Here is a 279,884-nt window from a genome sequence, read left to right on the forward strand (position 1 = left end):
TAGTGACTGGTGCTTGCCCTCCTCCCTCGCCTTGTCAAGCCCGACTCGGCCCCCCAGTCACCACTGCCATTTTCACAACTAGTAAGACCTCATTCAGAACACTGCGCTAACACTACGTGTCCAAAAAAGACATGGCAGCGCTAGAAACAGTCCAGAGAAGAGCAACCAGAAACATTCCCAGATATAAAGGATTGTCCTGCAGTGATAGGCTAAAAGAATGGAATCTTTTCATCTTAAACAACAAAGACTCCCGACTCCACAGAGGACCTGATTCACATATTCAAACTCGTCAAAAGAAATTAAAAATATGAATTCAGTGGACGTCTTCAGTATTAACAGTGAAAAGGCCAACCAGGGGACTTGAGTGGCAGGGAAGGGAAAGTGACTTGGAACACCGAGAACAGCCGGTACACAAAGGGTTGTGGGAATAAGGAACAAGCTGCGTGCCCATGCTGTCAAATCTGACACCCTGGCTGGATGAGCTCTTACGATCTTATGTCAACACACCTGCTATTGTAAAACTGGTAAACAAGCAGATGCCACAGACAAGCCTTTCCACCTCAAAGCAATTCCTGCTGCTGTGCGCAGTAACTAAAATTAATCATCTGCCCACGTTTTTTCCTCTTCGGAAGGCACTGTCTCTCTGCATGTTTAATCTTTTTTCCCCCTGCTTGCATCACACCCATCTCAAAAAAACAAAGCTCTTTTATTTAGGGCAGGCTGACGTGACCTGTTGTTGTACCTTCGCCCCAGGAACCCGCTGTGCAGGAAGAACCTGAAAGTCTGTCAAACAAAATTACTTTTAGCCCAATTATGGAATCTGTCATTTCCTGACAGACACCATCTGAGTAGAAAAAAAAAAGTTCCATTTTACGTGCTTTTTCAATTTGGCTTTTTTTTAACATTTGATGCTTTTATTATTTAAAGAAAAAAACAACCCACACCACATTCAATCTTTATATGACTCAATTCTTTCTTGTTGACTTCCTGACATTTTTAAACAACCTGTAAGTTGTGAGCCCAGTGCTCTCAATTTCAAGAGGTCGGCTTGCGCCTGTTCTCCAGGCCAAACCTGCCTGCTGAGGTCACTCAGTCCTGCTGGAGACACACAGCTGAGACCATCATGTGGTTCAAGCGCCCAGAGTGGGCTTTTTTTTTTAAATCAGCAGGAGACCTGGAATGTTAGACATGCCCCTTGTGCGGATACACTCTCTGGAGGAACACAGCCCCTAGGAAGGACACAACCCCTGGCTCCCACTCCCCCACTGCGCAGATGGGAGAAGAACACCAGTGCAGTAGGCTTGCAAGCTAAAAAAAATTTCAAACATGTCAGAATTTGAACAGGGATAAAAGAAGCACCACTCCATCACTTAAGGAGGCGAAATGTGATGCATAATGGCTTCATTTTAAAAACCTTCTTAAGAAAGAAGTTTAAAACCAGGCACCACTCCCATTAGCTGCATTCCATGAAAGCGTGTCTTATTAACAATGCCATATATACTGTATATATATTATACCACTATTGAAACGGCCACAGGAACGAGTAATGAATTGAAACACGGGTGAGGGGGGGTGGGCACTGCACCTCCCAGTCTCACAAGGGCAGAGACTGATGATCCATCAGGTCATTAAGAGCTGCACTGCAGTCAACCAACATCCCAGCCACACAACCCGTGCAAAGCAGTACAAACATTCCTAACATAAGAAATGGAAGATGGCATGCCGGCACCGTTAACTTTGCACTTTTATTTTCTGCTGCCCCAAGCCACACTGGATGTGATCGAGATGTTTTGCAGACAACCTGCTTGGAAAAGAGTGACGCATTCATCATAGGGAGAGAAAGGTCTAGGGGCAGACAACAAAATACTATTGCCAAAGTATGACGTATGCTTTATTTGAATGTAGCCAGCGTGACACCTTCATCGAGGTTACATTGTAAATTTAACCGTATCATAGTATTTCATGACGCCAGCAGATGCAGGACTGCTCATAACACTTGTCAAGAGTACATAGCTTAGGGGTTAGGTTATAAAAACATTATACTTGTTCTCTGTTTTTAAAAAAATGGCCATAAAGGGCAATTACTGCATCTTTTTTAACCTCTAAGAAAGTATTATGAAGCCAGTGTGCTGGCTACGTAAAGATATAATTGAAATAAAAAAATTAACCAAACATTTCACAGAGAGAAAAAAGGAGACAAATTGTGGAGGCCAGCACTGGAACCTCAGCTGTGGTAAGCACTACTGTAAGGAGTCTTCTCACTGTCGTGACCCTGCTTATCATGCAGCAGAGCAGCTACATCATTCATTGCTTGTTATTATTCCCACTGCACAGCGGTTTGTGGTCCATTTCAGGCTTTACCAGCTGTAAGCACCTGCAGGAACTGTCTACATTAAAGGGCTGAGCTAAGATGTTTCAGTAGATTTTTTAATTAACTTTCAAATCGCTGTTTTTCTTGCCCTCCCAGCCTGAAATTGCCCAATGTCAATCAGCTCGGCAGGAAGGAGGAAAGCACATGTCCAGCACTGCTCTGGGCTGTGAGCTCTGCGGAGACAAGTGAGCACAGGACCCAGGGGTCACTGTGTGTCCTGTAAAACCCCAGCAGCTGAGGGTCACCTGCACTGTTCCTTAGGGGAATATCAGGGCAGGGACTCACGCTGACATCACATCAGAGCTCAAACAGATCTCCAGATGAGTGCCTTTTATGGCTTGAGCCACTCTGAAGCTCCTTACCGAACAGGAATTATTTTATCTTTGAATGTCTGCCTAGGAACTTTCACTCAAAACACAGCAGCAGCAGCAGCAGCAGCCACCTCCAGCTTGTGAAACCTGTGATGGCCCAAACAGCAGCGCAGCAGACTGATCCTGAGTCCGCTCCACTGCAGAGCGGAGCGCGGTCACTGGGTCTGCCGCCCCCCGGGGCGAAGCACTCCGAGGGCGGGCGGCCGGTTGGTGAAGGGGTGCCACTGGCCCTGGATGCTGGGGCTGTCGGTGTGGATGGGCTTGCGGATTCGGATGACCTCCAGTCCGGACTGCCCGGCCAGCTTGGTGATCAGCTGGGCGATCTCCTGAGACGTCTTGCTGGCGATTTGCTCCTCCTTCACCGCACCGTTCACTGCGACAGAACAGCGCAGTGATCAGAACCAGAACCAGAACCAGCCCACGATGGACCTCACTACACATTTAACATATAACACATACATGTGCTTATGGTTTATGGTGCTAAATGAACAGATCAATTAAACTTGAGACTTGCATAATAAACTTCTCTTTTAGGTAACATAATCATTTGATCTATGAAATTAAACTATTTTTTTTAAAAGGGGTGTCTTCAAGGTGACCAACATCTCAAAGGTCTTAAAAATAAAATCAGAATACAGCAACAGTTCTAGAGAGCAGTAAAACACCCGATGGATACAATGTACTTTACAATTATTATTATTTGAATTATTTTAATAATTTACATAATAAATTATGATGCATGAATGAGTTCACTGACCATGTGGTAAACTGTGGGTATTGAGTGTAGATCCACTATGCAATTAAAGTTGGAATATCAACAAAAATAACAAAACAAAATTATAATTCCAGGAAATTTCCAAAGCTTCTAACATTTTCAAGAAGTCAACATAATGATGTAATGCTGCTCCCACAAAGCACTAGCGCCCTGGATTCGATTATTGCCTTATGTGCCTGTCTGTGTGGAGCTTGCATGTTCCTTCTACATTCAGATGGAAGCTATGGGAAAGATAGACTCTTCTTCATGAGAGGTTAGAGACACATGCCACTGAGGGGAGCTGGCCTGCCTGGCCTGGAAGTGCCGCAGCGTCTTCTGCTGTTGGATCCTCCTGCAGCTCCGCTAACTTAATTGGCTTAATGATTTGATTAATGGGGCCAAATTGAAGGCCTTTCTTCTGAAGCCTCAAAACGTTCAGCAGCAGGGTTTCCAAGCCCCAAGTCTTCCGGTTTGCATTCCAGCTGAGCTTTTAATTACAAAGGCTTAATGAACACTTATCTGAACTATTTTCTTAATAAGATCTCTTTTAGCTGTATTCTGCAATCTGTTTTAGGCTTCACAGGCACCCTGCTGTACGTGTTACATTGCCAAGATGTCTAGCAAATCAGATCTGTGTGGAGTCTGCACCAGAGCTGTGAAACTGTAAAACAGTTGTCAACTATAGCAATAAATCAATTACTGAAGAGAAAGTTAATTCTTCCTACACTTCCTACAATTTTAGCTTCATTTGGAATGAATCAAAGTGCTGATCCAATTTCTGAAGTAACACACAGAGGTCAAAGTCCAGCAGGAACCCAGAAACAGCTGTGGGCTATTGAAGAGCCCAGGTAAAGTATTGGGGCTGTGATTGATGAGCAGCGGGAGGTTCATTCTTTGCACTTAGCCATTTAAGAGCATTTGATTTTGCATAGACCTTGTACCTAGTGCAGGGCTCCCCTCATTTAGGGGCACTGTTTTGAGGACCAGACTTCAGACTAAGTTCGCCAAAGTGATTAAGTGCTGAGCTGCAACACAAACGAGAGAAACACAGACATTCTCGTAAACTGGGACACAACCAGAGACACACCTGAAGAAATCTGAAGCAACTCAGATCAGCACACTACTTGATCAGTTTCATGGGGGGGCAGAGAGGGACAGCCCCCCCCTTACTTGTTGGGAAGGGATTCTTACAATAAGAGAGCTAGCGACAACCCCATCAACCATCTGTCTAGACATACAGCCTCAGGGGCTCCTCAAGGAGGTTTGAAAAAAAATACAGCACTTCTAAAATGCAGCAATTGTGTAAGTCCTGGTTTATGGGACAGTGTATCCAAGTTAAAGGCTACACACACTCCAGACTTGAAATTGAAATCTAATGGAATATCCTACAAAAAAAGAAAAAGTCCACCTTGAATATTATAATCCCTGGACAAATGGAGTCCAGTGTCACACAGCTGCACATTTCAAAAGCAAAGAAAACAGAGAAATGACACTGTGGGGTTGAGTGGCCTGTGTGATGTGCACCACCTAGTGGATCAAAAGTGACTTGCGCTCCTCATGGCTAAAAACTGATTTCTGTTGGAGCTTTAGGAATAGTGAAACAGGACGGGGCAGTTCGATCAGGTGACAGAGGCAGGCAGGAAAGGTGTAATCACACAACTGATGATGCCTGCAGACCCGACGGTGTGCAGTTCCAGCTCACTCTTCAGATTATTCCTGTCATGAAGTTTAAGCGGGCAGCCTCGTGGTGCAGTGTTGAGCATTGCTTATCAATCCTAGGGTAAGACTTTGGGTGCCGCTTGCGAGTTCATATGTTCTCCCTGTTCTTTTCCTCTGGGTGCTCCGGCTTCCTCCCACAGGAGGAAAAACTGGCCCTGGTATGAGTGTGTCTGTGTGCCCTGTGATGAACTGGTGTCCCATCCAGGGTGTATCGTGCCTTGCGCCAGCAGCTACTCTGAACTGGATAAAGGGGTTAGAAGATGAATGGATGGATCCACCCAACAGCAGTATCTGCTCTCGGGAGGTTTAGTTGGATAATTGCCCCCACATCGGCAGAACAGTATAGATAATAATGCTGTTTGAACTCATCAGCATTATTCAATATCAGCTTATTGAATACACACCAGGGTGACCAACATGCCTATTGAGTAAATTGACCATTTGTTTTTTGGTCTGTCATAAAATTATGTTTGTAAATAACTGGAAATAGATAATAAGAGGTTAATGATTGGTTATCAATAATTTTTACAAAATTCTAAAATTTCCTAGGCCTGATTTAGAGATGAGACAACTAATGGCTGTAAGAACTCAGTTTAAAATGTCTGAGGGCTTGTATGTATTTTTATTTTAATTTCTACAAGCAGTGGGATGTCTCAGAGGCCCTGGCGGTTCGACAAGCTAAATTCTTTTACTTAAAGCTGACAGCTTAGGGCTTATCCAAGGGCTGTTGTGATTCTTACTCTAAATCTCCTCATTTGTACATGCTTGAAAACAATATTGCTAAAACATCCCAGCAACTTCAGCTGGCGGGATGAGAGACATGCTGCTCCGTTTTATTAAAAGCAGATAATACCAATTCATTAAAATTCCTTAAACTTCTTTTACATAAAACCTTAAGAGGGTAACTCTCTTTTCAGGCCATTTCTAACACAAGCTTCAGATGATCCTCCCTAATTATCCTGACTAATTATAGTCGTCTGGTACTTGACAGGGATCTCAAGAAAGGATGAATTATTTGGTGTCAAACTGAGTAGTTTCAGTTATAATCTGAGAGCATGTGAAAAATTTAATGGGCTTTTAAACAATGTCAGAAGGTTTCAACATATTTAAATTAAATTTAGCTATGAAGACTGTGAAGAAAAAGGACTTTTAAGATTACAAAAATGTAAAGCACTTCCTAAATCTACTCCTCCTTCAGCTTCTCTCTTCTCTCCTCTCTCCCTGTTCTGTGGGGCAGTGGTGCTGTTGTGTGTTACCCAGGTGGTGCTACACTTCAGTCCTGGATATAACGGGTTGCCTCCTGTATGTAAACCAAACCTATTGGACCCTCAAGGATGAAATGTTCTACATAAATGCAGGGAGTTATTATTGCTCATTATTAAGATGAATACTGCCAAACTAACAATAGGAACAAAAATAAGTGTCATGAGAGAGGGTAACACTGAAAAAGCTACAAAGTTTTCTGGCATTATGTCCACTTAATCAAACACTTAAATACAATTACTTTAGTCTCATTAGTTTTCACATTAAACAAGTAATAGGTTTGCTGAAAAGAGAAGAAAGAAAACTCAACGTTTTGTTTCGGAGCCTTCTTCAGGTGTGAAAAAGACAGGGCAGTAAGCAAAGGTAATGTAGAGGGAGAACAAAAGCTGGGAGAGAGGAGGAGCGAGGTGCAGCAACAGAGGACAGAAAGAGAGGCCAATCAGGAAGTGTGAAGTCAGGATAGGTGAAGAGAGGTGTGAAATGGGAAAGGCATGATGACCTAAGAAATAAGAACATAAAAAAAGTAACATGTGAGAGCCCATCTGGACTGCTTTGGTAATTAGTAGTGAATTGATCCCAGGATCCCCAAATCCCAGCCTGGTTCTGCACAAACACTTACAAAGGAAAACACTCTGCCAGAGCAGAGGCAACAATCAGTGTCAGACTGGTGGTGACTCTCTGTAGTAAAAGTACTCAGAATCTAGTTGATACTCATAAATCAGCAAACCCAGACATAATTAATGGTATTTCAGGCTTATCACATGTCCTTACTGAGGGTGACGTACAAGAACTCAAATTAAACATCGGTGTAAATTTAAAACGATGCTTAGTCTATTTGGGCTTTAAGAGTGCAATCTGACAATGCCTTGCCTCATACCTATCTTTCCGTAAGCTGCTGTAACTGTTTATAGTTCTGAGCCAGGCACTCCTTCAAAGCCAGTGCGCATGTCTAGACAATTTCACACGGACACTCACGGTATTCCGCTACGAGTTTGGGAACTGTGCGGCTCTGAGGAGACACGTAGACCACGATGCCCGGATTCTGTCTGGCGAAGTCCACGACACCCTCTTCGATATACTCTCTGAGGAAAAACAAACACGGGTCTCTCATCAATGGCAGCTCAGGATGCGCACACCCCCTTCCAACCATGACTGATCCCCCCCTGCAGTCATCCGAGTCTTTCAAAGGAAAATGCAGGAAAAGGTGATGTTCTGAAGCCGCCGATGTGCAGCTTTTTAATTAGCTTCAATTACCCATGGCAGACAATAAAACACGTACAACGTTCTTGAACTAGCCAAGGCACTTCTTTTAAATACAACAGAACATTTAAAACGAATTAAATTAGATACAATGGAGAGAGGGGTTCTGTTGTTTTACATATATCAACAGGAGAGATGCAAAGAAACTTCTGTGTTAATAATTAATAATAATAATAATTGCTTACACTTGTATAGTGCTTTTCTGGAAACTTCACTCAAAGCACTTTACAGGTAATGGGGATCCCCTCCACCACCACTAATGTGCAGCATCCACCTGGATGATGCGACGGCAGCCATAGTGCACAAGTACACTCACCACACATCAGGTATCAGTGAGGAGGAGATCAGAGTAATGAAGCCAATTCATAGATGGGGATTATTAGGAGGCCATGATTGGTAAGGGCCAATGGGAAATTTGGCCAGGACGCCAGGGTTACACCCCTACTCTTTTCCAGAAACGCCCTGGGATTTTTAATGACCACAGAGAGTCAGGACCTCGGTTTTACGTCTCATCCGAAGGACGGCGCCTGTTTACAAGTAGTGTTCCCCTCACTATACTGGGGCATTAGGGACCCACATGTATCGCAGGGTGAGCGCCCCCTGCTGGCCCCACTAACACCTCTTCCAGCAGCAACCTTTTTCCCAGGAGGTCTCACATACACTGTCCAGGGTCACACTTGCTTAGCTTCAGTGGGTTGCCAGTTGTGAGTTGCAGAGTGATATGGCTGCTGGCAAGACATCATAAAACCCTACGGCCACTAACTTGTTTTGTGCCATACTATTTTAAATAGTATTTAAACGAAAGAATGCACACGCCTACTGCACAGCAGTTATGAAATCTTTCCCGATATCACCCACGCTGGAATGAAAATTATTTATGTGCATTTTACAGAAGAAATAAACCGCTGCTAGGATGTGTCCTTTAGATTCGTATCCGAACAGACCAACAGTTTTGTTGTGCGCCAGGGCCGTTAATCCCAGGTCCGGCGGGACAGGCAGAAAACAGATCAGGGACACGAATGGGAACGGTCCGAAGGCAGCTGTGCTGATCAGCCTTGACCGGTGGGTGCTCAGATTGGGAAAGTCTGTAACTGCGGTAACCTCACCTGGCCCCCAGCGAGCTCTGCCCGACCTTGGAGAAGACGAGAGACAGGCGCTTTAGCTGACACACGTAGCGCCCCACGCCGTTCTGCAGCACGCTCTTGAGAAAACGACTTGGAGTCCCTCTCGAAGTCATTGTCGAAAAAATAAAGACTCCTTGGCGACTATTTGAGTGGCATCAAGTTTACGTTTGTGATCACAGCGAAAATAACCAGCAACACACCGACCCCAGTTACATGTGTACAAGTAAGTACGTCACGTATTCATTCCGGACAACTGCATCGACTACCTGACTCTTAAGGGTAGTTTAGTTTGTTCACTGTTAGATTAAAGTTAGGATATTTATTTTTGTCAAACTTAAAAAATAATGCAAATATGTATACAGAAATATTGTGTTTACTGATTGATTAATTGGCTTCGTGTCTCCCGACAATAATAAAAAACCCGAATATTTGAGCGTTGTTGCACCCGGAGATGTTTTGGAGCACACCGGCGTGGTGCAGCAGCCGCGCGTCTTTCTGTCTTGCAGAGGGAACAGGATCAGGTGAGTTATTGTATTTTTAAACGGGTTTTTGATAAGTTGAGGGTTTTATTTTAAGGAAAGAAAGGGAAACTCTTACTGTATGGATCTGTTTTGATCATGAGTTGCTAGATACCTTTACATTGGTTGCTGTTTAATATATGCAGTGAAGAACAGAGAAGGCACGACCTTCGATTAATACACCTGTGCTTGTAAAGTGTATAATTTAATGATATAGCGATTTGATAGATAATATTTAGTTTTAGTAATTTTTACTATTAATATCAGAGATACAGTTTCCTCTGTCCTGCCTGTCTCTCTGGAACAGTGGAGTTGTCCACTCTGTGTGCAGGACGATGTCTTTTGAGTAATAATCCCGTTACCTTTTACTTGAGAACGGTTACTAGAGAAGCCCAGTTGTTATATCAGAGGTGCAGTAAGACGTTACCGTGAGGCTGGAGGTCTGCCTTTGTCGACTGCTTCTTAAAAAACGTAGTCGCTGACATTTTAATTTCGCGGCAGACAAAATAGAGGTTAAGAACATTCCCAAGCTCTCGTCCAGAATAAGTGAAATTCTACTACAGAGTTCCTTTGTCAGTGGTTGTCCTGCAGAAGTTTTTAAGAGATGAAAATAATATATATATATTCAGTAATATTTTGATATTGGACTTTTATTTCACTTTTATTATACCTTCTAGGCAACAGATACACTCGATTACAAAGTGTAATGATTGCTGTATCACGTGCGTCACGGACAGTGACCCCAATATACACATTCAAAACAAAGAAGGGTCTCCAGTAAACCAAAACAAATGTTCCAAAAGAGAAAAGAAAGGGTACCACTGTCATGAATAAGAGCAGTCTGGTTTCCTAGGATGCCTCCAACCACACTGAAGAAAGAAATTAATCTCTGCTTAGTGTCTTGATTGCCAATAGCTGTCTCTCCAGACCAAAAAGTCCCAAACAGTGTCGGGATATGCTCCCCGTACCCTGTCTCTCTGCAGCAAATCATCCAGGACAAGGGGAGAAAGACAATCCTGTGCTGCTTTCTGCTGCTGCTACTACTGTGGTGTAAATAAGTGGTGTCTGGGCAAAACAGTGAGACCTTCAATGTGTGTTGATTGCCAGCTGTCCTGCTGTGTGCACCAGGAAGATTAGAAGACATTGAGTAAAAGGTGGGCTCTGACATAAAAAGAAAAAAATCCAATCCCGACAGAAACACTGGCCATTAAGTCAATATGGCCCCCAAATTCTGTTGCCCTGCCTTCCTCACACAGTCAGGTGGCTTACTGTTGGCAGTGAGGACTTGGCACTGGACATTATATAATGGTGCACCCCCTGCACATGAAAGCTCGACTTAGCGGAGGCGTCTCTTAGTTCTCCTCTCTCCCTGTCAATATCATACATATTTCAGCAAAGATTACAAAGAGAGTGAATTTTTTTAGCAAAAGGGGGTTTGTGTGTTAATTATTTATTTCTTCTTACAATTTCAGATTTCACAATGCCTGTTCGCTGATAGCTGGACCTGATGCTGAGGTCCGGTCTGTTCATGAAGAGGGCCTACTCTGTCCTCCGGGTGGCAGTCTTCCGTCACAGGACACTGAGGCACTATTCAGCCCCCTTCCTGAGCCTCGCAGGCCCCCGGCCCCCCTCCCTGCTGCAGGCACAGCCCCGCACCCCTGGGCTGCTCCTTAGCTGCAGGACCTTTAAAAAAGTCCTCAAGACCCCCAGAGACCTACCAGCCTCTCCAGTGAGTGTGACGGACATCAAGCAGTACCTGCGCTCCAAGAACATCCCTTTCCACGATGGCTACAGCTGTCTGCACGCCCGCAGCCTTTTCCGGGAGCCAGAAGGGGGCGCCGAAGGGCCGGAGAGGGACAGCTTCTCCATGTTCATCGACAAAACCACTGGGCAGTTCCTGTGCAAGGAGACACAGGTGGAGGGCAGCTGGGAGGACCTGCAGGACTGCGTGGAGGTGTTGCAGAAGGAGTGCTGCTCCTCTCTGACCCCAGAGGTGTTGCTGGGATACCGAGAGAACGAAGAGGAGCAGGGGGAGCGAGAGGCAGACCACCGGGAGGTACTGAGGATCTGGGCCAGCTCAGTGCCACTTTCCGAACTTCCTGACGAAGAAGCCCAGCTGGTCAGGGCGATGTTCGGCATGGGCAAGATCTCGAATGCCACCCTGAAGAAATTTGGGGTCAGGTTCTTCAAGCCAACTAAGGGCCTGGTCTTCCCCTGGTTCAGTGCGTGGGACTCCAGCCTGAGGGGGCTCAAGCTGCTGTCCGCCCAGCGTGGGGGCAACGACAAGGTCGTCTACTCCGAAGTCACTTTCCCGCGGCCTGGCGCGTACCGCAACCTGTTTGGGCTCCACCTGGTTGGCCGCAAGGATGCGGAGGTGGTGCTGACCAGCCAGGAGGTCGACACGCTGGCCGTCACTCAGGCAACGGGGCTGCCCAGCGTGGCCTTGCCGCGGGGCACGAGCTGCCTACCTCCCGCCCTCCTGCCCTACCTGGAGCAGTTCAAGAAGGTGTTCCTCTGGCTGGGAGGCGACATGCGCTCCTGGGAGGCTTCCAAAATCTTCTCCCGCAAGCTGGGCCTGAAACGCTGCTCCCTGGTACGGCCAGGAGAGGCCCAGCCCTGCCCCAGCGAGGCCCTGGCCCAGGGCAAGAACCTCGCCCGCATCCTGAAGGCTGCCATCCCGGCCGCCCACAAGTCCATCGTCTCCTTCCGGCAGCTCCGGGAGGACGTCTACGGGGAGCTGGCCAACAAGGACCAGGTGGCCGGGGTGAAATGGACCCGCTTCCCCGAGCTCAACAAGATCCTGAAGGGCCACCGCAAGGGCGAGCTGTCCGTCTTCACCGGTGAGCGCTGCCGGCTCGGGCCCAGGCCTGGGGCGCTGGCGGTGTCGTCAAGAGTGACGCCTAGAGCTGGCTGCAGGGTGTAGCAGCCCACCGAAATATCCCGCGAGGAGCTGCAAGCGCTTCTTTACAAAAAAACGAAGAATCCGTTCAGAACGTTGTTCTTTTCAGGTTTCAGGAGAAGTTATACTTTATTTTTGAGTGCTTACAGTTCCGTAAAAAAGTATTCACCCCCTTTAAAAATCTTCTGAATTTTTGTGTAGTTTCGCTGCTAAATGTTAACAGAGCTTCTTATGGGACCTAGTGATATATAAAGGAAGTCTGAGTGAATTAATAACACCAACGTTTGGTGCTTGTTTCAGTTATTACATTAACAAAGTCATCTATGGAATTGGAGATATTCACAGGTACTTTTTTTGAGCAAAGCTTGTAAGGCTGAAATAACCAACTGTGCAACCAGAGCCTTGTCTTAACAGTGCTCACATTAAAATGTGGTGATTTAAATAACATTGGGTTGACGATCTGATGAAGCTGTATAGTGTTTGTACTCTCTCTAGTGTAAAACTTCTGAAAGGGCCTGGAAAAGGTTTCGGAAAGCTGGCGAACTGCGAGAGCTGTGCATGGCATGGTCAGGCGGGCCAGAGTCTGCTGATTTCTGGGGTTCACAGTGCTCCTCTCTCTCTCTCCTCTGCCCCTCCCAGGCCCGACCGGCAGCGGGAAGACCACCTTCATCAGCGAGTGCGCCCTGGACCTGTGCATGCAAGGTGTGAACACGCTGTGGGGCAGCTTCGAGATCAACAACGTGCGGCTGGCCAAGATCATGCTGACCCAGTTCTCCATGCAGAGGCTGGAGGACAGCCTGGAGCAGTACGACTCCTGGGCTGACAAGTTCGAGGACCTGCCTCTCTACTTCATGACTTTCCACGGGCAGCAGAGCATCAAGTAACGTATCAGACCCAGAGAGTTACAGCTCACAGCTTCCTGTGTCGCTGCAGGGGCCTGCTTCTGCAGTTTGTGGCCACAGATCTGTTTCTTAATTAAGCCCTCGTTGAACTGGTGATCTCTACAGACATTCCATCCATCCATACATCTTGTTTTCTAATCACCTCATCCAATTCAGGGTCTCAGGGGAGCCGAAGTCCTATCCCAGCAAGCAACAGGCAGAAGGCAGGACACACCCTGGACGGGACGCCAGTCCATGACAGGGCACAAACAGATAAAAACATGCACAGTTTTCCCACAAGCCATTTAACCTACCAGCATTTGTTTGGACTGTGGAAGGAAACTGGAGCACCCGGAGGAAAACGGGCCATGTTGTCAACGTCAGTTTCACGTCTTATAAGAAGTGGCTGGATGAGATTCTTGGCTTGATGCGCTGGATGTGACTCCTCTCATGCGCAAGCTTTCTTACGTTGTTGTGCTGACCACACACTTTGTCTCCCAGGACCGTGCTGGACACCATGCACCATGCAGTGTACCTGTATGACATCAGCCACGTGGTCATCGATAACCTGCAGTTCATGATGGGCCAGGAGTCTCTCTCTGTCGACAAGTAAGCCTCGCTGCCTTTTTCGGTTTAAAAAAAAAAAAGACTTGATTTTTATCTAAAAGTTGTCTCTCCAGTTCTGCCAGTATTGCTCTGAGAGTGAGCCGGGATCCGATAGGTAGCACCCATTCGTAAGAGGGAACTTGGCAAAAATCAGTAGGCATGGTTTTTCATCTTAATTGTAAAATTCCATTTTGAAAGAAGTTAATTGTTTTTTTTTTCATTTGGAAGAAAGTGAGACTGCAGCTCGGCCTTTGTTTTAATGCCGTTCATGGTATAATCACGACTCTTTCTCTCCAGGTTTGCGCTACAGGACCACATTATTGGTGCCTTCAGGAAGTTCGCCACCCAAAACAGCTGTCACGTGACCCTCATCATCCATCCCCGCAAAGAGGAGGATGACAAGGAGCTGCAGACGGCCTCCATCTTCGGCACGGCCAAGGTGAGCCACAGCACGGAGCCCGCTCCTGGTCCACTTCTTGATGAGTGCTTTAGGGACCACAAGGGTTTTTTCCCTGGATGTCCTCGATATGCCACTCGATCCCTGACCACGTTCCTGGTGACTGTTCCACTCATCTGGATTTAGATGGCATTGGGGTTCTCTCAGCTTTGGGTCAAGTTCTCAATTCTCTGGTGTGTCCTGAACTCTCTGGCAGTGTATGTTGCTAGTTGCTTCTGTTAACTGTACACATGGAGTACAGCTACCTGGCTGCCTTCGGTGCTGTGTGCTGAGGCCTCACTGTAGGTTGTCTCAGTTTGCCTGGTGCAGTTATGGTTAGTGGCTCTTCCACTAACCTTGTTTTCCATTCTGTTTGCAAGTTGTGTGTTCCCGATCATTGCTTCAGATTTCAGGTTTGTATCATACAATGTACAGGGCCGAGTAAATTTGATATGCAGTACCATTTGAAAGTACACAGACCACAGTTAACTGCAGTTTTCACATTTAGTTGCTTTGAAACTTTCAGTCACGACACGTTGAAGTCACAATTATTTGTTAAATACACACCCTTCTCCCCACATTCACAGCAAAAAGAAAGAAATAATAAGCAATTATGACTTTTCCATTTTTCATTCATAAGTATTAAAACCTTTTGTGATGGCAAAGCTAAATTTGAGCCAAGTTTGAGCTATACAATAAGTCTGTATGCGCATTAATGGAGGTTGGCATGGTTATAGAGAAAGGTGTGTTTATACGGAAAAGTCCTTCAGTCGGGCAGTGAATTTCAAGCAAAGATTCAAACATGGAAATCAGGATGCTTTCAAAACAACTCGGGGATAAAGTTGCGAGTGGCACATTTCAGGATCAGAGTATGAGCCACTGTTTCAACCAACTTTGCACCCTGGCCTGCTATAATTTTCTTCTCTTTGCACATTTTTTTCCACTTTTCGTGGAAATCGCTAATGGACACAGTTGTTCCATCCATTTTCTAACCTCTTTATCCAATGCAGGAGGGACTGGAGTCTGTCCCGACAAGCCGTGGGTGCAAGGCAGGGTACACCCTGGACGGAACGCCAGTCCATCGCAGGGCAGACAGACACAGACATGCACACGCACACACTCACAGCAGGACCATTTTCCATAAAGCCAGTTTACCTTCCTGCATATCTTTGGACTGTGGGAGGAAACCATAGCCATTTATCTATATATCCTAACATTTTGTTTGACCTTCCTGCCATTCTTAATCAAGTAGTTCAAGTAGGTAGCTGCGTCAGCAGAAACGTTGTGTTTCTTTTCTTTTCAGCATGGAATAAACCTTCACTTGTTCCTCGGCATTCTTAATCAAGAATTATTGGTCCACATCAGCACCTCGGCCTCTGTGTGAGGACACGAGGTGTTCAGCCCCCGGGGCTGGAGGTGAGCAGCAGTGGCCACTCTGACGCTGTGGTTGTGCTCTCGGCAGGCCAGCCAGGAGGCGGACAACGTGCTGATCCTGCAAGAGAAGAAGCTGGTGTCCAGCCCGGGCCGGCGGTCCCTGCAGGTGGCCAAGAACCGCTTCGACGGCGACGTGGGCATCTTCCCGCTGGAGTTCGACAAGGTCTCCCTCACCTTCTCCTCCCCGAAGAGCAAAGCCCGGCTGCGCAAGGTCAAGAGCAACAAGACCGACGAGCCCGAGGCGCGGGAGAAGGGGCCAGCGAAGTCCACGGGCCCAGGCGGGGCCGGGAATAAGAAGCAATAATGAGGCTGAGGAATTCACACCCCGCCTGCCGATGGCCAACACCAAGGCCACTGTGACTGCTGTGTTCTGAGCTTCAGCTCAGTATCATTTTAATTACATTAATTAGGAACTTCATAGTAATTACCAGTCTTTATTGAAATGGAGGCTAACGAGTCAAAGAGGTCAAAACAGAAGACCCATTTTTTTACCTTTGTGGTAACAGTATTTTGGGAAGATCTTTGTGTTTTAATTGATAACTCTTAAAACCGATTCTGAACTTTTTCTTGTCTGTATGCTAGATGTGCAGAAATTACTTTAAAGCAGGGGTGCCCAACCTTTTTTCGTGGTTGATCTACTTTTTTTGCCAGTCCAGCGCACTCTACCAGTGTGAATTGGAAGCTCTGATATAGGGAAATCAGACTGTGGACACATCAGTACAGTAGTGATACCCATCACTAAAATGACAGCAAATAAAAGCAAGTGACTCATGCTAGAGGTGAACAAGTCATGTTCCCCATTTTAGAAAAAAGAATATCCTACCTTAATGTGAGCATTGGCACTGAGAAGCTTACTTGAGAACACATTTTTTTTAATGGGTTGACATTGCTGATTATGTCGATGACATTTTTATTTGGTCCCTGCAGCTCCACATTCAGCTCATTGAGCAGTTCGGTCAGGTTTGTGAGGAATGCTAAATCCAGAAGCCACTGGTCATCCTCGAATTGGGCATATTCCCCATGTTCAGATGACTGGTGTCCTGTCCAGGGAGCAGTCCGGCCTTGTGTCCGGTGAGGGCCTAGCGTCTTGTCTGGGGTGTGGTCCGGCCTCATGTCTGGCGATGGAGTGGCGTCCTTTTGGGGGCATGGTCTAGCCTGACTGGCGTCCTGTCTGGGGCGTGGTCCAACCTTGTGTCCAGCGTCCCCTCCGGGGCGCGGTCCGGCCTTGTGCTTTCTCATAATGAATCAATAGATGGAACTCTTTGAGCCCCAGCAAAATCAGTGATACTGTTGCCACATCCATCCATTTACTAACCACTTCACTCAATTCAGGGTCGCAGGTGAGCCAGAGCCTATCCTGGCAAGCAGTGTGTGCAAGGCAGGATACACCCTGGAAGGGACGCCAGTTCATACACGGACACGTACAGACAGACAGTTTTCCCAGAAGCCATTGAATCTAGCAGTAGGTCCTTGGACTGTGGGAGGAAACTGGAGCACCTGGGAGAAACCCGCACAAATGTAAGGAGAACATCCAAACTCCAGTGATGTTTAAATTATAAGAGCTTTGTTGTGGTAGATTTCTGTTTTTCTAACTAAAATAAACGTCCAAAAAGAGCAGATTTGATAATGTGATGACCTACAATACCTGTTGTATCTTTATAAAATATGTACTACTGACATAACTGTGAAAAGAAAAGTGTGTGATTTTTATCTACTTTTGTAAATTTTTGGAGAATGTTTCTAATAAATAATAATAATTTTTTGTATTTCTGTTTTATCACGGTTCTCCACAAGGGGGCAGAGCCAGCACAGTGTTGGCAGGGTGAGACGTCAGCCGGGCTTTCTGAAGGATATCCCCAGGCAGCTCAGATCATGTGAACACAGGAAATGCCTGGGATGAGGCCGGTGGCCTTCTGACACTGCACGCAGAGAGAGGAAGTTGGGAGGAAAACGTCTTTAAATATGGCTTCACAAGAGGGAGCCTCTTCAGCCAGTGCAAAGCCATGCAGTGCTGCAGGTGAAGTTAGATCTGTGTTTGGCAGCTTGCTGGAGCAGATTTATCAGTATTAAAGCAATGTATAATCCTCTGTCTGCTGTGCATTATGAAGATCCACAGCGTCCATGACCTGCCAAAATGCAGCTTATTCCTCCGATGGTGAGGATGGAGAATTGGGAAAGGAGTCTGCACTAGAATCAGTGGGAAAAAAAACAGTACAGTGACCCTGGGTAGCCTCGACCGACACATGCTCTGACTGTCTGACTACTGTATGTAATGCATACATGATCTTTCACACACAAAGAGTAAAAAGGTGTGTCTGGAAGAGGCCTGTCAGAAGACTGGCCAGTGTCAGGTGCTTTCTTAAGCACAGGTCATTCACAGCGTTTCACTCTAGTTATCGTCCGTTGTATCTGATTTACCAATAACGTAGCAGGAAATTTCCCCAGTGTCTTAAAATACCAAAATGCATTGATTCCACAGCCTGGATGAGAAGTTTATAATCTCTATCACAAATGTTTGATTGGTAGACTATGCTCAGCCAACAGCAGACTGTGGTGGGGCCATACAGTGTGCAGGCTTCTCATATCCTTATCACTCCCAGGTGAGGGCTGGTCACAGGTCTCCGAACCACAGCTGTGACTTTTCAGTAGTAAAGAGAGTGTAAATGTCATTGCCAGAACATTTTACATTTCGCATGTTATATACTGTAGAAGGGTATAACAAAACTTGAGATTAGACTGGATGAGAGTGAAATGCAATGTACATAGTGTTTTCATGAAGAAGGAGACACATTTTTCTTAAGCATTCTGGATTTGGGAAAGTAATTTGGAGAATGAAAGAGGACGCTTTTAGCTTGGATTGGTTTCTATATTGAATGCACAGTTAATGCAATGTGTTATTGTTGTCCTGTCCTTTCTGGCTAGCACGCTAGAGTGTGGGGAAGGTACTGTAGAGTAGCTGCTGTCCTAGTTAACTGGAGCTGAGGATGACAGCCGCAGATAGGCCAGCCATGGGTTCAACCACTGGGATTGTAGCCTCTAAGTTGCTACAGTATACTTGTATAGTGCTTCTAGGAGCTAGGTCACAGGGTTATCTATTCATGCAACAGATGCAACAGTTTCCTTAAAGGTTTATTTGTAAACAATGTGAACACCAGAGGTGGTACAGAGACCTCTCTTTATGAAAATGAGAGACTATGAATGAGGCACAACACCAAGCACAAAATGGAGCTAACACAAACTCCGCAGTAACTGATAGTTTAGTGTGGTGCTTCATTCACCACCGGATGCCAACAGACATTCACAAGGTTCATATTTTTCCATGGATGTATAATTTTCCAAAGGGAAATAAATATCTGGGTATAAGGATTAAGTCAGCCTTTCATTATGGAAAAATAGAAGATTCGTCCACGCCACTGTCCGTCCGCTTTCCCTCCTCGTCTCTCATGAAGAAAGGTCAAACTTCCTTGATCAATTTGTAAAACATTTTCACAAAGAAAACACAAAAACAAGAAGAACGCAACATTGCCCCCACTCCCTGCACTCTCTTCACACATCCCTTTCAGTGGGATTCCCCTCCAGTTTTTTAGATAAAGGCCCCTAAAATCCAGTCAGCTAAAATGAGCCCCCACTGGCACCATGGATCCCAGCAGTCTGGCACTCCAGGTCCGTATTAACAGGACAGGAACTGGATGTAATGGCTCTTTTCCAGAATTGGGTCACTTCCTAATCAGCTCAACTCACCAGTACAAGCTTTTCTCCAGCACAAGAGAGATGATAACACTGTGTGCAAGGCCCAAGTTGTGCGCTGCCAGGCTGTCTGCATCCTTGTGAGACCCAGTGTGCCAACACCCGAGCTTTGGCAGCAAGCAGAGAATGGGTGCTGCTCTGGCTGATACCACCAGGGACACCCAGCAAGAGGCAGGGACAAACTGAGAAAGCCCTGGCCGAATATAACCATGCCAAACCCCATTGGCTCCTGGCTAGTGACACGTGGCAGTGTTACATTTCAGTGATATTCAAATTTCAGATCTTACTGCATAACCACAACCAGCCACTACTGACGCCAGCATGGAGGTTTGAGAAACTCACTGGAGTTTTTGTGGTCACACTGCAAAGGTTGAAATGTGACTATCCAGGAAACATCAATGAAATAAAGGTTCGGCTATATGGGCAATCCAGATGTCAACAAAGAGTGGCTGGAATTTGAACATGAGATTGTTTTGCACCGTATTTCCAGTATCCTTTGCAAGAAGGGGAAGTGATTTGCTTTTTTGCCTGAGAATTCCTCTGTCTTGTCTCGGGTTTGTGCTAATGCACAGATCAGTGTTTCAGAATCGTAGTGCAGTTTAATAAGACATCAGTAGTGGGATATGATGGTGAATAACACATGGAAGGATAGCCCAGCACGGGACATACTTGCAAACTTATTGTAAGGACAATCAGTTGCAAGCAAGGCAGAGGTCAGTGCAAATTACAGCTCACTCCTGGATTTCCCCTGCGGTATGGAATTATGTTATTACCTTGTTTTGAGCTTTTCCAACTGGCTTCTGTCAGACAGGGGCAATCAGTGCAGGCAGAGAGCCCGGAAAGGACTATACCCAGATGGAAAAACCACCAAGGAAGCAAAGCTTTTCCTTGTTATTCCAGTTAACTGCCATTGTTGACCTAGTTAGGAATTACTTTTTCGACCTTTCTACGAGATCATATAAATTATTAAGTGGTACAAATGACAGCTCCTCTTTAGGTTTTCTACTCAGTACTACTCTTTTGGAACTGTTCCTTATGCCAGAGAAGTTTGTACTTTCTTCTTATGAAATGACGCATTAGACAGTTCTTAAGGATTAGGCTATCCAATCCGTCTACTGAGGCTGTGCAGGGGGGCATAAATAAGCAAATGAGAGACTGAAAATAATCAGTGTACATTCTGCAGTGGGTTATTATAAAAATCAGCATTATCTGTAGGTAAGCTGATTTTTCCCTGTAAAAGAGGACAGCAGATGTTGTCTGCTCCTTCAGGGGTAGATTGTTAATGTCTCAGAGGAGACACAAATAGAGGGTATCTAACAATAATGTAAAGTCGAATTGATTACTGCCGTGTTAGGGAATGGTATAATCACTGTTTTGATATTCCATCCCTGGCCAAACAGGGTCTGCCTGTGGAAAACTAGAATGGGAAAGTGGTTAAGAACCAGACCAGGGAGGGAAGGTTAGAAACACCAGGGTTGGTCCATCCTTAGCTGATTAACTACTTTCCCATATAATTCCAGAAAATAATGGATACAGGTATATGTAAGTGAAGAACATATGAGTGTTTTGTGGAACATTGTGTCACAGTTCTGAAGGATTTATATAGATGCAAATGTATCTGGAGAAGACCAATTCAGATTGTCAGTAGGTATCAGTAGAATTGCTAATATTTTAGTATTTTTCTTTTGTTAAATTGTGATTGTCAGTAGTTTTGTGCTCAGTGTAGCACTATGATGCCACTGCTTGTGGAAGGCTGTATTGTAAGACTCACACGGCCTTCCGGGTGAGGGCCGATACTGGTGCCGCCCCACTCCTTAGTGTCATTGCTGCTCTCCCGAGTGGGACTTCTACAGTCATGGGTATACCAGGCTTTAACTTCACAGGGCGAAATTCTGCCAGGCAGGATATCCAATCTTCTGGTGCAGCAGAGTTCACAATTGTCCAAGGAGTGGCACTGCATCTGCTCTGCAGATAACTGGTTTATTGGGGATATTAACAGGTGTTAAAATTAATGAGCGCAAAGGTATTTATTCTGTCCACATGGGAGTAACATCTGATCTTCTATTAATACAAGTCAACATGCTATCCTGTGTAACTTTGATCACCCACTGATTGACTTATCCAAGATGCTAAGTGTAACTTGATTGACCTGCCCATCAGATGGGTCTGGGGGTTTGCTGAATAGTGCAGGTGCTTCACTTCAGGTGGACTGGGAATTGTACCTTCTGTCTTAAGGCTGATTGTACCAGCTGGTTACTTAAAAAACATCTCATGACATGAACCACTTAGAGGAGGTGTCAACCTCGTTACAAGCCAAATGGGTGAGGCCTGTGTGAATGTAAGTGTGTCTGGAGCAGGGCCTCTTGCTGACTGATAGACTGGGTCTCATGCCTGCAATGTGACAGGACTCTGAGAAAGAAGTAAGTGGGCCTGCCTGTTCACACATTGCTGGATTCCGCTGAGCTTGCCTTTTGAAATAAAATCCACATTTCATTCCCGGTGTTATTATTTCAAGCACAAAGATGTGTCTTATTTTCATAATGAAAAGCAGACGTTTGGGAGCAGTGTCAGAGAGTTGGCCAGCCCTGGTCCTGACGGTATGAGTGTTCTCACAGTAAGGAACTACAAAGGCTGCCTGATTGACTGTCTTTTTAGAGCAGTCTTAGAGTTATGCAGGTCTGTAAATAATACACTTTATTGTGCTGTAGATGTAGGAATTGTATCCTGCATTATTTTTTTAAGTACAATCACCTAGCCCACAGGTGACAAACACTACCACAATCCAGCAGGATTAATAGATGACTCATTTTTAACCTGTAGAACCATTTTGTTTTGACCACATAAGCAGGTCCTTTGTTAAATAAAGTAGCTATATTGAACTATAGCTGTATTCCAGTATGGAATGCAATTCCTAGCACTACAGTATGTAGCATTCAAAGATCATACTGTACTTAACTGCTCTCGACTTAGTGGAATCCAATCATTTACTAAATTGATAAAACTCACTTGGGTTCCAAGTCTTTAAAAAACAATGATTTAAGACTGACCGATGAGACCAACTGGACTATACAGTAGCTACCCCTGACCTAGCCTTTGATATCAGCAGGTCAGGATCACAATGTCTTAATCTGAAGGCTGCAGTGCTTTCAGATTAAATTGGGACATGTAACTGTGGCAGAAGGGTATGCTGGGAAAACACATATTGTGAAGCATTGTATTTGTGATATAGATAGAGACCCTTAATTTTGTTTTCCTAACATAAGAAGAAATGTTACAAATGAAAAATCTAGCATTTTTGGTTGCTAGTGATTAATGGTAAACAGATTTCATCCAGTCTGAAGGAATACATCAAGGATCATCAAAAGCATGGCTGAGTAGCTTGTTCCACACTGCCACAACCACTTGTGTAAAGACGTACCTCCTGTTCTGAATTTTATATGCACTTCCTTGTAGTTTTTCATGTGTCCTCTGGACTGTGTTTCACTGGTAATTGATTCTGTGTTTGAACAGTCCATCAGACTGAATTTTACTTTCTGTTTATAACTGTAGCTAAAGATATTTTGTCAGCATAGCTGCTTGCTGACTTCAGCCTTCATGAGCCAGATTATCATGATAGGCATGTGTTCAGTACTGCCTGCTGCTGACTCCTGCATCTCTTATCAGTATTTACCTGGAACGGTTTGCAAATTTTACAGCAGGTAAGCTACAAAAATCAAATGGGTCAGAATGAGACTTCAAGTGTTCAGGTGGCATTTTCTTCCTGTAAGGTCTGCTGCCAGGTTTCCCTCAGCCCATCCCGAATACAAGTGTCACTCCCTGTGAACAGGCTCAAGGCAAGAAAACAGTGACACTTTAAGAGCTATCTCTCGCCTCCAGGTGGCTTTAATGTGAAAAGCTGTGGTCAATGTGTGGGCTGGTTGCAGTCTCTGCACCTGGATCTATCCCTCGATGCTGATGTCACCTGACAGGGAGTCCCTGGTTTCTATTGGGAGTCAAAAGAGCCCTGAATGGGAATCCCAACCCCAAGTCAGCGGCATTGAGGGTATTGAACGTCACCACCTGAGCCATTGTAGCTGCGATTGGTGCCACAGCATCTGATCCACACTCCACCCATGCCTTGGTGCTCCACGTGTGCTCAGAGTGAGTGCCTTTACCAGCTGTGGTACTTGTAACCCTGACAGACCCAGAAAATCTACAAGCGTTTGATGAGCTAAGGACCAAATCCCGTCTGGCTTTTGAAAGTTCTCTGAGGACTTTCTAACAAAACAATATCAGCTTCCTTTAATTAATTTGGGCATTTGAAGTCACAGACAAAGCAGAAACCAGAAAAACATATCAAAGGTTCCCTATTTTGGACCTGTAGCCCCAATTTCTGTTCCAGCCTGGCTCCCAGTTACGCAATTGAACCCTTAATTGATTTGATGATAGGATTAACTATAACTGTGCGACTGTCTTCAGCTCTTAAACATGTTGCCTTTTAAAAATTAAGGCTTCAGTTAGGTAATGAAGCTCAGCTGGAATGAAAACGACTATGTCTGCAGTCCTCCAGGAGCAGGATTGGGAACCTCCTGTTTTAGATCAATGTGCAAATGTATTTAAATGACAAAATTCACAAGATCAGGCTCTATATCAAGATGAAATTTTCCCCTGCTGTATCATACAAGGCGCAGGATGGTGGTGCAGTAGTTATCATTGCTGCCTCACAGCACTGGGGTTCCAGGTTCAAATCCAGACCCGGGGTGCTACTGTATCTGTGTGGAGTTTTGTATGTTCTCCCCGTGTTCGTGTGGATTTCCTCTAGCTACTCTGGTTTCCTCCCACAGTCCAGAGAACATACTAGTAGGGTAACTGGCTTCTGAGAAAACTGGCCCTCGTGGGAGTGGGTGCCCTGCAGTGAACTGGCCTCCCGTCCAGAGTGTACCCTCCCTTGTGATCATTGCATACAGGGATAAAGTCTGGCTCCCCCACAACCCTGAAGCAGTTAGAAATGGATAGATGTATTACACAAATATAGGTCCTTCATTCTGTAAGAAAACGTATCAAAATCCTCGAATTATTCTGAAATACAAGTGTTAGTGCCCTCAGAGCACACAGAGGTCAACTCTGGGGCTCTGACATTAGTAGAAGCAGGGCTTGTCATTTTCATCCCTTACCATTTAGATGGGCAAAAAATAAACTGGCCTTTCTTGTTAATTGTTAATTACCAAATGCATCTTAGTGCTCTATAATGTGCAATTAGTTCCCCACCTGCTGAAATCTAAGGCTGCTGGTTTAATACATCCTGAATGTTGCTTAATATTAAATCTATCCAGAAAATATGAGCATTCCCCTTAATATTCTTCTGATGTCTATAAAGTCAATGTGTTTTAGCAAGACTCCCAAGATACATTTCTCTCCAGGGGCAGAATCAGTTGAAACAGAAACATTTGTCTAAAGGTATAGGTAACAGTTTGTGGGTTTCTAGAAATTTAAGTTAACATTCAGGTAATTATATGGACAAATTAAAATCTGCTTTCTTACACATTAGAAGTTCTGCAAACATTCTTCTCCATGTCAAAAATGAACATTAGTTAAAAAATACTGTTGTTTTCAATAAAAGAATGTAGAGACCATGGAACGGCAATCTTCCTTAATCTAATTACATTTTCTGAACTTTTATTTGGTGAAATGTCTCCTTCAAGCACACTTAGAGAAACCTTTAGACAGTCCACTTCCTCTGACCTCAGTATGTAAAAAGCATAATACATTTTGTTATTTTAGTAAAATTATTTTCTTAATCTTGTCATTAGTAAAAATGTTAATCGATTAATTTAAAGGGGAACCACAGTTGTATTTTTGTATTTCAGTGTTAGAATCGGCATTGAGGAGTGGATTTCAAACCACAATATAAGTAAAATGTTCACAGGAAAGTATAAAACCTCCAATTTACATCACAAAATAGACTGAATTTCCAGGTATGAGCAGCGCCATATTGTCTTTATTGTCTGTGACTCAGAAAAAGACAACAGAACTTCCGGTGAGGAGTTTCCATTGTGAAGATACAGTATCTCTTTTAATCCAATAGAAATACTGCTCTCGACTTCGAGACTGGTTTGGCAACAAATACAACTTGTTAACTCTCCATGCAGATCACAATGGAATATTTCTGTGGTGAAATGTCTGCTGCACAACCTGTACTAATTCGCTTGTACATCACATTACATTAGTCATTACAGTGACTAGTGAACAGGAAGGGCCGCTTCACTTTGCAATTCGTGTGGCGAGACCAGCAGTTCGTGACGTCATGGCGGCCATACTGTTCTTTCACAAAGTTCATAATTTTGTTCTTAATTCAATATTTGTAAAATTTTGCAATACCATCTATTAATTTATTTTGGGTGGGGGGGCAGACCTTAAGTGTGTTGCATACAGTGTGTGTTGCACCAAAAGGAGAAGGAAGCAAGAAGGCGACCGTCGGTAAGCCCATGGACACTAAACAGTTTTTGGAAACATCTGTTGGATGTTGGAAAAGATTGGTTTTTAGATGCTGTTGTTTAGATGTGTAGATGTTTTGTTTTGCTGTTGGGTTTGTGTTTTCTCTCTCAGTGAATTTAACAACAAAACACTACTTTTTACCCAACAGTTGTGTTTTGTCTGGTTGAGCAAGACTATCCCAGAAACACATCCTGTTTCGGCACTCCACTCCAAGGTCTGCGGGGTATAACGATGACACATCTTTTCATTGGCAAAATGCAGAGACCTGCCGAAAAGAATGCCGTGGCTACAGAGTAACCTGTTTGGTACCAAAGCCCTAACACAAAAGAGCATACACGAGCAATCACATGTGGCAGATCAGACTTGTTCCCCTTGTAGGCCCTCATGCAGATGCTTATGCTGGAGGTCAGTCCACAGGCAAGGAATTATGGGAGAATCTGACAAGTTCCTTGCATCTGGTGGAGTGGTGGCTCTGTGGCTAAGAATCTGCACCTGTGGCTGGAAGGTTGCTGGTTCAAATCCTGCAGCCAGCAGAGGAATCCTACTCTGTTGACCCCAACTGCTCCAGAGGTGCTGTACAATGGCAGACCCTGTGCTCTGCCCCCCAAGCTTCTCTCTCCCTATCTGTGTGTCTCATGGAGAGCAAGCTGGGGTATGTGAAAAAATAATTCCTAATGCATGAAATTGTAAAGGGTTAATAAAGTGATGTTATTATTACATCTAAAGGTATATATTAACCCTAGTGTCATATTAAAACATGAAATATGGGGTTAAAGATGATCTACATTGCACAAACCCTAATTTACATTTATAAATACAGCTGTTTTTTTTCTGAAAGAAGATAAATATTGACAGAAGCCCCACCTCCACCCAGCAACTTTAAAACACCCTTTTAGGAACTCTGGGGCTCTTATGTTGAAAACACAGTGCTGTGGTTTCACTCAGACAGAGGAGATACATTGTTTCTGAACTGAGTTTTAATTTAGGATTAAACCAATTCAGGGACCTGAATCACCCCTGGCTGTTAAATTACTATTTTATACAGAAAGAGTTTGAAGTTTGAGTATTAAGAGTTTGAAGAGTTTTTCTCTTTTCTAGGCCTTCAAATATAATAAAGAGACTTGGATAAAGCTGAAAGGTTTGTATGAAATGGCCACAGTTTCAGATCCACAGTCTCACAAAAGCGAGAGGCACAGAGAGGGAGTGAATTATCCCCCATGAAACTGGCAGCCCGCTCAGCAGTGAGGGGTGGGGAGTGGAAACACAGGACCTGGCCTTCCCTTCACACAGCTGGGCCAGTGCAGGCCTCTGTGTTGGGGAGCCAGCAAGCAAGTGTCGAGTGAGTCTGGGATAGTTCTAGAAAATTCCCACCAGGGCAAATGAGCAGTAGGGATGGCAGTAGTTCTTCAGTGTCTTTTTTGTGTGACATCCATTGTGTTTCCCACTGTAGAATATGTGGTGGAGGGGTTGGAGGACAAAGTCTGACCTCGCAAGTGTAGAGACAATTTCATAAATCAAGTCCTTCTATGCTCTTAAATTACTGATGAAATGAGCTTAAATACTCATGGGCATTTCCTCTAAGATGCAAACGAGTATACTCTTCCTAATATCCTAATTCAAATGACTAAACTCATCTTCACACCAGGCCTTATAAGGCTCAACATAACTTAACGTCCTGCTTTGGCTGATTAAAGTGAGACTCTAATCCCTTCTAGTCAATAAGGGAAGAGGGTTACAGTGTCAGGATGACTGTGGTTGATGACTGATTTCCCTGGAGACTAAAGAATGATTGAGTATCAGACAGAGACTGGGGTGTGGTAGCCTCTGACGATGAACAGAGGTATGTTCTAACATCCTGTGCCTGAAAACAGACCCCTTGTATCTTGGCTACAGTGCTTCTCTTAAGTCCAGAGTCTGCCTGGTTTAGAACAATAACTGGACTGATCTAAAGACAACTTGAAAAACTAGTGGATCTTGATTCCACTGAAGTAAGCAGTTTCTCTTTAATAAGGAAGCAGTGAATTTTACCTACCAATGAAGCTGAACACAGTGCAAAACTGAAATACATTTCAAGCAGGATATCAAAGCTGGTTAGTACGATGCTGAAATGCATTTCCTGCAGTAATTTAATGAGGAATTGACTGAAAATCTCTTTCAATATTTCTGACATAGTAATCATAAATGAAATGCTTTTTAGAGGAATTTGTTTGACTTTTGCTGATATTTTGGGTGACTATTTCAACCAGTTCAATGTAAGCAAAGAGTTATAAAAGTACCTGAGATGGATTAGGGTTAGAAAAACTGAAAGCTATCGAGGATAGGTTGCTTTTCTCATGGCTTAAATACAATAGTGTGCTAAAGTATATCTTAACATTTTGGGAATGTTGAGTTTGGTTAAGGGAAACTCTCATTGTACATATTTCCCCAACTGACCACTGATTCAAAATTTGCAGGTCAGAGGAAAAGACCAATAATTCTACATTCCCATTCAAAATGCAGGTATATCATTCATTATCCTACACTTAAGGGTAAGTATGAGCCCAATCCTAGCTTTCAATTCAGGCGTTTAAAGGTTCAATTCAGTTTCATGAAGTAATTTCATAAGGAACTGATTGAAAGCCTCTTTAAACGCATATTTTGTACATAGAAATAATATATGAAATGAGGAATTTGTTTGACTTTTGCTGATATTTTGGGTAACTATTTCAACTAGTATTTATAAGTGCAGCATCTAAGGTTAGAAAGGTGCCTGGTTAAGGTTAGAAAAAGTGTAAAGCTTTGAGTTTAATCTGGGATATGATTGTGTTCCTAATGGTTTAAATAATGGCTTGAATAGCGTGATAAAGGTTTTAAGTATATCTTAGCTTTTTTGTATTGGTACTGGAATGTTGGATTTGGTTAAGGGAAATCCTTATTTTACATATTTCCCCAAGTGATCACTGTTTCAAAATTTGAAGGTACTGTAGGAGGAAATAACCTACAAATCTATACTCCCATTAAAAATGCAGGTATATCGTTATCTGTAGCCCACGCTTTAGGGTAAGTGTTACCCTACCCCATCTTCAGTTTTAACCTGCCATGCAAATTCAATTTAATACTGATATGCATTTCACACGGGAATGTGTTGAGGAATTAATTTAGAATCTGATTCAATGTATGATTTGTACGTAATAATCATATATGTAATGCTTGTTCGAAGTTTTTGTTTGACATTTGCTGACATTTTGGATGACTGTTTCAGCCAGTGTTAAGTGAGCACTGAATCTAGCGTTAGAAAAGTGCTTGGTTGGTGTTGGTGTTGAATTGCTGTTATCTCTGCAAGGACTGTTTTTTTTTAAACCTGGACTAATTCGATTTCATATATTTGGAGCTCATTCCTTTCATGTTAGTTTTGTAATTGTAATTCCCAGGGATGACCTTGTAAAGGGTTTTTAATATTCGAAATAATCCCGCTCCTGCTGCAGCCTGGGCAGGTGTCCAGTCCCATCCTGCCGTGAGTGGGTTGGGGTGAAGTGGGGTGAGGCTGCTGTTAATTTGAGCCAAAGAGACAAGATGCACTCTGCTAGACAGCAGCAAGCCGTCGCCTCAAATCCTTCGCTCACTTCTCGGACTGCGCCATTGCCCGCAGGCTCGCACTGTCTGGTGTCCTGTCAGGATCAGGGATTGTGCTCTGTCTGTCTCTCCGGTTTGAAAGAGTTTGATCCTTCAGACAGCCCACCACGTCTAAAGTGCTCAAGACCGTCCCAGAACAATTCCGCCCTTGTAGCACAGACTTCAGCCTCTGGGCAGGCATCGGAGTCAGGCCCTGCACAAGGCCAGGCTCCTATGACAGTGCTTTAGTTGCAAATGCTCCCTTTGATGAAGGGGTTGTGTTGACACCTTTGCTCTAATGTCAATGACTGAGGTCCTCTCTGCTAGGCCAAAATGGTGATATGAACAAAAATGAAAAACACTGTTGCAGTTAACAGTTAAAAGTGGTGACTAACTGTGTAAAACACATTGAGTTAAATCCCCCCTTAGTTTTCTCTTCAAGTGCTCCTTGAGTTTAATTAGTGTTGACAAAGCAGGTTCATTCCCTTCACCACAGTGAAGGAAATTAGACATGCATACTGTAGGCGTTATACAGGTATTTGGTATTGGTTATTTGGTTCAGTGGTTAATAACGTATCTATCTAATTGTCAAGGAGTTTTATGCCTCCAGCCTTGGGTCTTTTCTCTGATGTACAGTAGTGTTCCAGTGGGCTAAGTGGTGTCAAAGGAGGTCAGACTAACTCCTCGTTGTGCTCAGAGCTCGTTAGGCTGATGAGTGCATGTGAGTGGGATGTGCAGGGATTTGCAAGCCCTTCCTTCGGCCAGATGCTGGTGTCAGCTGTCTGTCTGCCGAGTGTCCTCAGATGCTCTGCCAGTGGCAGCATGGCATGGAAGTGACTGGCATGCCCCGTGCTGATCATCCCCTCCCTACAGCCTCGTGAGCTGGAATCTTGCACTCTCTCTAATTATTCCATGATCCGGCTGCAGATGAGCATCACCTGCTACCTGGTGCTTTAGAATTTGGTGGTGGAGGAACATGGGACCTGGTCTGCAAAGATACGGAATGTGTCTAAGTTCTGCAAGATTTCTGGTCTTCGTCCACAGTGGCTGTGCTCTTCTAATCAATTCACAGCTGTTTTAGAACATGGAAAACTTGCATCACTACCAGCTAATAGCAGAGCACTAGTATCACTAGTCCACTAGTATCAAAGAAAAATCATAAAGCATAAAGTGTGTAATAATAACATGTGTCAGAGAATTGATAGATGAGCTCAACTAGATGGGATGAATGACATTCTTTTATTTTTAATATTTTTATTTTTCCTATTATATAGGAGTGTGAATTTTCTTGCACCTTTGCAAACCGCCGAGAAGAAGCAGGATAGTGGCAGTACGGGGCGTGATCATGGACGGGGCGTGATCACAGCAACCCAGACCTGTTGACAGGACGCATTGCAAAGCACAGGTCTCCCAGGTGTAAGGATCGGCGATGAGAAATAGCCAATACTACCGAGCAGGTGTTGCATTTACCATCTTGGCTACTGCGTCCAATTAATTTTAACGCTATTAACCCCCCATCCAAAACAACATTGCAAACATTTCAATTCTATTTCAGTTTCTTTGTCCTTTTTATAACCCAATATTGCTTTTATAAAAGCTTCTGTTCTGGGGAATAATATGGATTAATCCAAGGACACGAGTAGTGCTTTCTGGATCATGCCCACGCTGAGTTCAAACTCAGGCAGTGCAGGCCAGAGTCATTTGTGGCACCACTGGTATCTTTCACAAAAGTAGAAAGGTTATCCCCGAGGCAGAGACACAACAGCACATATACTGTACCTTTAAAAGGGGGTAATTAGACATGAAGGAAATGAGGAAAGTGAGGTGTAAGCAAAGATATCCAGCATGTTTTAGGAGCAAGAGTGGGGTTAGCAATAAAAGAATTAATTGACTTGGTTTCCTGTCTTTAAATTCTGATTCGGTATTTTCTCTGGAGATATTCTCTAAAAAAGCAGCCATGAGTATTGCAGCAGCGCAGTGTGACCACACAGAGTGACTGACTTGACATATGGTGAACAGTGCAGAGCAGCAGCAGTTTGAACTTTGGCCATTTCCCACTTTGTCCTCTTTCATTCCCAGACCTCAGCCTTGTTCTTCACTCAACCAGTGTGTGCACGGCTTTATTGCAGTCCATAGCTACTGTACATCTCTCCAGCCTTCTGAATGTCTTTGTAAATTCATCCGTAATGAAATGCATCTCTGCCAGCTGGTTGCGATTTTTATTTTAACACCTGAGTGAGTCCACTGAGAAGAGGCAGGACAGCGCTGTGAAATACTTGTGTGAGTCACCAGTGGCACTGAAAAAGCACAGACATCTTCACAAACTGCAGCTGTCAGAGGCCTGTCCGCCTCTTCAATTCTTACTCTTTCTTCACACTGCGTTTTTCTGAAACACTGGATCGAAATGAGCTACGTCTTGTTTAAAACAATGAGCTATGCATACAGTATGTACACCCATCATATATGCTATAGATTTGAATGTCACAAGACATCTCATATAGTGATGTGATTGGATGAAGAGATAATTATGATTCATGCCCATAATCTGTTGCGTCTGCCACATTCATTCTGTGCATTCTGAGATATAAAAATGTATATTATATTAAAGTTGGATCAAAGCTCTTGATGCAAGAGTTTTAATAAATAAGGTAGAAACAACACATTCTATAAGCCATTTATTTATATGTAGCTACATTTATAACTAATAATGAGGTCATGACACACATCACTTCTTAGCAGAGTCCAAACCTGCCAAAGCACAGTGCCACTGTGACACTGATAAATCTAAACCGTGGCAGCACAAATTTGTGTCACCCCCCCCCAGAGCAAAGTCCCTACTGCCTGTTGCATCTGGTTGTCAGTGTCAAATTGCCTGCTGGTCAGGTGCTTCTTTAAGAAACCAGATCATTTCTTTTAGAATATACTTTGGCTATGACAGCCACTTGTGATTTTGTGACAACAGTCTCATATTCTCATTGTATTTGTGGCTGCAAGAATGTGCTATGGTTTGACCTTCATGCTTGAGGTATTTCAGTTGTCAGTCCATCCTTCTGTCCATTTTCTAACTGCAGAGTCGCCGGGAAGCTGGGGAGCTGGAGACTGTCTCGGCAAGCATAGGACACAAGGCAGGATACACCCTGGGCCAGACACCAGTCCATCACAGGGCACAAACACACGCACATGCGCCAGGGCCAATTTCTCTAGAAGCCAAATAACCTACCAGTATGTTTGTGGTAAGAAAGTAGAGGAGGAAACCCATGTGAACTTGGGGAGAACATATAAACTCCACGCAGATAGCACCCCAGGAACTGAACCCAGGACCTCAGCAATACTAACTACTGCACACCCTGCCACCCTTGTTTCAGCTCTTTCTTTCCTAATTTCCAGTTGAATAAACTGTCTCCGGGGAAGCACATTTGTACTGTTTTCCAGAGTAAAAGCGTTTAAGCTTTAATCTGGTTCCTTCTCTTCGGTTTTAGGTCTCTGTCAGTTTTATACTGTCTCCCTCCCCAGAACTGCGATCTGCTGAGTCTCTTGAGGTCTGAGCCCATGGTGGTTCTTGGGCTTCCTGCTCGTCTGTCTGCCACCTCGCTGGGGATGGACCCGGCCTGTGTGAGTAGGTCGAAGGGCCACTTCCACTGTGATCTTGAGTTAATTGACCATGGCTCTTTCAAGTGGACAGAGTGGACACTGCACTCGTGTGTAACTGTGAAAGGTGTGTGATTAGACACACTGACCTGGGGGGCTTGCATATGGAATATGCTGTTTTTATTCTGATTATTGTAAAGGATCATAATCAAATACAGAGAAACTGAGGACAGCACTGACGGCTCTTCTTCATGGTGGTTCCTGCTTTGCTAATATCTCTGTGGCCCTCAACAGCTAATTGGCCTTTTCAATGTCTCCAACCTGTTATAAATAAGGAGACCGTTACCTGCTCAGACTGCTAAGATATATGGGCAGTGCGGTGGCTTTGTGGCCAAGGATCTGTGCCTGTGGCTGGAAGGTTGCCGGTTTGCATCCCACGGCCAGCAGAGAAATCCTACTTCGTTGGGCCCCTGAGCAAGGCCCTTAACCCCAACTGGTCCAGGGGCGCCGTATAAATGGCTGACCCTGTGCTCTGACCCCAAGCTTCTCTCTCCCTGTCTGTGTGTCTGTGTCTCATGGAGAGCAAGCTGGGGTATGTGAAAAAGACAAAATTCCTAATTCAAGAAATTGTATATGGCCAATAAAATGCTTTTAGATCTAGAGATTAAAATGAAGAATATGGATTGTTTTTCTCTCCTCCAGCCTCTCCTGCTTTCTGAGCAGTGCCATTTTACATTTTACCTCACAGACAGACACGTATTGAAACAAGATTCATTGGCACTGAGGTCATATACACGTGTGATAAAACACCTGGCCTACAGTGGAGCAGGGACAAGAACATTGCCTTGTGTGTCAGCCAGGCCTGGCAGCAGAGGCTCAAGCAGAAGGCTGCTATTCCTACTTCAAGCCAAGGAAGTACTGTAGTACTGTATGATTGTACAATAGACTGCTGTTTCACAAGTGGTCACTTTATACTACTATAAAAACACAGGCTGTAGGAGTACTCATTCAGGTTTCTGCCTTTCATAGTGTAGCGAGTTTGCCCGGCTCTGTGGCCAAAGAGCACCTGGCTGGTGTACGCGGCGAGGGGCAGGACGGGAGTAGTAGTGGTCAGGGCGGGGACTAGGAAAGTCTGACCCACTGCGAAACGGGCATACAGTCTGGTGAGATCGCCCGGATTCGTGTAAATAGTTCCCTGGTTTTGCACTCCTGTTATACTTGTATCCAATTGACACCCTATCATTGTGTAGCTACCCGAATAGACCCCAGTGTGTTGCTCTCTCTCTTTTCTCTGGCGCTCGCTCTCTCTGGTGCGCATGGGAGTGCTGGCTGGCTGGCTGGTTGTGCTGAAATAAATAAAGCGCTGTTTTTCACTCCACTGGGTCACTGTGTCCGTCCTTGCCGAACCCGAATTCACATACTCTTATCAATAGTTGAAGACAAAAATATTTGTGTAGTTTAAGAATTGAGAAAAAAAGAATTCAGATTGATGTGTCCATGCAAACTCCACACAGTCAGATTCGTACCCAGGCCCTGGCTTCTATGGAACCGCCAAATTCAGCCTTATAATCAAAGTAGCGATTACAAAAGAAAATTTCCTTTACCAAATTCAAACTAATCTCAACAAATGCGTTCAGGGACTTCACACCTCCAAATTCACATTTGCATGAATCTCGTTCTTTGCCGATTGCTAACAACTACAGCAGCGTAACTGAAAACCATCTCTTGATGATTATTGCATAACGTCTTGCCAAATACTAAAACAATGAAGTGGCAATTAGTGATTTAAGATCGCAACAGAAATGGTTAAAACTAAGGTGGGCAGGAACAATCTCGAAATCTGGTTTTCCCCATGGAATCGTTTGTGTTGTTAATTGCTCCAGATGTCTGTATAGTCGGAGAAGAAAGGCGTTTAGCAGGTCTCATGGGATCAGATCTTCTCTCTTATTGCTTGTTTTCACTGTGCTTGAAACAGATCTTACAAAGCATGAATGATTCAACAAAAGCTTGCGTGGTTCATTTTTGGTAGGTGAATTGTGCATCCCTGCCGCTGGTGAATAATCTGGAGTGAGTAGCATTTGAGGGAGATGAAGGTCCAGGGTTCCACGGCTGGATTACCTTGACCTCTGGGTTCTCCACCTTGTGATGTGAAATAATGTGGCTCCATGCTTCGGTGAAGCTGCCATCTGCTCCAATCTTGAACGACAAAAGCACACTGCCTGCCGCAGTGCTCTTCCTGATTGCAGCAGCCCTTCTCATAACGGTTCTAAAAAACGCTTTCCGCTTGGCTAGTCTAAGTAATTCTCTCCTTTCACACACAAAAGACACTGGAATTGCGATCTGGTAATAGAAGAGATCAGTACTGCACCCTCACACAGGCACTGCTCGTGTATGACCACACAGATGCATGCAGCTGTTCGGGCAAGTCTGACTCGGGACATATGTGCCTTAAACGCATTCATTATGACTGTGATGCCATGCATACCCTTGGGAAAACAACATGATTTCTGTCTTCTCCCTTACTTGGCATTCTGAAAGGCTGTTATCCCTTTGATTGCTGAAATAAGCCTTGAAGTTCTTCTGATTAATTTGTACTCTTAAATAAAAACCCTTTGTGGTGTTTTCTACAGAGATTAAAATATAGCTAATTTGACTGTCATGTGGTACAACCCCAAATCATTGCATCATTATTTTTTTTTAATTGTGCTTATCCATAAATGCACACTTGCTCTGTCCAGCTCTGCTCTTGGCCTGAGCCCCCAGTCTAAACATATACCCTAAAACTAACCGAAACTTCAGCTCGAACCTTATCCCACTGCAGCCCTAAATCTTCCCCAGACTGAGCTTCAGCCCTGCACCTGGTGGTTCATAAGTGCCCCTGTCCAAAATTTTGATTCACTGCAGAAACAGAAACTGTAGAGCACGTCTGCACACAGAGATTACATTCAAATGACCATTTGCTAACTGCAGGTTAACTATCTGATGCCCACTGCCACTCATCCATGTGGAGGCAGCATTGTTTATTCTTAGTGACACTCCCTTTGGCTCATTGAACCAGCTCCTGTGGTTTCCTGCTTACAAAGGTTCACTGGTTCACCTTAAACTCTTCACAGTGCTCTGCAATTCTTTGCACGGAGACAAACAGAGATCTGAGAGCATCAGGTTTAACCTGCATTATGGTACAGCATTTTTATGTGTATATTGGGTCATCTTTCAATTAAAAGGTAAGCACAATCTATCTTTTCAGGCGGAGCACATAAAGTAGAACCAGCTAGCATGAGTGGAGGAAGACTGACAACAGAGGCACGTCTTTACACAAAGAATAGTGGGAGTTTGGAACAAGTGCCCCATGCTTTTGAAACTGATAATGTGGGATAGTTTAAGAGATAGGATGGTGGAATTATTGCCTCACCTAGGCCATAGCAACCAAAATAAACCTAAAAGATAGGCCTTCTAAATTTCTTCCCATAAACTGAAAGAAGGGAATCTATTTACAACGGCTCAAACGCTTGCTGATTTTGGGGGCATGCCCGCTTGCGTCTTTTCCAGACTTGATTACTTTTTGGTAGTGGTTGCTGCTGTTCTTAAAGCACAGGCTCGCTGTGGATTTCAGAACAAAATTCACAATACTGCTTCTCGCTTTTTAAGGCTTGCATGGCTTGGTTACTGACAACATCTTTGAACTGTTATCTCTTTTTACACACCAGGTGCATAACCCCAGTCCTGAAGGACCAGAATCCAGCAAGTTTTCTAGGTCTCTTTATCTCATCAACAGCTGCAGATCTTTGAAAGGTAAATGATGTCTGTGTGAGCTGATGATTAGCTCAATCAGCTCATTGAGATCAGAGAAGGGACTGAAAACCCACAGACACTGCAGCCCTGCAGGACTGGAGCTGGGCTGTACTGTTATACACACCGGTTACGTTCTTTGGACTATGACCTCTTGGGTTGTGAGGGCCTGTACCAGTGCTCTGTAAGTAGAAGTGTTTGTATTATTGCTGCCAGTCTGCTCTTTTTAACATGACTGGGTTCTATAGGTGTGCAGGCTCAGGAAGCAAGTTTGTGATCTGCACCAGGGACATCCTGGTCTGGTCCTGGGGGGCCAACGTATTTGCAGGTCTTGATTCACGTTCAGCTCTAAAAGAGCAAAATCAGCTTATTACTGTTACAGGTTATAACGAGACCTAAAAAAGCCTGCAGACACACCAGTCCCCCAGGAACAACCCTTAGGGGTCACCCCTGCTTCACATACTGCATGCAGCGTTCTTACAAAACATTTCATTTCACATGTTGCTTCATTCCATCCATCTATCCCTTTTCTAACTGCTTCTTCCAAACCTGGGGCGAGGGGGTGCCTGGGCCTATCCCAGCAAGCAACGGGCACAAACCAGGGTACACCCTGGATGGGATGCCAGTCCACTGCAGGGCAGTTACTTCATTTCTTCTGGTTTTATTAGTAATAACAATAATGAAATATAACTGCTTACATTTATATACTGCTTTTCATTCCAAAGAATTTCAAAGCACTTCACATACTATTATTGACATGCAGCATCCACTAGGGAGGGTATTAAGATCTGAATTGCTAAATCTATGGACACCCTGTACTGTATGTGAGGAAGAATGCAGAAGTTCTGAATATCATAGTATGGACATCCACAAAAAAAGTATAGTTATCCAGTTTTCCTAAACCTCTTCCCTATGCATAGTATAAACAACAGCATCTGCATGGGAGTCGCCCCCAGGCTTTGTATGATGTGCAAAACCTAGGCTCCCTAATGCTGTTGTGCTTGTGTCTGCTCCATTTTGTGCTTGGTGTTGTGTTTCACATGTTACCACTGTGTCAAGATATCTTGCATTATATTTCTAATTATAATTCTGTATGTAAAGTTTCAGAAATCATTCAGTGTAACTATGGTTCTTCCTCTCCTACAGAATTTCTTGTATCACCCTGCCCACACCTGTCAGCTGTATCCAGTATACAGCCGGGTACACTGCTCTGAACAAGGAACAGGAAATTCATAACAACAATTTACAGAAGACAGAACTACTGTACAGCACCATCCCAGAACACAGTCCCAAGTTACCTTGCCCGTCAATTCATAATCCTTAAGTTTATTAAGTCATCACGTGCCTAATTATGATGTGTTTACTTAATTAATTCAGAAAGATTTTCGATGGAAACATTCTTGTATGAGATTAGAGTGCATTTGACTGTTACAAAAGGTTGCCTTTTTAATTTTCCAGCATTTATCAAAAACAGCATGAGAAAATATAACAGTTATATACAAATATATTAAATATAACAGTTAGTAACAAAAGGGGTTTTGTAGCTTCAGTATTACTGGGCCCAATATACTTAACGAGTTTGTTAATGTTGTTCCTCTTCAGTTTGGTCAGTACCCGTGTGTTAAAAGGAGGCTGCTGCATTTCTTTGGGTTGTAAGTCTCTGACGTTTAGACTAATATAACCTGAGCTGAGAGTCCAGGGTTTGACCACACATGATACCCCAAAATAAATTAAAAATAACAGCACAACATACTGTAGGAATATTTGTTAGGGTTTCCAGTAGGGATGAACTGCTATTGAAAGGTCTTATGTTTTACAGAACGTGAGGTGGGCTCAGTGTGTTTAACTGTATTGTTTGGTGGAGATGAAGGCACACTGCACTCTCAGAGTCAAGGAAAACATGACATCACTGCATGCTGTCTTACAAAATATCTTGCAGCTGAGTGTGAAAATGCACACTCGCACCAGACATGATTAGGGGGCAGAAGACCCTCAGCAGCCACCCAGTGGAGAGATTTAGGGATTAAGATTAGAGTACGGTGTATTCTAATTACGTGGCTGTGTTTTTTTTTTCTTGTAGGAGTGAAGGGAAACAAGAGGCCTGCGTCTTGTTGAAAAGCCTGCTTGCTAGAGTGGTGTGTTGCCTCAGCTGTATCCTGCTGGGAGGCTGTCATGTCTAATCTCATCCCATGCCCGGTGAGGCCTGCTGGCCGTCTGTGTGCTCGCGCGATGCTCTTCTCTCCCCCAGCAGGGAGCCCAGCTCCTGGGGCAAGAGGGGGAGTCTCTGGACACAAACATGGTTGAGATCATGAAGGTAAATAAATACGCAGTCCTACACTGGAGAGGAAAATACCGTTGTATAGCGCTTTTCATCCTAAATAATTTCAAAACACTTCAGATACTTCATTATTGACTTTTCTGGGGGAGAAAGGTCTCTTCGAAGCATCAAGGTCCTGGTGTTGCTTTAACATCTTGTTCCTAATTAAACTTACATTAGGTGTCCAAGTCTGTAAAATCTGTCTGTAGTTTGTGAATTGTCACAGTTTCAGGTGCAGTTTTAAATGGTTTGAAAACATGCAAGAGAGTCAGTCTCAAGAGCTAAAATCCAAGTGTCTCTATTTACTAGGCTAGATGACTTATGGTTTTAATGTTAGTTCTGCTTTGTCCTGGGACAGATCTATTAGTATTATGATTCATTCAGGGAGGTAGAATATGAAATCAGACAAGGAAATGGAAGATAAAGGCACTGATGCTGTTGTCTAGGTGAATAATGGTAACACTTTTAACTATGATATGAAAAAAGTAGTGCATTTCAAGAGGTTTAAACTTCTCATCACCCCCAAATTGTAACTAATTAAGGACAGAAACATGGAGGACGGGTTATTCGTTTGGCTGCTTGACAACTAATCAATCCCAGAATCTCAGTTACAGTAGGTCTTTCGTGAGGGGATCTGTGATGGTTATCTTTAGTGATGTTGTAGATAGCCACTTTCTCTGCAATCAAAAAGAGATCTCCTGTTCATTCAGCTTTACTCCACCTGCTCCTGATATTGTTGATCCAGATTTTATCCTTTGTCAATATCCTTGATGGTTCTGAGTGCTCAAAACTAATCCCCTCGCAGTCTCTTCCTCGCCAGGCTACAGAGATTCATTTCCTTTCACCTGTGTATGAAATTCCTTTCAAAGCTGGAATTCACTGTTCTTTTAGCTTTTTCCAGGACAACAATATCCTCTTCGAAAAAAAGACTATTCATTAGACTCTGTGTTCCTAATATTATAGCCTGTAACTGGGTTTGGCCATTCCATATTTCACATTTACACATTGGTAAAAAGAATTACATTTCCGTTATGTAGGTCTTCAGACCACATAAATACTGGTGCCTTCTTAATCTTAAGGATGTTGTTTCAGGCAATGTACTGTATGCCAATAAAGGAAAGGGCATACACTGGGCATGGCACTGGGACATGGGTTTGATTCTCCTCTGGGATGTCTTTCCGTGTGGAGTTTGCATGTTTTCTCAAGGTGCTCCTCTACTCACCCTGAGACACCATGGCAGGTTGACTGGCAGCACATCCTCATTAACCTGTCCTGTCAGGAATAGCTCTGCTTATCACTTATCTCTTAGATAAGATGGTCAGATGAAAATGGTGGAGTAGATAAACTTCTGGAACTCAAAAGTGGTCTGCAGCTGCCATGTCCAAAGCAGTGAAGTCACCTTAGTGACCGGACACTTTGAAATGGACTCTGACGTGTCCGGTCACTAAGGGCTCAGGTGACTTCACTGCTTCGGACATGCTTTGATACATGGCAGCTGCAACTGCCTGACTCTGAAGTATAAACTAAACACAATTAAGCAATTCGGTTAATCTGCCGTGAAGATTAAATGAATCTTCTGTAGTGAAGATTTCTTTTCATTGATTTCTCTGTGAGAACCACTGAATGATCACTATCACTCAGGTCTGGGAATGAATCTGTGCATATACAGGGGTCCCCGTCACAAGTCGCCCTGATATCTTCGTCGAGATATTGGGGAAGTAACGTAAAATTCCTTGGTTTGGCTCCTTGATGTAACAAAATTCCCGCTCTTGAGTACGTCGTTTTACACTTAATAACTTTTGTCTAGTCATCAGTATTATTAAGTGTAAGTCAAAAGCATTTATAAAGTACTTGTAAGTAGCAGGTGGTGAAAGTTAACAACAACGACTTTTATGAGATGTTATCTTTACATCTGTTCCAGTCATAGTGCAGGTGATTATTCAGTATTGAGCACAAGAAGCAGCACGGTAAGGTCACCAGGCACAACTCGCCCGCATTCCAAGGTAAGATCATACTGTATAGATGGGTGTTGATTTTGTTTTTTCAAAGTCTTTTGTAAATTTCAAATGTATAAAATTATGTTACTGTATGTTAAAAATTATGCATAAGCAAGATAACAGTAAAGTGATAGGTGAACGTAAAATGGTTTAAATGTTAACTGTATATGTTCAGTTATGTACTGTATTTGGGTGACTGCAGGTGACTCGCCTGAGTCCCGGTCCCTTACAGTCCCTAATCCCCAAATACACATTGTTCTTATGAGGAACATGGCTGTTCTAATGGTGTTGTTTAAATATAGTGCACACAACTCTAACGTCTGACAAACTCTACGTAACAAAACTCAAGGAAAGTCCTGGGAACAGTAAACTCTTCGCACAGCAAACAAGTTCATTGGATAACACGATTAAAGTGAATAGGTTATTTAGCGGATATCAATACTAATACCTTAGTAATAGTATCACCTTACCTTAGTATCACGGTAATTGCTGATCTGTATCTAATTCGCAGCTCATTAATGGTGTGATGCCGGTGAGTGCCAGAATTAGGGTGAAACAGGGAATATACTGGGCTGCCCCAAACCCACCATGTGCTCAGAGGCCTGTTCAGCAACAAGGCTGGGCAGCTTGTTCCATACTTCTACAACCCTTTGTGTAAAGAGAAGCCATTGTTCTCTGTTTTAAATGTACTTCCATTTCATTTTTACTTGTACCCTCTGATTTGCATTCTGAAGGAGTAAGCTGGGTTGACTTTGTCAGTGTCTTTGAGGATTTTGTATATAGTGTACTTGGATCAAATATGAACATAGTCTAAACTAAAGGTTCAGCATTAAAAAGGTTAAGATTTTTAGTCCTAGAGTATAGGAATTTCTTTTCAGAATGCCCATCATTCATTTGCCTCCCCAAATTCAACCCAATCATCATTCTTGAAGCAGAATGTATGTTTTTTAAGGGCTGGTGTACAAACCTGCAGGTATCAGTGCCTCAAAAAGCATTTCTGTACTGACACTCAAAATACCGACCCTATAAAGAACAAATGAGCTTCCTAATTAGCCAGACAATGAAAGTGGAAATAGACCCACTTTCTTCAGATTGTGAGGAAAATTAATTGCTCCCTGAGTGTTCAGAACATTGATTTTTGGATTAAGACACTGCAAACTTAATTCATGTTGTGTTAATTTTGTTATAGTAAGTAGAGATGGTCCATTAAGAAATGTGTATAATCGTAGGAAAAGATTTGATTTCAGGGGCTGTGTGTTACTGTTAAATGTAATGCAAGGTGATAATCCATCCTGCCATTTTCTAACCGATTTTTCCAAAACAGGGTCATGGGGGAGCTGGAGCCTATCCCAGCAAGCAATGGGCACAAGGTGGGATACACCCTGTACGGAACGCCAGTCCATCACAGAGCACACACAGACACAAACATGCAACAATCAGGGCCAATTTTCCCAGAAGCCACAAGCTGATACGGGTAACAATAATTCCTTATATATAAATAGGACTTTATATTATAACTGTTTAATTAATTATATTTTAGTTATAGCTGCTTAATTATTAACTATATCATCCCTCACTGCAGTGCAGCCCCATCTGGGTAACACACAGCAGCCATTCTGCACCAACAGTCCCACTGCACAGCAGAGCCGCACAGGAGAGGACTGCGAAACTGCTTCACCAGATGATTTAAATTTAGAGAAGGCAGATTGTACAGCCTAGGGTGGAATGTATTTAGGATACCAGGGTTAACTTCTACACTTTCAAAAATTACAATGAGACGAAGTATCAGAACCTTGCTTTGGGGCCTCATCTGAAGAACAACACTTCCTACTGCACAATGTACCCTGTCACTATACCAGGGTTAGACATTCTGGTCCAGATGCAGTGCTGCTACCTACTGACCTACCAGGGGAAGGGGAATTAAGTGTTATATCAAATTGGCATGATTCTGAATTCATGTTTATTTGCGGTACCATTCAGTCTCTGTAGGTAATGACAACTCATTTATTAGTTCCTACTAATTGCAGGGATAACAGTTTAGGTTTACATTTGCGGTTCTGTTTTAATGGTTAGGCTGAATGATGTGTGAAACTATTTCTTGAAAAAAAAATGTTTTTCCCTCAGGTGGACCTTAACTATAATGAAATATGTACAGTATTGCTACATTTTGGATTCCCCACTTTCTTTGTGACCTCACTTGTAAACTTTAGTACCACTCAGTGGATAACTGGCCCCAAAAGTTCCTAAGTAAATTAACTCCATAAAACAAAAGTAAACATTGTGGTAACACTCTAGATTAGTGGATAACTGAATAAAAAGTGTGTGCCCTGTGATGGACTGGCTTGTGTCCTACGCTTCTAGGATCAGCTCATGACAGCAGCCCTTACCAGGAATAAGCTGCATGCTGAGAGTGGATGGGTGAATGGATCTAAAGACAATAGTGGTTCACAGTTTATCACACCCAATGGCTTTAAAAAAAGATGCACTTTCAAAATCCTGCTCTCAAGAAATAATGAGAAATCCCGCTCATCGGTTGCACATCCAAGCAAAACAATTCCTTCATGAAGATAATTTATAATGTCGCAGCTCCCGATTCGGAAACCGTTCATTTAAAATTAAATGCAAAATTAAAACCACTAGATGCCTTTGGCAGCGATCCAGCCGTGCATATGCACCGTCGCCTAAGCTGAACGGACAGCTGAGGGCCGCTGTTTGTAACCACATGAATGCAGCTGAAAGTGCATACACACAGGCTTGCAGCAGGCGAGACCGCGTGGGCAGAGACCCTGCAGAAAAAAAACAACACAACTCAGTCCTACTGCCAGAATTCAGACTTCGGATGAGAAAGACACCCAAGAGCAGCCCCTAAGCCAGAGGTTCCCAGGCCTCAAACTCCAGGCTCCTGGAGTGCACCAGAGTCCTTAATGAGGTATTCACTGTGTGTGTGTAATGAGATGTTTTAAATAATTCTCAGGTACTTAAATGTTTCATGCCTTGGACTGGATTAAATAATAGATTCAGAGAACCCACCCACCAATCCCACATTAAAAGTTAAAACATTGAAGGCAGCCTTTTGTGTAAAATAATTAATTGAATTGTTTGCTCAGCAAGACATACAGTACCTACCCAGGGCAGAATGTGTCTTCCTTCTTTCCGTAGTGAACGTAGCCGTTATCCGGGGTGTGTTTAGTGACGGGGGGGGGGGGGGATTGACGTTTTGATTGGATGGAAGTGACTGAAGAGCGGCAGCTTTGAGTAGAAGACAAAAGTAACTTGTTAGTTCAACTGCAGATTCAGCTCAGTCAAGAGCTCTGTTTGAACGGCAACTGGCCATGTGTGGAGCCTGGAACTGTGGAGTTCCATTTTTAGAAAAATCTTTTCTTTAAAACGGTGACCAAAATTGGACAAAATATTCTGCATGAGGCCTTATAAGTGGGTTGTAGAATTGTATCATAATATCCCTTGAATTAAATTGTGTGCTTTTAACTATTTTAACATGCTGTTTGTCTGAGAGGTGTCAACATAAATAATTCAGTCCTTGTCATAAGGAAAAGGTTCGTGCCTGGGATATAGCTGACTGGGACTGGAACACCACTGCTGGTATGATGGGCTCAGTTCTGCAAGGGGAGGGTGTCCAGGCCTGATCCTGGAGGCCAATATCGATTGATTGAGCTCACTGGGCTCATTAAGAGCTGAGTTGGAATGAAAGGCTGCACATAAGCCCTCCAGGTGTGGGACTGCTCACCCCTGCAACAATAGGGTGTCTTCAGCCTGCTGTGCAATAGTGACCCCTGGAGCCTCGTGGAGAGACGCATCCCTCTTTTCTTTGACAGGAACTTTTCCGTAACAGAGTGCGCTGGTCATCTCCACAATCTGTGTGCTGGAGGAACGCAGATGTGGTCCATATCTCTCCTGTGCTGGTACAGCCATAGAAGTCACCAGGACTGTAAAACTTGTGATTTTTTTATTGTTTGTGTGTAAAATGTTAAAATAATTTATGTTGATTCCAAAATTAAGAAAGAAAAACTCCTGGGGACCCAAAACCAGGCTCTCAAAGGAACAGCACGGGGTGAGAATTATAGTTATTACCTCTGGCTGTGCAGCCTAGGCTTTACAGCTCTGGTGTGAATTGTGCACAGCGGCTCATATGCAAATTCCATTTTCCAACTGTGTGTTATTAATATTAGCAATAATAAAATCACACTTGAAAAACAAGCTCTCAAATGAAGCGTGAAAATTGCTCTAAAGGGGGCAATGTTTCAGGACGTGAAATGTATGACATTCAGAATGAGGGTCATGGAGAGTTCAGCTGCGAAGGGGTTTAAGATTTAGACTGGTGTGGAGCTCAACACACTCAGCTGCTTCATAGGTGGTGTTAAAGGAGACATTACACCTGTGTTACTTTTTGAAACTGAAGTGTGGTTTTACAGTAACACAGAAAGTTGCGTGCTTTGTCTTAGCTTCTGACGAGGCTTGTTTGTCATTTCTAAGTTTTTCCCAAACTGTTAAGACCACCAAAAGCGTTATCTACACATAACAGCAATCTGAAAATAAACAGCCTCTACATGAAGCCAGTTTTTTGTTTCAACAACTGGTCTCACAGTGCTGAATGAGGCGGAACGCAGTGTGTGGTTTGTGTGAAATCTGGGACAAGCGTTCTCACGAACATTCTGCAGAGGGAAATGTGTTTGTTCTAGAAAAGCTATCTGGAGTCATGTGACATTCCAAACCCTGTACCTCTCGGTCACTCCAAAAAATCAAGTTTGTTATTCTTATTTAATTGCCAAGCACCCATCTCCATTTTCCATCCTGAAGATATCACACAATAATGGACGTTTAAATAAAATCAGCCTGCCCTTCTGTTTATAGCAATGCTGATATTGCTGAATAATGGCCGAGACACCTATTCCCATCGGGAGTTTAACGATCGAAGGCTGGCACGATCTTCCTTATGCAGATCTTCTTCTTGTACATGAAGCTTCTAAAATTCTCTATAATGGATTTTAGACTCTCCAATTATTTTTGTTTTATGAGATTTAATTGCATTAAATTACCTAGACGTGCCAGGAGACGGTTAATGACCAATCAGTCAGGATCTTAGTTTAATCTCTTCCAGAACACAGCATTCTCTTCATCACAGTGCTCATGGTCATCTTACATTGCTTTGCATACCCTGGTCCAGAAGGCATAGCACCACCTACTGGTCCACTTACACAGCTTATTATGGCAACTTAGTGCACCTGACTTTCCCAGCACTAACCAGGCGCAGCCTTTCTGAACTTCTGACATCTGGTGCAATCAGTATAGACCAAAGGTGGCCAACTTTGGCACCTGGCTTCCAAGTCATTCCAGGACTTTGAAGCCTTCAATACATCAAGTACTGAAAATGATTCTCAATTGCTTAATGACCCAGGTGCCGCCAATCACTTTGAAAATAATAATAATAATAATAATAATAATAATAATAATTGCTTACACTTATATAGCACTTTTCTGGACACTCCACTCAAAGTGCTTTACAGGTAATGGGGACTCCCCTCCACCACCACCAATGTGCAGCATCCACCTGGATGATGCGACGGCAGCCATAGTGCGCCACGACGCTCACCACACATCAGCTATTAGTGGGGAGAAGGGCAGAGTAATGAAGCCAATTCAGAGACGGGGATTATTAGGAGGCCATGATTGGTAAGGGCCAATGGGAAATTTGGCCAGGACACCGGGGTTACACCCCTACTCTTTTCAAGAAACGCCCTGGGATTTTTTTTAATGACCACAGAGAGTCAGGACCTTGGTTTTACATCTCATCTGAAGGACGGCGCCTGTTTAAAATGATGGAATAGCTGGAGCACAGACCTACAGTGGCATGCAATCCAGATGCCAAGGTTGATTACCGCTGGCACTGATGCCGCTGTCAGCCTGCTTTATCTGCCTAATCAAGGGCGACAACCCCTGCACCCGCATGGGGCAAATAAGCAGAGACGGGCTCCTTCACCCAGCCCTTTGTGCTCTGCCACTTGGGGAATTCTGCCCACAGCTGGGTAGTAACATGACCCGGCTTCGAACCCAGAGAGTCTGGGTGGTTGAAAATGTTATAGTTGAATGACAATAAAAACGTGCCGAGGTGCCAAGACTCCCTGCTGCTGTCAATGTAGACTCACAACATCAGAAACCCTCAGGCCGGCGAAATAGGCTCTCTGTCAATATCATTTGTTCGTCTCAGGGGTGTGAGAGAGCTGCCCTTCACTTTCCCTTGCAGACCAATCCCCAGGTCTCAGTCCTACCAAGAACTGACAGCTCAAGCGGTTCAAAGCTCACCACCGCCCAAATCCAGGGGGATTCTGCTGGAAGACGTTAAAGGGATTGGGCTGCAAATATTTACAAAATAAAGTAATGTAATGTGGTTCAAGTATGGAAATGCATGATACATCCTGTTCAAACCGTCCTTCATATTTTCTGATACTAAACAGGAGCTGCAAATTCCATTAGAAATTCTTTAGAACCTGTAATAGATTGAAAGGTCACCTACTGTACAGTCTGAATAATGAATAACCTGGTAGTTACCAATCCTATTAAAGATTAATCATGATTAGTAACAAAACACTTATCTTTATGTGCAAATGTGTTAGTGATTGACAATCGAGTGTTAATGTCTTGTTTGTTACGTGTTTATAAGGTGTCATTTACAAGCCACAAAGCCACAGTGTAAGTAAAAATGTTATGTAGCAGGGCTCCTAATGTTTTTGGCTGGTGAGTATAACAGTTCAAACACTGTGATATTACCACTATGATGTTGTTTTACAGATCATCAGGAGCGCAACTTGTTTTCATGAACAGATATATGACAGTTTGGAGTAAAATGACTTTATTAGCGTCGGCACAGAGGTGTGGTGGTTAGGACTGCTATTCCAACTTTGATTCTTGTTGAGGTACCTTCTATGTGGAGTCTGCATGCTGTCAACATGAGGTTTCTGTGAGTACTTTGGTGAGTTAGCTAGGTTAATGGGTATCTCTAAATTCAGGTGTATCCTTTCTGATTGACACCTACAGTTAATAATGCAATGTCCTGTTGTATTGATTATTGATTAATTTTATTGATTGTTTCTTTATTTCTTCTTGTGCTTTGTTTTCTGAGCCACAATAGTGTGAGCTTCTTGGCCACGTCATTACTATAAAAGAGTACTTATTCTAAATTATCTGGATAAAGATAATGTTTAATACCACTATTACTAATAGTTTTCCTGTAATGCTTTAATATACTATAAAAAACAAAAGAACATTTATTGAACCGCAATCTTACCATAAAATACTGGATACCAAAACTTAGTGTTTCCCGATTCTTATTTTAAATAAAATAGCTTTCTCAAAGAGAAACTCGATTTTAGGATAACTGGGATAAGCCGTTTATTATCTACAAAACGTTACTCGTGGGAACAGACCATTCTTAAATGCTTGGTTTATATGCTTTTTTGTGTGTAATTACCCGGAATCGACAGTATGAGCTCGAGTGGTAAGAAAACGGCTAATTTAAGCATTTCAGCGAAGAATGGGATGAGACTGAAAATACTTTTCTCAAAGTAAACGTGACCTCTCGGGTTTTGTGAATGAAGTACAGATCAATGCGCACAAAGGCAGGTACTGTATGAATCTGAATGTACTAAGATGAACAGGATGTTCAATGCGAGCATTATTTTGTAGTGGGAACAATTTACAGTGCAACAGCTGGCTTCTTCGGGACGCTGAGGTCGGCTGTCCGCACCCCCCTGCGGCCCCCCTCCCCCTGCCCGAGCCCCGGTGTGAGGGAGAGCAGGCCGGCTGTCTCTCCAGCCAGCGGCGGTGCGCAGACCGGTGGGGGCTGGGTCCTGCCGGGAGAGGAGCGAAGGCGCTCGTGTTTGCCCGTCAGCTCCACAGGGAAGTGCAGGGCGATGGGAAGTCTGGTGCTGTGAGAGTCTTCGCTCGGACCGCCGCGAGGCTGTTCTGAAACTTGGTGGCAGACCCACAAATTCCGTCACAAGAAAACTCAACACCGCGGATTTCGCATGCCTGGGAACTGAACTCTTCCTCTCTCTCTACGCTCTTTGCAAAAGTACGGTCTTGGATCTTCGGATGAAGACTTGCGTGTACTAGTTGGTAAGTTTACGGAACCAGTTTGCTTGTTGTTATTTATTTTGCTGTAGCTAAATCATTTGATTACAGCTCGGGATTGCCGGTGTACCATACCTGCACTGTTGTCAGGTCTACTTGAAAGCAAAAACTTCGAACTAAACGCCGTTTATCATCACGTTTACTTAAAAGCACCACGCTACACAATAACGCATAAGTATATATAGAAACTCTTCAGCGATTTTGCGATTTGCTGTAGTGTTGTTTTCTGAGCAGTGAAAGCACGAACAAAACAACCGGTTTTAGTTTTACAACATCGTGTGAGACTCCAGGCTTCGCAACAGATCGGAACAGCACCGACGATTGCAATTGCATGTATTGAAATGTGTTGTAAGGCTCTTACAAAGGGGCAGATTAAAAATATTGTTGAGGACCTCTCCACACTTTGAAGTGCGTAATTATGTGCTGTCGAGTTCTCGCATCGGGATGGAAGGAGCCCTTTGATGGTGCGATCAATATCGCAGTACGATGTCTTTATCTTGGGGTTTCGGTGCCGCGGTCTGGCTCGGCCGGTATTTTAAAATCAGAATGAAGATAGAGGAGGTGTTTTTGATCAGAGCGAAGCGGGTCGAGTCGCGAGTCGACACCGGCAGAGCGCCGGAGTCAGCGGGGAGCCGGCTGGTCACTGTGCGGCAGAGCGGCGCTCTCTGTGGGTGTCACGGTGCGCGTTTAACATCCCCCAGTAATATTTCACTGCGCCCCCTCCCTCTGCGACTGAGCTTGTAACGATCGGGAGTAGGAGAAGGAATGTACAATTATAATTTCACACTTGGGATTACTCCCCTAGATGCATTTAGTAGAGGCTTGAGTAATAGAAAGTTAGGGACTAAAACTAACGTGTTGTATGCAGCTTGCCTATTTCATTGTATTCCTAATATTGTAAAGACAAAACTACAGCTTACCCTGCACATTCATTATGACTGTTCCATTAAAACCCGAGATAACGTTAAGTGTAAGGGTTGCGGTTTTGCGTTTTGAGATCAAGCGCAGTTTAAAATCCGCCCTGTGGTTTCTTCTGCAGTGCCGCCAAATGGCGGTAGAGGGCGATGTCCTGGATCTGTGAGGGGCAGTGGGAATGATTTGTGCCTACTCCGCGTCGTGCAGAAAATCCCTCTGACCTTCAGCCCGGGTGGTACTGTCTTCACTCATTCTACTGAACAGTTAGGAAATCCACACTGGAAGTCATACAGAGCCTCAGCATATTTAAATAAATATCCCCGAACTCGAGCTGTTTTTTTTGTCCTACATATTTCTGCACCTACGGTACATCTGCTCCAGCTTTGCGCTCGAGCGTCTGTGTCAGGCCTTATTAAGAACAATGCTTGCTAACAGTGTGGTACTTTTCAAGCTGTTAATATGCAGGGTTGTTGACTCTATAACAATGTGGAACAGAATGTTATGACAATGACTTTGAGGTACAAACCTTTAGGCACATTAAGGACAGGTTACTAAAATACAAGAAAGAAGACTTTGCTACATTCCACCATCCTTGACTCTGTGACCTCACATGCAGAAGGGTTCAAGGAACTCAGTCTCTTTAGTTTTGATTATTATAGTTGTGGACAGAACCGATCCAGATGACTTCTTCAAGCTAAACAGTGATCCAAATGTAGAAGGCCCTTGTTCTAAACACACAGTCTGCCGGACAGAACAAGCTGTCTGCTTTGTTGTTCAAGTTGACCACTGGCAGCCTTCAGGCAGTTGCTGGACGATGAGCTACAGCGCTAAAGAAGCGCACTGGGGTGCCCGTGTGTAGCCCTTATGCTGGCTTTGTAAATGGCCTGGCTGCTACTCTGTGCCGAGTGTGTGAAACAGTGGCCTGACAGCAGGAGCCCTTGAGCTGCTGGGACGCCTTCAGCCCTGAGACTCCTGGGAGGGCTCTTCACCTCCAGTGCTGAACAGAGCGAACCCTGTGATCACGGACTGGCCGAGGCGTCACTTGGAAAAGCAAAATGTAGGTGTTGTTCGGTGCCTATCGGACAAGGACACAAGAAGCCGGTATCATATTTTATTTATAGCCTTTTTTTGCAATAGATTAATGAGGCAGTGTAAAGTATTGCCTTAAAGGGGAATGCTCTGTGGTACCAGTGCCCTTGACGGCAGCCAGCTCTTCCCACCTGACTGATTCCACCTGTCAGCTCAGGTTTATCTCTGGCCCACTTAGCATTTAGAGAGGCTGGCCTTTATAAAAACCTGAATCTTCGGTCTCCCTACCACAAGCCTCTTATCAGTGGGTCTCAGATGCTGGTTTCATTTAGGGCTGAGCAAAGGGCTGTTATCCTGCAGCTGTGCTACAAAGACAGAGAATAAGTATTCTGTTTCATCTCCTACCTGATCCTGCGTGGCACCAAAGGGTATTGTGTCAGGTTGGACAGTGAAATACAAGTTGTTAAAGAACAGTGGAATTCTTGAACATTGCAGGAAATCCTTGGAAAATTATGGCTTAATTCCAAGACCTGGAAACCTCAAGAGGAAGGGTGGAATGGAGGAACAAATAAGTTTTGGGTGACAATGTGTTAACAGAATCATGGAGTTGTGGTGCTGTCTGTTGAAAGAGAAGTATATTGTTATGATTTATTGAACTGATGACTTTAGGAAGGCGTGATCTACCATCTGCATTATAAAGGCCAGCAGTTTAGGTGCTGTGGACTTGTGCAGAACTGACATCCCACAGGCACAGTATAGTGTGCACAGTGACAGAGGAGCAGCGCCGCAGCAGAACAGGGCAGCAGGTCAGAGTGCGCGGGGAAGCGGGTGATTGCAGGGTGAGCAGAGAGGAGTTCTGAGGGATGTTATTAGAGAACTGCTGTGTGGCACAGCGGACGTGGCAGTGGAAGGCTGCGGGTTCTAATCCCAGGCGGGCTGCTGCTGTGTCCTTGAGCAAAGCGCTTCACTCACATTTCCCCCAGCACTGGTTGTAAATTGTTAACTAAAGGATTAGCATTGGAGACCATTCCTGACATTTCAAGTCAACTCCTTCCAGCACCAAGGACACTGGGGAAGATAAGGAGCAGAGGTTACAATGCAGAGTCTTGTATCTGTTGATTTAAATTTCACATTAGTCAAGGGTCATTGTACAGTAGCAGGACCATTTGGCCAAGAATCTGTAAAACAATGTCCAGATAAACAGATAATGGGTAGGCTTAGGAGCTGTGGGCTGTGCCCTGATCGGTGCCATGTTAGCCCAGTGGCTTGAGGAGGGAAACCAGGCAGTAAGGGCAGTGTGTTAATCATCTGGGCTGATGACCAGGCTGTACGGTGATGGTGAAACGGCTACCAAGGATGTCCTGGAGAAATAGTGGGCAGTTTCATCGGATGGGGAGTTGAAAACCTAAAAAGGGAGGCTCTTGAAATATTTTTTATGCGTGCTTATCCATCTACTGCTTTATCCAGTTCAGGGTTGCGGGGGAGCTGGAGCCTATCCCGGCAGGCAGCGAGCGCAAGGCAGGACAGTCCATCCCTGGACGGGACGCTGGTCCATCACAGGGCACCTTCTCTCCTTGCAAATCTTCTTTCTGCGCCTGACGGCATTGCTCTTCTGCCGATGTACATCTAGCGGATATGACGTGCATGTCTGTCTTAATAGACGCCCCTCCTCTCCCCCTCTCCAGCCTCGCTCTGCCAGCCTGCGCCCCTCCCTCTGTGGTCAATTACGGACCCCCCTCCTCCCCCACGCTGTCTTGGCAGGGACCAGCCTGTCTGAACTGCTGGCTCACCCAGTTGTTTTGATACATTTCCATTCCTGCCAAAAGGAACTCTCCCATCTCCTCTCTGCTGCGCTGGTGAGAAAATGAAGAAATGAAGTGAAGTCCGAAATGTTGTGCAGCTGTCCCAGAGCAGGCCAGACATCAGGAGCTGCGGTTTATAATAATGTGCCCTGTATAAACAGCCAACGGTTCTTTGAATCTGAAAACCTGGACTGTGGTTTTTTTTCCACCAGGGGTTTGGTTTTGGTGGTGTAACTTCATCTTAAGCCTTCTTCTGTCATATTTCAGTGCTGTGATGTGTTTGGAAAAGTGGTGAGTCTCCTTTCTGTCTTGAAGTAGACTTGATTTGTACGGTAAGTGAAGATTTGGCCCATCCAGTCTCTTCTGTAGTGTGTAGTTAATTGATCCCTGGAACTCATTCAGCTGTTCTTTGAAAGAAGCCAGGGTATCGGCTTCAACAACATGGCAGGAAAGCTTGTTCTACTCTCCCACAACCTGATACCCAGAAGAATAACGGATTATTTTTTCTGCAGCTGTTTGCCAGTTTGAAGATGGGGCTGGTGGTGTAGATTATTTCTCATTGGCTGTCCTGTAGCGCAGAGACTTGTAATCCACTGAACAAGGATGTAAAAAAAATAGTGTCACAGTGTCATTTGGGAATAGAGGGCAGACCTTTTTCTAAGGTCTAGGCCAATCGTTGTTTGAGACATGGTATATGGCTACGCTCTGTGGGCTGTTCCCCTAATATGAAAAGGAACATAATTATCCTGAAGGATAAATATTATGAGCGGCACGTTGGCGCAGTGGTTAGCATTGCTGCACAGCACTGGGGCTACCCGTGTTTGTGGTGGTTCTTCCAGGTGCACCTGTCCAAATACCTACTGGTAGCTTAACTGGGTTCTGGGAGAACTGGTGCTGGTGTGAGTGTGTGTGCCTGTTTGTGTCAGTCTGCGATGGACTGGTGTCTGTCCAGGGTGCATCCTGCCTTGTGCCTGTTGGTTGCTGGGATAGGATAAATGGATGAAGCAGTCAGAAAATGGATGGATGGACCAATTATTATACTTGATAAGTTTGAGAGACTGGTAATGGACGATTTTGTTATCGGCGACCCTCTACTACTGAATCCATCCATTCTAAAGTAAATTCCACACCTTTCCATGTACTCTTTCTCACTTTGCAATGCTGTGCTTGAGAGACCCTCTCTTCCTTGGGGACGCCAGGTAGGGCTGGGCGATATATTGAAAACTTATCGATACTGATGCTAAGAATCTCTTACCGACCTCATTTTGCTTATGTTGGTATGTTCAGTAAAAGCTTTCCCCAGTGTGTGTGCTTTCATGAGCGGTCCCCTTAAAAACTACAACACCCAGTCGTCAGGTGCTTGTGCCTCGTCCAAACATTCGTTCTTCATTCAAAACACAAAGAAGCGTGAGGCATGAGGCAACACGAGCGCTTATGCTGAACCCCAGTCAGGCAGGGATGACTCAAGTACAAATGAAGACGAGATTGTATCTAAAAAAGATGCACTGTCGATCGTTTGGTCATATTTTGACTTCAGCAAACAGGATACTGAACAAAGAGAAGTCAGATGTAAACTCTGTCGGAAAACCGTTTCTGCGCTCAAAACATTACACGAGCAACTTGTTTCATCACTTGAAACACAGCCGTGTCGGGAAATACGAAGAGTGCACGGCCAAAAAAAAATAGAGACTGACAAGCGCACTCATGGCCGAAGTGATTCCCCCAAACAGCTGTCTCTAACACAAGCATTTACTAATGCCACTCAATATGCAAAACATTCATGCAGATGGAACGAGATAAGTAACGCCATTACATACTACATGGCGAAGGACATGGTTCCCATAGCTCACCATAGACTCGTTCAAACCCTTGACAAGAGATACGTCGTGGCCTCGAGAAAATATTTTTCTTAAATTGCGGTGCCTGACATTTACAAAGCTTTAATAGTTTCGCATATTTAAAACATGATCTTTCAGGATATCGTGTAATCATATCATTTCAAGGGTTTCACAAAAATTATCGTTTAATTGATCATTATCGAGGTAAATGTGTGAAATTATCGTGATATTGATTTGAGGTCACATTGCCCAGCCCTAACGCAAGGGCTGAGTGTTACAGCGCTGTAGCTATGGGGGGTATTCATTTGTGACTGGCGTTACCTTCTCCACAGCTCAGAGCAGAGAAGTGGCTGTAGGATTAGTTCTAGGGCTTGCTCTCTTGTATGGAAATAAAAGGTGTACATCTGTACAGGTGGTTTGTTTAAAGGAGTGAGGGAGGGGATTACTGGCAGAAAACACATTATGCCAAACTGAATGTAGAAGCCTGTATTAAAAAGGCTCTTTCCACTAGAGAGTTGTTTTCTGGCTGCAGTGCAGTTCTCCAAGAGCGCGTGAGCCGTGCCTGCTCTCTCAACTCAGACGTGCCCGGCAGGAACAGGGTGACACAATTCCGTCTCGCAAGACCTTCTGACGAAGGAGCCCAGCTGGCGGGAGAATCGTGTGGAAGTGGGGCAGTCATGCGGGCGGGAATCGAGCGTCCGAGAAGGGCTGGGGCATCTTGCAGCACCACTGCCCTTGAGGTGGGAGGGCTAGGCCAGAGCCTGGTTTTCGGCAGTAGGTTTCTAGTGGGTCTGCAATGTTTCATGAAACAGAGTGGTGTGCCATTGGTACCATCTACTTTATTTGGATGCAATTGAATGCTTTTCAGTTTTGATTCAGCTTTAATTGGATGTACAGTATTTATTGAATGGGTTTCACAACTGTTTTTTTTTATTTTGTAGAAATGTGACCTGAAAAATGTGGATTGTGAAAGTTTTATCCTGAATTGGAAGAAGCGGTTCGAAAATGTGTAGATATTTTTGGACAGAACCTTTTATTCTTCCACTTTTTTCAAACCTCACCTGTCCGCCCGTCCTAATCTATCCTAATACGCTCAGGACGGGTGCTCTGTGTGTTTCTTACTGTTTAAAGTAAGAGATCATTTGGTATCAATTCACTGGCATGATTTGTTCTTTTCCTGTAAGAAAAACCAACGTTAGTCTGGACCGTTGATAACAATGATCTGGGTATATTTTCATTACTCATTAGTTCTACCAAACGCTTTCATATTTCTGTCTGCTTGGGCTGAACAGTTTGACGAGGAGTGTTATTTTCTTGTGGCTGGAAGCTTTGCCAAGCGTCGGAGTGACAGATCTGCTCTTCTGTGTGAACAGCGGGTGTGATCTTTGATTAGCTGATCAGTACTTAATGCCTGGTTGAACACGTGCAGGATGGAAGCCACTGGGACTTCTTGTCTTGCCCCTTTCCCTGTATGTTTGCCCCTCTGGATTCCTCTGTGGATTTGGGATGGGATGAGGAGATTAACCCTAATGTTACTGCAGGTAAATCGTTGCTCCCTGCAGTCTGCTGATGTGTTTTTGTGTTCCTTCCTCAATTCTAGATTAATGTGATGGATTACATCACATCACAGTATATTTCTGCAGATTGATGGATCCAGTTCATACGCTTCTTTCCACTTTTAAAGGTGGTTACATATTCATCCATTGAACAAAGGAGCAGGAAGCTGTTGTTTTGGTGGCTTGTCGCTGTCTTAACCTGCTGTATGCGGTCCTGTACATATAGAGACCACAGTTCTGTGGTGAAGTAGAAAACAAAGAATAATTAAGAAGTTGTGTATCTGAAATAATAAATGAACACCAAGTTCACTTTGCACAATTAAGGGGCTAATTAGAATCAAGTGGTTAAATAATTGGCTAGTAAGTAAACAAGGATGAAGTTTGGGGAAAAAATAAGAGTTCCTGCTCCTCAGTCTGGAGAGGATTATTAAACATTTTCTAATCATTTGAAGCTCCATCCATCCACTCTTGGACAGACAGTCTGCATATTGAAAATATGAAACAGACCACGGTGACGTTACTCTGCCAAGATCTGCCCAAGAGCAACCAGGAAATCAAAGAGAACCCCAGGGGAAGATATAAGGATTTGCAGGTCTCTCCCACTACAGCTTATGTCAGTGTTCATACCTCAACGACCCAAGAATAATGGTCGACTAATGAGTAAGGCAAGAGGACTTCACAGGAGTAACTGTGTGGAGCCACACAGACCAGCATGTCTTTCCAGAGGAGGAATGGTAAATATCACCATTCATTTGGCTTGCATGCCTTTATTCAAAGCAATAGAACTGGTTTTCGGGTTCAGTATTTTAGCACTCATGGTATAGATGCAGTATCAGCACTAAGAAAGACTAAAGGTCAAAGGTCAAGAAGGGTCTTTGACCCTTCTTGCCTGTTTGGTTGTTAGTAGCCAATTCATCCTAGGATCTCGTCCAGCTGTTTCTCGAAAGGTAGCATTCTGCATCAGGCCCTGTGTGGTGCACAAGCCCAGGAGATCAGATGGTGCAGTGTTTGTGCCTGCTCCGTTTTGTGCCCGATGGTGTAGTGTAGTCTCTGTGCTTTGTCTGCTTAGTTGAACACTGTGAGATTCCCAGAGGAAACCTACTGCGGCTGTCCTCTCAGGGTGCCCACCACCCTCTTGTGCTCCCACGTCTTCCTCTCGCCCTTCATTGGCAAGCGTTCGAGTAGCATTTACTTTCCGGAGTGAAGAAATGTCAGCTGGGTGGTTAAATCTATCAATAATCTTTATGTTTTCCTGAGCAGAGTGCAAAATGAGTGTTACAAAGCCCAGGCGGTCAGTAAATTTACAAAAAACTGTACAGGGATAATACTGTGTATTTTGCTTGCTTTACAGTAGTTTCCCAAAGTCTACATCATTATTTTGCTGTGATTTCCTACTCCTCCTCTTTTTCTGTGTTCTTTCTAGAGAAGGCCAAGGGACTTTCCATCATGCCATCATGGAGGGGCTCAGCTTAAAAGGTCACTGCCGTTGACGGAGGTTTAGTAGAGGGATGTTGTTGTCTTTGCGGGAGTCCGGGTGAACGTTTCTCTTTACCTGCTCCCACATGTTAAGAGACTGGCCAGGTTGCAGTCTCAAATGTCCTGTTCTGGCAGCGCCTAGATACCCATCATTCTCTCCTCTGGACCGTGGGTGTTCAGCTTTTCATTCCAGCTGGTTTGTTCATTAACATAAGCGACACCTACTTATCAAACTATTTTTTTCGAGGCTAAAATTAGCTCATAAACCCGAGAAGATTTAGAACTCGCTTTGCCGCAGTATAATTTGTTTCAGACTTGCCTCGTTCAGGTGATTGGATGATGTCATCAGACAGTCACGTCTCCAGAATGTTCTAGGAGTGTCACGAAACTCACTTGTTAGCTGTTTACACAGAAGTGAGGCAGCAGGCTGAGGACCCGCTGAACAGAGTACAGTTCGCTATCTCACTGGGCAGCCACACTAATGTAGCAGTGCGGCTCTATAAACCACAGGCCGAGCACTGCACCAGGCTGGAAGTGTCTGACCCAGGTGTGTAGAATCATGTAAGGGGATCGGTTTTCTAACGCTGAGCACCACTGCTTTATCACACTGTAATTCCTGTGCGAAGAACTGCAGTCTGGGTCTGACCCAGCTTCCTCTCCAGGTGCCATTGCTGGGAGCTGCCCAGATGTCCAGCTGACAGAGTGCCGTGTTCCTCCTGACCAGTAAACTCATTCGGTTCCATTTTGCTTTTTCACCCAGAATGCATGGCTGCACAAACCTCCCTACCCTACAGTTTAGCAAGGAAGACATTTACATTTGCACCATGCTGGAATGTGGGTGGGACCTAGCAAATCACGGCTCAGGCCAGAGACAAGGCCTTCGGTATCTGACGGGTTGGGGGGGGAGCGGGGGCTGTTGGCAGAGTGTCTCTGATTTCTGGACATGCTGCCAGGTTGGGCAGGGTGTTCAACTCCTGAGTTTACTGCAAAATCAGGCTGCCTTTGCTGAGTCATTACAGGTTTGACCAGCCGGAGGCTCCTGGGTGTAAGTCAGAACCAGGCACTGGAAGATCTAGCCTTGCCTGCTTGTTTTGCGGATTATTCCAATCGTTATATGATATGATTAACATTGCAATCCATACCCATCTTGCTCATGCAGACTTGTTGATGTCAGGCCCTTCTTCTCCAGGGGGCCCGTGGCATGGCAAGTGTTTAGCCCAGTCCAGCCGCAAGGACAGAAGGAGAGCTGCGAACAAGTCTCTTCAGCAAACCTAGCTCATTTTGTGACTAGTAGCTGATCAACCTGAGGATCTCGCCTCAGCCTGCCCTATCTTGAAAAAAGCCAAGGCCTCAACTTCACGAACATGGCCGGGCAGCACGTTCCACACTCCCGCAGCACTTTGTGTAAAGACGTTCTCTGTTTTCAGTGCGGTTTCCTAGAATTTCCACTTATGTCCTCTGGTTTGTCTTTCACTGTTGACTCAGAAGAATTTCACTGCATGGCTTTTTCAGTAGCTTTAGAGTTTGACTCCTTCGGGTCTCCCCTTAGTCTTCTCTGTTCAGGACACCTCCCCCCCCTCCCCCGCGTGTCTGGCGTGTTCCCTTTTTAGTTTCTTTAGCCGTGCGGTAGCATCACGAGCTCTTGTTTTTTTGGTCCTGTTATTCTGAGCACACAGGTCTTGTGCTGATTTTCAAACCTGAACTGGATCAAAGTGCTGTGCAATGGCCGAGATGGGTTTGGGGGGGTGGATCTCTGAGAAATGTGCAGGGATCTCTGACAATCTGCTTTTGTACGAAGCATCCTGGAGGCAGACAGAAGGTCAGTGTGGGATTAAGAATCTGGTGGAAGGAGGCTACTGAAGTTAGCCTGGCAGGCAGAGGAAGTAGGAGGAGTGGGAACTGAAGGAGAGTACATGCTCAAGATATATATTTGTTTTTTCTCATTTCTAAGAGACTGTGTGCTTAAAGCTCTAGCAATTTTCTGTACAGATTTTCTTTTGATTCTGTGGGTTGAATTGCTGACAGTTTCATCGTCCTTTGTGACTGTTTTTTTTTCATTTCACCCTTTGAAGCTGTAATTAGCATCATCAAGCCTTCTGTTTCTTAATAAAGCCACGGAACGTGGATGGAATCGAAATACTAAACTGTCCAATTGTTTTCTCTTCGGTGGCAGATGTACAGTATCTCCTGCACTCTCCTTCTCTCGACATGCAGTGTTAATGTCAGGTCCTGCACCTTAAATCCAGCTCAGAATTCTGTGGATGAAGAAGCAGTTTGAAATGCTAGCATGACTGCAGAGCAGTGATTCTCTTTAATCTGTGCATTACCTAGTGTGTATCACTCACTGCAGTGGTGGGAAGAGAAACAATTTTGCTGTTTTTAATGGGTTCATCTTCAGTTGTAAGATGAGAGCCATTGCAGAGTGGCAGATTACATGAAATCAATCCTAAAGTGGAGGGGGTCTGTTCATGACATGCTTGTCCTTTTGGTATTAAAATGTTCAGTCTTGATATAAGATAATGGGTTTACGGCACAACACCCAGCACAAATCCAAGGTCAGACAAACACAGCAGCGTCTGAAAAGCTGAACCTGATGTTTTCGGCATGGGGGGTGCTCAATTTAAAAAGGTAGATCCATTTAATGACACGAGAACCGTGTTGTGTCTCCTTACCAGTAACTCATCAGGTTTTGGTCTTCGAAATGTGTGAATGTCTTGAAATTAGTCTGCATTATTCTCAGCTGTAGGAGCAGCGGTAGTTCTACTCATGTTGCGAATGAGAGAAAAAGCGCTGTGGCTTTCTGGACAGAGCCAGCTTCCCTGGCAGTGTGCTCCTGAGCTGTTCCGTGGATGTGGAGACAGGGTGACTGGAGTGGGGTCTGCTGATAGCTTCTGGAGCTCAGAGAAGCAGGCCTGGAGACTCCTGCGCCAGGATGTCCGCTCACCCTCACGAGTCCTGCTCTCATGGGGAAGTTCCTCTGGATCGGTTTCGTCTGGGAGAGGTGCAGCTGTTAACCTCTGACCCCAAGACATTGGGACGCAGTCACAGATGGCTGTATTAAAATGGGGCGTCCTCCCTTTACCTGTTCCTGGGAACCTGGCTGTTGAGTCTGGCCTGCGCTTGAGCTGTGGATGAAAACCCCTCCGATCACAGGGGTGGTGAGGACTGTGTGGCAGATGGGGGCCGATGTCTTCACTGCTGTCCCCTGGGCAGAGCAGGCTGCTGCCAGAATGAGGTCAGCTGGAAACTGGATATTAGAGCAAAGAATCCATGGCATTTTGAAAATCTTAGATGTTATGGAAGGTCCTTGCTTTATATAAACTGGCACATCCTGCAGTAATCAGGCTCTCTGGCTAACGTGTTTCCCATCCTTTCATGGCAACAAAGCCGGTCCATTGATTATGGAAAAGCCACCTATTGTTGGCAGCTGGGGTTGTGGCAGCCTGGAACCAATTTGGAAGCACAGGGTTTAAGGCAGGAATGGGACACCAGACCATCGCGGAGTCCACACACACACACACACACACACACAGGGTTTTTGAAAAAGTGGGAGCAAACCACAACAGAAACCTGTAAATATCGGAAGAACATGCAAACTCCACACAGAAGGTTCACCCAGGCCCAAAATATATCCCAGGACCCAGGAGCTGTGAAACTGTAGCCCTGTTGCTGTGCCACCACAGGAGGAGGATGTTTAACTGGTACAGCTTAATAATACAAGATATCTTTTCAGTCAGTGTGATGGTCCAAAAGGTTACAAACATATGCGTGGCTTTCCTCTCATTCTCATGTACTGGTTGCTCCAGAGGCTCAAGTCAAGCCTGTGTTTAGAGGAATGTGCTCTTGCGCTGCTGCTCTGCTGCTCCTCGCGTGTTTTGTTGGCCGAGTAGCAGAAGGATGCTTCTGAACTTGCACATTCTGTAATCCTTAGCCACAGCCGAAATCTGACGTAGTCCTCAATGCAAACTGTGGCCCTAGGATTGTGGGTAAATCGATGCAACAACAGCGGCGATGCAGTGAGGGGTTGTGCTGTCGCCACCAAAGGCCAAAGCTTGAGGGCTTTATAGCAGCTGCTTTTTACAGTCGGACGGTCAAACCTTCAGACTTAATCTTGAGGATCAAATCCAGCCATTTCTTTAAAGTTGACCTCATCCCTCCTGTTTATTGTTCGCAAAACTGAATATGCTCCCTCATGGTATTGAAACCTCCCGGTTTGTGTGGCTGTGTGTTCTGGGGGCAGTGGATGCTCCTGTGGAAGAGGCTGGGAATCACAGCTGTTTGTACGAGGGGATCGGGGAGTGGAAGCCCAGGGGGCTCCAGCCTCCAGACTGTGGCCAAAGCATCTTGCTGTAGTGTCCAAGGGATTTCCTGCTGGGAATTTGACTTTAGAGAGAGAAGGGTCTCCTGGACCCCAGGGCCTGACCGGTGGACGTGCCTGATGCTAACTGAGCCAGGGCTGCTGCAGGGATAGCTGCTGGCGACAGGACTGCCCTGGGTGATGTTACCCCTAGTCTGCCTCCTCCCTTGTGGACTCCCCTGAAGGACTTGATACGGTAACGACTTGTGACAGTTTTCAAGGCTCGTAACGCTCTGGCTCTGTCATTCATCTTTGAATTCCTCCATGTTTCCATGCCTCCAGTCAGTTCAGGCTGGTACTCTGCTTACTGAATCACAGACTTTTGGTGACTGTGCCTTTTCTGTCAGTGTTCCGGTGCTTCGTCAGCACTGGGACAGTACAGTACACCTTTCTCTGACCCTGCAAGAGACAATATCTTTAACTTTCTTCAAATACAAACCTAAAACTTACCTTTTCACCAAGGTCTATGTCTGATTGCCTACAGTATAGCTGTAAAAACCTGTATGCTCTTGTTTTTTTCCCTTCATTTACTTTTTATTGTACTTTTTCTTCATTCCCGATGTACAGCGTTCTTGGGTTTTTGAAGAGCGCTTTATAAATAAAAGTTATGATATTGATATGATATTGAATTGACTGGCCTCAGTTGCCAGTTTGCCAACGGACTTGTTACATTGCCTTGTAGTGTGAACTTGTCCCGTCATCGATCCCACCAGTCACTGGGTAGGTCAAAGTTGTGTTGATGTAACAGGAATGCTTTATCTTATTTCAATCTCACCTCTTTCTATGCAAACTTACGCTCTAAGTAGGGTGAAATATCCTGCTTGGAGCTGGTGTGTGCAGACGAGCCTGCAGCTGACAAAGACCTGAAATGGCCCGTACTCCCTGCACTCCAGCCTGGCTCCTGCGTAAAGAAATCTGGGCCATTGCCAGCCTGCTCTTTCCAGGTCGAGTGCGACGCACAGCTACGCTGATTTCTCTCTGCTGCCACTGTCCCATCTGCAATTTATTCCGAAGGAAGCAGGACAGCATCAGGGATATAAATATCCTTGAAATATTGCTTCAAGACTGCCTCCTGCCCCTCAGGCTCTATGCTGCTGTCTTGGGGACGTCAGGCATTCTGGTACAGTTCTGTGAAGCACAGAGCAGCATCTGGACCCTTCCACTGTTTCCAAAACCTGTCTCAGTGGTGTGTATCTCAGCACTTGTGTCTAACCCTGCAGGTTACCTGAACCATTATACCAGTATACCAGTATACCAGGAGTGCCTGTGTAGTAGAATACCAGATGTACTAGATTTACCAGGTGTACCAGTGTACCAGTATACCAAGAATGCCCGTGTACTAGTATACCAGATGTACCAGATTTACCAGGTATACCAGGTCAGGTGTACCAGTGTACCACTATTCTAGGAGTGCCTGTGTACTTGTGTACAGGTGTACCAGTATATCAGGAGTGCCTGTGTACCAGTATACCAGGTGTACCACTATACCAGATTTACCAGGTGTACCAGATTTACCAGTGTCCCAGGCATACCAGTGTATCTGTATACCTGGTGTACCACTATACCAGATTTACCAGTGTACTAGTATACCAGTTGTACCAGATTTGCCAGTGTACCAGGTGTCCCTGTATGCCATTTACCATGTTTACCAGGCATACAGTACCAGTGTATCAGGCGTACCAGATGCTGCTGTTTATTTGTGATCATTTTTTGTGCCTGCTGTGTTTTCACATATTAGGTTAGTACTGTTCATTTCTGAAATCACAGGGCAATTGCAGAGCAGTGATTTTTTATTAGGGAACATAATTCCTGAGGAGGAATTTCTGCTGCAATGGATCAGAACAATATTCCAATCCGCTCTTTTTCATGGAATCAAGCGCAGCTGTCCGGAGGGCTTGCTGTTTGGGAGAACTGCACAGAGCTGCAGCCAGGCCCGGCTCCCGCTGTTTGGAAAGCTCAGCCCCCTCTCTTCCCTCTGGAGCACGCATGCACCCACCGCCCTGCTCCAGCAGAAGGGCTTCAGCGATCCAAAAGAATTCACGTGCTGTTCCAGATCGCGTGCTTGTAAGATTGAAGATATTTGACCGTAATTGCTGGCAGATGTGTTATTTTTCACAGTGTGCTCATAAGGTGCAGGCCCTTCTAAATATTCGTAAAGGTCCCCGGCAGAAATGGAGAAACTGCAAGCTTTTCCATCCCAGAACGGTTTTGCTTTCCGATGTGTTTTGAGATGGTGTAGGCCCCCGATGTTTTAGAGGCTGCCAAGGAAATCATCCGAACTCAGCAGAAAGCGGTTTCCTTCACTGCTGTCTTAGCCGTGCTCTGTTCAAAGGGCTCTTTGTAAACTCCCTGTGGGAGGGCTTCAGTTACTCTTAGATTTGCGTACTTCTCTCGACCCTGTCCTTGCTTCAACCACCACATCAGAGCCCTGCCGTGTTAAGATGAGAGGAGTCAGTGGTGTGAATGTTAATCCCTTTGCCTGACCTTCTGCACTTGGCATTGCATGATATAGAGGAAGCAGTGGCAGTTTTAAATAAATGGAAGGACATGAGCCCTGATAGAGCACAAAGAGCCAGGGCTCCAGAACTGTGAAATTGTCTAGTTTTCTCCTGCAATTCAAGCACCTGGGTCCTGCTGTTTGTCCTCTCTGGGATATGTTGCTGTTGGGCTGCCCTCACTAAGCAAGGCTGGGCCTGATCCACTGGAATAGGAGACTTCCAGGGAAAAGTGATTTGCTGCTATAAGTGTTGTTGGTGGGCCACTAGGTGGCGCTCTTCTTTCTGGATGTGAAGCTGTATGGTGACCGCCGACTCTGTGCTGTAGGAGGTGCCGTCCTCTGGGTGACGCATTAAACTGAGGTCCTGATAACTCCCTTACTCTTGTGAAACATACGGAATCTTGACCAGGTTAACCTCTGCCTTCTGGCTGAGGCTGGTGCAGTGTGAACTAGCTTACTTCAGTCAGTGAAGTCGTTTCTTTCTTCCCCACCTGATCTACTATACAGAGGGGCTGGAAGCATGTCACCCAGGTAGGAACTGTGTTCACTGCTGCATGATATGGGTCTCCTTGAATGAGTAAAGCATTTGGTATCCTTTGGAATGAATAACTGTATAATTATTAATACTGTATATATTCCAGTGTTGAATAGCTCCTATGTAAAGGTGCTGTTTGTAGAGATGAGTATTGATAGTACAGACTGTAAAGCTTTCAGAACAAGCAGGGCAGAAGTCCTGATCACACCAAGGTGTGCGGTGCTCTTATGAGCTGTGTTTTTGTTTGGGTGTTGGCGATACAGAAACTGAAACTTCTGGCCTGTTCTGTAGTTATAGCTAAATGACCCCAGGATCTCTCCCAGCTGTTTCTTGAAGGAAGTAAGCCAAGGCTTCAACTTTAACAGCATGGCTGGGCAGCTTGCTCCAGACTCCCACAACCCTTTGTATAAAGAAGTGCCGCCAGTCTCAGTGTTTAATACTCTTCCACATACAGTAGGTTCTACTTGTGCCCTCTGATTTGTGTTTGACTGCTCATTCTGGGTTGACTTTGTCAGTGCCTAAATGTCTAAAATGGTTCAGTTCCTTCAGGCTGTCAGTGTACTGCAGGTACCACTTGTTCGGCATTCTTAGACAGTCTGGGGTGTCACGCCTTTTACTTAACCGTAAGGAAAAAGATCTTTCTTTATGAAGCTAGACTTCATGGTTTGTTAGAAGTGCAGAAATTTGCTTCACGGCGCACTCATCTTCATCTTTCAAGCTTTACTGTTTTGTTTAATCTAACATGAGTCACAGCTCAGGCCGGGGCGCGTGGAACGTATCCTCTGTTTTTCGTGTAGTGACTTTTAAAGCGCCGTCTGGTTGGAGTTTCCATGTTCAAGTTCAAGTTCACGTTTATTTGTCAAGTATACAGTGGAACGAAATATCGTTCCTCCTCATCCACGGTGCAAATACAGGCAGGACAGACTGGACACTGACATAGACATTGTAGACAGGATACACATAGTACAAAGTGCAGATCGAGCAAATTACAAGGCAAATACATAATACAATGTACACGACAGACTGGGGGGATTTAAACCCTCTTTCTGGAATTGGAGTGGGTACAGATAGATTCCAGGGTGTTGAGGAGCCTGACAGCCTGTGGGAAGAAGCTGTGACAGAGTCTGGTGGAGCCAGCCCGTACACTGCGATATCTTTTCCCAGATGGTAGGAGGGCAAAGAGTTTATGGGAGGGGTCATCTACTACACTAGACCCCCCTGTGAAAGCAGTGTTTGTGATAGGTGACAGAAATGGAAGGGAGGGAAGCTCAAATGATCTTTTCAGCTGTTTCCACAATTCGTTGCAGGGTCTTGCAGTCTGAAGCGTTGCAATTCCCAAACCAAACAGTGATCCAGCTGGTCAAGGTGCTCTCAGTGGTGCTTCTGTAGAAAGTAGTAAGAATGGGCGGGGGAAGGTTTGCCCTCCTCAGTCGCCACAGGAAATAGAGACGCTGCTGCACTTTCTTGGCTAGGGAGGTGGTACTGAGGGACCAAGTGAGGTCGTCTGTAATGTGTACACCACAGGGGAGCCATTGATGTGCAGTGGGGAGTGATCAGCGTGGGCCATCCTAGAGTCAATGATTATCTCTTTTGTTTTGTTCGCCCTGTGTTGGCCAGGTGCTCTGGTTTCTGGATGGGTGATGGGACTGGCATCCTTCCCAGAGTGTCCTGCCTTGCACCCTGTGCTTCTGGGATAGACCCCAGGTCTGGCTTGATAGGAAGACTCTGGTGTATAGTTGGGCTGAAGGGTTTAAATGGTCATCTTATGGTGATCGTTGGAAGGAGTAGGAATACGGTTTTAATCTCCATCAAAACATTGGGGATTCTTCATGGAATCCCAGTGCACAGCTTTTGGGCCGTGTTGTTTGCCCAGTAGGAAGTAGTGTCTGCTGTAAGATAGCAGTGAGCTGGTGGCGCGGAGGAGCCGAGCATGACTCCAGATGGGGGCTGCATTCTGTAGCCACTCCCAGAAGCGAAGGGCTTTGGGAACCTCTGGGTTGAACAGCAAGCTCTTATTTACTTTCTTCTCCAATGTCAACATTGTTATTATTTCATCTAACACCCAAGCCTATTGTGAGCAAACAGAGCTGAACACAGTGCAGTCGTTGTTTTTATTCCGTCTCTGTTTGTATTGCTAATAAAACAGTTTCAAAACTTGAAGGTCTAGTCTAACCTATATATTTTTACAAACAACACTGTGAATTGGGCAAAATGACCTTTTCAAGTGTTTTCTGTGCTTCTTCCTTATTCACTGACACATTTAATCTGTGGAACAAGTGCAGATGACCAGACGCACTCAGTTTTGCTAACATTTCTCCAGCTCCAGGAGACTGTGTTAAATTCAGGGATTCTGCTGTCTGTCTGGGTGAAGTTTGCAGGTTCCCTAGGTGTTCTTCTGAGTTTTCAACAAGGTGCCACCAAAGTCATGCTTATTGACTAATAGGAAACAGTCCCTTCCTCTGTGGCTCAACCTGATGCTCAATTCACTCAGTACCCTCACCAGGATTCATTTCTCCCAAATCCTCAATATCAGTCAATTTTATTTTATTTTCTGGTCCAGTCTTCAGTCCTGTGCCTTAGGCACAGCATTTGAGGTTGATAACTATTCATGCCCTTTCAAGATTTTGGTAAATAAGAACAAATCAAGTTTAAGCACACTTTTTTAGCAGGAATTCCTGGTATTTAACAACCTGCAGAAGGGTCTTGTACAAAGTCTATTCTTACTTAAATGACTACTCATGTAGACTTCCTCCGCGTTAGGTGGCAAGCTTGACTATCCTTGTAAATAAGAGTCTCAGGCAGCAGGTTGACGCAGTGGTTAGCATTGCTGCCTCGTAGCACTGGGGCCCTGAGTACAGTATATTAATTCTGGGTCTGAGGTGCTGTCTGTGTGGAGTTTGTATGTTCTGCTAGTGATCTTGTGGGTTTCTTCCCATTGTCCAAAGACACACTGGTAGGTTAACTAGCTTCTGGGAAAATTGGCCCTGGTGTGAGTACGTGCATGTTAGTGTTCTTGTGTGCCCCGTGACTGGTGTCCCGTCTAGGGTGTACCCTGCCTGTGCCCATTACTTGCTGGGATAGGCTCCTGCTCCCCCATTCCCCTGTATTGGATAAAGGGGTTAGGAAATGGATGGGTAAAAGAATCTCCATCTCCAAAACTGAGGATCAAGCCTTCCAGGGGGCTTTGGGAAGGTACAGCAAGGGGTCACTGCGATGGCAGTGTGTGCAGACTCAGAGAGAGAGAGCTGCACGCCTCCTGACCATAGTCACCCCTTCCTTACTGAATAAGTGACGCATCCTGAAGCCACAAGATAGCCACCCTCTCAGGCAAACCCAGTCCAACCAGTCCGTCTAGATGCCAACACTGTGTACCATACCGCAAGTGTTAGGTCACAACTGCTTCCTCCTTCACAGAGAAGCCTTGTGCCTGAGAGCAATCCATAGGCGAGGGTTATTTTCAAGCAGGGATTTCAAGCTAATAATCGCCATTCACTTTTGACTAGAAAATGACTTTCTCCCAGACTGCTGCAAGACGGTCTTCGTTGCTTTCTGGCTCCAGGAACAAATATTTGCTCCCCTTTCCATAATTGCATTCTGCTTCCCACTCATTCCTTCCTCCAAAGTGTGGTGTGTTTTTGTATACTTATCTCTTTCTAGATCTGCACTGCGAGGAAGGCATTTGACACACAAGAAAAAAAGCTAGCTTTGGTTGATGGTGGAGTAACGACTCTCTTGTCCCTGTGCGTCAGGCAGCTGACGAGAGGCTCTGGGCCTGAGCTGAAGGAGGCCCACTCTGGCAGCTCTCCCAGGGCTCCATCCATGAAGTTTTGCTCTCCTTTGCCCACGTCACCCCATCATGGACACGCCCAGTAACACTGTGACCTACTTTGCGGTGACCCATTTGGACTGGATGCTGGCACGGCTCGTGATCAGTGGGGCACAGTAGTGCTCCAACAGAGCGCCCAGCCTGAGTTTACAGTCTCCTGTGGCTGAGCACTCTCAGGGCTGCACAGCACTGCCCATGACATGTCCTTTACAGTGTGGCCACATAACGATCATATTAAAACGTCCTCGCATTTCTACAGCTCCTTTCAGCCCAACGTATGCCAGTGCAGCAGATCAGGCAGAGACACGAGACAACGCTTCATCTATTGAATTAAGGGAGAAGTTTAGGGAGGACAGATTGTACAAACCCAAAGTGGAACGATGTCATGGGATGTCTCATTACCGCGCAGTCAGGACTTCGATTTAACACTCATCCCTGATCAACAGAGGCATTAGTTTGGAAAGTATGATTGACGGGGAAGAGTGACTCCTACTGGTCCAGCAAACACTCCTGGCAGCAGCAAGTTTCCTACCAAAGCACCAGGGTCAGCTTGCTGAACTGCTGAGATCTGGTGAGGTCAGGCTGCGAAGTGGTAATGCTGTAATCTGAAATAAAGACTCCCCTAGTGCTGTGAACTCTGAATGACCCTGACCTCCAGCCCAGTTGTGATCTAGTGTGAACTCCTAGTTCAGCTGTGATGTCTTTTTATTTTTAGCAGTATTAATCAACAGTAGGTGCAGGCAGCTGTCCTGATAGGATGCATCTCTCTGTCCTGATGATACACTGCAGTGCTAAGAGGGGATTAGCCCCCATTATGTAACCAGAGGGATCCCCCCCACTGAGAATGCAGGATTAAGGATTTTCGAATTGTTTTTGGGATCCCTGTGTTTTTGGGATATGGACACTGCCCACCCAAGGGCCATACAGCTCAGAGCGGAGACAGAGAAATTTATAGATCTGCCTGCTGTTGGGCTCATTCACTTGGGCCAGCGCAGACCTGCATCACTGTGAATCTGCTCTTCACATCATCACTGATACAGATGCATTGATTTATCTTTCTCTAGTCTATATCGGTATATAGCCACAGCGTGTTTAATAATTAAAAATAGCCTAGTGCACGGCAGCACCCTGCTCTACTAAATTGAAACGAGCACCTTCAAACATATCTTCACCCTCAGTATGAAAATCTTGCAGGAGCATTTGTGTCAGGGCCTTTGTTTTGGCATTCTCTGTTTTGTGCTTAGATTTGTACAGCATCTGTATTTCAGGGTTGCTCGTTTTAATTTGGCGGTGCTCTGTATATTTAAATATTCATGCTAACAAATGAAATCTGGGTGAAACTGAAATGTCTTTTTCTGTGCTGTTGAATAATGAATAAATGGGTGCCCACTCTTTCTAGAATTGTCAGTCTTTCCCCAGAATGCCCGCGTGTGCCCACGTGTGCCGGTGTGTGCTGCGTGTGCCCACGTGTACCGGTGTGTGCCCATGTGTGCACACGTTGTGCCTGTCGTGCTCGCAGCTTGACTGCTCCTTTGCTGTCCTGGTCTGTGAGCTGAAGACTGGAGATGAAAAAGACTGAAGGGCTTGATGTTTTAAAAGCACAGCAGGAGCAAATTTAAAAGAATGAATAAAATTCAATAGCGCACTTAAAAAAAAGGCTTTTTCCTGGCAAGGCTGTTCGGCAGCGCAGCAGAAATTTAATTCAATATCGAACTGAGGACTTCTCTCAAAAAGAGTGAACGCCGTAATACTGAGGAGAAATCAATTTCCCTCGGCCTCCACATTTTTATAAAGTCACTTCAGGCCACTGCTTCACCGTTAACCACCATGGAAGTAATGAACCTTCAGTTTAGTTAAAATCTGTGTAGAAGATAATGTCATTTCTGTTATAGTTTCAGAACTGGCTGGGCTGTTGGGCTGACCAGTTCTGATCTAATGAGTTATACATTATCAGCTGGGTTCCAAACTGTACCTAAAATGGTCATAAATGTACTAAATAATGTTTGACGACTGTGACTAGACTGTCACTGCAGATACCTACAACACAGTAATCGTAATGTGCCCAATGACTAAAGGTCCAGGGCAGCTAGCAGAATTCCACAGTACCCCCATGTAAACAGGACAGATCTCTCTCATAACCATGAACTGAGCTTTTCATTAAAGCAACCTGATTTGGCAGGTGACTCAGCAGTCTCATTAAGCCTCCCGAGAAAGCCTAGGCATGGATAATGGAAGATCCCTATTAGTTCATTCTTGGGATATGTTTTAGACATCACAGAAATCTTTAGTACTGTTAAAGACTGCTGCATATTGATAGTGATTTTTTTTCTCCACTCTAATTCTATACTATAATTCAGAGGTTTAGTTTAATCAACATTGCTGAGTGATGGGAATTACCAGCCCACAAAGAGAAGCTAATTCAGTGGTTAGTCATACTGCATAAACACATTGCGAACCCTTTGTGGCTCACACATCACAGCAGTACACATGTGTTTGTGCCACAGTGCACTCGCATACACCATTGTTGAACACTCACAGCACTGCTGCCCACTCGCACTCACACACTCACAGCACTGCTGAACACTCGCACTCACATCACTGCTGCACACTCACACTCACACACTCACTGACACCACTGCTGAACACTTGCACTCACACACTGACACCACTGCTGCACTCTCGCACTCACACACTCACTGACACCACTGCTGCACCTTCGCACTCACACCACTGCTGCCCACTCGCACTCACACCACTGCTGCCCACTCGCACTCTAACGCTCATAGCACTGCTGCCCACTCACACTCACACACTCACTGACACCACTGCTGCACACACTCACTGACACCATTACTGCACACTCGCACTCACACACTCACTGACACCATTACTGCACACTCACACTCACACTTACTGACACCACTGCTGCCCACTCGCACTCACACGTTCACTGACACCACTGCTGCCCACTTGCACTCACACGCTCACTGACACCACTGCTACCCACTCGCACTCACACCACTGCTGCCCACTCGCACTCACACGCTCACTTACACCACTGCTGCCCAATCGCATTCACACCACTGCTGCACGCTCGCACTCACAAGCTTACTGACACCACTGCTGTCCACTTGCACTCACACCACTGCTGCCCCCTCACACTCACACCACTGCTGCCCACTCGCACTCACACGCTCACAGTACTGCTGCCCACTCACACACTCACAGCACTGCTGCACTCTCGCGCTCACACACTCACTGACACCATTGCTGCACACTCGCACTCACACCACTGCTGGACTCTCGCACTCACACACTCACTGACTCCACTGCTGCCCACTCGCACTCATACCACTGCTGCACAGTCACACACTCACTGACACCATTACTGCACACTCGCACTCACACACTCACTGACACCACTGCTGCCCACTCGCACTCACACCACTGCTGCCCACTCGCACTCACAAGCTTACTGACACCACTGCTGACCACTCGCACTGACACACTCACGGCACTGCTGCACTCTCGCACTCACACACTCACTGACTCCACTGCTGCCCACTCGCACTCATACCACTGCTGCACACTCACACTCACACACTCACTGACACCACTGCTGCACACACTCACTGACACCATTACTGCACACTCACACTCACACACTCACTGACACCACTGCTGCTCACTCGCACTCACACCACTGCTGTCTACTCGCACTCACACGTTCACTGAGACCACTGCTGCCCACATGACTCACACGCTCACTGACACCACTGCTGTCCACTCGCACTCACACCACTGCTGCCCACTCGCACTCTAACGCTCATAGCACTGCTGCCCACTCGCACTCACACGTTCACTGACACCACTGCTGCCTTCTCGCACTCACACCACTGCTGCCCACTCGCACTCACGCTCACTGAGACCACTGCTGCCCACTCGCACTCACACCACTGCTGCCCACTCGCACTCACACGTTCGCTGAGACCACTGCTGCCCACTCGCACTCTCATGCTTATAGCACTGCTGCCCACTCACACTCACGCGCTCACTGACACCACTGCTGCCCACTCGCACTCACACGCTCACTGACACCACTGCTGCCCACTCACACTCACAAGCTTACTGACACCACTGCTGCCCACTCGCACTCACATACTCACTGACACCACTGCTGTCCAATGGCACTCACACCACTGCTGCACACTCGCAGTCACACCACTACTGCCCACTTGCACTTGCATGCTCAGTCACACCACTGCTGCACAGTAGCATACATGCACTCGCATACACCGGTGCTGCAGACTCTCACACACCAGTTCTATGAACTCACGTGCACATTCACACTAGTCCTGCAGACTCTTCACACTCTCCCATACACCAGTGCTGCATTGTTGCAACTTTTGTTTTGCTCTACTTGTGTAGCTCTCCCTTTGCCTGTTTTTTTCCTGTCATTTTAGTGAAGAATATGAAGTAAAAGTTGACATGAGGCAGAAGTAGACCCAGGGCAAATTTAGATTTTAAAGAGGCCATTTGGTTTACAGTGCAAGGAAAGTGACAATACTAGCTTTGCAAGAACATTTTCTCAGATGTAGAGATTTGGAGATCCGCACACACATTCATGTACAAACACACACACTACTGCACACTTACACATTGGAAGTGGTCCTGTTTTTGGACATCCACCTCACTATATTCCTCTTATTAGTCATAAGAGACAATCATTTAACTTGACAAACTACAGAGCCAAGGGAATGAACTACACATCCACTGTAGCTGCACACACTCAATCAATGTGATGTAGCATGAGTAATAGTGATAATAGTGATCCAGGTATTCAGAATTCTTCTTTAGAATCAGCAGTGAAACAGAGTACATTTAAAACTGTGAACAGCAGGCACCTCTTTACACATTGGGCTGTGGGAGCATGGAGCCAGCCATGGTTTTGAAGCTCCAAGTTTCCTTCAAGAAAGGTCGGGATAAAATCCTCACAGCAATTAGCACCTAAATATCACATAGCCTACACTGGATGAAGGGCCACCTCTTGTTTGTAACTCTACTTATGGTTTTTAATAATAATCATAATAATCCTTGTTTACATTTGTATAGCACTTTCATACCAAAAGCTCCAATGCAGTTTCTGTGGGTGCTATGAGACACATAACAGCCTTTCTGTACCAGCAGATCAGGGGGAGGAGTGAGACTTTACTTCACCAGCTGAATTAGGGGGAAAATATGGGGGGGTCAGACTTTTAAAGCCCCGGGTGGAATCTAACCAGGACACTGGGGTTAACAGCCTATAAACAACTCAGTGGGATGTTCAATGACCAAGTAGGCAGGGCCTCAGATTAATGTCTTATCTAAAGGATGGTAGTACTTCACTGAACAAGTCACCAAACTGGTGCATTGGTTTTGAAATCCTGGTCAAGAAGGAATAGCATTACATTAAAAAACACATACAGCAGCACTCTGGTTTTCCTTCGAGGACTCCCATCCCAGAACTGACCTTGCCGAGCTCCTGAGATTGGTAGTGAGGTGTTTGTCAAACCTCATTGCCATGTTTTCAGTGTTGGGTGCCTTTATGGGAGTATTTTCTCAAAATTAAGTCCTGACCACACACCAGTATCATTTGCTATTGCAACAGTAAAGACTCCCCTCCCGGGAGGGACAGGAAGCACGTTCAGGCCTACGCCTCTTGATCCCATAGGCACAGGAGAATGTTGTTACCTCAGTGAGCTGGAAGAGATGGGAGGATGGGAGTCTGTCTCCTGAGCGCTGAGGCGGCAGCGGGAGACTCTGGAATGGTGCTGGGAGAAACTGGTATATCCACAATTCTGACTTCTCACAATGACGAAGCCGCTGACTGGCTGATCTGCAACGCATAGTCACTGTGAAAGTGTGAGGAGTGGCCGGGGCTGGTCAGTACTGTCCTCGGAGAGGGAGAGGGCTCTCTGGCAGGGGGCACGCAGTGTATGGAGGCAGTCGCACTGCGGTTACAGAACCAGACTCTCACTGAATGCAGCTGACACTGACGACACTTCGACCGCACGCTTTCTGCTTTGTGCCGTGCACTCACGAGAGAAATACGGCGCTTTGCGGAGTCTGCAGATGCTCTGTTCTGTTGTTCAGTTGTTTTTCGGAACTGCATTGCACAACGGGTCTCTGGCCTAGTTTTTCCCCCGTGGGCTTTTGCACAAGGACACAGTCAAAGCCAAGGCTGATGCCACTGCAAAACGGAAGCAAGGGAAGCAGAAAGGAGGCTGAATGACTCTTCTCCTCTGAGAGAGGATGAGTGCAAGGCACACATTTCCACATCGCCGGGGGTGTCGGTGTCGCAGATACATCAGGACATCCTCTTAACTTCACAATGGCAGCGTAGTTTATCCTCTGGCTCTTGCTTATCCGCTGGCAATCCTGACCAGCACATTGCCCGTATGTACAGGGTGATGCCCACATCCAAAAGAGAATATCAGGCAGCAGTTTGTTTGGGATTCGCAAACTCCTTTGTCCAATATAACTAGAACTATTGTGGGAGATCGCACTATTGTCATTAGTGTGCAAATCACCTTCTTGTTACGTTTAAGGTCATTACTTATCAAGACTAATTATTTATACGCATGGCAACCTGTTAACTATTATGGATTAATCATAACTGTAACTGATTAACCAGAATAACTAGATTACTAGAACAAATGGTTAAATCCCATAGTTCAATACTGAAAACACACAGAACTCAGTAGGGTAAGCCTTAGCTGAGGGTCAGGCAGGTTGAGGGTCATTTTTGTGCTTTTAAAAAGATAACTTTGAATTTTGTGACTGATAAGATGAGACCAAATCTTGTCATTTGTTGGAAAAATTAAATTTTAAACGCACCTCAGAGGTGCCTCAACAGCTGTTTTCCTGCTGTTGGGGAGCTTACAGTGTGAAGGTGATTGGACTGGTTACTCTAAGGCCAGGGTGCAGGCCAGACCCTAGCTCCCCGTTGCAGTGACAGTATGTCAGACACTGGAGAGGCAGCCCAGCCTGTTGCTGACCACTGCGGTGTGGACTCTGTAGGCCAGCAGCCTTCCTGAAGTAGCACACTCTGTTTCTTACTTTTCCAATGTTCCTCCTGCGATGTAACGAGACAGCCGTTGTCTGTGCCTGCAGCAGGGCTGGGAGGGTGGATCAGGAGCCTGTGCAGAGGCAGGTGGCGTGACAGATGTCAGTGGGGTGGGGGCACAGACAGAGCCAGGTGGGTAACGTTCCAGAGGTCTCCCGCAGAAAGTGTCGCTCTTGCAGGTTGAGGGTCGTTTTGACTATAACCCGAGCCCCAGCATTTGTTTGCCTGAAGATAAACCTGGCAGTCCTTCACATGGGCCGTTGGCAGGATGTGTGGCCATTGGTGCCCATTTCCTGTGATTACCATTTGTTCCATACAGGTGCCCTCTAATGGAGGTTCCTGAGATCACATTAGGGGTTAGGGGCAGACTGCTAAAAACCTAACCAAATGCTAACCAAACCTTTACCAAATTGAATAATTATCCTAATAAAAATGTTACCTTTATAGCTAACATAAAGCATAGTTATAGTTATAGTAAGCATAAAATGTTAACATTAATGTTTATTCATAACAAATAAAGAAATACTACAGTAAATTCAGTTCAGTTGTGTTACTCCACGACGCAAAACGTCGCAAAATGAAATCCCATGAAAGCCAACGTGAGTTTCGCATTATACAGACATCTTTCCCCTACTTACCAATCGCGTGTGAGCCAATTCGCGTTTTGAAACTCACGTAAAAGCAGAGATCACTGTATTAGACTTATTCAGCAGGTACTTTCTCCATCATGGCAAACACTTGGAGTGTTGCCCTTGACTTTGACATGAAGTTCTTGTCTGCCAGCCATGTGGCTTCATCATTTTAACAAATGTCAGCTGCCTTCACAGCAGTGTTTCCAACTTCTAGCCGGATCTTGTTAGATCTCGGAAGTTCAGCAAGGTTTGGCCTGGTCAGTCCTCGGCTGAGAGACCACTAAGAAAAACCTAGTTGCAGCTGTAAGTGTTGTTTATTGGTGGACCAGTAGGGGGCGCACTTCTCTGGACCAGAATTGCCAGACCAATGCCCCAGTCTTGTCGAGGACACTGCTATAGCCCCGAGGTGCTGTCTTTGGGGTTGTCAGTCTGAACTCCAGAATTCAGCTGGTAAAGCAGGCTCCCACTCCCCAGTCTCTCTCCCCCTGGTTTGCTGTGCAGTGTGGCTGCTGTGTGTCACCCAGGTGAGGCTGCGTGTCTCTGGGAGATGGAGTGGGGCCACTCCTGTGTGTGTAAGCGCTTTGGGACACTTACTGCATGAGTGAAAGTGTTTTATGAATGCAATTCAGTACTAGCCCTGTAGAATAATATGATGGGCTCTGAAGGTATTATACTGGAGCCTAATTGTTCACATCCTTTGGCTAGTGCCAGCAGAATAATGAACCTGTAAGACTGTGGATTAGAAAGGAAGAGCTTGCTACATGAGGTGCTGTGTCCTTTCCAGTATGTTTGGAGCAACGGCATGGCTGACACTACAGTCTGCTTTTAAAAAAAAATAGTCTTTCTTTTGATTTTTATCTCTAAAGCAGGTGGCGACAGTAAACAGCAGACGTCTGGTCTAAAGTTTGTTTCATACCCTTTCACACTTGTCTGCTCCACTCAGGTGCTTACAACCTGAATTTTCATTGACTTTTCAATTTTTCAGTCATTTGAATTTTCAATGATTTTTTCCCCCTTGATTCACATAACATACACCACAACTTGAAAGAGCAAAAGCATTTTTATTGTGAAATGACGATTTAGGAGAAATTAAAAATGGAAATATCTTGAAGTATTCACCCCCACCCCCCGTGTCCAAACTTTATTAAAGCAGCATAGCTGTGAATCGTATTGGGTATGTCTGTATCAGCCTCGCACATCTGGATTGGGGATTTTTCACCCGTTATTCCTGAAAGATTTGTTCTAGCTCTGTCAGGTTGGATGGGAGTCGTCGGAGAACTGCAATTTTCAGGTTCTTTTTGCAGATTTGCAATGTGAGTCATGCCTGGGCTTTGACTGGGCCCCTCAGGAAACCTTCACCTTCTTGTTCTGAAGCCGCTCCAGTGTTGCTGGAATGAGAGATCGTTGTGTGCTGTTTGCTTGGGGTCGTTGTCCAGTTGGAACTGAAGCAGGTTCTCCTCAAGGGTTTTCTTGTATTTGGCTCCATTCATTGTTCCCTCTGTCCTGACAAGTGCCCCAGTCTCTACACTGCATAGCATCCCCATAAGATGATGCTGCCACCTCCATGCTTCATGGTGATGAGCTTCGCTCAGTTTCTGCCATGCGTAGCACTTTGCATTCAGGTCAAAGAGTTCACAGTTTTTTTAACTCTTTGGATTTCTGTTAGGGTGGTCACTGGATTCTGGGTCACTTTTCTGATCAAAGTTCTTCTTACCTGGTTGTTCGATTTGGGAGGCTGGCTTGCTGTAGGAAGAGTCTGGAGGGTTGTATATTTTTCCCTTTTCCTTATGCTGCACCTACTGTAACTAGGCTCCTGGGAAATGCCAACATCCTAGACCCCTCCTCCTATCTGTGCCTCTTCACAGCTGTATCACGGAGTTGTACAGACAGCTCCTTTGTCTGCATGGTGGAGTTACTGCTCCGACATGCACTGTCAGCTGCAGGACCTCTTACTGCCTTTCCTCTGAAGTCAGTTCAACAGGTGGACTCCATTACAGTCTTAGAGTGATCTCACAGGGAAATCTGATGCACCTGGCCTCGATTTGTGTCATAGCAAAGGTCAGGAGATGAAAAAGTGTTTTCTTTTAAATGACACGTGAAACATTTCAAGGAACTTTCCATCCACTTTGACATTAGTTACATCAGTAACAAAAAATCCCATATAAACGTGTTTCAGTTTGGGTTTGAGCTACTGTACATAACTTTTTAAGAAATCCAAGGGAGTGCTTTCTGAAGGCACTGTAACCCTTGAATAAAGGCTCCATATGCCACAAGTTACAACCTAAATCTATTGAATGTAGTTCCTGGCTAGCCCATCCATATTGTGGGAGTATTCAGAGCTAACAACTGGCCATCGTTGCCCTGTGTGTAGCCTTGAATTCATGGCTGTATTCACTGCAGTCTCCCTCAGAGCTGGGAAGATGTTCCTTTTGACATTCAAGGTGCAGTTCTGGCTAGGTGGCATTACCTGCCAGGGAATGGGTTCTTTCTATGGGGACTGGTTGCAATGCAGTATGGACTGACCAAACAGATAGCAGAATGAAAGTCTCATCACCCCACCTGAAGGTTGTGCATCCCAGCCTGCTGAGCGATGGAATCAGTGCATCTTTTGCTTTGAGAAGAGAGGTGGGGTATCGCCCTGAATTTGTGAATTTAACTTTTTTATGATGATTTACAAGTTCATTTTTTCACTTTCTGTTTGTTAAAGCACAGACTTGCCCTCAGACTGCTTGCCCCCTGGTGGAGCTGGCATCAATCGCTTGTTGAATCTGAGTCATGCAGTACTGAGTGAGGATTGATTAAAACATAATCCGGTTCAGAATGACCTAATCCTGCATGAGCTGTCTGTTCCGACATTCAAAAAGTTGTCGGATGCACAAGTTGCAGTAAGACTGGCATCACCTCATGAAAATAGCTGTCTTTAGTCTTCCTGTGTTCAAATAATGAACTGCTCACAAGGTGGAAATTGCAGCCACTGTACTTCCATGTGCTGTATGTGCATTAATGTCAGTCTTCTGCTTCAGAGTCTGCCTTAAACCCTGCATTATTCTTTATGCTGCAAGTCAGTGTACCGCGCCACAAATTCTCAGACTGGACTGGAGCTGTTTTCTGAGCTCAAAACTTGGTGTGCTGAGAAATCCTCTGTGAATACATTTCTAATACAGAAGCCACAAATCATGTTTCTAATGCATGTCTGCTCACACAATGAAGTCACACAAAAAGAGGACAGAGTGGCAGATCATGGGAGCAAAGTCCATCTTAAATTGTTTACAAAATCCAACAGGGTGTGAGCAATGGCTCTGAGTCCCAACCTGTCTGATCCTGACAGTTACGCATATGACACATGACACACACGTGAATCTGTCACATATGACAGAATAGCTGTGAGTATTCTCTTCCTCTCTGTGTCTACATGTGCAAGTAACGTGCCTGTTTCTACAAAAATATCTACCTATTATAAACAGTCACAAACATACAGTATCTCCATCTCCAACAGTTAGCCATTAATTGATTGTCTGGTAATATAGTGTTCAGTTTAGCTATACAAATGAGATCATGATACTCCATTTTTTATGTTTATTAAGGATGCATTCATGCCTGTAAGTGGTCATTAATACTTCTAGTGCATTAACCATCTTAACATACAAAGGGAGGGACTAGGGATTTTGGCAACTCCATAGCTGTCAGCGGAAAGAATTGGTTTTGTCATTTATTTTAACTTCTTCTATGTGCTGTAAAATGCTTTGGAGGAAATTGCAAGTAATGATTATTCCAAAATAAAACATAGGAGCATCAAAGACAGAAGCTTCTAAATCTTAGACTAAATAAATCAGTGCGGAAACATTTCCCATTGTAAGTGTCCTGCTGGCGCCCGGCGTTTCTGACGTCACGTCTGTCTTTTTTGGGGCTAATCCTCCTGATAACTGGCAGTGGCAATTATGCGGATTAATGTGATCAATACCAGAGTGAAGGGGCCGTGACCGTGATGAGTTAGAGCTCTTAACAAAGATGATCTCCTGTTTATAATCCCCAGCACGGCGGCACCAACAAGTGTAATCCAAAGGAGTGCAGATTACTGTGGGTATAAACTCAGAGGCTCTCAGGCACTCTGGACCTGGCAGGGGAGCCCCAGAACCACTTTTGCAGATCCAAAGGCTGCACAATGGAAAGAAATAAAAGCATTAACTTGTGCATTCCTTTTTCTGGGCATATGTGTATATCTTGTGCCACTGTGAGTTTATTCAAAAATGTGAAAAATAACTAAAACATGGCTACTTTGGTGTTTAGAGATGTATCCTCACTTCTGATCTGCGTGATCAGCTGTGCTCACTCTCTGAGGCCAGCTCACTGGGGTAGCACAGGGTCATCTACCGGTGTGCTGCCTGCAGAGAATCACTTGATTGCAGCTCTTGAAACAATGTCTGTATTACTCATAAGACAGTACAGGGGGAGTGCTCTCTCAACTTAATCCTTCAAGGAATAGGTTGTGCTTAACCCAAACAAAGCCAGGGCTTAGGCAACCTGGGTGAGGAGACAGGTTTGTCTCTGATAGTTTCGAGCCAGAAAAAGCCCTTGTCAGCACATTCAGAAGTCCAGTGAGGAGGTAGTGTCAGCCCAGCTGACGGGGTGCTACAGTATTTCTAAGATAGAATGAGTTTGTTCAGTACTAACCCAAACAAGAAACAATACTGTCTGCGACCGACATGAAACAGATCTAGGATAAAATGAGTCAGACCCAGGCGCTGTGCTGTTTTGAAGTGGATAGTCATCTCTGTCCTTCAGACTTCAGAAGGAGCTCAGAGAAGTGTGGTGAAGGTTCAAGAGTCTTGAAGTTTATTCCAAGTTTCCTGCAGGATCTGCTCTTGTTTGGAGTCTGCTGTCTACTGTACATGCAGCAGGAGGGCCGAGCGGCTACCATCAGCTTTGATCTGTGTGCTGTTTTTCAGGCTTCTCGGGGGTTTTAAATAAATGGCAGTGTTTATGCAGCGCACGCGTTCCCAGTGGGGGCCTTCTTTTGTGTTCCCAGCGGCAGGTGACACCAGCGGGGGAGACTAGACTGTCGTAACTCTTCTCCCAGGCTTGACCACGGCCTTCTTTTTCTGAACTTTGAGTCACCCCTCGTCAGCTTGGCTCGTCTCCCCGTGTGGTGACTGCTTGGCCAGAGCGCAATGATTTAGAAATGCTGGAGGCAGCGAAAGGCAGACTCTCCAGGTGTGAAAGTGTGCAGTGTTTGTTCTCCCTGCAGCTGGAGAAACAATTGAGTGAGGCCATGAGGAAATGGCCTCCCGGCTCCTGTCGTGTGAGCTGTAGGCTTTGAGTTTAACATGGGTTTTCATGCTAAGAGGTAGTTAAATATATGATACTCAAGTAGTGGTTCTGATAAAATAGCTTAAATTTGATCCGCTCTGAGTTGCAAGGCATTTGATCATTTAACAAGGGTAATACAATTTTAACATTCAAACCTTAGTGAATGGACAATACTGGGCACCTAAGGCACCAGATGAACAGCTTTACTTTTTAGGTTGGACAGTTTTCACATTGGTCCTATATTAGGAGCAGTGGTAAATTACTGCTGTGCATTACTGTTCATCACCAAGCCTTCCTTTAATAAAACACTCAGTCTCCTGCTCTGGCACATGACCACCCTCAGTGACATCATCAGGGTTAACCAGACTGGTTAGAATTCAACAATGGCTTCTTTCTCCACTTCCCAGTCCTGAGTGCTGTTTATTTCTTGGTTTCAAGCACTAGTGTATGAAACCATATATGAGTTACTGCAGTAAATACTGTATGTGAGTTATTGCAGTCATTGTGTCTTGTAAAATAAGGGATTTATTAGCGCTTTCATGGAATAAAATCATGGAAAGGAGGGTTTGAAACCGATGTTTTTCATCTTGGCATCTTGGAAGTAATGTAAAGTGTATCTGGATGAGAACTGCATGGTGGCACATTTGCCATCCTCGTTGAAGCATACCCTGTTGTGTGCCTCACTCTGTATTTCCTCCTTTCCTGAAGCTCATGCACAGTTTCGTGAAGCAGTCCTCCACCATTTTAAAGTGAGCTGGCAGAGACATCAGTATATACCACATCACACAGCAGTATCTGGTAACTTGGCCTGTGTGTGAGCAGGGCCTGATGCAGATGCTCATGCTGCAGGTTGACGTTTATTGCCCAGATGCACAAGTGTCTTGATGCTGGGGCACTCGAATTTCAAGGGCAGTAGTGTCCCGCTTACTCCTCCGATTGTGACTTTGAGATAAAACTGTTGTGAAAAGAATAGATTCCCCTCAACAGTGGAACACAAACTGAGAGACACAAATGGAACGTGCATTGAAAACTGAGAACAGAAGACACTTCTTCACCCAAAGGCTGAGGGGAGTCGGGAACAAGCTTCCCAGCCATGTTGTTGAAGACGAAACCCTGTCAACAGTTTGATGAGATCCGAGAATCATTTAACTACATCTAACCACACGGCCTATATGGACCAGTTGGCCTCCTCTCTTTTGTGACTGTTCTTATGAAAATAAGTGGAAGCTGATTTCAAACTGTGAACAGTTTTGTGGGAATACCCTACCTTCTTTAGACGATTTAGGATTTGTTCAATTTATAAATCATTCAGCATTCAGTGCCGGACTCAAAACATTGGTGCACATCACCAGTAATGTCCACTGATGTTTTCCATTTCACCAGACTTCAGTGTGCAGTCCAGTAGGCCCAGTGATTAAAACAGGCCCTCGTTGTCATTCAGACTCCAGACCCTGTTGTATTGATGCTGCGAGGGGCTGATTCAGATGGCTGTTTGATTTGCTGTCCTTTTGCCTTATGGTTGAAGGCTCAGGGTTAAGTCTCAGAACTCGTAGGAATCCTGTAAGATCTTGCAGTGTCTGCACAAGTGGAAAACTGGCGGCCTGAGTTGTGATCACTGCTGAGGTGGGAAATGTCCGTCTCCTTCTCTCCATAAAACACTGACACACCATATGGTGCACAGCTGGCTATCTCTCAGCACTAGTCCCTGGTTTCCTGTCGAGCTGAAGAAGCTACAGTCATGTCTCTGTCGCAGAGCCTGAGAGCCGCGCAGTGGTGCTGTGGGAAAGGGTACGGACAGGGGTGGGGATCATGCCAGACATCATGCGTTCAAAAATTGTAATGAATGATGTAATCTATTCCCTTCAGCCAACCAGCTCCCTTTTCCGATACAGCCTCTACGGGATTAGATCATTGCAAAATGAGTAGAATTGTTCCTTCAGCTAATGGATGCTTCCTAGATTAAATTTAGAATTAGAAAGCACTTTGCAATGAGCATTTCCAAGCAAGGCCTTCCCAAACAAAAATACCATAAACTAGAAAGCTATGAGAACTGAGTTTTCATAATAAGGAATTATAGTGAACTAAAGGAGAAGCCAAAGAGAAATGAACAGCTGGAAAGCTGAGAGAGTGGGTTGCAGAATCTCTCGGCTCAGGATGACTAAAGTAACTGAAGGGTGAGAGAGAGAAAAGGGCTTGAGTGCTGCAGAGAAAAATCGGCTCTGGCAGTGCAGGAGATGATCCCACCAGGGAGTGGGCAACTGGGAAGTTGAGAGTAACTTGATGCTAGCTCTCCACTGCAGCTTCCCACATGCAGAGCCCAGAAAAACAGGACTCAAAGGAGTCTTTTGGTTCATCTAGCTCATTTTTGCACCCAGGATCTCATCCAGCTGTTTCTTCAAAGAAGCCAGGGTATGGGCTTCAGCGACATGGCTGGGTACCTTGTTCCATCCTCCCACAACCCTTTGGGTAAAGAAGTGCCTCCTTGTTCTCGGTTGTAATGCACTTCCACATAGTGCGAAGAAATGTGGTTGTGTTAAAACCTTAAGATTATTTTGGAGTCAACAGTATTTTAAGCTTCTGTGCACTGGCAGAGCATGGCCAGTGCTGTGCCCATCCTTGCCAACACGCATGGCTGAGGAGAGGCTCATGGGAGCCCAAGCCCTTTTTAATGCTTGTGCGGGTCTGCATCAGAGGGGGATAAATGGGTGAGGGTGACCTACTTTGTACGGGAATATGAAACCATACAAGCCTGGACGCAATTAAGGTCCGAGAATACATATACTGTAACAGTCGAGAGATTTTTTTTTTAACTTTCGTTTTGTTCTTGACGCCATGCATAATGAGTTTAGACAGAGAAGAAAGAGGTCAGTCCACTTTGGTTACAGCTGACGCCTCTGTTCAGAGTTGGGGGTGGGTGGGTGGGAATTGTGTCTAAACAGATGATATATGTTCCCTCCCTTGATATTCCAGGGACCTGGGAATCTCCAGTCTGGGATTGTAGAATCTGTTTTCCCTAAAGCCCCCCTTAATTCCCTGGAGAGGCAGTTCCTCTCTCCTCCCCCTGATCTGCTGTGCGGTGGGGCTGCTGTGCTCCACTAGGTGGGGCTGTACAGCAGGAAAGTTCTCATCCGCACAAATGGCGTTGTGCTTTAAAAGCCAAGTGTTCACCCAAAGTATTCATGATTTAAAACAAAGAAGATACAGCAACACCAGACTGACAGCCCACAGAACAGTGTCTGCTTGGACAAAAGGGGAGGCTGTGAGAAAAATAGGATTGGCCTTGAGCTCAAACGAGTGTGTGGCATCACTTGTGGAGAAAAGAACCCTTCTTAAAACTGTTCAGAGAAGATACATTGACAGTGCTCAGAGATGCACTAAAGGCCTAGCCAAAGAGAAGTGTTTAAAATTCTGGGTAGTAAATTGTTAGCTGCAAGATTACTGTTTTCCTTGTGTTTGGATTAGGCTTTAGACAATGTGTTTGTTTGTCCAGAAGGTGGCAGTGCTGTGCATCTCATCCTCCTCATATCTAACCTTCCCTCAAACATGTCTTTTGCTGAAGACAGTTCTGATCAATTTAAATAAAGATATGAAGGGTCTCTCCTGGATACTACCCAGCTGTTTGGTCTTGAATGGCTTGTCTCTGTCCAGGGAAATGTAAGGTAGATGACGATGGCTGAAAGGTTTATGCCCTGAGAGAAGAGCCCCAGTGTGTGTCTGGGGCTGTTTCTGTTGTTGCTGTGCAGCCTTTAAGCACAATGCCTTAATCACCGAGAGCTCTGCTTTAAACAAGAGGAGCAGGGCACACAAGCTGCTCTCCCTCAATCTGAATGCTTGGCTCATTTTGACTGAGCCATTGAATGACTAAATCAATTACATTGTAATTAAAATAATTTTATTTTAATAGATACAATGACCAGACTTTCTTTATAGAGATCTTTCACTAAAAGAGAGAATATATCAAATACGTGAGACAACATGAAGCACAAAATTGAGCAGGCACAAACACAGGAATATCTTATAGGCTGAGCTAGGGCAATAGTCTCTTGTGGGCGCGCTTGTTAACAGATGTTTGCTCTGTTTTCACAGCTCAGCAGAGGAGCCCAGGTGTGGCAGTGTGGACATTGGGCCGCCATGTTTCCCAGCCCGCCCTGTGTATCCAGGGCCAGTAGAGGATAAAATCTCATTAGCAATTCAAAGTAAGTTGATCTCTTTCTTAAAAACGTTTTTATGTAAAAATTGAATCCCCGGTCATTCTTTTAATGAACTACACACTCAAGGTAGAATCGGCAGTGATTTTGAGACGTGGCTGTCTGGCAGTGACTCCTGTCCCCTGAGTGAGTGTGTTTATTGGGAAGGTTGCCGCTGGAAGAGGTGTTAGTGGGGCCAGCAGGGGGCGCTCACTCTGCGGTCTGTGTGGGTCCTAATGCCGCAGTATAGTGACGGGGACACTATACTGTAAAAAGCTGCCGTCCTTCGGATGAGATGTAAAACTGAGGTCCTGACTCTCTGTGGTTATTAAAAATCCCAGGATGTTTCTCGAAAAGAGTAGGGATGTCAATCCAGCGTCCTGGCCAAATTTCCCATTGGCCCTTACCAGTCATGGCCTCCTAATAATCCCCATCTATGATGTGGCTTCATCCATCCAGAGTTCCATCCATCCATTTTCTAACAGCTTCTTCCACTTCAGTATAGTGGGGGTCCTTCACAGGGAGGACAGACACAAACACACACTCACACTATATTTTCCTATAAACCATTTAACCTACCAGTATGCTTATGGACTGTGGGAGGAAACCCACACAATCACAGAGAAAATTTACAAACTCCACACAGACAGATCCCCAGGTCCAGTATTGATCCCAAGGCTGGGAGGCAGTCTGTACCCTTTTCCTAGTTTGGGTGGCCATATCTTCACCCCCTGCTAGTAGAACCAAGCACCAAAAATATTGCAGAAAATCCAAGCCATCCATACAAACTCCACACAGATGGAGCCCCAGGTCCAGAATTGATCCCAAGGCTGTGAGGCAGCAGTCCTAACCACTGTGGTACCTTGCTGCGTACAATCGAGTTTTCAATTATAAGTGGAAATGGTTTTCGTTTTCACTTGTTGTAATGAGGCAGACTCTATGTACAGTCCATTTTCATTACATCCCTGCATCATGCTGTGTGACATAACATAACATAGCAAGCACAAAAGAGAGCACAAGCATCACATCTGATGTCTGTAGAGGAGGAAGTACTATAGGGAACTGGGATGAATACCGCTGTTGCAAAAACTCTTATTGAAATCTGGTTTTGTTTTAGGAAAGAATGTGCATGAGCTGATGCATCCTGTTTTTCTGCGTATGCATTAAAAATGTAGCTGAAAAGCGTGTTCATTACCAAAGATCGTTCTCTGAAAACGGTTCTGGTAATTATGCCTGTTTTCTTTCTGAACATATGTCCAGCATCCAGCGCTTTAATATTTATCTCACCAGTTATTTTTAGCGGGTTTGGATTTCGGGGTGTCCTGATTTCACTCCCCCAAGCCCGTGAGCGCGGATGTCCAGTGGAGAGGAGATGGACGTTGATGAATGGGCTGGATTTTGTAGGTCACTGCTTTGAAATGGCCGTCCGTGGAAAAGCCTGACTGGCACTTTGAAGTGGGTCCCCTCACTCCGGCCAGGCCTGTGATGGATGACAATTACAGTGCTGGTAGCACTGGGCCCATGGTCTGTATAGCTGGGGTTAGTGGGCAGTGGCCACAGTGCCAAAGGTCAGGGCAGCTTGACCGGCCCCCGCTACTGCCAGGAGGGGGGACGGTGATATGTGGTGCAGGCGGCTTTCAGAGCAGGGTTACTGGGGGCTCCACCATCACAATAGAGCCCCCGGGTTGGTTAGGGGGAGACTTGAACAGCTCAGCGAGGCTACATTTTTGATGCTCGGATTGACTGTGGGGGAGATGAAATACGTTGGCAGAGGAAGGATGATGGGGGAACAAAAGACGGGAAGAGACCTAGCATCCCATCCCTCCAAAAAAGATCTGCGCTGCTGTGGGAGTATGAACAGCAAAGCGCGTGCAAAGGTACCAACGAGAGGAGGCAGTTTGGGCCCATTGTCCTAGTTTGGGTGGCTATGCTTTAGCCCAGCTCGGTTCATCTTGCAAACAGAAATAAAAATGCCTTGGGCCTAGTAATTCTTATTGTGTTGCGCAGTAGAAATGGCATGCTGCAGAAAGCCCTAATTCTGATTCAGACAGCCGTCCTGTGTTGCTGGATCGAGGCTTGGACAGTTCCAGTGACTTCATGGCTCTGGCACACCAGATCACTGCTCTTGTGTTTGTGCTAAACTCCTTAATTGCAGTACAGTTAACCCCCAAACAGCTGGGGAGGTTGATCAAGAATCTCATGCAGCCTTTTCGTGAAGGCCTCTTCGACAGCACGGGTAAGAGTCTTGTTCCACCAACCCATGACTCTTTGCGTTTAGAAGTGCTTCCTGTTTTCTATCCTAAACGCACTTCATCATTTGTATGAATGTTCTCAAATCCTCCAGAAAAGAGCTGCTGTCTCTCGCTGCGCAGGTCAGTCGCATGTGGGTGTGGGCTGTATCAGTACTTGTATTTGGTGGTGTCCCCTCTGTCGCGGGCATGATCAGGTTTAATTCAGTCTACGTTGCTGTGCTTTATCCCCAGGTTGAGGTGTGGTACTTGAAACCAATCTCACTGTGGCTCTAATGACATTCTTCTGTGAGTCTGACACATTGCAATAAGTCAAACGCTGTGGTCTAGCCTCGATTTCCAGGCTGAAATTTCCAAGATGGATTAGGATCCTTTAGCATACAGATGTTGCACGTCTTTGCTGTGATTTCTTGGTTCTGGGATGAGAACTTTTAAACTCCTCTTCACGTTGAGCTGGTGGTACGCTGGGTAAGAATGGCATGACCAGGCTGTTGACACACCCAGCTCTTGAGAAGTGCAGCAGAGCCGTGCTGGAAATGAAATAAAGTTGAAATAAATAATGAAATAAAGTTCGCGGACTGACGCAAGCCGGTCCTATGAACACGGGGACATTTAGGTTGCGGTCACCAAGTTAACAACAAGCGTTTTTTCCCGATTTGCCCACGCCTCAGTTCGCTTCCTGAAGGAACCCTTTTTATTGTGCTGACTACAAGCCGTCTTTATCGCTCAATAATTCTCTTCTGGAACCCCTAAAAGAAACCTTTTTATTGAAAAATCTGACCTGTGCAGCACACTCGCTGTTACTGCCGACACCCTTACAACTGGTAGCTGGAAATCCAAGGCCTCTCGTTGTGTAGAAGGGTTTTTTCTCATCGTTTCTTAGCAGGACTTTCCTAGCTCTCAGGATACACCAGATCCTGTCCTCTCATTTTACAGAGCGCTTTCATCTGCGGAGGTCCGTGGCGCTGGTGGGTGGGGGCGCGTGTACAGAGTGCCTCTGCTGGCCCAGTCAAAAGCTCTTTATTTTGTGGGTCTTTGGCTGGAGTCTCTGGGATGGATGTGGTCTTGTATTAGATCTTTTCTGGTTGGGGAAGAGGGGAGGAAGGAAGCTTAAAATAACAGGAATACAGGACAGCACAGCGTTGGGGTCGCTCTGCCAAATAACACGTCAGAAACAAAAGCGTCCCCGGTCACCAGCGTGCTAAGAGTCACTAGAGAGTGAATTAGCCCTCCTGGCAAGGCAAACAGCCCTGTCGCCCAGCCTGCTCCTGCCCTCCCCTGCCTTTGTGGCGAGATTTATGATGGAGCAGTTGCATCTCTGCGCGGGTGTGCTTCTCTTTTATAGGCGTCTTGTGTTACATCCTCCTCTCTGTTGTGATTAAGGTGAGGTGTGAATGAGCAGGCTGGGCCCCTCCAGGCTGACCTTCACCAGCCCGACTCAGCCCCCCCCCCCCCCCACATTTTAATGTGTGCGTGGACTCATTAAAGAAAGAGCCTTAATGGAAACCCAAAGTCCTGAAAATTAGACAAGAGGGGCTTATTTAAAAGAACAGCTGAGTCCAGGATTCCCCAATGCCGATGAACAGCTGGCCCACTACCACCAGGGGGCCAGTGAAACTGTGACCCCTGGGTGCCTGCAGGCTAGTGGTGATGTCAGCCAGGGACTAGCTGCTCTGACCAATCAGTACTGTAGCTCCTGTAGGTTGCCACGGAGCTTGTAACATATCTGAAGATGATTGGCTGCACAAATGGGCCGGTCACAGTGGGCCGGTCACTGTGAGCCAGCAAGGTGTTGGCACAACTGGCGATTCCAGAGTGGCTGGGTACATTAGATATGGAGGGTAAGTTCGAAACACAGAAGGCTTTTGTGATTCGAGATGGGCGCTCTTTTCTCTATATCACTCCCACCACTTCATTCACATGTTGCCCCGCTCGGGTTTTGATGTGATCGCTTGCAGGCCGAGAACCACACAGCTTCGGAGAATTTGACGCAACCTGGTCAAGGGCGGTGACATCAGTTCTATAACCGTTTCAGTACCACTGAGGCCTGTCACATTGCGGGTTCCACCTTCAGCAGATTGTGTCTGTGTCCGTGCTGCACGGCACCCCTGACAAATTAAAATGAGCAGTCAGTCTCGGTGAAGGAATGGTAGACATGATACAACATAGTTTCAGTGCACACAGGGCCTGAGAAAGGTGCTCTTACAGGGGCTAATGATTGTACCACTGAAGCAGAAATACTGAGAAAAAGTACAGCAGCTGCCTTACTTTGGGTGTGTTTATTTTAATGTAGAAGAGCTCTATACAGATTTTATCATCTTGTTCTTTTCAGTCTGGAAGCCTGTTGAATGTGAGCTGATGGTATAATTTGCTGAAGTATCTTTTAATAGATTTCTGAATCATTACATATTCCAGCTCCAATTACAGTATATACCCTAACTATTAAAGCAAATGCTTCAGATAGACAAAAATGAATTAAAATCTTAAAAAACTTATTTAAAAATGCACTGGTGTGTAATGTCATAGTATTGCTAGTGCTGTGATCGGTTGCTCTAATGAAACCGCAGGTGGTTGTGAAATTCGAAGCTCTCTGTGTTGTGATCGCAGTACAGAGGGGGAGAATTAGAGGAGACTCGGCCGAAATAGGAGTGTGTTCGGATTTTCTCGCCCTCTTACTGTGGGGGTCAGTGCCAGAGGCTGAGTAGAGCCTGTCTGAGCACGTGCTGCGCCTCTGTATGGGGTTTTGTTGTCTGATACTTTGTCTACTGGTGAATACTTTGCAACAGGCTCTGAAGTCTGAAGGCTCTGGAGTATGAAGACATGGAATCGATTTCAGAGCCTCGTGAGCGGTGCTGGTTTGGTTTCAGTGTACTGGTTGTTGTTTTCCTGAGCGGACGCTAAGTGTCCGACTCAGATCCCCCAGCAGAAAGAGAGGTGGGGCAAGGGAGAAGAAGAGGAGGTATAGACCGCAATTGAGGGGGTGGACATGCATGTTTTCCTAGTGGTGTGTCTGGCTCTAATACACTAAGATCCTACTGCAGCCAGTTAGGTGCTGCATTAGGCTTAGTTCTAGAAAAAGCATATTTTGAAAAATGACCCCTTTGAAGTTAAAAAAATTACACTGTGCTTAGATCAGAGCTTGTCCCACATCCTTTAGATTGAATTTATGAGTACAGCACCCCCCATTTGACCTGTTTATATAGCTAAATGAATTATTATTGTATTGTAGTATTATTGGTAGAGTACAACACCTTGCTGAAGGATACCCTAGCAGTGCCTGGCTTCTGAACCTTACCAGTACTCCAGTCTGTTCTGAGAGCTGTTTAAGGCTTTCATCGACCATCATAATATACAGTAGGTATACACAGGGTCTGCCGTGTCTCTCGCTCGCGCACAGGGTCTGCCGTGTCTCTCGCTCGCTTACAGGGTCTGCCGTGTCTCTCGCTCGCGCACAGATTCTGTCGTGTCTCTCGCTTGCGCACAGGGTGGGTCGTGTCTCTAGCTCATGCATGGCAGGATGCTCTTGTCTCTCCATAGGGTCGATTGTGCCTCTCTACTGGGTCTGCCTGGCCTCTCCCTTGCACACAGGGTCGGTCATAGCTCCTGCTGGGCCACAGCATCGGTTTTCACTTTAAGTTAAGTGAACTTATATCCATGAGAGATTTAACTGAAACCACCTAAATAAATCAAATTACGATGCTGCTGTTTTTGCTGAAAACCAGCAACACTGCAATTGCTGTGGCAGGGACCTGTCATATTGCAGTGGGCAGCTGTGTTGTAAATATCTGCCATCTAGGTTTCTACGAGACCCTTTTAGTTCAGAGCTCTCTGATTCCAGTCTGGGATGTGTCATTAGCTGGTTGTGAGCAGAGTGGCCTAAGAAGGGGCACATGGTTGGCTGCCATGTTGAGGTGGGCTCAGAGCCGGATCTGGTTGCTGCGAAACAACAACCCCTGAGAGAAAGTGTAACTCTATAGCCGGTGTCGCACGACATGTGGTGCGAGGAAGTGCTCGCTTCATGTGGCTGGTGTTTCAGCCTACATCCCTCCCCTGATGAAACCAGGGGTGTAGATGAGTCCTAACTGTGATCACTTAGAATGAACATGAATCAGGACCTGCTTCAGTGCAAGGCACTGTTTCATACCGAGGCTGATGTTGTGTCTCTGGTGTTCAAGGCTGCTGATTTTAAAGTGGCTTGGTCCCCCTCTAACCATAGGGCCCCTGATCTTGCTTTCTGCCCCCTCCCATTCCCCCTGTCCTGTAACCGGACAGAAAGCGCTAAGTGGCAGGACCCTGGCTGGGGGGTTTCTTTAGAAGATAGCAGGCCTCTCATTATGCGGATCTCGGTCTGGCTCTGTGTGGCTGAGCTGCTATAGCCAGCTCAGGCTAATCACATCACTCATTTCGAGGGGATTAGACAAGATCTTTGGCTTTTGTCCGAGAATGTTATTATTTTGCTTTGAAAAAGAAAGTCCATTCACATCATTATTTTTAATGGTGGCCTTAGTAGGGGGAGGTTTTTTCTCTTAATAGAAACTCAAGGAAATTCATTTCTTTTCTTGAAAACTGTCACACCTCCCCCTGCTAATGAAAAGCTTCCCCCCCATGCTTTTTAAAATGGGCATAATATTGCATATTCGTCACGTAGAGCTATACCAGCTTAGAAGCAGTTAGACATCAGGCACATGCTTGTAGAATTTATGGGACACAGTGTTTATCATACTTAATCTTGCAGGTGTTGTGCACTTGTGTCATATGCTAACATACCTTGCCTGGGGACAGCCTGTGCTTGTCAAACACACTCGTTTCCTCTGTGCCTGGGGCAGAACACACACGTACAAGCCTGCAGCACGCCGCCACACTCTTCTGACTGTGTCAAATAATTCACTCTGAAAAGGGCGAGGAGTTGACATCCGTGGGCAGAGTTGACATCCGTGTATTCTGAAGAGCCCCGTTTTTTTATCCTGATTAAAAAAAGATGCCGTTTGCAGTTACAGAGGCTGTGTCATTCACCTGTCAGCCACTTCCAATTACAGCAGATACGCTGCTGCTGGTAGTTTATTCTGAAAGAGCCAGTGTGCTGCTTCAGAGGCAACATCGCTAAGCCTGTGTCTTTCTGTGTATAACTGTGTGCCTGTGTGGAAATCAGGGTAGTTCCTGCTTAAGGCCACATCACTCTGTAAACACGCAAAGTTTACTCTATGGCCATGGCCATCAGGCACGAAACGCCAGTGACGCCAGCACTTTCACTTAGAAGGCATTGCTTTGTGAGGCAGGACACGTGAGGCACTGATGTTGTTAGGAGCTGCGGGCACCTGGCCGCTCCTGAAAGCACCACCTACAGTACTGTATAGGAGCTGAGCACCCCATTCCTGTGTGCAAGAATATGAATCTGTGGGTCGGTAACGCGATCTGTGCATGCATCGAAGTCAATTTGCTCTGGAGCCGGAATTTTCCAGAACAAACAGACCCAAGCCGTTCATCATCGTGGGCGAAGATCTTGACACCCTGGAAGCCAGTCCTGCGAGCAGCTCGCCTTGCAAGACAAAAATCTTAACAGATGGCTGAGCTGTGTCACGTTAGAATTTGGGCTGGATTTTCACAGAGATCCTGTGAAAAGTCAAGCTTCTATTGCGAAACAGCTGAGAGGAGGCTCCCGGCAACGTCCCCCGTGGTGAAATTTGCTGAGAACCGTGGGGCTTTCTAAATGCTGTGCGTCTTCATCTCGGTAAACTTTCATAAGGTTGTCATTTCGAAAAGTTTGGCCAACGCAGCGCACGGCATTAACCCTTTTTTTTCGCTGCGCAGGGTTAATCGAGGATATTAGTAAAGGAGGCCCCTGGGCCTTCTCCTCCTCCTTCAGCTGCTTGGGCTGGGGGATGTGAAGGCAAACTGAGAGAGAGCACAAGCCAGGGCTGTTTGGAAGAAGGGAACCTGTGTGTGAGTGAGAGGGAGAGAGGGGGAGGAGGAGGCCGGGACAGAAAGTGAGAGGGGAGGGAGGAGAGAAGAGGGGTGGGGGTGGTGCCAGGGCAGACACTGGAAGAGGAGAGGAAGGGGAGGGAAGAGGGGGAGATCTCATTCAAACTCCTAGTGCTGCTCTCTGAGCGCACACACGCTCCAGCGCCGCCGGAGGAGGCGCGCACACACAAAGGGAAGGATAAGTTCGGGAAAGAGGAGAGAGAGAGAGCCAGCGAGGGAGGCAGAGCAGTCTCGAGTGGCTTCAGTTCCAGCGGGGTCTGTGCGGGCTTCCCGAGGACAGGAGACAGCCATGCAGGAGCCGGTCAGGGGTACGTGCCGGCGAAGACCTCGCTCACTCCAGCGAGTCAGGGAGAAGGGGAGAGAGGTGTGGGGGAGAAAGTGCAGTGTGTCTGAATGAACTGCACATTCTCTGTGGGGCTGCGAGTCCAGTGATGGGGTGGGAGAGAGGAGAGAGGGGGGGAAAAAAAAAGGGCAGGCGTCTTCAGATTTCAACAAGTTTCCAGCGTCCCCCTCAGGATGTCAGCCGTGTGAAACGGTGATTCTGGGAGAGTGGTGTAGCTGCCTGAAAAAAGAAGATGGAATCGATATTGCCAAACGGCTAACTAAAATATGACGCCTGATGGGGCAACATTTTTTTTAAGCTCAGCTGTTGGAAAAGTGATTTGATGTGAGGGGTTCTTTGTCTGCTTACTTTAAAACCGAAAAAGGCGCAGACAGTTACATGCAGAGGAAACCACGCGAGGAATGTAGAGTTTGCCAAGGGTGTTTGGGAGGAAAGAGAGAGACAGTTAAAGAATTATTTATCGCAAACCCTGCCTGTGTGTGCTGTGGAATAGCAGACTTCAGAAAGGCCTCTGGTTGATGTGTTTTACTGTAACTCCCAGGATTTTTTTTTCCCCACTTTAAAGGACTTGGTAATGTCGCTGATATTTGATCAGTGCTTGGGAAAGAAACCATCTTTCATCTAATGCGGCAGCTGGGAGGCAGGCTTTAAAGGTGGAAGTTTGAGATGGAAATAAAAGTTGTATGTGTTTTAACGCGGAGGCAGAAGAAAGAGTGTATGTTCGGCTCGTCCTAGGACAGCACGCTGATAACTGGCCTGGATGGCGGCTATGATCCTGTGTCCACTGCTTGTAAACAAAGGGGTACTTCAGGCCTGCTAGTGTTGAAGGGGTACTATGTCCGAGGACAACATCCGTTTGATGAAGCTACTGTCTCTTCTTTCAGATTCATAGACTGGTGCATTTTTATTTACTATGTTAATGGTAATTATTCTTTAGAGCGTTTTTCCTTGGTTTTACTTGAAAGTGCTTTTGCAAAATGAATGGTAAGGATCCTGGCTGGTGTCAGCAACTGGTGCTTGTTTACTCTGCTGGCTTTTCAAAGCAAGTTTTTTTTTTGCTACTAAGATCTGTTGTGAAACTTCTCCTCTTTATCAAGTATTTGTTGCCAGCTGAAATTGACCGAATTCACAGTTCTGCAGTGTAGTGGTGTAATGATCTGGGTTCCCTGAACCTTGTTTTCCACGGTGAGGACACCGTCTGGGTGTGCACTGTGTTATTGTGCAGCAGTGTAGCTATCTGAGGTCCCCTTGGCAGCGTGTTCAGCGGTGAGGACACTGGCTGGGTGTGCACTGTGTTATTGTGCAGCAGTGTAGCTATCTGAGGTCCCTTTGGCAGCGTGTTCAGCGGTGAGGACACCGGCTGGGCGTGCGCTGTGTAGTAGTGCAGCAGTGTAGCTATCTGGGGTCCCCTTGGCAGCGTGTTCACTGGTGAGGACACCGGCTGGATGTGCGCTGTGTAGTAGTGCAGCAGTATAGCTATCTGGGGTCCCTGAGGCAGCATAATGAGAGAAAGTGATGAGGGTTAAAACAGGAGCTCCAACAGGAACCCCACTGTTGTTACACCACATCAGAGCAAATTAAAATGAGGCTCCTGTTTCATCACCAAAGGCTTGAAGTCCAGTTTGGGAGCTGTGGTCCAGAAGTTCTGTAAGTGGACTCCAACATGTGGGGTTCTCTCTCTTTCGTTGCTTGCTAACGCAGAGGTGAGCTACAGGTGTCACCTGGGGAGAAAACGGAAAATTTGGGAAACTGTAACTTCCAGCTTTAATTGATTTAAACAAGTCATATAGTGTTACTAATAACTCATAACTCATCGAGAATCTTTGGAGAGTGATGTAATTTGGACCCGTGCCTGATGAAGGACCTGTCAGGATTGAGGGGTGCTGTATCACATGATTTCCGGGGATTTCCTGCACTGCGTTTGTCTCCCAGGAAGGTGCCACACACACAGTATAGCTGTGACTCACTAATCCCAGTTGGGCTCTGCAGAACAACTCATCACTGTGGTGGGCAGTCTCCTGACAAATCTTTCATGGAACATATTTATGAAATGTGTTTTGCACCCGCTAAGAAACAGCAAAAGTTATTTTATTGTCATCCTGGTGAGATCCTTTCTCTGGCAGTGGCCTGGATTGCTCCTGAAAACTGCTGGGGTATCCCATAGCCCCGGTTAGCAGCGGAAGTGTGCAGAGAAAGCCTGGGCACTGGTCGGAGGTGTGGCCTTTGTGTTCCAGCTCAGTTCCTGGGAGGTCAGGGGCTGATCCTGCTCTGTCTTGGAAAAAGCAATTCAACAGAACAGATTTTTTTTTCCTTTCACACATAAATGCCAATGTGAAAATCGGTGAACTTGGAAAACAAGCCAGCCTGAGTCAGTGTCTGCATGAGAAACTCCCCGATCTCCACCTGGTCCTGGTGCTGTTTTGCGAGACGCTGTGACTGAGCAGGACAGATTGAGCCGAAGCCTGGGGAGGGGGTCAGCAGTAAAGGTAGAACAGAAGTAAGAAATTGTATAATTAGTATTTATAATTGTGGCTAGAAGTGGCAGTCTGATAAAGGTGTCAAAACCACTATTCTTGCAGTGAGAACAGACCTGTAAGTCAGCAACGAGCTGAAACAGGTGGGGGAGTTTCTGATTTCTTTAGAAAGGGCCAGGAGCTCTCTTGTCTCTTCCCCTGTCCCAAATGTTCTGGAGCCACATGTTCTGTTTGGGATTTAGGTCTTTATTCTGCCTCTGTTGGTGGGTGGGAGGATTTAGACTGGCCTGAAGAAGGAGTCCGGAGGATGTGTTCCTCCCTCTCTGTGCTCGCTATAGGGAGCCAGGGGCTGTGTGTGGAGATAGGGGGGTGAGAGACGTCTTCTAGATCGATCAACCCGTCACACAATTCTCCCAAACCCTGTGCCTCACAGTGTTTTTCACCATGAAGAGAGGGCCTTTTTCCCTGTGAACGACTCTGGATCTGTCTGTCTACTTTGTATTAAAGGTGATGACTTGTACGTGTAATTTGAGGTAGTGATGTCCTATGACTAGGGCTCCAGGAAATCTGTTTTAGCTGGGATGCATGAGCTGTGGAATGCACCATATCTGATAAAGAGGTAAATAGGTTATTCTTTTCCTATGAGATATGGGGAAGGAGGTTGCGTGTCTTTTCATATTCATTTTTAGATTTAAGAGTCTTGTCAATTACAATGCACATGCTGCGGAGAAAATCCAGTTCTCCACACTCAGCAGTGTATCTCCTGCCAGCACATCTACATCAGGCTTAAGGCCAAGGTACCAGCTACTGCCATGTTGGTGCCTTCTCTCTTTGGTGCTTGATGTTTTGTCACATTTGAGTTACTTTTGTAAAGCGGGCTTCTTTTTATTTAAAAGGGCAGAGGTCTGTATGAGAACCCTTCTGCAAGAAGACTATTCTGAGAGCTTTCTGAGAACTAAAGGCACACATTGCAATTAACTGCATCGTACAGCGCCCCTTTGTCAAGACTGCATTCGTAAATGTGGTTCTTCCCCCGCGATGACAGGCCTCTCATGGTGTTTTTGGTGTGAGTGGTATGTGCTCCTTTGTGAAACAGTTCACAGAGAGTAGAGCCTGGATGCTGGGATCCCCTCCCACATCTCTGCTCGGTCCTGAAAGCTTGTCAGTGGGAACCTGTGTCTCCCCCCTCCCCTCGGCTGTCGCCAGTCCTGCTTTCATTAGCAGCTCTGTAAACAAGAGCCCCCCCCAGGCCTGTACAGATCTGCCTCAGTGCCTTTAATATGAAATACCAGGAGTGGGAGGGGTTTCAGCAGGCTGTGGGCAGTGGAGGAAGGCCTTCTCTTTCTGTCTGGAGAGAGATCACACAAGTCCTAGCTCAGACTCTCACAATTTTAGAGCTGGAAACTGTTTTATCCATCTGTCCATCCATTTCCTAACCACTTTATCCAATTCAGGGTCACGGGGGAGCCAGAGTCTGTCCCTTCAAGCAACCAGCTCTAGGTGGGGTGTGTCACCCTAGAAAGGACACCTGTCCGTTACGGGGCACACACTCACACCAGGACCAGTTTTCCCAGAAATCAGTTAACTTACAGTACTTGTGTGTCTTTGGGAGGAAACCCACGCAAACACCCAGATAGCACCCCAGCAACTGAGGGCCCCAGTGCTGCAAGGCAACAATGCACACCACTGTACCACCCATGTTTTCACATCTCCCCAACAATTTCCAGTAATTGATGCAGCTTAAACTGGCAGATTCAGAGCATAATACTGCGATCTGCTTGACTGTCCACCTACAGTACAAGGCCACCTACACTTGCAAAGATGCTACTGAGGATGGAATAAAATTCCTTAAATCCTGCTGTTTGACATGCTGTATATGCTATATTCCGTAAATTGAAAGCAGTTTTTAGGAGTCACATGTTCTTCAGAATTGTCTGCAATTTAATTGGTGTTAAAAAGTTGTACTTGCTCCTTTGTAATAAGACAACAGGGATCCTTTGTTCACTTTGTAAAACGTGTCGACCTCTTTTTTCCAGTGTTTTCTTAGTTTAAGCACTTGCCATGAGACGAGGCCTTTTTTTGTCTCCCAGTCCTGCTTTTATCAGGAGAGCCCTCTGAAATGTGTACATTGTGTATTTTGGCATTGCCCAGTGTCCTTCAGGGTGCCCACAGCTGCTGCAGCTGAACAGTACATAGTGATTACTGGTTAGATGACAGGAGAGACGCTTCTGCTTAGTCAGTAACTTTTTTAGAACTGATAGGCGTCTGACAGCACTTCAACTCCACCTTCTCGTAGGAGACCATATAGCCTGCTGACTGTCCTGAATTCAGGCTGTGCGTCCCAGGGTTTACTCACTCTGAGTTACCCTGAACTCCTGAACCCTAACAAGTAACTGAACCTCCTTTTGCTATGTCCCTTAGATGAAACTTCAGACTTGTGGCCTCTTTTGAAGCATTCCTCTGTAATAGTTCACAGTTTATTACCTTCTAAACAAGTAATTATTATAATAATTCCTTACACATACTGTATATAGCTCTTTTCTGTTAACTCCACTCAAAGCTCTTTACAGGCAATTGGGACTCCCCTCCACTGCCACCAATGTGCAGCCCCACCTGGATGATGTGACAGCAGTCACAGTGCACCAGTACACTCAACACAAACCAGCTATTAGTAGGGGGGAGAACAGAGTGATGAAACCAGTTCATAGATGGGGATTATTAGGAGGCCATGATTGGTAAGGGCCAATGGGAAATTTGGCCAGGACGCTGGGATGACACCCCTACTCTTTTCAAGAAACTCCCTGGGATTTTTAATGACCACAGAGAGTCAGGACCTCAGTTTTATGTCTTATCCGAAGGACGGAACCTTTTTTTTTACAGTATAGTGTCCCCGTCACTATACTGGGGCATTAGGACCCACACAGATGGCAGGGTGAGCGCCCCCTACTGGCCCCACTAACACCTCTTTGAGCAGTAGCTTAAGTTTTTCCCAGGAGGTCTCCCATCCAGGTGCTGGCTAGGCTCACACCTTCTGAGCTTCAGTGTGTTGCCAGTTGTGAGTTGTGGGGTGTTATAGCTAGCTGTTGGTGTTAGTGTTAGGTTGTTTTTTTTTACAGCAGTTCTAGTTTTTAGACTGAACCTTTTCGGTCTTGAACATAGAAAAGACTGTGAGGGGACCTAATTCAAGAATTCAGAATCCTCAAAGGCATTAATAAAGTCAACCCAGAGAACCTCTTTAGAACCGACAGTGAAACACAAACCAAGAGGGCACAAGTGGAATCTACGTAGAAGTGCACAAGAATAGGAGGTGTGTTCTTACCCAAAGAGTTGTAGGAGTATGGAACTAACTACCCAGCCATGATGTTGAAACCGATACTTTGGCTTCTATCAAGAAATGGATTAGATACTCTGATCAGTTAAGATACTAACTTCCAAGCGTGTTAGATGGGTAGAATCCCCTCCTCTTGTCCTGTTCTTTTATTCTTATGTTCCTGTCTGTACTCGACCTTGCCTCTGTTTTCCAGCGCCTGGGTTTGCGCCTGCATATTGTGTTCGTTTGTCTTGAGTTACAGTAAATGTCTTCGACTGCCTATTTTTAGCTGTTGCTGCAGGCTGCGTGATTACGCAACCCACTGACCTATCCCCCCAAGCCCTGCTTCATGCCAGCACCCCCACGTGTTTCTGTTTAACTGGTGTTGTCTTCAGAGCCCGCCCTGACGCTGGGGGAGCAGCGCATCTGGAGCTTTGTACTGCTCTTGGAGGAGTGTAGCTGGTGAACTAGGTGCTTCACGAGACCAAGCAGTTCGCTCAGCGGTAGTGAGATCGATCTTAGGAATTACAGCGAGCTGTAATAAAAGTGTCTGGGTACTGTACTTAATGACCTCGTAGTACAGGGTGCTGGTGCTCTGTGGGTATTCTGGGAAGGTGACATGTTGAGGTTTTAGCCATCTGAACAGTCCCATCATTCCCAGTCTCCAGTTTTCTGTGCATGTGAGCGTGCGTGTGTGTGCGCACGTTTGTAAGCGTGTGCTTGCACACAGCAGCCTGACGCAGTTGCTATGATTTATTTCTGCGGCGTCTGTTCAAGCTGTATGATTCAGAACTTCTCAGTTCACTTAACAAAGGGTAGTTCATATGTGCTGAACAGCTTTCTAAAAAGATAATTTTCACGTTTGGGTCACTTGAAAATGTATCACTCTTGTGTTTGCGTATTCAGTTTGTACCCCAGAACAGAGTGAAATCTTGACTTCCCACACCAGTTAAATGCCTGTGGGATGAATATCAATCTTGTGTGCACAACACCAAAATGCAGATATAGATACCATACCTGTATAAAATGTTTATGATTATATTAATTATTTTTAGAAATAGAATATTAAATGTATATTAAAAATGAAAGTAAAATCATAATATTAAAAATAATTATTTAAATTTAAATATATAAATTACACACACCTGAAGAGCTCACACCTGAAGAAGGCTCCACGGCCGAAACGTTCTGTTTTTTTTCTCTTTTCAGCATGGAATAAACCTATTACCTGTTCCTTTGCAGCCTATGCATGCTGATGCAGCTACCCACCTAAATTATATTCATATATATATCATGTAGGGGAGCCAAAGCCAGTCCTGGCAAGCAACGGGCGAAAGGAGGGACACACCCTGGACAGGACACCAGTCCATCGCAGGGCACACACAGACACACACACACAACGGGGCCAGGTTTCCCAGAAGCCCTTTAACCTCCTAATATGTCTTTGGACTGTGGGAGGAAACTGGAGCACCTGCAGGAAACCCACATAAGCACAAGGAGAACATACAGACTCCACACAGATAGCACCTCGGATCCAGAATTAAACCCAGGGCCCCAACACAATTCTAACCACTGCGCCACCTTCCCACCCATTGTGCAGTGAGGTAATGGTTGTGTTGAGTGGAAAAATGCTTGACATCTTTTATAGACAGCACAACACTGAATGTTAAGTGCGATATAGATATCTAAAATATAGTATCTAGGCACTTACTGTAGATGTTAACAGTTAGCTGATGCATTACATGCTACTGTGTTTATGCCTGTTCCCTTTTGTGCATTTTATTTCTGGGTCAAGACTTGCTTTTTATAGTAAGGCAGGACTAGATGTTATTCTAAAGCATGAGAGCTATACTTCTTCAGGGAGTCATTAGCCAATGATGCTGAACACAAGACTAGTTCCTTCAAACAGAACTCTTATTGATGAGCAGAAGGAGCATTGCTTGCTTGCTCATCGGAGAAACGTTTGCCTTTCCAGAGGCAGTGTGAGGGGCCCACACCTAATGACCACACCAGAGTCCTGGCTCAGTAGCGGGTCAGATGTATGTCTACAGCAGCTCAGAGTGTCCCGCAGGTCTGGGGCTCTGCAAACTGCCCCACAGGCCCAGACAGCCGAGTGCCATGACTCTCATTAACCTCAGTCAGAGCCAGAAGAGACATGTTTGTGTTTCGGGGTCATCCCAATAGAGGTTATTTTGTAGAAACTTAAATGAACATGATTGGTGACAACTGGCAGAATCTCAGTATGCATCTCATAGGTATGGTATTCTCTCTGCATGTCTTCCTGCACTGCTGCGGAAGGTTTCAGGATGTCTTTGAGCACTCTGTATCTCTATTGGACTTGCACAGGCCTCTGTTTCACAGAATTTTCACATCAGGTTGCACAAATTCTCAGAGTTTTAATTCCTATTTAAAACTATTAACCTACCATTTTGGATAAAATTGTGAAACCCTATTAATTCTAAATTGGTGCTGTTATTGTTTTAAAGTGCATCATACATTTATTAATAACCACTTTATTCCAAACACAGTGGTGATTTTATGTTTTCCTAGTCAATATGTGAGAAGGATCAGTCATTTTGGTGTGGTGAAATTGACTGTGGGAAGCGTTCATTGTAAAAAAATTGCATGTGTGACTCATAAAACCTGTTTTAGGTTTCCCATTAAGGTAAGAATAATTCAGAATATTGTTTTTCTGTGTAGATCATGAAGTTGATGAACCCTGAAATGGATCATGTTGCCGTGCAATAGGAATCTCATTTGGAACCTTGAGAAACAGATTGAAAATAACAAAATTATTTTCCTGAAGAGTAATATGCTTTCAATATAAACCAAAGCTCTTGGCTTAGGAATAAATTGTGAAAGGACAGAGGTCCGTAGGTTGGGCTGAGTTGTTGCCAGCGTGGACTGTTTCCTCCCAGTGGTTTCCTCCCTGCTCTGAGTGAGCTCAGTGATTTTCCACAGACAGGCATGGGCCTGGACAGCCTGGCAATTCCCCCTGCATGAGCTCTTGAACCATTGGGTTTGAAACAATATCCCCACAGTGTTACCACAAAATCCGTTGACCACCACTGTCCACCCAGATGGCACCCGGCCTTCATCTTTGTGGTTAAGCCAAATGCATCGTGCCCTGCATCTGCTTTCCAGTTCATTCATGCTTCCTGCTTTCTTCACGGAAAAAAGCAGCCAGAGGATGTAACGTGGCCTCTGTTTATCTAAAGCCTATTTGTCTATCTAGAAATTTGTGTGAGGCTTCCAGCTTGTCCTTCACTCGGGGGATTAATAGAGCCCAGATGCTTTGAGATGCTAAGGGTTCAGTCTGCCCCCCTTTGTCAGCTCCAAGAAACACTCTCACATTGAGGCTGCTCTCCAGGCCTACACTGTGTAGGCCTCAAAACACCATGGCAACCACTCCCTGCCAAAGAGGAGCAAGACTGAATGAAAGGGTATAACTGAGACAAGTTGGTCATAAAACAAAACTTGTCCAAGAACAATTGCCAACCCATTACAGATGTATATAGACTGCTTGTCTGTCTCCAATAAATTTAGTCTCAGCACTGCTCTGGCTTTACTGGTTTTGTTGACCTGTTGGACAAAGTAAATTGGGCTCAATGTGCCAGGAACTCAGAGCAAGTGTGAATGGGACTGCAGTTCTGACAATATAACCTTGACAACTAGAATATTCATTAAAAAAAGGCCCAAACATATTTTTAAAGCTATTTGTAACCACATAACATAATTATCCTTTTAATTATTATGATAATTATTACTGTCATTATTATACACCATATGATTATCATCACTACATGATTATTCTGTTCGTATGCATTTCCTGTATATTTTAAGTCTGAAACCCTGGGGCATTTTATATATACACTGCATATATACATAGCGTTGTAGTGGCTCAGGAACAGTCAAATGACTGTTTATAATACCGTTTTTAAACCTTAATTGGATGGAAGCCTGCTGTTTGCAGCTGCTCACTTCACACCTCAGTACTGGATGTACATCTTTGTTTACGTTCTGATTTAAACCCTAAAATGGTATGATTAAAATGTTTTGGTTTTTTTCGTTTGCTATTTCATCACGTTTGCTTCTCTTCAACTAATCTTATTTTCAAAGGATCCCTTAATGTTGCAAACAGCCTCATTCTAGAGGAACCGTTCTGAAATCACCCATGATTTCCCCCTTTCACATAACTGGCAGATTCAATGTATCTTTTTCCAAGCACTTGACAGCATGAGGTGTTGAAACAGTGAAGTTGTTTCCGGGTTTGTGAGCTCATTTTCGGTTTGCAGAGTCCCTGAACACTTCATTAAACTGTACATTTTGAACATTTCGCTGAAAGAAACTGGGACAGTACAAAGTGGGTCGATAAAGTAATACTCAAATCTGTGTACGTTCTCTTCAGGTTTATTCTGTATACTGATCACTATACACTCAAAATGTTGCTAGACCAGTAGGTGGCGCTCTTCTCTTTGGTGCGGTATTTCTAAGCCAATGCCTGAGTATGGTAACAGGGGACATGGTACTGTATGAGGTGCCATCCTGTAGATGAGTCGGAGGTCCCGTCTGCTTGTTCATTACAAAAGTGAAGCATCTTTCAATGCAAGCACTTGTAATTATTATTCATCTATGGAGCCATTTCTACTGCCAGTGTCAAAGCTCATACAGGTCAGTGCAATTGGTAGTTGAGGTGAATATGTGGCCTACTTTGTCAAAATGTTTATTTGCCTTGCAGTCTGTCTGTAAAGGTGCTGTACTGTAGTGTGGTTGTTGTTTCCCAGGAGCTAGCCTGCTGGCTCGGGATATTGAAAAGATGCTTGTACTCCAGCAACTTAAGCCGAGCTCAAGCGTTTTGGAATCTGTTGGAATCACATCTAAATGATTGCCATTGTGCTCGATGTAACCTGTCAATAGACTGGGCTTTTTGTTTTTGCTCAGTATATCAGACATCATTCCAGAGGTCAGCGTTGACTTTCTTTTTTGGTCACACAAGGCCCACAGGCCTCCTTGCCCTTAATGGGCTTTTTAACACTGCGCCACTGTAATTAACTTGACACACAGCGTTCTCACCAGAAGAGGGCTTGGATCAGGAACTGTCTAATCAAGACTTTGAGGTTTAAATGTCAGGCCAGTGGGCACCATTCCTTCATGGTCTGGAACAGGAAAGCTCTATCATCATTTTTTATAGTTAACTTTATCATTTTTTTCATTTTTAGCCATGGCAATTAGAAATGCACCCTACGATGGTTTTACAACACCGAACGCAAAATGGAGCAGTCACAAACACTAATTTAGAGCCTGGTCTATATAGTATGTATTATTTTGTGATGTTTGGGGCAGATGTTTTGAGGGACTGCCTAATTTTTATGTAGTGGGTCTCTGTATATGATAAAGGTATTATGGTCAATTTATAGGGTCCCATATGTCCAGTTTGAGAGAGGACAATCCTGTATTCCAGCCCTTTTCCATGTGTCCTGATTGCATTCAGAACTGAAATTATCCCATTGTCCCAGCTCCTTATTATTATTGTGTTTCAGAATGGGACCAATTGTTTTGCGCCACGCCTCTGTTGGTAAACTTACAGTGGCCTGATGTTCCCATCTTTGACGTCTGTCATTGCTCTTGGTTCTTGGCATGAAGTCGGCTGAGCATTGGGGGCTGCAGCCACTTGGGCTTACCACAGGGTCACAAAAGCGTGTGTGCAGTTCTAATGAAGACCTACAGCACAAAGATAAGTCCGGGTCTTGACAAAGACTTGTCGGGTCCTGATAAGAGTAAGGTTATATGCCATGCCTGTTTGCTTCTCATTTGGGCACGGGCAGAGTTTTAGATCTTGTGTTTGTAACTCTAAATTGATCAAGAAACTTAGGAACCCAAATTGTAATGCACGCGCCCCAATCTGAGCCAGTGATGTGGAATGTACAGTAGCAGTTCCAGTATCAAAGGCAGGACTGAAGTGTTATTTGCTGCTCATTCAACACACTAAGCATAGAAGCACTGAACCACAAGTACACAAGGCTGTTCCCTGGATCTGTGCACTATTTTTTCCAAACTGCAAAACTCACATTTTCTTCTATACCTGGCAATTTGTAATCTGAATTTTAGAATAGTTCTGAATCTGAATAGTTCATTCAGGTTGTTGGATCTTAAATTTGGAATGAATGAATTTTGGCTAAACTAAGAGTACTGGAAAATAAATGCGTGACGGAAACTGCAAGCTGAACTCTGGAAGGAGATTCTGGCTTGGGTTGTGGTGCTCACATTATATATAGCCCTCTGAAATTATCTGCTGACTGACTTCCAATCGATTTAGAGCTCTTTACCCTTGAAGTTACAAATACTTTCACAGACAGTTACACAGTTTGTGTGGATTAACTCACAGAGTTCTTTCAGTTTGTGGATCTTGAGTTTTCGCAATCGCTACAGCACGGTACCGCACTCTTTGTTTCTGAAACTTTTCTTCAAGGAAAATAATCTTTTTTTGAGGGGCTCAAGGCGCACCTTTTCTCTCTGAAGACACAAGCCCAACAGTGCTGAAAAATGTGTTTATTGACCCTTGCCTGGCCATAATTCTGTGGAGGTAACAGAGATTAGCGATTTATTTGTCTGAAAAACTGCATTGCATGGCCAGGCTCCATCAGAAGTTTGGCATATCAGACGTGAAGTGCAAGTCAGATTTTTGGTGGAAGCTGGTGAAATTTTGTCAGTGCAGTCAGAAATTTGTTGGAGCAAGTATTTTCACTTATGAATGCAGTTTTGTTACCCGAGAAATCATGTTTCAGTATTTCTTTCAGGAGGGTCATGAATATGATTAGTTCATATAAACAAAGTAATTGTAAATATCCTTTGAAAAATGGTTGCCTAGGTATTTAGGAGCTGTTAGTTTTAAAGATGACCCAGAGATTATGTTAGATGATGTTGCTAGAGTGGTCATGTAGATATTCAATCATGTATAAATTGAATTGAATTGAATCTAACCTTTGTTTCATTTTTTTTCCGAAGCCAAGAAAGACGTCTTTTGCACTAGGGAGACATTGAGTTGGCTGAAGCTCAGCAAGGCTGGACCTGATCAGTACTAGGATGAGAAACTAGACTGAGATACTTCCAAGAAAAACAGTTTTCTGCTGCAAGTGGCATTACTGGACCAGTGGGTGGCACTCCGTACTCTGCACCATAATTTGAAAACAATGCCCCATTGTGGTGACTGGAGACACTGTGCTGTCCTTTGGGTGCCACATGAAACTGAGGTCCTCATTTAAGATCCCAGGTCACTGTTCATGAGAGTAGGGTAGTTACTGTAAAACCCTGGTGTCCAGGCTAAATTCCACTCTAGGCTTGTACAATCTGGCCTCCCGTAAGCTCCATTTAATTCCACTAATAAAGCAGTTGCTCTCCCTCCTTGCCCGGATCCACTGTGTAGTGGGGTTACTGTGTGATACCCAAGTGGGGCTGCACTTCTGTGGGAGATGAAGTGGGTCCCCTCTTTGGGATGAAAAGGGACTGTATTGATGGGTTTTTTTAAATTCAAGGGATGTTTGCCAGCATATATTGGATGTTTTTTTTCATAATAGTGTAACTTCCAAAAGAGAGATTCTCAAGATTGCGATCCAAGGAAGACGGACAAGCACTGCGTCGTTGTTGTTCACAGATGTGCTTCCTGCTGTGCTCATGGGGTCAGTGAGTTATGCAGTAGCACACAATATATTCCCTTATCTTTATTTAGTGGCCTTACCCCTTCATTGTCTGTCACATATCATTAGCTGCGAGAGGTGCTAATTGGGACACATCCTGTTCTGTCTGGCCACCCAGGCGACCATGGGCTATGTGGAAGCAGGGAGCCTTGTTGTGGAGAGACATGTGAGATCAGGGATGAATGTCACCTGAGGGTGGGGGGTCTCTAAGGCAGATATGCAGTCTCAACAGTGCAAGTCGACTTGACTTAGGAGAGAAAAATGAGCTGCAGGGGGCGATCCTGCAGGCTTCTCAGACTGCTCGGCAGGGGCTGCACTTCTAGTGGTTGGTGTGCCGAAGAGACTGCGATGGGAAACCAAAAATTACACTTGTAAAACTCTGCAGCCGACACCTGGCGACCGTTTCCTTTCAGCTTATTTACCAAAACCAGCACTGAAAGTAGATTTAGATTTCATCTTATACTGTGTAATACCTCAAGTTGCTATCAAGCGTAACTTGCAGCTACTTAGGAACAATCTTTGCTCTTGCTGGTTTATTCTTGGAAGCTTTTCTCACCTGGCCTTTGGAGTAGCAAAGTAATTGAGCGATTGAAGCAAGCCTTACAGAGCTACTGTGATTGTTGTCAATTGCCTCCTTGACTGTCTTTACAACATTGCAAGCAATGTTGCTTTCTGTTACATTAGGCAGTTTGACAGCCATGTCTTGTCTGGTAGCACCTGCCAATTAAACTTATTATGCATGGAGGTTTCTCTGTTTCTCTATATATCAGGGATATATCCAGTCCTACTTCCTCAATGGCATAAACCCTGTTGATTTTCTTGGTCTCTTTGAGCAAGCAGAACTTAACGTTTGAGTATTCCAAAGATTCATGGAAATCCTGTCGGAATATGCCACTCACGCTCCAGGATCGTGCATCCTCAAAGTCTCCAAGCCTTTGTGCTCACCCGTGCTGTTGGGAATGACTCTGGCTGAGATCACATTCCCCTGTCACATACCAGAACATTAAGTGGCTGTTCCTGTGAGCCGTGCTGTGCTCAGTGGTTTGTGGGGTGTATGCTTTGGGTGCTTTTCATAACCAACAGAACAATGCTGTTTGACCCTTACAGTGAGAATCTGAAATCTGCCTGGGCTTACAGTCTCAAAAACACTCCAGTTAATAAATGGATCAATCTTTCTATTTACAAAAGGCAACAGGTCCCATGGCTGAGTGGAAATAATAGCAGTAACACCATCGGAATTTCATTTCCTTAGGCCTCCGGCGCATGAGGTATGTTTTCCATTTTCTGCCCAGTGACTGCCTCCTCATCACGCTGGTGTTGAATTGGGACATGCGTGTCTGTTTGTTAGTTTTAGGTTTAGCTGAAACTGTAGAAACCTGAAGTCTGGATCCCTGCTGCAGCTGACCCTTAAAGTTGGCAGGAACCCACGTCATTTTTCAAAGAAAAAAAAGCACCCTGTCTACCTTTGCAAAAGGAATTTCTTCTTTCATTCGTTCGTCTGCGTTCTGCAGTCTAACTACAGAACCGGCCCCTAAATGAGAAATCGCAATCTGGATTTACCAATGCCTCGAGAGACATTGGTAAATTAATCCAAGGAACAGGGTGAATAAGCGCATCATAACACTGCGATGCATTGCACGCTGGTACTGTACACACAGAGCTGTGAGGAAGCTGTGCTGATCACGGGTTCAGTTGCTGTTGATCCTATCGTGCGTACAGTCGTTTTGCACTTACAGTACATCATTTTTCAAGACATCAAAGCCCAGCGGCATCGTGGTTTGGGGGGTATTTTGTTCCAGAAATGAAAATATATTGAGAAGCCCAAAATCTGGTGTCAAAAAGTCTTCTACCTGTAGACAGTGCTGTTACTATTGACTTGCACTGTATTATGAATTGCTCTGCTCCAGCATTGGAGTTGAGATATTAACGCTGTGTTGGTCCCACCAATGTATCGAGGGTTTTATTGCTCACTTTAAAAATGTGAAGGTATGTGGAAAAAATCTAACCTGGACCTTTAACAGGACCCTCTGTAATGTATTTGTTTGTATGTTTAAATATTCTAATGTATATACCTTTGCTATTCATCACAATGTTCTGGTTCCTAGCCCCCAGTGTATATTGGGGACCGCCTGTACAGCACAATTACATGTGCTAGTGTTCGCTGTAAGCTGTGTGCCTTAGAGTGATGCTGACCCAGTTGGATTTAATGGCATCCGGTTGTGGTCTCATTTGCGCACCTAGAGTTTTAGACCTCATGAAATATCTGCAGTGCAGTGTGGATGGGTACAGCATGACACTGGGTTAAGTAAGTTAAGCAGCATGTTACACTTTAGCTGTAGTCTGGATTGAACCTCAATGCTGACTAATAGTAGTCTACAATTCCCTGCAGAGCAGATCCCAAGTTTGCTCCAGCAGTTTTCTTGTGGAAATGAGAGGTGGTTGTTCAGCCTATGTGGCCCATTTGGTGGTGAGTAGTTAACTGATCCAAGGATCTCATCCAGCTGTTCCTGGAAAGAAGCCAGGGTATTGGCTTAAACCACATGGCTGGGTAACATGTTCCTTACTCCCACAACTCTTTGTGTAAAGAGGTGCCACCCTTTTTATTTTAAATGTACTTCTTCATAGTTTCCACACATGTTTTTACATTTCCATGTACAGTATCAGAAAATACAGATTAATGTGCTCTTGTCTCTTTGAAGAGTTTTCCAGTGTGTCCTACATTTCGTTGAGCTGAGTAGCTCCTCTGTGTTTTAGATCAAAGCCTAGATGTGCTCTGGCTACTTCACAAGCTGCAGGCCAGCCGCTCCTGGACATTTCCAACAATGTAGACGGGCTCCAGTGAGGAGCCGAGCTGTGCCAGCACGCTAGCTAGCCGTCTTTTGGCACAGCCTCCTTGGCAAAGAGACGCTTCCTGCTCGATGCAGAGGAGCAGACAGATCCATCTCCTCCCCCCCCCCCCCCCATCTCATGGGGCTGCCTGTCTCCTGTCCACATTATTAATGGGAAACGGGGTGATAAGGGAGCCTTAATCCCATCGCTCTTGCGCCCATCTCCGATTCCGTCACCCCTGGCTGGGCCCTTTCGCCAGCTCCGGCAGCTGAGCCGTGTGTCGGGAAAGGGCGGGAGGGCGTGGCTGTGGAGAATGTCAGTGAAAAGGGAAGGTGGTCTGGCTTAACCCCGGATTTGCATGCATTCCTAAAGAGGGGCAGCGCAGCGGAACAAAGCAGCCGGTCCCCCACTGTAACCAGGGGCTGTGAGAGGCAATCGGCAGGGGTACCACAAAGAGTCTTGTTCTGGCCTCGCTTGCGATCAGGCGCTCGCCAGTGCGGTTTTCTCCAGGGGCTGTGCCGATCATCCTCTCCCTGCACCAGGCTCCAGGGGCTGTGCCGATCATCCTCTCCCTGCACCAGGCTCCAGGGGCTGTGCCGATCATCTTCTCCCTGCACCAGGCTCCAGGGGCTGCTGTGGCAGAAGTGGGCTAGGTTCAAGGCAGCGTGCCCGTCTTCAGCCCTCTTAAACCGAGCGGCTTTGAGGCGCCTTGCGTCTGCAGTGCAGGGCCTGACTCGGTACCGCATGAGCGATACAGTGAGGACGCTGCTTCAGGTCTGCACGGCTACAGAATGACACTGCTGGAGCTTCCTGGTCAGAACTCAGGCTGCGGTTTCACCTGCCCAGTCCCAGTTTCCAGGAGCACTCCCTCTGTTTCCTTGTCCTGTCTGTGGGACTTGGAAATGCCTGTGTGTAGGTTTTGTAAGTTAGGTTTGTCTAGATGTTGTAAAACATTCTTAACACCCCATATGGGAAACTGCCTGCTCCATCTAATTGCCCACTCTAGGCAAGCTTTAAACCTATATGGTTTTTTGTCTGTCATTTTCCATAGTAACTGCAGCATCTATCTATGAATGCAGGAGAATGGATAGCTTCCTTTCTATTAATCTTGCAAGCGAGTTTGAGATCATCACCCTAGTCACTGCCTCACCTAGTGCCCTCTGGGCTGGCATGGGGGTGCCATAGAAGAGAAGGGGCATCCACAGCCCCACCATCATGGGATGGTATACTATCAATGGTAGCTGTCATTTTCTTTCTTAAGTGTTGCCTGGATATGCTTTCTGCTGACATACAGAAACACTCAGTACATTGAAAAGTTCAAACTATTCTTCTGCCCCAGCTACATGTAACATTGATTACTGCATATCTGCCAAACACAGCCCTACTGTCCCACCATTCTCCATTTGCAGATCTCTGAGAGGTGCTATCGCTCATAAGCAGTCCCGTGGTCCACTGCCTCTGTAGCACTGGTTATATCTGGATATTTGCACACTGGTAGGAACCCCTACATGCTAAAGACAGCAGCCTAGCAGAACAAATTAATATAGTAGTGTTTCCAGTGACGTACTGTTTTCATGTCCTGTGCAATGTTTTGTACAACAGGGTGTCGTTGTAAAGGAATACTAAATATTCAAATGGGCCTGTCTGGAGAACTGAGATACACCAGCCTGGCTCAGAACATCACTGCCACACATCCAGAGTCAGTAAGGGTGAAAGAGGTAGTGAGATTTAGAGCCAGGTTAGAGTTTCTTGCTGCTGATGCTAAGCTGATTTCTAGATATGAGGTGTATTTCCAAATGAGAAACTGAGGTGAAGCTGTAACACTTTTATTATTATCACAGCAAAAGATCTTAAGTGGACAGGGAATAAGCAGCTAATCATGCTTGTGTTAGTATAAATAGTTGATGACCAGCTCCACTGGTTAGGTTTTTTATGCTCAAGAATGTCCAGTAATGGGGCTTCCTAATGACTTAGCAAGTGCATAAAATAGATCAGACACCAGCACTTCAATTCCTTGAGTCGGCTTGTGTTGATCAGGGTATTTTGTGCCTGAACTTGTGCAGAGAGCCCTCTGTGCCTTGCTGAACACTTGCGAGCTGCAAGCAAGCAGTCTGAGAGTCCCTGTTCCTCCAGCGGGTTGTAACTGTGCTGTAAGCCAGCGTGGAGTGTTTTGCTTGCAGAGCCCCAGACGAATAAAAGGCTGAGGGGGTGGGCATGTCGGAGCAGAGCACACAGTCATTCTTCTCGCATGGCTCGGGGGTGGAAGTGATAACCTGCATTCGTCAGTTGCTCCCCATCCCAAATGGGGAGGCTAGAAAAGAAAGGAGAAATAGTCATTGCAAAGTGAGGGGAAAAGAGGAAATGCCCAGAAAGGGTCTGGAGCTCGGTAGGGGATGAGGTGGAATGCCGACACTCTGAGCACCAGAGAGGCAGCTTGGAGTCCACAAGCGTTTGGCGCCACGAGGATAATCCTTTCAGACAACAGTGTAGCTTCTAACATGCTTACCATAACTGGATTGAATCACTAATCCAGGGCCCTCGCACTGGATCTAATTGAAAACACCTGCAAATCATTCACAATAAACCTTTCCGTGGTGTATTTGTGTGCCAGTGTGACGCAGGGATGCCTCAGAAGTTTATTTTCAGTTTAGCCTTACTGAATAAGCTAATGTGTGTCCTCTAAAAGGAACATAACCGGAGAAATTCACTTTAGATCATTTGCAAATACTTAGACTAAACTGGGTATTACATAACTAGAAGCAGTGCAGGGATTTGTGAAAAAACGGATGGCAAACCAGGCATGACTGGAGATGAAAGTATTGTCTTTTCCTCATATGAAAAGGAAGAAAAGGCCCAGCTGTGGGGGGGGGTTTACCTCATTTTGATTCCGGTTTCGCTGCAGAGAGACACTTCTTAGCCAATGATTTGCGACACGAGTCTTTAATGAGCTAAAATAATAGGGGAACGAAAGAAGATTCTAAATCCTTGCTGCTGTTAATTGTATCAAATTTATAATTGTAATAAAGGCATGTACCGTCATGCACAACTTTCTGTATTTGTCCCTGCTTGTCTCTGCACTTGCACTATTTGTGTGTGAAAACAGCAGTGAAAAGGCAGTTAAATGGATTTTTAAAAGTTAAAAAATACTAAGGTTTACAATACTCAAATATTGTATCTTTAATGGCTCTCGATGTGAATATGGCAGAGCCTTCTGCTTATTTCAAAAGCCTCTCTTACTGTAAAAATCCTTGTGTTCCAAGTTTAGTCTGTAGTTTTTTTTATTGGTATGCACTGCAGACGGTGTTGAAACAGCTTGCCTGATACGACAGTTAAATATCAACAGAGGATAAATCCTTACTAAACACCCACTAAAAGGCATTTCATACATTTTCTGTTTACTGTAAATGTTAAGAATTTCCTGCAAATGGTGGAGAGTATTCTGGAGAGAGTATTCTGCAGCTAGCGTACTGGTGAGAGGAGGCACACTGACAGTACAGTATGCTGGAGAGAGCAGGCACTGGCCGCTAGCGTACTGGTGAGAGGAGGCACACTGACAGTACAGTATGCTGGAGAGAGCAGGCACTGGCCGCTAGCGTACTGGTGAGAGGAGGCACACTGACAGCATGCTGGAGAGAGCAGGCACTGGCCGCTAGCGTACTGGTGAGAGGAGGCACACTGACAGTACAGTATGCTGGAGAGAGCAGGCACTGGCCGCTAGCGTACTGGTGAGAGGAGGCACACTGACAGTACAGTATGCTGGAGAGAGCAGGCACTGGCTGCTAGCGTACTGGTGAGAGGAGGCACACTGACAGCATGCTGGAGAGAGCAGGCACTGGCCGCTAGCGTACTGGTGAGAGGAGGCACACTGACAGTACAGTATGCTGGAGAGAGCAGGCACTGGCCACTAGCGTACTGGTGAGAGGAGGCACACTGACAGCATGCTGGAGAGAGCAGTCACTGGCTGCTTGCATATTTGTGAGAGGAGGCACACTGACAGCAAGCTGGAGAGAGCAGGCACTGGCCGCTAGCGTATTTGTGAGAGGAGGCACACTGACAGCATGCTGGGGATAGCAGGTACTTGCAGCTGGCATACTGGTGAGAGGAGGCACACTGACAGCAGGCTGGAGAGAGCAGGCACAAAGTGGTGTCTGTACATCTAGTCAGAACGCTTCCTCCTGTGTTGAGTTACCCAAGGAACATAAAACTATAAATTATTATATCACATTCTTTCACTGTTTTTTGTTATTTTAATGAATTTGTCATTCCCAAAACCGTAATTTAGCCTTTATTATTATAGCCCTTGTGTTTTCTATTCAGTGCTTACTGACCCGACTACTTTTAAAGCTGTAATGAACTCTGTCTTATGGTGGTCGTTTCTTAATCACAGCCTAGATAACTGCCAACCAGTATCAGAAAGCTGCCTACTCCTGGTAATGATCACGGCAGCCCAGCATGCCCACTGTAGGGCTCAGAAGCACAGAGGGAATGCCTGACCAGCCGGTATTCAGGCGGTGGGAGAAAACTGGGGCACCTGGGGAAAGCGCACATTGACACAGAGGGAATATGCAGACTACTCACAGAATGGGCCCCCGTCTGTAATCAAACCCAGGACCCAAGAGCTGTGACTACCATCACCACCATAACTACCATACCTTCGTTATGCCCTCCCGGACAGAGAACTTAGTGATTCAGTATTTGGCTAGAAAACTCTCCTTAACCAGTACCTGTTCCTCCTCATTCTCGATTTGTTTTGTACACAGGATGTACTCCTGGCTTTTCAAACGTGTACTTGTTTAAGGACTCCTGTGCTAAACTAAAAGAAGAACATCTCAGACTTTTCAAATCAATAAATATCATGCTGAGATTTACATACATAGTTGTGTGAAAGGGAGCTATGTTAAATGCAGAGATCTCTTTCTGTGCATGGGTCACTTGTGCTTGGAGTGGAGGTGTTTTCAAGTCATTAAAAATGCACTATAATTGAGTATGTGTGGAAGTGAAAGGCTCTGGAATTTATTTTGAGAATACTGTTAGTATCAAAAGCTGCACAGCCCTAAGTGTAATCCAGGCGTTTCTGCTTCACTTTGTTCAGTGTCATTGGTTGATGACTAAATACAGGGTGCCAGGTGGGTCTCATAAAAGCAGCCATTACACAGCTAATAAAATTAAAATGTATACTGTATCTCCATCTATTCATAATAGTCCTAGTAGGAGGCAAGTGTGAATTTGGAGAATCCAGGCCTTAATGTGACTGCAAAATCTAATGAGCAGATGAGAGTCGCTAGGTAACAGTATGTCATAAACAAGGTTATAATATTAAAGCTTAAAGGACAAAATAACACATCTTTATTTTAGATTCCCCAGAAACAAAAAGATATATTTAAAACTCCACCTCTCTTCTTTGTCAGTTATGGAGGAAATTGGTTGGGGTGTCTTAACTCTTAACTAACCCATATCAAAAGGATTCCAGGATTTTGGAGTTCGATTCCAGAGTCTTACCTGGCCTTACAGAAAAAGACTTCCCACACACCTGAATTTGGGCTAAGTGACCAGTTCCTAGTCCCTTGGGTCCTTCTGGGGAAAGTTGGGGGAGGTTGTATAATTGAGTTTCACTTAAGAAGGAGAAAAAACATCAGAGCCAAATTAGCTTTAAGATTTGTTGCTCTGAGTAGCGGGAACAAAAACCCAGGCCGGAAAGGTCAGGGAGGGCACGGCGAGGTCAGGAAAGCTCTTGAGTCTCGTTGTCCGGGGGTCATGGGGTCACTGGGGTCAGATCCAATCCACGGAGATCTCTAATCGCATTATCCCTGCTTCAGAGCGGGTGGCATGACTGGCCCATCGGAGACGGACATGACTCCGGAGTTGAAAAAGAAATGAGGAAAAGGATGAAGTGATCCAGAATGATCCATCCCTGGGAAGAAGTGGTGGATTGGAAGGCCAGCCTGTCAAGGACATGTTGGCTCTCCCCTACGGAGTGGTATTGATCCCGCTGCACTGATCGGCAGGGCATTGGGTCTTACTGTAGGCCGTCGGTCACTCTGGTAGCAAACAGTGCAGCCAGGACATGCCCATATGTCTCTGGATTATTAGTATCTGAGGCTGCCTTAAAAAAAATCAGGGATACTTGGCGGTCACTGTTACTCCATTAAAAACATAATCAGGGAAGTGTATTTTCAGGATTAGAGAAACGCATCCTGGTTGACAGGTATTGAGGAAGTGCATGGCACGTAATATTACCTGCCCATCTCCTGCAGAGCTGTGGGCTTTTGTCAGAAGGGAAGACATGCAAATACTATGTATGTTGTCAAGCTAGATCTTTTGACATTCGTGCAGATATCTTAACACAACTGATGCTCAGAGTTTGGGTTAATAGGATTGAATTAAGACAAATGGTCTCTAATACCACCATTCATGATAGTAAACGGGCCTTGTGTTTATAAACTGGAATGTCTGGTGTCCTTCGAACTGTCAGCATCAGCACCTTTTAGACTGAAGGGTAGTCAGCTGACAACTTTCTACCAGACCTGTACTCCTTGTAGGAGAATGAGATGTTACTGTGAGGTTCTGGCTGCTGGGGTGTAATACTGCGTTAATAAATTAGTCAGGATAATTGGTTTTGTATATAAATCATACAAAATGAGTTTAGGAATGTTTAACAACTAAATAACCTCATTATAGGCCTGGTAAAATGGGAAGGTCTTAATTGTAGTCTTTAACAGAGGCAGAATGGGAATATTCGGCCACCCCACAACCCAGCAGGATTTACCCCCCCCCCTTCACTCATCAGTTTCTGAAAGCACGGGCCAATTTCATTTTGAGCACTGAAGCAGTGGCTTGTTCGGTTAACAAGTTCAGAGATGATTTGAAATGAAAATCCCTGCCCCCTGTAGCTGTCAAGGGCCACAGCTGGCCACTCTTGACTTAATGGAATCCATTAACTCACTGAACTGATCGAAGTCACGTGTCCTGGGTCCTTATAGGTTGCTGGGTTAAGGGTAAGACCTGCTGGATTATGGCTCTCCAGGATCACAGTTGGCTGCAGGGAGGTAGTTGTACAGTGTGGCATAAAAACCGCTCGTTTGACCCTCAGGGACTGAGAGACTTGAGCTGAAAGTGTCAAGCAGTGCTCTTCTAGGAACACACAACAGGTTCAGACAGAAAAGAGTGAATCAGACAAAGCAATAATTAAGAAGGATTTTCTTGCTGTGTTTCTCTCTGATTAACTAAGGCTTGAGAAAACTCAGCCTAGGTGATATCAGATCTTGTTGCACATCCGAATTGTGGCTGAGGCGTTGAAGGAGTTGAAGCTTGGTTGCCTACGCTTTTACAAATCCAGCAAGACAGCCATTGCAGGACTTCAGCCCTGATGGTAACCCATGCTTGGATTAAAGCTGACAATGTTGTGATCCCAGCCATACGGACAGGAATGTCAGTGTGTGGATTTGTCTGCAGGACTGGACCTGGGGCTGTGTCCATACAGGACAAAGGAAGAAGGGAGCAGTGAGGCAGAAGACCTTGTATATACCTTGACCAAGACATGTGCATCTTCATGGTCAGCGATGCAGACGAGCAGTGAGCACCAGCAGTACACCCTTAAGAGAAAAGCAAACACAGAATGAGCACAGAAACAAGATGAAGACAGACACGCTGGCTTGCACATGACGAATCGCAACACCCACAGTCCTGCCCTCACTCGCACACAAGGACTCGCAAAATTAATGATCTAAAACAAAAAAAAACACTTTGGAGCAGTAAAAATAAGGATAGAAAAGTGAAACACACACACACACACACCTTTCTCCAGACGCCCTCACCTCTGACCTTTACCAGCTATTTGAGCTAAGTGGTGATGGCGTTTTCTGCAGGAGCTGATGGGATGTGGGAGGGCCGAGCCATTGTTGGTAACATAATGAGACAGCTAGCCTGCAGAGGTCTGAGCTGTTCTCTTTCTCAGGATGAAAGGAGACTTTTGTGTCGCCCTCTCCCAGCTACATTCTAGCATCACACAGGAAGCCTAAAGCGAATTGCAGCCCGCTTGAATGGGCGGTTATTTTTGGAGTGAGCAATTGTGTGTGTTTGGCTTTAAATCATATTCCTTCGGCAGTTTCTCCGATATGAAGAAGATTTAGTGGAGATGTAGTCTACTTCACTGTCACTTTGTCCCACAATGGCAGGCCATAATTGAGGTAATATCAGTGCAAAATCACATGCTTGCACAATTCGGTTTGGAAAGAGCTCTCCTGTGTCTGATTTATTTTTTAAAGTATGACAGGTTAGGGATTTGTATCTGTCACACTACCATAATGAATGCCAGAAGGCCTAGCTATTAGTGGAAACATCTTAGTAGCACTAAGACTGCTGGTGCAGTCTGGTCAGTAGCAATCATGCCTTACTGATTCTGAGGGCAGTCTTAGTGAGCCACTTAGGAAAATGGCACTGAAAACCCAAATTTGGTTTGAATAAGCATTTTTTTTTCTGAGCGGTACAGATCTCCGGTGTTATGGTGTTTTTTTTAAACCTGTTTTTATATGTTGTTTTGAGGGGTCAAGTAATGGAAGGGTAGGGCATAAAGAGCCCAGTCATATTGAAATGAGCAACATTGCTATACTATGCATGCCACACAATGCCATGTTCATTGTGATCTTACTGTGATCAGGCCAAACCCTATAGTGTTGTTATACCATATTAGAGTTGTGTATAACTACAGGTACTCTGAGCTTAAGTACATTTCAAGGCACATTTCAAAAAGACATTGCTGCACTGGAAATCGGTCCAGCAATCAGGGAGTTGAGGAGCCAGGGACACAATCAAGGACAATTCCTGGCCTTAAAGGAATCTTACTTAGACAGTTTAATGAGGCACCAGGTCACAGGTTCAATGTGCCTCTTATTTTTTAACAGTTTTGTAAGAGGGAGGCAAGGGGGTTTTGGCATTCAGCGCCACAGCCTCACACTGTGGCATCAGGGTTTAATTCTGGACTGCTGCACCTTCTGTGTGGAGTTCTCACATGTTCATGTTAGTTTTCTGCGGGTGCCCTGATTTCCTTGCATCCCCTCCAAAGGCATGCTGCCCAGGTTCGCTGGTGTTTTGAAAGTGTCCCTGTGTGTGTTTCCACAGCAGTGAACTGGCATCCGGGGTGTGTTATGGCAACACCTCCCTTTAGCTCAGCTCTACTGATAATGTGACCGCTTGATGGAAAGGAAGTAGTATTCAGTCTCAGACACGTTGCAGCAGAAAAGAGATGTGCTGGAATGTATGATGAATGGGGGAAAGATCTATTGGTTCAGAAATGTACGTTGTACTGGCCCTGCTGCCATTTTGAACCGAGCCCTCTCCCCTCGCGTATGTGGAGGAACCGTCCCGCTTCTGTATTGAATGACACCGGCCTGCAGTACTGCACTGAGACTTTGTGGTGAGCGGTCTGGTGTGTCCTGACGCCCTGCCCCTCTGACCTTGTGCATGGTGTCCTTTGCAGAGTGTGTGGGCGCAGCGTGTGACTGCCATGGCACTGGTGCAGACTCTGCCGGTCCCCACTGATCCCCAGAGCTCCAGCGTCGACGCGCAGCACCGCCCTCTGTCCCGGTCCCCCGCCAGCCAGGGCGCTATGGGCTCCGTGAGCAGCCTGATCTCGGGCCGCACGCACCAGGAGCGCCACTGCCGGGCCGCCGAGTTCACCGCCAAGTGCCGCAGGCCCACTCCCGGCGTGGCCTCCTACAAACTGCCCGACGAGCAGCTCCGGACCGCCGGCTCGCAGGACCCGCTGGTCAGCAACGGGAACTACGCCTACCTGAATGAGGACTTCGTCGGAGACTGGAACGACAACCACCTGACTCCCAGCAGCCCCTGCAGCGATCCCGAGGAGGCCCGGGAAGGGCGGGTCCTGAACGGGAACATTGGGGGGCCGCCCCCAAAGCTCATCCCCGTTTCCGGCAAACTGGAGAAAGTGAGTCTGCAGGAGCAGCGCCGATTTACACATTCCATAGCATGAGGGCAACGGTTTCCACTCGGCAGCTCCATGCTTCTGAAGACGGACAAGGATTTTGCATCTCGAGTCTGTGCTGTAGCTGATCGGGTGCAATTTAAATGTCTGAGTTGCACAACGAGGTTTCTTGTAATGTCTTCTAATATCTCCGAAAACATTTAGCTTAAAATTCCCGGGGAGACCCCTGAGATGATCGCAGCACAGTCAGTCTATCCCCCTGTCAAGTGTGCTGGTGAGCCCGTTCACTCGCATACAGAAAGCCAAATCAGACTATTGGAAAAACATCCAGATCAGCAGTTAGTGCAACAGGAAAAGTACCCAAAGAGCAACATCTGCATAACTTAAACTTGCTGTGCTCTTTTAATTTAAATAACCAGCATTCTCAGTCAATGGGATGACTAACCAGGATGAAACAGGAGAACATCCGGCCCCTGATCAGAAATGTAATAATCTTATAGCAAGTTTTTTAGGACTGCAGGATCTTCTGGATTTCGTTCCAGCTAAAGATCTTCATTGATCCAATTACTGGCACAGTTTGATGCATTACATATTATTACAGAACTTTTAGAAGTTAGTCAGTCAGAGTGGGCTTAGATGGCACAATAACTAAGATTCTCTGTTTTTCAGAATATTGAGAAGACGCTCATCCGACCCACAGCTTTTAAGCCGGTGGTGCCCAAGAACCGCAGTTCAGTGCAGTACCTCTCTCCGCGGCCAGGGGGCAGCCTGTCGGAGAGCCAGGGCAGCCTCAACCTGCTGCTGCCAGGAGCGGGGGCGGCTGGGGGGGGCAGCGGTGACAAGCGCAACTCCTACAGCGGCGGCCGCAACGGTGGAGGCAGCCAGTCGGGCACGTTGTCCGATTCTGGGCGCAACTCCCTGTCCAGCTTGCCCACCTACAGCAGCGCCACCTACAGCCTGGCGCATGGGGAGGCGCCCAGCGGGCACCTGGAGCCCGCGTCGCGAGGCAGCGTGGGCCACGGCCACTCCAACTCGGACAGCGGGCGCTCCTCCTCCAGCAAGAGCACGGGGTCCCTGAGCGGGCGCGGGCAGCCCCTGTCGGACAGCGGCTCCTGTGGGCGCTCGCCGGCGCCGGCAGAGGGAGAGGAGGCCATGATCCGGGAGCTGGAGGACAAGCTGCGCGAGAGGGAGCTGGAGCTGCAGCAGCTCCGGGAAAACCTGGACGAGAACGAGGCTGCAATCTGCCAGGTCAGGACACGTGCACACACACTCTCTCACCTGAACACAGACACACACGCACACACACTCTCTCACCTGAACACAGACACACACGCACACACTCTCTCACCTGAACACAGACACGCACGCACACACTCTCTCACCTGAACACAGACACACGCACACACACTCTCTCACCTGAACACAGACACGCAAGCACACACACACTCTCTCACCTGAACACAGACACGCAAGCACACACACACACTCTCTCACCTGAACACAGACACGCAAGCACACACACTCTCTCACCTGAACACAGACACGTGCACACACACTCTCTCACCTGAACACAGACACGCACACACACACACTCTTTCACCTGAGCCCAGACACGCACGCACACACACTCTTTCACCTGAGCCCAGACACGCACGCACACACACTCTCTCACCTGAACACAGATACGCACGCACACACTCTCTCACCTGAGCACAGACAGGCACACACGCACACTCTCACCTGAACACAGACATGCACACACATACACACTCTCTCCTGAACACAGACACGCACAGACACACGCTTTCACCTGAGCACAGACACACGCACACTCTCTCACATGAACACAGACACACACTCTCTCACCTAAGCACAGACACATGCACATTCTCTCACCTCAGCACAGGCACACACACTTTCACCTGAACACAGACATCCACGCAGGCACACACACGCTTTCACCTGAACACAGACACGCACACTCTCACCTGAGCACAGACGTGCACACACACACTCACTCACCTGAGCACAGACATGGACACGCACATTCTCACCTGAGCACAGACGTGCACACACACTCTCTCACCTGAGCACAGACACATACAGTACACACACGTTCTCATGTGAGCACAAATGTGCACACACACATTTTCACGTTCTCGCTCACAGAGCCTGCTAACATGCCACTCAAGCACACAACTCTTTCACACTCTCCCATACAGATAGACACGCATACTGTGTACACGTACTGTACACGGACACACTGTCTCCATCTGTACACAGGCTGCATACATACTGTAGATCTCCTGCAGGACATCAGTCTTGTTATTCCAGCTCACTTCTTAATTACTAGTCAACTGAATTGTTCATTGGCTCTTTTTGCTTGTGTAGGCTGAGAAGGGTTGAAAACTAAAATCTGCTCTGTACTGTAATCTGGGTTTCAGAACTCATGTGGATATAGTGTCAGTGTCCAGCTGTGGCAGGGCTAGTGCAGTTCTATACTGGCTCTAAAGTGGTTTCAAAGTAGCTTATTATGAGAGCTTTTTTAAGGTAATTCCCACTAAACAAGTATCTACACATAATTATCTAGTAAAGTGTTCAGTGCTTCAGATAATATAAGCTCACTTTATTGGCCATATACAATTTCTTGTATTAGGAATTTGTCTTTTTGTATACCCCACCTTGCTCTCCATGAGACACACAGACAGGGAGAGAAGCTTGGGGTCAGAGTGCAGGATCAGCCATTTATGCAGCGCCCCGGAGAAGTTGGGGTTAAGGGCCTTGCTCAGGGGCCCAACGGAGTAGGATTCCTCTGACAGCCATGGGATATGAACCGGGAACCTTCCAGCCACAGGCACAGATTCTTAGCCACAGAGCCACCGCCCTGCCCTCAGATAGCTGAAGCAGAGTTATAATATTATTAAACACACTAATGAGAGACAGAATTCTGCTCAGTATCTTGGGGAACGTGCTGTATGCTTACAATAGCATATATTTTTAGACAAGGAAAAAACTAAAGCAATAAACAAAACATTTCAATCAGCCTAAGGTACTGATAGATTTGTAACAAAAACAAGACAGGAGGTTGGGGTTGAGACTGTAATCCGGAGATCTTGTTTTCAGAGTGATTGCAGCCAGTGTATCTTAACGATTCTGCCCCTCGGGAGCCCCAGACTGATGGTGAATGGAGCTGATGGGTTTTACAACAGGGTCTAACTCTTCCTGCAGCGTCCATTTAGAGAAACACATAAAACATGCGTCGTCGTGGAGATCGCCTAATTTGAAGCTGATTAAAAACCCCACAGGCCCTCATTGTTTTTAAGAAGAGAGTGGCGAGAGCAGAGCAGGGGAGCGAAGGATGGTTTGTGAAGCAGGCCTGGTGACGATCCAGGCAGAGGCCTATTTTCGCTGAAAGGGCTCATTTGGAGTGAAGATAATGGAGCTCAAGCGCAATTAAATTGCGTGTGTTTTAAATAAAGATAAAAGGCAGCTGAAGCAGGGAAGATAATATAGGGGGCCCTATTAAGACTCAAAACACCACTCCATTGGTTAGGGCAAGGCTAGTGAGACAGGAGACTTAAGCCACCGCTCATTTTGCTATTACATTTCAGTCTAAGTGACTCATTAACCATCTGCTTAATAAGTAATTAATTCACATAGTGAAGGGGAGCCAGTTGTGCCTAAGACTTGTACAGGAATAGATTGGAAGGTCATCAGTTTGAGTGCTACAAGACTAGGCAGTCCCCAGACACGTGACCCCAAGTTGACCTCTGATGCCATCGGATGAAGAAATGGAGATGATTTACCTGATAAATCACTTGTCAGAGCTTCAAGGAATTGGAATTCCACAGCGGGATATAGATTGTGATTAGAGAAGAATGTAAAACTCCAAAGTGCTTGGAAATTTTTTTTACGTCGGGGGGGAAAAAAGAAGTTAGCGTTCGATCCTACACAAGGTCTGTAGCGGTTTTGTAGGACTCCATAGTGAGGAGCTGCAGCACCAGGTCTGCGTTTTGGTCTTTTTCAAAATTGATATCCAAAGAGGGCCAGTAACAGCAAGCCATGTTCGATGTCACGAACGAGCCTAGATTGGGCCCTGCAGAGAACAACACTCATAAAAACAACAGCTAGCTGATGGAGTATAATTTTGTGTTTAAAGGAAGAAATAATATCTGCAGCAAGTCAATTAATGTACATGAGTTAGAAATAGTCTGTAAGGTCCATAAGGAGCTTGGAAAGCAGAAGCACAGATTTGGTCAACACATTGAGCATTGCAGGGGCCACATCTCTGTCTTCCACAAGAGGACACTGACAGTTCTTATTGTCGGACTGACAGTGTCCATTTGTAGTGTTGAAATCCCTCTCAGCGGAGGGGGAGAAGGCGGTAAATATTCAGAAAGGTACAAAGACTGTTTCTGAAGCCGAATGCTTGACCCAGTCCTGTACATTGAAGTGGGTGATGAGGGTTTTCAAGAGAAACAAGCCGCCCCTAATGGTGTTCCAAGGTCTGGGAAGCTGAGTGCAGGAGATGAAGCTACAGTTTTGCGAACCGACCGGGTCGTGAAGTACATAGGGGCACTGCTGGTGACCTGCACCTGCTGATGCGTTGTTCAGTACACACCTGTAACATGCAGGGTCACAGGAAGACGCACAGCCTGGCGCACACATGGCCGAACAGACGTGACGTTCTGAAACCCTCCATTTCCACCCGCTTTCTAACTGAGTCAGGGCCGAGGGGGAGCCAGAGCCTGTCCTGACAAGCAGCGGGTACAGAATACACCCTGGATGAGACGCCAGTCCATCACAGGGTACACACACACACACACACACACACACACACACACACACACACACACCAGGGCCAATTTTCTCAGATGCCAGTTAACCCACTAGTATGTCTTGGACTGTGTGAGGAAACCAGAGCACCTGGAGGAAAATCCACACGACACAGGGAGAACATACAAACTCCACACAGACAGCACCCTGGGCTTGGAATTGAGCAGTGCTAAGCACTGTGCCACCGTGCCTTCCTTCTGAAAGTGTAGTGGGAGTGAAACAATGTGTACGACCGAACCGAGCTGAGCCGGGCCGGGCCGTGCTGGGCTGGGGAGTGAGGGAAGGGCCGGTTGTAGTGCGCTCTGTCCAGCAGACTGCACTGCAGTAAGACCTGTGCGTGTTTGTGTGTGCGCAGGTGTACGAAGAGAAGCAGAAGCGCTGTGAGCTGGAGCTGGAGGAGCTGCGGCAGAGCTGCGCGGCCCGGCTTAGGCAGGCCTCCCAGAAGGCCCAGCGCGCCCAGCAGGTGCTGCAGCTGCAGGTGTTCCAGCTGCAGCAGGAGAAGAAGAAGCTGCAGGAGGACTTCGCCCAGCTGCTGCAGGAGAGGGAGCTGCTGGAGAAGAAGTGCGCCTCCATGGAGCACGAGCACACCCAGCTGGGCCCGCGGCTGGAGGAGACCAAGTGGGAGGTGGGTACGGGGGGGGAGTCCTGCCCCCCCCCCCCACATGTGAGAGTTTGGTTCGTACCAAGTACACTCATTTCGACTGGTGACCTAAAATGGGTTCTTACTGTTGAGCTTGCAGTACCATCCCTTAGGACTGTAGTGTTTTTGAACAATAGAATAAAACACCCTCTGTTCCAGAGAAAAAGGCTTCAGTTCCATTAGCCTCAGAGTGTATGATATTTCCTTTAGATCAGGAATTGTTTCTGAATTTCTGAACATTTTCCAGTGCTGCAAAGACCTTTTTGTGGCATTAGGGACATGGAGAGGAAGAACTTATCAGGCAGTGAATGGCTGCTGAACTGAATTGATCAGTACGGTCAGATCTTTACCAGGCACAAGTGTGGAAGTCTAAAAAGAAAGTACTGAGGTTAAAAAGGAATGATCTGTGCTGGAAGTTAGATGTTGGGTCCTTTTAGATTCAATCCAGAAATCAGGGAATCTGACACAATTAAACTGATCAACCAATAGAAATCTTCAGCTATGAGGCAGATTTATAGTTAAGTAATATCCACACACAAACTCTTCTTAAAAACTCATGGGCTCGATTCGTTTGACGAGCATGATTAGTTATCTGAGGTGGCATAGCAGTGCAGTGGTTAGCACTGCTGATTCGCAGTGCAGGGTCCCCGGGTTCAATTCCAGCCCTGGGGTATTATCTGCATGGAGTTTGTATGTTCTCCCCACGTTGGCGTGTTCCAAAAACATACTGGTAGGCTAACAGGCTTCTGGGAAAACTGGCCCTGGTGTGAGTGTGTCTATGTGCTCCCTGCGATTGGAAAAAGCCGTTAGAAAATGGATGGATGATTAGTTATCTGGAGCAGCAGGTTTGAAGTATGTTAGTGTTTCTTGGCTGGTGCCTGAGAGAGCTGTGTGTCTCTTTCCAGGTGTGCCAAAAGTCGGGGGAGATCTCCCTGCTCAAGCAGCAGCTGAAGGAGCTGCAAACTGACCTGGGACAGAAGGCCAGCGAGATTGTGGCATTGAAGGCACAGCTGAGGGAGGCCCGAGGGGAGCTGCAGGCCAGCCAGGCCCACACACAGGAGGTGCACGCAGCGGCCCGCACTCGCACGCTGGAGCTGGAGGTGTGCGAGAACGAGCTGCAGCGCCGCAAGAGCGAGGCCGAACTGCTGCGGGAGAAGGTGGGCCGGCTGGAGGAGGAGTCGGCCCGCCTCCGGGAGGCACTGGGCATGCCCGGTGGGCAGGGCATGGCGCTAGGCCCCGCCCCCGGTGGGCGTGGCCCAGGCCTGAGCCCGCTCATGGGGTCGGTCTACAGAGAGGAGGAGCAGCTGCTGGCCTACGAGAGCGATGAGGCCAAGGCCCAGCGGCTGAGCGCCGACGCCCTCCTGGGACTGAAGCAACAGGTGGAGCGGCTCCGGGCCGAGCTCATGTACGAGCGGCGGCGCAGCGAGGACCAGCTGGAGGCCTTCGAGGACGAGCGCCGGGTGTGGCAGGAGGAGAAGGAGAAGGTGATTCGCTACCAGAAGCAGCTGCAGCAGAACTACATCCAGATGTACCGCCGCAACCGGGAGCTGGAGCACGTGATGAGGGAGCTCAGTCTGGAGCTGGAGACCCGGGAGCTGGAGGAGCTGGAAGTCCGCGGCGCCGAGATCCACTTTGAGGAAATCACTGCCACGGAGATCTAGGGCTGGCGGGTTTCGCCTGTCAGTGGACAGACACATTCCACGATCCGTGCCAATCAAAGCCATGTGCTGAATTCTGGGGGATCAGGGGGGATTTCCCTTGTGGAAAAAGCAATCTCAGCAATAGCATTTGTCTTCAGGATGAAAGTAAAAACAAGTAAAAATCATAAGGATACTGTCACCTTAGCTTGAGGCAAGCAAACACCCATTATCCATCTTCCCTTCTCTGTACCTTTCTGTAGCTCAAACTAAGGCAAGGAAAAATATGCAAGATAATTAATGAATGCAAGCAATGAGTGGACAACACTTTTTGCAATAGGAATTTTGATTTACTGTATGACTACTGGCTGACATGGGGTCATCTGAGACAAAAGTAACAGGTAGTTCTACCCGAGTGACCATATCAGTCTCCTGACCCTTCCAGGAGACCTGATCCAGGATGACATATAGACTCTTTTGCATCATCACAGGATGTAGCTGCAATCTTAAAGCCCACTGAAGCCTGAGACAGACCAAGCCGGGCAGGAAAATGACTCGCCACTCGGTCTGATGGTAGAGAGGGGTTGTGATGTTGAACGGTAGAAGGAAGAGTGTGAGGTTAAACCTGCATGAGATCGGAGGGAGAGGCTGCAGCTGTCTGGCTGCAGTTACACCGTTATCTGATCCTTGTACCTTTATTATACAGTCTTGCCATATTCAGACAGGAATACCTGACATTGGGATGTACATGCTTTGCCACACCGAGCGCTACATGGACAGCACACAAGCAGCACTATCTGCTACATCCCCGGTAAGCATCCACAGGCAGGGCCTGACTTGGTGGAAGCCTAAGTTTTCTAGGAAAATCAGACAATTTGATTGTATTTAAATATTAAAGGCCTCCATTTGTAGCTGAGTTTTATAGCAGCACGCACATTGTAATTTGGGATGAACAGGAAGTGAGCTGCGCTGCATTTTACAATATACTTGCATCCTTGGTAATCAATAGCTCTTTTTATTATAAGAACAGAAGCGTTTTTCAATGGGGACGATAAAGCTACATGCATCAGTGGGAAAGTACCAGAGGCGCATCACTCCTTCTGTGTCATTCTTCCAGTGAGTTCCCCAAGTGCACTGGGCAGAGCTGCTAGCCACACGGTTCTGGCTGGAGCAGTACTTCAAGTTACGAAAGTATTTCCGACTGTTAAAGAACGGCTGTTGGTTTTCGTATCCTGATCTGAAAGTCACCTAGCATGCCACAGTGACAATCCATTTCATTTTTCACTTAATTTGTTCACTGTATTGAGTAGCCTTGTGTTGCCGCGACAGGGTTGCATAAAGAGCATTAGGCACTTTAGACAGAAGCCCGCTTGCCCACAGCTTGGCAGAAGTGAAAAGATTGTACTGCTGTGTGTAACATGCCAAACACGCAGTGGTTGACTCTAGGTTTCCCCAGGGATGGTTCACAGTTTCGAGAAGTCGCATCTGACATGTCTTGAGTGTATTATACAACACACTCAAGTCCTGCTCCTGAAAGGCCACAGTTTGACCCTGTTGAGGGCCTCTTTCTATGGAGAAGATTGTATAGAAGGGTTTGAACTGGTTCAATTACGGTCTTAATTCACCGGTCATCTACAAAACTTACAGGATTACATCCCTTGGTACAGTGAAGGCAGATTCATAGTCGAGTCCTGCCTGGAACTGGTTAAGTCTTTTGTTCAGTATAGCCTCTAGAAACAATAGAGCTCTCTCCGATTTTCCCAAATGAATCTAGCTTCTGTCCTCAATGGTGGAGACCCCTGAGTTGTGTGCTGCCCTCCTTGTTGGGAGAGACCCATGCCATGCCTGAGTCAGCACATCCTTGAAACCCAAAGAAGACCAAATGGTGTTGTCAGGTTGGAACAAAGTAAATGGTTGGTTTAGACAGCAAGGCTCTTTGGAAGACAGGAAAGTACATCTCCCGAAAAGACCTTCTAATGATGACTGTTAACTGTTTCTGCCTCTTGCCTGCCCCAGCAGATCATCTTATTATCAAAAATCATGGGGCTGGCAGTCACAGACCCCACCAGCCCAGTATGAATGTGATTTAAAAAAAGTCAAGAATGTGCAACGCCTCTCCTCGAACACAAGAGATTGCGTGGTTTTAAAGAGATGGTTTTAAAGCAATGGGCAAGTCCAACGGAGTTCAGATCTTTATTTTTCTATTCCTAACCAAAAATGAAATCAACTCAAACTATTTTTTTACCCTAAACATGGATTGTATTGTGTCCTGTGTGTGCAGCCTCAGTACCTGATGGTGCTCGCTCTTCCTCACTCTTCCTTGTGCACTGGAAAGGGACGTGTCTGCGCGCTGGCAAACAGGGCCTCGGCTCGCCCGCCCGGCCTCTCGAGCTTCAGATCACGGACAGACCGCCTCCTCCACTGCAGAACCACCCTCTGCCAGTTTAGGTTTTGCGACAACACCTGTCAGATCTCCTCACTCCCTTAAGATCCAAGGACTGGTTTGTAGATCAAGCAGGAACTGGTCACGAGCTGGGGGTTTTTTATACGCTGTTGATCACCTCCATTTAACTGGTCACTCCAGGAAGAGGAGGAGAACTGGTTTTACAGGAAAAACCTTCTTTCAAAGATCACTGAGTTTAAAAATTCTATTTTTATAGCTTCTTCATTGATTCTGTGGCGTCAGTCAGAAACCGCACCGGAGACTGAAGAATTGTTCTGTCTTGTATCTTATTCAGAATCGTCTAATTACTTGACTGGACAAGTCAAGTTACCTGCTTCAGTAGAGGTGCTGAAGTAACTGTGCCATATCACATATATAGATGAGGCAAATAATAAATGTAGAAGCATTTTATACAAAAGCTTTTTCTATCATATTGGTTCATCCATTATCACTGCTTTCCCATGGACATTTCTTGTGGGGAGCAACCCATCAGTGTAGGGGGAACTGGTCAAGTTACTGCCCTCCTGCTAGAGCTGTAAAGGGGACATACAGAAAGCCAGAGAAAGTTGGTTGGTCTATATTGTGAAAAATGTGTTCCATGTGTAAAATGTGTTCCATGTACAAGAGAGACCAATGCCAGTTCTGACTATGGGCGTGGCCACTGCACTGCAGAGATTGCTGTCAGCTCAAGGCGAGGGTCTTTGTACACACGAGAACACCGTTTGGGACAGTAGTTCCCTACCCTGGTCTTGGTGTCCCCCTTTTTTGAGATTCAGCCAAGCTGTTAATTAAGATTAATCAGTCTCCAGTTGAATATTAAGTAAGATTTTTAAGAACTTGGATTTGGTTAGTAATTAACCCTGAGCCAGTTTTCTCATTCAGGTGTGTGGAATGTAATTGTACTCCTCCAGAACACTTTTGTGGGGGGCTGTTTTCTGAAGTTTCATTTGATCGATGTCTAGACATTATGAGTTGATCACCTACAGGTCAGCTTAGCTGCAGTGAGAACCAGAAGACACAGACATGCTCCAGGACCAGGGTTGGAAACCACTGCTGTGGAGTGTTGGTGCCCCCTGCTGTTCCTCACTTATTTGTGCGTTGTGTGGTTGGTGGACATGCACTAATTTCATTACCCCATGGTGCACACTGCTGACTGACTATGAGTATTTTCCATTGAGTAGGCGATGCACAGAGTTAGCATTTACTTTTGATGTGAAAAGGAGCAGGACAGGACATCCTGGACATGGAGAGCTGTAATCCCACAAGGTGTGTTTCTCGTCATTCATTGGCCTGTCAGCTGCTGCTTTCTAAAACAAGATCATGACGCCTCTCACATGTGACGGACGTGGTGAATTACCCTACTTGTGCTCCTTCCAGTCCTGGTAGGATTTTCACTCCAAATGGGCTCTAGACCACCTGCATAAAGAGACATGTTTTTATGATTATCAAGAATGATCTGTCACCCCTGCTGGATTGTGGCTCTCCAGGACCAGTGCTGTTTCACCCTGCTCATTTGGCCCATCGCACTCCCAGCTGCTATCAGCGGTTGTTTTGAATGATCCCAGAGAATCTGCTTTGGAATCACAAGATGTTTTAGGGTGGTATGTTTTTTCATTCAACCTCCCTAAAAAGAGGGAGGTAGAGAAATATCCAGGAATTATCAACTCTGATACCATGTCTTGTGTTTGGGGGGGTTCAATGATATCATACTGTATCTTGTGTTCAGACGTTGCAGTACCATGTTGAGAAAGTCTGAACTCTGCCTTTCAGACAGTTTTGAACTTGTGTGTTTTATTTTTATTATTCGAACAGACTGTTATCCTACCCTTTTAAACCAGGGCCATCAAACCATCTTGCAGGGACACTGTGTTGACTGGGATTTGTTTCCCATGAGCTCTAAGTTCCTATATCAGTTCAATAATTTCTTTACTTGTAGAACACATTCCCACTGTTCCTAGTCTTGTAGTGAGAAAGCAAGTGCATTAATTGTACGGTAACCTGCAAAATCCCTTCTTTTGTATCAATCTGAGTATATCAGCAGGTTCATGAACTTGTCACTGGAGTAAAAAAACTGAAGACAGCCCTCAAGTACTGCTCCCCATTTATACAATCTAGACTATAGTGCATCACAGTGGTCAAATAGCCCAGCCACCCTTCTCCTAAAGGGAATCTCTCCTCTGCCTGTACAGAGTCTGCCAGCCTGTTTCAGTATGTCTCTCCTCCTTTATTACACATGAAATCCTTTTGCTGTACATTTATTACTAAACCCCTTCCTGTAAATATTCCTAACAGCGAGTTATATTCAGTCAGAAATTCTAGAACTTTATGCAGACACTATATCTGTTTCAGGAATTAGCCACTGTGAATAGACCAAAGCAAAGTAACACGCCTGTTTTTCTCTTTCCTTGTGTGTATACCTGTGCGTATTAGTGATTGTTTTCTATATATATATTTTTAATCCGCTGTATGTGTAGTCATTAATGTATATTTTTCATGCTGTACATTTTTTCTGTACAAAATAACTGTGTTTTTAATAAAAACCCAGTTGGAAAACCAGAGAAAAGGCATCGAGTTGACATTTTTCATGCATGTACTGTAGGTATGGGGACTGGTTGGCTGATTGGGGGTTATACAATCAGAGAATTTACAGATCCGACACTTTCAAAGGTGTAACCACTGCAGCCTGCTCCCATTTAAAAAATCTCCATTCCATCTGCATTTTTCTTCATGCTCCAGTGGTGTTTTTGCAAAATACAGGTGCTGCGAGGAATGATTGAACACAAATGGGTGGTCTGCAGTGTGAGCGATGACCAGTGTGCAAGGAAAGCCAAAGGCACTGATGATGGACCCTCCAGTTGTAAATCTTAAAACTACATTTTAGGGACATTTGTATGAAATAGCCAAAATTATAAAAACAGTCACTGTAGTGAAGGGAAGAACCATATATTTTCTCAAGCATCAAAAAGTCTCTTTTTCTTCCTCTGCTGAACTTGAAATTCGAATAATAATAATAAATTCTTATACTTACGTACCACTTTTCTGCACACTCAAAGCCCTTTACAGGTAATGGGGACTCCCCTCCACTAATGTGCAGCCCCATTGGTAAAGGGCCAATGGGAAATTTGGCCAGGACGCCAGGGTTACACCTCTACTCTTTTCGAGAAACGCCCTGGGATTTTTAAGGACCACAGAGAATCAGGACCTCAGTTTTACGTCTCATCCGAAGGACAGCGCCTTTTTACAGTATAGTGTCCCCGTCACTATACTGGGGCATTAGGACCCACAGACACACATAGTAGGGAGTGAGTGCCCCCTACTGGCTCCACTAAACACCTCTTCCAGCAGCAACCTTAGTTTTTCCCAGGAGGTCTCCATCCAGGTACTGACCAGGCTCACACCTGCTGAGCTTCAGTGGGTTGCCAGTTGTGAGTTGCAGGGTTGATATGGCTGCTGACAATTCTATCACCCTCACCTCTAAGCTCACCATTGCACACCTCTGCACCAGCACAGGAACATGCCTGCTGTCCAGCCCTCACTGCCCGACGCAGAGTTGGCATCACCTGGGCAAGCGGTAAACACCAGGGGGTTTACGCAGTGAGTTGGGTTACCCAGGCTGACTCCAGCCAACCCACCAGTCAGCTAACCACATACAGTAGCCCTGCCGTGAACCAGTCACGTCTCGGTCTGTGTCTGTTCTGCACTAGGGATAATTCAAAGCCATCAAGAGTTTAAATCTATAAACTCACCACGGAGCAAACACACACTTCGCCTAGTTCCTCTAGTATACATTAATTATCCTCCAGCACTGCAGTGGTGTTCAGTGACAGACAGAGCCACAGGAGGTACAAAAAAAATAAGAGTGGTGGATCTCTGTTCATGCAATTCAGAACCACTGCATGTGAGGACAGCACAGACTTGAGCACTCAGCCACAGCAAGGAAAAAAGGGTCAATATTGTGTTTTTATTGGAATTTAAATGACACACAGGGTCTACCATGGGCTGTTAAATATCTGCCATTTGCTATTGCAAAGTTGTATGAACACAAGGCACTTGCTGCAGGTGTAAAAGAGCATATTTACAGTGAACATCCAAACTGTCGGTGTTGAGATATGCACATCTTATCCAATTCTTTGCAGAGCAGAACAGGCCTGTGCTAGGAGCCTATCACTGTTCAAAGGTCAGCACTGGACAGCTGCCAGTGTCCGGGTCTGTGTTACTGATTGTTAGTGTTTCCAAGGGAAAACCCTTTTACGCCTTCAGCTGCTTACTATTTGCAGCTAACTGGTAATATACTGTACATACACAACCCAGTCTGTACTGTACATGTAGGTAATGGCTTATTGACGTTTACTGCTTTTAGCATAGTTACTTTGGTATAGATGCTATGCTTGATTAAAGTTTTTCTTATACAATTTTTTCTTTCGTTTTACATTAACCTTAATTGTCATCAACCTAACTGCCATATTTTTTTGTGGACTACAAGATCTTGCTATCATATTTCATTTTTTGCCCTCTGAAACAGCACCACCCTCCTGTTTTACTTTTCTTTTCTACTGCAGTGTAGCTTTAAGGTGTGTGAGCCCAGCAGTTCTCCAAGTCTTTCTCCGGTTATTTTCAGCACCAGTTTGTGCTGTGAGGACACTGAGGTGTTGCCACACAGACAGATCTAAGACCCTGCCTGACACCAGGAGGTTTGACATTGCAGAAACCAGACCAGTATTAAAAACCAGTGACGCCTCCACCACTCAGCTCCCACTGCATGTCTCCTGCATGGTGGGCATCTCTCATCTGGGACAGTGTAGGTTACCGCTGTGTTACACTGAGGACATGCAGCCATTCCCAAAACCCTTAATAGCTGCTTTGCTTGTCCTTAAAAAGTGGAGCAACCCTGGTAAGCTTAGTAATTATACAGATTTTAGCCAGGAAAGAGAAGTGTTTACAGTACAATAGGCTGCTGAAGGAAGTGACAGCTGAGATTTTTTTTCGAAACCAGCAGGATAAGCTGTCTTGGAATGTACAGTAGGTGGTAAAGCCATCAGAGCTGCTCTGATAGTGCCATTCTTTCCACTGTCCTCTGGAGTCCTGAACCACAGCAAGTACAGAATCTGAATTTTCCAAATTGAACCCAACATAATTATTGCTAAGAAGGAATAGCAGTCCTCTACTTCTGAAAGTGGAATGGGTGCTGCTGCTGCAATTTATCAACTGTTCCTGCCTCTGTGTTTGAACAGATTTCTACACATGATGGCATTTCCATAACACTATGAGGAGCTGTTTCTCAGAAACATTAACTGGAGGCAGTTCTGTTTGTGAGCTGAGTCCTAGCCCGAGAAAAAGAGAAGCAGCTTTTTCACAGTTCAAAGTCTCTGAATTCTGTTCAGCTGCTTAAGTGCTGGTGCCTCAGCCTTCTGGCATTTCCATGCCTTCTCTTCGTATGGCTGATAGTATCACAGATCCTCCTCTGAACTCTAGGGGGAGCTGTGGAGGATCTCCTACCCAGCCTGCGCCTGCTGTGTCGAGCCAGGGAGTCAGTCTCTGGAGCTCTTGGGCACTTTCACCACGAACACCATGGGGTCAGTGGCCTTGTTGCTGAACGCGCGGCGGATGGTGTCCACTGCATGTTGATGAGTGACTCCCTGCAGGCTCTCCCCATCCACTGACACCAGCTCGTAGCCAGCCTGCCGCCATGCCAGGGCGAGAGAGAGAGAGAACGAGGGGTCAGGACAGACTCACACCACCAACAAACAACACTCTGCCATGTAGGTGCAGCCTCTTCCTTATACTGTACAGTACATGCAACGGTGATCAATGGGGACCAATCAAACGTAGACTGAAGTATGGTACATACAGTAATAACAAAATATTGAAAAGTTACAAACGCCCAGTTGATTTAACCAGTTACTGAGAGTTTATTGATCCAAGGGCCTTATCCTGGTGTTGGGGGACCAGTAGTTGGCACTCTTCCCTCTGGATGAGAATTTCCAGCCTGATGCTTCAATATGGTGACCAGGGACACTGTGCTGTAGGAGATGCTGTCCGTCAGATGAGACATTAAACCAGGTTCCTGTCTACCTGGTCATTACAGCTCCCAGGGCTGTTGCTAGGAGTAGGGCTGTCCTTTAGGATTGTGCAGTCTGGCCTCCAGAAATATCCCCTTTAATTTAGTTGCTAAAATAAGGAAACTGGAGATTGAAATTGGTCCTCTCCAATTTTATAAATGCTTTGGTACCATTTGTGATGAAAAGCGCTATATAACTACAAGGATTTTAATATTCCCTATGGCATTCACAGCATACATTTGAATATGTTTGCCAAATATGTGTTTACTAGTGGAAACTATGTGGAAGTGTGTTAAAATCTGTGAATAGGAGGCACCTCTTTACACAAAAGGATGTAGAAGGATGGAACAGGCTACCCAGCAATTTTGTAGAAGCACTGTTTCTACTACCAAACTGGCCAGATGGGCTAATTGTCCTCCTCTCTTCTATAACCTTTCTTATACTCTTATATCACTCACTGTCCATTTCTTACTGATCAAGGATTGTACAATACCCACAGACAGGTCAACATCATGTCAGGCCATTCGACTTTGAATGCTGAAATTCCTATTGATCCCGTTTGCATGTTTTAAGGCCAAGATGGGGCTGCTTTATGTAACAGTGAGACTAGTGGCATCCTAAGCCTGTTGCAAGGGTTGCTGGGAAGCTGTTGAAGGAGAAGTAACAGGAGAGTGGCGCCTTCTGCGTGTCTGCCTGCCAGCTGAACGAGTCATTAATTAGCCGTTTCCTGGTCTCTACCTGTCTGCACACATGCCATGTTTACCCCCGACTTATGTGCCTCTAGATGAAATCATCTCCTCTTCATCAGCCCAGATATTTTTATAATGCTGGCAGCTGCCGCCCATTGTTGCACAAAAGCTGTGACCAACCCCGCTGATGGATTAGCGTTAAATTACCGATTGAGCTCTCGGCTCCTCAAAAGATGAAGCTTAACTGTAATTTTATCCAATACAAGGTCATGGAAAACCGGAGCCTTTCCCAGCAAAAAACAGGCACAAGGTGGGATACGCCCTGAATGGGACGCCGGGTGTAAACACAACCACTCACACCAGGGCTAAGCTCCTGGAAACCAATTAACCTACCAGTATGTATTTGGACTGTGGGAGCAAACCCATGGGTAAACAGGACACACATACAGACTCCACACAGAGAGCATCCCAAGTCCAGAATTGAATCCTGGGCACCAGCACTGCAAGGCAGCAATGCCAACCACTGTACAACCATACCACCATACTAAAAATTTTAATCAGAAACCTTCCAATAGCTGCATTAAATTAGAAAAAAAAGGTCACATTTGTCTAGATGGCTTCCTTAACTTAGAATTCACTTAATAGAGAGGGACGCTGGAAATTCAGAAGACACAGATCAGAGGACTAGGATTAGAAAGACCAGCATTTGCGCCAATTCCAATGGCCTGACAGGACAACTGCCGTTTGCTTCACTGAGTAATGTTTCATGGCTTTTCCCATTTAAATCAAATTCCCATTTAAATATCCTTTTGGGAGATTTTCTAACTCAAAAAGAAATTGTTTTTGCTCTCAATTCAGAGAGATCAAAAACAAAGTTTACCATTTCTTTTCATCCAGGCCAGTAGTTTAATTTCCACGCACCAGATTTTGTGCATTTGGTTACTGCTAGAAATCACCAGATTTTAGAGTCTATGACTGGGCAGAGTGGTGTCTTATCAGTGTTTGACCTCTTGAAAGTTTGACAACTGATTTTCAAAAAAATGGCCACAAAAAACTTTTGACCTGCCTCTCACCATGAGAAACTGTCAATAGTGAAGTTACACAGCTCATCACTGGTGACAAAGCTCCACAGTTCCTACACACTCCTCTCAGTATCTCAGCTTTAACCTTTTAATCTCATGATTTCCATATTCAATGTGTAGTATTTCCATATTCAGTGTATCCATAATTAATTGTGATCCCAGAGGCTCATTGTCTCCTGTCTCGCACAGTGATTCCTCGTGCATGTCCCTAGGAGGCATCGGACACACACAAGGCTGTCACACACACCCTCTTTAACTCTCAAAGGTTCAGCCCTGTTCTTAAAGACTCAGCTTCTCACTTTGTGAAGTTCATATCATCACTACATGTCACAATTCCAGAAATAAAGAGGATGTAAAAATCCCGGGAGAAGGGAGTATCAGTCACTGTAGGCAGCAAATCAGATCTACAGTATAAGTGTGACTGAAACACACAAGTAACCAACTTTGCGGTTATCCGGTAACCTCCTAGCTTGATCCAAGCTAGAATACTGCTTCCAGCTGGCCCCACGTCTTAAAAATATATAGAAGCTTTACAAAAAGAGGAAATAATAGCAAAAAGCCACCAGACAGCCAAGACAGACTGAAGAACCTCAATCTTCTGAAATCTCTGTAAAAGACAAGTGAGAGAGTTGACTGAAATGTTCAAATCTTTTTAGAGGTCATGGCACAGATTACCACATACTGTACACAGGGCACTGTGGCAGAATCACCTCGCGGGTAGGCAAATACCCTGGCTGGCACTGATGGACTGTGATGGCTGACTCTAACCACAAAGTTAAAATTCCTGTTGTGTACAGTATCTCTGGGATGCAGCATGTGGAGAATTCTGGGTATCGTACTTCTGGGCTGTGGCCGTAAAAGTGTTAACAGCTCCAGCAGCGCTCCTGCTCTGCTTCTGGAGGTTTCCTGGAGGAGAAGCACATGGGGAGAGGCCGACCCCAGCGAATGGGCAGCTTCCTGTGTAATCATCCGCAGCAAGGACACACCTGCCTGAGAGCAATGCTGAGAGGCCACCTGGGACCCCTCTCCGCAGTTCCTTCCCCCCATTTATCTTCCTGACTTCACACGCTACGCTGTGAATGCTCTGCTGGCCCGCGGACGTCAGCAGCACCACGAGGGCTCTGGCACAGCGGGGACGGCAAACTGGGTCCAGCCTAATGGGGAGGTGGATTTCCCCATGATGCCCCCCTGGCTGGCACACACTGCTCATTCCAGGCCTCCAGGCTGCTGTGGGCGCTGCACCTGTGCTATGATAGCAACTGACGCACGAAACTGGAGCAGTTGAATGTGGAATTGGGCTATAGGGCTCTGCCAAATTAAGTACAAATTCATCTAACAGAATAAAAACTGCAAGATGACTGAAGCTGTATGACTCTTCCAATGTGGCTGGCAGCAGACGGAAAGTCCACTATATATTTATAATATAATAACAGTATATATGTATATTGATTAATCATGAAATCATGCAATCATGAAAAAAGCAAAGAGATGGTCATGGTTTTTAATTTTTACTGTGCATTGCACTGAGACCTGCAGGAGGCGCTATTGTGTATGAGTACTAAAGGAGAGTAACAAGGAAAGCGTCCTGCCCTTATTCTAGGGAAAATTGAGTCTCTACTGTTAGCAGACTCTAATACCATCTCCTCCTTCATGGCTGTCTCAGAGGACCACTGCAACGGATCACCCTAAAACAGCACTTTCCTCTGGCCACTGAGGACGGACGGTAAAGAAAAGCTGGTGGAAAAAGATTTGTGGAAACTGATCAGCTTCATTGTTAATAATTAGCCACATACAGCCTGACACATACAGACTTGGCAAAGGGAATGTGTGCTTGTGCTCCTGAGTCTTTTAGCACACTATAAAAGGCTGCAAAAAATGAATTTGACTAGACAAAAAAAGGACAAACTATATATTTGTTTGAAAATGAAATCTGGATAAAGGGAAGACAGGAGAGCATGACTGGTATTTACTCCACTGTGTAAAAAGTTCATAGATCCCCTGGCTCCTAAGGGAAAAACCCCCTGTAGCTGCAGCTGTCCCAGTATGCATTACTGGGGCAGCACTGTGAAAGGGGATCCAGCCCAGGAGCACAAGCAGGCCTGTAACCCCCTCCCACACCAGGCAGTGAGGCACACACTGCGCTCTGTTCCACAAGGGAAGTGTCACGAACCGCATACCTACAGTACGAGCACCTCTCACCGCCAACACCCGCGCACTAATTAATCAATTGTCATTCCTCACACTCTTCCCTACTTACACCCACTCACTCCACTCACTCCCCGCTCACTATTGAGAATAACCCTTGGCTTTCTCTGGTGCGTGTAAACTACTCTCGACCTGATTTCTGGCTACCCGACCTTGTTCCCTCCTGCTCCGACTTTGCCTCGCCTCTCGTTTTGGATTTGGATACCCTCGACCTGACTCTTTTGGCTACCCGACCTAATTCTTGTGTTTCGACGACGACTTTTGCCTTTTGCTTTTGGGATTTGGATGCCAATCGGTAGCATTCACCTTCAGTCTCAGCACTGCTGCTCCTAACGCCATCAATGACCTGCGATCTTACACAGAGTAACAACACCTCAGCCAACGGCACGTGTTTCACTGCCAGACGTGAGCTGTACTAAGTGCTCAGATGCAGACCACACTTATGGGCAAATTTATACAGCAGCAAATGACAGAACAAAGGGGTGATCACAGGATTTCACTGAACAGATTACAGGCTCCTGTCCTGCACACACCAGTGAGGATGTTGTCTCATAGCCTAGTGCTTCCTCTTGTTATGATTAAAGCCCTACAGCTGGGGAGGGTGTGTCTCGCCTGATAAATCAGCTTGGGGCATTCGATGTATGCTTTCCCCTGGAATGTAACAGAGCACAAAAGCACATCAACATACCTTTTATCATTTAAAATCAAAATCATTTAAAAATATTGGATGGAAGGAAAATCAGTATTCTTGGCAGGGAACACCGTTCTGGGGTGTGAAACAGTGCTACAACAGCAGTGAAAAAAAACCTAAAACTATAACCGCTGTAAAGATTTCAAAACCTTCTCAGTATCGGAAGGAGAGTTAAGGGCTGGTTAAAAAACAACGTGCAGATACACCCAGTCACTTTGCATCTAGGTAGTGTACATTGCAGAAGATGAAATAAATGATACAGTACTGAACTAGATTACTTTTCAAAGGACTTGCTCATATAGACTGTAGAATTCCCAACACAAGACATATAAATCCTACTAAAATTATACCTTCAAGAGTTTGACCTCACTAGGATTGTTCGCTGTGTGACAAGAGAAACCTTGTGCTAGAAGAAGTGCAAAGGAGAGCAGGGCTAACTCCTGGCCAGAAGGGCAGGTCAAGGGAGCTGAATCAGTAAGTTTATAACAGAGAGCACCACATGACATCACTCAAGTATTCTAAATCCTGAGGGGTTTTGATGAGGGACTTTTTCACGATCAGCAACAATGAAAGGATGGATGGCCACAAGCAGAAAAAAAGCTAAGGAACCTTCAGGAAAGAGACAACTTTACACAAAAGGTTGTAGGGGTCTGGAACCAACTCCCTAACCTTAAGATTAAAGCCAATTCTGTGGATCCTTTAAGATCCAGTAATTTGATGGGATTCCCGGCTCAGTGTGTTCTAGCAAACAGATGGACTAGATGGTCTTCTCTCATTTGTAATGTTTTTAACTGAGTGAACACACACCCCTTCCCTTCACTTTTCCTACAGGACGACACACTAAGCTGCTGTTGCAATTGATGACGCAACTTCCTAACCAGAGCCTGTAGTTCACTATCAATCCCCTATCAATCTATCAATCCCCTATCTCTTCGGACATCACTTGTTACTTTCAAACCAGTGACCTGGTGGTAAAGGTGATGCCCTGAGGTTCAGGTTAAGGCAGCATTGTGGGAGTCAACATCTCTCAGGTCAGAACTGAGAGACAAACTGCACAGCTGTTTCAATGTTTCAGGTTTTATGAGTGGTATATCGGACATGGAGAATTAAAGTGACACTAAGCACTTTTATCTCAACTTCATCAGTAGAACGTGCACCCGAAATTGCTCAGACAGCTAAGTAATTGGAGTCTTATCGAGTCTTATCGTTTTCCAAGCACTAGATCTGGTGTGACAACATATGTGACATCACAGCAGACGTGGAAACTGAGATGCCTAGCAGACATCTGATCTCCCAGCGGCCCCTGTAGCATCCCTTGCACGGTGCTGTCACCTGATCTGTACCAGCCTTGAGGAGGATCCCACTCCACACCTGGGATCCCAGCCTTGACCTCACTCTCTGGGTCACTTCACAGCACGCCTGCCCAGTACGGAGCACAGCTCACCTTCTCGAACACCGCCATGCCATCAAACCCTCCAGTATGAAGCTGCTAGTCTGACAGCAGTGTCCTCCCTTCAAGCTTCACCCTCTTCTTCCCGTCTTATAGCATCTTATAGACTATTGAATTGTTTGCTTGGAGAGATTTGGGGTGTATTTAAGTACTAACACTGAAGATCTGATTAATCCACTTCCCATGAATTTTTCTCACTAATTATTGTTGTTATGTGGTGCAACAACAGATGGTATATTCAGGTGGCCCAGTGGGGTTAGTGCTACTGCCTCATGGCTCTCTGGTCCTGGGTCAGACAGAGGACAGGGGCGCCGTCAGGTGGAAAACTAAAACAAAGCAGCACAGTGTTGTACTGGGTATCACTGCCTCTTCACAGCTGCATGGTCCTGGGTTCAGATCTGGATCTATTGGTGTGATGTTTGCATGTTCTCCTCATGCTCTGGTGAGTTATCCCCGAGTGAAAGACCTGCTCCCCAGGTTAACAGGCAGGAATTGCTCCCAACATGACCGTGTGAGTGAAATGCCTGTGTGTCCTGCGATGGCCTGGCCTCCCGTCCACGATGTAGCCCTGCCTTGTGCCCCATGTCTGCCGACTCAACACGACCCACTAAGGTTGAAACACCTGCCGAGTATGGATCACTAGGGCACAGTACTCATCTGGGCAGCATGTCTGGCAGGGAGAGCGGGCCCGAATGTCCAGGAGACAGGACCAGTTGTCTGCCAACACACGCAATGCCTGTTTGGCGCTCCTTATTAATTGCCATTAATTAATGTGGTGTATGCTATTTCATCCTGCAAGCATGGTACCCCATGCTTTTCACATGTCTTTCAGTAGCAACAATAGGGATGCTGTCACGCCCTCTGCAGTCAGAGGGCGCTCCTACTCTGTCCTGTCCCTAGTTTCCTGTGCTTTGCTCTCCTTCCTGCGTCTCTCTTTCTCTGGGGCTATATATTTCAGGGTCACTTATTCTGCTACGTTCAGCATTGACGTTCGGATGTCCTGAAACCCGCCAAACATCCAGGTCGCCCCACGTCCGCTACCTGAGGGCATTGATTTCGACTCCTGAACTGCTGAGCCCAGGCTAATCCCCCATTCCGCCGCTACGCACATGGGTCTTTTTCCACTCTCCAGCCTTTCCACGCTTTGTCCCTTCTGACATCCGTGACAGATGCTTTGCTACTGTCGAATTAAGGTTCTGTTCACAGGCTGTAAACCAGGGCCCTAAAAAAAAACAACTTCAGCCGCAGTCAGCCCTCCATGCAGCTGTGAAATCGGAAATTGTACTTTGGCTCTGTCTGTCCCCACATTACCAGCAAGAGTAAGGCCGAGGCTCAAACTTTGCCCTTTACAATCCCTACAAATGCATCAGCTCTCCATCATTCTCTCTGAACACTCACCTTTGCACTCAGAAACCTGCCTGGTTTGTCTGGGTTTTTTTTTACATGTGGCCAGGATGATTAAACAAGTCCCTGCTTTTCAAACGTCACAGGCTTTGCCCCTCAGCTCTTTTTGGGGTCACTATTTAGGGTTCATGACCCCAAGGGAATATACAAAACCCAACTAGAGCTACAGTTGTTGGTTTAGGTGGAAGTTAGACGCTGACCTCTCTCCTGTTCAGTGTTAGGAAATGGAAGACAATGCAGGTGATGTTAAATAGTAACTACTGACTGACTGGCATGGCCTGACATCCTCTGGACATAGTAGGCTTGTTGCCTGTGGCTCTCAAGAGATATGGTCCAGCCTAGTCTCTTTGAATCATAATCCCTTTCCCCTCAGCTGATTAAATTCTTCCTTCACTGGACCAATTACCCTTCTAAGGGCTTCTAACTCGAAACCCTGGAAATACATAAAAAGGCAGCTCCAGTCTTTCTCATCGTCCACCCCAAACCGTGTGCAGAGAACTGGACAGTGCAGGCATGCAGCTGCTGGAGAAGTGGGGTCAGAAAGCAACGCACTGAGACTCCACTCCCTGGGAGTGTCGGGAAGTGCCTGGCCTCACCTTCAGTGTGGCACTGCTGGAGGCTGCTCCGCCAGGGAATATCTTCTCGATCTTCACCACTGGCTGCACCTTGGATTCCATCCCTCCTGAGATGCTGATTCCTGGAGAGATAGAGGGCAAGTTAGGATCCCCGCCCAGGAGAACGAGACACTCCTGGGGCGCTGAGCTCGACTGAGCCATGTCTGCGCTGCCATCGGTCACATCAGTCAGACACGTGGCACTGTGGGAGAGCCCTGTTTTTACTGACTGCCTGGGCTGTCAGTCAGAGGACTGAGAAGGACTGGGCACTGGACGTGACAGGAATGAACAGCACTCCTGAGCCACGCCAGATCCGTCGTTATTATAGCAGCTACAAGAAGGGCTATTTCACCATCACCTCCTCATGTGATGAAAAACTAGAAGCCAAGGGGTTACATTTTTGCCATTTCCCTGTGGTTTCTAACTGGATGAGATAAACGGTGTGCATGGCCCTGAATTTAAATTAAGTGGGAGAAGCGGTTCTGTGATTATATTATCCACGATTGGTAGCCGACTTATGAAATGCTCTTTTCAAGCAGCAGTGAGTGTATCGGAGCCTAATGCAGTAAAAAAAGCAAAGCTCTGTTCTGCACTGGAGAGCATTTTAACATTTCATCTAGAGAGATTATGCTTCAGTATAGGCTCGCTGTTATGATGGATCTCTCCTAAATCCTCATTATATCCCGGAAGTCTTCTCCATCAGTCCACCTGGATTGTCAGATATGGCCACATGCGTTATGTAGCCCTGTTACTATAAACAAACATGTTAGATAACCACCAGCCTCTTCTGTGCACTGAGCCCTTACAGCCATTTGCCAATGAGGTTCAGTACTGAAATCCAAAATTAAGATATTGCAACTTTACTCCCTCTACTGGCCAATCATTATAAAGACAGCATGAAAACAGCAGTCCAGTGCATTATCACTGAATTACAGTTAGCCAATATTAATTTAGCTTGGCACAGGTACAGTAAAATTAAAGCAGGGTTGGTGACATTCTTAATGAATGTAATGCAGCATGGTGCACTGATAAATGTAATAATGTAATGATGACGGTGCATTGCACAAGATGATGACAGAGCTCTGCCCTACTTAAATAAGGCCCCTAAAGAGTAGAATTTTCCTGTTTACCCTCAAGGATAAACATCAGCCTTCTACATAAGCACCTGCATCTGCCTGATACAAAAAGATCAAGCAACCAGATGCTGCTGCTTGTGCCTGCTCTGTTTGGTGACTAGTACAGCCATATCACCCTGCACCTCACAACTGGCAACCCCCTGAAGCTAAGCAGGTGTGAGCCTGTTCAGTACCTGGATGTGAGACCTCCAGGGAAAAACTAAGGTTGCTGCTGGAAGAGGTGTTAGTGGGGCCAGCAGGGGGTACTCACCCTGAGGTCCATGTGGGTCCTAATGCCCCAGTATAGTGACAGGGACACTATACTGTAAACAGGTGCTGACCTTTGGATGAGATGTAAAACTGAGATCCTGACTTTTTGTGGTCATTAAAAATCCCAGGGTGTTTCTTGAAAAGAGTAGGGGTGTAACCCCGGTGTCCTGGCCAAATTTCCCCTTGGCCCTTACCAATCATGGCCTCCTAATAATCCCCCTCTATGAACTGGCTTCATCACTCTGTTCTCCTCCCCACTGATAGCTGATGTGTGGTGAGTGTTCTGGCGCACTATGGCTGCCGTTGCATCATCCAGGTGGATGCTGCACATTGGTGGTGGTGGAGGGGAGTCCCCATTACCTGTAAAGCGCTTTGAGTGGAGTGTCCAGAAAAGCGCTATATAAGTGTAAGCAATTATTATTAATTATTAAAGAGACAGTGGCACACTGTGGCTGACACTGGAAAGGGCAATAGCCAGCCTGAGGTCACTGCACACTCACCCAGGGACTGCTTGGTTTTTGAGATGGTGACAGTGGTTAGTTCATATTCCTCTACTGGTGCGTTGGCTGGGCTGCCGCTTAAGCCATTCTGCGAGTGTCCATTCACCTGCCCCCTTCCCGCCCTTACTGTAGGGGGTGCTGTCGAGCCCCTGTCGGAACTGAGGTCCCGGAGATTAGCACTGCCAGGAGACCCTTCTCCTCCTGCGCCTCCAAAGATCTCCGACAGCATCGGCCTGGATCTGCGGGGGGCGTTGATCACAGTGTACAGGGAGTCCTTGCTTTTCTCTGCTTTCTCCTTCCTGGCTTTTGCCTGGCCGTTTCGGAAGGGAGATCTCCCCCTTTCTGAAGCGGTATGGCCCCTGTCAGCCGCGGAGTGCAACGACACCTCATCATAGTGGACGGAGCGGACCGTACCAGGACTGTCCCTCGTCAGAGGGGCGTCTGGTTCTGAGCGCTGGGTCTCAGCCAGCAGCCAATTGGAGCGCATGGGGCTGGCTGGGAGGGGTTTAAGGGCCTCTGTGGAGTAGCTGTCCACTTGCACGTCCTGGAGAGGGGTCAGAGTCCTGGAGGGGAGCTGTCGGATATCCTGTAGCCCAGAGAGCCGCAGCTTCTCAATCTCCGCCATCAGCTGCCTGTCCTTCTCGAAGTCCTGCACCGGCTTAAGCTGGAACCCCCCCCTGTAATCTAGAAACAAACCACACAGCTATTAACACGATTGACACCGTCGCCGCCCTGCTGGAGGGCATGCACCCGGTGTCCCAATAACATCTCTGTTATTGTAGGGGTGTGACCCCGGCGTCCTGGCCAAATTTCCCATTGGCCCTTACCAATCATGGCCTCCTAATAATCCCCATCTATGAATTGGCTTCATTACTTTGCTCTCCTCCCCACTAACAGCTATTATTCTATTATTCAACTTTACTGTCATTATACTTACACAGGTGCATAGTATAATGAAAAGTGTTTCTCATTAGTCACTCAGGTGCATTATATAAATAGGACAGAAGATAAGACAATAGACACTAACACAATAGCAATAACAGTAACATGTAATAACATAACATAAATAACATGTAATCAAGTAATCAAAACTGTGCAAAATTCCGCAAACAGAGAAAATATAACAGGACAAAAACAGTGCAAGGTAATTCTTGGAACAGTGCAAAAATAGTATGGTTAAAAATAGTATGGTTAATTAATAAATATTAAATATTATTACGACCGGTACAGTTTTACTGGGCTATCGAGGGGACAGTACAATTTCGGCTTATATATGTGTGTGTGTAGTGGTGTGGGAGTACAGTCATTGTGGGTACAGGAAGACGTTAGGAGAGATCATAATATGGTGGGAGGGAGTGGGGGCGTCACCAACTTGACAGCTCTGGGGAAGAAGCTATTTTGGAGTCTAGTTGTGTGCGACTGGAGTGACCGGAACCTTCTGCCAGATGGTAGGGGGACAAATAAGTTATGAGTGGGGTGAGTGGGGTCAGACATAATTTTGGTGGCTTTTTTCAGACTCCTGGTGTTGTATATTTCCTGGATGGATGGTAAGGCACTGCCGATGATGTGTTGGGCAGTTTTGACCACCCTCTGCAGTGCCTTACGGTCGGATGCGGTGCAGTTGCCGTACCAGACTGTGATGCAGCTGGTCAGTATGCTCTCCACTGTACATCTGTAGAAGTTGGTGAGGATCTGTGGATGTAGGTGTATTTTCTTCAGCCTTCTCAGGAAGTACAGCCGCTGTTGTGCCTTCTTGATGAGACTGGAGGTGTTGAGTGCCCATGTGAGGTCCTTAGAGATGTGAACACCTAGGAATTTGAAGTTATTCACCATCTCCACCGCAGACCCTTCTATGTAGATGGAGGAGTGAACTTTTCCTTGTCTTCTGAAGTCAGCAATCAGCTCTTTGGTTTTGCTGATGTTGAGACATAGGTTGTTGGTTCGGCACCAGTCTGCAAGTTGTTTTATCTCCTCCCTGTAGGCAGTCTCATCATTGTCAGTGAACAGGCCCACGACTGTGGTATCGTCGGAATACTTGATGATGGTGTTTGTGCTGAACTTGGCAGTACAGTCGTGGGTGAACAGGGAGTAAAGCAGTGGGCTGAGCACACAGCCTTGAGGGGCACCTGTGTAAAAGGTGAGCGTGTTGGAGGTGAGGTTGCCAATCCTGACAGTCTGGGGTCTGCTGGTGAGGAAGTCTAGGATCCAGCTGCAGAGGGTTGTATCTAAACCTAGAGCCCTGCATTTGGTAGAAAGTTTTATGGGTATGATGGTGTTAAATGCTGAGCTAAAGTCAATGAACAGCATTCTTGTATAGGTGTACCTTTTATCCAGGTGGGTTAGTGTGGTGTGTAAAGCTATAGAGATTGCGTCCTCTGTGGAACGGTTTGTGCGATAGGCAAACTGAAGAGGATCCAGTGTTTTTGGAATGCTGGCTTTAATGTGTGGAATAAGTAGTTTTTCAAAGCACTTCATTATGATGGGGGTGAGTGCAATAGGGCGGTAGTCGTTCAGGCATGTGGGGGCTGATTTTTTCAGTACTGGCACGATGGTGGTCGTCTTGAAGCAGCTAGGTACAGTGGCCTGGGCCAAGGACAGGTTGAAGATGTCGGTACAGACATCAGCTATCTGCCAGGCACATGTTCTGAGTACCAGGCCAGGGATACCATCAGGTCCAGCAGCTTTATGTGTGTTCACTCTACTTAGTGATTTCCACACATCTATCTTGGATAGTGTGGCAGGGGAGTCAGTGGTCCAGGTGGTTGGTTCAGGGTTTTGAGCTTCGAAGCGTGGGTAGAAGGTGTTAAGCTTGTTTGGAAGAGAGGGGTCAGTAGCGCTTACAGGGCTTGTTTTGCTCTTGTAGCTTGAGATTGTATTTATGTCTTGCCACATGCGTCGTGGGTTAGCGTTGGTGTTGTAGTGGTGTTCTATCTGGGATTTGTACTGTTTCTTGGGAGATTTTATGCCAGCTCTTAATTTTTTCCTAGCCCCTCTCAGTTCTTCCTCATTACCAGATTTGAAGGCTGCATCACGGGCTTTGAGCAGGGAGCGGAACTCAGTGTTCATCCAAGGTTTTTGATTCGGGAGTTTGGGTATCTTTGTAACGCTCACCACATCATCAGCACATTTGCTGATGTAGCTAGTGACTGCTGATGCATACATATCAATATCGGTGTGGGATCCATGGGAGGCTGCATCTTGTAACACACTCCAGCCTGTGCACTCAAAACAGTCCTGAAGCATTGATTCTGCCTCTTTGGTCCATGTTTTTACAGTTATAACTGGAGCCTTGGTGTGTTTGAGAAGTCTTCTGTAGGCTGGGAGTAGGAACAGGGAGATGTGGTCAGATTGTCCAAGAGGGGGATGAGGTACTGCTTTGTAAGCACCGGTACATTAGTATAAACAAGGTCAAGTGTGTTGTTTCCCCTGGTGGGGCAGTCAACGTGTTGGTTGTAGCTAGGCAGAACTGATTTCAGATTTCCCTGATTAAAATCGCCTGCAATAATAAAAACACCATCAGGGTGTGCTGATTCTTGTTTACTAGCTGATGTGTGGTGAGCGTTCTGGCGCACTATGGCTGCCGTCGCATCATCCAGGTGGGACTGCACATTGGTGTTGGTGGAGGGGCGTCCCCATTACCTGTAAAGCGCTCTGAGTGGAGTGTCCAGAAAAGCGCTATATAAGTGTAAGCAATTATTATTATTATCTCTGACCAGTGAGAAGGTGCTCACACGCTGATGCGCCGTGCAGAAGAGAGATTACACTCAAACACAGCAAGGCTCTAACATTGCACGAGCAATACAAACACTTCTCAGGTTTCACAGCCAACTCCTCCTGACGAGGTTTGAATTACTGCTCTGCGATGAGCACAATGGACAACCGGAAGAGTGATAGAGCCTGCAGGCCGGTGTGTGGAGGTTAAACAATGCAGGCCAGGCGCGTTCCATTTTGCCGATTCCCATTCAAGACTCTGCAACAGAGCAGCGACTCCTTACTCACACAAAAGAACGGACTTACTGGGGTATTTCTCTTTCAGGAGGCCATCCCAAGATTATTTTGCCAGCTCATTGAAAAACAAAGCGCACTCCTGTGACCTGGGTTGGGGCAGAAACTGGTGACCTTCGGGGCGGAAGCAGCAAAGTCTCAAATATCTGCCTTTCGTTTCAATATTCCTTGCAAAGAATGTTTTTTTACATTTGATTTGTACATGTAGTGAGCTTGCTGGCGGCGCCTGAGGTCCAGTGTATCACGGCGACAATGAAAAGAAAAGGAACTGAATCACTGTGTGAGGTGAAACACAATAAAAGCAGATTGTGGTGGAGGCTGTAGGATATTCGTGGCCAAGCACAGGTAATATTACGGAGGAGCAGTGGTTATCATTGCTGCCTCACAACACGGGGGCTCTGAGTTCAATTCCAGAGCTGGGGTGCTACCTGTGTGGAGTTTGAATTTTCTCCCTTTTTTAGCCTGGGTTTCCTCCTGCAGCCTAAAAACTTCCGGGTAGGTTAACTGGCTTCTGGGAAAACTGGCCCTGGCGTGAGTGTGTGTGTGTTTGTGTCTGTCTGCCCTGTGATGCACAGGCATCCTGTCCAGGGTATAAGACACACCCGAAGAAGGCTCCACAGCCGAAACGTTGCGTCTCTTCTCTTTTCAGCATGGGATAAACCTTTACTTGTTCCTTTGCAGCCTACTCATGCTGACGCAGCTAACTACAAGTACTTGATCTTCTTCATGTCACAAGGGGTACAGGACTCTCATACTGGGGGTGATTACATTAAGAATGACAGTGACAGATGACACAAGCAGAATTGTTCACACGGCTGAGGGGCTTATTGTAGCGACAGTTGTGGGACGTACTGACCTGGGATGGGGGTAATGAGGTGTCTCCGGGGTGCCAGTCCATCCCGCGGGGAGCGGAGAGCTGGAGACCTCACTAGGGAACAGGGGCAGAATGTCTGTTCAGTACAGCAGCAGAGCATTCAAGATTCTGCAGTTCTGGCTCCTTCAATAGTACACAACTCTTGCTCTCACACAACACACAATCTAGAGCTCGAGAAAACCATGTGTTCTTTATCACTCTCACCAGGCCTTAAAATAAGTCTGGTTGCAATACATAGCATTCAAACAATATTCCTGCATTCTGCTTCTTCTGTACAATTCTGTAAAAATGTGGGTTATACAGTGCGACTTGCAGGATTCTCACTGTGTTGGCAGCTGTTGTTGTTGCCGTGCTGAAACAAGCCCCCAGCCTGTTCCTAGAGGGTAGTCACAAGTGGTCTGGGTCTGGGTTAATCACAGCTGCGTCTCATCAGTCGGAGTCTACCGAACCCTGAAAGTCCAGACGTCTTAACATTCCCACATTCCCTGAGCACATCCCTCACCTCCATCACCACATCATGGCACAGTGGCACCAGGGTTAAAACCTGTCAGCCCATGACTGCATGTGAAAAGCTGATTTGTGCAGAACCAGCTCCGAAGTGGATCTTCTTACTACTCAGCTGGGTTCAGTTTTAACCTACTGAAGTGGTTCTCCTAAGGTGGTTAGGATCTTTGTTCAAAACATCCACAACTCTTTGTGTAAACCTATTAACATTCCTCAACTTCCTATACTTGCCTTCAGCTTTGCACTTGTGTGCTCTGGTTTTGCTGAGACAAGTCCTTGATGAACCTGAAGCAGTTTGAGTTACCTCTGCAACTTATTTTCTAAATAAGTATAAGTAAATTTATTACTCATTACTTATCAGAATGGAAAAATATCAGTGGTACATTGAGCGGAAGAAGGCTATTTCACACTACCCCAGAAAAGTAAATTCTTTTTTTGTGTGTTTGATTTTGTGTACTTCAATCAAGTATTCACAAACTATTATTGTTTCAGGTGGAATCGGTTGAGTTCCTTTTACCTCCTTGTCCTTTCAATGTTACAGAAACACTTTTCAAATTCTGCACACGATCTGTTCAGTGGATTTCTAATATAGCTCAAATTATATATAAAGCATACAGTATTGTGCACTGTGAGTTTTCTGCCAATTTCAAAGTCATTTTAACAGCATAATTTCATTACTTATACTTTAAAAACAGTATTTTGTGTTTTACAGTAAGTTGCTTTGAGTATCTCGCATTCTATCTTACCAGATCGGCTCTTTAAAATGTCATAGGCTTCCAGTTCGAAAGGCATGACTATGCTGTCAAACCTGCCCAGGTCCGTAGGGGGAATCAGTGTTCTGTCTCAAAAAGAACAAGAGTGTGATGGATATATAGTACATTGGATACCACATAATACTGCTTGTAGTGCACTCCCCCCTACATTTTCATGCATATATTTCCAGGGGTGAAATTGTTGGCCCTGTCTCACATGAGGAAAACAATAATGCTGGTGTCATATGGGTTTTCAGTTCTGTCTAGCTAAGCCTCTTCTTGGAGAGACTCTTGCAAGTTGTTTAAAACACTTGTGATGTAGAGAATTACCCCTGTGTTTTGAGTTCACTACATGATAGTGTACTTCTCTAGTCAGTGCACTCCTTGATACTCCCTAGTCCTTCCTTTGGGTACCAGCAGAATCCCTATTTGGATGCTACTGTTTTCCTCTCACTAATGCTCCCCATCTGGGTAATCTGCCCATTTCTCCAACACTTCCCTCCCACCTGATCTCCCGGAGCAGCAGCAATTTCTCAGGCCGGTCCAGAATAGCCAGCAGGGGGCGTACTAGGTCCTCAACCACGTGGTCCGACACAAACTGAGAGACGCACAAAGAGGAGATAGCAAACCAGTCAGCACTTCAGGCACAAGATAAAAATCCTCTCTTCAGTATGAAGATGCAATGTCACTCTCATTGTCCACTGGAAAACATGACTGAGTGGTTACATTTAGGAGAGACAGCTTGGTTCCTTGGTTATAAAAAAGCACACTCAATAAAATTACTGAACACATTGGCATATCTGATGAGATTTATGGAACTCCGTAGGAAGCATACATTGAATTAAACAAAAGGTGCAACCAATCCTCTTTACAAACTTTATTAAATAGGATTTCTGCAAAATCCAGTGTGCAAGGGTCCAAAACTTTATTTGTACCTACTGTACCTTTCTTGTTAATTAAAACCCACAGTAAAGTCCTGCTCTGAAGGAGATGCAGTTCCACAGCCACAAGGTACATGCAGAATGGGAATGCTTCCAGACACTACACCTGTGCTACAGAGGACACTTCTTATATATTGAGCCCAGTCAGAACAGCACAGTTTACACAATCCACATCTATAACTGTTTGTCAAAATTGTCTTCAGAAACTGAGGGGCATGCTTCCTAACTCAGCAGTGGTGAGTTTACAGCATAATGGAAGGGGGTAAAAATCACATTACTGCATTACTACCCCCACCCTGCATGAGACATTTACAGTACCACCACTGAACTGAAGCAATTCTCAGACTGTATCAGGTGAGTTAGAAAACCAGTTCTATTGCAGTTTTAATATTCCCCTTCAACTGCAATCATCTGACCCACTAACTCGGGTGCTGGGTGCTGGGTGCTGGGTGCTGGGTGCTGGGTGCTCACCCTCTGGCAGTGCCTCATGATTGCAGTGACCTCGTCTTCGTTCAGCAGCTTCTTGGCCATATCTTCTACTAGGGCCAGCGCCTCGGAGTGGGGCAGGGGGGTCTGCTCACGCAGGGTGGCCACAGACTCCTTCGGGGAGCTGAACAGGCTGAAGAGCCGCCCGCGCTCCTTATCTGGGAGACAAGCAAAGAGGCATGAGGGGCTGCCTTACAAGAAGCAGGGCAAGGAGAGGCATGAGAAAGCCTGGCTTCCATTCCATTCCAGGTGTTGTTGGCAGAGATACAGTAGAAATGAAAATCTGAACAGGTTTAAGGAAAGACACAGGATGGGTTGAACAGATTTAAAAGATGAAGCTCAAACTGTAAACCAGGCTTAAGAGAACAACATAATGTACAGTGGGTATAGAAAGTCACCACCCCCTTTCAAACCTTTTGTTGCACGACACTGAAAATAAAAAGCAATTTAATTAGGCTTGTTCCATTTTTATTTACACACAGAAACCCACATTAGACAAGTGAAAAAAAATTCTAAATCATTCTGAAAATTAATTAATATTACAACAGTAAAATACCTTATTTGGAAAAGCAAACACTCCCCTTACAATTGCATTTGTAAACTTACTCAGGTCAATCACCTTATAGATCACACAACAAACTAATTGGCTCCCACCTGTGATCAATTGTGGTGATTTTGATTAGTTCAGAATAAAAGCAGCTGTTTCTAGAGGATTCCACTCTGCATTTCAAAGCAAAGAATCTACTATGGGTGGAAAGGTGCTTTTGAAAGAACTTTGAGATAAAGCACAAGTCAGGAGATGGGTATAAAAAGATTTCAAAGGCTTTAAGTATTCCATGGAGCACAATCAAGACCACCATTAAGAAGTGGAAGGCATATGGCACCACCCAGACCTTGTCTAGATCAGGCCGTCCCTCCAAACCTGATGATTGAGCAAGAAGGAGACTGATCAGAGAGGCTCCCAAGAAGCTGATGGCAACTTTGACCGAGCTACAGGTCTTTATGGCAAAGACTGGTCATTGTGTGCATGTGACAACATCACAAGCGCTTCACAAGTCTGGACTGTATGGGAGGGTGGCAAGAAAAGAGCCACATCAAGTCTCATTTATGTTTTGCTAAAAAGCAATTTAAAGATTCTGTGGCCAAGTGGCAAAAGGTGCTGTGGTCAGATGAGACCAAAATCAAACGTTTTGGTCAGAATGCTTAACAGTACATCTGGCAAAAACCCAATACATCTTACCATCCAAAGAACACCATTCCTACAGTAAAACACAGTGGTGGCAGCATCCTGTTGTGGGGGTGTTTCTCTTCAGCTGGGACTGGGGCACTTGTCAGGATAGAAGGGAAGATGGCTGGTATAAAATACAGGCAAATTCTTGAAGCAAACCTGCAGCCCTCAGCCAGGAAGTTGAAAATAGGAAGATGGTTCACACCTTTCAACATGGCAATGACCCAAAGCACACCGCCACAGCAACCATACAGTGGCTGAAGGACAGGTGAATGTCCTTGAGTGGCCTATTTGTCTTCTTTTTGAGCTTTAGAGCAATACAAGGTGAACATCTTGAAAGGGGGGGGTGACTTTCTATATGCACTATGTATGCCACAGCAGCTGCTGAACTGGGGACCACCAGCCACAGGGCCACAGACAGGAGATGCTGCACTGAGGACCACCAGCTGCAGGCCCACAGACAGGAGTCCCCACACTGAGGACCACCAGCCACAGGCCCCCAGAAGGGAGCCCCAGCACTCAAGACCACCCAGTGCAGGCCCACAGACAGGAACCCCTGTACTGAGAACCACCCAGTGCAGGCCCACAGAAAGGAGCTCCCACAGCCACAGGACCATACAAAGTAGCCCCTGCACTGGAGACCACCAGCCTCAGACCCCCAGAGAGGAGCTCCCGCAGCCTCAGACCCCCAGAGAGGAGCCCCTGCACTGGAGACCACCGGCCTCAGACCCCCAGAGAGGAGCCCCTGCAGCCGCAGGCCCACACACAGTAGCCCCAGTACTGGAGACTGGCAGCCTCAAGCTCACAGAGAGAAGCTTCTGTAGCCATAGGCCCACATACAATAACCCTGACACTGGAGACCAGTGGCCTCAGGCCATGCAGGATTTCCCCTGCCTAGGGCCTGTAAAATGTTTGTGGCCTATGAAGGAGGGAAACACTAACAAAAAACGAGCTGAAACAACATGCTTGCGATTGACCCTACAATAGGTGCTCCAAATCAATACTCATACACTATCTAGTGGCTGTTCTAGAAACTAGAAGTATCAAAAGTGATGGTCGCTTGACTTGCTCCATCAATCAAGGGCTTTAGCATTAGAATAGTGCAGCGGCCGCACCTGTCGCTTTAGCGGCTGCACCTCCCCTTAGCTATGCGCCCGCAAGGCAGGCTGGGAGCAGCGGCCATGGGGCTGGACTTGAGTGTGTTGACCGGAGATTGACCTGGCAGTGTAAATAGTGTAGACAGTTTATGAGGAGCCATTGTAAATAGTTGTCAGTTTGCTGCTTTGTCCTTGTAACCCACCATAACTTGAAGTACCCCTCCTTAATCCTTACCCTGTGTGTGTGTAAGTCTTTGGAGAGTTTCAATCTGTCTCTATCAAAGTTCTATAGATTGAAGTAAAAAAACACTATTACCAACCAATTAGGTGGTGTGAGCTTCATTTGTGGGTGAATCTCTCACTCATTAATATAGTTTAACCTGCATCATATCAATGAATATAATTCAATTGGTGTTTACTTTTCTTTTAACCCAATTTAGAATAAAAGTGGTTAGGGCCTACAAACACCAAAATCCAGGCCTGGGTGCAGGTCTGCGGAAAGAAGCTGTTCATGGGTAACACGGGGGTGCCCTAGCTCTGCTTCAATTCCTTTAAGTAATAAGGAGTAACAAGATGAAAATGTGTGGCTCAAAAGCAATGAAACCAACTAAATCTGGGGTTCTTAAACTGGGAATCACACGATAGGCAAGAGGGACAGAATCAACCAAAACACACACTAGGGAGGTAAATGGGACACGTGCAGAGTCAGGGTGGTTACACATCAAAGGACAATAACAGAGGTAAACAATTAACTATTGGATACACCTGCTGTTTACATTAGCAGGGTGACTTAGTGGTCACTCTGTGAACCCACAGACGATCCCCGGCTACAGCTCCCAGCCTGCTCTGCGGTGCTCCCGGCAAGGGTACTACATTAACTCCTATTGGGTGGGCCGTGATTGCATTTATATTTGTACCACTTTTTTCTTTTGCGCAAGGTAGTCGTGATTAGCCTAGCAATGGAGTGTACGGCTTTACACAGACAAGTGATGGAGAGGATGCACAACCGCCATGTGTGGCTAAGTGTTGGCTTAGGAAAACCACAAGCCCTCCAAACTACTACGCTATTTGCAGACCAAACACTCGAGTTGGTAGTATAAACCCATTCCAAGTTTTTTTTGAATGAAAGATACAGCAGCTAAGTGGCCAACAATCTACTTTCTAAAATGCCCCCACTGTGAACCAGCAGGCACTTCAGGCGTCTTTTGTTATAGCTAACTAGATTGCCAAAACTGGGAGGTGAGACTTTTTTCTTACCCTGCGGTAAGGAAATGGTTTCACTCATGTGTAGGAAAAGTATTACAGAACATCTAGCATTGATTCTAGTGACAAATGAGACCGTGTCCAACCACATAGGGCGTACAGTAGGGCAAGAGACGTGGAAGAGCAGATGATGACGAAGATAAAATCTAGTGTGTATTTTTCTGTACAACTTGACGAGACCGCCGATGTCTCCGGAGATTAATGAGGAGTTTTTGTTCTGTCGTCCTCTTCCCGAGTGTGCCACTTTTCATTTTGCTGGACACATATGGATGTGAGCATGAAATGACTGGCTCACACAGTGGGCTGGTCACGAAAGTACAGGCCGCTTCTCCGTTCGCTCTGTGGACACATTGTATGATTCATAGACAAGCCTTCACAGCTAAGAACATGGCCCCCGAACTCAAGCAAGTAATGGACTGTAAATTCCATCAAGGCCAGTGCAACAAGCCCCCGGAAGGGAAGGGAGTGTAAACATTGTAAACATTGTCTAACATGTTTGGTCCTTGTGTTGAGCAAATGATATAGATTAGGCATTGTTTTCTTTGAGTAAAGATGCTAAACAAATAAAAATTATTATTGTAACACATACTGACGACAGTAGAGGTGTTACGAGCTGGCTTACCAGCGTGGTGACGTCACCGCCCTTCCCTGTGAATAGCAGGGACCACAGCCATCTGGCTGAAGGGAGATCTCCCTTTAGCTCAACTGGCTGGGTCCCTGTTGAGTGACACCAGAGACCTGAGTTCAAGTCCCCAGCAATGGGGGCCAACCTGAGGTGGCAGCAGCGAGAGCGCATACCCACGTTAACCCAAGAGGGCTACGTTATTATTGGGATTAAGTGAGTAGGCTTATAATTTATACAAAATAATAATAATTGCTTACACTTATATAGCACTTTTCTGGACACTCCACTCACAGCACTTTACAGGTAATGGGGACTCCCCTCCACCACCACCAATGTGCAGCCCCACCTGGATGACACAACGGCAGCCATAGTGCGCCAGAACACTCACCACACATCAGCTATCAGTGGAAAGGAGAACAGTGTGATGAAGCCAGTTCATAGATGGGGATTAGTAGGAGGCCATGATTGGTAAGGGCCAATGGGAAATTTGGCCAGTAGGGTTACACCCCTACTCTTTCCGAGAAACGCCCTGGGAGTTTTAATGACCACAGAGAGTCAGGACCTCGGTTTTATATCTCATCCAAAGGACGGTGCCTGTTTACAGTATAGTGTTCCCATCACTATACTGGAGCTTTAGGACCCACATGGAGTGCAGGGTGAGCGCCCCCTGCTGATCCCACTAACACCTCTTCTAGCAGCAACCTTGGTTTTTCCCAGGAGGTCTCTCATCTAGGTACTGACCAGGTTCACACCTGCTGAGCTTCAGTGGGTTGCCAGTTGTGAGTTGCAGAGTCATATGGCTGCTGGCGTTTTTAATTCTGTATGTGTGGAAGAGGGGGGGGTGGTCACAGAATATGTTTAACCCCAAAAATGGGTTGCACTCTCAAAAAGGTTAAGAACCCCTGAACTAGATACATCGCTCCTTCTTTTACAGCAGTTTCCTGACTGTGTAATTTCTCAGCTGAAACTGAGAATATCCCATATCTGGTCAGCTCTTACAACCTAAGAAGTTCTTTGCTCTTTTTAAAGATGCTGAGTTATTTCCTCATTGAGTTTTATTCTTATTCTCTGAGCGCTGAGAGCTGAAACCAGGACAGGACATTTCATGGCAGAGCACAGCCTTGTGAACAACACCTACTTTGTTGTTCAATAAACCTAGGTGGGCTGTTATCCATAACGTTTGTATGACTAACAACACTTATAACACTTACCACACTTGAGTGACTGAATTATACCTTGTTTCAGGTACAGGGATCTCACACTTGTTCTGGAACTTGTGTAGTCAGATTGGAACCCATACAGTGACCCAGACTGAATTCATTGCTTAAAGCTTCATTTACAGCACACAAGGCTGTTTTCCTTGTGTTAAAAGTCAATACTTTATATACCTTGATATTTCTTGAAAATTCTGTTCCTGGGTAAGATATACACACACACACACATTTAATTCAGGAAGAAGATAAAACCAGGAATTTTACAGTATAACTGAGAAAAAAATATTAAACAAGGTATTTCTTATTTTACTGGCATGTTTTGGGGTTTCATAAAATCTATTAAAATATTAAGGGGTTCAGGAATTCATGGTTTTACATTCTCACTGTAACATGCAAGTGCACAGAGGTGAGAATGTGTACAAGGGGAACTCAAGGGCCGGCATTCAAGAGAAACTGGAGTCACAGAAAGAGGGGAAAACCAGTCTACCGAGAGCGCAGAACTACACACTCGCACTGCAACACAACCGAACAACACGAAACAGTTACCCTTCTTCAGGCTCTTAACCACAAACTTTTGAACTGCACTGACTGGAACAAAAGCAAAACAAATAACACATCAGCAAACATTCTGTTCACTGGTACAGGTACATATACTACATGTACTGGTGCAGGTACATATACTAGTCAGCAAAATAAACTGCTCACTGAATAATTCCAACAAATTCACCAGGGTAAAATTAGGAAAACAACCATTTAAGTTGCGTGGATAATTAGATGGAGCAGACTTGATAGGTAAATTCTTTATGCTGTTTACCATTTGTCAGGGCTGATCTACAAGAGCTCTACTCTGAAAGTCACAAGCTAGTAACACGTGTGCACACTGCTGGAAGCAATACCAGGTGTATTTCTAAAGCATATACTGTATGACACTTTAGGTTACAGTCACCGTCTTATAGGACTCTGTCCCTTTCCTCTCCTACAGCCTGGACAAGCAGGTGTCTGTTCACTGGTCTCTGAGCCCTAGATGCCTCATGCCAGCTCATCCCACAGCTGCTCAGTGAGGCCGAGTCCAGCCAACAGGGCATCAACAGCTGTGCAAACTGCAAATACTATAGAAGCAGCAAATGAAACTGAAAACATTTAGATACTGTTCAAGAACAAGCACACATCTGCCAAATGATGTTTAATGGAGACAAGTGCAAATGAGCTAGAAGAGGCTACTTATGAAAGACTGAGGTATTGACACATGTAGATCTAACATGGGGAAGAAATAAAAAAGGTAAACAATTGTTAGGATATACAAATGCTATATACTGTATATATATTCTGACAGGTAGAAATTCTACTTAAAGCCAGACTCTGACAGTCCCCCAGTGAGCAAGTCTCCAGTGAAGCTATGCTCTGGCCCTGAAAGCTCGTGGAGGCCGTGTGCCACTGGGTGGTCTGGGGGCTAAGACTCTCACCTCTGTCCGACTCGGAGCGAGCTGGAGATTTGGAGCGGCTCCGCCCCTCCCCTGCCCCTCCCTCCTTCTTGTCCCGGGAGGCATCCCTCTTGCGGCCGCTCTTGAACAGCAGGCTGACGAAGGTCTTGGAGCGCTGCAGGCCGGTCCCCTCCCCGCCCGGCTTCACCTTCTTCTTCTTCTTCTTGTCCTCTAAAGGAGACGGCGAGCGGCTCAGCACAACTATTAGAATGTGTGTCTCCGGGTTTTCTCTGTATGGCCAACTGGTATGAATGCTAGCTCCAACACCTACTTGCCTGAGAGGGTCTGTGACACTGATCAGCACATCAGACACCTCCCGTGCCCATCTGTGTGTGAGCACAGAGTGGACTGACCTCCCCCTGGCCCTGAATGTGTGACTTGTACAGCACTCATTACCTTTCTTATGTCATGCTCTGACAGCTCAGAGAGAACTGCCAGAATTATAAACACTTCAACCACCGCATGATCATGGTCTCCACCCATTCTTACAGCTGTAGTTTAGTGTGTAGTGAGTAGTGTAGTCATTATTGAACAAATTGATAGCATAGATCAGGGGTGGCCATCCCAGGTTCAAGTCAGTCACATACCAGCAGGCCTAATACAGTAGGTCACTCTTAAATCGCCAATATTTAAACACATAGAACACAACAGAACAGCTGCTGAGTTTTAGGAATGGACATGTGGTTGTTGAGAGTTACAGAGTGTTGGTATTTTACTTTAAAAATGGTCTCTGAATTACTTAATTGATCAAATCCTGAGAATACAGCCCACCTAATCAAAGGGCTCCTTTAATTTTGTGGAAACCTTTGCTCTGAGACAGTTCTGAGCCTAGCTGTACTCTAAAACCAGGATGTGGCACTGTTAAATCAGCTCTTCTATGGTTTACCTGGTTGTGGTAATTATGTTATAATCCTGGTCAGATGCACTGAAAATGGCGAGGAGCTCCACTCTAAGGATGCTGTTTGGCCAATCTAAACTAAACTGTTTTGGAGTAACTTGCATGATTTTGCCTACAGTTTATCTGGCGGTAATGGCGCATTTCAACAGCAAACGCCGCACAATCCCAGAGTAACTGCAGGTGAAATAATGAAGCTGCCTCTTTAAGTCAGCTGAGCTGTCGCGTGAATTCAGTTCAATTTAATGTATTTTTATATAGCGCCTTTCACAACAAGGTTGCCCAAAGGCCCTTAACAAAGCAAGTAACCATACATGTTCTGAATACAGAACTGAAAATACCAGAAGACAACAGGAGGAGAGGAACCAAAATCTCCTTAGTAAGGAGAAAAAAAAACCTCTAGGGGTCCAAGGTCAACTGGCTGCCCAACCCCTTTGGACATGCTAACATTATACAATTAAAAGAAGGAAAGAATGAAAAAGGTTTTTTTGTGAATGGGCACCAAGACAAAGAACAGACGCGTCAGGAGACATGACAGCCTCACCCAGCACTGTGACGTGGCTCTGGGACCTCCGGATGGGGCGGCGGGGCCTGCTGAGTGCCAGCAGCACAGCCGTTTTCGGAGATTCCAGCTGCTCATCAGCCAGGTCCCCCGTGGACAAAGTCCGGTCCCGGGACAGGACCTCGTCTGCGCCCTCGTTCCGGATGGCCGTGTCCCTCAGCAGCACAGTGGCCCCCAGGGTTCGGCTGGTCTCCGTGGCGACGAGCTTCCCCGGCCTCGCCAGGGCCTCGGGCTCCAGGGCGCTGTTGGGCGGCAGCTGCAGGTCAGTCTGAATGGCCATCTCTGTGCGCTCGGAGCAGCCGGGCCGCCGGGAGTCCTCGGTGGAGATGCACACGTCCACCATCTCCGAGCCGAACTGCGGGAGGCTGGAGGGAAACATGACCTGGGAGAGGCCGCTCAGGGAGCTTAGGGGAGTGCCGGACGAGAAGGAGGAGGCAGAGGAGTTGGTGTCCGAGCCCTGGGAAGAGGACTGCAGGGGCCCGCTGGCCACTAGGAGAGGAAACGCACACATCATCAAACGAGCATTCCCTAATCATGTCCGCCCTCAAGTGGAAACACTCTTCTTGAAGACGAACAATACGTAACAATACGTGGCGAGCACTAAAACCATGTGTCCTGCCAAACTAAGACAAGCAGCTTTGACACAGAAACACCAAGCATGAAGCCGAGCGTCTAGTACAGACTGACCTTGTGGGTCACACGTGGCCAGGTGCAGCTTGTGCACTAGACTTGTGTTCATACGTTGGTGTGTAAAAGCACGGTTGGTAACAGGGGCTGCTTATTTTAATGTGACCCTGCACTGTCTGTAAAAATTCTTAACAGACTTCTGCTAGTGAGAGGCACAAATCTGAAGAACAAATACTGCATAAGATGCATTTAGCCGGTGTTCTGTCTACCAAGCAGCTCAGTGAAGCTGCATTTTAAAAGATCTGGGTTAAACAATTCAGAAAACACCTTCCTAACAATTAGAATTCATATTCAGCAATCCCACATTCACTCTGGAACATGTCTTCATGTTTGTGAAGAGAGGAAGGTTATCATTTGTGTGAAGTCAGGACTATCATGAGTTCTAGATGACATGAGTTAGTAATGCTACAGTACATGCAGTGGAAGGTAAGACTTGTCACATGGCTGGTGAATTACTTTCTGTGCAATCAGTGCTGTTTGCCTATAAAAAACCCTGTTGTACTGATGTAGGCCATGTAGTACTCACTATGCTCAAAGCATTTCCGAATTATTAGAAAATGTGATGGCGGCCTATTCCATTGATGAAATTAAAAGAAATGGCTGAATTTCAGATCACAACATTTATTTATTTTTTAATTACTAATTGCCATTATTCAAGGCCCTTAAATATGACAGTGGTATGGCTATAGGGGGTCAATTCTGTAATTGCTTTAAAAGAATGATAGGAGAGACCAGACAGAAAAATCAAGGGATACTGTAGATCAGTGGTGTTCCTGTTCTTGTTTTTTTATTCCAGAATGAGTGATCAACTAAACAATTAACAATTATCTTCCAGTAACATACACATAGGACTTTTCTTGCGGACTTAAGGAACATTCACTTCATTAAAGGTACAGATTTGTATGCAAATACTGTACGTGGAGCCTGCTTGTCAGTACTAGAGTTAGAAGGTCTGTCCACGGTCCACAGCAAGCAAAGCAATTGAAGACACTCACACTTATTGAGCCAGCTGTATTCTGCCACCATCTCCTTGTAAGCAGGATACCTCCCAGCTTCCTGGAAGACAGGGGTAGGACAGACGTCTGTGAGACAGCGTGAGGCCCAGCAGAAGGAGCTTTATTGCACTCCAAAACTAGATACAGTACATTTCACAGCACAGCCTGTTTCCGATCCACACTGCCCCTCACATGTCATTAAACAGTTCCTATTAGAAGCTGTTAAACTATCTTCTCTGACAAATTGATAATCACATAAAGAAACAGAGACTGCTCAAATGTATAAACAGTAAATTCTACACTGCGTGGCACGTTACCATGTATTTACAAGTTCATGCAGCTGGCAAAAACAGCTGTATGGCATACAATTGCTCTTTTTTGCAGTTTTTCTTCAGCATTTAGTTGTATTCAGACTTATTTACTGGCAACTAATGTCAGCTACAGTATTGTCTAATTTTGGTCTTGATCTTAATCCTGTCAGCTGGGTTACTGATTTTATTACAGACAGAACTCAGAGGGTGAGAGTCAACAATGCGTTGTCTAACAAGCAGTAGTCTTCCACTGGTTCACCCCTATGATGTTGTATTGTCTCCCTTACTCTTTGTTCTGTATAAAAATGGTAGTTTTCACCACTCGGTCCGCATAATTAAGTTACATACAACTCTGTTACTGTTCTTTTCTGCAAGCAGATGAGTGGGGCCATTAGCCAGTTGTAGATGCTTTTGCCACTTGGCGCTAACAAAACTATTAGAAGTTGAATGTCTCTTAGATCAGATGGCAATTCCATTCACGAGAAACCCCACTCAAACCTGCATCAGGGGTGAACCAGTGGAGATTGTAGATAAATGTAAGGATTTGGGGACTGTTCTGGACTGCAAGTTAAATTTTGAGGTAAATATTGATATTATTTTCAAATAAGAGCAACAGCACCTATTTCTCTTAAGGAAACTTAAACATTTTAAAATTGATTTCCTTTTATTGAATCTGCTTTAACTTTTACCCTGATTGGCTGATTTTAGGAATCTGAATTTGAGCAGTAAGAACAAACTGGGGAGTGTTGTCAAACTATGTCAGAAAGTCATTAGTGGTGATCTTTCAGCCCTATCCCACATCTATCAGTTATGAGTTTTTCCTTTCACACCTTTTGTTTAATGAAGTCCAATTATTACCCTTATAATGCAGATACAGACTTCTCCAATTAAACAAGAACAGGTTCAAGTTCTCATTTATAGCTGTTACTTGTGGCTAGAACCTTACTTTACAGATGATTCTTTTGTGCATGTACTGTACTGTATATGGGTGTTGTTTGTGTGTTTTCTTTATATCGTCTGCTGCTGTAAAACAAATTGCTCCTTAGGGATAACAAAGACTTTCCCTCTCTTTCTGGCAGGAAGGTTTTCTTCCAAACTAATCAACCACCGGAGTACACATGCCCTCACTTTCACATCAGTCTCTCCTCCCATGACCCTGCCATGAACCCTCAGCTCTCCCATGACTCCCAGGGCCCAAAGCTGCCATTCTTCTGTTTCAGCCAGAACCTCTGGGACCGACTGGCTAGACAGACACATTTTTAGTATCATTATTATGACAAGTTTGCAAATGTTAATGAACTATTTGAGTGAACAACAGTTTTAAATGTGCTACAATTGCTGTACAATCGAGGAACTGGCTTTCAATAACATTCCAGAGGGGACCAGCCCAGGGAAGGCTCTGCTGCTTCTGTCCCACAATGCAAACAGTGGCTCAGCTCGGCAGCATATCAGAGAAGTGTCACAAAGCCAGTCTCATGACATGTTATTGGGAAACCAGCTCTTAGGACACAGAACACAGAAAACCACTTTCATTCACTGCAGCTTGTTGTAGAGGCAGCTTAGCTATCTTTCAACCCTCAAGCCTCACCTGGAGCCATGCCTACCCAGCAAGCTACCTGCAACCCTAAACATTTTACAGCTTGTTGGAGCTACTGCACCATTATATCTGCACAGTGAAGTTTTTCTACGACTTTCATTCTTCTCTTGTTAATCTGAATTCCTGCTGTATTTCTTAAGGTGGGTAAGGGAATGAGATCCACATCTTCCTTCTTCTCCGATCTGACCTCTCCCCCTCTCTGGCAAACCTCTTAACTGCAGTTACCCAATCCTCTACCTACAGGTCAGCAAAGGCCACCAACTCCTTTGATCTAACATTTTGGGTAATTTACAATTACCTATTCCCATCCCAAACCTTAGCCTTAAATTAATGTTTAAATTTGATAATATTCTCAAACCCTCTACCCCCTACGCTGCCCCACACTCAATAATGCCAGAAGACACAGAAAATAGGGGATTTAGGAACAAAGCCTGCCCAAATACGGGCTATTTGTTTAACGCTAAGGGAACAAAGCAAACACATAAAACAAGACTAATAACCTGATCCCCACAGGCTTGTGAATAATGCACATCCTGCAGCTATTTTTCACAGGTGAAACCCAAGCCTTCTCGAGTAAAGTGAGTCACACAAGAAAGCCCTGGTTGAATGCCAGCTGTCCATCTCCCCACACTGCCCCACTGCTGCACTTAATAAGAGGCTGTGTTGTTTAACGCGCAGTGACAACAATTAATGCACGGTAGCACTTAGCCACATCATTTGTTATGTGGGTTGACTACAGAAATGATCCTTTTGAAAAGAAATACACATGCAAATGACGTGAACCATATTTCTTATATTTTCTTGATCAAAAATTGATTTTTCATTATGTTTTAGTTCTGCAAGCTCTTCACCAGGAGGGTTTTTTTTTTCTATTCACCAACTGAAGTTGATGTATTTAATTCACTTCAGCACTAACAGTTATGAACTGTTCTATGAAGCCTGACATTCCTTTAACCTGTCCACATAAATTGCTTGATTTTTTTCCTCAACTGCTGGAAAGAACCTGCTCACGTACTGTACTGGCAGGTAATTTCAGTATGCCTTTCGCTAGTCTTGCTCACCTGCTGCTGCTTGATGCCTGTTCTTAGGAAGTACATCACACAAAAACCCCATGATTAAACATCTACAGTATACAGTAACACTTTTCAACTCAAAGTACCCAAAGTACCAAAGTACCCAAAATGCTTTACATATAGTAAGAGGGGCCCTACTTTATCCCCCACTGCAGTGCAGCTCCACAGCAAGGCAGATCAGGTGCAGAGATGAAGAATACAGTAGTTTGTATAAATCAAGTTAAAAGGGAAATCTGTGCGGTCAAAATGTACCAAGACACTGGGGTTAATACCCTTACTCTTACAAACGGGGCTACTGAACTTTTAATAACCAAGCAGCCAGGACACACATCTGAAAGAGGTCAGGTGGGTAGCTGCGTCAGCATGCGTAGGCTGCAAAGGAACAAGTAATAGGTTTATTCCATGCTGAAAAAAAGAAGAAAGAGAACACAACGTTTCGGCCGTGGAGCCTTCTTCAGGTGTGAGAGAGACAGGGCAGTAGGCAAAGGTAAAGTAGCGGGAGAACAAAGGTTGGGAGGGAGGAGGAGTGAGAGGCGGGAGCAGGGGACAGGGGAACCACCTCTTGATTGGCCTCTCTTTCTGTCCCCTGCTCCCGCCTCTCACTCCTCCTCCCTCCCAACCTTTGTTCTCCCGCTACTTTACCTTTGCCTACTGCCCTGTCTCTCTCACACCTGAAGAAGGCTCCACGGCCGAAACGTTGTGTTCTCTTTCTTCTTTTTTTCAGCATGGAATAAACCTATTACTTGTTCCTCTGAAAGAGGTCTCCTCCTATTGCACAGTGACCCTAGTTACCATCCTGGATCATTGGTTTAAAAAGCCTGGTCCAGAGTGAAGTCACCTACTGGTCCAACAACACCAGGATTATGTCCTTGGATCGGTAAGCTCCTTTGGGATCTTAAACAATCATTTAGTCGGGACTTGGCTTTAACATCTCACACAGCGTAATCATTCACTAATACGGGGGGAGCCGGTCTGGGAAACTTTGGTCCCGAGGGAAGAGCCCCACCCATTGGTACACCTATGGCCTTGCAGCGGCAACCTGTTTTTCTTTTAAAAAAATCCCAGTGCTGACCAGGCCCAGCCTTGCACAGTTTCTGAGATCAGTGATCACGCTGCTGCCCTATACCCACACGAATCCAGACCCCTCATCCAGGGACCACATGACCAGCATGCCGTTACGCCCAGCTTGGCCGTCAGTGCCACTGCAGGGGGCACTGCAGCCATTACCTTGATGGTCAGCATGATGTGGGTATGGCTCTTCAACACCTCCACTGCGCTGCTGTGGCTGATGTCTTCAAAGCTGACCCCATTGGCGGCTAAAATCTGATCCCCCATTTTAATCCCGTTTTGTTCTGCCAGGCCTCCCGGATCCAGCCTAAACACATAAAAAAAACCATCACAGACTGTAACACCACACAAGATTTTGCTTCAAAGGCTGGGTCTTAATATTGCCTACATACAAATGCACTTTTCTATACATCCTCTCTTTATTTCTCAGCAGCACAGATCTCAATTCTGATTTCTAAAACCTGCCTATGGTTTTACTGAAAATGTTGTAAATTATGGTTTCAAATTGGCTACTCTAGATCTGCTTATCTAATTTAACCAATTCACTGGGGTGGAGTGGTGGCTCTGTGACTAAGGATCTCTGCCTAAGGCTGGAAGGTTGCCAGTCCAAATCCTGTGGCCGGCAGGGGAATCCTACTCTGTTGGGCCCCTGAGCAAGGCCCTTGACCCCAGCTGCTCCAGGGGTGCTGTACAATGGCTGACCCTACTCTCTTACCCCAGGCTTCTCTCTGTCTGTGTGTCTCATGGAGAGCAAGCTGGGGTATGTGAAAAGACAAAATTCCTAATGCAAAAAAATTGTATAGGGTTAATACAATTATGTTATTATTATACACCTTAGCTATTCACTTGAGTGTGTGGTAACCTGAAAGGCTAAGAACATTAGAGTGTACACAGCCAGAAAAGAGAAGAGGCCAGTCTTGTTTGGTTTTTCAGTAGCTAATTGATCCAAAGATTCATTCAGACAGTTTCTTGAAAAAGTAGCAGCTTCAACAACAATGTAGAAATTGCTTTTCCTCGTGAAAGTGGGTGTATGGAACAACAGGGCTTCCAAATTTCACAAGGAGAAATCAAAAGTTGGAGAAACCACATACAGAATTGTAAGCAAGATTTTAACTTTAAGCAACTTGGCCTGCTGGCAAAATGGGTACATGTGCCCATTTTTGTAAATAAAACAGGCAATAGTACATTAATTTAGCACAGTACCCCTTCTATACTTTTCTTTCTAGTGGTGCCTGTGTCTGCACAGTCCCCTAGCCAGAGCTGCATGAAGGACAGACTGCAGCCAGAGCCACTCTTCTCTTGGCCATTGGTCAGTGATGTAGGACAAATATTTCAATCTCAATTCAATCTTGAAAAATTTTCCTATTTTTTAATAATTTTCTAAGTATTTGTTTATTAAAAACAATTAAATCTAATTGTTTGTAGAACATCTGCCTCCACTGTTGGCACAGTGGCAACGTCATCATACATATGTTCTAACACGTGGTTATAGTGTTAGTACAGTACACACTAATTAAAGACAATTCATGTTTAATTGTGGTATGGAGTGCACAGTTTCATTTCTGGAATACGTTAGCTGAGTTATGCAGCTCTGTACCAGTCACCAGACTACTTTGAGGTCTGAAGTAGTTCAGGTGGGGAGCTGTGTCAGCAAGTGTAGGCTGCAAAGGAACAAGTAACAGGTTTATTCCATGCTGAAAAGATAAGAAAGAAAACACGTTTTCGGTTATGGAGCTTTCTTATAAGATAAGAGAGAAAGATCACTTTAATAGCCATATACAATTTCTTGCTTTAGAAATTTCTCTTTTTGCATACCCCAGCTTGCTCTCCATAAGACACACAGACAGGGAGAGAAGCTTGGGGGCAGAGCGCAGGGTCAGGTATTGTAAAGAGCGCCTGGAACAGTTGGGGTTAAGGGCCTTGCTCAGGGGCCCAACGGAGTAGGATTTCTCTGTCGGCTGTGGGATTTTAACCAGCAACCTGCCAGCCACAGAGCCACTGCTCCACCCAAACTGAAGGAAGTACTGCTCACACCCAAAGAAGGCTCCACAGCTCAAATGTTGTGTTTTCTTTCTTCTATATTCAGCATGGAATAAACCTATTACCCCTCACACCAGAAGAAGGCTCCACAGCCAAAACATTGTTTTCTTTCTTCTTTTTTCAGCATGGAATAAACCTATTAGTTGTTACTTTGAGGTCTGTTAAAATATGATGATTTTGTAAAAACAACAGGAATTGATTTTGTTCCTAGAGGTTGTCAAGAAATGGAGGGATTAATTTCAAAGAACAAGCCGAAAAAAAAGCGGACTGTGTGATGTAGAGGCTGACGTTGATGCTGCTGCAGGAGTCAGAAAAGGCTACCAAAAGAACAGAAGCACATGTGGAATAACTGGAGAATTTGCTTTTTAAGAGGGCAGAGCAGCAGGCACCGGAAACAAGCAAAGGAGCCTGTCTCTTCATAGCTCCCGCCTAAAAGAAAGCAGGTAACAGGCAAATGCATGCAGAACACAAGTGACCCATGGTATTCCTTTCTGCAGCCCATACTTGGAGACGTAGATCCCGAGGCCGAACTCCTTGCCACCCCGGATGTTGAAGCCCAGGCAGTAGTCATCGGAGGTGGTGTAGAGGTGCACGATCCGCCGCAGGGCTCCGTCCGAGCTGGCCTCGGAGGGCGTGCGGCCGCTCTCTTCCACCACCATTCGGCGGTGGATCAGGTCGACCCTGCAGTGGGGACACAGGATCAGTCTGTGTGCCCCGCTGCCTGCTGAGGTCACAGTTCGCTGGCTCCGAGACAGCAGCTCTCCAGTGCCAGTCTGACAGGATTAAACCTGGATCACTTTCCACTAAAGACTATGAAATATGGCGCTTGTACTTTAGAGGGATCACAAAGGGTAAAGCACAAATTACAATCCATTCAGTTAGACGAACACCTGGGCCATTAATGCACCAAGAGGCTGGAAAAGAGAAACAGTATCTTAAGGCATGTCTTACAAAGACAAAGAAATTTTACTAATCCTATCATACTAAAGGAGCTGCTCTAACAAGCGTGGGGTTGGTAAATGTCTTGTTATGTGAGTCTTCAGTTGGCCCTTGGCATTACTGAACTGCTGGCTGTGACTATACAATGGAACACTGGCACACGCTTCTGAAGCATATGGCACATTGGAAATGACACGCAACTTACATGAATTAGAAAATACATTTTACAGTGTTAAGAAATGTTTGGAGTTGACTGTTAACTACAAAGACAAGTTCCCTCTTGAAGACGGTGTATTATGAAGCATGTGCACATAAACACCGCTTCAGTCTATTGGTTTGCCAGTCTCTCATGTATCCAGATGTGATCACGTGGTTTGTGCTACTTTCCCCACAAGTAGGTGAAATGAACCATCAGTCAGGCCCACAGGATTATTGCATGACATGGACATGCTATAACAAAACCCTGGCATTCACGGGTGGGCTTTTAGGCGTCAGTTGCTGTACTGCACTTTGAAAAGTGTTAAAAAGGCAAAACCATCAGCTTAATCTAACCTAGCAAGAGCAAGGAAATCCCATGATCCAAGAAAGTCTTGCTGTGGTTTCATAGGCAGAATAACAAAGCAACTTCCGGCTTTGACATGTCATCATGGCATGATAACTGGTTTGTATAAAATAAAACTGGGCACTAGAAAATTATTAAAATCACTCTATATGCATTGGCAGGAGGACTTTCTCTGCTCCAGAGGTCAAATTGCTCTTTTTATCACCTCCAAATAAAGCCTAACACCAATTCCAAAATACACGCTAGAGTAAGCTTTTTTCTTTTTCTACCACCTGTAGTGTTGGGCTCTAGATTTTGAATCCTTTTTTTTTTCTTGTGGGACTAATTCCAGGGTCGGATTCTGCAATAATAACCAGGTCCCTCCTGCCTGCTTCCACACTACAATGACAAAGAGTATTGAACAGAGAGGAGTCTGGAGAGGGCCTACCAGGTGGTCTTCTCCTTAGAGAAGCGGATGCCAGGCACTTTGCCCACACGCCTCACGACCATGCGCAGGCGGTTGTTGCCCGTCAGGACCTTGACCGCACTGCTCATGGTGATGCTCTCCAGGTTAACCCCGTTGACCTCCATGATCTTGTCTCCCACGCACAGCCCAGCCTGCTCTGTGGGCAGAGTCACACGCAGGGAGATGACATCACTTCCTCCAACTCACCCTTGACTAGCTTTATTTACAAAACCATCTGTGGGCAACTTATTTCTCCAGAAACATGACAGCTATTAAAACTATTAAAAAGATTCCATTAAAAGCTTTTTACTATGGTGGGAAAAACATTCATCTTATTTAAGCGCTTTGAGAAGCCACCTTTAAAGGCACTATATAAAATACAGATTATTATTATTATAATCTTTACATAAAGTCTAACAAAAAATATATAACTGCACAAACTTGTCCACACCTGTATAGCTTCTTGCACTTTAAAAATTTTCACATCACTTTTTGCCTGTGATTTTTCTCCTAGAAACTAAAGGAAGCCTAATTCCACTGCCTGAGAACAGCATTGCTTTCAGAATAAATTCACGGCTGTTTGCACACTCTTCAGCACTGTCTTGTGACACTGTCACTGTCACTGTCAGCAGGCTGGCTGAACACGGCGGCGTTTCTCTCCCCCACTTACCCGCTGAGCTGTTGTCCTCCACTTTACTGACGAAGATTCCCAGGCCGTGCTCCGAGCCTCCACGCACACTGAAGCCCAGCTTGCCATCGGCACTCTTGTCCACCGTGATGGTGTGGATGTCCTCGCTGTCGTCTCCACCTGCGTCGGTCAACAGAGACAAGACTGCTCTGGAATGACTAGAGACAAAAAACTGCAGAACCCTGCCACACTGAAATGAGCTTTTACAGCATTGACATAAGGAGGAAGGACATAAGTGGAAACTAGTCTAAGAGCAATTCAAACTGAGAAAAGACCAAAGTCTGTGCAAGTGTGGAACATGCTATCCATTTTATTTAAGTCAAAACCCTGCTTTCCTTCAATGAACAATGAGATCGGATGCTTTGATCAATTAGCTACTATCTACTAGCTAGATGGAGCTGAATGGCCTCCACTTGTTTATAGCCATTCATAGGACTGTAGAGAAATAACCACAGAACACTGCTACATTAAAACAGCTTTGGCTTTCTGCTACGATAGCAACTTTGGCATGCAGGGCTTAACACAGAGACTCAGCCAGCAAGCTGACATTTCCGCCATAAAGATTGGGGGCAATTTGTAATCCTATTACTTCAATGGTGCTCATTTTAATATGGCAGTGCTCTGTTACTGCTCTGTATGCTTCTCCCTCTTGTGGGTTTTAGGGGAGCTGTTCTGAAACAAACATCTACTCTAAAAAAATATTTAAGTTATAATACTTAAGACTTTTTCTTCAAAACAGTCATCAAAACCACAAAGGCCACAACTAAATAGTAATACCCAATATGTTGCTATTGTTAGAGAAAGCACTAAACAAACCTCGATACAACCAAACCTTAATCATATGTAAAAAACCAGGCAGACGCATAGGAACTTTGTTTTCTTAAAGAAGGGAGCTTCCGGTAAAGTCCTGAATGCACTTAAATGCACGTGAAGATTGTGACTCTGAACTCAGTGGTGTTACCAGGTCATCCCTCAGACTTGGGTTAACATTGAGCTGGACCCAAGCCTCCACTGTGAAACAGCTTGAGCCATACTGGGTTTCATGAGCTGCGGGCTCTTGTATGAGAGCCCAATTCATTGCAACTGTAGAATTAGAGTTGTGTGCCACATAGGGGCTCAATATAGCCCATTTAGGAAGGACCATGAAGGACAGTGAGTGGGTCTGTCCAGCTGTCACACTGGCCCACACACTGCAGGTACACACCATGGTCACGCTGGGCCCAGGCACACCTTGTGGTGTGTACTGCCGTATTGCTTGGGGTCCATTTTGATGTGCAGCACATTGAAGTGTTCTGCAGCACAGAGCTTTACAATGCAGCTGTCAAACATGTTATCTTGAGTTTATATCCACAGAAATGATGTATAAGGGATGGCAAAGTGGCTTAATGATTAGCATTGCTGCCAGCTGGGGCTTCAAATGGGTTCAAATTCTTGGCACGCTATCTGTGTGGAGTTTGTATGTTCTCCCTGTGTTCACACAGGTTTATTGGCCTCTGGGAGAATTTGTCCTGGTCTGTGCCCATGGATGCCCTTTGATGGACTGGTGTCCCAGTGCTTCCCTGCAACCCTGAATTGGTTGAAGCACTTAGGAACTGCTTTCATTCCTCACAGGCACAACTTGCACATGAGTCTATGGACAGGGAAAACTGGGAATGAATAACACAGGAAAGCACCCCCCACTGTACCGTCGACGGGGGAGTTGATGAGGATGACCCTGCCCATGGGCGAGGGCGAGCGGAGGCCCCTGGCCTGCCCGTTCTGCTGCCGCTGCTGCCTCCTCAGCAGGTGGCGGGCCCCCGCGTGTGTGGCGCCGTTAGTCATGTCCCTGCGCCGGGGGTCGAACGATTCAGCCATGGCCCCCAGCGCCGGAGAACTTCCGGACTTGCTCAGACTGACCCGGGTCCAACAGCCCCACCAGTTCGGCAGAAGTTCATGTCCACTTGCAAAGCAGTTCTCAAAAGAGGCAGGACCCCTCCACCCGGACAGAAAACCGGTGGCTGTTAGCAGCAGCAGCAGCAGCAGCAGCAGCTCTGTGAAGAGCTTGGCTCTGAAAACACGTTCGTAATCCGAAAGGCACGCGGGCACTGGACGACAGTCTCGCAGGGGGTCGACTTGTCCGGGCTCGGAGGCACAGCTATGAGGAGAGCTATAGCGGAGAGCGCGGTGGGGCTGGGGCGGCACCCGCGGGTGTCAGTGTCCACTCCGGGTCCTGAACAGCGTCTCCCAGCACTGCGGGCCAGGCTGCCACACGACGGCTGGTGCGCTCCTGTCCCCTGCACGGCCACTAGCTCCCTCCAGCGCCTGGCCATGATAGAGGGCCTTCACACGGCTGAAACCAAGAACACAGGCCGTGAGCCGCGCCGCCCGACACAAACAAAGTGGCGTCCATGCAGAGGAAGCACATGGCACGCTAAAAAGCAACAAAGCAAGAATGAGATGTCGGACTGCCGTCAATGAAAGGCAGGGCTTTACAAAAGCTATGTCAGCTTGTGTACAGTCCGTCATTAACACCAAACAGAAAGACATGTTGTCATGAATCATGCTCGGCACACTGGTTTATCTGAAGGCACACCAGATAATCTCAAAATTTGAACTACTGTGGGGACTCGTCCCTCTCCTTCACACTGCCCTTCACCCCTGACCTCCACATCCTGGATCCCAGGCCTCATAGTCGTTCAAATTGCAGTATTGATTAAACTGTTGAGATACCGTACTCTTCTATAGTGTATGAGTTCTGGTTACCGCTCACATACTCTAAAAATTGTGTCAACTGGTTGAATGCATCTTTTTAAGATTCTGTTGAGATGATCGGACATTAGTGAATTGTTTTACTTTAATAATAATAATAATTGCTTACACTTATATAGCGCTTTTCTGGACACTCCACTCAAAGTGCTTTACAGGTAATGGGGACTCTCCTTTTACTTTAGTTCCGTATTTGAGTCGTTACTTTCAAAAAAATTAAACTTGTACTCACAAAAGTGACACTGTAAGCTGTCTTGAGGTAAGCTCACTCCTCTTGCCCGACATAGATGATAAACTCAGCAATGTACCAGTAACTACTGATAAAAAAACACCAACTCGCTCACGCCAGGACCTCGGACAGCGTTTGTTTTGTTGGAGCAGGAGTGACAAGCAAACGCAACACGGTATAACACTACACCGTGCGAATAACGAACTAAATTACTCTTCGTACTGTGGATGGCTGTTTGGATCTTACCCGACGTCACATACTGTACATTTAAGACTCGATTTCCTCTCAATCAACAGCTGAGTTTTCCGGTCTGTGCGCAGTTACCGTTAAAATAATTTTGAGATCGCGGTTCCCGGCACCGAACACGTTATCTGGTTTCAGCTATTCTCAAAGGATAGAGAGGCACACAGCAACGTTAACAGTAACCTGATTATAAGCTGATTCTAAATAGGTCATCAAACATAATGTAATAATTATCTACAAACTGACATCAGCTCACAGAGCTTGAAAATTAGTAACTAGGACGTATGCCGACTTTAACGTCCCACGTTCTAAAGCTCCAGCCATGTAAAGTAATTTCGAGAGCATTACCTGTCTCCATGTCGTGCACAATGACCTCACCTGGGGACGAAGCGGCTGTTAGCTAAGTGCCAGACCACCCTCTTCAATCAGCTGATTGGCTGCCCCGAAAGCGATTAAGAAGGTGAAACGATGGCCGGTTGGCTCTTTGAACTGCCAATCATTACCAGACACGCAAAAGTTGCACAAGCTTCCCAGTTTTTAACAATTTAAGTTTTGAAAGTAACGGGGTTGTTGTCTTCACTAACTGATACAGTTCTTGTTATGGCATTTGAAGAAGTCCTTCGGAATGTCTGTGTCAGTAGGATTTGGCATTTTCTTAAAAAACTTAAAAACGTCTGAAGTTAAAGATTCTGTGTTTTAAAACTTTCACCGTGTAACCCGGGTTTTTAAAATCAGTCTAAATGTTATTATTAAATCAAGGGCGATTAACAAATATTGACACAAAAACATTTTATCTAATTTTCTAGTGTACTTTGTCAGATTTTTCTGTGCCTTTTTTGAAATACCCATTAGACCATCAGCTGATGATGAACTTATTTCTTACAGCGGGCTAGTGGGCACAGGGCATTCTGGTTGTCAGAGGTGTACTGCCACCTTCTGGTGTGTTTTTACAGATGTCCACAAGTCGAATACAGAAAACGGCCCAAGAGTCCTCCAACGTGGCAAACTCCAGTTGGGTTTTTGGGTACATTTGGGGACTACCTCCTAGTTTACGTCTGAGGACATGGACGGGATTTGAGGTCATTAACCGAAATCTGAAGACTGTAGACTATACGTGTAGATTAAACGTGAAGCGGTTATTTACTTTCATACTTACACATACTTATATACAGCGTGTATGTGTGTATTCTGTTTTAATTCTACAACTGTTCAACATACAGCATACATTTCTTAAGTTTGATCAGAATTGATCCGTAATTATACGTAGTACAACCCCAAAGGTTTGGGATGGTAAGCAGTTTTGCCAATCGAACCACAAATCCAAAGCTTTAGATACAGGTTTAACACAGTTTAATATTAATTGCGTGCAATAGAGAGAGTGAGGGAGTACATTAGTGGTCACTTCAACATAAACTAACAACAATGTCCGATGCAGATCAATCGGCATTGAATCAAAATGATTTAATTTGTTATAGCGTCTTTCGCATTTTGTAAGTAATTAATGCAGTGGTGCGACAAACTGCGTATGTGTCCCTGAAGTGGCGCGGCTCCATTAATTCAAACCAAATATGAAAGTATTGTGGCGCCCTCGCCTGGCGTTGCGGTGAAGGGCAGGACGGAGTCTAAGGGAGCCACTGGCCAGTACTGTTGACCATCAGGAACGGCTTTACACCGTGAAAAGGTTGCCCGATCCCTATAAATAGTTAGCCCCCGTTTTGCACCCCCTTTTATACCTCTACCCACTTACCACCCCATACCTGCGTACTTGTACCCCAAATAATCCTTGTGTGTTGTAGCCTGTTTTCACTGGCTTTTCTTTGCTGCTGTTACTGTGCTGGATGCATCTCCAACTATTAAAGCACTGAGTTACTTATTTTGTGTGGTTTGGGAAGTTCTTGTTTTGTATAAAGGGCGGAGATATGGTAATGAAATGCTGTTTGGATTTCTGAATTGTATGAGTTTTGGGTTTGATATTTGCTTATGGTGTAGTGGTATGTGCTTTTATGTTTGTTTGTGATTAATAAAAAAATAAAAATAAAGCACCGAGTTTCTGTTTGCATTCACGCAGACCTGATTGTTGCACTACAATTGGTGTCAGGAGCGGGAAGGATGGACGGTGATCTGCGACACGTCAGAGTCTGAGAAGCGTCAGTTCCCTCAGCGGAGGAGCGGCAGCAGCCGCCTGCAGCCAGCAGCCAGAGTGGCTCTTCGGCACCAACGGTGGCCACAGCCCTTATGAGGGCTACCTAACAGCGCCTCACCCGGCGAAGGAGGGGTTATTCCCCGCGGAGGAGACGGCCAGCACGGCGACAGCGGGTCACCTGTCACCGCTGTGAAAAGAGAGGGCCTAAAGGGGGGCAGGCTGCCCCAAGAGGAGTGCTACACCCCGCCTGCCATTGTGGGAAGGACTGGCCACCATGGGGGCTTGTTTCTTCCCTGCCTCATGGAGGGCAGACCCTGGTCCAAGGCAGCTCGACCATCACCCTGCTCTGACAGCCAGACCCCAACGATGGGCACCCACCAACCTGCGCCTGAGGACAGTGACCGTGCTGTTTCACTAGGGTGAAAACATCCCTTCTATCTCACCCCAATCCATGAGGACTGTATTCTGGGGTTGGACTGGTTGCAGTAGGTGGGTGGTTACAATGACTTGGGCTGGCGGGAGTTGGTGGAGCAGGGGGAATGGACCCGTCTTCCGGGGGGGTGTCCGGGACCTGCAGGCTGACCGGATTGGGAAGTGGAGGCTGCGGTAGCAGGCGTTGCTAGGGCCTACTGGAGCCGTGAGTCTTGGGGCGAGCGTGCCGGGGCTGGCCTCCAGCATGTGGTGGCCAAGAGCAGGGGGGAGACAAAGCGTGCTGTAAGGGAGCTCTTCCTGTGTAGCGGTGAGGGCCTCACTTGAGACTAGCAGTGGTGGATAAGGGATAAGGACTGCACCCACCTGGCTCTCACGGAGCACAAAATTGACACCGGGGACGCACGGCCCATGTCAAGTGGACGGCCACGGGGCAGACGGTTCGAGAGATGGCCGCAGCGGGAGTGTGATCGAGCCCTCTACAAGCCCATGGTCCACTCCGGTTGTCTTGATCTGGAAGAAGGACGGCTCGTGGAGGTTTTATGTTGACTATAGGAAACTGAACGAGGTGGGATGTTACTTTCCTGGGGCATGGGGTTGGCCCGCGAGGGGTGGCTACAGACACGGGAAGGACGTCACAGTGTGCGACTGGCCAACGCCCCGCACCGTGGCAGAGCTCTGCAGTTTTCTGGGGTTGGCGTCTCACTACCGGAGGTTCGTCTGGAACTTCGCCAGCCTTGCCACCCTGCCTCACAGAGAAGGGGTGCTGTTTTGTGTGGGATGCGGAGTGTGAGGCGACTCCTCACCCCCAAATCCGTGAAGGCTCTCGGCACCCTGTGGCAGGCCTTGGAGGTGACGAAGGGGGTGCTAGGCAGGAGGTGGTAGGTACTCTCCAACAGCGAGGTCAGGTGGCAGCTGGTGGTGCCGTTGTCGCTCCACAAGGTGGTGCATGGCCAGCCGTGTGTGGGGCACTCTGGGGCGATTCCAGGGCCACTTCAATTGGGGTCTCTGCCACTGGGCTATGTGTAGTCTGCATAGCTGAGAAGAGCCCTCCCAAGCACTCCTCCAGCAGCATCAGGTGGGGACACCCATGGAGCAAGTCAGGGTGGACATACTGGGCCCATGGCCACACACTGAGGCAGGCAACTACTACTTCCTGGTAGTAGTGGATTTTTTTACAAAGCGGTCTGAGACTTACGCTCTCCCAGATCAGAACACAGCTCCTGTGACCGAGACCCTATTAGAGGGAATGTTCGGCAGGCTCGGGGTGCCAGAGGAGCTCAATAGTGACCGGGGGCAGAATTTCGAGTCTCAGGTGTCCAGCTTGGGGAGCAAGGGAAGGTGGCTCCCTTCGGGGCTCACGAGGGAGCGCTCGAAGGGCAGGGCGTGGAGGAGCCCAGGGAGCAGCCAGGTCCAGACTCCCCCAGCCTGGGGGGGCGGACCACCAGACTCCACCTCGCCACAGCGAGTGCTCTGGTCGGGCGCTGGAAGCTTTTGTGTCACGTAGCTGGGTTATTTGATGTCTGCGAGGCGCCAGACGTCCCAGGTGGGGGCAGCGTGGCGCACTCGTCTTGCGTTGCGGCCGAAGAGCGCCCGGCTAATGTGTGCAGCAAAGGACAGTATGGGAGTTGTAGCCTGGGCGGGGATTAAGGGCCACTGGCCAGTGCAACTAACCACCCAGTTGTAAATACTGTCAGTTATTCCCAGTTTGTACCCCTTTATTCCTGTACCCATCTTCCACCCTCTATTTATGTACCTGTACCCCGAATGACCCTAGTGTGCCATAGGCTACATTAGGCCTTGTTTTTGCTACTGCTGTTGTGTTAGATGCTTATCTGATAATAAAACATTTGTGTTTTTTGACAAATGAGATGACTTTCTTGTTGTTTGTCCTTACCAAACCTCCTGTGCTACAATATGAAAGTATTTAACATCTCGTCCTGATTTTCAGAAAATGATTCCAGTCTTCTATAAGCTCTAGGAAATATATATATAATATATAAAACTCAAAGTCACTGAAGTTTTTTTAAAAGGCAGCTATTAATTTTTGCTTCAGTGATAGTTTACTGTTGACAGAGTAATGAGATGCTCTAGTATTATGAAAGTCTTACGGTACATCTTTGCAGAAAATGGGTTGCATACTTAAAACTTCATATCAGCAGCAGGGAACTCCCCTAGGAGATGACCCGGCTCATCGTTGAACATCCCCAGGTAACCCAATTTTACCTCCTCCCCAAAATCCCCAAACCCATCACGCCCCTGGAAGCCCCATCGTCTCAGCATGCAACTGTCCGACTACTCACATCTTGGCCTTTCTCAACAGCCTGATGAGACCGCTGGTTAAAAGGCTCCCTTCATATATCAAGGACACTCACTATGCCCTCCAACTTTTTAACAATTTCCAGTTTCAGGGTCCAGAATGCTACATTTTTACAATGGATATCATGTCTCTCTATGCCATCATTCCCCACAATGATGGTCTTACAGCCCTCAAGCACACACTGGACAAACGCACAGTGCTGGATCCACCCACCCAAACCCTTGTACGCCTTGCAGAATTGGTTCTCACACTCAGTGCCTTCTCATTCAACAACCTGTTTTAGCAGCAGGTTAGTGGAGTTGCCATGGACACCAGAATGGGACCCAACAATGCCAATATTTTTGTTGGTTGGGAAGAAGAATGCTTCTTCACTTCCTACACTGGCTTTGTCCCTGACCTCTACAAGCGGTACATCGATGACTGCGTCGGTGCTGCCACATGCTCTAATGACCAGCTAGAGTTCTTTCTGCATCACTTCACCAACTTCCACCCGTCCCTCAAAGATACAGTTAACATATGCTCCGCTACTCTTCCGTTTCTAGACGTAAACCTATCCATTAACCATCCCTGACTCTCTACTTCAGTCTACTACAAACCCACGGATTCACACAGCTATCTCCTGTACAACTCATTTCACCCCAAACACACCAAAAACTCTCCCTTTTCCACAGTTCCTTCGGCTATGACAACTCTGCAGTGACAACATTGATTTCCAGAACCAAGCACTCAAAATGTACTCCTTTCTCAACAGAGGATATCCCACCCATGTTATTGACAGGGCCCTCATCCTAGGCAAAAACAGCCCTCGGACCATCAACCCCATCAGGAACTCCCGGCCTAACAATCGCATTCCTTTGGTGTTTCCCTCCCACCCTAACACACTCTCTATCCCCAGGACCATTAATGACAACTTTCCTATTCTACAGGATGATCCCTACATCGGGGCCCTCTTTTCTGACCTCCCCATCATCTCATATCGCTAACCACCTAATCTGTGTAACCTTCTTGTTCACAGCTCCATTGACCCCCCTCAGCAACCATCCACACCAGGCACTTTCCCCTGCAACAGAGCTTGCTGTATCACCAGCAAGTACATATCTAACACCACACTCATTCAGAGCCCCTCAGGACAATTCTGGATCACCCAGGCAACTTGGGAAACCAGAAGGAGACTAGGAGACCGCTTCAGAGAACATGGTAGGGCTGTGACGATTAAAGATTTCTCCAAGCCCATAGTTTCTCATTTCACCTTTGACAGGTCTCCGTCTGCGTTCTCAAAGAAAGGTTTCTTAACTCCTCTTCTCCCGCCTTCTCCACTCTCCCAGCTTTTGTTCTTCTGTGCTATTTAATCTTTGCTGTCTGCCCTGTCTTTCTCTCGCCTGAAGAAGGCTCCACAGCCGAAACCTTGTTTACTTTCTGCTCTTTTCAGCAGTGAATAAACATACTGCATTACTTAAAACCGTGGTTCTTGGAGCGCCCACAGGTGGTACGCCAGATGACCCTGGAAACTTGTTGTGTGCACTGAAAAATTGGGACAGGTTTTCATATTTTCTATTTTAATGAAAATAGTATATGTGTCAAATACTCAGCCTACTGTACGTACTACGATACTGCGCGCGCTAATACTTGAGAGGACACGAGAGCTACAATGTAATTCTATACCATTGTATAGGAATTCGTGCTACGAGTGTAAGTGACTAGTTGTATTTTTAAAAAAAGTTATCTTCAGAAAATAGGGAGGTAGGAGAATGTGCATGATTTTGGAACACTGGAAATCTTGTGAGCACAGGAAAGCGTGATAGGTAACACATTTAAGGACTGTTCTAGGTTATTTTGAGAAAAATACACCGAGCGTCTCTGTGTTTCGCTCCCATGCGCATGAAATAAAAATGTATTTTAACTTCTGAGACGGACTCCTGAAATGGAAACGAGGAAAAATGCAAGCTTGTGGATTGCTAAAGCAGATAAGCCCCACACTATTTGTGAACAACTGTTTACCGTTGGCAAAAGAGCTGACACGTACTATGAGTGGAGAAAAAGCTGCTAAACAGCTCGACCTGCTGCCCCCTTCGAAAGACACAGTCACTCGTAGAATTATTGATATGGCGGTTGATGTCAGAAGTACTCTGATAGGGCCTTTAAGGTGAGCAGATGCTTTTCATTGCATTTAGATGAGTCTGTAAGATGCCTTTGAATTGGCCAATTTGCTCGTTTACGTTAGATACGAGTTTGAGGGTATGTCCCGTGAGGACTTTCTTTTCTGTAAGCCGCTACCCACAAGAACTACAGGAGAGCACATATTTCAGTTTCTGAATGAATTTATCGAAGAGTGTTATCGCCTTGATAAAATGCGTCGGAGTTTGTACAGACGGTGCTAAAGCGATAACAGGCAGACACAGCAGTGTACTGTAGTTACACGAATTAGAGACGTTGCTCCAGAAATGAAGTGGACGCACTGCAGCATCCACCTCGAGGCCTTGGCCGTCAAGAATATACCTGAGGCTTTAAAATCTGTTAGACTGTTGTGAATTGTATCAAGGCTCGACCAATGAATTCACATCTGCTTTGCTCGACTAAACAGGCTCACCCCTCTCACTGAAATTGTGCTTTTTTATTGTTTATTTTTAATTGTTGTTGTTCCTTTGTCATTCTGTAAAGCGCTTTGAGAAGCCAACTTTAAAGGCGCTATATCAAATAAAGTTTATTATTATATTTATTATATGTGTGTGTGAGTGTGTGCGCGCTTGTGCTCATGTTGATCATTGAGATTTTCTGGGGTTCCTATGAGAAGATGACTTGTAAGTGGTACTTGGATGCTTTGGTTTGATCAGGGGTGGTACTTAGTCCAAAACGTGTGAGAACCACTGATTTAAAACATCACGACATTGCTCTAATTTCCAGCATATTTGATATATTTAGTAATACCTTTAGTATTTCTTCGGTTTTCATACAATAATAAATTGAGTCCTTTTTTCTAAACTATTTGTTATGACATTTTATGCAATTTCAGGAGACTGTCCAGGAATCAACTAAACAGACAAATTGCCTTTGAAACAAGGTTATCCGGCGTGCAGGGAGCCTTATAATCAGGAATTACAGTCGAACACCAGCAAACCAATGGCGGAACAGCCTGTCACACACGCCCAGACAAGACCGCCTCTGCTCTTCAGTTGCTGAAACTCCGCCTTGTCATTGGCCTCTCTGGCCGGAGTTTGACAGCTAACTGGCTGCCGGCTGTCAAGCTAGTTGGACTGGTGCGGTTGGGTGTCCGTCCGTGTGCCCCGGTTTTATCATTGAGAGGTCGGGTCTACCCGCGTCTGTGAAAGGAGCACTGAGCTGTCGCCGAGGAGCCTGAGCTCAGGGGTTGGTACGTTTTTATACCCTGACATTAAATATATCACAACAGCGCCTGCGTGCGCTCCTGCTCGGCGTTTATTCATTTTAGTTGCTCGGCTCAGATGGATGGCCGCGTTGTGCCACTGAAGTATCAGCGCATTTTCGTGCCTTTGGGATTTTTCGGAAATGAAAGAGCCGTCAGAGTATTTCGATCTTCATAAGAAGACTTCCGCCCTTTATCAGTTCAAACTATGGAAAGATGAATTAGCGCGCACGTTTTATGAAGCGAGCGCCGTCTGAGCTGATATTAACATCTCGCCGGTATTATTTTTCTAGTGCTGTCCGCGGTACCTGTTATCCTCGTTTCCTAGCTGTGCATCGACACCCCGTTGTCACGCTTCTGCAGCGCAAAGCGCAGAAGAGTGGTTTCGCTTTTCTGTTCCATGCAGGGGTTATTAGCGAGGCCTCACACAGCGCAAAGCTCAGTGTCATTCTGCGTGTCTGTAGTTCGTCAGCACCGTCTTTACAAGTCCGGCTGAAGACCGGGAGTTACGCGCAAAGTGCGCAAAGGTCTAAGCTTTTTAAGTTAATTTCAACAAATGTAGTTAAGGCAGTGAGTAACGTAAAAACAACAGACGTCTCAATTGCTTTAATGTACAGTACACATACTGTATCAATGGGATGACAGAACAAGGAAATTTGATAGAAACATGCAAGACTAATGTCACGGCAAAAACTGCGACCGTTGCTGATAACTGGGCTCCAGTTTCATTTTCACATTTTCACATCAACCAAACGGCTTTTAACACACTTTAAACAAGCAACTAAGCTCTTAAGTGAAAGACTTTTGTTTCTCGAGTATGTGAGATGTCCTTGCCTCTGAAGGTGCTGGGGACTAAGAGAAGTAGTGAATTAGGTGGGACTTCTCTCCATGTGGCTTTGGTTTTAAAGGATAAATAAAAGCCTCACCAGACAGGACTGGGATTAGAGATGCAATAATCCCTGATTTGATCATTTCCTGTTTCAGTGTTTAAAAAGCGTTTTGGCAGTATGAACGATATGGTGAGTCAGACACAGCGGGCTTTCTCTGCGAGAGTCTGGATCTTAAAGTCACAGAGTCCTGCTATATGAAATTGAGCGCCTCCAAATCCGGTGGAAATGTCTAGTTTTCTGACAGCATTTCCGTTCCCATGATGTACTGTAAGTATCAACCTTCTTAGTGGGTGACCATCTACATAAGGCCCTGCATAGTGGTGAAGGCCAAGCTGCCAAATGTCAGTTCTGTCTTGCTGTTGCAGTTTACGACTAGACTGGTTTATGGATAAGACTCCTATTGCACAGCAACTTGTTCCGTTTCGGGAGTTGTGTGAGGAACAGAGTGTTACAGTGAATAGCACTGAGGAGAGAGTTGGAGGAAACTGCTCACTGTTATGATTGTTATGCAGTTACGCAGCATTAATTAAAATGTGGAATTTTAATTTAAACATAAAATTTAAAAAATATATTTTTTATGTAAAGCATGGACTTAATGAAGCAGAACACCAATAAAACTGATCTGCTGAGTAAATTTCATCTACAGCAGTTTGTCTTTACAAATAGGCTGAAAACCAGTTTCCAAGTTGGGAATGGAGTGGCATGGTGGCTGGACAGTTAGCTCTGCTGCCCCCCAGTTCGAGGCAGTTCTAGGGAGTAGGGATTGGTCTGATTATTTGAAATGGCCTTTTCCCCCACCGGTGCCCTGTCCAGGGCTCAGTGCTCCTGCCCTGTCCTGTCTGAAAACAGAGAGATGGCTGGAGCACTGGAATATCCCATCAGCTGTTCCGGGTCTGGCTCTGGCTCCAGAAGATAAAACCTAAATTGACTCACATGGTTATACAGTGAGAACCTTGTGTGTATCACTATAGTTACAGGCCTGTCAAAGCTACGCCTTTGTCCTCCTTTGAATAAGCAAGGTATACAGTACTTGTATCAGTATCCACAGGGTTAACCTCAAATCCCATGTCTTTTTTTGCACTAGAGCAACACATGCTCACAATATCCTGGGAAGTATTTGGTACAAATCCAATGAGACGACATGGTTAAAAAGGCAAACAAACTCTTTAGTTCTGTTTTTGGCTCATGAAACAGTTTGGGAAAACGGGCTGTCGATCACTTGGAGACGGAAAACCTGCAGCCGACGTTACGCTGGAGCAGGAAACAAGTCTGTCCGTGTTTTAAGGACAGTGAAATAGGGCTGACACAGCGCGTGGTGTTCGTGTGCTTCAGAAAGAGGCAGGTGAAGAGGAAGGATGCCCGGCGATCTGCCACTCGACATCGACATTGAGGAGCCGCGATGGGACCAGGGCACCTTCGTGGGCAGAGCCACGCACTTCTTCAACGTGACCAACCCCCTGAACGTGCTGCTGTCCAGCGACACCCTGGAGGACGCGCGGAGGACGGTGGAGAATTACAAGTGAGGCTGAGGGCGGCGGGGGTGCGGGGCAGCAGGGGCAGTACTGTACCCTGGGCAGTGGGGGCAGAAGCTCTCCAGGGGCCGGGCTGCAGGTGCCAGGGGGAAGCTGGAGTGGCACAGGCTTCTCCTGTTTCACACTATGACCTCACAGGAGCTTTCCCAGGGAACCTGTGTGGTCTGTGAACAGTGCGGGGGCTACAAGGGCTTCAAAATTGGGCCTCAAAACCTTATAATGACTTAGAATGCAGCTGTTTTATATACTAACAGGCAGAGCTGTTCCTTTCTGTAAATAGTCCTGTCCCTTGACTATCTGTGCCACATACACAAGATCAGACTTCCACAGGGTAATGAGTTTGGCTCTCCTCCATTTCATGCTTGATATTGTGTCTTTTTTAATCAACAATTTTAAAGCCTTAAGTTTTAAAGTTCCTGTTCAACAGTTACAGACACTCAAGGAGAGAATCTGGCACCTACTGTACCTAAGGGCCCTCAAGGTTGTCTGTGAAACTGTCATTCAGATTTGTGTAAAATCCTTTATCAAAAACATGCGATCACAACAAGCTGTGTGGTAGCAAAGACATTCAGGCGCCATTAACTGGCCTGTGACACGGTGATTGAGACAGCAGGCACTAATGTGTCACAGTTATGAAACCATGTGCATGCTATCACATACGGACCCTATTTGCACTTTTCACAAAGAGCCCCTGTAGTAAGTTTTGTTGTGCAACTTAAATGAATAAAAATGATAATGCAAAAAAAAAAGGATATGCAACTGTTTGCATTACCTGAAAGTGTCCCTGACTGTTTATCTGTCACCTATCTGGCCAGATGTATGACAAGGAGCACAAGAAGAGGAGGAGCAGTGAATGTCACATACTATACTGCTGCATACAGTGGTCAAACAATGGCCAATCAACTCACCCAGCCTGTTTGGTAGTTAGTAGCTAATTGATCTGATTATTTAATCCCCCTGTTTAGTGAAAAAGGCATGTGGTTGGGTAGCCTCATTCAAACTCTGCCTTAACCTCTGGAATTTATTTATGACAAATATGACTTGGCTGTGTGCAGTGCTAGTATGATACAGTATAACATTACTAATCCTTTTTAAGTGAGACACAGTATCCAGCCTGTAAGGCATTCTTCTCTCTGATATATTTTGTTCCTATTTCATCAGGAGTAAGAAGAAATCTGAAGTGCACTGTATTTGTCACTGACTGATATCAGTCAGATCAAACAAGTTATCTCACAAGCTTTGTTAACTCAGTGGACTGGCTTGAAAAGTGAAGTATTACAAAGACATAAAATGTCAGAGCTCAGAGAATGAGAAGCAGGTGGCTGATTGACGTGTGGCTTTTGTCCAGGCTGGGGATAGTGAAGCCGGGCCTGACGGAGGATGAGCTCTGGAGGGCCAAGTACATCTATGACTCCGCCTTCCACCCCGACACTGGCGAGAAGATGATCCTGATTGGACGCATGTCGGCCCAGGTGCCAATGAACATGACCATCACTGGCTGCATGCTCACCTTCTACAGGTTTCAACTTTTACCTTGTTTAAACATGTCCTGGTTGCATTTATTTCCTATTTGTTTAAAAAACAGTCAAATTGAACAAGTGCTTTCTCTCTCTGTGGCTGCAACAGGATGTACAGTACTGTACTGTATGTGTCCGCTGTGACAGACTCAGCACATACAGTCAGAGTGACAGACAGACCTTACCTTTCCCGGGTGAGCTCTTTCCAGGCTCATCTGCATATAATGATTTCTCATACTACTCACCCATTTTTCACATACAGTACGCATTAGCCCAGTTTGGAATACACAGACATGACCTCTTCCTCAGTACCACAGTATACTCTCACTACTACTGTCACCTCTCAGACGCCCTCCAGCACGACCACACAGGAGCGAAGTCCCAGTGTGGGGAACGCTTTCCACACCAACAGCTCCACCGCCGTGGCCGTAAGCCCTCCAGGATCCTCGCTCTTTCCCGTTGGTCCCCTTGGGAAGGACTGCAGGGTCCTCTTCTCGTTGATCTCGCCTCTGACTGCCCTCTGTCTCTTGACCAGTACACACACACTTCCTGTGAGCTTTCACACAGACTGTTTCTCCTTCAAACAGGGTTCATGAGAGTTTAGACAGGCTCACAGCTGCAGCTCAACAAAGCACCAGCTCCCTGCAGCTGTGACAGCCCCTGCTGACGGACTGTCGCCAGCAGTTTGATCAAAAAGCGTTCCCGATCATAGGATTATGTGATTCTCTTTACTTTCGAATTACTGCTGTAATGGGGAATATCAATGTCTTCCGCAAAGCCAGAGGGACATCTTTGGTTTTTCACTTGATTGATTTTTGAATTGGTTTTTGTTATCCTTGACTCTTCCTGTACCTAACTGAAGAGCACTCGAAGGATAGTTCGACAGGGATCGGGCACTGGTGTCACATTTGCTGGCTTTGTTGATGACGGGATTTTAAGAATGAAGAAAAACCAGTTTTTATGTCTGATGAAATCTGAAGCGTGTGGTGCACTTGTTTGCTGTGGCTGTTCCACAAAGAGTGGAAATAGCAGGGCAGTTACCTTGAGGGTAAGGGTTACAGAAGGGCCATAACTAAAAACAATGTGAACTGAGCTCAAACTTGAGTAAAAGTGATTTTCAACTTTGTTAAAGCATTTTAAGCAACATTACATTTGTTTTATTCCCTTTTTATTAAAAAGGGCAAATGTGTCTTGAAATGAGAATGGTCTTACAGGATATGAATTTTGTATGTAAGAGACTGGATATTTTGCTCAGAGATGGGGAGTCCAGTTTGAAAACTAGCTGCTGAAAAAGCACCAATAATTTGCTTGCAAACTTTGTTTCTAAATATTTTTTATTTGCGCCTCAAATTTGCTAAGCCAAATCCAGCCACACAGACTGGTCATCTACACAAATATCCGACACCTTAACTAAATGTTTTGGTGCTTGGTCTTAAATAAATAATATAGTTACATAATGTATTTACCCCTTACAGTGATGTCCCATTTTGTTGAATTGAAGAGGAGGACTGCAATGTGGAAGCAAGCAATTTCTTAATGTTCCCTGGGATGTACCGTACATTAACTTGTATGTTATAAAGATGGTCTTCAAAAAAGCTCTTACTGGAATTCTGGGGGGTCACACAGTGATGTCTACACTTCCTTATATGAGGTGAATCGTTTTAATCAAACGTGAACCCTCAAAATGAACACTTTTATGGGAGAAAGAAGTTAAATGTCAGTGAAAGAAAAATTCAAAGCAAAAATCATGACGCATATTTCTGTCTCAGTGGACCATCTTTTACGAAGTGTAGTGCTATCACCACATACAGTAGTTGTGTACTCTGTGTTGTTATAGACAGTCGTCTCATCTACTCTGATCTGCATTGCTTGTTTGTTAGGGAGATCAGGCACTTGAAATCTGGAGACTGTACAGAGCCCCTTTAGCCTAGTAATGCTGCTCAGAATAGCGCTCCAGACAGTTCTCCTGAACTTCCCAGTGGGTGGGGTGCTACTGTATTTGCAGTGCTAGTTTTGTCATGTCATGGATTTGAATAATATTCTTGTGTCGCCAGAAAGAGGCATAGGATGTTGCTTTGCTGTAGCTTCCTGAAAACAGAAGCACATTTCTTGAACACATTGAACCCATTTCAATAGGTTAAAGAGACTCTTACAGTGACACCCTGTAAGAAGTAAGATGCTGTAAGCCTAGCATGACTTGACTCATTTATCGAGCGTCTTCACTCATGCCAAAAGTGTCACAAAAGTAGAGGTGCTACAAGCCAAAATGGCAGGGCCTTTATAAAGAGTGGAAGAAGCCTGGAGGCAGATTGAAAGAGCACGATGATGCATCTCTTCCTCTCTTCTTCTGCAGGACGACACCCACTGTGGTGTTCTGGCAGTGGGTCAACCAGTCCTTCAACGCCGTTGTCAACTACACCAACCGCAGCGGAGATGCCCCCATCACTGTGAAGTAGGAGGCTATGATCCCTTCTTGCAAATGTAGCTGCTTGTTTTGTGGAAAGCCCTGCTGGCAGTCTCTCTCCCCCTCTTAAGGGTGACCTGCGACCTCCCTGCTGGGGTACATGAGCTGTTCAGTCTTAATCACCTGCATGCGGTGTCCTCCTGCTCATCTGTAATGTTCATGTCCTGCACCTTTTTAATACATAAAAGCAAAATCCTGTTCTCGGTTCAGGACTTATCTACCATCTGAGAACATCCCACTAAGAAAGAATGAGTACTTCCAGGTGAGGATTCTGTGTGGTTTTAGAACAATAACTTTGTTTCTCATCACATGCTTGCAAATAAACCTAAAGGTGTTTGTAGCACAGTTACTTGTGCTATTTGCAAAATAAATAAATAAATGGGCACCCTCACAAAACATTTGTGCTCTTGGTATAAGTTTCAGCCTTCTGAACAGCTGCAATCAAGGCCAGCATGATGCTAAGGGTTAAGTGCTCAGGCACTGAGGAGTTTGATTCACTTCCATGTTGTGCTTGGTGTTGTGTCTCAAGTGTATTATCACTGGGGAAAATGTGCTCAGCCACTGATCTCGGCTCATCCCCAGCCCAGATTCGGCTGACATCTCTCTCAGCTGTGCTTCCAGTCCCAAGCCACACAGCTGCTCCTCAACAGTGAATACCACTGCGATGCCTGTAGCAGGGAAATCCAGCACTGTAGGGGTCTGCATCACCATAAGGAACTAACATTAACAGTTTAAGCCTGGCCATCAAACTGCAGGGGATACTTTGTGTTCATGTTGTGAGTATTTTCTATGACTGACATGGTTTGAGAGTCCGATAGAGTTTATGCATGTGCTCATTTTCACACCTGGAAAAGCTCTTTAACAGTTGGACCTCAAAATGATTTCGTGCCAGTGCACTGGAGATTGGGCCACACAAACATTTCACATTGTGTTTTCATGCTGACATGATTTTTGGCCTGGTTATCATATTCAATTTTCTGTGGCTTTGTGTCCTGAAGGCCATGGCCTGGAATGACTTTAGGTGTGAGGTAAGAGAGACCTCCCAGAGCCTCTGGATGGCCTAGGTTCAAGTCCTAGATGAGGAGGTGCTGTGGTACCATTGACTTTATAAATGTAAATGAGTTTGTTCTCAAATGCTTTATCTTGTAAAATCAAGGAATAACAAAAATACCAGACACTGATAACATAAATAAAATCATTGGTTTGGTAAAGCGACCCAGACGGACAAAACGAAGCTTAAAACGTAGGTGTTCTTGAGATATTTTTACTAATTAAAATGGTATTAATAGTTACATACAGTACCTGGATATAATATTAATGGAATGGGTGTTTGCATGTAGGGGCAGCAACATCCTGTCACTGTTTCCGTTACATTAGTTTTTTACAGGACAGGGTTGTTATCCTTGTGCCCAACCTCCAACATGGAGGACCTGGCGCCTGACATGAGACAAAAACCCACTACCCTAAGATTATGAGTCTCATGCTCTACCAACAGAGCTGTTTGGGGCCACTATTAATGAAAGTATTACTTTATTTTGCTGACACTTATATAACCTATTTCACTGTAGCAGTCTGCTAGCTCAAGGGTCAAAAGCAGTCTCTCACCATGGTCTATTTATGAGTCTATTTACTCACCACTGCTGCCCACTTTATCCTCTTGCTCATTAATTTTTGCTGTGTGACAATCTCATTGATGCTTATCAAAGCACTCACAACTGTGTGTGTATGATCTTGTTTTCAGAACATTTGTATGGAAAAACGCTGTTAGAATACCAAATTTGTCTTCATCACTACAGTATGCCCACAACATGGCCTACACCGAAATGAATCAAACTGCTGTCCAACATGAGTCTCTTTACCATCTCGTCCCACTAATTTCTTCACACACTCAGTCATTCATGTCATGTTCTTGGCAAGAAGAAATGTGCATTCTGACTTGTTCAGTTTGCACACAGAGTATCCATAGCAGAGCCCTTGCAGACATACAGTAGCTAACATGTCACTTGCTGTGTTTTTCAGTCAGCTGGGGGCAGCCTACATCAGCGCCACAACAGGAGCGGTCCTCACTGCACTGGGACTGAAGTCTCTCACCAAGGTACTGCGGGGCGGACAGGCCCAGTAAGGCTTCTACACACCGCTCATACTCTCGCTTCTCGGAGGTCTCTTCTTACTGCCAAATTCAGCCACGTCCAGCTGTGTTTCCTCCTTGTTTGCAAATCCTCTGCAGCTCTTTCAAAATCATTCTTTCCGTGAGTGGGGGTGCAGTGTGGCTGCTGTGTGCTGCCCAGGTGGGGGCTGCACATCAGTGTGGATCTCTTCTATACTGCATGTGCTCTGGGATCTTGTGGGTTAAAAGCACTGTATAAATGCAGTTAATCATTGTTAAGGAATGGGTAAAGCTTTATTCCGTGCTGAAAGGAAAAGAAAAGAGACACAACGTTTCGGATGTGGAGCCTTCTTCATATCTTCATATCTTCATATCAGTGCATATCTGAAGAAGGCTCCACATCCGAAACGTTGTGTCTCTTTTCTTTTCCTTTCAGCACGGAATAAACCTTCACCTGTTCCTTTGCAGCCTACGCATGCTGATGCCGCTACCTACTTGAACTTCTTCTTTAATTATTATTAACCATTAATATAATCTGTAATATTATAACTAGCTATATTACAGGTAGAAGACAAAATAACTTAAGATAATCCCGATCAGTTACTGTATGCACGCTATTTCCATATTAGACGATACAAGATAATTTCAAGAAAATCGCTGGTAACACTTAAATTTCGAGGTTGCAAATTCCATATTAAACCTTGTATATATCTAATCTGTTAGCTGAACAGTGCATACTGTAAATAGAGCATTATTTGTCTGGTCACCACTGATTCTTAACAATGATCAGTTGCATGGTTATGAACTAAATATAAAGATTTTTAAATGCTGAATTTGGGGTTTTATAAAAGCTTTATTGACAAAGTCTTCAGGGTTAATAAATCCCCTAATCTAAGGTGCTCTGCGATCTCCAGGTACTCACTGATCCGGGAAGCCTGCATTGTTCATATACTGTATAGTTTCTACATGCGCCAGTATTTGTGGTAGTAAAGAGTATTTCAGTGGAACTGTGTGGGCCTTTTGTGGGGTCCTCTTTGACTCGCTCAGCGGAATGGCTGTCAGTGCTCTGGTGCCAACCCACACTCCTCTCCTCTCCTTTGCTCTCTCCAGCACTTTCCTCCTATAATAAGCCGCTTTGTCCCCTTCGCTGCGGTGGCCGCTGCGAACTGCATCAACATCCCTTTCATGAGACAGAGGTGAGGCTGCTGGGAAGGGTTAGAATTAGCTCATCCCTGCGCTGGCGCCCGGGATCCAGGGTGGGATTCGGCAGGGATTTTTCACACTTCCCTGTTTCTTTAGAAAAGAAAATAAGGTTTGGAATAATTTCGTCGTGATCAATCAAATGGGCAAGTCTGAGTACTTGATTGATTGATTAAAAACTCACAAGCAGTCTCGAACTTTAGAAACTTGACCGTGAGGGATCTGTAAGGCTAACTGCTTGGGCATACACAGTTGGGGGTTTTAAATGAACATCCTGGAAATCCCTTTAGAGCTCTATTGGAGCCTTTATTAGTAAAAACATTTGGTGCAGTGTGGTGTGAATGTAGTTCCCAAAGTGCTATAAGAAATCTGGAGCAGATCAGTTTTGACTTGTATTTGCAGAGAGCTCCTGCTTTTCTCCAGCTACGTATGTCAGACAGCTTGGAGAAATTATACTGTTTCTTCTTTAGTTTGCACTAAGTCCTTCATGCCCTTTCCCCTTCAATTCTAAGTTAAAATGGAGTACTGTAAAATATACCCCAGCTCCATTTAGAGAGAAGGCCCCTGTACCACTGTAGTTTGATGTGTTTAAATCCGGTGAAGCTTCACTGGGAAAATGAAGGTTTGTGGGATAAATCCCCACGATGTCAGAGGTGCAGAGGCAGGCTGACCAGGGGCAGACGTGCTCATCACTGTCTTCCTCAGGGAGCTAAAGTTTGGGATCCCAGTGACGGATGAGGAGGGGAGGCGGCTGGGAGAGTCCACCATCGCTGCCCGCCAGGCCATCGCCCAGGTGGTGGTTTCCCGGATTGGCATGGCAGTGCCTGCTATGGGTAAGAGCGCCCCCTGGGGGGCTAGTGGTGACACTGCTCTGACTAAGCACTGAAACAGAACAGGGGATTATTTGCGGAGTGTGTACCTGCCCTGGTGTAGCGGGTACAGTGCTTACAAGAGAAACCTCTTAGCATTGAGTTCAGAGTGAGGCGGATTGCTAGCAATACAACCAAGAGTGGTCATGTGACAGACCATTTCTGAATGTGCCCATTCCCTTTCCTTTAATTTTCTTGGCTTTCATGAAGGCATAATATTTGCAGTGATTTGGTGTAACCATGCCTTTATCCCAAGCGATTTTCATTTGCATCTGTTTGTACAGCTGAGTATTTTACTGGAGCTCTCTGATTGAAGGTACTAGTGTACAGCAGCAGTGCCTCACCTAGAATTTGACCCCAGAATCTTCCAGTTACAAGCCCAGAGCTCTGTCCACCGCTCCCCTAAATATATTTAACTGGCAACTGTTAATAAGTCCCATTACAGATGATTGCTGATGAGGTACCGTGATTTGGAAGGCGGGGAGTATTCAGAAAGGCCTGTTTGGACCGGCTGTGCCGGTGTCTCTGGGGACTGTGGTTTGTCTCCTCCAGTGTCGGAGCCACTGTGTCCTGCACAGGAGACTTGGTCTGTGCAGGAGCTGGATGGAGGAGTGTGCCTGCTCTGGGCCTGGTGCTCACTGTAACTGTCCTGTCCTGTCTGAGAGCAAACCCCAGTGAAACATTGTTGCTTTAGGCCTGGGCTCTCTCACCACAGCACTGCTCCCTTGCTAATTTGTGGACTCCAGTTACACCTATCACTCCTAGCACTGTAGCTATCCAGAACTCCAGCGGTTTCCCACCCCGGTCTTGGGAACTCACACACCTGCTGGCTTCTGTTCCACCTGAGCACTCAATTAAATAATTGAACCCATAATAGACTATGGTTTAAGTTTTTAATTTTCAGTTCCTCCACTTATACCAGCTAACTATATGCGACTTGTTGGTTTGGTTAAGGAATGTTTGGTTAAGAAAAAGCTCTTATGAAAGCCAGACTGGGAATTCCTGCTGTGCACTCACTAAGATACTGCTCCTTTTTTTCCTAACATAAGCAAGGCTTCCCAGTCCATAGCAAATGAAGGAGCTGGACAGTTTGCTCATAGAGGAAACTTAGGCTCAGTATTTCTGTTTCACAACACCAAGCACAGAAGGGAGCAGACCCAAACACCAAAGCTATGATGAAAGCTATGTCTTGAGCTCCAGGCAGGGCCTCATGCTGTTGATTGTGTACGGGAGGATGTTTTGACCCCATGAAGAGAGGTGTTCTGTGTCAATCAAACAGTTCCCTTGTGTTGGAGTGTACATTTGATGTGGTTGAGCTCTGTATTGTCCTTTTATGTTTGCTGGCCAGTAACTACCATCTTATGATTTTATTTTCAGGTAATTAGTGATAATTATAGTATTACTTCTAGTGGATAAACAGCATTGCTGCCTCACAGCTCAAGAAGGCTGGGTTTGATGGGTCTGTGGGGAGCTTGTTCTCCATACAGTATGCTGCTGTGGGCTTTTTCCAGTTTCCTTCCACGTTATAAAAACCTTGCACTATAGGTTTGAGTGCAAATGGCCCATTAAATTGCCCCTCTGCGACTTAGTTCCTGATCTCCCCAAAGAATGGTGCTGAGCTTCTTATCTCTTCACTTTGCCCTGTCAGGAGTGGCTGCCATGCCTCAGAAGTGAGAACTGGCTGCTGTGGTAGATCTATTGGCAATGCCATCACCACTGTGTCCGTGAATCAGGGCTCATGTGGGAGTGCCACATCAGTATGTCCCCTCCAATCCCTAAAGCACTGTAGGATCTTTTGGGGTGAAAAGTGTTATATAAAAACATGTATTATTATTATAGAAAATGAATACTGGATATTAGTTAATAATATGAACCCTGGGCCCCAGTGCTAACCAATGTTTCTTTTTGGAGAGCAATACAGTCTCTCCATCACTGAGTGCTGAATGGAGAGGCACTGAACTGAGCCTGTTTGTCTGTCCTCTGCCCCTAGCTATCCCTCCTGTCATCATGAACGCCCTGGAAAAGAAAGCCTTCATGAAGGTAAGGGGGCATGGTCTTTCTCCTCTAGATCCACTTAAAATGCCCATTCGCATTTCCCTTTAATTCTTTTAGCTCTCATGAAGGCATAAGATTAGCAGTGAAGCTGATTTTATTTTCATGTAAATAATGATAACTATTTTATTACTCAACGAAGACACTCGTGCTGTTATACACCATTTACACAGAGTTCAGGATTTTATCCTTTAATTGTTATATAATTGTATATAAGGTAGTAGTTCAGGTGGGTAGCTGCGTCAGCATGCGTAGGCTGCAAAGGAACAAGTAATAGGTTTATTCCATGCTGAAAAAAAGAAGAAAGAGAACACAACGTTTCGGCCGTGGAGCCTGGAAACAATTATATAATTGTATATAAGTAAAAGTAAAGCTGCTAAAAGCTGTTTCAAGGCAGGAAATGATGTCTGCCTGTGTACAACATCAGCTCTGAAACCTGGAACAGAAAGCAAATGCAGCTTTGTTGTTTGCTGGAGAATTTGAGAGGATTGCTGTCTTTAAAGACTGCAGGCCCAGATGGACCAGACAGTTAATGGAAGTGGGTTGTTTGATTTATTTCAGAGGTTCCCAGTGCTCAATGCTCCAGTTCAGGTTGGACTGGTGGGGCTGTGGTGAGTAAGACACTGTGTGTCAGGTGTGCAGCATGCTTGTGTTTCACAGGACAGGCTTGACAATGCTGTTAGTAATGCAGACCCTTTTCTTAAATGGCTACAGAGAACTATTATAAACAGTTCCAGTGTGAGAGGCAGCAGTGTATGCAGTCCAGTGTGAGATATGGAGGTGTGTCTGGTCCAGTGTGAAAGATAGAGGTATTTCCAGTGTGAGATATGGAGGTGTGTCCAGTCCAGTGACTCAGAACAGTCCCAGCATGTCTCTGCTCTTCTCCTGCAGCCTGGTCTTTGCCACTCCACTGTGCTGCGCCCTGTTCCCACAGAAGAGGTAGGTCGGCCTTAAATGTTGTCTATTTGCATCATACTTTTCCTTCCTTTACTTCTTTTACTATTAAGAAAAACATTCCTACATTAGCTTCTTAATTGGTATCACATTTCTTTTATTTGAAGGAGCCAGGTCTTCCTTTAAAGTAAACAACTGTGATTTTTTTTTTAAATTGTATTATGCTGCCAATGAGTAGAAAGTTTAAGACAGCTGACCACACAAGTCTGCTTGTTTGTGGTTTCCAAGGTTTTGCTGAATGATTTGTTTTGGAAAGTCAATCAGCCTAAACCCTAACACAGTCCTGTCATTGTAAGCAAACACGTTTTCAGTTCTCTTACTATAAATGATTATGTGTAGAAAAGATACTGCTGCTCTGAAAGCAGTCCAGAGAAGAGCCACCAGATTTCTGGGGTTTAACACTGATGCTGACAGGTTGAAGGAACTGACTCTCTTTAGTCTTGAACACAGAAGACCTGATACAAGTATTCAAAATCCTCTAAAATCACTGACAAATTCAACCCAGAATGAAAAATGAAAGGCAAACCAGACACAAGTGGAAACTAAGTAGAGGTGCATTTAAAACAGAGAACAGGAGACACTTCTTTACCCAGAGGGTTGTGGGAGGCTGGAACAATCTGCCCAGCCATGTCATTGAAGCAGATACCTGGCTTCCTCCAAGAACAGCTGAATGAGATCTTCAGATCAGTTAGATACTAATTACTGAACAATCTAGATGGGGCTTCTCTCATTTGCAGCTTTTATGATGTTACGTTGGAGCTGTAGTAGCTCAGATGGCAAGCGTGTTTAGCTCCTGAGCGGAAGGTCCTGGGTTCAATCCCAGGGAGGGGCAAGTGATGTAGCTTGCTCTAATTCCTTCCAGACAGTGCCCAGGTCCACTCAGCCTGCTTTCTGAATGAGTACTGGGGGTTACTCCTTCCATGGGTAATAGGCTAGCTGGAGTGTGATGTTGACCATATCACCTCCACTTCCAGTGTCAGATGGTTGAGAAAAATGGTGGCCCTTGTCCCCCATTACTTTATGGCCTACAAAAGGGGACCTTACCTACCTATGATGTTACAGTATGTTTCTTATCTTTTTCTGTTTTTCTTGGTCTGTGACATGGTTGCTGAGTGCAACTCACAGCTGTGTTTCTACTTGCAGCTCAATGAAGGTGTCCAGTCTGGAGCCTGAGCTACAGGCCAAGATCCAGGAGGTCAGCCCCCACACCAGCAGAGTCTACTTCAACAAGGGCCTGTAGGAGGGAGACTGTTGGGGGGGTGGGGGGATGTATTTGGGTAGCAGTATAAATCTGTATCTTAGTGGGCACAGGTCAGAAGTCATGAATGTATAAATATTTCCAGCCCCTTTTAATCTGGATGTCCAAAAATACTTTTAGAAACAATTTGGAAGCAAAGTATTTTGTTTTTGTAGATTTCAAAAAGAGTGGCTTGAAAAGTCCAATATGGACCATTACTGCGTACAGCAGCAATGCTGTGATGTTTTTGTCTGTTTAGACTCAGGAGATTTGCTGAACACTTTCGTAAATATGTGCACACACACAATAGACAGGGCACCCTGCGTTGGCCTTCTGTAGGTGGTTTTATTGAATGTTTGAGGAGTTCAGGTTCTGGGGGTGCTGTTTTAGTGACCAGCTCTCGGGATGCCTAGAGCACTGGGCTCTGCCGTGAGCAAATGTTTGACAGATGAGTGTATGTGTCAGTTTTAATTGTGAAGGTTTATGGTCCCTGTTTTTTCATGTATATCACTCATTCTGTGCCCCCCACAATGTGGACTTGTGATCAGTGGGTGCCCCGCAAAACCAGCGTCTGGTCATCTGCTCTTTTAGCACCGAAGAACCAAAATATACAACTTGACGTACGAAGGCTTGACTCTTACGTTGCCTGAGTAGGTTTGATGTTTAAGATGTTTGTATTTTTCTTATTGTTGAATGTCTTGAGGAGAAGCACACCCTTTCACTACAATGCACTGATCCCCAAGGCCCTTAGTGCTCCTGAACCAGGGAAGCCTCAGTGGGTGTATTTGCTCTTAGGTAGAGAAGTGACAGAGGAGCAAGGGTTCGAAGGACACGCTGCGGAGAGCACTCCGTACAGAGCAACAGTTTCCAGAGTGAAGGAGGAGACTGTTCCAGTTATATCAGCTCTCAGGACTCAGAGGAGTCTTTGACTTTGCATGGAAGGGCACTGGTCTTTGGGCAGAACAAGTTTAGCAGTGGCTTTGACTACACACCTGGAGATGTGGCTATGATCTCACCTGGGCACATTGCAATTGGTCCAAAGCTATAGAACTGACTTGTTAAATCCTAAACAGTGTTCTGTTTGCCTGCTTTAGATGTGGCGTGTTTTTACAGTAGTCAGTATGTGACATGGTTTTCAAGCCCGGGGTGTGTTTGTATGTCTGGTGAGAGCCTAAGAGGGTTTAAGAGAAGAAAAATCATTTGTTTATGAGCAGTTTAGAACAAGCTAACATTTTATTACATAGTGATGTTGTTGTAGATTATTCTTTGCTGTAGTGTCATGTTGTGTGTCAGTGATTTATGCGTACAGTATGTAGCTGTGCTTTGATAGGAAATCAGTGATGTCATTTTCTTATTAGACAAGGGTTATGAAGCTATTTTCTCTTCAAGGCGCATCCAACAGCCTAAGAAGCAGTGATATCATGTGCAATTTAGTCTGACATTTTTAGAAAATCAATTGGTCCTATTTATACTAGTGTAAAACCAACAGTACATAGATGGACATGTTCCTATTATACACAGTACATATATAACACTATATGAAATATTACAAACTGTATTGCACAGGTCAGCTCAGTATCCCTCAATTCTGCACATTTTCATCACCAACAGGCAGTAATGGAATCACAGTCTTATTTAACACTAATTCCCCTGTTAAGGAGCAACGGTATTTGTTCCTTCTAGCATGTGAGTGCAGTAAGTCCGTACTGTTTCACCTTAACCCCCTGTCTCTGCCAAGGCGTGGAAGGGGTTGTGTTGACAACGTGTCACTTAGGAGCCTCAGAACAAAGGTAAACAAGACGTTGGTTCTGAGTGAAGGAGATACAGACTGTTACAGTTCACAGCACTTTTTGTTACAGTATCTCTTTGGTAGCTCAGAGATTATGCTTTGCCTAAAATAATTTAATAATTATTCAAGGTTACATTGGTACAATAAGTTCCACTGCTCAAACTTATTTTATCCTTGCTTCTGATGTACGGAAAGCACACATAATGTTCATCTTCTTGATAATTATTATATTTGGGTATATTTTTTATTGCACTCCTAACCTGCCTGTATATAATATAGTTTAACATGCAGAGTCTACAGATACCTTGTATCCTTTTTGTTTGAAAAAAATACAGAATGAATGCAAATTTGAATTATTTGCATGTAGATTTTCTCTTTAAAAAAACTTTTAATTCTGTACTCGGTTTGCTCTACTTTCCTCCTAACTGAAACAAACCCTGTCTGAACACCTCATTTAAGACGGGGATTTTATTGCTGTTTTTCCTTTGACACTTCATTCTTCACAGTGACGTTCTTAACAGCGGAAATTCAAGAGGGCTGCTGAGTGGCTCTTTCGCCACTAGGTGGCGTTCGTTCCTAGCGCAAACGCCACCAGTCTGCTGTGAGCTGGATTCTCCAGCTCACTGCAGGCAGACGGTTGCTACAACTACAGTCGTAAGGCTGGAGTCAGTCAAGGTTGTACTTTCTGATAAGATGGGCTTTCCTCTAAGGCACGTTGACTGCGGCATGAGTGCTCTCACTGTCCTTGTTTGCCATGTGCAGCTTCAGAGTGTCCAACTTACCTAATAACTGCCCATTCCAAACTGGAATGAAAAACCATCTGGAAATCCTGAATTCAAACAAATCAAGCGCAGAATAATGCAGAATTAAAGAGCAACAGCTGGGCAAATTCAACCTGTATATGTAGAGTCTGGTTGGTAAAAGTGGAAAGAGTGCAGTATGGACTCTTAGCCAAAACATATTCACACAGAATCTCTTGTACAGTCTGATTTTTACAATTACTGCAGCTTGTGGACGGATTAGCTTCTTAACATTGAAAAGCTTCCTGAATCAACTAAAAAGGTTTGTAGGATTCACTTACAAGCAAGCACCTTTGTAGAACAGAGGTAATTAAATTCCCTTCCTGATCACCCAGTGTATTGTATGTTCCAGTATTTGTTTTCTGGGGTTAATCTCATGTTGCCAAGGACAATCACAGATTCCGCAGTCCGGGCCAAGCGAGATGGGAGCGTGTCCAGAGAAGCTCTGACTGGGCGACAGCTCGTCATCTCAAAGCGCACACTGCTGCTACCTGTCCTGCTCAGCACCCGAGCTCAAGTATGTTTTCCTCTGTATTAAACTGGAGTGTTTGCCTCGCGTTCAGGGTGTAGATTTAATGTAAGTGACAGAATAAAATGTATTTTGGAAAACTTTTCGTTCTTTGTTTTTTAAAGTTGTTCTGAAACGTGCTGAAAGGAGGAATTCTGTTCTTTCAACTGGATTACAGTTTCCATAAATGCAGATTGGAGGAAACAAGCAACAGGGTGGTGGTACCTTAGCTCCTGTTCCCCACACAAGTGCCTGGAACATTTTGGGATTGGTCGGATTTAGTTGATGAGCGTATCTGTGCTTTATTTTCAATCTTTTCTTATTCCACCCTGAATAAAGAACACACATGTTCATGCTCTGCAGATGATTTAAACAGCCCAGGGCTCCACCCACAGACCTTCAACACCAGATTTTAAAAAAAGCAGATTATTTAGACCTCAAAGAACCTGATAGGACAGCCGTGTGTATGAAGTGATAACAAAGCAATTGAAGAGTAGTTCACCCTGGACAGGTACAGTGCATGAGAAGGTTCAAAGTGCCATTGCTAAGTGCCTGGTGGTCAGTTCTGTCTACAGTTCGCGCATTCCACCACCAGGATCGTTCGTGAGCAGTACCGATCAGCTGCAAAAACAGAATGGGCAGCAATCAGACCTCTGATCTGATACTGCGTGGTTTATAGTCAGCAGTCAGGCCTTCAATATGATACTGAATGGTTTATCGTCAGCAGTCAGGCCTCAGTTGGATACTACATGGTTTGTTCTCAGCAGACAAGCCTTTGATCTGTTACTACATGATTTATGATCCACAGTCAGGCCTTCCATCTGATACTATATGGTTTATTATCAGCTGGCAGGTCTTCAAACTGATACTACTGGTTTATTATCAACAGGTCAGCCTTTAGTTTGATACTACATGGTTTATTATCAGCAGTCTGACCTTTAATTGGATATGCAGGGCTTATCATTGCAGAGAAGGGCTTTGATCTGGTAGTGCAGGGCTTACTGGTGTTTGCTGACCACATCTTCCTCATGCAGTGGGATCAGCAGCATCAATACAAAAGAAATCACAGGACCTCACAACTGGCTGGTTCTGTTGTCACTAGACCACTTGGCTTCTGGGTTCAAATGAGGTTCTTCAACCACCTGCCCACCCACACTCAGCCCCAGTTCCTCCCAGCCATGAGCTGAGATAAAGAGGGTTAGTGATGTGTAGAAACAGTTAATGGACAGCACGGATCACCAAGCTGTGGACAATACAGTAAAAGCCTCACTGTTCAACCTCTGATTAATGCTCATATTTGCCAATGCAGAGAAGGTGTTGTGGGTCATGCTGTATAAGAAAAGAAACAGGGGCTGCAGCCAGGGCTGTTCCTCATACAGCTAACATGACGGTTTTGAACATGAACATAACCAGTGCAAAGTCAAGCAACCACTGTAATGAGTTCATCATTGGTGTAGTAGGCCTAGTGAGAGGTAGTAGTTAATTGTGTGTTGTTTTTTGGAAAAACTGTTATGGATTGGTCAGACTAAAGACCTTTTAATTAAACTGAATTGACAAGGCTTGCATTTGAAACTGCAAACAAGCTGAAGCTTTCTGATTGTGGATGGAAGACTTGCCAATAAGGAAATGGACACCTCAAGGAACCCAGTGAAGCAATGCAACATCACAACACACCCTCTCCTAGTTTTCATCCAGAGACCAAGTAGGAAATAAACCTGTTGCCTTTCAAATACATCCAGACAGGCCTGCCCACGGGTTCTACAGCAGCCCCAGGGAGATTTCTTTTTTTTAATATGTGGTTAAAAACTGGCACTCTTGACGTGGCCAGAACTCATTAGATCTCAGGAGGCCAGGTCTGGTCAGTACTGAGATGAACTGGGTCAGACCTCTTTAAAAAAAAAAAAAGTTGCTGCTCTAAGTAATGTGAACAGTAGGTGGTGCACATCCCTCTCTAGAACAAAATTTCAAAACCAAATCTCCAGTATGAAGACCAGGGAAAACCATCCTGTAGAAGGTGCTGTCCTTCAGTTGAAGCTGGGAACTTTACCATTAAAGTTTCCAGATTCCCTCTTAATTTTGTGAAGTATTTCTCACTTCACTATCTAATCTGCTATACAATGGAGCTGCTAGTACAGAATTATTATTATTATTAGTAGTAGTAGTAGTAGTAGTAGTAATATGTGTACATACTGTATGTGTGAATAGGGCACTACCTATTAATCAGTACTATGAGTAATGTTCTCAAAATACTATTTTTCTTCTGTTCCTGATAAAAATCCTGGTCTTTCTAAAGCTGAAGCCAACAGAATTCCAGCAGAAGTAAGGAAAATCTGCGGAAAGATGCAGGACTGGTCCTCCTGCTTTAAAAAAACTTGCAAACGTCTTTATGAGCAAGTTGTCCAGGAAAGACTGCCTACATTGAAAGAGTTTCTATCATACCTGCTCTCGCTGGAGTATCCCAAACCCACAAACGTTACCAGAACCACTGCAAGAACTGCCAGACTTGTTACTCCACCACTTGCTGTGACAACCTGATCAGGTGAAAGATTAGTTCAATCTGTTTGCACTTAACCACCTGGCTATTTAAGATCTGTCCCTGTGATATTAAGGCATTCAGTCTGAGCGGTTCCATCCATCCATCAGTATTGGCAATCTCTGTAAGTTTCATTCCCAACCGCGCTTTGTTTGACTTCACTTCTTGGGTATACTTGCTGTCTCTGATTGTGCATGATCACAAAGGCATTCATGGTGCCCAAAAATAAATACCCAGATACTGCTGAGTTTGCGTCTGCTCAATTTTAAAACTGGTATTTTATCAAAGTTGTATTACCTCTACATCAAGCTGGCTGTGTATGTGAACGAACAGTTAAAATTTCTGCGTCACCTTATCTCAAGGTATTTTATTTTGGTTCACAATTTCCACGTTTCCCAGCTCTACTGTCATTTTCACATGGAGAAATATAAAAGATATTACCGCTGCTGTCACCAACACTTTACCACCGTCTGCTTGTTTCCTAGATGACTTAACCACAGGCATTCTCAAATCAACCACAGTGGCACTGATACCATATATCAGTGCAGAGCGGTGGCACTGTGGCTAAGGATCTGTGGCTGAAAGGTTGCCAGTTCAAATCCCACGGCTGGCAGAGGAATCCTACTCTGTTGGGCCCCTGAGCAAGACCCTTAACCCCAACTTCTCCAGGGCGCTGTATGAATGACTGACCCTGCGCTCTGACCCCAAGCTTCTCTCCCTGTCTGTGTGTCTGTGTCTCATGGAGAGCAAGCCGGGGTGTGTGAAAAGATGAATTCCTAATGCAAGAAATTGTATATGGCCAATAATCCAATCTAATACTGAGCAATGTGCAGTCAGTAGCAAGAATGAATGAACTTGCACCAGTGTTTCCTCTGTATGCCCTGGTCTTGGAAAACACAGGAGGAAAACAGGCCATCTGAAATACACTAGGTGAGATGCAGCATGACTGCATTGACCCACTGACTTAAGTTTTCAATACACACTGCGCTTTTTGCAATTTCTGGTCTCCAGAACTAGAGGGGTACAGACCCCTGTAAAAGAGGATTACAATAGAAACTACAAATAAAGGCTTTCTTGGAGTTTATACCTATACTCCATTAGCTGACTGTCAGGGGGATTTCCAGAGTGGCAGAAGCGGTACAGTGCTGAGCAATGCGAGTGCTGGTAATTGAACAAGTTACCCACAGAAAGCCCTCTGATCTGCCAAGTGCCTGTGGTCTTGTTTTCACCTGCTCCAATCAATGCTTGTTCTGCTGTAGACCCTGTGGAGTTTGTTACAGTTCCAGTTCCAGGACAGAAAACGGGATGAAACACTCTAGAGAGCCACCTGATACTCAGGCAAACTGCACAAAATTAAGGTAAAAAAAAAGTTGATTCCAGGTTTTGGCAACAAGACTGTTCTTGAGACGAAAGGCTGCTTGGGTAGCAGCTCAGCTCCAAGCAGTGCTGTCTGTGTTGGTCATTTTTCTCTTTGGAATTAAATAAACTGACAGATGAGCGTGTTTGGGATTTAACACATGTAGTTGATTACTGTGTGGAATGCAGTGTTGGCTAAATAAACTCTTTTTTCTAGCCAAAATGTTGATAAAACAGAAAAACAAATGCATAAACAACAGCAGCCCCAGACAGAGACTGTGAACAATCGTCTGATGTCTCACCAGGTAATTGACTTTGCTGATAGAAAGCAGTAGCTGCAGCACAGCGAGGTTAGTGAATTCAATGTAGTGCACTCCTCTACAGTGATGTTCAAGCCCCTGTCGTTGCCCTGGCAGTGTCTGCGTGTTCATCCACACAGGTGTACTTTAATCAGCCAGGATGCTTCCCCGATTACTAAGTTCTTCCAGTCTCCGAAACAAATTCTTATTAAGTCCTAACAATAACCAGCCAGCATTTGTTCTAGCGTGTGAGAACAAATGTTCTACATCATCTTCAGGTATGGGCACCCTCAATTCTCCCTTTGGGACATTTGCTTATCAAAGTACATTCTGTCCCCAGCACAGCTTAGACCTTCAACAATTCACCCTTACACACACCTCTCGACTGGTATTATCAATCCAAAGCAAGAAATTGTGCCAGTTCATCAATGGGACTCAGTCTTTTGCCACTGCTAGCCCCATTACCTCCACTTCAAAAGCAGGTTATCACTTCAGTGCTGGAGGCCCAGGACAGTCTCTTCTGCTCAGGGGGAAGCCCAGACCACAAGAACAGACTTTCAGGATGGGCAGCTTTTGAACTGTGTCCACTGGACATCACCCTAGGACATGATGTTCTTGAACTCTACAATTAGAAGAGACTTCTGACGATTTTCTCCAGAGATCACAGACCTTGCAGGAGTTTTCGACCTTGCTCCAGCGATGGAAATCTCTTCCTGTGCAATAACACTGATGGAAAGTACCACACCCCTCTTCTTGGCCAGCATGCCATATCACCCTGCAACTCACAACTGGCAACCCACTGAAGCTCAGCAGGTGTGAGCGTGGTCAGTACCTGGATGGGAGACCTCCTGGGAAAACTAAGGTTGCTGCTGGAAGAGGTGTTAGTGGGGCCAGCAGGGGGTGCTCACCCTGCGGTCCACGTGGGTCCTAATGCCCCAGTATAGTCATGGGGACACTATACTGTAAACAGGCGCCATCCTTCGGATGAGATGTAATACCGAGGTCCTGACTCTCTGTGGTCATTAAAAATCCCAGGGCGTTTCTCGAAAAGAGTAGGGATGTAACCCCGGTGTCCTGGCCAAATTTCCCATTGGCCCTTACCAATCATGGCCTCCTAATAATCCCCATCTATGAACTGGCTTCATTACTCTGTTCTCCTCCCCACTGATAGCTGATGTGTGGTGAGCGTTCTGGTGCACTATGGCTGCCGTCGCATCATCCAGGTGGGGCTGCACATTGGTGGTGGTGGAGGGGAGTCCCCATTACCTGTAAAGCGCTTTGAGTGGGGTTAACAGAAAAGTGCTATATAAGTGTAAGCAATTATTATTATTATTATGATTCCTACCTGGATTGCTGCACCAGTTACTGTGGTGTTTATGTGTGCTCTGGTTTGTGCCTGTGTTGTATATTGCAAGCATGTAACCTACTGTACATGTCAATACTGCTCATTTTAACACAAAAGTTCAGTGAGCAATGTTTTAGGGATGCCAGTAGTCACAATGCGGTTTGAGATGAGTTATAATTTGTTATGAAAAAGGACAATTTGAGAAAAGAGATTTTTATGGTCCAAGTACAGCCATGGTCACCCTATGTTATTACCATGAATGAGTGACGATTACCTTCAATTGGAACCAAAGAAAATGTACCACTTATGGCACAGTGGCTATTCGTGATAATGTTATCCCAGCATTTCAGTTATTTCTAAGATGTCACTTACAACAGTTATTTCTGCCATGTCATATTCAGCAGTTTTCGGTTTAATATCCATTCACACCAGGTCAGGAGTAATGACCCCAGGACAAGGTCAATACAATACAAATACAATGCACAATCAAGGCAGGAAAGATACTGAATATAAAACAACCTTGGAAACAAGGAAGCCTAAATAGCTGTGGCTCAGTCTTAATGTTAGGAGGCTGTGTTGTGGGCTGTTACCAGACCAAAGGAAAACACACAGACAGACAGCTGAATGCTTGAATCAGGTTTTGTTTTATTATTAAAGGATCTACATTGGCAGGCCCCCAGGTGGCCTGCCCTGTTGTGGCCTGTTAGTCAGGTACTGTAGGCATCAAGCCTGCTCCCTCAGTGGAGTTTATAAGCAGGCTATCATGAACACATTGCCATAACCACAGCGCCAACCTGGCTGGACCAGCCTGGGGAACCCCACCCATCATGCAGTCTGGAGCAGAGCATCAGCTCCCAGCGAAAACACTGCACACTGGTGCTCAGATCGAACAGCATGGACAACCACCACCCTCTCTGAGAAAGAACACTGTATATGCATCTCAAACCAATTTAACTTCTGAAGCATTAAACTTGTACAGTGCACCTAATGAAAGAAAAACAAAATCTGCATAGACTGAATTTGCACCTATTTGTGTTTTTTAGCCCCGCAGTCAAGATTATCGGCTCTAAAATCTATTGTCCTCAGGGTCCTGCTTCACTGTGGTCATCTGTTTATTCAAAGCAGAACTCAAACGAAGACCAAAAATGTAACTTGCCAAACAGGCACGTTATAGCTTTCTGAAAAAAGCAGGATATAACACTAAATCGAGAAGGACAGACACAAGTATTAGTATTTAATACTGCAGAGCCAGACTATTCCATTTCCTACATGACTGTTCACCCTACAACTGCAACAAACAGAGTTACTTATAACATTTAATTGTGCAACTTCAACTTCCATGCAAAATTTGTAACTCCCCCATTTTTTAATTAATGTGTCAGCTAAAACTCTAGCTTGAGCACGCGGCAAACCTATTTCATAGCGAGTGCACAAGTTTCTTCCTATGCACCTATTTCTGGGCTTGGACATTCTTGGCAGCCTCAAGCACAGACGTGATGTTAACTTTATCCCCAAACTCCTTCTCGCGGTGCTCCAGCAGGATGCCCTGTTAACAAGAGGAGAGAACATTTCACCCCACTGCACCTTTCTGCCAGGGACCAACTACAGATAAAAAGGATAAAAACTCAAATCCTTTCCCCACCCGTCTCAGGACTTCTGCTTCACAGGTGCTGTGCTTGAGTACTGACTGACTTTTTAAGTTCTCGTACCTTCAGCGTACCTTCACCTGATATTGACAATCATAGTTTTCTTGTGCATCTTGTCCACATGAGGGAGCTTAATTCTGAATGATTAACCTGGGGAGGGTTAAGGAGGAGAAGCAGGTGATCTCGGGCGATTTTGTTTCTCTTCTGCTTTCATTCCAGGTCACACTCAGGGTGATGTAAGAGTGTGTCACCCAGGCTCTTTGTATTTCACAACACATGTTGCCAGAGGCTAGGACTGGATCAAGGTCCTTGCATTTTTAATGGGTGTGTTGATTTCCTTGTGTAGTCCCGTAGTCAAAATTATGTTTAATTTTTTTTTTCAGACAGCCTATCCTGTATGTACATATTTATCCAAAATCCTTTGTATTCAAGATCTTTCTAACAGTTTTTATCATACAAATAAAAGAACATGGTCAGAAATTTCTTCAAAGGACCTTTAGTTTTCAAAAGCCCTAGGCACAGTGTCTGCTGTGCCTATTGAATAATATGGCCCTACTAGAAGCACAGAGAGAGGCACAGCTCGAAGTCATTTCAAAACTGCTTCAGAATATGGACACAGGAAGGAAACAAATATGCACATGTTAATGAACAAGAAAAAAACAAGAACTGAACAATTTCTGTGGTGGGAGAGGAAGCAATGAGTCCTTATAAAACCCTGTCATACCTGCTTCCCAGCTCCAATGACGAAGACTCCTCCAAGAACAAAGCCTTCTCCGGCCACGTTTCCTTCGAAGCCCTTCTTCCAGGCTCTGAGGAAGCTGTGCAACACGCCCAGCCGAATGAGTCCGGTCAGGCCCATCCTGCGCTGCTGCGGGCCATAGAACCGCCGCTGTGAAAGACAAGGGACACGCCTGCGTCACGCCAGCCCTCCACACTGCCCAGCTGTCTCGTCTCTGTAGTGCTGCCGTGGGGTTCCCGGTATTTATTTGTTCCGATTTGACGACGTATTTTGTGCTAAAATGACACACTCATATCCTTGGAGTCAAGCCTGCCTGCCAGCCAAAGAGCGAATCCACTCTGACAAAACATGAGTTTCACACTGGCTTCGATTGGAGAGCTGTGGCAATGTTCGCTGGCTACAAAGGAACAAGTAAAGGTTAATAGAAGCCAAGATCATCCTTGAACTTGGATCAAACCTTTGGACACTTTTTCTCTGCCACTCTGTCCTTCTGTGCTTTATCTCCCTGCCTTCCCTTCCTTCACCTGAAGAAGGTACAAACATGGTTTCTTCTTTGTACTTTTCAGAGTAGAATTAACTTTTACTTTTTACTTAGTTTTCACCTTCTCTGCATAAAATTCTTCTGACAAATAGTATTTTCCTGAAAGACACATTTCATATGATATTTTTTTTAACAGTTCATACTATGACAACAGACAGGTATAGTTGGACTTGTACATTCACTGGCCACAATACCCAGAACTCAGATGACCACATTGTCTCAGTAGCAGGTACAGTAACAGGCGGCTGGCTGTTTTAAACAGACTTCCCATCACCCTCCCTGCCCAGGACAATCCCCGGATCTCAGTCCTCTTAATCCTGCGGAACTGCAGTGTAGGGTTGCAAAACTGTCACAGCGCAATTCAGTGAAGTGTTGAAATGAGTTTTAAATTTAGTTTGTTACGAAAGCTGACATTCTCTGGAGAACCCACAGGAATGCTTTTTCCTGTAATTGTCATTTTGTGGATGCATTCCAGCATTTTCAGAGTTTTTTTTATATCTGAGTACAGCCCTAGTCAATCTCAAGTGTTAAAACAAATGGGTTTACAGGAGGGATAATTGCATATTCATTAAAACCCATACAAAGATTTCCACGCGTGGCACAGTGGCTATTTCTGATCATTGTCATTTCATGCCTTTCAGTTAGAGTTAGTCCAAAATGTCTCATACAACAGATGTCTGCCTCCCTGCAAAGAGCACCTTTTGAATGAACCCTCTCAAGCACACAGATCAGATTCTACAGCTGGAACACTGGGCTCAGTCCCCACACTGTCACCCTCAACATGACTGGGCTGTGAATACTTCACGCTTTATCCCTCGTCTGGTAAAACCTGTTCGAGCTGCTCTCTCGTCTTGAAGAGCCCCAAAGCGTTATTCAGCAGTTTCTAATATTTTGATGGCTCCATCCTCCCAGGGTGCACCCCTCACCTTCTCGTCCAGGAAGATCTCCCCCTTGAAGTGAGGCCTGAAGTCCCTGATCTCGCTGCCGAGGTTCTCCTTGACGACAGCGTACAGGGGGACCCCGAGCTCCTCCAGCTGGGGCTTCAGAGAGGACAGCTCTGCAGCCTCCTGCAAGCACAACACAGCTGACCCAGGATCGACTGCCACCCCCTTGCAGGAACAAGTTCATCTTTTGGAAGGGGGAAGGGGGCAGTGGCAAACCGCTGTTGCCCGACCTGCTTGAAGCTAGGTTTCTCCCAAAGAATTAAACACGTTCCGCTGCTGGCTTGTGTTTTTAATGATGCTTAGCACTGACAGTGTAAGTATTTTGCCCTACGAATTCCACTCAGTGATTGGAATATAGTCCTTCATGGAACAGGGCCAGAGCTGTGTGCAGGTCTTAGGCAACTCAAATTGCACAAGTAAATATTGCTCACTGTTATTTTGTGTTACTCTTTCTAGAATTAATTGTTAAACTTATTGCAGAAGTTCTGTACTAAATATAGCACTATTTTAACTTAAAATATATGCAGCACCCTGCAAAAGTGTTCAGACCCTTATACGGTTTCCACATTTTGTTGCTTTAAAACTTGCAGTCATGACACATTGAAGTAGCAATTAATACTTCCTACACACACAACCTACACCACATATTCAAATCAGTAAACAAAAAGAACTGCAGGCTATGATTAAAAAAGACCATGTAAGGCAGGACAATACCTCTCTGCACAAAAATCATCCAGGCCGGCGGACAGCCATGATCACAGCTCCTGTCCTGTCCCACAGCGTTTTAGCCTTAAAGGTCACCTCATCTAGAGCAAGCAAGAAGAGAGCAGGGTTCAGGGCAGACATCTTTCATTACCAGGTTATTACACATAGAAGCAAAAAATAAAGGATATTTCTGTAGACTCACATAAGAGATGACCCGTTTCCTTTTTTTGATTAAATTAACACAGAGGGATGTGTGGGATTAAAAAGGATATGCTGTGATTGTAACTCCTGACTGCAGTGTGAAGAAGAGGTACAGGTACAGGTAGCAGCTTCCAAGTCCTGGAATAGATCAGGGTCGACAGGGGCTCTTACCTTCCCCCAGTGTTTTGAGGTCGGTGTCTTCCAGGTAATCCAGGCTGGCCTGGGCCGGCTTGGTTAGCAGCAGGTCAGTGTTCGCCAGTAGGATCCCAGCAATGGCAGCACCCAGTGCCCCCAGTCCCACAGACCACATTCCCATTGACAGGAGCTCCCCCTCCAGGAAGCAGAGCATCACTGCAACACAAACACAGAGCTACTGGGTCACCAGGCCCCAGACGACCAGCTGACTGAGGAGATCTAGGCAAAGAGGCAGTAAAGAGTTTCTCACTCGTACCACTGAAAGCTGGTGGGCATTCGCTGGAGGTGCAGTTTTTCTGGGAACCAAGAGAGCCCTGGCAGACTGGTCCCCACTCTGTGTGTCGCAAGCTGTTGCTAAAGGAATCCAAGTCCCAGCTGATTACTGCTCTAGCCAGGCTCACTGGCACTATACATTCACATGTGGCCTGTAACTAGTCATATGTCTGACAGTATCAATGGCACAATACACAACAAGGCTCTCAGAGCTACTGTAAGTACAGAAGACTGTCAACAGCACACCAGGTCTCTTTTAAAGCCCTGTGTAAGGGCTTGTCAGTAAGATAAAGAGCTCACACTTAGAACTGACCTTGAAGAGCCTGGTTTCGGGAAGAGCACTTCACAGTCTGCCTTGGCTGTTCAGCCAATACAAACAAGTGCACAGTAAATAAGTCTACTCTTTACCACAGCAGGCAGTTGGCTGCATTTCACTAACTTGATATTTCCTTCTAGACAAAGCATGGACTGGGGTCTAGTCCTTACTGTGTTTTAACACTGTGCCCTCTGTAGTTTTGATAAAGGCATCTACCAAAGGAATGATTCATGGTAATGAAACTGTTGCACTGAGGTGTCTCACATGACTTTTTGACCAAAATCAGATAAAGTCAGATACAAATCAGTATGATGGCAGTGTGTAGTGTCATGACCGGTATGTTAATCACTTCTCCCTTCTCACACAGGGAACCAACCACCATCTACTCGGCACTCAGACTGCAATAAAGAGCTTAAAAGAATGTCCTACACACACCAGTTTAAAATAACTGAGGATTTTAAACATTGAACAGAAAAGACTATGATTCATTTCCAACTATTCAAAATCCTCAAGTGCACTGACAAAGTCGACCTAGTGGCAGAATCAACAGCGAAACACAAACCAGAGGACACAAGTGGAAATGACATGGAAGTTCATTCGAAACTGAGAATAGGAGGCTCTTCTTTACACAAAGGCACAAGCTACCCAGTAAGATCTGATACCCTGTCGTCATTATAGAAACTGGATTAGATCCTGAGATCAATTTAACTACAAAATGTGACAGATGTGCTAAATAACCTTCTCTCGTTTGTAATTTTATGCTGCTCGTAAGAAACTAGCACGTACAGAGACCTCCAGCTTTTCACAAACCCTACTGTGCATGTTTTCACACAGCTGCAAGCTGACAACGGGAGGCAGACAGTGCAGAGTCCCTGGAGATAAAAGCTGCTCTTGTCCGCTGGCTCTGACCATGTCTGATTGTCATGATTGCAAAGTGGTGAGAATTGTGTAAAACCTTGGCAATGTTCTAGCCTCAGATCTTTTCACAACAGCTGGAGTCAAGTGTCGGAACAAGGAGCACAGCTCATTACTCCATCACGCCACCTCATCAGGGATGAAGAAGCTTTCTGAGCAGAATCCAACATGTTGACGAACTAAAATACACTCCCCTGATATGTCAAACTGTATATTTTCTTAATTAAAGGAACTAATTTTATTAGCATACTTAATTATTAAGGAACTACTGTAATTTATAGAGTGCACACCAATACAGAGTACATACCACAGTCAGATTAATGCCCATAACAGCTGGCCACATATGATCACTGCCCTCTTATATATTAACCAATCAGGAAATACATCAGTATTCCAGCTTTTTGATCTAAGTTATAATATGAAGTGGCAAACAAGTCTGCATTTGAAAAAATGATATTACTATTTAGTTCCACGAGGAATGACAACGCCCCATCAAAGCGTGGCGAACTATTGTGGAGTGAGTATTTGGCTTAACCCGCTTGGCTGAGGGTCGACCTCCTGGCCACAGGACGAGGAGGCCAGGACCCCCTCGCAGGGTGACCAAGGGGCAGCTGCAGAGGTGGAGTTGGGGTGGAGGTGGGATGCAAAAGTCGCACGCGAGGGAGAGAGACATCGCATTTGGTATTTATAGCGTTCAGTGGAGGAAGGACGAAGGGAGTGATTGCTAATCGCTGACGGCTGGGGATGATTGAGCGTGGTTGTTGTCATCCCTCCCGAACTTCAGTTAAATAAACTCCATTTAAAATAGACTGCGATTAATCTATAAGGCATTTTTTCTAAACTGTTAGAACACCACATCACAGAGCACGTTGTCTAAACCAGTAACACTTTATGTTGCTGTTGTGTACTACTTTTGTAAGTTTACATACTTAGGTAGCCAACAATTGGATTTCAATTTTATAACAATTTTTCTGCAAAAACAGTGCAGTGGACTTGTACTGTTGAAGGAAAGAAGAGAAAAAAATATGAGATAAACACAATACGTTGCAAACATTGGATATGGATACATATCCTCGGCGATTCTGCTGTTAACTATAAGAAACAGATGGTTTCAGAGGGTCACACCCAAAAAAATATCTCAGATGAGCAGGCAGCGTAGACAGTCAAGGCTTGCTAATCAATTCCTCTGTCACTAAGAACCCTGCACTATACAGCCCGTTTTCAGTACCTGCTTTACCTAAAAGTCCATCCAGTCCTTTGCAGGGCACACACACAATCATACGAGGTGTAATTTAGATACATCAAACACCCTGAAAAAATGTCTGGGATGTGGGAGTTAACTGGAACACCTAGAGGAAACGAGGTGTTTCCACACAGAAGGTGTCCCAAGTCAGAATTGAACCCAGGACCAAGGAGCTGTGAAGCAGATGGATATTCACCTCACCTCAGTGCCACCCCTAGCCCTCAACAAATAAACACTGGTAAGGTATAGATATGGTTTCAATCGAAACAGTCATCTGCCAGAACTTCATATTTACAACAAAGTATGATTAGACAGCTCTGAAAACTCCAGTAGAATCAGAAAGGCATCCAGTGAGCTTACAAAAGGAATTTTGTCTTTCTGTATCACTGTAATATAAATCATCACTTCTGACTGCGGAGCTTTATGAAAAGAGCTGCGTTCTTTTTCGGACCTCTGCACTACTGATGCCTTGCTACACCGTGCAGTACAGTTTGTGAACGCTAAAAAAGTACGGTGAATGTCTTAGAAAACATTGAAGTGCTGTTCAGATTAAGTCAAATTACTGCTGGTGAAAATCAAGAACAACTGGCAAAATAGGTCAAATGAGCCTATAGATTTTTCAGTTTTACACCAGACCTCAATAGCTCACACCTGCAGTCAAGTTAAATAAGCAATGGAAGAGAAGCACAGCCCAAAACAAAGCAGTGTCTGTGGCTTTTTGAAGTTAAAAGTGTTAGTCATCTTCACAGCTGCAATCCTGTGTTAATGAGCTAAAGCACACTTCCCTGATATATTAAACTATATAGTTTTATAACTCTTTTAATAAGGAACTACAGTAATTTATATTTATATATACGTTTGCTGATAATACAGCCCGTTAATTAATATATTAATGCACTATAGTAGTTAAAATTCCCCAGAAGAGCATGATAAATTATTAAAACATGGAAAAGAATAATGTTAAAGCTCTGTCTGTATACAGTAAGTATGAAGTCCTCTCTTGTGTGTGATCTGAAGAAACTGAAAGATTAAACATAACTGAACAAGCATGCTACCAAGACTGCAAATGATGAAAAGAAACACAGGGAAGTTACAATAATAATCATCATGTGTAACCAAAGCAGAGGAACCAGATCATACTGACTTTCAGTAACAGGCGTCCCAGTTCTTCAGAGAAGAAATTAAGATTCTCTCGGCTTCAGAAACCGTCATCTACAGAAGCACATCCAGAGGACCAACCCTGCTGCACTGCAATGGCAGCCTGAACATCTGAACAACAGCCAGCGAATGGCCCAGATGTGCTATGTAAACAAGTGGGATTTGCATAAAACAAACACCAGCCAATAAGGGTTCTGGCTGCGTTGGCTGGGGGCGTGGGCAGCAAGGTTCAAACCAATGAACACACTGGTTCAGTTCAGCCACTTTGCTGGGAAGCTGAAGAAGAGCTGAAGAAGCACTGCAACAGGAACTGTCAACGTGGTGGGGAAGTCAGCTCTTCTATAGGCCTTCAGTTTTAATATTGCTCATTATGGCATGGGACAAAACTAAACAATTTATTAGAACATGGTGATCTGAACTGGAGTGCTAAGCGCTTCACACACAAATGAAAAAATATCTCAGATTCAACGTTTTGTGACAAAAAACATCAAGTCAGTATTTGTGAGTTCTGTTGCCAAATAAAACCAACATCTGACTGATTTTCATTTCATTTTTAAAATGTATTTTGAGAGGTATACTGTAACTTCTAATATCAGCAAGACCCCTGATGAAATCGCTTACAGCACCAGTGGTGCCTAGGCGTCAGAGACATGGAACAGTGCATCATCTGTACAGCTATGAAATGTCATGTCCTGTTTAAGTAATTGTGTAGTAATTAGTGTGTAGAGCAGAATTATGAATAAAAAACTAAAGTGGGCCCTAAAAGGATCCCTGCAGTACTCCACAAGCATTCACTCCTTGCATAATGATCAAAGAAAATTGCTTTCTTTCTGATTTAACCAGTCTGAGCAAGCCACATTCAAATTAGATTCGCTTCTTGAAATCTTGAAAATTTAGTAGATGAGGCTGGAGTACTAATTTCAAGAGAGGAAGAGGGGTTGATTAACCTATCATCTGTTGAGAGAAGGACTTTTAGTGCTTTTACTTTTGTATAAAATACATTTAAAAAAACAGCCACCACACAGGCACTCAATTAGCAAAGCATTTAGGTGTTAAAAATGATAATAAGCAATTGTTTCAATTAATAAAATTGGAACCTTGAAAATGTTTTCCCCTGTTAATGTAGCACTATTCAGGTTAAAACAGGAAGTCAACTTGAAACTGACTACAGTGAAAAATGGTTCTCTTTCACTCTGGGCTGGATGGTTTATACATCTTGTTTCTTTACTGTGGAGCGAGGGTCACACGTGAGTCACAGAAAACTGTTCTGAAATAGTATTAACACAGTGCTTGCAGATTATCTGGCACATGAGGGAGATTAGTTTCAGAATGCCACATAGAAGGGGAATTTTAGGGAAATTACCAAAATCATCATAAACTGATGAAATCAGAGCACAAGTCTCCCTGTAGACGTTAATCACATTGAAGTACAAGTATGTGTGAAAGAAGAACCAGTCACAACTAGACACAAGTGAAAACTATGGGGAAGTGCATTTTAAACTGAGAACAGAATGTACTTTATTACACAAGCTGTTGTGGGAGTATGATGCCCTGGAATATATTATTTAAAAAACGATAATTGATTCAATATGTTTTGTATGTAGCATACAAAGCAGCCATATCACTCTGCAACTCACAACTGACAACCCCCGGAAGTTCAGCAGGTGTGAGCCTGGTCAGTACCGGGAGTAAGGTTGCTGCTAGAAGCGGTGTTTAGTGGGGCCAGTAGGGGCCACTCACCCTGCGGTCTGTGTGGGTCCTAATGCCCCAGTATAGTGACGGGGACACAATACCGTAAAAAGGCGCTGTCCTGACTCTCTGTGGTCATTAAAAATCCCAGGGCATCTTTTGAAAAGACTAGGGGTGTAATCCCGATATCCTGGCCAAATTTCTCATTGGCCCTTATCATTCATGGCCTCCTAAAAATCCCAATCTATGAAGTGGCCTCATTACTCTGCTCTCCTCCCCACTGATAGCTGATGTGTGGTGAGTGTACTGGTGCACTATGGCTGTGTCACATCATACAAGTGGGGCTGCACACTGGTGGTGGTGGAGGAGAGTCCCCATTACCTGTAAAGCACTTTGAGTGGAGTGTCCAGAAAAGCACTAAATACAGTAAGTGTAAGCAATTATTAATTATTATTACAAATGTCCAGATTTTGTGAATGCTGTTGGAAGCATTAAATTATTTTGTATTAAAAAGACTAAATGTACTGTACGCATTAGGGGGATTTTACGTAGTCTTTGCACAGAAACAAGTTGTTACAGTACACTGCACGCATTTTAATGAAATATTCTCTCACTTCCCCCTACCCCATCTACTTCATTCAAGCCTGTCCAGTCTCTGTCCTTCACAAGAGAAACTAGAACAGAGGAAAGGCACCTGACCTAAATAGTGTTCATCCAGTGACGCACATAAATGCAGTAGGAGTCACAGAGGACAGACCTCTAGTTTTACTTCTGGTTACATCAGATGTGACCATTTGAAATGCAGGTGCTTTTCTAACAACATGGAAGCACGCTCGCGAACGCCGTCGACGTGATCCCACAAAGATCCCATTTCCCACCTCGAGCTTCATTTAAACAAAAACTGCTCAGGTCAAGGCGACACTTCTCAGCTCTTTATGCACTTTATGTTAGTCTTAGCTTGGGCATACTGTAGCTGTGCATTTCAGTCAACTGCAAAAGGAAAGGTCGAACTCCACCGCACTGCAGGGACTAACCGACACCACCGCCTTGTTATTCAAATAGAACATTTTGTTAACACAAAGTTATTAATACCAATTATCAGCTTTCTAAAACCTTTCAGAAGTGCACCGTATTACTGACATCGATTTCACGAACACATTTCATTCAATTTCTTACGGTAAGAGCGGCAATGCCATACTCCACTATGTAATAACTCAATATACAACTGTGCTACGAGGCAAGCCAATCTACAGACAACTAACTCAATTACAGGACAGAGCACCGGAACTTCAAAGAAACATTACATTTTCCTTATTCTACAGAAAGCCTTATAGAACTCACACTGTAGTACCCCGTGTAAAGTGTCAGAGGATCATCCTTCGCAGGCGAAGCGCTTGTGTAACTACTGTACTGTACAAGAGAAACTACAGAAGATCCTAGTCAACCGCAGACACAAGATGCGATTCAGATAAACGGATTGCACCCGCAGCGCTAGGGAAATTAATCAATCAGGCGAAAACGATTAAAAATCCTATTTTGACATTTAAACAATGTGGCAAAATATTATTAAGGGAAGCTTAAATTAATACATAATAGGTTTCAATATATGTTGCAAAGGAACAAGTAATAGGTTTATTCCATGATGAAAAGAGAAGAAAGAAAACAACGTTTTGGCTGTGGAACCTTCTTCAGGTGTGAGCACCCAAAGCCTTCCTTACGCCCGAAGAAGGCTCTACAGCCGAAACGCTGTTTTCTTTCTTCTCTTTTCAGCATGGAATAAACCTATTACTTGTTCCTTTGCAGCCTATGCATGCTGACTTAGCTACCCGTCTGAACTCATTCAATATATGTTTATACAGTACATAGTATATTCTCTCCATGCTCTTGTGATAATAATAAATAATTGCTTAACCTTTTATATAGTGCTTTTCTGGACACTCCACTCAAAGCGCTTTACAGATAATGGGGATCCCCTCCACCATCACCAATGTGCAGCCCCACCTGGATGATGCAACAGTAGCCATAGTGCGCCAGTACACTCACCACACATCAGCTATCAGCGCGGAGGAGAACAGACTTATGAAGCCAATTCATAGATGGGGATTATTAGGAGGCCATGATTGGTAAAGGCCAGTGGGAAATTTGGCCAGGACGCAGAGGTTTACGTCTCATCCGAAGGACGGTGCCTTTTTACAGTATAGTGTCCCCGTCTCTTTACGGGAGCATTAGGACCCACATAGACACAGGGTGAGCAGCACCTGCTGGCCCCACTAACACCTTTTCCAGCAGCAACCTTAGTGTTTCCCAACAACCTCACACTTAACATCGGCAAAACAAAAGAGATTATAGTGCACTTCAGGAGGCGCGGAGGACGTCACATACCCATCATTATTCATAGTGCTCCTGTCGAAACTGTCAGCACCTTCAGGTTCCTCGGCCTCCAGATCACTGAGAGGCTGAGCTGGTCAGAGAACACTGCTGCCATCCTCACTAAAGCCCACCAGCACCTTCACTTACTGACACAGTTAAGGAAGTGGGGGATGAGCAAGACAGCACTCACCAATTTTTACCGTAATACAATTGAGAGTGTCCTGACCAGTGGTGTTACGGTGTGGTATGGTGGAGCCACAGTACAGGACAGAAAAGCCATACAGAGCGTTGTGAGGTCCGCGCAGAAAATCATTGGGACTGAGCTACCCTCCATCGAAAGGATACTGTATGTCTTGATCTCTCCACAACAGGGCTCGAGCTATACTTCGGGACCCAATTCACCCTGGCCACGATCTGTTTTCACCTTTGGGTTCTGGTAAGAGGTACAGCATCGCAGTATCAGAACACTGACCAATAGATTTAAAAACAGTTTCTTCCCCCAAGCAGTCCGCATCATAAACAGCTCAAATTAGCACCTGCGCTTTAAGGTACTGCACTGTTTGCACTATGTCCTGTTGGCTGTATTCTAATGTCTGTTTGTCATTTGTGCCTATTTTTTTCTCTAATGTTACTTGGTACAGCTGAATGAGTAAGCATTCCAATACACTTGTTGTATATGGCAAATAAAGAAATCTTGAATCTTGAGGTCTCCTATCCAGGTACTGTCACGCCCTCTGCAGCCAGAGGGCGCTCCTTCTCTGTCCTGTCCCTAGTTTCCTGCCTGCTGTCCTTCCAGTCCCTCTCTTTCCCGTGGGCTATATATTTCCGGGTCTTGCACTCTGCCCTCGCTCAGCATTGACGTTCGGATGTCCTGAGACCCGCCTAGCACCAGGTCGCCCCACGTCCGCTCCCTGAGGGCATAGGTTTCTATACGGCATTCCTGAACTCTTTGCACTAATGAGCCCGGGCCTTTTTCCCGTCTCGCCGCTACGCATATGGGTCTTTTTCCGCTCTCCTGCTCCCCACGGTTAGTCCCTTTGGACGTCCGTGACAGGTACTGAACAGGCTCACACCTGCTGAGCTTCAGTGGGCTGCCAGTTGTGAGCTGCAGGATGATATGGCTGCTGATAGACCAAAAGGACCGCTGGACTAAGTTCTATAACTACCTCACACTCCTCCTGAGCACACACAATAATATGGGCAGTTCTTATAGCCACACGGGTGGATCATTTTGTGCAAGTTGTCATTCAAGCGTATACCAAGAAAACAGTCCCTTTCGCCCTGCTGTGTACTGCTGTACAAGAAAGTCTGTGGAACAATGCACAGAAAGTGTAGGTACTGTATAGCTTGGTAAATAGCAAAATTTTTATTAAGCAAACTATACTTTAGGCCAGGGTTTACTTCTAAAGAACTTCTTGTGCTGCAGTACTCAGATAGAGAGGGAAGCTGGAGGGAGTACTTTTCTTGTTAAACTATTGGAATGCCTACTTTTATAAACAAAAATTTCATATTATGCATGTGGAAAAATGTACCACTGTATGTATAAAAAAGTACGTAGAACAATGCACTACGTATAAAAAACCCTATTCAAATTATGGTTAATAGGAGAGTATTGACAGTGTCCTCACATGTGGTATTACAGTGTGATTATGCAGTAGCTCGTTGTCTGACCAGAAGGCATTACAGGGAGTGATCAAGTCAGCCTTGTCCATTATTGGAGTACAGCTCCCCTTTACTGCAGACATTTTCACAACTCAAGTAGGTACTGTAGCTGCGTCAGCATGAATAGGCTGCAAAGGAACAAGTAAAGGATAATATCATGCTGAAAAGAGAGGAAAAGAAATACGTTTCGGCTGTGGAGCTGGACACCCAAAGAAGGCTCCACAGCTGAAACATTGTATTTCTTTTCTTCTCTTTTAAACATGGAATAAACCTTTACTTATCCATTTTTACAAATCGCTGTCTGAGGAAGGCTGGAAGTATACTGTAACTAAGGATACCAGTCATCCTGGTCTCTCACTTTTCTCTCCCCTTCCCTCTGGTAAGCCTTAAAAGAGCATAAAGGCACGAACATCCAGATTCAGAGAGCTTCTTCCCACAAGATGTCAGATTACTGAAATCTACCCCTACCATTGACTCGTTGTTGCTGCTGCTGTTCTGTGTTTATGTTTATGGTGATTCCTTATTGTCTTTGGAATGGAGCATACATGGAAATAAGCAATTCATTGCCCTTGTGCATATGACAAATAAACTGAACAGTCTTCAACTGAACAAGAGAAACAATTATTCAATGTAGATATCAGTATTAACTGTCTTTAGAGAGTACAACAGTTTATTCTAAAACTATAAGCATCACTGGCAGAATGTGCACAGATTTTAAAATATATGTATTTTATACATAGATATATTTATAGATATACATACATCTATAATAAAGATTTGACAGATATATGTACTTAATGTAAAATCAGTGATTCACTAATTGATTCATTTTGGGAATGCTGGAAAGTATGTACAGAGTGGGTACAATTAGAGAGCTGGCTATCCTCCACTCCACTCAATTTTAGTACCAAGTATGGAGGATTGGAAATCTTATTTACTGTATTAATTTAAGAACTATAAAAAGTTGGGCAGTGGAAAGATATAGAACAATACAATTTCAAAGTATATGGGGAGATGTAAAACAAACTTTGGATGAAATTTGAATGTACAGATTAGTAGGAGGTAGAGGAAGTCAATAATTGTATTGTGGTTATTGTTGTGATTATTTTACTATGTAGTAAGTTGTTATTTTTATAATGTATGTTTCTGTGTATTTTCTGATATCATTATATTTGCAAATGTTTTTTTCTCAATTATTTAAAATTATAAGAAACAATGTTCACAGTTTTGATACCAGAGGTGCTGACCATGTCTTTTGCAAGGCATTAACATGTTTAAATATTGTGTGGAGACCAATAATTGTGGTCTGCAGGACCATTCTTTGTACAGAACTGGTAGCTAAGACCCTGATGTTTTCTGTGGGATCACTAATGAATACCCCACACATGGCCTAATGTTGTTATACAGTATCTAGCAATTGCCCAGGAGATGGTTGGATTATGATGCACAATTAATTTTCCTTCTGTTGACTGCTGTGGTCTAGGACTATCTAACATAAAGCCCCTGCCCTTACCAGACACTTGGGCAGATAACTTGGCTTAGACAGCTAGTCTATTCTGGAGAATCTTGACATTTAGAGGTTACAGTTCCTTTGGTAACCATCTGCTATAATAGCACACTGGTGCAAGTCCTAGGCCATGGCCTGTAAGGTTCCAGAACAAACAGATAAGTAAGTGTACTTTGTAATTATGGGAGTGAATTTCCTCTATGTATTGTATGTGTGTGCTTATATACACACATAAACATATTACTTTAAACAATGTATTACAATCTTTAATGTACTACCCGTGTTGCCCTGAACAGTAGTGAAGAAGAAATAATCAATCACAGGGTTTTTCCAACCATGACAGCTACAAGCTTGATTCCACTGATTTTCTTTAGGTAACCCCGAAAGAACATTGCCATCTCACTTTTTTAAATGGCAGTCAATCAAAAGTATAGCTTGGAAAAGAACATACCTAAAATAAAACTTGATTAGCATTTTTTAATCTTTTAAATTATTGCAGATATTTTCACAAACAAGCATAATGTGACACTAAGAATTATAGGAAAAGAGGGTCATTATTCGCTGTACATGGTATGTTTAATCTTTTGTGGTATGGTGGAGATCTAAAGATTACTAAATATGAAGACAATGAAGACATTGGAGATTGCATCAATACGGCAATGCTTTATTCTTTATCTTTGTCTTTATCTTCAACTTCCTCCTAAAAGATAAAAAAAACATGTAATAGTTTTACAGCACAATTTCTTATGGTCTTGAGAAGCAGGAGCAGTCTTTCTGATGGAAAGTGTCAACTTGGAACTATAAAAAACACAGATGTTATAGAACAAGGATGGGCAGTACCAGTGCTAGAGAACTGAAATCCCAATATTTCTACAAGACTTCTTAGTCACCAGGTTAGACTTTAAAAAGAGCTGATTTAATTTCTCATCCATAAAATTAGCTTGGCTAGGTTTAATTTAGTAATATAGAACCAAGTTAGAACACAAAACAGAGAACATGTGGTCTTTGAGGACTGGAACTGCTCATTTGTGCTACAAAGCTATTGTAACATAAACATTTACTTTTAAATGCTGCATATAGAAAATGAGAAAATGCAACAAAACCACTGTCCTTTGTAGATCAGAGCCTACAGTTTCAGGGGCTCAAAACACTCTTCCACTGCCAGAAGCTTAAAGGATTTAAATTTGGAAGGGCTTAACCTCAGCCTATCTTCTATATAGAGGGGGGTCAACTGTATATCTGTTCAGAAGTGACTACTTCACAGTAACAGAGTAATAACGTGTCCTTAAGTTCAATGGGAATATACCCTCTAACCATCCAGCCTTAAGAACCTCCCCTATGAAAAGTTGCAAGTTAATCCTGGCAACAATTATATTTTGAGTCATGGCAGACACAAAGTTGAGCTTCAGCACAATGTTGTTTTACTTATGGATTTTAAGTGATCGCATTTTTCCAGTTGAGTCAGCTGGTTTAGCCAGTTTATGTCCTCTGTTCTTACAGTGCCTTACTTTCCAAGTTTCTATTCTCTGCTGGTTCTGCCTCAGTGGGCTGCATGGGACTGGGTTTGCTGCATTTAATGCTGGAAATAACAAGCAGTTCCTTGCGTTTTAATTAACAGAGCAGTGAGAAAAGAGATGGCATCATGCAAAGCACTGGGGCACCAGACCCAGATTAATGCAGTACAGGAAACAGATCAGCAGGTAGGAGAAAATGGGTACTACTGTATGTAAAGATCATCCACGAAAATAACTGAATGGTCTACTTTTAGATAAGTCAAGCCAGCACTGCCAAGCGCCATTAGATTAGAGTTTTGCACAAATGTCAGAAATTGCCAAGCCCAAGCAGTTATTTCTAGAGCACTATTCAGTGGTGTAGCATTGCCGTCACCTCCTTTTCACCCAAATCCTCAGAAACCTCGTTTTGTGCTGCTTCGGCAGGGTCGTTCAGATCAGAGGAGGGAGATTCCTCCGTTTCCAAAGGCTGGCTCTCAGACTCTGCTGCAGATGCAGCTTCAACAGGTTGAGTAGGTTCAGCAGAATCAGGTTTATTTCCTGCCTGATAAATGGTTGACATGTTGATTAAACAAAGTAGATTAAAAAAACATTTTGAGATGTTTAGTATTCCAGAGTAATGCTCATACTCTGAGTCGGGATCACACATAAAGACAGGCATCTTGTTAAAGCATTATAGATTTTGAACTGTTACCTTTTCTTCAGTGTGGTCCTCAGAGGTCACTTCTCCAGGTGTTCCCTGTGCCATTTCGGAGTGCCCCTCTGCCTCAGAGGAGTTCTCCATTTTTACAGCCTCACTCTCTGGCTCCAATGGCTCTGCCTGAATGGACTGAGTGGAATCCACTGTGGCACTTTCAGACACCTGAGAGTATAAATCCCAAACTGAGTTACACAGCTGTTCTGCTTGTACTTACGGAACGATATGAAAACGGCTAGCTGATCTCGAAGCTGTCTGCTCTAATTCAAATGCAAGCAGGAAACGGACAATGGTAGCCATTGCATTATGTGAAGCATTGAGGAAGCAAATCCAGAAGAGTGTTGTTTATAAAACAAATGATAGATAACTGAGCAGGGAGGAGAGAATGGGGGTACTGTGGCTGCGATTATCCATGAACAGAAAGGGAAAAGGAAAACTAGAGTTTTTAGTTTTTAGAGTTTTTATTATTTAATGTCCTGATGAGGTATTAAATAATTGATTAAAACAAGTACTGAATTCTCCAGATCTGCACCTGCAGATCATCCTCTTCCACTGACACTAGTAAACACTTACTTGGTAAATAAATATCACCAGTGCTTTATATAAACCACATGTTTTTCTTAAAAAATATCTTACGAGTTACAGCTTTGCTAAAAGTCTGTGTTTTTTCATAACTGCACGTTTTCCATTTAAGGTGTGCAAAAATATGAAAGCTAATAAAAAAGGTTTATCAAATACTGAAGCAAGATGTTTAATGATGCTTTTAGGGACCGAATGATATATAAATGTTATGAATTTATATTTCCTATGAATTATCCGATATAAAGAGTAGCTGATATAAGAAGATTATTTTTAGGTATTTTAAAAGATGTTTTTTTTTCCTCTTTAATAGCTTTCTCCCTCTTAGCTCGTAATTCTTGAACACCTTGTGCACATACTGTATCTATAAGATTAAAAACCCTGTAAGTCAGCATTAAAATACCACTTGTTTAGAGATGAGTATGCTAGAGATGAGTATTTATCTTGCTATTATCTACCACAGGCTTGTGTGACACATAGTGCATCAGCATGCCATTATCTTTAACATCAAAAAGATGTCTTTATTTTTTGCAGGTAGCCAAGCACAGCAATAAACGGGCAATAAAAAGAAACAAGAATGGTTGCTACTGAGTAGGGTATGCAGGCGTTCAGTGGAAGAAGACACACTATGAAGAATGCAGTACATACCCCTTGTTCAGCAATGTTCTCATCTCTTTCCTCCACAGATGGAAGATTAGGAGCTCCATATTTATCTGAGAGTGATGCTAATGTCTTATCTGGGGGTAAGACAGGTTCAGCGTCCTAAAAAAAGGAGCGCTGTTAATTAAAAAACACTAATTTAACACTTTATTTAAAAAAAGGGTAAATCAATTGATAACACATTCCTGTTTGCTACAACAACCTTGACCTTTATACCACAGGACTTGCTTTACTGTGGAATTTCCTTGCTCAAGGATGTACTGTAACAGCACTGTTCCATCTGAGATTTGAACCCGCAACCATATTCCACACTGCTGCAGAGGCACCAGGCAAATTAACTACGGGATTAAAGCCCAACAGCTTTAAGATGTTTGCACTTTGTCAAGTAGCGCAAAGATGTACTGTAGCGCGTTGTCAAGTAGCAGTAGGGCTCACTGATATGTTTTTGCTTGTTCCTTGGCATGAAGTGAGAAAAGTAATAGGTACAGTCAACTAAAAAAACAGGCACAACTGTGCTTGGTGTTTTTAATGGCTTGGATCACCATTATTCATTTTGGTTTGCACGTGTATGCAATTTAGTCAATTACACTTCAGAAAAAGAAAAGATACTGTATTAATGTACTTTGCAAGACTGAAATTAATTTCATACTCTTAATGACAGACTATTATTAGCTGTTCACTATCCTGTTTATTTAGCTCTTTTTAAAGCTTATTAAAAAGCCCTAACATGCAAAGAAAATTCTTCAGCCTTGCTTTAATATCACTCTTCATTAATATTACTCATATAAGGGTGAGACATGTTGATTGGCATCCTTCCTCTTGGTTCTGAGATGGAGACACACAGAACATAAATGGGACAAGTAAAAGGTTTATTCCATGCTGAAAAGAGAAGAATGGAAACACAAGTTTTCAGTTGTGAAACCTTCGGATGTGGACGTTGTGTTTCCTTTCTTCTCTTTTCAGCATAGAATAAACCTTTTACTTGTTCCTTTGCAATCTAAGCATGCTGACACAGCTACCTACTTGAACATAAATGGGTCCCATTATTTACAGGATAATTCCTGCCTCAGAGTGACAATAAAGATTATTTGGTTTAAGAATGGACAGTTTTGCCTCCCTCATTCCTGTGGCTCATTTGCTGAATGAACTTTAATTGCATATGTTTTATTCAGTCCTAAATTAAAATGTAAACAAAAGCTTTTCCCAGAAAACAAAACACTTTCCTGTCACAAGGACACTTTTATTTGCATTTCAGCGATACAAAGTTCTAATTCTGAACCTTGGATTATTTTGTGACGCACACAGAAAGGCCCTTCAGATAAAACAAACATCTGTCTTTCTTTAAGTCACAACTTTCACAGACAAAGGGAATAAGCACTTGAACTGCTACCAAATTCAGATTTGCTTTAAGCAACATGGGGAAAAGTACCAATACTGAAATTTCAAGCCTTTTTCAGAAACGGGACAATTTCAGTTGCAGCTTTGCTAAGAATTTGTTGATTTAAAACCATGTAGATGACAGGTAACAATGAGGAGCTTCTTTTTTGCAAATTAACAGCTATTGTAAGGCTACACAGCCACTTTTCCATCAGTCATTATGAAACAAACTAAAAAAATCAACTGAAGTACTTTGAAAACCAAAGACTGCATGATTAGATCAATGCTAATGTTGCACATTGTGTAACGAGCGAAGACGAGGAAGGTGATTGTTATCTTTCACGTCTAGCAAACGGAAGAGCCTGCCTTTCAGCACACCTACCTTCACTAACTCTCGCTCCGCTTGGCGGATCTTGTCCTCCTCCTCTTTCATCCTCTCCAGGAGTGCGGCCTCAGCCCTGGCCCGCTGCAACTCCTGCTCCAGCTGCAGCTGCTGTATTTTCCTCTGCCAAACACAAGACATTATCAAGAGGGTGCCTTTATTTCCCTACAAGCCCTTGTCAGATTTCTGGGTCTTCCAGTACAAGTAGAGACCTACTGCCTGACCATCCGCATGACGCACAGGGCCAGGGTGTGCTTAGGTGTACTCCATTTCGTGTTGGGTATTGTACTGCAGTTCTATCTTCACTGTGTCAAGGCTGCTTGTTTACAACTGCAGAGCTTCGTGAAAGTTAGTGATAAACAATACCATGCAGGGTAAAAGTTTCTTCGCGAGAAATGTGAGAATGCTGTATTTGCGCACAAACAGTTCCCGGGAAGAGGACGCCTCTTCACTCTTGTTAAACTCTTCTGTATATTTCTGTGGAGCAGAGAAGGGCAAATCCAGCCCTGGGGTTTCCACAACACTCTGGTTTTAATTCCATCTGTGATCTTAATTATTTAATTGAACTAATAATTTAAATATTTTTTTAAGCAGTTGCTAATTAAAAAGTACTTGCATGATTCTGGCCCTGAAGGAATGAAATTGCTCATTCCTGCTGTAAAGCCCCTAGCATTGAAACACCCTAGTTTCTGTGCATCATTTTGAACCAAATATTTTTTTGAATGCCTGTAAATATGGCATGTAAATAAATTACTTCACATATTGTTAGTTAACAAAAGGTCAATGTTTCCGTGTTAATAGGGAAAGTAGTATTAAGTTTTTATCAATCATTTTGCTTGCCAGTATAATTTTAATTTGCCAGCTGTATTCCGAGTGCACATTTTCATGAAGGCAGGGCAGTTTTCTGAGACTTGACCAGGCCACTATTAGTACAGAACATCGGAGTGAACCAGGAACGACTTCTTAACCGGCGACTTCTGCACAGTATCACATACTAATAGTCCAACAGGCTCAAACTGTATGGCTTCCTCCGGAAGGTTACTCATTTATCATAATAGCATGTTATTAAGAAATAACAAACACGAACAATTAATTTTAATAACACCTTGGGTGTGATCCGCGTAACACCGTCAGGAAAGTAACGGGAGTCTGGACTGTGGTGACGCCATTAGCCTAAGCCAGCCGATGTCAAACGTTTTTATAGGTCGTCAACATTTTGTATATGTCGTTTTTTTTACATGTTTAGAATTTAAAATGACAAAGAACAACGACATGCATATATCATTTTGAAATCCCCGCCGAACGAAGCTATGCAAACTAATTCTTGATGGGATATCACATTTAGCAGCGAGAGGTTTTGTCAACCACACAGCGCAGTGCACTTCGATCGCCCCCTACTGAAAACTGAGTGAACGCCACCTAAACTGCAGAACTTGGTAACCGATTTTCAAAAGGTAAAAAAATACCAACTCAAAGTGGCAATCATCATTATTAGCCTACTCTGTTTCTGATATGGGCTTGATCATATAAATAATATATGTAATAAATAATATAATAATCATATAAATAAATAAAATGTGTCTTCGGAATACGTTATATGCATATGGCAGAAAAAGCTGTACCATAATCAAGTAAGATTTACCATAACATCCAGTATTAGAATGGGCTCGGTGGCCGGCTGTGCGGCCTACTGTAGCTGGGGAGCAGTACAGTACTGTTAAATCTACCCCACCGGGTACCTGACCGCCGCAGAACTGAAAGAACAGGAAGCAGCTGACTGAGAGAACTAGTTTCTACGCTGCAATTTTAAATAAAGTATCGGAAGGTTTTATGAAAGGTGACCCAAAGCACCTTCTACATCAGGTAGCTCCTGTTTTGCTTGTTTTGCATGTAGTTTAGTTAATTGAACAGGTACAGTGCACAAGCTCTTAAGATTAGCTAAAAAGCTACTTTACATCTTTAGTCGGAATATAGGAATATAAAACACATATCACGAAATATCATAAGAAAAATGTAAAATAGATATTACAGGTGATAAAAAAGGGCATATTTAATAAATATATCAAATATTGTAAGAGTCACACTAGAAGACTGTTATCAAGATCAATGACATAATATTAGTTTTTAAAAGAGTCATCATCTCCTACTATCAGTCATGGCCAGAGCGAACAGTACTCTCTGCTGTAAAAAATAAAACGGACACAACCAGATCATGCCAAGACCGTACCATTTCCTGGTAGTCCAGGTTCTCCTTGTATTTATAGATCCAGTGAGCGAGGTACTCGATGGGGTCCATGGGTCGGAGCTCCGCCACCTCGGCCAGCCCCTCCACCAGGCACTTCCCCACGGACCGCTTCAGGTACTCCGTGTCCATCGCGCCGACCCGGGCTGCTGAGCAGAATCACAAGCTGTCAGAGCGGCCCAGGGCTTGAGAATCCGAGCTTCAGTAACAACTTCAATCGCCAGCTTAATAAAACGATAAAGAGGGCAGCGGCATGAAACCGTCGACCCGACCCATACAGGCAGATAAAATCATAATGTTCTCCAATTTCACTTTTACGACAGCAATAATAAAACAATACAGTGTACTTAAGCAATGTTTATATTTTAAAAGGCTTTTCTGTTATACTTTATAAATTCACAAAAATACTTAACCCCAGTTGTTGCTGTTTTTGGACACCAACAATCAATCAGCGTCCGGAACTTTATTTAATCTCCATAGAAACAGTGCTACATCGTTTCATGCCCTCCGAAAACATCACCTACAAAGTGTGTTCCGCATGCATGTCTCGTCTTACTCTTGATAAAAACGCCACACTTTGATTCTGGTTTATACATTACCTCACTCTTTTCATTTAAAATGACTGTATTTTCCCCACACTTTAAAGATTCATAACATAATTATGATTATGAACATAACAGAACATAATGTTGTTGTAATGAAGTGTCATATATTAAGGCAAATTAACGTTTATAACGTGGAACATTTGTGCTGTGGTTGGAATATAATCCCATTTGCTGTTAATGACAACGTTAATGCGTACTAATATACAATTCATATAAGTAATCAATTCAGAATAAATAAGACTGATAACTGTGTACTGTATTGAATAATTTATCTAGTACCCCAATCGTTCCCTAATCTCAAATCAAGTGTAAACACTCTAGTAAACTGTAAACTAAATGGGAGCAAATCTAAAGTGATTTGCGATGACATAGTATTTCATTACATTTACAATAAAAAGACTCCATGCATTTTAATACAATATACAATGCACAACCCCCCCTTCAAAATTCACTAAACCCAGTATACTGCTAACATTTTATTGGCAAATGCAATGTTAGGTGCAGGTAAACACGGGGAGACCCAGGGGTGGATAAAAGTAACGAATCAACTCTCTTAGCACTACTAATCTAATCTGTTTTTAGTGTTATCTTAGCTGCTGGGAACACGCTTTGTATAACATGGAAAACAAACAAACAAAAACAGAACTAAACAGAGCAAAACAATATTAGTCCTGCAAGTTGGGCTCACATTCATACTTTTGGAATCTCTTTTTTGTAAGGATTTTGGGCTAAGGGTCAGGATTATTCCTGAAGATTATACTATACCTTTCAGTGCAGATGCCTTGAGCTACTGATAAAAAAACGAAAGCATGCCTTAATATTTAGGGTTTACAATACAGCTGTATGCTATCGGGTCAGTGTTAGAATCTGAAAGTGTGGGCAAGAGTTGGCTCCACCATATATTGATACAAAGGTCGGGCGAATAGCAGCTGAGTCTGCAGCGGACACAGTGTCCTTCTGTTTGTGATGTCTGGCCATGTCCAGCCAAGTCAAACTGGACTGGACTGGTCTGGACACACCACTTTGAAAACAAACAGATCGATTCCTTCCCTGTACTAATACGGCATCATCACATTCGATTATTATATTACCTGAGGCCTTTATCCAAAGCAATTTACATTCAGACCCATTTATATAGCCGGACGTTTTACTGAAGCAGTCCGAGTGAAGTTCCTTGCTTAAGGAAGCAATTGCACTGACTCACAACATTCACGTTATGAGTCAAGTGTCATAACCATTTCTCCACACTGTGCCTCAGTGGAGGGCTGCCTTTGCTTTTGCCCTGAGAGATACCAAGATGTAGTCTGTGTTGGATGTACTGTATGCTCTGCATTGTACTTTCCAGACTTTTGTTTTTAATTATTATATAACACAGTGCTTTATTTGAGGATTTGAATCTGAATTTACCTCTGAAGCAATGCTTTGAAAACCAAATACTGATACATTATATTGAACATAATATGTGTGTACTGATCATGAGAAAATAAGACATTTTCTTTCATGTTAAGTTTGAAACATTTTTTAGAAAATAACACTCAATGTTACAAATGTAACTGGCTTAACCTGCTTAAACTTGCATCCTGGAATATTTGTATGAGATTGCCACTTTCCTAATGTTTCCCAATTTTGAAAAAAAAACGTGAGTTTTAACTGTCTTGGGCCATTTAGATAGATAGATACTTTATTGATCCCGTGAGGGAAATTGCAGTGCAACAGCAGCTTAACAGAGACAACACAGACACAGTGTAACGAATGATACAATAATAATAATACAATACATACAATACAATCAGTAGAAGAGTTACTCACAGTCCAGAACACACAAAGAACAGAACAAACCAGAACAGTACACAAAAAAGTCGTATTGCACAATATGACTATAAATAAATATAAATGTATTCCACAGGTCCCTGGCATATATTGCACAAAAACGGTTGTAAATGAGAAAAGAAAAAGAACAGATGTAGCAGTTTACTGTTCAGTCCAGAAACAGGTCACTGTCAATGTTGCCTCTGCCCAGACGCAAGGTGGATGCATTGTACAGTCTTATGGCAGAAGGCAAGAATGACCTCCTGTAGCGCTCCCTGTCGCACCGTGGATGAATCAGTCTATTGCTGAACGTGCTCTTCATTCTACAAGCCTGTCATAGAGGGGATGGGAGACGTTGTCCATGATGGGCTTTAGTTTGGACACCATTCTCCTCTCAGCCATTACCTCCAGGGGGTCCAGGCCAGACCCAATGACAGAGCTTGCTCTCCTGATGAGCTTGTTCAGCCTGTTAGAATCCCCTGCTCTAATCCCAGAGCCCCAGCATACCACTGCGTAGAAAATGGCGCTCGCCACCACCGACTGATAGAACAAATGTAGCATCTTACCACACACATTGAAGGACCTGAGCCTCCTCAAGAAGTAAAGTCGGCTCTGACCCTTCTTGTAAATGGCCTCGATGTTCCCAGACTATTCCAGTCTATCGTCGATGTGCACTCCCAGGTACTTGTACGAGTCCACCATCTCCACGCCACTCCCATGGATGTAGACAGGAGTAGGTTGGACCCTCTTCCTCCTGAAGTCTATCACCAACTCCTTAGTCTTTGCTACATTCAATTGCAGGTGGTCCCCACACCACTCCACAAAGCTGCTGACCAGTCCTCTGTACTCTTCCTCCTGCCCACTCTCGATACATTCCACAATTGCAGAGTCATCTGAGAACTTCTGTAGGTGGCATAACTTTGAGTTGTATTTAAAGTCCGAGGTATAGAGGGTGAAGAGGAAAGGAGAAAGAACCGTCCCCTGAGGAGCCCCTGTGTTACTTACAACCTGTTCAGACACACAGTTCTGAAGTCTCACAGACTGTGGTCTGCCTGTCAGGTAGTCAGTAAATGTCAGTAAATTTAAATGTGAAGCCAAAGACAACAAGCTAATTACAGGACCTTCAATGAGTTGGAGAGATCTAAAATTATATACTGGAATATGAAAATGAAAGTTTATCAGAAATAGAAATTTGAGTGTCACAATGCATAAACCGAAAACTGGATACAAATTGATGTATTGTAAGTGCTCCTGAATTATCTGTCCTGACACCTAGTGGTATTTAGCTGCATAAACACTTACTTTATGTCTGATAGATATGAACAGTATTTTTAAACATAAATGTAAAGCACCGGATAGCACAGTGGCACAATGGTTAGCATTGCAGCCTCACATCATTGAGGCCCCTGGTTCAGTTCTGGACCTGGGGTGCTATCTGTGTGGAGATTGTATGTTCTCCCCGTGTTCATGTGGGTTTCCTGCAGGTGCTCTGGTTTCCTCCTGCAGTCCACAGACATACTGTTATGTTACTTGGCTTCTGGGAAAACTGTCCCTGGTGTGAGTGTGTTGGTATTTGTATCTGTGAGTGCCTTCTGCTGGGCTGGTGTCCCTGCCTTGCACCCATTGCTTGCCAGCATAGGCTCCAGCTCTCCCGTGCCCTGTACTGGATCAAGTGGTTAGAAAATGGATGGATGGATGTATTATACTACTGGTGGGGGGTGGGATCAGCTGACTAAAAAGGCCTGTACAACTTAAATTCCTAGTGCTGCCTGCCTGAATCTGTGAAACACGATGGGAACTTAACACTTAACATCTTTCAGCATGGCCACATAGCCATAGGTCCTTGGTGTGGTACGGTGGTGTTAGCCTGGTTTTTTCAAACCCAGTGAGAGAAGATCAGATATAAAGTATACCCAACTGTAGTTCAGAATGTACTTGTGCCGTAGTTTGATCATTCTGAGCCCCGAAACATCTCTATAGTGCCAGGATCCCAGTCTCAAAAATCACTCCTCTCCTTTTAAGTACAGGGTTGCGGGAGAGCCACCGTGCTGCCCCTTCTGTATTCATTTTAACCTCAAATTATCCCCACTTGTTTCAGTCTGATATCAAGAGTCAGTCAAACTGTGTCCATCAGATACAGACATTGCTTCGGAGTTTTCGGCACCAGTGTCTGCAGAGCCCATGGGCAGGTTTTCTACATGTGACTTTAAATCCTTGTTCCTGTTCTGTAAGGAACCCCACCTTGTTGCAGAATTACACTGGAGTTAATATACCTCTGTGGTCACAACAGCAGTCTTGATACTGGGAGGTTCTAAGTTCAGACACTGGCTCTGCCACTGACCCTGACTTGTCGCTCTGAGTGTGTTTTGAACCACTTTGTGTTCGGATCATCAAATGGGACATAAATCCAAGATGGTGTTGTAACTAGTTGCTGATGCATTGGTCACCACCTAGTCTGTGTAAAGAGCTCAGCTCGCTTGCTGTTGCACTCAGAATATGGTGTCTTTCGATAAACGCGGTGTCCCTTTCCGTTTTATTTTTAGGTGCTTCAAGTTCCCAGTGAAATCCAAGATTCCCTGCTTTTGTGGTGTGGATCCGTAGCCGGCCAGCTGGAGAGGAATGTGCTGAGAGAAGATTCCAGGAGATCCCCCGCCCGACAGCAGCTGCAGCGTTCCACGGTGCCAGAAGGTGAAACCGGATCTCGGGCCTGGGGTATGAAGGGTATCACTGATACGGGCTCAGGGACCCAGGAATTCTGTGGGAACTTCATGAGGAAAGTCCAAATAGCCTTTAAACCATTTTTGCTCTGGCAGCAGGGACTGGATTTACTTCCCAGATGAAAACTGTACTGTACTGTACTATTCCATCACTGTGTTTTATTTTCCTAGGGATTTCTTTTAGTTTGTCTTCTTCCTTTAGTAAAAAGTGGTTCCAGACAGAAGGACAGCATTCATTCCACCCTGTTTCTTCTGTAGGTCACTGCTCTCTTCCAACAGCATTCATGAATTTGTTTATATTGTCAGGGAACACTCTGCGCACAGCTCTGCATAGACCTTTGGTTTCGAGATCATTGATCTGTGTAGTCCTAACTGAGCCTGTTGGCACAGACTCTGTTATTTTTTAGGCAGATTATTTCATGAACCTATGGACTGTGATTTTTCTACCCTCTGTTCAAACTAGTCTTTTCTTGAAATGAAACTGGGGGACCCCAGCAGACGACATGCAGCCTGACACAGTCAGGGTAATGGGGTGCAAAGGGGAGGAAAGAAGGCAGGGTCTGGGGGAACTACAGTAGCATAGTGTTTCGAAAGGAGACGTCTTGACTTTGTCATGACTGTCTCAGGATTTGTATAAAGAGAAGGAGCAAGCTGTTAGCTCTTTACAGTCTTATCAAATGAAAAAGAGATGTCCTTCTACATACAGTAGCTAGTACAAATCTGGCTTTTCGCCAGCTGGAATATACACAAGTATTGGTGTATCTCAAGTTGTGACTGTGTGTGCACAGAACGGGGGCAGTTTTTAATTCCACCCCAGTCATTGATGGACAGCGTGCAAACTGTTGCTATTGTCTGTGGTACGGACTTTGCATATCGGGAAAACGCCGGGCAATGTAAGAAGAAAGCACATGAGTTCAGATCTGGAGCCGTCTGAGGAGGAGAGCACGGAGTCGTACTGTATCACTGCTTGCTATTTAAAGGTGACCACGATGCCAAAGCTGAGTGTTTTGAACAGTGTGGCTCACTCGCTTGGCACCTGCAGCAGATGGGCTTCAATTTCAAACACGCTTCGGGCTGGGTTCCAGGTTCCAGCTGTGAACATGATTTCAGGTCCCGAGGATGCAGGGTCTGCCAGATCGGCCCCCTCATTTTGGATTGCTCTTCTGTTTTTTAAACAAACAGCAATGGGGAGTGTCAGGAGCAGTCGGCCAATCACGGGCTGGGACTCCCATCCCGCCTACAAGGTGGAAAGCTTTTTAACAGCTACTGGCTGCTTCTGAGCACACCCACCTCTGTCCCATCAGCGTAACAGACACAGAAAAGGGGAGCAGGCTGCAAACTCATTAATGTTTACCAAAGGATGTGTTGAGGAATGCAATGAACAGTAATGTCAGACACAGCAAATCACACATCAGAGAAACACTGCCACGCCTTGCTCTGTGTCTTCTGCAGAGTGCTGCAGTGCAGAAGTTGCAGAGAGCTGCCCTAAGGTTCTTTTGATGGAGTCAAAAGGCATGCTGGAACAGTAACGGGAAAGTAAACCCTTTTTTAATAACAGCTGCTGTCAGGATTTGTCTCAATTGTCTTACTTCTTAAAGTATAATGGGGGCAAAAAAAAGGTGTGGCAGCTTCCACCATCAGCAAATTAATCCTTGGAGATTTCACAGAAGCACAACGGACACCAACAATGTGCTGTTGGTGTAAAATGTAAAATAGTTTTGACATTTATAAAAAAAAACAAGAGGAGAACTTGCAAACTCCACAAGAAAAGTGACCCGAGCCAGAATCAAATCCACAAGTCCAAGAGTTATAAAGCAGCAGCATTCGCTGCCACACTACCATGATAGTGGATTACGGATTGACAGCTTTTATTCATGCCTTACATTTTTAATTTCATTAAATAATTAATTAACACCTCCAGGAATTTTAAAATACAAAGAGAATAGCAACACAAATGACAAAATGCGCATGACTTCATAGAAATCTAGTGCTGTTCCTATTCAGAGAATCTTAAGTCAGCATTACAGTATTTTAATTGTTTGTGCCATACAGTATCATCTGGAAGTCTGCTGATTGGTCTTAATTTCATTGTGAGAAAATGACTGGAGTATATGGGCGTCACAGTGGCACAGTGGCTAGCATTGCTGTCTCGTAGGCCCTGGGTTCAGTTTTAGACCTGGGGTCTTTCTGTGTGGAGTTTGCATGTTCTCCCCGTGTTCCCATGGATTCCTTTAGGGTGCTCGGGTTTCCTTTCCACAGTCCAAAGACACACTGGTAGGTTAATTGGCTTCTGGTAAAAATTTGTCCTGGCTTGTGTGGGTGCCTGTGTCTGTGTATGCCCTGCGATGGACTGGTGTCCTGTTCAGGGTGTACCCCGCCCTGTGCCCATTACTTGCTGGGATAGACTCTGTTTCCCTCAAGACCCTGAATTGAATGAAGCAGGTAGAAAATGGATGAATGGTTTGCATTATGATGATATTTAGAGTGCCCATAAGATACTGTAGTAAAAGCACATAATGCATATAGCACACATGAGAGGTTAGATGAGCAGCAGCAGGTTGTCGTAAAGCTCAGCCGGTCTCCGGTCCTGCAATCCTGCAGCTGCCTCCACCTGGCGTGACCATGATCCGGCCCACCTCCACTGAACCGCTGAGGCTGGAGTACGGCAGGTGTGGACAGGTTGTTTCACACGTGAACATGCACTGTCTCTGGCAAAGGGTGACCTTGAACCCAAAAGGCCAGCGTTTACAGCCTCCGGTATCCAGACAGCATGCATCCTTGATCTAGTTATCTAATCTTGTTTGGTCAAGTTTGGGGCAGCTTCAGAATTCTTTACTATTTTACAGAACTGATTAAAGTTTAAAGAATTGTTTAAAGAACTGATTTACTGTTCTCCTACCATGATGATGTCACCAGTGATGTCATATGTTTTATTGTAGACATTGCAAGGGGGAAAGAGAAATTTGGGGATCTCCTTGTAACCTACAGATTATTATGAATGCTTAATTTTTTGGTGAATTTCAAATTTCTGGCACAGAAATGGCACAGAGTGTTGGAGCTTGTCTCTCTCACCATAAGGCATCTCCAGCTGATCTGGATCTAGTTTTGTAACCACCAAGACATACTTTGAGTGAGGTGTTATACCAGTAGCACAAACTAGAGTTCAATTTAGACGGGGTGAAATGGAACGTAGGGTATAGGGTATACACTACAGCTAAAGATATATAGTTAGTTGTAGTTAGTAATTTGTATAATTTTTATGTTTTATGAGGTGTATTCTTTGTAGTAATTGTATACATTCTTGAATTATTATTTTTTCTAAAAAAATACACTACAGGTAGTAATGGACAGAGAGCTGGGCACAATATAGTACAGGTTGGGAATAGTGCAAACAAAAATTAAGAAATTAGGTTATTGGTGTATGAGATAGATACATGCATATTGAAAAAATAAAGTAAAATATACAAGCAGTTGTCCAACTTAAACAGCTTAATAGCCATACAGTAGCAATAAAGGATAACTTGGTAGAATTGCTCTTAAATCTGCATAATCTAAATCGACAACCTGATGAAGGAGCTCAGATTCACTGTGCAAGGGGTGGAATTGATAGTCAATAATTCTTGGCCTTCTGCACTATTTGGTATTAATGCCTTCCACCAATAACGTGGTTGGCTACCTGCACTATCCAGTTCAGTCTGTTTAATTGTGTGTATTCAGGTTACTAAACCAGGTTCCTGCAATGAATGCTAGAACAGAATTAATAAAAGTTTTACAGAATAAGGTCATTGTAGTACAAACATTAAAAGAGCAGAGTTTTCTCAAGAAGAACAATCGCTGTTGGCTCCTCTTACTTATTGCATCTCTGTTTTCCTCAAAGGTTAGCTTGTAATCAACAATTACGCCAGGATATTTGTAACTAATAACAATTTCAATTTCTTACTCCTCATTAACTATTGGTTTTGCAATTGCTTTTTGCTTTCCATAATCAAAGATCATATCTTTGGTTTTCTGCATTAAGATCAAGGAAGGAGTTGTTATGTCATTCAAAAAGATAATCTGCTTCAGGCTCTTGATCTTGATCAGTGTCTGCAATTTAGATGATGTGTCTGTCCTCAAAAGGGCTTCTACAGCTGTCTGTGTGAAGAATGTACAGGATTTGGGATAGCATACAGCCCTGGGGAGACCACTGGAAGAACAAACTGTTTACTCTCACTTTGTGATCAGTTGGTCAAAAGTTTAAAATCCAACATACAATATTAAAATTTAGATTACAATTTGGGATGTAGTAGACTGGGGTGTGGTACAGTATATTCTGAGGTACACTACAGAATGGGGCATGGTTCAGTACTGTATATTCTGGACTACAGCACAGCCCAGGGTGTGGTGCAGAACATAGTAACGGTACAGTACAAACTGGGGGTACAGCACATACTGCGGGTGTGATACGATACAGATTTGGGGTATAGTACAAACCTGGGTGTGGAGCAGTACACACGGAGGTACAGTACAAACTAGTGTGGTGTGTGGAGAGAATGGATCAGTGGAAACAATATAGCTGTCAGGATAGAGGGAGAGAACTGTTTGAAACTCTATACCCAATGGCCAGACACTTGGGTGGCTTTTAAAAAAGTTACAAAATTGTATTTTTTGCTCCCAAGTTAAATTCACTCTTCATTTTCTAAAACCCATTGTGAACCTCTGCATTTGAAATTAAATTGACTTATACAAGGTAGAAAAAGAAAACACGGTAAATGAATGGAAGCAAAGCTGGAGTAGGTACCGGTACCATGGAGGATAACTGGTCCTGGAGCCTGAGAGTTGTCCTATTTGCCAGTGACGTGACAAGTCCCCTAAAATGACACAGCAGGAAGTTGAGAAGAAACAAGTGCCAGTGACTGTTTTACCCAGCTGAAGAATGTATAACCAGAGATCTTCTGCTCTGGCCAGCCTGCTCTAACCCCTTGCAGGGAGCAGAATGACACCCACCCACTCCTGAGCAAAGGTTCGACACTGTACTTTTCTATGTCGCCAAGTCTTTAATTGTCACGGCTGCTGTCCTGCTCATTTAACACTCTCCAATGGTTCACATTCCTGTGTGCTTTCTGATTCCCCACTCGGGGTTCTGTTAGCGTTGTCACCTCAAGCTTCCACAACTGACATCACACAGAAGGGGATTAGGCCTTGCATCATTAATTAGTTCCCATAAAACTAAGAACTCTCATTTTACAGAAATTCATTTTCCTTCAAACTTACCAGTATTGATTCCTCCATTTATCCATTTTCTAACCACCTCATCCACTTCAGAGTCGCAGGGGAACTGGAGATTATCCTGGTAACGGCCTTTAGGCAAGATACACCCAGGTGGGTAGCTGCGTCAGCATGCGTAGGCTGCAAAGGAACAAGTACTAGGTTTATTCCATGCTGAAAAGAGAAGAAAGAAAACACAACGTTTCGGCCGCAGAGCCTTCTTCACTCACACCTGAAGAATTACAAGGACACAATCTGGGTTTAGAATTGAGCGACAGTAGAATGTTTGATTACGAGTGAAGAGAAGAAAGGTTGGTCATTTTGGAGCAAACATACTGTATATGCAACAGGCTATGTGGGCTGTTGTGTTGGGCAGAGCATTTCAGAATCATAGTGTCTGTCCAATTCAAGTTACCTGTGCTATGGCTCTCGGTCACAATTTTAAATGGCGTGCTTCCCATATTTGTAAACATTTCACAATACATTAATCCCCAATGAACCAAAGCAGGAAACTGAGATGCAAGTAATGATATTTCATTCTGGGCGTGAGATAGTTGGGATGGGGCAGAACTTCAATTCAAGCAGTCATGAGAATATTTTAATGAACGGCGAGTCTACAGGTAGTTGCTTTAAATTTTTTGTCTTAGATGTTTTTATTTGAAAGTTCAACCATAACTGGAAAGCTGGTCTTTAACTTGTTTCCTGTTAGTACTATGAGATCTCTCCCTTCATGCTATGGTGTGTTATAGCCTACAGTAGGAAGGAATGTCATATAAGGCTGACCTTGTCTGCCATGGTCAGATGTTGGCATGTTTGAAGCTCGGATACAGTTGTCCTCCTCTTTCCCAGCCAGAATGATCTTGCTGAAGAAGAAGAAGTAAATCTTATTTGTCTCATTCCTGCCCCTCCCTATAATTTAGGTACCAGAAGCTGAGTGCTGTTCTAAATATCGATGCAATTCTCATTGCCATCATTATTGTTGTTTGTAACTTGTGGATGACATGAATTGTATTCCTTGGTGACACTAAAAAGAGTGCAGGAGCCCACTTAAGGTAATCTGATCGATTGTTTCTAAACCCTTATTTTCTTTCTCAACAAACTTACAGCTATACTGTATCTTAGTATTTATCATGCCTTAGCAATTAGGCGTATTTGTGAAACCCTACCCCATGGAAAGCTACTGCTCTTGTTTATACTAAATCCAGCTTTTGAACTCTGTACAGCAGAGGAATGTTATATAATATGTAACTCCAATTCTCCTGTTTTGTCAGTGAAGTGCACTGCAGAAATACTGGGCAATTCTGTATGAAGATACAAAACACAGAGGATCTAGTGAGGTTTTCGACAGACCTCTCAAGGCAAGCTTCTGCGTGAGGCCCTACCTACGTTATGAGACTAGCGATGCAGCCCAATACAGATGTGTATACATCTGCTTCCTTTCCTGCTTGGTTTATTTTGTCATAGTATGGAGTGTGTCAGTGACAAAGCTGCTCCATTTATACATTTTCTACCTGCTTTATCCAATACAGGAGTGCAGAGCAGCTGGAGACTGTCCCAGCAAGCAGTGGGCACAAGACAGAGTAGACCCTGTATTGGGACACCAGTACATCGCAGGGAACACACTGACACAAGCACACACACTCACATCAGGGCCAGTTTTCCCAGAAGCCAGTTAACCTACCAGTATGTCACTGGAATGCGGAGTGGGAGGAAACTGGGGCATCTGGAGGAAACCTATGTAAACCTGAGGAGAACATGCAAACTCCGTGCAGAAAACACTACAGGAAATGAACCCAGGGCAGTGAGGCAACAGCACCACCATGCTGTCTGCCCCAGTGCTGCACTGGTGTATTAAGAAGCCTTTGGATTGCCTAAATTCTAGTATTCCTCAAACTGGGCCAGCCTGCACTGTTTTGGGGTGTTCAGTCGGAAATGTTGTGCTGTTGGCTAAGGAAATTCTCAAGAAGCAGGACTACCATGTAGAGTCTGGCATCATGTTTTTCCTGGAGTTTTTGTTATAAATGTCATTTACAGACAAGGAATGCAGTAGTGTGAACTTTATTTTATATTTATACTGTACATAATTCAAAATCATTATTATTACTGCAATGAATGCTAATAACTTTTTGTTATGAGGTTATCTTTGAATATTTAATATGGTACAATGCTATACTGTGAGTGTTAACTTAGTTTTGATATTGTATGGTACTGTTGCCCAGGATTTTTTTCTCAGCATATTTTACTGCATGGTCCTTTCCCTATGTTGTGTCTTGATAGGCTTTTTGCAATGTATGTGGAAAATAGGAAAGCACATCTGTCAGGACTGCAAAAAAATGATTCAGTTGGCTAATAAGGATTCCATTCTCCATAAGGTCAACCTAAAGCGTTGGATTTTTTTTTTTAAAAGTACACTCGGCATTTTCCTGAATAACAGGGAGTGAATGCCCAGAGCCTTCCTCTCTGGAGTGCACAATCAGAGTCTGGAAAGCGTGTCCCAGCACGGAGGGGGGGGGGGGGGGTGGGATGTGTTTGGGAAAAAACTCAGTCCTTAAAGCCTGCAGGGATTCAGTCTCATAGCCGAGTTAAATTTCTGCAGCTGATCCGTAAGAGATCAGGAGCAAAACTTGTGGAAACACAGATAAAGCTATGTAAGTGGTAGAGCTACAAAGCATTCAAAAATGCTATGGAAAATTGAGACCCCCCTCGCTTGTTGTGCTGAATGGTCTGACCCACTAGTTCACATGACATGTGGGGTTGTTGCTCTTAGCCATATATAGGAGCATGAGTGGAATGAGACCTGAGAGTCCTATGAGGTAGGCAGCCATCCAGCCAGAGAAGAGCTAACTTTCTGAACTTCTTAAACTGTACAGTGGAAACAGAGCAGAGCAGCTTGTGGTCTGCTTGAGCCATCACTGACAAAAAAAAGTACTTTTCCCAAGTTTTCCTTGTAATCCAGAATCCTCTGGTTGAAAATGAACGGTCCAGCAGATGGCTTATTTGACTCCTTGCATGAGGATGGGGCATTCATGTTCACTTCAGAGTCTGTTGGAGAGGGGCATCCCGGTGAGTGAGAACCTTTTTCATTACCAAAAGGAGTTCATGTGGATTGTATAACATGTGCACTTTAATGAGAGCACGATTGCAGCAGGCGTGTTTAGAAAGTTCCCTGCATAAGCATGGCCAGAGTATACCTCCTGTACGGGGGCTGGAGGGAGCTGTGTTTGGCTAAATTTATGCCATTCAAATCTGGCTGAGCTGCTCACTGGCTAAACCACCATGAGGATGTCTTTCAAAACCTTTTGCTCCATACTCTCTAACTTCAAATGAACCACAGCTAATTTCCCATAGCTCTGCTTAAATGAAAACTAATTTCCCTTTTACTGTTACGATGCCCATGTTGCCCCCTTAGATAATTTGCCCATTTAAACTTTTACAAATGAAAGGATGTATTGTGGCACCTACAACTTAGGTTGAATTGTGTGCTGTGCCAGTCAGCTCAGATGTCACTCAAATGGCACAGTTTCACACTCACACCGGCTGCTTGGTTCACAGGACTCCTGATAGTCTGGGAGCAAAGAGAGACAAGAACTTCAGGCTCCGTTGAATGTCAAAATAAGATCATTGCAAGTGCAAAGAGAGCAGGCCTGCCTTACTTTACTCCTTCGTCCATGATTAATCTTTCTGCACAACGTGAAAAGTATGCATGTTGTTTGCAATAGATGAATTTCTGTTTTTAAAGGAGTTTTCCTGGACCCCTGTTTACCTGGACGTTTGCAGGACATGGGGCCCTAAACCAGTTGAAACAACTTGGCTTCTGTTACCGTTTGGGACATACAGTATGTTTGATTTGGCAGCTCCCTCTAGAAGACAAAGCTTCATTCCCGGGCATATCGACAAGTCAATAGTGCATGGCTCGCCCTGCCCACCCTCTGGCACAGGCCAATCATGAATGTTTGTCCCTCTGCTGCCTTCTGTCTGTCGTGTAAACACAGGACCTCATTGCTCCTGCACCGTTATTGGCCACAGTTCTCTCACACGTCTGAAATAAGAGAGGATGCGACCAAGTCAGTCTGTAACAGAGATCATTGAGGTTTTGCTTCATATTTCTTAGATTTTCTCAAGGCCTTGTGTGAAAGACAATCACTGTATTGTGATTTAGCAGGTTTTTTCATCTTCACATCTGCTGGTGTCTTTCAAAAAAAGCTGCATTAGAAAAATACAAATTAAGAAATGATCAGACCACATGTGGAGTGTGTTGCGAAATAATTCTTTTTAAGATTTGAATTCAGTATGTAGATTTGAAGTCACCTCTCCAACCCCATCATCCAACTTTCCCACTGCTGGTTGCTCTCTGTTTGACACACACTGTGAGATCCACAGTGTGTTTCAGGACAGCACGATCTGGAGCAGCCATGTGTTTCTGACAACACTGTGAATCCCAGGAACAGATGTGGCATGGTAAGGCAGTAACACACTGCACTCTGCTCAGTGCCCGTGTTGGCCATGCTGTGTCTGGTCAGTTGACAGTCCCAGATGGTAGGGTTATTCTTGTTCTTTCCTGCCTGAGCCTCGCAGATTGGTTCATTGACTTAATAATAGGATTTATTTTTTTCTTGAATCCATTAATGATTTCAGTTCCTAATCAGGATGGAGGTTGCCTTTACATTTTTGCATTTCAGTACCTTCAGCTTTTGAGTTTAAAAAAGTTAAAAGGTTCCAGTCCAACAGTTCATTAGTTTAATTAAGTTTCAATTAAGTAATGAGCTCAGGTAGAATGACAGCTGGCAGGTGTGAAGGGGTTCCTAAGACCAGGGTTGGGAAAACCCTGATTTGGCTGTTATTTAGAAATGACTAATTTAACTGTATATAAAATAGCTGATTGACTCAGAAGTGTTCATTAGGGATGGTCAGAATATTGGGTGCCATCTCCCCAAAATATGTGTCATTCACACTTTCATATTAATGAGCCTCCGTGCTGCAGCCTCTGGCTATGTAGTACAAGAAACTGCTAAAATCAATTAACAAGTGGGATTCTGTCATTTCTATAATACTGCACTGAGATTTCCCATGCTGTAACACAAATGTAGCTTTGTGACTGTGAAGCACCAGCTCTGTCTCAGAAGAACTCTACTGAATTTCTGTGGATCTCGTGGATTCTGTAATAGGCCAAAGGAAAATTGTTGGCACTATTATATAGACGGGGGTGTGATAGTTTGATAGAAACAGAAATAAGATCAGGCTGTTGTTGTGGGAACTAACCAGACCCTTTCCCTTTATCAGACCGGAAGATATCTGTGTTAATGCCACGTTGAAGGCCGTTTTCGATTGCTAAGATTAACTGGCTCGGTCAAGTACACACTACAGCAAGGCACGTGCAACGCCAATGAAGAGAAAAAAGGACAACAAAGTTCAACAAAGGCACTTTGAGACTTGGTTTATAAATGCAGTGTAAGAAAGATTCTCTGTTTTCATTCTGGGTCTTTCTCAAGGATGTAATCCGTCACATAATCTAACATCATAAATGTAACATAAGATATATAAACTAAAGGACAAAAGAACAGGTCCAAATGAGAGATGTCCGTTCTGCCCATCTAGCCTGCTTGGTAGTAGTTAATGGATCTGAGGATCTCATCCAGGTGTTTCTTGAAGGAATCCAGGAGACTAGAAGACATGGCACCTTCCATGCACAGGAGTGAATATCGGTACACTGCCTTAACATGAACATTTCAAGTGTTAGGAATATGGTGACTAAACCGGCGTGACAAGAAGAAGCACCAGGCATCCAGTAGTTCCAGCACAGAGTAGAATAACATGGAACTTGGAATTATTCAAAGGAAAAGTAAACACCAGGACAGATAACAGGTGTTTGTCCTGGGCTTGCTGTGCAGTGCGAATGCTCTTTCTGATGCAATGCCCATTCCAAGTTGCTTCATCCCTCAGCACTCCGTGTGTTTGACCAGCAGCATTGTTTGTCCGCTGCATGAGCTTTAGCTGTGTCAGCCAGGAGGGTTGCAAACGCTGGGGTGGGCTTTGTGGGTGCCCATCCTGGGTTGTCATCCGACCTATTGTGTGCTTCTCATTGACCTACATGGTTCAGCTCACCCTGTTAGTTGGATTAAGGCTTTTCTCTTTAATTAAAACATAGACACAGCATAAAATATATTAGAATGCAGCATGGCGATTGTCTTCCTTTTTTCAATCAGGTGTGTTCAACCATGGCACAGTGTTGATCACCAGTGCTACTGGATAGCATGCTTAAATACAAGACAATACAGAAAATGAACATGAAAGAAATATTTTAAATGAATAGACAAAATGATTTAGTCTTTATAGAAGGCTGGTGCAGAATAGATATAATACAGCATCTGTCACAGCATGTCTAACGCTCAGGGAAAGAGAGGAAGGGTGCTCTGTGTTAGAGGGCAGTAAGATAGCTGAGCACTCCAAAAGCTTTGGCATGATTACCTTCCCTGAATTGTCTCCGGAGGGAAAAATGTAGAATACAGTTGTAAAGGACTGTCGAACAAACCTGAAGGGATGCAGCCGCCCAGGGCGGGAGGTGGATCCAGATGCAGGAGGAGACGAGGCCTGAGCCAGGGAGAGCTGACAGCAGGCAGCAGTGGTGTGAGCAGCTGACCACGGGAGGGAGGGAGGCAGGCTGTCAGGACAGCAGAGAGCGCAACTGGCAGAGTTCAGAACAAGGCAACAGGTTGTGACAATGCAGGGGGGGTACAAAAACAGAAGATTTGGGTCAACGCTGGAGATGCACCGCACAGGAGGAGAATCCACAAATTGTGGTCTAGGGAAGTAGCCGAGAGTCGCGCCCGGGGGAGCATTCCAAACAAAAGAAAATTCCAAACAAAAGCACATTAGAAACAAGTGCCGAGTCATGGAGCAAACCCTAAGACCGAGCATTATAATGTTATATAATAATAATATTATAATTATAATTATAATATAATGTCATAAAGGGAATAAATACCCTGCCAGGAACAAGGTAAGTGCTGTTAATTATGTGCTGGTGATATTGATAACCTGCCCGGCTGTGCTTCCATGGAAATAGACCTACTGGAAGATTGATTTGGCGTTTGATCACCGGCCATGGTGTGGAAACAACACTTACGCAGGCACGTGCATTACAACAGTGACAAAAGCCCAAGAAGATAACTTACTGTACTGTGGCAAAGGGATTGTTCAGTCAAGAGGGATAAAATCATGGTAAAATATGTTAAGCCATAGGGATAAATTTGCAAAACTGTTGTGGTACATACTGTATTAAATGCATGGTAAAGCAGAAAAGGTAGTGCTTAAGTCTACAGTGTTGAATATTCCTAAGGGTTTTTATGTGTTTTAAGTAAAAGCTGGTTGAAAGCAAAGTGGGGAAAATCCTGAAATTCACGAAAATCCTGAATACTGTCGCCACCAAGACTCTGAAGGGCTTGGACTGAGAGCTCATTCTGCAGCAGGTTAGGCCACTGTCCTAGAGCAAAGAGCCACACACATTCCACTCAAGACCTCAGACGTGCTGAAAATCCATCAGTTACACCCTTGTTTACTTGTTGACTTGTTTTGCATTCTGTTCAGGAGTTTTTTCTTTACATTTTGTAGCCTTGACAGGTGGAAATAAGCCTCTCACCGTGTGTCTCATGGAGCATGCCTTTGGAGTAGAGCAAATGTGTTTTTACACCTTGCCTCTACCTTCCAGAACTGTGCTGTCCACATTGCAGAGAGAAGAGATGCTACCCAGAGGAACGCCCAGCTCCATGTGTGGCGTGGGCCTTCATGTGCACATTTGGAAACTCGTCATATTTCCTCTTCAGAATGTGATAGAATGAGGAATGAAACCCAGCAACAAGTTCCATTTACATATTTTTGTGTTGGGAGTAGCCAGTCCACCTCAAGCACCGCTCTTGCTATTGAATGCATCTGCTCTGTTGCTCACAGGAAAGATGCACAACGAACAGGATGAGGATTTTCTCCCCTTCTTTCTTCCCTAGACAAAATATGTGACCAGATCAGTGATGCGGTGCTGGATGCCCATCTGAAACAAGACCCTGATGCCAAAGTTGCTTGTGGTGAGTTGGAGACAATATTTTTACCACCACTGTCTTTGCCACTGCCAAATCTGACATTGCCTTAGTGTTGGACACTATCGTTAATGGATTGATCCGTTTTAGCAGTTGGCATAAGACTCTCAGCTTTGTGATCCTGCTCAGTTCTGAAGCATTTGCACATTTCCAGACAAATATTGCTTAGCTTCCATACAGGGCTCAACACATGCTTAGGTTGCAGGGGAGGGATGAAGAAAGCTTTGACTTTTAGGAAGAGCAACAGACACCAGTGCAAGTAGGCAGAATTCATACCTCACAAGTCTGAACCCAAGTCATGTCCCTAGCTGACTTTGACCATGATTTCCCACGTGACTGCTCACAAGTGTTTCTTAACCTCCAGGGCTTCATTACCATTGGTTAAGTGGATACAATTATACAATTATTTCAACACATGATCTTTCTAGTGCCAGACGTACACTAGTCTGTTGCAGTTCTTGTTCTTTTTCACGTTAATTCCACAAAGCACTTTATTATCATGTTCCACACGCGTGTTGTGCGCTGGGGTTGAATCAACTCTTACGCTGTAGAAAATGGTACAATTTGCAAGAGGATGTTGAGTGTTAGGGTTAGTTCTGATGTTTCCCATTAAAACATAAGAAAGGTTTCAAACAAGAAGAAGAAGACCATTAGGTAACTACAGGCAAATTGTGATGTACAGTAAATGTAAATACAAGTGAATTGTGATGAAATATCAGAGGAAGATCAACTTCAGCATTTCCTCTGAGCAAGGAAGACATTCTTTGCTGATAACATGATGATCTCTAACAACGCTAGATTTGAGTTGTGATTGAATTTCCCAATATTTAAAAGCATGACTGAATTGTTAGGAAAGTTTACTTTTGTTTACCAGTTTTGTTCTGTGTGGGGGTGGAAGGGATTCCCCACTTGTTGTATTAGTGACAGATGTTTTAGTTGAAGATATGTTATTAATTAAAAAAAAACATTCACAAAAAACAACAGTTTCTTCCTTCTGTTTTTGTTTTATGGCCACTCAGTTTTGGAATGGCGAGTTTCGTGCTTCTCATATCTCAGCTTGCAGCCCTGCAGCCTCTCCTCTGACCCAGCCATCTTTGAGACGGTCACAGCCTCCTACTGGAGGTTCAGGGCTGATTGGAGGAGAGGCACACCTCTCACTGACAACACTGGGTGCCTGCAAGCCCCCAGGACACTGCAGTGGCATTGAAAACCAAGACAACCCTGGCTGACTAACATCACTCCTTCCCTCACTTCGGGAATCCTGGGCACAGTCAGCCAGTGACCTGACCTAGGTTTGAACTCATAGCACCTGGAACTCATCCTGAAGTTAAATTCTTTAGCGATTGCATAAGGGATTGTTTTCATTTTTTAATAAACTGCAGAAGGGTGTAGGAAACTGCAAGCCCAATTATGGTCTCATATCATGTCAGATACTATACCCTTTACCGTGCCATTCCAGCACAAGGAATCTGCACCTCTTTCAATCCCAATTTAACTCCTGCTCAGATCACAGTGAAACAGCGGCCCCTTGTGATTTCCTGGGGTATCCAAAGCTTCATAGTTGCATCAGTGAAGAATGCCCTGCTCCTCCGACATGTGCTGTGTGTCAGTCCATGGCTCATCAGTAAGATGAATGCAGGTCAAGTCAGATGTAAAGATTCTCTTGATGATTCAGAATGGGGCAGGCGTACAATGGAAATATCTGGGGATGCTTTCTAGAAAGAAAGCAGCACCTGAATTACTTATGCATTGATGTGTTAATACAGCTCTCACTTCTGCCTGGCGCACATGAGAGCAGGATTCTGGCCACTGCTCCAGAAACTGCTTCTTTCTGTCTGTTATAAATGAGAGAGTCATATTAAAGTAATATTTGATAACAAAGATGGCTCTGTTGAAGATCTTGCACACAAGTCAACAGCCATTGGATTCTTGTATCAGGACCTTTTCAAGAGGAAAACACAGTTTCACTGACATCCTGCAATGAACTTCTGGGTTAGGAGGTTAATGGGGAAAAAAGATCCTCATACTCAGCCAAGCTAAAACAAGCAGCTTTTACCTATAAGGGAGCAGACACAAACATATCATCTGGTAAAGGCCGGCTTTTCACATTACACAGGGCCTGATGTGATGAAGACGTTCATCCAGAAGGTCAATATTTATGTCACCATACCCCAGAGCCATAGAAAAGCCTACCCAGGTTGTGGAAAACGTCTAAACTATATTGCTTGAATGAAAAGAATCAGTTCTTTAGAATCCAGATCTTTATGCAGAAAAATCAAAGCTGTATACTGAAGCAATCTGGCAGGCCAGGTTTGTGTTACTGCTGTTTGCAGTAACGCCACACTTCAGTTGTGATACAAGATCAACCCAAATATTTTCACCACCCGGTAAAAAGTGATATATCGGATTATATACATTATACATGAAAAGATAAAAGACCAATTTTAAAGGTGTATTTTAATGACCGATTGCAGACGTCACGCATTATTAAATTCTAAAATAGCATTCCACCTCCTAAAAACACTTCTGTGAGAAAATGCATCATTACTCTCAGCCAATAAATGAGGAGGCGTGTTTAGGACACGTCTTGATGCAGTGTGTGTGTGTGTGTGTGTGTATGTCTTTGCAGAGACCGTGTGCAAGACTGGCATGGTGCTGCTGTGCGGGGAGATCACCTCTCGGGCGGTGGTGGACTACCAGAAGGTGGTGAGGGACACCATCAAGCACATCGGCTATGACGACTCAGCAAAGGGTCAGCCACAGCTTTGCTAGGTGCAGGGGCGTGGGGGGTTCTTAGCTCCCGAACCTGCGCAGAATCATACCACTGCAATTCCAGAGCTCCGAAGAAAATAACTTAAATAGGCATGTGCTGGGCATGGCTGTACAGGCAGGCTATTAACATCTTAAGTGAGAGCTGAATTGCTTGAAAAAGGTGCCAAGATATTGCTGCACGCGCACAGCTCAGAGTTATCCCATCAGTCCACTAGACCCACTAGACCCATACTGGAAGGCATACAGGGGCATCGGCTGTTTGATGACTAGAACTCCATAGAATCAATAAACTTCCACGGGTGAGCCCACACTCTGAACTGGTAATAAAAATGGGACAAACCTTTGGTCACTGTACAAGAATGTATCTAAGTATGAGGAAGAGTGACAAACTTTATCAGGTGGATATAAACTATATAAGTAAATCTAAAAGAGAACTTAAACAGTGTTACAAATCTGAAATACATAGCTCCTTTCAGAGCCCTGTACCTGATAGGCTTCGGTTTGTCAATAAGGAACTCTGCAGCACTGGAGAGCTCTCACGTTTCTCTCCTTGCTTCACTTCCTCCTTTGGCCCTTGACATTTTATGTACAGTGTTGGGCACACAAGCCTGGCTGGTCAGTTTGAAAGAGTGCTAATTGTCCAAAAAGGTATCCTCTAATTATTTAAACCATGCTATGATTATGGTCTTCACAATCTTCACAAAAAGGACAAAAAGCCAACTCTGACAGAGGGATCTCTCCATTGGCCCCTGTGGGATCTGAATAAGAATTCTGCTAAATAGTCTCTTTGCTTTTGCTAAGAGTTTATCTTGGAGTCCCAGAGTAGGTTCAGACCTTGAAGATTTAAGGCCAGCTTGATTTTTACAACCTGTCAATTAGAGGAAACAATACTGGGAGCCACAGCAGCCTTTCGACTTAGCATTCTTTGACTTGACAAAGATGTTTAACTTTGAATCATGAGTCAAAGTCAAAGTCTCTTTAAAAGTCTCTTAAAATGTGGATGTCATTCCAAAATTAAGATGATGTGAATGGTAATCCTAACTAATGGATCCATTACACAGCCTGGACTGGAGTGAACAAGGGTGTGTCACTGCCCCAACTCTATTTGCCATATTTTGGGGTGCCATGCTCCATTTTTCTCACTGCTGGAGTGCAGCTGACTTACAGAATGGTTGATAAATTATTTGATTTCCTAACCATTAAACCTCTGACATCAGTCATAGAATTTCATTACCATCATTCTCGGATGATGCACTTTCTTGGACAGAAATGGATGTTTAGACCATTGTCAACTTGGTTCTTGAGGCATCAGAATGAAATCTCCATCAGCAAGCGTAATATGCACGCACCCCAGCACCATCAATTCAGATTCATGATGAATCTCTTAATAATCGAGAGCATGTTTCATAACTTGGGAGTTATGTTTCACTGAGTAAAGGCTAATTGCGCCAAAGAATCTCCATAGGCTGAAATCTACAAACGCAGCATATGGCTGCCTTAGGAAGTTGGTGTGAGAACTTTTAAACACCCACATACAAATACAATAACACACCTATTTACAATTATATACAAGCCACAACAGTAAAAACCCCGGGAACTGACTGTGTGATTTATAGGACGTCACTGACATGGTGTGGCTGTGTCTCGGAATCGCCGTTATGAGAGTTGTCATTGCCTCATTTGCTTAGAGACCTCATTGAGTCCACCAAATTTTGAGTGATTTACTAGCATGCAAAGCCTGGAATAGAATATATTGTAGATAATAGTACTGACTCCACATAAGCATGGCGAGCAGTAACAGGGCAGGAGATCTACAGTACTTATTTGATTCTCTCTGGAAGTCATATTTCATTTGATTCTATTTAATCAAATGAGATTCAGTTCATTCTGTTGAAATCATTAAATCATTGCACTTCAAAGTACAAACTTCATGTCCAGCCATTTTCATTAAGAAAGTTAACAAAGAAAAAGGGGGAGTTTGAATCAAGTTTTTCAGCATTCAGACTAGGCCAGTTGCACAGGGAGCGTCTGCTAGTGTTTTGAGAGCCTGTGCAGAACATCTACAAGTGTCGTGCTTTGGTGTTCAGAGATGGACCTCTGTTCTGCTTTCCTCAGGCTTTGACTTCAAGACCTGCAATGTGCTGGTAGCTCTGGAGCAGCAGTCTCCTGATATTGCACAGGGTGTCCACCTGGACAGGAATGAAGAGGACATTGGAGCTGGGGATCAGGTACAGAGGCAATAGGGTAATGGCGGAGATGGAGACACGATTCAGACACTGAAGGAGACAGAGCACAGCTCAGTGACAGAGGGAAAATGGGAGGCGGAGGAGACTAGCAGGACAATGTAGTGCATTATGTCTTGGGCCCTTGGTATACAGTGTCTCGCAAAAGTATTTTGTGAAATTACACAAATTACAAATTACATATATTTTTTTAAACTAAATGTTTTATTCAAAACCTGAATGCCCAAATTGAAGACTTCTAAGGGTAAAGTAGGTCACAGTAAATATCAATAAAAGCTAAAGATAAATATTGAAATATGTAGATTGCATAAGTATTCAAACCTGTGAATGCTGGAAGCACCTTTCCAAGCACTTACTGTATTACCACAAGACATGAGTAAGTCTCCAAACATTGCACACCAGCCTAGTGCAATTTTGGCTCATTCCCATTGGTGTCACTTTATTCTTGTGTGTTAGATGTTTGTCCGGCTGAATATGAATTTGTGTCTGTGAAGCAAGATCTCCACCGTGATTCACTTGTAGTTTGTTCCATTTACTGTATATTCCCTTCAGTCTTGATAAGTTTCCCAGTTTCAGCTGATTAGAAGCAGATCTACAGCACAGTGCTTCCACTGCCATTCTTGACAGCAGGGATACTGTTGACTTGTGTCAGATGTAACACTTTTTTCTGACATTTGGAGCTTCACTCACGTTCTTTGTAGCAAACAAACTGGGACAAGAGACAATTTTTTCAGCTCCATAAAAGCCCACTTTTTAGAGTGACTGGACTATTGTTGACACATGGACTTTTGCTCACATCTCAGCCATTGTAAGGTAAGATAATATCACTTTATCAGCCATATACAATTTCTTGCATTAGGAATTTGTCTTTTCACATACCCCCAGCTTGCTCTCCATGAGACACACAGGCACACAGACTGGGAGAGAGATGCTTGGGGTCAGAGCGCAGGGTCAGCCATTTATACAGCACCCCTGGAGCAGCTGGGGTTAAGGGCCTTGCTCAGGGGCCCAACGGAGTAGGATTCCTCTGCCAGCCACAGGATTTGAACCAGCAACCTTCAAGCCTCAGGCACAGATCCTTAGCCACAGTGCCATTGCTCCGTTGCTCTTTAGCCACAGTGCCATTTATTATTGTACTCTGTAACTTTTTCAAAATCATCATTAGCGAAAATTACTTTTACACTTTTTCGTGTTATGTATTAATTTCCTTAAATGTACTGCTTTGAATGTGTGGAGTAGATTGTATAGCGGATATTAATTGCTGCTTAGTGTCAGGTGTCATAACTACCAGCTTTAAAGCAAGAAAATTTGAAAACTGTGCAAAGATTTGAATACTTTTATACAGCATTGGTGATTTTATTTATTATTAACCCCCAACAAATGCCAAAACACAAAATGCAGTGGTTTTAGAGAGCTGACTCACTCTTTGTTATCCACCCAGATGTGCTGAATTTACAGAATCAACAAACAGTCCAACCAAATGTAGCCAAAGTCTACATTCAAGTCATTCACCTTGCTCATCTGCTCTTTCAGCCCTCTCTCTCTCTGTCTCTTTGTCCCTCTCTCTAGGCAGCACATAGTTTAGAGCTTCGTTACTCTTTTTAGACATCTTTACTTGAACAGTTGCTGCAGCTGGACAGGTCAGGCGGATCTAAGCCGTAGGCCTTCCTCACACCCAGGGAGATCTCTAGTAGGAGCAAGATGATCTCACAGTCCCAGTTCAGAGGAAGTGCAGCAAGCTGTTCTTGAGTGCTGAAATGGTCTGTTTCTGTGTCTCGGCAGGGTTTGATGTTCGGCTATGCCACGGATGAGACAGAGGAGTGCATGCCCCTGACCATCATCCTGGCACACAAGCTGAACGCCAGGATGGCAGAGCTGCGACGCAATGGGGCTGTTCCCTGGCTGCGCCCTGACTCCAAAACCCAGGCGAGTGTCCCTCTCTCAGCTTGCAATAATCCCACAAAAAAAATGGTGCTGCACTTTGGCCTCTGCAATGACTGTTATCTTGTATTTCAGTTGCCCACATTTCTTCTGTATTTCCGCTTAAATATTTATAAATATTGTTTACAAATTCATAGATATGCATGATAGAGACCTACAATTTGAGGAGCATCATTGTGGAGAGAGACAAGTCAGGCTGATTCTCTTAACATCGCTTGGAACACCCTGTCAACATCAGTGCTGCTCCAGCACATGGAAAGAGATAGCACAGGCCATAACAGAACTTCTGTGTAGAACCAGACAGGTGTGTTTGGTAGAGAATTTGATCAAGCTGTCCTTTTGTCCTGTCAAGCTGGAGCAGAAAACCTTGTCCCGCATGGTGGAAAGCCATGGAAACATAGAGTAGGTTTTCTCAGCTCCAGTTCTGCAGACCACTGAGCCTGACCACTGTAAGGTTAAAGAGACTCATGGTGTGGTGGTAGTGCAGTGGCTCAGCCAGTAAAGACTCTTGGACTTCAGATTGAGTACCTTACTGGTTGAAGCCTGTGAAATCAGCTTAAGGTTCCTTGGAATGTCTGTTTAGTGGTTCTGGGTTCATGGTATCTGCAGCCTGACATTTTACAGTGACCCCAGAAAAGTCCTGCACTCATGTGAGTTTGCAGTGTTGTCAATGAGAGATGCCCCATGAGACCAGCACTCTCCTGTAGGCGCTATGGAGCTTGCTGGCTGTCAGGCCAGTAGTCGTGCTGGAGGAGTGCATGCACAGGTCCGGGGATTGTAACGATGAACCACATTCATTAACATTGAGAGAGTCCAGTTTGGGAAGATATACCAATACAATATTAACCGGTGTTTTAAATCGCGGGCTGTTGGTTTACCAACAGCCTCTAAGACAGGGAGCCTGTGGCCGGTGCCTGTCCTTCCTATCCTGGGACATGAACCTTTCAGTGACTTCTCACATTGCATACTGTATAACACTTCATCAGCCAACCATGTAGTTGAAAATTTGCTGTTGCCACCTGTTTCTCTTGGCATTGAAGAAACACAGATGTCCAAGTTAGTTCTAGCCATGGAAGCTGAAACATCAGTACTAAGTGATTGAAGTCATTTCAAGATAAAGGTCCAGTTTGGAGATGCTATGAAATGGCATCCTTCTACCCTTGTCCTGGAGTGTCGTATGAACATAGGAAAGCTTACAGTAGACACGGAGGCCATTTGGCCAATCATGTTTGGTTGTTAATACTGTAACTAATTCATCCTAGGATCCCATCCAGCTGTTTCCTTAAAGAAGCCAGGGTATTGCCATCAACAACATAGCTGGGTAGCTTGTTCCATTCTCATACAACACATTGTGTAAAGAAGAACCTACTGCACTTGGTGCACTTCCACATAGTTCCGACTTGTGCCCTGTGGTTTGTGTGTGGCATGGGGTTCTCTGACTTTGAAAAGTGTGAATAGGCACTAAATAGTTTAACTAGATTTGTTGTTTGGTGTTCACTTGTGGACCACCAAAACAGGATGGTCCAGTCTTGGTCCTGGCCAAGATTAATTGCATAAATTAGTGTCTTTGGAGGTTCGGTTTGTCAGATTTTCCCAGTTCTTGATTTCTCAGTAATGATTTCAAGAGACTTCACCGTCGAACAGTCTTGATTTTAAATTGTGCAAAATCTCCCCAGAAGTTAGGGCGTGAATCCTTGCTCTGATGTCCTGCTCCAGTCTGAGTGTGGCGTTGGGTTGTGTCACCTCTCTCGCTGCCCGCTTCCTGTGCTCCAGGTGACGGTGCACTACGTGCAGGAGAAGGGAGCGGTGATCCCTGTGAGGGTGCACACAGTGGTGATCTCTGTGCAGCATGATGACGGGGTGACTCTGGAGGACATGCAGCAGGTGCTGAAGGAGAAGGTGATCAAGGCCGTCGTTCCTGCCAAGTACCTGGACGACAAGACTGTCTACCACCTGCAGCCCAGTGGGCGTTTCGTCATTGGGGGACCTCAGGTGCGCCACCTACCTGCCCTCCTTGCTTTGTGATTCTGTGTCTTCGCCCCTAACCTTCTGCCACACAACATTGTAGGAGCCCATCTTTATTCCTGTGAAGAGACGCATCGCTATATCACAGCGCTGTAAAAATCTGTTTTAATTCTTATTATTTACAGTACAGTCTCCAGGTATCTTCTATTATCTTCTATTATCCTGCGCCTCATGCTCAAAGGACAGGAGATAGATCACTCCTTGGTTCCAAAAGCATTCAAATGATATAATGGAATCTGCAAAGTGCTGAACCCTGAAAGTGGATCCTTAAGCTGCACTTCCAACTGGCCTACAGCTGTAGATAACAAATGCAGTTCTTCCTTTACAAGAGCCAACTGTTTATCTTTTGTTCTAAACACTGCCTGTGTGTCATGTGGCTATAGTCTGCCCCTGAAATGAGTAAGAGTTTTGTAGTAACTAAACATCACACAAGTTGATAAACTTTTCAGGGGATGTAAATGGGATAGGCATTATTTAAAAAGCTTTTTTCTCAAAAAACCCTAGTCTAAGGGCAGTTGTCTGAAAATGTAGCTGTGAATGGGAATGTGCATTGACTCTGTGCTGGTCTGGAACCCCAGTGTACATACAGTACACCTTAACTCTCCAGCATGGTCACCTGTATCTCGGTATTCCCCAGAAGAAAGTGGGACTGCTCAAAACACACATTTCGTTATGGGCCAGCTGATAAACCCTGTTCTGTCTCTGTGTCTGTGCAGGGCGACGCGGGCGTGACCGGCAGGAAGATCATCGTGGACACATACGGGGGGTGGGGTGCGCACGGAGGAGGGGCCTTCTCGGGCAAAGACTACACCAAGGTGGACCGGTCGGCTGCCTATGCTGCCCGCTGGGTGGCCAAGTCGCTGGTCAAGGCCGAGCTGTGCAGGAGAGTGCTGGTTCAGGTGAGTTCATTCTTTCCAGAAGTCTGCTACAGTAAGCTCCTGTCAGCAGTGCTTGAAAAGTGCCTCTTCCAAAAGGACCAGCTCTGACAGGTCAAAACGCACAGCTTGAAGAGGTCAGAGAGGGGCTGCAAAAGGAGGAAGGGAGGTCGGTCACAGGCTGAAACAAAAATACACAGTGCTTTGGCGCACGGGAGGAGAGCAGTAATATGAGGGGAAAAGATGTAGCAGGAGAGTGAAGGAAAGAAGAGGTGAGAATGACAGTAAAAAAGAGAGGACTAATAATGGATCACTGAGTGCTAGGGAGAGCTGTGATCCCAGTCTGAGGAAACATGTATTCCTTGAGATCCTCCTTTCGTCAGCGTCTGTGAAGGGACACAAATGGGTACAAACAGTTGGTGTTCATTCTTTTCCATGAACGCTAGCAGAAATGGCTGTCTGTTGCACTTGTTCGCATGTCTGTACTCTGCCTGCCTGCCCTTGTGGTCAGACTTTAGGAATGCCTGTCATTTGTGAAGGAACAGCCTCATCAGTGCATTAGTGACATCTAGTGGCTATGTCATGACATTGCTGGAAGAGAAATACAACACAGGTTCACAGTGGTCCAGGGACTAACTCATCAGACAATAGGCCTGAGGCAGGAGACATCCTGGACTAGTTTCCCACAAGCACTTCTAAGAGATCTGTGACAGTCAGTGCCTGGTGGACGTCAGGCATGTCTCAGGGCACAAGGTGGTCACAGTCATTACCACGCATCAGTGACATCTGCTGTGTCACAATCATTCTGTATCAGTCTAGTCACAAAATATTTACATTGTCTCTCAGTATACATTCAAATTACACAGAAAAATACTGTATATCTTCTGTGGCTCAGCCAGTAAAGGAGTCCGGAGCCTCTGGTAGAGCACTGTGGCCCAGACATCGCAGGTTTGAGCCTGCGCCATTTCACTGGCCAGCATTGATCAGGATTCCCCTGGCTGGGGTACACAGGTTGTTAGCTGGGGCCCTTTTCATGTTCTATGTAAATTTCCAGGTGCCTGCGTGCTCACATTAACGAGAGGGCACAATCGGCACATACTCCCCCGAAGGCACTGCGCAGCTCTCAGTGAGCCGCAATGCAGATGGCCCTGACAGTGGTACATCTGCAGGTCCTCATTCTCCCTGTGCAGTGCAGGGATTGTGAAGCTGAGTCTTTCTGATTGAACTGTCTGTCCTGAAAATGGATGAGAGAATATACTGTAGAAATTCCTTCTCCTGTTTTAAATAGAGTTCTCTTTCTCTCTCCCTGTGGCGCAGGTGTCCTATGCCATAGGAGTGGCACGCCCCTTGTCCATCTCCCTTTTCACCTACGGCTCTTCCGAAAAGACCGAGAAGGAACTGCTGGAGATTGTGGACAAGAACTTTGACCTCCGACCTGGGGTCATCGTCAGGTGAACGTCTCACTTTTTCTTGTGATACAGAATGCTTGAAGACTGAGTAACCAGGGATGGTGTAGAAGTTAATTCATCACTGTACAGTCAAAAGTGAAGAATATAACTACAATCTGGTTGTTTAGCTTCTTCAGGTCTTCCCACTTCAGACACGATGAGTTTCTCCCCAGTTGCCACTGTGTGGTGTGGAATTAACCTCTGCTTGTTCCTTAGATTATACACACAGCAGTTTTCAGTCACACTGTAGTTGTTTTAAGTGTATCCACTCTAAAATGAATACTAGAGCCCAGGAATTGTCTTGTGTCATGAAATCCAACTATTTAATTTAACCAATTATTTAAACAGAAAAGGTTTATTAAAAAATATCAGAAACTAAGAAAACCAATCCACAAAATCCATTTGGAGGAAATTGCTAATGTGTTTGAAGTAGGAGGTAACCATGGTTTTACATCTGAAATTTCAGGGACCTGGACCTCAAACGTCCAATCTACCAAAAGACCGCGTGTTACGGACACTTTGGGAGAAAGGAGTTCCCCTGGGAAGTGCCGAAGGCTCTGCGGTTCTAGATCGCCGGTGCCCACGATGGCACCGCCAGCTGTCAGAGAGAGGGAGCGGCGAGATGGGCTCACGGCAACCTGTGAAAAACACAGCATCTCAATCAAGTGTGGTAAAATGTCATAATTGTCAGGTCATTGGCAAGAACTACATTCTGTACTTGCTTCTGTCTTGTTTTGTTCCTCAGGCCAGGTGACAGGTTTTTAACTACTACTGTCCTAAATTAAACTGTCCGCCTTGCAGTGGCTCAGGGTCTGCTTGCAGGGGGCAGACAGCTTCATGTCTTTGTCCTGTCATGAACACAGGGGTTTGAGGCCATGAGCTACCCATCCATCCAGCAACAGAAGAATGCTCATTCCTGGTAAGCGCTGTGGCAGCACGGCACCCTGGACAGGAGGGTTGTTTCATGCCTCACATAAGCACACGACACTCAACTGAACCAGCTTGTTTTTGGAAGATGGGAGCAACCTGGAGCATCTGGAGACACTGCACAAGAACACACAGAGAGAACACGCAAACTCCACACAGAAGACACCCCAGTCCCAAATTGAGTCCAAGAGCCATTAGGCAGCAGCGCTAACTCTGTGGGGAATTGGTGAGGTGATGTTTATGAATGCAGGGTGTAGATTTTACTATAGCTTCAAAGATGACACATTTTTGTCTTTTTTCAAGCTATAGCACCGCGGCACATTTTGTGTACAGTGATGTGCCGCCCAGGCTGAGGACAGTTTAAGTTTGGCCAGTAGTAGTTTTTCAGTGTCTTGTCTGTGTATGGATGTTGTTCCACTGTAATGTAAGCAGTGCATAGTTGACTGTGATGAGTTTTCTGTTTTCTGGTTGCATATGAACATGATCACTTATATATACACTTAGGAGTAGTTGCCATGTTGTCCAGAAGCTGTGGGACATTTGTGTTCTCTTTACTGGTAAGTCTTGCCATTGTTATTTCTGAAATATACCAAATGAGCAATTCAAACAATGTCGCTCTAAAAGGCCAGGAAAGTTGACTTTAATTGTCAAAATCTATATTGATACATTCTGTATGTAAGTCTTAATATAAGGTGCTGCATTTTTAAAGGGTGTAAAGCATCCATTTTTATTGATGATAATTTCTCCTATTAGTGGAATGACTTGGACCATTGTGTGTGTGTGTGTGTAGATAAAGGTGGCTTTTAATTTGCATGTGTGTCTGAATTTCTCGCTCAAGCTAAGAAGCTGAAGAAAGCCAAGTGCAGGAAGTGTGTTTCTAGGAAGATTTCCACACTGAAGGAAAACTCAGGGAGTAATTCATGAGCTTGTCTCTTTGCCTGCTGCCCAGAATGCTGTAAAGCAGGCAGTGTATCCAAAAGAATATGTGTCAGTGGTGCTTCAGCTAATCTCTCATGAATTTGGGAAATCTTGTCTTAACTCTCATCTTTTTAATGCAGTGTCCATAGAGCTAACCTAATCCTGGCTCCTGTTGGAATCAAAGAAATCACTAGAGGGCAAGGTCTGCACGCTCTGTATACTGACAGTGTGCTGCGAACAAGGGGGGGGAGATCAGGATCCTTGCAGTGTCTTCTGGTCTTCATTCTAGCTGAGCTTGTGGATATACAACAACTTAATAAATTCATAGGAGTGCATTAAAAACTGACAACAGGAGGCACTTCTTTACACCGAGGGTGGTGGGAGTACGGAACAAGCTACCAAGCCATGTTATTGGAGCCAATACCCTGGGCTTTTTAAAGAAACTGGATGAGATCTTCTGATCAAGTAGCTACTAACAGCAAAATGGGCTGGTGGGGATGACTTTGTAACTGCTGTTATGTTCTTAATGTGGAAGTCATAGTGTGATTATAGCACATCTTGTTCACATTGTCGACAGCTGAAAGCTCCATTACAACAAGGTCAGCTGAAGCAAATGAAGGTGAAAATAAGGCCAAGCCCAGAATCAAAACCAGAAGAGAAACTGATCCTCCAGTTTCTCCAGTAATCTGGCTGAACTTGCCTGGCTGAGGGCCAGTACCCTGGTTGTAGGACAAGGAGGTTGGGACCCTACGCAGAGCGAGGAGCGACACAGTGGCAGGTGCACAGGGCCTGCTGAAAGCTGTACAAGACTCAATTAGAAGAGAATAGGGATTGGCATACTGTATTACAGTATATGCTGTACAGCTTTGAGAAATGACATTGGGAAAGATTATGATTTTGAACTGCTAAATGTGAATGGCTGGGAAGTCAAAGTTCAATTTAGATTGAACGGGAGCAGCAACAACAATCCAATTTTTTTTCAGGCTAATAGCCCATTCACATTGACATATGTGTTGTACTACTAGACCTATATTTACAGCAATATCTCAGCAATTACAGCTCCTCTCCTGAGCCTGTTCCCTTGCAGAGCCCTTCAGTGGAGTGGGCCAGCCAGTCTCAGGGGCTGTACTGGCCTCACTGAGCCCCCACTCGGCCTGTCGGTCCACCTCAGCCTCCATCAGGAATTGCTCTGCACTGCTTTAGCCACCACTGATCGAAGGCTTAGCCCCTGGAAATGTTGCTTGAAAGCTGTGTATTTCTTGCGCTGGAAGAGATTTGTAATTCTTCGGCCTTCATTGAAGAACCCTTGTGGCTCCCATTTCATGGTTGACAAAAGCATATACCATCTAGATCGATGTCTCCATTGATGCAGGTCCAATTCACAATGCTACAGTGTGATCTTCTGGTTCAAGGGTCTCCAGCTCAATTCCTGGAGGCCTAGTCTCCGCTACATAATAGGTCTAATTGGCTTCATAATACTTCAACCCAGGCTCCAGGGTGCTTTATAGGTAGCTGTACCTTTAATGCAGTGATAATAATCTGTAAAAGACCTTAAGAAAAATGCCACTTTACATCTACTTTAAAAAAATAGTTACTGTAGGTTGACTATTCAGGTTGGACCAAACTCCAAAGACACAGGCACTGCAGGAGCTGAGCTTGAGAGCTCTGTTCTAGACATGTATCTATCATGCTGTGCTGTGAACCTCCCACAAGTCCCTCCCCAGAGGACCTGCACCTCTGAGGTTTCTGTCTGTATCATGTGAAGAGTTGGAGAATTCTGCAAATGTAAATAATAAAGGAAAAAAAAGAAACCTCTTTAAGCACGGAATCTTAATTGCTTTATCTTTTTACAGTACAATCATCACAGGAAGCTCCCTCTCTTTTTGATCATATTGTTTGCTGGGCTGGTCTTCTACAGATCATGCACCTAGATCAAGGTGGTCGTACCACAGGTGCTCTAGGTGGGTGATGGGGAGGAAAACAGGCTGCTGCTTGAGGAAGATCCAGGGAGCAGGCGAGCTTTGGAGACTGAAGAACTAAGACATCAGACAGTGGTTCGGAATAAAGAAAGCCATTGCAGGACTGACCTGAGCAAGTAGGCAGCTGAGGAGCCAAGAGAACGAGAGCAGGCAGTCATGCAGGGTGCTGTACCCATTCCTCCACCCAGCATCACCATTGCAGCACTTTCTCCCTGCGTTCTTCAAGTGAGGGGAGATGTGACAGCGCTGATCTCTGACCAGCACTATCACTTCCTCAGGCAATAGAGAGTTAAAACCAGAGTATTAAGAATGCTTTCCCTTACATTCATTAGCCCGTTTCATCATTAGAATTGGACTGAACAACTGAAATAAAATTAGCACATGAAATTGAAATGACATTGAATTGATCTTGACATTTTAAGATGGTGCTGTTCAATGGCAACGTCTCACGTGTAGTTCTCTCGTTTATTTATTTGTTATGCAGTGCCGGATTTTTAATGCAGGGCTTATGAAATTATTCGGGCCTACGAAGGAGGGAAACACTAGTGACTAACAAAAAATGAGTTTGAACAACACGCTTGCGATCAACCCTAGGTGCTCCAAATCAATACTCTATGCCAGTGGTTCTCAAACTGTGGTACGTGTACCGGCAGTGGTACGTGGCGTACCGCCCTGTGGTACGCCAAATGACCCTGGAACTGTGTTGTGTGCGCTGAAAAATCGGGACGGGTTTTCATATTTTGTATTTTAATACGTGTCGAATACGCAGCCTATGTACTACGATACATTGCATGCTAATACTTCAGTGGACACGAGATACTCTGTAATTCTATACGACTCTATAGGAATGCGTGCTACGGATGCAAGTGACCAATTGTATTTAAAAAAAGCTACTGTATGTCCAGCAAATAGGGAGAAAGGAGAATGTGCGTGATTTTGGAACAGTGCCAACGTTGTAAACACAGGAATGCATAGAAATACGTGCTACGAACGCAGGTAATCTTGTGAGCACACGAAAGCGTGATACCAGAAAAATATTTAATAACTGTTCTAATTTGAGAAAAATACACCGAGCGTCTCTGTGTTTCGCTCCCATGCGCATGAAATAAAAACTTTAAATAAATACGGAAATAAAAACGGAAACGCGGAAAAATGCAAGCTTGCGGATTGCTAAAGCAGGTAAACTACACTATTTTGAAGAACCGTATTTACCGTTGGCAAAAGAGCTGACACGTATTAAGTGTGGAGAAAAAGCTGCTAAACAGCTCGACTTGCTGCCCCCCTCCCCGTGAAAGACACAGTCATTCATAGAATTATTGAAATGAAGGATTATATCAAACGTACACTGATAGAGCGCGTTAAGATGAGCAGATGTTTTTCACTGCAATTAGATGAGTCTGTAGTCGATTTGGTCAATTTGCTCGTTTACGTTAGATACGAGTTTGAGGGTACGTCCCATGAAGGCTTTCTGTTCTGTAAACCGCTACCAACAGGAACTACAGGAGAGCACATATTTCAGCTTCTGAATAAATTTATCGAAGAGAATGGCCTCGACTGGATAAAATGCGTCTGAATTTGTACAGACGGTGCTAGAGCAATGACAAGCCGACATAACGGTGTAGTTGCACGAATTAGAGAGGTTGCTCCAGAAATTAATGTACGCATTACAACATCCACCGCGAGACCTTTGCCGTCAAGAAAATGCCTGACGATTTAATATCTGTTAGACTCGAAAAATTGTATCAAGGCTCGAAAAATTAATTCACCTCTGCTTTGCTCAACTAAACAGGCTCACCCCTCTCACTGAAATGGTGCTTTTTTATTAGTTGTTGTTAATGTTTTTTTTTCCTGTAAAACACTTTGAGAAGCCACCTTTAAAGGCGCTATATCAAATAAAGTTTATTATTATATTTATTATATGTGTGTGAGTGTGTGCGCACACGCACGCTCATGTTGGTCATTGAGAATTTCTGGGGTTCCTATGAGATGATGACTTGTAGGTGGTACTTGGATGCTTTGGTTGGATTAGGGGTGGTACTTGGTCCAAAAAGTTTGGGATACCACTGCTCTATGCTATCTAGGGGCTGTTCTAGAAACTAGAAGTATCAAAAGTGATGGTCGCTTGACTTGCTCCATCAATCAAGGGCTTTAGCATTAGAATAGTGCAGCGGCCGCACCTGTCGCTTTAGCGGCTGCACCTCCCCTTAGCTATGCGCCCGCAAGGCAGGCTGGGAGCAGCGGCCATGGGGCTGGACTTGAGTGTGTTGACCGGAGATTGACCTGGCAGTGTAAATAGTGTAGACAGTTTATGAGGAGCCATTGTAAAAAGTTGTCAGTTTTTGCTGCTTTGTCCTTGTAACCCACCATAACTTGAAGTACCCCTCCTTAATCCTTACCCTGTGTGTGTGTAACCTCTTCAGGAGTTTCAACCTCTGTTAAAGTCCAGGGAGCAGAGGTAAATAAACATGTTGATAGCAAATCAGGGGTGTGCAGGCATTCTGTGCAAATCCCCCAGTCATTTTAATAGTTTAAACTGCATAATGTCAATCGAAGTAATTTGATTGGCATTTATCCCCTCTTTTTGTGCATTTTGGAGTGAAAGTGCCTAGGGCCTGGAACACCAAAATCTGGTCCCATTATTATGTCTCATTTTATATGCAAACAATAGTTGTGCGACCATCACCTCCAACCGACAAACACTCCTGGACCTGAGATTTAGAGCCTTGGAATTGAAAGTACATGGCTTTGCTTCTCAAGCGCAGAGCAAACAGGGACACGAACGCAAGAGGAAGTGGGGTAACAGAAGCCGTGTGGTAGCGCGGCTTTGGCAGTGTGCCTGCTGGCCCCGCTCCCCAGCATCTTGCTTGCAAATGTGCAGTCGCTGGACAGTAAGATCAACAAACTTCACTGTCGCATCAACACTTGAGAGGCTGCTGCGTCGTTTCCCTGAAACCTGGCTGAAACTCAATGTTCCCGACGCCGCTATACAACCCGCTGGATTCACGCTGTCCAGAATGGCCCGCACAGCTGATTCTACCGGCAAGGAGAAAGGTGGTGGAGTGTGTTTCATGATTAATAATCTTTGACGCACTGACGTAGAAATTCTCCACAGATCTAGCTCATCTAATCTGGAATACTTCACTATTATGATTAATAATCTTTGATGCACTGACATAGAAATTCTCCACAGATCTTGCTCATCTAATCTGGAATACTTCACTATTAAATGTGGCTCTTTCTACCTACCAAAGTAATTTTCGGCTGTTATTATGAACATTCACCCCCAGGCTAATGCTGAATCGGCACTCAACGAGCTGTACAGCATCATCGGCAAATACAAAAACACATCCGGAAGCTGTTTCTATCGTGGGGGGGGGGGGACTTTAACCACTGTAGCCTTAAAAAGGTACTACCAAAGTATTTTCAACGTCTTTGTTCCCACTAGATGCAATAACACACTGGATCACAGCTATATCACCATTAAAGGAGCATACCGCTCCATTTCACCACCACATTCAGGAAGTCTGAACACGCCTCCACGCTCCTTCTTTCTGTATACAAGCAGAAGCTGAAGAGTACGCCACCTACAGTAAAGGTGACACTGCTGAGAAAGAACTCGCAGACTGTTTTGAAATGACTGATTGTATTTTTGTATTCAAAGATTCGTCCACTGATCTAAAAGAGTATACAGAGGTGGTCACATTCTGCTTCAACTACTGTGTGGATAGATGTGTTCCTACTAAGATCTGGATACTGTATATCCCAATCAGAAGCCCTGGATGAACAAAGACATTTGCTCTTAACTTAAAGCATGGTCTACTGTGTTCCAATCAGGTGACAGAGAACTGTATAAAAAAATCAAGGTACGACCTGGAGAAAGCTATTAAACTGGCAAAACAGGAATACAAGGACAAATTAGAAAAACAGCTTGTGGCACACAATGCAAGGTTTGCAGCCCATCGCAAACACCAGAGGTATTTCCTCCACTGGTGCATCTCTACCAGGTCACCTGAACACCTTTTACTCACGTTTTGAGACCACCGGGTCCACTATCAAGGCTCCCAGTGAACCAGGGGACGTTGTGTTACAGCTCTCTAAACATGAGGTGTGTAGAGGCTTTAAGAGAGTGAAAACCCATAAAGCAGCCAGCCCAGATAATGTCTTCCCTCGTGTCCTTAAAACCTGTGCAGGACAGCTACAGTATCTCCTGTATATCCTGTACAGACATTTTTAACCTCTCTGTCCCTGTCAGTTGTACCAGACTGCTTTAAGAACACCACAATTGTGCCACTGCCCAAGAAGAACAAGGTAACTTGTTTGAACGATTACCGCCCAGTGGCACTCACTTCAGTGATCATGACGTGCCTGGAAAGCCTAGTATTGTCATATATAAATTGCTGTATGCCAGACTCCCTTGACCAGTTTGCTTACTGCCCAAATACTGTAGGTCAGTTGATTATGTCATATCTCTAGCATTACATAGTGCCCTAGAACGTTTAGACAGGTGGAGCACCTATGGTAGAATTCTGTTTATTGATTACAGCTCAGCTTCAACACAATTGTTCCCGCCAAATTGGGCCCAAAACTCAGGAATAAGGACTTATGCAACTCTGTCTGCAACTGGATACTGGATTTCCTGATGGGCAGAGGTGAAACTTGGCAACAATCTCTCCTCTACAGTGATCCTAAACACTGGAGCTCCCCAAGGCTGCCTCAGTCCTAGGCTGTACTCCTTGTTCACCTACGACTATACAGCTGCTTACAGCAGCAACTACAGTACATCATTAAGTTTGCAGATGACACCACTATTATTGGGATGATCAACAATGTTGAAGAAAAGAGATTCTTCCTCATTCCCCCCCTTTTGTCCTTTCAAGGACAACTACACTCTTTACACTTTTATAGCACACATTTCCAAAAATGCTTTATCTTCATATACTGTACACCTTCGTAAGGTTGCAGCAGTGGCTAAGATAGCTGGACGAGCATAAGATTACTTACTTTGACAAAACATAGTGAGGATAGCTTCTTTAACCATACAACTATAACAATAATAATAACCAAAATCACAATAGATATACTGCACTAAGGTAGTACCCCAGTGTCCGAATAAAGTCTTCATCCAGCTACCAATTCCCCAACCATCAGGATTATAGTTGTGATATTTCTTACCCTCTTCCTCTATGTGTTCAGCCAGGTTGTTGATATGTATGTTCCTATATATGCACCTATATATCGGGAATATAGGTGCAACTCTCAGAGCCTATCACAGCACACGTACTGCCCTGGGCAGCCAAAAGGTAGTCCAGTGCCATACGATTCTGCATTGCAACGGTACTCGGTGCCACCGATTTGGCATTTATTGATCGAAGACCCTCGGTTGTCTCATTTGCCAGTCCCTCCAATGAATCAGCCATGTTTATAGCTTCATGGGCCAACTTTGCTACTCCATAAGGCGGAAAGGCAATAGCAAAGAACAGTTCAGTTTCCATGATCTTCCTTTGCTGGCAAGCAGGCTTAGACTGGAAGAGGTTTTGCTTCTGTAATATGAAACAAGGCACCACATATCCTAGATAACAAGATCCCAACCATCCCTGGGGCAGCCCATGCTCCCGCAAATCCCAAAAATACCATTCAGGGACAGCTGAGGTGCAGATGCTTTAAATCTAGTCAACTTAAAGGTCTTATTATTTCCAGGACCATATGGAAAGGTGACTTCTTCTCCACCTGCTATTGAGGCGTCATCATTCTCAATTACATTTATCATGAAATTAAACCGACCGGTTGCCATTAGTGCCATAAGTTCTTACAGCACAGATAAATCCCTGTGGGCTTGAGCCCAGTATAATCCTGGGAGGTTTACGAGATGGGTCAACAGCTGGGTAATAACTGTTAGGAGAGTATACACATTGTCCCCCTGCTGCAGCTGTGCCGTTTGGCAGAACTATTCTAGCTGAAGTGGTGAAGTTTCTCTTTCTTCTGTTCCTGCCAAACATCTTATTATAAACAAACAAACCACAATAATCATTTGCATCTAGGGGAAACACTCCCAAGGGTAACCCCCCTACGGCAGTGTGGGGCACCGCTGTGCAAACCCAACATGAACTCTGATTCTCTCGGATTGCATACAAATACAACAGAGCTGAAAATGTATTTATCCCTTGCACTCCCTTATCATGGGTGTGCTCATCAATTCGTGGGTTGAGAGATCTTTTCAGTCTGTGCTTAGTAAGCATCCTGCCTTCATCTTCTTCTGGGCTGCTACTCCTGGCCTGCGGTGATCCTGGTGGCATGGGACTGATGCCATTTGCTTCAGGGCTTCCTGATCTGGCCAGCAGTGCTTCTCGGGTCAGGGAACAGTTTCATCTCTTCCTTCCCATAGAAGGGGAAAGCAAACTACGAAGACTGGACTCTGGGGTGATAGGGTTCTGACTGGAATCTCCACCATTCCCTCTCTCCAGAGGTGGGTGGGTCTTCTTGCAGTGGGACAGGTGGATCCATGTTCTCTTGCCCTGGTATTTTACCGTGGGGTGGGTGGTGAGTAGCACATACGGTAGCAGTAGTAGTAGTACGGGCCTTCCCACCTTGGTTGCAGTGCGTTCTTTCGTTGGTGGTCCTTGACATAGACAAAGTCATGCAGCTGAAAAGAGTGATAGTCTTCGGTTGCTGGTTCAGCCTGCACTGCCAGCACCTGCGAATGAAAAGCCTTGACAGCTCAAGTTAGACCAATGCAAAAGGACAACATTACGTTATCTGTTTGATGAATCCATTTCCTTCAATGTTAAGAGCAGAGATACTGGCAGCCTCATACGCCTGCCCATCAGGACCTCACGTGGCGAGAGTCCAGTCTTTTGGTTTGCGGTGGACCACATTGCCATTAATGCAATGGGCAGCGCATCATGCCATTTGAGGCCAGTTTGTTCGCAAATTTGAGCTCATTTGTTTTTCAGACTTCCATTTTGTCTCTTTACTGCTCCTACAGACTGAGGGTGATATGGGCAGTGTAGGTACTGCTTTATTTGTAAGGCCTTACACATTTCTTTCATGCTTTGTCCATGAAATGAGTTCCTTGGTCACTACAAATCATCTCCAGGATCCCAAATCTACATACTGTACCATGTCTCTCATCAAAACCTTTGCAACGGTGGTGGCATCAGCTTTTCTGCAAGGGTAGGTCTCAACCCATTTAGAAAACATATCCACAATCACTAACACATATTCGTACCCACAACACTTTGGCATTTGTACAAAATATATCTATATATGTACAAAAGGTCCCCATGGTGGAGGGTGTGCAGAGGTGGCAACTTTTGGACCCTTTCCAGGGTTGTGCTGCTGGCAGATTACACATTGTTTGCTCAGCTGTTCTGCTACACTAGTGAATCCAGGGGCAAACCATTGAGTTTGCACCGTCTGACACATCTGCCCTTTGTCTTTGCCGATTGTATGGCCCATGTCGTGTGCCCGGCAGGCAAGCCATGGGAGTAGAGAGTGGGGTGCCACCATGCAGCCATCGTGGGAGACCCATAGTCCCTTCGCTGTATTATAACAGCAACCAGAGCCCACCCAAGACTCCTGTTCCCTCTCATCAGTAGCTGCCTGCAGAGCAGCCACTTCACTTAAGGAAGGAGTCTGAGTGCGCTCCAACAGAACTCTTTCTGATCTTCCTATGCGCGCCTCGCACTTCATGACTGCAATAGAGGCTGGTAAGAGGATAGCAGTCAGCAGATGTGAAATTAGACTTGTATGCTTGACAAGGGTGTCAGTTGAAGTAAGAAACCTTTGTTCCTTCCACAGAGTGCCAAAATTGTGCACTACGCCATAAGCATGCCACGAGTCTGTAAAGACAGTAACAGATTTTCCCTTTGCGAGACAACATGCACGGGTGAGAGCAAACAATTCAGCTTGCTTACCAGAGCACGAGGGAGGCATTTTAGCAGCTTTAACAACTTCACTGTCAGAACACGTATTCCGAGAGCAAAGAGCCATCTGAATTCTGTCACAAGCGCAAAACACAAGCCAATTTAACTTGTTAAATACGACACTGCTTTGAAGAGCGAATTGGTACGGACATAGTTATTTAGTGTGAGCTATCAATGCTCTCAATAGTTTTCCTATTATAGATACAGGACAATTTCAACAAGGGCTGTCTCTTCACATGACTCATAACAAAGGCAGTCATGTTAATGAAGGGAAGTTGGCAATGTGGCTCAAAGTCAGTCTGCACTGTCTAAACAGCCAGCCCATATCTTGCTATATCTTGCACAGAGAGCATCCTGGCAAAGAGAAGCCTGGCACTTTAAAATCTCAGCTAGAGCTATGCGGCTCGACGGTCATGTCTCCAAAGATCCCAAACTGTTTCACTGCACCAAATACTGATCAAGTCAGTCATTAAGGAAATTCTTTTCGTTCACACAGCCTCATCAAAGCCACCTTCATCATTTGGGTCGTGTCTTGGCCAATCTGTCTCTTCCTTTTTTGAGGACGCTGTAAGAGGGCCAGAGGAAGGGTCATCCAGGACAGGTATTTTAGGAACGATCTGCTCACTATACTTGACTTAGACCTGACCAAGATGGCCGCTAAGAGAAACGAGCTGACCCGCAGATGGAAAGGACTCGGTCTGAAAGACAACGAGATGCAGGCGGGTCTCATCAGGAGACAAAATATATATGGCCTGGAAACAGTGAACCGGCGCGGAAACCAGTAGGTGAATGCGTTTTGGAGGAGATTGTGGAGTTTTGGTTGGTGTGGAAAAAGAGTTAAGGACAACGGATTTACGGAATAAAGGATAATGGCATACGGTTAGTGATTTGGACTCGGCGCGGATTTGTGGGATTTTACGGACTTCTGGAACACGGACTGAATACGGATAGAGAAAACGGATTGCGGACTGGCTTGGAAGACAGACGAACGGAAGAACAAGAGAAAACTTCACGAAAATAAGAGAAGAGGGTGGGGCGTGAGTACTTTCGTAACTATTACATAAACCTATTCCCCCCCGGGGCACCACAACGCTTTAAAACTTTAGGAACAATATGAGCTAGCAACAAGGTTATGTCATTGTAATTGAGTTTATAACAAGGATCAAATGTGTCCTAAATTCCTTAGTATCATCAGGCAGTTTGAGAAAGGACTTGACCGATGCAAACAATTTGCTAGACCAAGGTCAGCATACATATACTGTACTGGAGATCCTGGGAAAGTGCGCATTGGCATTAACTGAACAGAGTCATTACCCCCTGAACCCCCTGGGTGTTCTCCCATTGTACCAGGTACTGGGTCTGTGTTGGAGTTTGTAGTTGGAAGTTGTTGCAATTTATTGGGGTTGATGTTGCCCCCTTTTGGAAGCGTGTGTTTGCAGCTGGAGCATCGATTACAACTCCATGGTCACCAGCAAAACAGGTTGGAGGAGGTGCAGTGGGAGAAGCCTGTAGAGGTGGACGACGTGGATTATAATATGGAGGGTTCCATTCGTCAGCATCATGTTCAGAGGAAAAATGGCTTTGGCTCTGGAACACTTTCTAATTTCGATGGAGACTTTCTTTTTTGTAAGCATGGCCATGGCTTTAGCTGCAGCTTGTTGTTCATTATTCTCAAGACAAGCCTTTTTCGATGCTTCCCATGTTTACTTAGAAACTGCCTACAGTATATTGTTCAAACAGGAGAGGTTTAGTAGTCCAAATACATTCTTCTCCAACACAAGTGTTTATGAGGTCCTTATAAGCAATAGGTGGTAGTAGTTCAGGTGGGTAGCTGCGTCAGCATGCGTAGGCTGCAAAGGAACAAGTAATAGGTTTATTCCATGCTGAAAAAAAGAAGAAAGAGAACACAACGTTTCGGCCGTGGAGCCTTCTTCAGGTGTGAGAGAGACAGGGCAGACTGCCCTGGGCAGATTCTACCGTCTCTATTTTCTATATACTTACACTTATGTTCTATTTTGCATATGCAAAAATCTATTGTTAACTCTGGCGCCTCTTTCGATTGATAAACATTTTCCCTTACGCCTATTACCCTAGCTTCGCAGTTCATGAACGTAAATTCAATCTCTTTTCCTCCGCCAGGACTTGAAGTGGGACTCAAACCCAACTACTCAAATTTCTCGCCGGGAGTCGAACCCACTTACAATATTCAGAGTCTGTCAGGCCACACGATAAAACTCGAGTCACGTACCCTGTTGAATTGGGAAAAATCCCTTCTATGATCAAGAGAGAACAGCAACCACTAAGGGAGTTTCAAAAGGATCCCTTTCCTTTTATGGTGTGCACTGTGGTCTATTGTCGCCCACTCGCTGGGAAAATCCTGCTCACAACGCCAAGAAATTGTCGAAGAAAACTCTTCACTCAGGTTAGGTGTGGTTCAGCAGAGTCCTTTACTAATGCGCATGGGGAGGATACAATCATACAGATCTGAGAGCAGCCTCTCCATGATGATGGCAAAGGTATTGGGTTTTATAAAGCAAATTCAGGGTCACTTTGCTCATTCTAAATTTCCATATTAGGAGTTCTTTGTAATTGACCACTTTATTCTTAAGAAGCAATTTCCCACTGTATATACAGAAAAAGAAGTATGTAAATAAAAGGTGTGTAATTGAGCTAGATATTCTGTGGTTGTAGCATTAGCATCAAAAGGCCAAATAATGTGCTTGTAATTATCCTTTCATACTGTTGCTAGGTAGAAAAGGCATGTTAGCAAAGACAAATAGTTACTATCTTACACATTTAAAAAGGTAAATGCTAAAATTCTTCAACAACAACGATGAGTCCACATATAGGAATGAGGTTGACCATCTTACACGATGGTGCCTTGACAACAATCTGGCCCTGAACGTCAACAAGACAGAAGAACTCATTGTGCACTTCAGGAGACCCAGAGGGAGTCACACCCCAACCAGCATCAACGGCACAGCAGTTGAAACTGTCAGCTGCTTCAGGTTCCTTGACCTGCAGATCTCCACTGACTTGGCTTGGACTCACAACACTGTAGCCATTCTGAAAAAGGCACAGCAGCACTTGCACTTTCTGCAGTGCTTAAAGAAATGTGGTTTGGGGAAGCAGTTCCTCATGAACTTTTACTGCAGCACCATAGAAAGTGTCCTCACTGTGTGGTACAGCAATACTACCATGCATGACAGAGATGCACTACAAAGGGTTATGGGAACGGCACAGAGAATTATAGGATGTGATCTGCCATCAATCGGTGAGATCCACAAAGCCCAATCCATCATTCATGATCCCAACCATCCCGGCCATAAACTGTCCTCCCCCCTACGTTCTGGCAAGCGGTATAACACTTTTAAAGCACTAGAGAGAGGGAGTTACCTGCGGAAGAAGCAACAAATCTATAATAGGAAGCACTGAGTGCAAGAAGCAATCTCTGGCAATTGAATTTGAATTTTATACTGACATCATTTTCAGTTTTTAAATGGGGGGAGGGGAGCAGCACTATAAAAAAGCTTAATGAATTTTAATATGTATAGTTAAAAAGCATATACAATTTAAATCAATGGATGTTAACTTTAAAAAAGCACATTATTAAGATTTTATTTTGAATAGTGTAAAAAAAATTTTGACAAACAAAAAAAATATTGCTGTTCTGGAACTAGGACAGAAAAGAGTAACCAGGTACATTCCCTGGCTCAAAGAAATGTCCTAAACTAGCAACACAGGAGAACATCAAGATTCTCACAGACCCAATCTGAAAGGCAATCACAGTGGAGTTCTTCAGCAACAACACTGAAACACAAACCAGTGGGCAATACAGCACAGTGCATTTAAAAATAGAGAACTGGACGCACCACCTTACACAAAGGGTGGTGGGAGTGTGGAATAAGATTCCCATAGCCATGTTCATGTCCTAATGAAGACACAATGTGGACAGGCTGACCACGGAGACCACAGTATTTGTTCTAAACAGTGCGTTTATCTCAAAGCAGACGAATGTCAAAGAGAGGCGACCAGCTGACACTGTTTAAATGTTATTTTTATTAAATACTTTCAGATCAAGTTTCAAGAATAACAAAGCTATGATGAAGACCTACTAACATTCAAACAAACACTTGATAGTTTTAAATTCATGGTTTATTAATAACATGATCATGCAAAATCCAGCATCCAATTTAAAATTCAGAGTATATTTTTATGTAGCCCCATAGTATACGGTTACAATGCAATAAGTTTACTTACTAATAAGAATGGGAACATACCAAGCTAAGGCTTTTGTTACATTTTTCTTTTTTCATTTTAATGTGATACATCACTTATATCTGAGACTGAGCAGTTTTCATTTACTGCAAAGATGCAACTAACATAGATAGGTTTTAAACTTTTATCAAGTAAACACAGACGGTGAAAAATATTTACCAGAAAGTAGACATGCATATTTTTTTGTAAAACTGCATATATATTTTTTTTGTTAACTGTGACTTTTTAAGATTTTTTTTTTAAGTAGCCAAGGCTCTCCATTTCCAGGCAGCTGTAAAAGTACCATCTTGGGTGTACTGTCCTTCTCTCGCATTTAGTGTCTCAATTTCTTTCCCCTTTTTTTTGAGTAAACCTGCATTGCGGTTTGTAATCTTCCACAAAAGACCCTTGGCTGTGATTTCATGATTTAGCTTGGCCAGGCAAGGTAGTCTGTTCCCACAGCGCAAGTCAAACTACTTAAAAACGGAACATCACATTGTCTATTACAATAGCATTGCGGTGTAGATGACACAGTGTCATGGTGTTGATATGTGTACGTAGCCCATCAGTGTGTTAACATGAGATGTGCAAGAAAGGCTGGGCTCGGTTTGTTCTTCTTTAAAGGTTTAAGCGCCACGGGATCCTGTTTGAATCCCACAGGGTACTGTACGTCAGCGCAGAGATGCTCGATTTTCTCTGCCCCTCTTTCTTGGCCTCTCAGCTCTCCCCACCCGTCTTGGATACGCGCCGTGGAGCTTGTTACAGAACGTGGCGCAGCACAACGGGCCCTGGGCCCCTCCTGAAAACAGAGCGTGTCCCCAGCATTTACACCTCGCACAGATTTCTGCCGAGCACAGTGAAAACAAAGGCTATTTTGGCAGATTTTGCCATGAACAGGGATATATTTAAAGGGACCTCTTTTTGTCTTTTTAAAATGTGCAGTCATGCCCTCAGTTCTCTCCCCTCTCTCCACTTCTTCCGCTGTGGTGACGTCGTCATGACAACTGTCGCCACGTTGCTGAGAGTAGCAGCTGGTTTGAGTCCGTCATGGTGTTAATAGCAGGTACACAAGCACAGGGCTCTGCTGAGGGGCAGTCCGCAGCTCTGGGGCAATTGTGTGCATGTGTGGGACAAGATAAGAGGTCACGACCTGCAACCTCTCTGAAGCCACACACTAAATTTTAAGCCATATCCCCTGGGCCTGAGCTCAAACCTCACATTCACCCGATTCTACTATTGTATCTACTACTCAAATTAAAACAATGACAGCAACAACAACTAGAATGCTAATAAAAACAATAACATTAAGAACAAGATAAACAGTGATAAAAGAATTAGACCCTTCAATTGCCCAGGACAGCCGTCACCTTCTAGTTTTATTTTTTAAAAACTGTTTCTGCAGCTTCGCCTACAACCACCACCCATGTCTCTTCTATAAACTCAGGGGAAGACCGTGGTCTAATTTCTATTTTAGAAAAAAGCTGCTTGGTGACAGCTTCCTTGCTAGAGTTTCCTGGTGGAGAGGCCTAACACAGGCCCGACTGCCTGACTGCTTCTTCATTCAATGTATCCTGGGACTGCTGCCGAAACGTCATGTAACAAAAATGGAAACGGCAAAAGAAACATAATTGAAAGAAAGTGTGATGTGCAAGCCGTGCACCGGCGGGCCTAACCATGTGTCATTCGGAGAGAAAGGAAAGACAACTAAATTTGGAGGAACTGTGTTTGAGCCTCTGAAGAGCTGGATGGACAGGGATGAACTGCCCTAGCACAGTTGTGCTTTCCAAGCTGCTGGGAGGACAGCATATTACCTCACCCAGAAGTTGCAGAAGGTGAGGTGTAGAGCTCAGACAGACGGACACAAGAGCACAGAGCCTCAAAGCCATTCAAAGCACATCGGGACACATTTGGGGTTGGTTTGTACAAATGGGTGGAGGAAAAGGAAAAGGCTGGGAAAATAGGACTGGTTGACTAGGGTGGACCGAGATATCGAGCGTGAGGATGACAGGTGTGAGGAGACAGAGGAGGAGGAGGAGGAGAAGAGACCTGAAGACCCTCAGCAATGGTCTGGTGCCCTCCAGACGTTGCGTACATTCTAGAAGCCTTCAGTGCTGCCCTGCTGTCAGCGGGAGGACGGTTCTCAGTTTTGAATACCAGAAAACGCAAGTCTGCATTTTCTGCTACTTCAGGTTTTTGTGGCAACTGCCTGCCGAGCTGGAGAGGCAGGCAGGCCCGAGCTGGGATGTCAGCGGTCGAGCCGGCGGGACACAAAAAAGGCCTGAAAAGTCTGTGCCTTTTTTTTTTTAAGTAGAGGTTTCTCAATTTTGCACAGCAAGCAGCCCAAGGGGGGCGGGAGCTGGGATAGGGGATACATACAAGCCCCGTTTCCCCAATACTCAAAAGTGAAATTTACTTCCACTCTCCCCGTATATATATTCATATATACATATTCAAAAAAAATCCCCTTTTAAACTTAATCGGCGCAAAAA

At 44.8% G+C, this 279,884-nt stretch overlaps 8 protein-coding genes across 15 annotated transcripts; 4 read left to right on the top strand and 4 right to left on the bottom strand.

Moving 5' to 3' along the window:
- Positions 1–1,869: 1,869 nt before the first annotated feature.
- mrpl43 (mitochondrial ribosomal protein L43) lies at positions 1,870–9,124 on the bottom strand. Its single transcript, XM_088917555.1, has 3 exons — positions 8,845–9,124; positions 7,454–7,560; positions 1,870–3,115 (listed from the first exon to the last, which is right to left on the bottom strand). Exons 1-3 carry the CDS (start codon positions 8,973–8,975, stop codon positions 2,898–2,900), a joined length of 456 nt encoding a protein of 151 aa, XP_088773681.1. The 5' UTR covers positions 8,976–9,124; the 3' UTR covers positions 1,870–2,897.
- A 205-nt stretch (positions 9,125–9,329) lies between these two features.
- twnk (twinkle mtDNA helicase) lies at positions 9,330–17,462 on the top strand. 3 transcript variants are annotated; one of them, XR_016091092.1, is made up of 7 exons: positions 9,330–9,383; positions 10,853–12,220; positions 12,919–13,159; positions 13,662–13,769; positions 14,064–14,205; positions 15,665–17,154; positions 17,431–17,462. XR_016091092.1 is itself a non-coding variant. In XM_088917076.1 (6 exons), the coding sequence occupies exons 2-6, from the start codon at positions 10,888–10,890 to the stop codon at positions 15,938–15,940; spliced, it is 2,100 nt and encodes a 699-aa protein (XP_088773202.1). In that variant the 5' UTR covers positions 9,330–9,383; positions 10,853–10,887; the 3' UTR covers positions 15,941–17,402. The 3 variants fall into 3 exon arrangements, 2 of the variants coding, with proteins under 2 accessions (XP_088773202.1, XP_088773204.1); XM_088917076.1 differs by lacking the exon at positions 17,431–17,462 and having other exon boundaries at positions 15,665–17,402; XM_088917078.1 differs by lacking the exon at positions 17,431–17,462 and having other exon boundaries at positions 15,506–15,788.
- A 31,603-nt stretch (positions 17,463–49,065) lies between these two features.
- LOC148835124 (leucine zipper putative tumor suppressor 2 homolog) lies at positions 49,066–133,283 on the top strand. 2 transcript variants are annotated; one of them, XM_088917719.1, is made up of 6 exons: positions 49,066–49,269; positions 86,246–86,355; positions 120,700–121,167; positions 121,834–122,412; positions 126,356–126,625; positions 127,546–133,283. In XM_088917719.1, the coding sequence occupies exons 3-6, from the start codon at positions 120,727–120,729 to the stop codon at positions 128,299–128,301; spliced, it is 2,046 nt and encodes a 681-aa protein (XP_088773845.1). In that variant the 5' UTR covers positions 49,066–49,269; positions 86,246–86,355; positions 120,700–120,726; the 3' UTR covers positions 128,302–133,283. The 2 variants fall into 2 exon arrangements, with proteins under 2 accessions (XP_088773845.1, XP_088773846.1); XM_088917720.1 differs by lacking the exons at positions 49,066–49,269; positions 86,246–86,355 and adding an exon at positions 94,776–94,882.
- A 2,965-nt stretch (positions 133,284–136,248) lies between these two features.
- LOC148835125 (PDZ domain-containing protein 7-like) lies at positions 136,249–174,985 on the bottom strand. Its single transcript, XM_088917718.1, has 15 exons — positions 174,817–174,985; positions 173,114–173,251; positions 172,426–172,600; positions 171,002–171,178; positions 168,617–168,764; positions 164,409–164,469; positions 162,709–163,215; positions 161,252–161,440; positions 154,347–154,519; positions 153,441–153,532; positions 152,929–153,020; positions 151,661–151,732; positions 146,800–147,483; positions 144,897–144,997; positions 136,249–136,398 (listed from the first exon to the last, which is right to left on the bottom strand). Exons 1-15 carry the CDS (start codon positions 174,983–174,985, stop codon positions 136,249–136,251), a joined length of 2,928 nt encoding a protein of 975 aa, XP_088773844.1.
- Positions 174,986–184,486: 9,501 nt separating this feature from the next.
- sfxn3 (sideroflexin 3) lies at positions 184,487–202,639 on the top strand. 2 transcript variants are annotated; one of them, XM_088917392.1, is made up of 11 exons: positions 184,487–184,607; positions 186,842–187,028; positions 188,390–188,560; positions 190,912–191,010; positions 193,042–193,117; positions 194,240–194,325; positions 195,035–195,162; positions 197,189–197,238; positions 197,812–197,861; positions 198,142–198,189; positions 199,348–202,639. In XM_088917392.1, exons 2-11 carry the CDS (start codon positions 186,865–186,867, stop codon positions 199,442–199,444), a joined length of 969 nt encoding a protein of 322 aa, XP_088773518.1. In that variant the 5' UTR covers positions 184,487–184,607; positions 186,842–186,864; the 3' UTR covers positions 199,445–202,639. The 2 variants fall into 2 exon arrangements, with proteins under 2 accessions (XP_088773518.1, XP_088773519.1); XM_088917393.1 differs by having other exon boundaries at positions 184,552–184,603.
- A 6,057-nt stretch (positions 202,640–208,696) lies between these two features.
- Positions 208,697–220,084, bottom strand: selenou1a (selenoprotein U 1a). 3 transcript variants are annotated; one of them, XM_088916587.1, is made up of 6 exons: positions 219,978–220,084; positions 213,019–213,198; positions 212,656–212,747; positions 211,924–212,064; positions 210,442–210,606; positions 208,697–209,617 (listed from the first exon to the last, which is right to left on the bottom strand). In XM_088916587.1, the coding sequence occupies exons 2-6, from the start codon at positions 213,194–213,196 to the stop codon at positions 209,522–209,524; spliced, it is 672 nt and encodes a 223-aa protein (XP_088772713.1). In that variant the 5' UTR covers positions 213,197–213,198; positions 219,978–220,084; the 3' UTR covers positions 208,697–209,521. The 3 variants fall into 3 exon arrangements, with proteins under 3 accessions (XP_088772713.1, XP_088772712.1, XP_088772715.1); XM_088916586.1 differs by lacking the exon at positions 219,978–220,084 and adding an exon at positions 216,934–217,078; XM_088916589.1 differs by lacking the exon at positions 219,978–220,084 and adding an exon at positions 213,299–213,362.
- A 4,551-nt stretch (positions 220,085–224,635) lies between these two features.
- Positions 224,636–232,107, bottom strand: dydc2 (DPY30 domain containing 2). Its single transcript, XM_088916511.1, has 7 exons — positions 232,037–232,107; positions 231,609–231,769; positions 229,382–229,504; positions 227,611–227,724; positions 226,381–226,548; positions 226,063–226,230; positions 224,636–224,875 (listed from the first exon to the last, which is right to left on the bottom strand). The coding sequence occupies exons 2-7, from the start codon at positions 231,753–231,755 to the stop codon at positions 224,840–224,842; spliced, it is 756 nt and encodes a 251-aa protein (XP_088772637.1). The 5' UTR covers positions 231,756–231,769; positions 232,037–232,107; the 3' UTR covers positions 224,636–224,839.
- Positions 232,108–244,808: 12,701 nt separating this feature from the next.
- mat1a (methionine adenosyltransferase 1A) lies at positions 244,809–263,130 on the top strand. Of its 2 annotated transcripts, XM_088917892.1 has the most exons (9): positions 244,809–245,064; positions 249,999–250,076; positions 252,718–252,840; positions 254,976–255,088; positions 256,886–257,029; positions 258,818–259,036; positions 259,786–259,968; positions 261,262–261,395; positions 261,859–263,130. In XM_088917892.1, exons 1-9 carry the CDS (start codon positions 244,974–244,976, stop codon positions 261,959–261,961), a joined length of 1,188 nt encoding a protein of 395 aa, XP_088774018.1. In that variant the 5' UTR covers positions 244,809–244,973; the 3' UTR covers positions 261,962–263,130. The 2 variants fall into 2 exon arrangements, with proteins under 2 accessions (XP_088774018.1, XP_088774019.1); XM_088917893.1 differs by lacking the exon at positions 252,718–252,840.
- Positions 263,131–279,884: the final 16,754 nt, after the last annotated feature.

The sequence above is a fragment of the Atractosteus spatula genome, chromosome 5 (genome assembly GCF_055471065.1).
Source record: "Atractosteus spatula isolate fAtrSpa1 chromosome 5, fAtrSpa1.hap1, whole genome shotgun sequence".
Taxonomy (NCBI): domain Eukaryota; kingdom Metazoa; phylum Chordata; class Actinopteri; order Semionotiformes; family Lepisosteidae; genus Atractosteus; species Atractosteus spatula.

Coding starts and splice junctions, on each gene's coding strand:
- mrpl43 (XM_088917555.1), bottom strand. CDS start 8,975: ATGACTTCGAGAGGGACTCCAAGTCGTTTTCTCAAGAGCGTGCTGCAG. Junction 7,561..8,844: donor CAGAGCTCGCTGGGGGCCAG/GTGAGGTTACCG, acceptor GTTTTTCCTCAG/AGAGTATATCGAAGAGGGTG. Junction 3,116..7,453: donor CAAACTCGTAGCGGAATACC/GTGAGTGTCCGT, acceptor GTTCTGTCGCAG/TGAACGGTGCGGTGAAGGAG.
- twnk (XM_088917076.1), top strand. CDS start 10,888: ATGCTGAGGTCCGGTCTGTTCATGAAGAGGGCCTACTCTGTCCTCCGG. Junction 12,221..12,918: donor CGAGCTGTCCGTCTTCACCG/GTGAGCGCTGCC, acceptor TGCCCCTCCCAG/GCCCGACCGGCAGCGGGAAG. Junction 13,160..13,661: donor CACGGGCAGCAGAGCATCAA/GTAACGTATCAG, acceptor TTTGTCTCCCAG/GACCGTGCTGGACACCATGC.
- LOC148835124 (XM_088917719.1), top strand. CDS start 120,727: ATGGCACTGGTGCAGACTCTGCCGGTCCCCACTGATCCCCAGAGCTCC. Junction 121,168..121,833: donor TTTCCGGCAAACTGGAGAAA/GTGAGTCTGCAG, acceptor TCTGTTTTTCAG/AATATTGAGAAGACGCTCAT. Junction 126,626..127,545: donor TGGAGGAGACCAAGTGGGAG/GTGGGTACGGGG, acceptor GTCTCTTTCCAG/GTGTGCCAAAAGTCGGGGGA.
- LOC148835125 (XM_088917718.1), bottom strand. CDS start 174,985: ATGGCTGAATCGTTCGACCCCCGGCGCAGGGACATGACTAACGGCGCC. Junction 163,216..164,408: donor ATACAGCTGGCTCAATAAGT/GTGAGTGTCTTC, acceptor TTCCTCTCCTAG/TGGCCAGCGGGCCCCTGCAG. Junction 154,520..161,251: donor TCGCTCCGAGTCGGACAGAG/GTGAGAGTCTTA, acceptor CTTGTCTCCCAG/ATAAGGAGCGCGGGCGGCTC.
- sfxn3 (XM_088917392.1), top strand. CDS start 186,865: ATGCCCGGCGATCTGCCACTCGACATCGACATTGAGGAGCCGCGATGG. Junction 191,011..193,041: donor GATGCCCCCATCACTGTGAA/GTAGGAGGCTAT, acceptor TGTGTTTTTCAG/TCAGCTGGGGGCAGCCTACA. Junction 197,862..198,141: donor GTTGGACTGGTGGGGCTGTG/GTGAGTAAGACA, acceptor CTTCTCCTGCAG/CCTGGTCTTTGCCACTCCAC.
- dydc2 (XM_088916511.1), bottom strand. CDS start 231,755: ATGGACACGGAGTACCTGAAGCGGTCCGTGGGGAAGTGCCTGGTGGAG. Junction 227,725..229,381: donor CGGAGCGAGAGTTAGTGAAG/GTAGGTGTGCTG, acceptor TCCTTTTTTTAG/GACGCTGAACCTGTCTTACC. Junction 224,876..226,062: donor AGGATTTGGGTGAAAAGGAG/GTGACGGCAATG, acceptor TTTATCTTTTAG/GAGGAAGTTGAAGATAAAGA.
- mat1a (XM_088917892.1), top strand. CDS start 244,974: ATGAACGGTCCAGCAGATGGCTTATTTGACTCCTTGCATGAGGATGGG. Junction 250,077..252,717: donor TGATGCCAAAGTTGCTTGTG/GTGAGTTGGAGA, acceptor ATGTCTTTGCAG/AGACCGTGTGCAAGACTGGC. Junction 252,841..254,975: donor CTATGACGACTCAGCAAAGG/GTCAGCCACAGC, acceptor TGCTTTCCTCAG/GCTTTGACTTCAAGACCTGC.